General features: G+C 39.5%; 1 protein-coding gene across 4 annotated transcripts; it reads right to left on the bottom strand.

The window, feature by feature from the left end:
- Positions 1 to 52289: 52289 nt before the first annotated feature.
- Positions 52290 to 240086, bottom strand: TNS3 (tensin 3). 4 transcript variants are annotated; one of them, XM_077785370.1, is made up of 30 exons: positions 239718 to 240086; positions 228246 to 228290; positions 204718 to 204756; positions 180441 to 180494; positions 179536 to 179707; positions 175463 to 175513; positions 174125 to 174247; positions 172564 to 172628; positions 158816 to 158899; positions 155548 to 155660; positions 153872 to 153932; positions 153643 to 153718; positions 143828 to 143957; positions 142821 to 142886; positions 138906 to 139010; positions 120736 to 121986; positions 101538 to 101713; positions 101076 to 101193; positions 100895 to 100978; positions 78362 to 78530; positions 75030 to 75670; positions 74313 to 74399; positions 70313 to 70441; positions 67978 to 68073; positions 64064 to 64141; positions 62296 to 62373; positions 57663 to 57831; positions 56654 to 56722; positions 56523 to 56549; positions 52290 to 55530 (listed from the first exon to the last, which is right to left on the bottom strand). In XM_077785370.1, the coding sequence occupies exons 5-30, from the start codon at positions 179683 to 179685 to the stop codon at positions 55386 to 55388; spliced, it is 4341 nt and encodes a 1446-aa protein (XP_077641496.1). In that variant the 5' UTR covers positions 179686 to 179707; positions 180441 to 180494; positions 204718 to 204756; positions 228246 to 228290; positions 239718 to 240086; the 3' UTR covers positions 52290 to 55385. The 4 variants fall into 4 exon arrangements, with proteins under 4 accessions (XP_077641496.1, XP_021382074.2, XP_077641498.1 ...); XM_021526399.3 differs by lacking the exon at positions 138906 to 139010 and having other exon boundaries at positions 239718 to 240085; XM_077785372.1 differs by lacking the exons at positions 153643 to 153718; positions 155548 to 155660 and having other exon boundaries at positions 239718 to 240085.
- Positions 240087 to 257130: the final 17044 nt, after the last annotated feature.

Genomic DNA, 257130 nt, shown 5'->3' with positions numbered 1-257130 from the left:
TCATACCCATACTAAACACTGAAGTGACAAAGAGAACGGCAGTGGAAGGAAACCTGGTCCATCTCCCCCTCCTTGTAGCTTTAGTCAGGGAGTGCTTAGAATTTGGTCACTTCATTTGAGAGACATAGCTTTACCAAGAGAGAATATTATCCAGCCTTTATCTTTCTTCTTGGAGCTGTTCCACTTTGTAGTAATAAATTATTGACTCAGTTAGTGAGAAACAATGGCATTACAGCCATGGATGTTAGAGTGCACTGATGGGAAATGAAATTTTATGTTCATATCCTTGCTTCAGTAAATATTCCAAATTCATCTGAAAGGAAGTTCAAAGACCAGTAATCCCCACTCAGATGACCTAATTAGAATAGTCTGTATGCATAAGAGACATAAAGAAGGTGCTCTTATCTCTTAGGGGAATTATTGTCTAGTTAGGAGGCAGTAATTTCTGAAATAATTTTATTTTTTATATTGCAAGTGAATGGTCAATACATTTTATTGCTGGATAAGGTAAAATAATGTCTTCCATGTCCTTTCAGAGAGGAAGGCTACCTGGATCTAAAGCTGCTTAGCCCCACAATAGGATGTTTTTTCTTAAAAGGGAGCTCTATTCTTTGTCCTTTTGGATTTCTTCCATAGCTTTTCACTCACTCGTCAGGTAACTGTCAATATGTCCTATTATCCCATGCAAATTTTTATGGGCACAGTCACTGAATTCCTAAGTATTCCATTAAGTCCACATGCCCTGTTGAGATGGATCCACAGGTCCCAAGGGTGCTAGCAGATGTTATTCTGAATCCACTCTTAAAAATGTTTGATGAATCATGGTGACTGAGAGAAGTGCCCAAAGCCTGGGTGAAAGCAAATGTCACCCATTTTCAAGAAAGGCAGCTAGGAGGACTCAGAAAAGTAGAAGCCAGCCAGCCTTATTTTTTATCCCCAGGAAGCTTATGGAGCAGCTATTCCTGGAAAACATTGCCAGGCACATTAAGGAGGAGAAAATCATGTGGTCAGCATGGATTCACCACGGGAAATTCATACTTGACAACTTTTTAAACTCCTATGTTGAATCAACTTGCCTGGTAGATGAAGGGAATATTGTCTACCTAGGCTTCAGGAAGATTTTTGAAATTTATCTACATAGCAGCACACATACATACCTGAAGGAATAGTACAAAGAGGAGGTAACCAGTGCCTTTTCAATGATGCTCAGTGCAAAGACAAGAGGCAGTGGAAGCACACTGAAATACAGGAGATTGCCTCTGAACATCACAAAACTATTTTTTACTGTGAGGGTGACTGAACCATGGCACAGACTGCCCAGAAATATTGTGGAGTCTGGATCTTTGAAGACATTAAAAGAATGCCCAGCTATGATCCTAGGCAACAGGCTCTAGGTATCCTGGTTTAAGCAGGGGGGGGGTTGGATTTGATGAGCCCCACCGACCCCTTCCACCCATGTTCATTCTGTGATAGTGAATACCCTTCAAGATGCATTTAGAGGACTGGCATTACAAATTTCTGTGCAGAGAGAGAGAGATCCAATGAATATGGGATTTAAGTTCCTTAAGTAGTGTTCAAGAAGAATGTAAAACTCCAGGATAATTGTCTCTTCCAGAACTGAATCCCTTTAATGGGAAAATTCCCCAGGTATATCAAGATCTTCTGATACACATGTTGTATTTACACCATGCTGACAGACATTTGCTGAGCAAATTTCTCCGTGTGTGTCTAAGACCAGTTACGACCTTCACAGAAAATGTTGTCAACATAGTTACAGAAGGTATATTGTTAAAAAGTGACAACTTATAATGGCAAATATTGGTCCACAAAATGGACTAATGTATGGGAATTATCTACTTGTGTTCAAAAGAAAAATAAATAATTGCTCTTTCTTTAACAATTTCATTGCAATATTCATACGGGAAGAAAAATACCTAAGTCCATAACTTTCTTAACTCTAACAAAGATTTTAAAAACTCCTTGTAAAAAATGCACTGTAAATATCAGACTATGAAACAATTTTAGTATGGAAAAAAGTTCTAAAATGGTGTCTGAAGTGGCAAGGAAGCCAAGAAATAGGAAAGAAACAAAAACAGAGAAAAGGAGTGAACTTGAGTCTGCAAGCTAGTTCTAGAAGTAGTCTGCTAGAAAAAGTTGAATTTCAAATGTATTCATGCACTTGATTCTGTAACTGGACAATGTAAAACCCAGTCCTTTGGTACTTCTCCCAACAATAAAAACTCAAACAGGCTGACACCACCATCATGCCTGGCCCAGACATACTTAAAAGAGAAATGATTATTTTATTGAAAATCTATTTGCATCAAAGTTGCAAGACATTTGAGGGATTCTCCACATTCTCATGTCTCCATGTAGCTTGAAAGTATATTGGATAAAAGATGCAACAAAGCATATGATTTATAAGGTAAAGAGTAAAATGGATGATTTGGGAATTGCTCTCTTCTTGATATTCAACTTAGTTTCCACTCTCTGTGAAGTATCTAAAAAAATTATGCAGTTGAATTATGAATCTGCCACTACAAGTGTTAAGCAAACATACAGACTCCCCTTCACATGCACCTGCTTCCACACACACCTAGGCACACACAGAGATCAGCAGAGCAGATGATGTACACCTTGGAAAAGACTAAAATGCTAAATACTTCTCTTCCTGGGCAAAAGATCTTTTACAAGAATTCAAATATCTGCTACAAAAATTCTGTTTCATATTTTCCTCCTTCCATATTTAAAACACAGCTTTTTATTTCATTCTATTTGCAGAATATCTTAATTTCATTTGTTTCTTTAAAATTACTTAATTTTCACATGTTGTATGTCTGTATTTTCTTCTAAAAATAGAAAAAAAAGTATATTTTTTCAGAATAAAACACTGGTTTATACAATTTTAAACCATAATGATATGGAAGAATTTATTTGTCTCTCATTAAGGTGGAATAAGTATTTTAATCACAGACCATTTAGAATTAAATACTCTACATTTTGAAGATGGTTTCAATAAATTTTGATTCTCATTGCTTAGATATAGATATAGATATAGATATAGATAGATAGATATAGATATAGATATAGATATAGATATAGATATAGATATAGATATAGATATAGATATAGATAGATAGATATAGATGATATAGATGATATAGATATAGATATAGATGATATAGATAGATATAGATAGATATATATACCACACATTCACACAATTTTTAAGTGAATGTGTGGTATATCTACAGTAGTTCAAACACCTGTTCCTACCAATGGCCAGGCTGAACTACAGTAGATAATGTCCTGAATTATATTTTGCCTTCTTCTTTGGCACTTCATGAAATCCTAACATGATGTAGTGTTGAAATACAGAGATTGTCTCTTAGATAGTGTCCCATGTTGAAACCCATCCCATATATTTTATGTTGTAATTCTTAGCTATTTTAAAATTTGATATCTTCTTCATAGTTTTCAATAACTTTTCTGTTACAGTCGTGAAAATCACAGATAAATGCAATCTTGTACAACTTTGAGTTTACACCAAGAGCTGAGAGAAGACTTGCTCCCATACTTAAATCAGAGTTTTCTTCTATATTCAAACTTTGTTTCTCTACCATCCTCATTTGTTGCTGCTCAAAGCCCCATCCAACCCAACCTTGAATACTTTCCAGGATGGGATAGCCACACTTCTCTGGACACCTGTACCAGTGTTCCACCACCCCCACAGGAAAAAATTTCTTCCTTTTATCTAATATATGTCAGAAATAATAAATCTAAGTATATAAAATTTGAGGAAAGGTGTGAAATTATTTTGCTTTGAAACACATTTTATATTAATAATAACTATACAGATTACTAAAATATGTTAATGGGCATTTGACCTTGACATTTTTGAAAAAGTGCATGGAATTTTAAATTAAAACCAGTAAAATTAAAAGCTTTTTGCGATTTCCTTTTTCCTCTGATATTCAAAATTACATCAAATATCTGTGCTTCATACAAATCTCTCAGACACTCTCAGAAAAAGTTTTTATTTCAGACTAAAATACTGTTTATGTAGAACACTATGAAGGTTTTTCAGGGGATACAGGGAACAACTTCTCACTGGATTTGTGTGCACAATACATTTTATCCAAACTGGAAAATTCATTCTAGGTGTGTTATATTCATCATTGTTACTGCAGCAGGCCTCAAGATTGGGTGAAAAGTATCCTGTGGACCTTGAACATAGCTCATGTTAAATAGATGAGAGGTCATGAAGAAGTTGAGGGAGAGAATAAAGATCATATGGCCCAGTAGAGATACCAGAAAGTACTTTTTCATGTGATCTACAGCCTGAAAAATTGTTTAGCACCATTTAAAGGCTGTGTTTGACATACAGGGATGAAACAGATCATCAAAATATCTGGTAAATCAAAATCCATTGAAGCAAATGACCCCCACCAGTCACTTTGCTGCTGATCCTTCACCCTCCATACCAGCTGATCAGGCCAAAGAAAGCTGCTGCAAAAGTGTTGTGAAAAAGGGAGGCACATTTTCCCAGATGCAGGGGAAAATCCCTGCATGATGATTCCTCAGGGAAGTGTAGTAAGTTATGTACCCTTATCTATTGTACAATATCTAAGTTGGTGAGTTCACCATCTGTCAGCATCACTTTAGAAAATAAATGTTCGATCCACAACAACGTATTTCATATGTCCTGTCTACCTGCTCCATTTCAGCCAATGAATAGGCTATGTTCCATCAGCAAAGTCTTTATGGTCATATGTTTCTTTCAATGGTGATAATTCTTTATTTTTTTCTAAATCAGACACTGTCTATTCATAAGATTCAGATGTCCATGGTAGGGATGTAATTAAGTTTCATCTTCACTGAGTCAAAAAGTAATCATTCTCGTTATCTTTTTATTCAATTACTGACATGCAACATTGTCACCCTGATTTTTAAGATTTTCTAAAGCCTTCTGAGTTTACATTCTTGTAGCAAACTTTCTCACACACTTTCTGTAAATAACTTATTGTTTTTGCATTCCTTCAGAGAGGTGGAGAAATTTGATGGACTGGTAGTTTGTCCAGTGTCATTGGAGAGGTGACACTTTCACCCTCCAATCCACTGTTACCTTTGGAAAACTATAAATGCTGGAGTCAGAAAATAAACTTGCCCATTTTTACCTTTACAATAGCAGCGACTCACATTATGCTTTCTCGTGTCCTATAGTGATACAACATCAGTCTGAGATCTGAAAAAAATCCGTAATCTGCTCTTTGCTAAGTATCATCTATGCAATACAAATTCTACTTAATAAATCACACCCACACATTGCCATATGATACTAGTGATAATGCTTTCACAACCTTTTCTTCATTGTTAGGTATTTTGGTGAAGTGAATGATTAGAACATAAGCAATGGCATTTGTTCAAGATGTTTCAGAAAGAGCTGCAGTTTGTTCTCATCTTTGCTGCCTATATTAGCACTGAGCTATTAAAAAAATTACTGGGAAGAGTGTTACTTTTAGTCTAAATTTGCAAATGATATTTGGAATATATTGGTTTCTTGCGGTCATGATTGAAGGCACTTGAGGCAGCATTCCATGTTCAGACTCCAGTGTTTATTACTTATCAGTGAAACAGTCTCACAACCATGAGTTTGGCAGTTTTTCATTAGCAAGGCACAAAATGGCTAACTAACTCTTGTTACAATGTCTTTAAACTATCCAATTAAGAAAGGACACCTAGATTATTTTCTCACTTAACCCAATAACTGATCCCCTGAAGCTTGCAATGCAGACATTTCTGTCCAATCACAAAACATCACCCAAACCCATGAAGAAGAAGGAAGAAGAAGGTAAAGAAAAATAACCTGTCTCCACCCTAACACCTCCATCTTGTCTCATATTTATTTCTATATTTTAAAACCCCAATCTCTAAGTTTTCCACTCTTTGATATTAAACACTTCTAACCAACTACATACCCAGTAATCCCAGTACTATAAATCAATTTTTGAAGTCTTCTCCACAGCCTCAGATGAAATGCAGTGTTCTCTTGTGGGTCTGTGCCTTTTAGCACAGAAAGTCTAAAATTCTCATCATCCAGGATTCCAAAAGGAATACCCTGTTAAATTACATGATGCTATTTTAAAATATGCCATCTTAAGGGAAGAACTCAGCTTTAAAGAGGTTTTGAGACAGTTGTTTCTGGGGAAAAAAATATTGAGGCATCTAAGGTCTTTAGCCATATCATTTTGAAGATTAATTCAAAATACAGTTTCTTCATATAGGAAGAACAGAGGACCATAAATACAACCCATTTCAAAATGGAGTTCTATATGTTTCTGGTTGGGATTAGTGGACGCCATTTCTTGTCAAGTCAAGGGATTGCACTTAGCTTTCCAATCATTTCCTTCCCTGAAATTCATCTGTATTTACTCCATTATAGAGTCCCCCTTTACTAGTGATGGTATACTCCATCTATGCAATAGGCTATTTAACTAGAGTGTGTGTCTCATACTTTCTAGTTAAAATTGGCTGGAATTGAATAGGTATTTACAGTTACTTCTATGCAATAGTCTTATTTTGACAAGTTTTCTTTAGACAATATTCAAGCAGCAGTAGCAAATAGGAAGCACAGCTTGCAGCAAAGACACTCTTCTTTCTCAAGTTTCCTGGAGTTAAATACATGCCAAAAGGCTTTTCATAGTACTACTGCTGTCTTGTAGGAATACTTGACAGAATCCTGCCTTTGATAAAATTACTAATAGGCTACTTTTCCACAAGGAAGAAAATTTGTCTTTTAATCATATGTTTTTTGTAAGTTGGAAAGATGAACTTGTGCACCAGTCATGTGGAATGTGCGCCTACTTCTTCATAAGTTTCACCACCTTCTTTAGAAAATATTCTCTCAGTGTAACTTCAAAAGAAGAATACTATCCATCTTCATGTTATTGATGCCATTTTTTTCCTACCATGCTGTTATTTTCTTATATTCAACTCATTTTTACCAATAGAAATATTTTTTAAATGACACCTATGGAAAATACCTATGTTGACTCAATATTGCAGCATCAGTCCATTGTATCAAATTATTTCAACATGGCCCCAACCATATCTGACAGCTAGACAGCAGACCTTAGCAACAGTGAATGGGAATAACTTCTGAACAATTTTGGTCAATTTCCCGGGAAGGGCTTGCTTTTTGCCACTGCCAATTTTACCAGAGATATTGTCTGGTTAACAGTTGCAGAAAAAGAGTATTTTTGCACAAACCTTGGGGCAAGTTCTGTCTCAGATTTAGTGCTGAATGCAAAGAGGGTAAAAGTGGTGCTTCCAACCCTTCTGTGCACTTTCTGTACAAAGACGGGGGTGACCCCAGAAGGAAGTTTTTAATCTCCAGAACACAAGGCACGTCATCACATCATTCATCTTTTTTCTGGGACTCATAGCATCTAAATACTAAGAGGCTCTCTTGCTTGCTGAAGTGTCTTCATCAAAAAAACCTTGTCCCATCAGCAAATTTGAACACAACTACAGTAGAGTCAATTCTAATGCTGACAGGGCAATACTCTACCCCAGTAGTAACATGCCACTATTAGAAGACTGTAAAAATATTCCTGTACGAAATAATCAGAGGGAAAAATAGAATTGGGAAGGACTGCACATTGTTCTGAAAAAAAAACCTTCTGCAACAGTCTTACACCTGTCATTTGCTGGCATCTTTTTTAATCATTGGGGTTTTTTTTTCATTTGGGTGAACATAAAATATGACTGCACCTTTATGTTTTCTTAATAGAAGTATAACTGCTTCTTAATATCATAAAAGTAAGCCCTTTGAATATGTACAAATGGCCTTTTAAAAGACATAGGCTATAGCACACAGTGAAAGTAATTAGCTAGAAATAGAAATTCAAAGGTTTAAAACTATTTTTAATAAAGTCAGTCTAAGGTGACATAAGAAGAAGAAAACAGTAGTTTTCTTCTTCTGGTGAAAAAAAAAATTGAGAAAACTGTACAGTGAAGGTGTATTATTTCACTTCCTGAAAAACTGAGTAGTTTTGCTATGGCCAATGGTTTGTAGTAGGAAGGAAGAGATTCCTTTAGAGAAAAAACTTCCAATTGACTTTACATAAATGTTATGACACTTAATTTTACCAATCATGTACAGAAATTCTCATCATTTGATATGGAAATCGTGATGGTCATGGAGACAAGGATGCCTAGGCCATGCATCAGGAACATCAAAAAGCATTTGAATGCAGGTAAGACTGGGCTCCTGTACTAGTGAGAAGAGAATGCAACAAAGACATTGTCCTTGAAGAGTCTTCAGGATTAACAGCAGATCCAATTTTTTCATGTGAACTATTTATGAATAGAACTAACCTTGAAAATAACATTGTTTTCAAAAACCTGTTGACAGTATCTCTTCTAATGATACATAGTTCTTATCAAAAGAAAAAAAAAAGCAATTTTTTTCAAACTGTTGTGCACTCTTAAATAATCTACAAGAAAAATAGTATTTTTTCATGCTGGAAATTATGTTAATTACAAAAGTGCTTTGTAACACACTTGGCACTGTAGTCTCTAGATTAGCATTGGTTTTTATTCATCAAACAAGTTTCACATTGACTATTTTTCAACGTGAATTCATGGCGCCTTTGTACTTAGGAAGAATCCATGAAGAATTTCTTGGCTTTTATTTTGTACTCCATCCCAAATGGTAAGTTCTGCATTCTGCCATCTGTCTAGATTTCCTGTTTGATGCAGCTTCAGAGAGGTATATTCAGAATTGAGGACTACCTGCAAGAATGATGCTAAATATCTGCATTTTACTCTTTGCTTCATGCAAAACTATTTTTCCTTTACAGCACAATAATAATAGGAAAATAATGATGATAGATTTGATTCTTATAGTAATACAAAGAGGACTATTATCAGCATTACAAACCAAGCAAGTCATATTTCTTGCACATGCAGTACAACCACTAATGCAAATTACCCCATCAATTCAAAATGAATCTGTATCATAGGAGTGGATTGAATTTTTCTATTGATATTTTCCTTCAAACAGAAAATTAATTTTTTTGACAACCAACTCATAATTGCAACCTAACTTTCAACTAATGCTTTCAAACAGTTGAAATGTGTCTGTTTAGAAAAGGTACACAATACCAGATCAGGTCATACACATTTTAAAAAAAAAAAAAGATCAAAGTACAGATTCATTCACATCTGCAAGCCCTCAAGAGGGTACAGGTCAAATGTCTCCAGAAAACTAGGCTGGTGGCACAGATTTTCTATGTTGGCACCAGCAGAAGCAGCTGCTAACCTTATAGGATGCAATCTTGCTTACAGCATCCTTCAGAGCACTCTTCTGTAACCCTGCCCAATACATCTTCTGCTCTATTCCTTGGACTTCACGTTTGCATTTCCACAGAGTCCTGCAAACTGGCGCAAAGTTCAGGTAAATAGATTTCCAAGATTTAGAAATCTTGTGTTATGTTGATTTATTTCATATTTCATCCCATCTAAGCATGCTGTAACTTTCTGAAGTGAAATATGCCAAGTATGTCACATCTATTTTGCATGTTAGTTCTCCTTCACATTCAAATTTCTCACAGACCCCTTTGATGCCTTACTGTAAAAATATGGAGCTGCAAAGATTGGTTCTGGGAAGTTAGAATAACCAGAAAACCATGGAAACAATATAATAATACAGCCTTGAATTGCTGAATAGAATTGCACCATGTAAGGTCAAAATAGAATATTTAAATTCTTTTCATATGAGTGTGGGGAAGAATCCAGAAAGGCATTGTTTTTTTAAAAAGTTCCAGGAAAAAAAAAGTAGTCTTAACTTGGAAGTATAGCATTCAATATTTTTATACAGATGGAATTTCTGCTGTCTTTTTCAGGCCACTTCCTCCAGAGACCTCTCCATTAAATCTTTCTAGTTCTACTCTTCTGGTGATCCAAAGTCAGCACTGGCATTGTCCAACTTCATGGAATTAATGTATGCTACAGCCATGCACTCAGGGCTTCTGTGTGCAGCATCATGTAAGTTGGCCTAATGGCACCCTGTTGCTATCAACTCAGCTAGCTCAGCTGGCTGACAGCTGGACTTTAAAGGACAAGAGTGTGCACTGATTTTGGAATACAAATGAGGTACTAAGAAGGAGGCTGGAAGATTTCAATATTTCTGCCTCCAGCTTAAGTAGCACTAAATCTTGGTCTTTATCTGAAAAACAATGTGAATTAACCCATTTGGCATTCATATGCCAAAAATGCGAGTAATACCCTAAGAACTGTCAAAAGAGAAACAAATCAAATCATCACTTTATTAAAAGAATTCACTTGAAGAAGTCATGAAGAATGACTAATCGTGCTGTCATGGTTTGACACTGGCACAATGCCAGTGCCCCCATGAAAATGTAACCTTTCAATTGAATGCTGTGAAATGCAATCAAGAACAGAGCAAAAGCAGGCCCAAGCTTAATAACAAGGGAAAAAACTTTATTAAGCTACTACTACCATGCTACTATAAAAGGAAAAAACAAGAAAAAAAACACACACAAAATTAAAAATTAAAACCTTCCAAAGCATTTCTCCTCCCACCACCCAACTCCAAAAAACCACAGTGAGACAATCTGGACCCCAATCAGGTTTCCACCCTCCAGACAATCGATACTCAGTCCATCGCGGGAACAGGACCCTCTCCTGTGCCACAGACCCCCCAAGAAACACAGCTGCCACATCCTGTGCTTCCGTGTCACACATGGCACTGCCCGGAGAAAAAGTTTGCCATGGTGACCCTTCTCCTTTCCATGCACAGTGCTCTCACCACCAATGCATGAATGGACAGACTGCTTTTAGGATTTTTCCTTTCAAGGATGCCCTGCCAAGTGGGGAAAAAACAACAGTTCAGTTTTTCATTTTTGGGACCACAGTCCCTCCCATTTTTCCCTGGGGCCAAGGGTCCAAGAACAGAGATCTTCTTCTCTTCTTCTTCTCTGAAGACAGGGGCCACCACCACAAACCTCCTTAACTTTTCTCTGTTCGCTCCACTTCTGTCTTTTCCCAGCTGAACCATGGTCTCTTTGGCTCACCGGCATCCTCCTAAAATACAGTCTCTCTTGGAGGAGAAAATCAGTTCAGTCTGTGACTACCAGGAAAAAGTCCAACCAAAAAGCCACTCCATCATCTCCTCCCACCTAGAATTTTTCCTTCCAACATCCCAGGGTCCAAGCTGTCTCTCTTTCCTCTCTTTCAAATCGAGGAGGAGAAAAATTTCACAAAACTTTCTCAAGGAAGGGTTAAAAGTCCCAACTCCCAAGGATGGCTTGATGCCCAGACTCAGGCTCCCACAGGCAGCTGGGCACCTTGTGACTCCCCTGCTCTTCTCCTTCCCCACGGCGTACTGCTGATGAAACCGCTGCTGTCTGTCTCAAGAGAGAGACTCTGGGGGGACGCAGACATCCCAGATTTCTCCACCCTTCCATCTGCAGGGGGTTCCAGCCCCCTCCACCCTTCGGCCTACCTCAGTAGGCCTTCCCCTCCCCCACCCAGCCACGGCCCGGGCAGGGGAAGGTCTGCACTGCACGCTGACTGGAACAAAAGAGAGCGAGTTCTCCTGGGAATTCTGCTTTTAACCCCTCTGTGTTCTCAGAGGCGTGTCCACCTTCAATTGGTCAATATCCAAACTGACCTCTTCCTTCTGAGAAAATTCTTTTTCTGTGTCAAACCACGACACAAGCAAATATCCTCCCCTGAGATTCATTCTGTTTATTTACACAGGTTTCTCATTATATTTAATAAGAAATGCATTGGACATGTGTGGTTGTGATGACACAAATACTTGCAAAGCTTACCAGATAAACCACATGTTCTCTTCAAGCAGCAAAACATTTCTTTCTGCTTGGATATGCTAATAACATTTAGACTCAATATTCCTAAAGGTCTTTTCAAACCAAAGTGATTCTATAATTCTCCAAGTTGCACATCCTGCTCTATTGAGATATGTCACCAGACTATGTTAAGACAAATTTTTGGAACTGCTAATTCAAATTCTACAGTCACAGTGAAGCTGAGGAGGAAACAGTTCACTACAGTTACCCTCTGGTATGCCAATACTTCCTTTCAATGACAAAGTTTTTAGTTTTTAAGACCATGACATCATCACAGGCATAACTAAACATCTTTTGAGCAGGAAGGAAGATATTATTCTTCTCATGATACTGATGGGTAAGCTGAAATGCAGCACAATTAATTAATGAAGTCAATAGCAAAACTCACCACAGTTTCGTTTACTCCCCTAAATCTTTACTATCGCAAAGGACAAGAACAGCTAGAAACACCTTGTGGCTACTTAATTTTTTCCTATACCTACATGGTAGCGGAAGGGATAAATGATCCCAAACAATGGTAATCCACAACAAAGCATTCTTGGCATCACGTTCAGGTTCTGCATAGCAAGCTCTTCACCTGGTAAAGTTATTCCATTGCAACAGTTTGGGGAGTATCTTAGAGGGCTGGGTTTAAACCATTAAACCATCCTGATGATTCAGGTATTCAGTAGCAATGAGAAAGTTTCCAAGAAGATAGTACTATGCATTGTTTTGCATCTATGAGACATATTTCTACAAGACTGTGTAAGAGGCTGTCTGAAGGCCCTCACTCATTTGCCTGCCGATATCCACGAGAAGGAATTTCCTTCCCCCACTGCAGTTCCAGCTTGGAGAAGGCAACAGTGCAGGTGCAGCTGCTGTACTGTTACGTTGGCTGTTCCGAACAAGGCCTGGCAAGAACTTGGCAATGACATGGCGAAGACCCAGGGTGGACCCAGCATGAAGCAGCCTACTGCAATTCCTGCTTCACTCTCCACCTTTAAGCCGAATGAACTGTTGGGGTGACCCTGGTGGTCTCTCACTGAAGACCCCTCATCTGCCTCATTACCACCATGACAGACAGAGATCAAGAACCCTCTCCCCAAGGACTGAGACTGAGACCCCTACCACAGAGAGTGGGGGGTGGGGGGGGGAGGGGAGAATGACATGACCTGTTCTTCTCCAGTAACTTCAATGGATTTATTCTTCATTGTGTTTGTTCAGCCTGGATGATTTTCTCTAGATACACTGTTCCCCCCATAGCAATTTCAATAGACTCTCATTGCTCTTCATGTTCCCCCCTTTTCCCTCTGTGGACTATAACTGGACCCCTGGATTAGGTAGGACTTTGGAGACTCTCCCCAACACAACAAGACAGATCCTCATCATCCAGACCAGTGAGGACCTCGCCTGTGTTGGTAGCTATTCCCATCCTCCCTTCTCTCTCTCTCTCTCTCTCTCTCACTATCCTTTTTTATTTCTTTTCTCACCCCACTATCACATTTATTGTTTTCGGCCCCTAATAAAGGTTCATTTGTTGTGATTAAACTGATAGTCCCCTGCTGTTTGTCTTTTGCACTTTGGGATCAGCTAACAAACCATCAGGACACCCCGCTATAAGAGGATCGTGACAGACTGACCTAACGTTTTACTACATATGGGTGAAGTGGCATCCTGTTGCCACTTTTTTCTGGTTTTCTCTTTCTTTTGAGCTGCTTTCTTACCAGATTAATGAGCTGAACTACCTCAAAAAGGAATGAGGTAATGAGGTAAGTGCCAGAGCTTTCAAAAAAAAAAAAAAAAAAAAACAACCAGATGCAAAATGGTGATCTATAAGTGCATTTGAAAATAAAAGCTTTTTCTACTTTTCATAGATACATGGCATTCTCTAGAATAATATTGCTCCAACGTTTTGTTTTGGCTTTTTAAAATTCTAAATGTTATGCATTCTTTTTGGCTATTTTAGTAATGAGATATTTGATATGTTCTTTCAAGCTGTAATTGATTCTAGTAGATAGAAGCACACTGGTAGGTAAAAGTAGACTAGAACAGAGAAAACTCAGATATTCAGACTAGAAAAGACAACATTCATGTTGTCACATGCAAGCAAGTGAAGAAAGCAGGCAGGAGATCTTCAGAATGAAGATCTGAATTGAAAAGAATCTGTGAATTGAAAAGAATCTGTCCTTATTTGAAGCAACTGAGAAACTCACACAAGGAAATACAGGTCAGACAGATGAAAGGGCCGCATATGATGTCAAATCGATGCGTTTAATGTTTGAATGAAACAAGATTTCTTGAAGTACAATCCTACAGAAGAAAGGTGAATTTGCAGAAGCAATTGAACTGGGTCTGTTTTAACTCAACTGAGGATTCAGGAAGGCAATCTTGACATTAAAAGGATTTCAAAACACAAATACCAAGACTGGCAGTTCATTAGCTTGAACAGTCTCTTTACAATAAGATTGATTTGGAACTTCTACTTGCTATGGGTCTGAAGCCATTAGGAAGGCTGCAATATTAAAAACAAACAAACAAACAAACCAAAACAACTTTCTCAAAAAGCTTTGAGAAACTAGAGAAATTATGATTTTTAGGGGTTAAGTAGTCCTTTAAAATTGTCTCTGGGAAAGAGATAAAAAACCTATAATGACTGTGGAGTATATTACAAAACTGTAATGAAACCTGTAATAAAAAGACTATGCTGAGTTCATCTGTTGAAAGCATTCCAGAATGGTTGAAATGATGATTCACATGTTGTGGAAGGAAAAAAAAAAAAAAAAAAAAAATTAACATATTTTCCCATTCCAAGATGGTACAATGTCTTTATTTCATTTTGTTACTAAGACTATGTAATATCTGAAGTGTTTTACAAGAGAGAATGAGAGTGTTCACACTAACCATACAATTTGGATGGATCTCTTTTACTTTATACAGCAGCAGATATGGTTTAGCACTCCACAATTCAGTCCCTGAAAGTGAATGAGTGGCAGATTTAACCTGTCTGCCCAGTCCACCAGAATCCTTCAATATCTTTAAAAATGCTTTGCTATATCTCGTTATCTGGACATGTCTCCCTATCTCCACTTTGAGCTCCTTGATCTTTCATCAACAGGATGAGATTCAAATTAGCCTAACAAGGTTATAGCCTTTCAAAACCACATCTGTTATCTTCTCTATTCCTACAAGTACATTTATGTGGATGTGATAGCCTGGTCAGAGAGCGAGAAAAGGAGATAAATTTTCTCATGGGGGACTTGTGAGACTTTTAGGCAGTTGTAGAGAAATGATGATAGCTTGTTATTTTAAACAACATGCAGGTGGTGTTTTTCTACTCTTTGTTTTTCTGTTCTTCTCAAGGATTGTTTGTGAGAAAAGTGCTTTTGTTAATTAGCCAATCAGGTAGAATGTGTGGGAACAGTCTATAAAGAGAAGAGTTTTTCGCATTGAAGTTGAGGTTGTGCAAAGCAGCCTTCTTGGAGTCCATGCTGCTTTCTCACTCGGTAGCGACACCTGTATACTGCAGGGAACAGTTTGGAAAAGCCTAGTTGTTTTGTTTCTCAGATATGTTGCTGCATAAAAGAGTTCTTTGAATTTTTTCATTGCTGAAGCATATCGTCCATTCTTCAATGACTGTGATGCTAACTCATTAGCATCTATTCTGTAGTCTTACAGAGTATGCAGCAAAGTTTTCTTCTGTGGACATTTTCCTCTTTTGATGAGAAATGTTGAAGGTCTGAATTTAGTTGCAAAGGTCACTGATTCACAGACTACAAAATTGTTAAGGCTAGTAACAGCAGGGAAAGTGTGCTGTATGTGTAAATGTCATGTCAGCTGCTGTTTGGATTAAAAAGCATGAACATAAGCAAAGATATCTGCATGGCTATAAAAGAAACAAATAAGAAGACATTTGTTGTGATTCCTGCCCTAAGGAACAAGAAGTTTGGAGGCCTCATTTCAGTGGCTAGATGTAGTATCTCATATGGAGGAAGGAGGGGCAGGAACAACAGTTTAGGTTAGAGTGACAGCTAGGGTTTTTTCCCCATGGTTCTGTGTTCTTGATGTTAATTACTGTTAGGACATCACTTCTAGTCCCTTCCCCTGTTCCAGAATGTCCACTGTTTCCTACTTTCCCATTGGTCCTTGTTATATGTTACTCCCACTCTCTCTACCCAGTGGTTACTGTTCCTTTAGCCCACCTTTGTGACTGCCCTCATCCCTCCTCCCATTGGCCCTTGAGTTGTTTCACCCCGCCTAGCCCTGGTCAGTTCAATACCTTGGACCCTCCCCTATTGGAGGCTCTGAGTTCTGTGCTCTGAGCCCTGCTCCTTGCTGTCCCTTCAGCCCTTCTGTTAATGAACAGTAGTTGGAAGCCTACAGAGAGCCTCCTGTCTCGTCTGGTCGGCCTGCTAGGCACTATCTGCCTATGAGAGTGTCTGCTGCTCATTTGGGCTATCCATCTTGGCCAAGGGAGACGTTCTTGGAAGGTGGCCGCCCCGGTGACATCTGCCGTGTGGCCGCAGCTAGATAGTATCATCCTTGGGCCAGTTCTCTTCAACATCTTTCTAACAACCTGCACCCGGGACTTGAAGGAATATTAAGTAAGTTTGCCAAAGGCATTAAACTGGGAGGAGCTGTGAACGAACTGCCTTGAGGGCAGAGGCCCTGCAGAGAGATCTGACAAAGAAGAGAGATGAGCAATCACCAAGTAGATGAAGTTGAACAAGGGCAAATACTGGATTCAGCACCTGGGACAGGCCAATCCTGGGGTGAGTATAGACTAGAGAGCAAGAGGCTGGAGAGAAGCAGTGCAGAAAGAGACCCAGGCTTCTGGCCAATGGCAAGCTGAATGTGAGTCAGCAGTGCCCTGGCAGCCAGGAGGGCCAATCCTGTCCTGGGCTGCATCAGGCACAGCATGGCCAGCTGGGCAAAGGAGGCAATTGTTCTGCTCTGCTCTGCTCTGCTCTGCTCTGATCTCCTCTGGGGCAGCCTCACCTTGAGTGCTGGGGCAGTTTTGGGTGCCACAATGAAAAAAGACATGAAGGTATTAGAAAATATTCAAATGAGGTCTACAAGGACAGGACATGAGGAAATGAAAGTTAGGGGAGTTAGGGGAGGTTTAGGTGGGATAGCAGGAAAAAGTTTTTGAACCAGAGGATGGCTGGGCCCTGGAAGAGCCTCTCCAGGGAGTGGTCACAGCATCACACCTGTCTGAGTTGAAGAAGCTTTTGGACATTGGTCTCAGGCATATGGTGTGATTCTCGAGTATGGTCCCATGCAGGGCCAGGAGTTGGACTTGATGATCCTGATGGGCCCCTTGCAATTCAGCTGATTCTATGGCTCCATAGTTCTGTCCTGGCCACTCAAGGTCTAGTGCTTGCTCTCACCAGATTTTGATCTGCTCTTGTTGCTCAAAATTTGTCACTAGTGAGATTCTGTAGCATCTACTAGGTCATGATGTTTAACACAAAAGACAAAGTGCCTTTTCTCAACAGAAATTTGAACATGCACCCTAATATACTAAACAAATCTTTTCCTTGAAACAACACTGTCTTATACCCACTATTCTTTCCAGAGCTTAAGGAGAAAGAAGGCAAAATGAGGGGACATATTCCAATGAATCACTGTCAATTTTTCGGTTCTTTAGCAGTAGATTCCTCCTTCCACTATGCTTTTCTACAAAAGCATGGTTTTGTGTAGCATGTAATTTTCTAGCAAGAGACATTTTTGCAACTGAGCTCATCCATCTCTGAGGAGATATTGTAAGAAGCGACAAACATATGACTAGGCAGTGACAGGTGAAGAAAAAAAAGAGTATGAGAAGCAGCTCTGTGACACTAAAGTGTGACAAGAAGGAGGAGGAGGTGCTCCAGTTGACAGAGCCAAGAATCACCCGCAGTCCCTGGAGGACATCATAGTGAAGCAGGTTGTCTCCCAGCCATCCCTGGAGAACCGTGAAGGAACACATACCTACACTGCAGCCCGTGGAGGGCTCCATGCCACAGCAGGTGGATGTGCCTTGAAGGAAGTTGCACCTTGTGGAGCAGAAGGGCATCCTGGAGCTCTTCTTTAGTGGAAGAGTATGCACAAATGTCCAACAGCTGCTAACTCGAATCTATTCTCTTTCCACTTGTTGTCATAAGTAAGTAAGAAGACAATCTAAGAATTAGAAGCCTCAATTCTTTTGCTTGAGGCTCCCATTTTCTCTGCCACTCCTTTAAAATTTTGTTTTCTAGGAAATAAAATAGAAGAGGAAGTCCTTAAGGCTTGATGTTCAGGCTTTTCAGAAAATAGGGAGGGCAAATAACTCTTGTCACTGTCATTTTTTTAAAATAGAATTTAAAAAAGTTAAACTCCTGTTTTCTAAGGACTTATGGAAAACAATTGGTAGAAGTGATGAGATTGAAGAGTAACATTAATCTGAAAAGAGAGTACCATTTAGGTATCTCAGTTGTGTACAAGTTTTTTACCAGGAGCTGTAGACTATTAAACAGACTTTGGACGTAATAAATAGTTATCTCTGGGAATGTTTTAAGATGTATTGTACATTCATCTTTAAATAGCGCTATCTGGTTTATAGTTATGAATTTCATTTTAAATTTGATTTGAAAAGAAAGATTGGTGATTCTGATAATTTACAATTCTGAAGCATTTCAGTTGTTGACAGTTGTTGCTGTCTCCTGAGAGCAGGAAAACAACCTTTGTACCAATACTGAAACAAACTAATTGGAAAAAATAGTTTTCCTCATTCTTTTCTGTCTATTCTAACAGGCACAACAGCAAAACCACTGCTGTCAGTCTGAGTTGCCCTAGTACTCATGGATGGCAAACTTGTAGTGGCTGGTATTTTCTTTGCACACATTTCTGACGCTGCTTGTTACCTGTTGTGCAGAAGGATATGTAACCTATTTTCACAGGAGGACACGCCTGAATTGCTTCACTTGTCTCTGAACCAGATAATTAAGCTGGCCCCCATTTTCTGAGATCTTGCTGTGCTAGCCCCCAAACTCATTTCCTTAAAATGCATTTTACTTTCAACCAAAGCACTTTGTTACTTCATGATGTAATCTGTTGTTCTTAATGTTCAGGCAATTGTTTTATAACCATAAGAACATATTCCAGTAAGCAGGTAGAACATCTGTCTTAAGTAGTATACATCACTTGGCTTTGGTTCATGGATCATAACATCTGCAAGGAATGTCATTTACAATCAATAGATGGGCTGGGGTAACTGGCCACAGGTTTAGGAATCTTTCTCCAATTCATTTGGCTTTGAAATTTAGTTCTTCTCATTTCAACTGTGTCTTTATTAAAACAATCAACTATTTATGACCTGTACCACAGTGAAGAACAATAAACAGTGGATGAGCATCACATAACAAGTCTAGTAAGAAGAATGGTCTGTGCCGCCAGTGTAACACAGGGGGTGTGTAATGAAGCCTGAGTCCTCCAGGCATCTTCTCAACCTGGAGAAGACCAGACTCTGGGGAAATATTATAGCAGCCCTCCAGTATCTGAAGGCAGCCTAGCAGAAGGAGGGAGATGAGCTACACAAGGACACGTGGTGATAGGACAAGTGGTGATGGCTTTAAAACCTGAAGAGTATATGTTTGATTTGGCTATTAGGAAGAAATTCCTTGCCATGAGGCTTGTGAGACATTGGAAGATGTTGCGGGTGACCCATTCCTGGAAGTGTTCAAGGCCAGCTTGAATGGCTCTTTGAGCTTAACGTGGTGTAGTGGAAGGTGTCCCTGCCAATGACATGGGGGTGAATTTCACTGAACTTTAAGTTCCCTTCCAACACAAACCATTCTATTATTCTGTGATAATATTCATACCGTGCAGTAGCAATAGGCCACTTAAGATAGAAATAACAGACTCTTGATTCCGAGAAACAGTCGTCTAATGAGTTTAACAGGTTTGGTCTCACATACATGTTCAATTTAGCATTACTCTAGTAACAGTCCTGGCACTTCAATATCATACACACAAATGTTTTATAATTTTTAATATTTTCTCTCTTTCTTACACTCTTTGTTTCTTCCTTTCTCCCTTTCTCCCTTTCTCCCTTTCTCCCTCTCTCTTCCTTCCTTCCTTCCTTCCTTCCTTCCTTCCTTCCTTCCTTCCTTCCTTCCTTCCTTCCTTCCTTCCTTCCTTCCTTCCTTCCTTCCTTCCTTCCTTCTGTCCTAGGGTGACATTATGGTGTTTGTATCCCCAATCGTGTGTTCTCTTTACGTTTGATATTATGTTCAGTGCTTTCAGAACTGACACTGAAAGTAAAGGTTTGTTTGGTCTTGTTATCAGCCGGCTCACCTCCCGCCATGGTCTGTTGTCTAAAAGAGGCTAGTGCTTGCTGGCTTGCTTTGGCTTTGCTTCCTTGCTTTTCCTTGCTTGCTTTGCTTGCTTGCTCTTGCTCCTGCTTCTCTTTTGCCTTTGCTTTTGCTTGTTAGTTAGTTTAGCTGAACAGTCCAATTTTTTTTCCCTTTCCCTTTCCTGAATATCATTCCAACCTGCTCTGGACTGGGACCTGGGAAACACCGAGAGCCTGTGTTTTATGATCTGCAGTCTTCTGAGGTTATGTGACAGGTCAAATGTTGATCAGGGAATTTGTTATCGTCTTCCTCCACCAGCATATTGTACCTGTCCAGCCCTCTCAACTGTGTTTAATTCTTCATTTAGTGCGGTGGTGTGTTTTTCTTTCATTTAATATTTGTTCAATATCTGTTCACCCCCCCCATCCCTAATCTCCTCCTCTCCCCAGCTGTCAATCTTCCCTAGCTCTCCCCTAACCCCCTCATCTCCAAGTTGTCAATCCTCCCTTTCCCTGCCCCTTTCCCTGGAACCTTCCCTGTCATTCATCCTAGCCCCCTCCTCTGCTTCCAGAGCATTCCCTGTCTATTTAGTGAGGCTCAACACCCTATTGATTACTTTGTGCTATTCCACTCCCCTGCTTCCCCTGATAGGTTTGTGATATGTTAGTTCTGCCCTAAACTCCTCCCCTGCTGTTCCCTCATTGGTTGCTGTTCCTACACCCGTCTCCCTGAATTCTTGTATAAAAGCTCTGCTCCCGCTCCCGAGGGGGTCTTGGGGCTCACTGAATAAAACCATCCTGTTCACCCCCAAGTCCCGTGTCGCCTTCGTTTGTTCCCGCACCACCGACTGGGACAGCAGAGCTTCGCAGGGGGAGCGGCCGCCCGTTCTCTTCCCTCTCGCAGCCCAGCACGGCACCGCTCGGGGTGCCGCAGCGAGGGGAGTGCCTGCCGCGCCACAACAAATGGTAGCAGAAGGATGGTTCCCTCCTTCGTCTTTTAGAAAAAACGGGCAAATTCGTGGGGGCGCCCGCCTCACAGAAGAAGAAGGAGGGAAGAGGGACATCTGCGGCTGTGGAAGCTCTGCCAGATGCTAAGAGGAGCTGAGCGCCGAGCAATAAGATAGAAGCTCCGGGACCTCTTCGTCCTCGCCACTGCGCTCTCTACCTGCCCTGGAGTAGCCGCACTGCACGGGCAGCCGAGCTGCAGAGGCTTTAGGCGGGTGGACTTACCCAAGGACAAAGAGTGCGGTTTGGCAGTGGCTCACGAGTTGAGCCTGAAGAAAGGCATCTGCAGCGAGACCACCGGAGGCAGATAGTGGCCGAAACCAAGGCTTCGGGGACGAGCTTTGGTTTAACGGGAACACCTAAGCCTCCGGAAGGGCCAAACCGGGAAGGAACATCCCCAGTTTTAGTGCGACTTTTCCATCGAGTTGAGGAGAAGATTCAAGTCATCACCGCCCGGGCCCGGAGGGTAAGGTGGGCTAGACGGGGTGGGGGCCGCCCCGACGGACGGCTGGGTTTGCCGCTTTTCTTTTTGCGTTTTAACCCCCGCCTGCGCCCAGACTGGGGCTGTATCCCTGCATGTCCCTGGCAGGTGGGTGGGTTTTCCTTTTCTGGCGGGGGTTAGCACTGAGTGCTATTCTTCGCCCAGTCTTTTGTGGCAACCAAGATTAGATCGCTTTTTCTTCCCCTCGAAAATATTGTCTTCTCTATCCTCCCCTCCCCATTCTGGGCTGGACGGAGGGGGTAGAGAAGACACAAGTGGGACATTTAAAGGCGACACGTTAACTATGGGAGGGTTGTTAAAAGAGGCCCTTTACACCCACGCATTGCGCCGACATCCAGCTGCGTCGGGCCCCCCTCCTGTACATTTCCCCTGTTGGCTTCTGTGAAGCTCCCTATGCCCCCATCCCCTCGGACTTTCCTGAACCTTTTCCTATCCTCCCTTGGGGATTGCTGTGGCCGAGCCGCCCCAAGTGCCCTGCCGGACACTGCTCAGGCCAAGTGCAGTGTACCCGGCACCCCCTCCCAAGATGGCGCTGGCCATGCCGCTTGGAACCCATTTTCCCGCCTTGACCCTTCTTTTCCGCCACTGGTTTCCCGCCAGTCCCATCTCTCTCCCAATGGCCCTGCACCATGCCTGCACGAGGCTAGTCCCTATTGGGGGAAGCGGGGTTGGATATTCCCCCGTCCTTCTTCTGGCTCTTCCTCCGGGGGGAAGGATTGGGAGGGACCTTCTCCCAAGGAAATAGAGTCGAAACCCGGGACTGGGGATCTGTCATCTTGTTTTCCCCCTAAGATGGCGGCATTCTAGTCCCCCCCTATCCTATTCCTTAATGTACCCTACCCAATGTTCCTTTTTATTTAACTACGAATTCCTCTTTTTGCTTTTGATTATTTTTTGAATAATCTGTTTGTTGAGTTATATTTTATAGAAAGAAAGATCATCCCATTTAATTAATACTCAAGATATTATGCCCACCTCTCCAACAAACATTCAAATTGGACAAACCATGTCACTGTTCGCTGACCTGGCTCTGCTTTGGGAATTTTAAGAAGCTAAACATCACAAGCGCTGCGACAAATCAAGTTCTAAATCGGGTCATGTTACGAATTCTGCTGTGTTTTTTACCCTTGATTTGGAGTTCACTTAGTACAATTTTGTATATGTTATATTAACTTTTAATGTGCTTCATGTGTTGTAATCACAATTAGTTTATCCTTTTTTAATGTCTTTCGATTTACGCCTTTTTTGTAATGTGTAATGTTATTATTTGAGTAGGAAAACATATCAAAAAATCTTTCTTTTGACTCCTCCTGTGTCCCCATTAGCCTAGAAAGGTCATTCCCGAAAGGGAATTTTATATTAAGCTGTTTTGTTGTAATTATAATTAATTCAGTCTTTTCTGATATTATTTGACTTAAAGGCTTTGTTTGTGACAATCATTGCTACAGGAATCACGTAGCTAGTGTATCACTTCAGGCTTGCTGCATTGCTGCGAGGTTTAAAAATTTATTAGTTATATTTAGTTGATCTTTTATTGTATTTAATTCCGATAATTCCATTTAATTATTTTATTTAAATTGGATAGTTGTGATTTTAATAATTCTAATTCAATTTTTTAGTTTAATTTCTGTTAACTATTTCATTCTATTTCAATCACCTGGTTTTATCTGATTTCAATTCTATTTCAATTGTTTCAATTATTTACATTATTTTAGATTGTTACTCAGAGCAGCAAAGCAGCAAGTTTTGTGCAGTCTTGTGTCTGATTTAGGAGCAGTATAGCCAGCTAGAGTTCTAATATTCTCTCCAGCTTTCATACAGCCTGGTGTCCTTCCTGGCACTATGGCCACTCACCTCCAGCCCTCTGCTGCCACAGGCCCGAGCACCACCCAGTCTCCTGCCAGCTACTGGCTCTGGGTTAATAGTTGAGCTGTAGCAGAAGTAGATTCAAATAAATAGGATTCCTAACTTCTACCTGTATGCAGCAGGTCCGGTTGAGGTATTTGAGGCATTTGAAAAGACAAGGACATTACTACCCTTCCAGCCCTATAAATGCAATGATGTGTCTTTCATGTCCTTTAAGTAATTTGCAATGTTATCATATGATCCTGTTGTATTTTGTTAATGAAGCTTATATTATTTATATGCTATAATTTTATATTTTTTGCATGTTTTATTAATTTGCTTAAACCACAGAATTCTTCCTTTTGTAAAAAGAAAAGGGGAGATGTGGTGGTGTGTTTTTCTTTCATTTAATATTTGTTCAATATCTGTTCACCCCCCCCATCCCTAATCTCCTCCTCTCCCCAGCTGTCAATCTTCCCTAGCTCTCCCCTAACCCCCTCATCTCCAAGTTGTCAATCCTCCCTTTCCCTGCCCCTTTCCCTGGAACCTTCCCTGTCATTCATCCTAGCCCCCTCCTCTGCTTCCAGAGCATTCCCTGTCTATTTAGTGAGGCTCAACACCCTATTGATTACTTTGTGCTATTCCACTCCCCTGCTTCCCCTGATAGGTTTGTGATATGTTAGTTCTGCCCTAAACTCCTCCCCTGCTGTTCCCTCATTGGTTGCTGTTCCTACACCCGTCTCCCTGAATTCTTGTATAAAAGCTCTGCTCCCGCTCCCGAGGGGGTCTTGGGGCTCACTGAATAAAACCATCCTGTTCACCCCCAAGTCCCGTGTCACCTTCGTCTGTCCCCGCGCCACCAACTGGGACAGCAGAGCTTCGCAGGGGGAGCGGCCGCCCGTTCTCTTCCCTCTCGCTGCCCAGCACGGCACCGCTCGGGGTGCCGTGGCGAGGGGAGTGCCTGCCACGCCACAACAATTTAGGGGTGTCCATATCCCCAGAAAAATGCTCCCATGGTTCCATGGGTTTCCTTATTTGCATCTCAGTCCTAGAATGGCAACTGTGGGTGGGGGTGATCTTCCAGGTGGTTTAGAGAAAACAAACAGAGCAATTAACTAATTAACATTTCAATATCAGTACTTAGCTCAAGCCAGCTGTGTCCCAGAATTGCCATGGGAACCAGGAAGGCTCTTTTGTTCATTATAGTAAACTGAAAAGGTAAACGTACAGACATATGTATATAAATTACATAATAATATATGCATATAATATTGCTGATATGGCAGAAAAATAGTGAAATTGGCATAGTTAAATTTATATAAAAGATATATATAAATATACATACATACACGTATATATAAATGAGACATATATATGCATATGTATTAAAGGTGTTTAGATAACTTTCCCTGATGTATTCAAGCAAGTCATCAGTTAAGCCGACAATCATATCTTACTACACAAATGCTCCTTTTAGAGTTCTGTGCATACCTCATTGAATTGGCAAGAAGAGATCCTGAGGATGGCACCAAAGATGACTGCATCATGGCTTCAAATAGCTGGCAAACAGGCAAGTAGACATAAGCAGATTTCACAATAGCAAATAAAAGCATTAATTCCCCAGTTTATATATATATATGTGTGTCAGTTTTCTTGCTCCATAATAAAAGCATCACAGAGATCATTAGAAACCTACTAAAGTATTTAAGCTCACACCTTTGCTTAGGCCAATTTAGCCCTGCAAGGAAGATGCAAGTGGGCTTTAGAGTTTTAAAACACAGAATCTTAGAACAGACCAGGCTGGAAGGTCATCTGGCCCAACTTTTTTCATGAGAAAGAGCCATGATAAGATTTATCTAGAACCCTGTTCAATCCATCTTAAAAGTCTCTACCACATCCCTAGGAAGGTTGTGAAGGTTGTTCTGATTTACTCCCTTCTTAGATATTGCTATGTGTAGTAGACATAATTTGCGCTATTTCTAGTATAATATATGTGATATTGAATATTTGTTGGAATATACACGTTTGTATTAGGAGTCCCTCCCACCCTCTAAGGTGAAACCTGGTATATGTTGAAACTCAATTTACAAGTAAAAGGATGTGACTTGTCTGGAGATGGGCCATATCTGAAACGATAAGGGATGCCCAGGCACTGATCATCTCATGAATGACCCAAGATAGGTATCATGGAAATCCTCCGGACAGATACATGCGAATGCAGGGTTCCGGTAAATTTCATCAAGAGATTCACCAACTCCAGACATTGAATTGCTCTACCTCATCGGCAAGAATAGAAATCTCATCAAACTATGGGACTCTGAATAGAAGAAAGGACTGATTGCCGAAATACTGGCCTCAGGCAGAATTTTTCCTATAAAAACCACTTGTGCCAGGATGGAGATGTGTGGGCATAGAGGAAAACCTATGCTGAGGCTGACCTCTTTGTTGCACACCCAGGGTCGACCCGGGGCTCGGCACTGTTCTTTCCTTGTGGCTGGCTAGATAGAATTTGATTGCAAAATAAATATTTTTTTTTTTCATTTTAATTTGGCTGGACAAATTTTCATTTATAACAGATATGAATAAAAAAAAAAACAGGAAAAAAAATAGCCACGTGTCTATGCCAGCCCACGGATACCTAAAGCACAGCCATCTCATCCACTACTACAGAAATCCTACAGGCTCTAGCTGCAGGATCAGGGTTCACATTATGCAACAAGCAACCTCCAGACACAAACAGGAACCATACAGTTTTGTGAACCACTTCTTAATTTTTCCGGTTTTCTAAACTGCATATAATTCAAAACTAATCTTTTTCCCACTTCACACAGCCTCCTGAGTGCCATAACAAGCTAATGCAAGCTTCTTAGTACAGGGGGTGAAATATTAAAACCATACATTAATTCCTTCATTTGCTCTCTTCCCTTTTTTTGCAGGGAATTGGATAAGTTAAGGAAACATTCATGTCTGACCATTCTAATGTCACTCTGGCAATCACACTTGCACCATCCCAGATTTTAATTACTGGGACTGAAGCTCCTTTGCAGCGGCTGGCTTCAGCAAGCCAAAATATGTCCTACTCGACTCCCTACACACACCTGTCTCATACAGTCAGGCAGGTTTCCCTCACCACTTAAGCCCTAGGTTTCCTGGAGTAGAGTCCAAGCAGTCTGGTTCCTTTAAGTCATTTAATCGTGGTGTAGCAGCAACACAACAGCTCAAGCTGATGGCTCTGGGGAGGGACCCCAAACAAAGGGATCTTTGGGCTTTTGTATCCATATAGTCTGTGGACATGTTCCTCACACACACTTCATGCCCCTTACAGGTGCCTCTTGGCCATGATAATTGATCTGGAATTCCCTCTTTGTTTGGGTTCTATAGAGTACCTTAGTGACCACCACAGACACCATACTCTCTGTCTGGTGCCACAGGTCTCCATGCCCTTTGTTAGGCAAACAGCCACTGCCAGGTCAGGGCTAGTGGCCAGGGGCCATTTCCCCCACCCATTGTACAACCCACATCTTGCACTGCAGCTGCTCACTGAGCTGCCTGCACTGGGTAAATTCCTCAACTCTTGTAAGTCTTTTCAAACCAAGACAGCAGCTGCTTTTTTTTTTTTTTTTTTTTTTTTTTTTTTTTTTTTTTTTTTTTTTACTGTCCTGTCTTCCTGGTTAAGCTTTGCCTTCAAACAAGGACTGAAGTGCTCATGATGCAAGGTTATGCCTTGTGGACTGCTCCCCACTCAGTGGTTGCCCAGCATGCAGCATGCCTCACCATTAGCCATTTGGTCAAATGTTTGCATGATTCTTGCTGTTGAGGGACACCTGTCCAGCTCCCCACTCACATTTCATACCCCCTGTAGTCCCTGTGGGGTCTTTGCCTAAATGACAAACATGACTATTGTAAAATGCAGGTGAACCCAGTGGGAAGAAATTATGATGTCCAACTCCAGTTCAGAAGGCTGAATGATTTCTTTATTATAACTATTCTATACTACATTAATATAGTATATAAAGAAAGATACTAAAACTATAAACTACTTGTTCTAACTACCAAATCTAACTAACCCCCAACCTGTGATCCTGTTCTTGAGAGTCCAGCCACAGGTGGATTGGATTGGACATCAGGCTCAAACAATCCTCATCAGAATCCAATCAAATAATCACCCCAGGTAAACAATTCTCCAAACACATTCCACATGAGAAAAACAAGGAGCAGAAGTAGATAGAAATTGTTTTCTTTTTCTTCTCTCTGTGCACCTCTATGAAAAATACTGAAGGAAGAATGTTCCTGTGACATATGACTGCTAGGATTCAAAAGGAAGTGCTAGCAAATGTCCAAGGCCAGAGCCAACAGTCCCTAAATGATCTCAGAAACACACATTTTACACATAGATCCCAGAGTGACTCAAATATTGTATTCATCCAAACTATCCAAAACTTATAATGATTCCAAGATTTTTTTTTCTGCTTTTAAATATTAAGATACACAGCTATGTAGGATGCATTTAATCATAATACATATCCAGACTTTGATATAATCTCATATCTTAATAAAGACCTCACTTTTCAATGCCCATAACAATTCGGTTTGGAAAGAATATATATCAGCAGACATTGTTTTTCCTAAATAGTTTTTAGAAATTCACAATTTCAGAGCAGGTGGGGCATTTATAAATTATTATCAAGACTCAAAAACTAAGGTTTTTCACTGAAAATTGGGAAGCTATGACCTTTCTTTTGAGCAAGAAAGAACAGTAAGCCACTAACTTAATTCCAGGTCTCGAACCCTTAAAACTCTTAAAAAAACACAAATTATGGCTAGCTCTTTGGAGAAGTCCAAGGGGTTCAGCAGTACTGATGGCTTCACTGTGAAGAAACTCAAGCTTTCAATGGTGAAACAGCATCTGTATAATTTACCTCTGGCAAACAGGGTTTAGCCCATTTTAACAGTACATAGATGGCAAAGTACTTTACAAGATAGACTGGATGTTTCACTAGCATTTAGAATTTGGGAGGATTGGCATGAGAAGAAGGGTTGAGTCCTTTTTGTTGATGAGTTAGGCTATGAAAAATATAACAACTTACTGGATAGTGAGCACAATAGCTGTTGTATTCAAACAACACTAACTCCTGAAATATATTTCTCAGTAACCAGCTACACGCTATATTTTAGGCTCATCAACAGGTGGAAGTGAAGTTCATCTTGGACCATTGCTTGTAGTACAACTTAAATGAGTACTGAAAGATCTTTTATGTTGTTACAGCAATGTGAAGGGAAAAATATTCTTCACATCATGATGGGAAATGCTCTGAATGAGAAAATTTCACTTCAATAAAATGTGTACAAAAATGAACTGTGAGGTCATCAAAGCACTTCAACTTCTGGTCACAACTGTTATGAGGAACAAGAAGACGCTATTTAATCCTGCTAAGGTGAAATACAGCAATGTGGGTTTCCTGGTTGGACAAGGAAGTGAGTTTTCTCAGGAAATTGGGGTCAAACCAATCAGTGGTCAGATTTGAATATTGACACCTGGTGTGACCACTGAAGACATAGACATGCCTCTGAGAACACAGGGCATTAAGAGCAGAGAACTCCCAGAGGAATGCTGTCTTTGGTTCCATCAGCAGAAGAGTGCAGACCTCCTGTGCCCAGCCACAGGCTGGGTAGGGGACCGGAAAGCCATGCGGCCTGGGAGAGGTAGGCCAGGGTGTGAAGGGACTGGAACCAGGCTGGATGGAAGGGTGAAGAGAACTTGAGATGTCTTTGTTCCCCCACCAAGAGGGAGAGAGTGAGAGAAACAGAGAGCCTGAAGGCACCTGGAATTTTGATATAATGTGCTGGCAGTACACCAGCAGAGAAGAAAGAGAAGGGGGCAGGGGGAAGGTGCCCAGCCGTAGGAGTACTAACTAGCCATGGGAGTTCAGTCATCCTGGGAGACCAAGACTTTTAACCCCTTCTTGGACAATGAAAGCTTTGTGAAACATTAATCCTCCTTGATGTGAAAGAGAAGAGAGATGGCCTGGGACATGAGATGTTAGAAGAAGAAATCCTAGGTGGGAGGAGATGATAGAGTGGCCTTTTCTTGTATAGCCATAGACCAAACCAATTCCTCCTGCAACAGAGACTGCATTTTTAGGGGGGTGCAATGGTTTGAGCCACGAGAGTGACTGGCTGCAGTGATTGCATATGCAGGAGTGGAGTGAACAGAGAAAAGTTGAGGAGAGTGTGGTTGTGCCCTCAGTCTTCAGGGATGAAGATGATCTCTGTTCTCAAGACCCTCAGCCCCAGGGGAGGAGAAAAATTTGGGGCACTCTTGTCCTAAAATGAGAAACTGTTGTTCTTTGGTCCTTGGCACATCATCCTTAAAAGGAACCCTGTGAGCAGTCTTGGTCCATGCACAGTGGTGAGAGCACTGTACATGGAAGGAGGATGTCACACTGGTAGACTTTTCTCCAGGTGGTGCCATGTGTGACATGGAAACACAAGAGGCCACAACTGTATTTCCTGGGGGTATGTGGTACAAGAGAGACTCCTCTCTCCCCTGATGGACTGAGAGTTGATTATTTGAGGGGTTGTAACTTGATTAAGGTGTCCAAGTTTTGTCTCACTGTGTTTTGTTGGAAATTGGGTGGGGAGAAGAGGAATGTTTTGGAGGGTTTTCATTCTGAATTTTGTGCGTGTCTTTTATTATAGTTGTATGTTAATAAAGTTGTTTCTTTATTTCTAAGCTTGAGCCTGCTCTGCTCTGTCTCTGGTTACATCTCACAGCACTCATTTGGGGAAGGTGTATTTTCATGGGGGCACTGGCACTGCACCAGTGTCAAACCCTGACAGTGGGGTTTAGATGATGGATACTGCTATACTTATTACCTATATACTTATATACTTATACTTATTCCTCAATAAGCATCTGCTGTGGAAAAGCTGCTTGGGTAAGCATTCAGGCAAAGCAGTCAAGTCCACATGCCACACTCACCAGAGCTCAGTGAAGAGAGGCAAAAGGGCCTTTTGTATGATTCTGTTCCAGCAAAGGTTTATTCTGGCACACTGAAGGGAAATCAGGGACAAAAGATGAGATCATGTGGTTTACACAAGGTTGAGTATGGTATGGCACTGGGATGGTACAAAGGGCAGGACAGGGGCCACTGGCCTACAGGGAAGATGGGGCCGGCCACCAGGGATACCACAACCAAGGAGGAAACAGGGAAAGGAGAAACCACTAGAATTTGGAACATATGGGAGAAGGAACTAGAGTGATTCATATGGTGTTGTGCAAGACTCCACGGGGAAGTCTTTTCTGTCCAACTAGTTGGAGAAACTCTATGGTAAATTCTTCCAAGGCAATGCCCTGGGGACTTCCCTGAGGGGGACTGATTCAGAGGATTCAACAGTGACATTTGATCATGTTCCAGTTTCTTATTTGCCTATTTCATGCACTTACCTCAGTTGGCTGATCATCCAATCCAACTGCCAGACCACTTCAGGGCTGACCAAAGGTTAAAGCACGTTGTCAAGTCCAAATGAATTTATATGCTGAAAGGCAAGGTCAAGCATGATCATCTCTCCAGGAAGACTGTTCCACAGGGTTTGGTCTTGGTAAAGAAATGTTTCCTTATGTCAAGTCAGAACCTTACTGACTGACACAGCTTTCAGCCATTCCCAGCCTTGGCACTGTGTACCAGGGAGGAAAGATCAGCACCTGTGTCTCTGTTGCAGTCGAGATGGACACATGACATGACACTCAAGGTTCATGTGACAACAGCCAACTTTTATTGAAGGCGGTTCCCTTTATATAGTTTTAGAAAGTCCACATGGTTTGTCCTGATTGGCTGAATTTCGTTACCACCCGCGTTACTGGCCAATAGATGTCTGCCAGCTACTGTCCCTAATGGCCTAAACTGGTTCCCTAAGAGCCTAGACTGATCAAGTTATAAAATTAGGGTTATCAATAACTGGGAGGCCTCCAAGTCAGCTGTTAGTCACCACAGTTTCTCTTTTTGTTTTCAAATTCAAAGACAGTGTCTGTCATCCTCTGCAGGGCCCTTGCAGACAGGATGACAAACATGGCACAATGTACAGAATATTAATGATGACACAGAAAATACTTCTACTTCTAATGAGGCTCTTTACCTAACTCGACAAGTCTAGTCTTACCAGCCATTGGTTTACCACACAAGAGGTTTTACAAGCATGTCCAGGAGCCATCAAAACCAGCTTTGCAGGGTGGTATGTCTCAGGCTATTTACATCTATGGCCTAATTATACAAACTTAAGAAAGTTACGAACAAGTCAACTCAAACACTGTCAGGCATAACATTCAAAAACTGTCAGAGGTAATGTGTCATATAAAATACACATCCTTCTACTCAGTCCTGTCTTTAAAATGTCTGATTCTTATTCTAATTCTTAACTTCCAATTCTGAAGTTAAAGGAAGTTGTAGGCAAATCTTCATATTGAGGGTATATATCCTTCTGCTTAGTCTTGTCCTTAAATTCTTTGATCTTCAAGTTTAAGTGAAGCAATTGGTAAACTGTCCACAATTGATGAGTGAAGTAATGGGCAAACTGTCCCACAATTGCTGACAACATCCTTAGTCCAACAACTGTCGGTTTTTTAGGTCATGATTGAGAATTTTAAGAACATCCAAGGACTTCATGGGGATATACACCATCCCTGCAATCCCCCTTCTTTGTTTTTTAAACATCCATTTTAAAGGGCCATTGGCACACTTGACAATGTCTTCCTTTTAGTTAATACTGTAATTACATTCTCTTATATTCTTTCCAGCAGTTCATACAAGCAAGCACTAGATGTTCCCCTTCTATTCCATTTTTTATATAAACAATTCCATAACTGTTTGTTTAGTAAAGTCTGATTTCTTTTAAATATGCATTGTGATATTGTTCAGCTGTCTCTAGCACTCATTTATGGTACATAAATTGAGTTGGACTGAATTAAGTTGAGGTTAAAAAAACCCAGATCTATAGTGGTAAGGCACAATATTTTACTGTTTAATTCTTGGATGCCCTGTTTTTCCCAATGTCATGTTTAATGGAAGTCTGGTTTTTCATTTGTGGGGGTGGTTCCCTGTGGGGACCTGCTGGAGACAATCAGCTGGCTAGTTTTGAAGATTTGACACCTGGTTAAACCACTTAAAGGAGTTGAACATGCCCCTGTGGAAATGCACATTTAAAAATTAACAAAGCCCAGGCAAACGCTCTTGGCTTCCAGTCTTTGAAGAGGTAAATTGACTGACCTTGCCCTGTGCATGGCTGGGGGAGGGCGTGGCAGCACCACCCAGTCAGGGCAGCCTCTGCATGGCCCAGCCAGATTTTCTGTCCCTGGAGGGATGGTAAGCAGGCTGCCAAGCCCCTCACCAGGGAGCCTGCCGGGCTCATCCCTGCAGGTAGCAAGGGCCCCTTCCCAGTGGGGTCTGGGCACCAGGGCCAGGAATGGCCCCATAGTTGGCACTGGGGGTGGCCCTGAGGCCAGTAGAGGCCAGCGCCAGGAGCAGCCGTGCAGCCACCGCTGTCCTGGGGCCAAGAGCATCCATGCAGCTGCTGCCATCCCAGACCAGGAGCAGTGACATAGTCAGGGCCACGTGGCCAGGATCAGGGCAGAGCTGTGTGGCCACAGATACCTTGGCATTACTCTCAATGGACTTTATTTGTTTAGCCATTTTTAGCCAGCTATGCTGCAGACTGAAGGACAAAAGCAGTGGCACCAGATTTTTTTTCTTACACTTTCCTAGCACCCCACATGAAGGAAAAGCATGGGGTAGCACCGGCAGCTAGCACAGCTTGCACAGTGCCAGCAGAGACCACATGATTGGCAGCAAAAATCTCAGTGATTCCTCAGTTGCAGAGCTTAGATGAGATCAACTTTTCAACAGTACAGAACGCTATAACAATTGTTTCAATTGATAAAGAGATATTGAGAACAAATAACAAATAACAAATGCCAATTCTTTCCCGAGTTAAGAAAAGGATAGAGACAACATGAAACTCAAATCAGTGAAGAAATAGTCAAATTCTAGATAGGGGGAGATTGAGGAGATGCCTAAGACAGGCTGAAATTCTTTTTGTAATGCTATAATGAAGATATATTGGATATATCATACTTTGTTTTTGCCTCAAACTCATGGAAATGCATAAAGAAGATGTAGCGTTCTAATACAACTGTAAACTGAAACAGCAGTATTAAAGAAAGTAGATGTTGCTGTAATCCAATGAGAAACTTGAACAAAAAGAGGTAAGAAAAATTAAGAACTTTTCCCCAGGAATAGTAATAGAAAACCTCTGTTCCCAGAGATGGATGGAAAACCTTTTTGTTTTATCTTGCGACAGCTCATCTGTAAAATAGCCAGTAAGTTGATATGGCCCATGAACGCAGCTGTGGGGAAGCTGCAAAGCATGAGAAGGACTTTCACTGTGAACTGATTTTCCTTTCCCAGGTGGCTGATTTGCTGTAACACTGAAGCTAAGAGAGAACTGTTCCTTGTAGAAAAGTCTCCATAACATGGCAAGAGAGACTCCTCTCCCTAAATGGACTAAAGAAAGATTATTTTAGAGGTGGTAAACTGACTGAAAGTCACAAGTTTTTTCTCTTTACATTGTCAGTGGGAAAGAAAAAGGGGGGGGGGGGGGGGTTGTGAAGAGAAGTCTTCTGAAGGTTTATTCTGATTTTACTATTATTTTTCTTCTAATTTTGTAAATAAAGTTTTCTTTATACCCTTTAAAGTTTTAGCGTACTTTGTCCTCCTCCTAATCTCTATCTCACAGCAGACAATTAGTAAATAATTCTAGTAGGTGCCTGACAATTTAGCCAGTGCTAGATCCACTACATAATTAGTACATTAGCCAGGAAACCTCAAGCTGGCAAACCCAAACTGCTACACCAAATAAATTTGTAGCTCTCACAAAAGGAAGGGAGTTATATATTAAAAACATTAGGGCAGATACTAAAATGAATTTAAACTCAATGATAATTTTGTTACTATCTCAATTACCTTTGCAGATACATTTAATAGAGGCTCTTTGACTGCACATTTGATACATGCAGACCATTAGTGTGTGTTCAAATTTAACCAGCATTATTATAATGTAATGGTATTCAGTGAACCTCCTCTAACTGAGGTTTGAGAAGCTGCCCACTGTAAACTTTGCCAATCAATTTATCTGGTATTTGCATCTTACTGGTCTGAACTTGGTGAGGCTGAGAAACTTACTGCTGATTGCATGGATTATGGATGGACAATCAGCCTACCAAAGAGAAGAAATCGTTAATGCTGTCCATTGAAATTAAGGAGAAAATAGTTCACATATTCACAGAATTCCATGATTGTTTTAGTTCTTTGACAATTACTAAGGCAATTAATTTAAAAATTGAGTTCAGCTTTAGTGTTACAGGTAAGGAGATTCTCCTCACAGATAAGTGTCAAGGCAGCTGTTTCATGCATGTTCAGCTGTATAGTCTGGTCCAAGTGAGTCAGTGATAGCAGCCTACAATTTTGTAAATAGTTTGGGCTGCTGAGATTAATGTGACTTTTGGGTAAAATTTTGTTAGTCAGCTGTTACTTGGAAGGATGAATCTGAGTGGCAGGTGCTAGAAGACCATGAGTCAGGCTCAGCCCAGTTGGCTGAATTGAAGGATGTTGCCATGGCATTCCAGTGATTTTTCTCAGGTATCTCTGAATCTGGTCACTGATTCTGCTTATGTAGCAGATATAATCAAATGTTTAGATTGTTCACTTCTGAAAGAAATCAATAATGCAGCTTTGTTTCATTTGTTGAAAACTTTGTGGTGTGCAATGCAGGTCCGAGTTCATCCATATTACATCCTGCACATTTGGAGTCACAACAGTTCACCAGGTTTCATAACAGAAGTAATGCCTGACAGATTAGCTAATCCTTCATGGGTAGCACCTCAGCCAAAGTTGTGCAAGCCAAAGCATCGCATGATTTTTTCCATCAAAGTGCATGTACTCTGCAGAAACAATTTCAGTTAATGCCAACAGAGGCTTGTAACATTGTCAGTTCTTGTGCTGTTATGGCCTGGATGCACCTTTACCAGCAGAGGTAAACCCCAGAGGCCTAAAAGCCTTGCAGCTTTGGCAAACAGATGTCACCCATATTGCTGAATTTAGCCGACTTAAGTATGTGCACCTGTCTATCGACACCTTCTCCTCTGCTATGTGGGCAACTCCTCATACTGGAGAAAAGAGTCACAATGTTATTGCCCATTGGAGGATGGCTTTTATGATCTTAGGTATACCTTCTTCTGTGAAAACTGATAATGGTCCCACCTACATCTCACAAAAGACGCAGCAGTTTTTATGTTTATGGGGAGTGTTGCATGAATTTGGTATTCTGCATTCTCCAACTGATTAAGCTATTGTTGAACATGCTTATGGTACTTTAAAGCATGTTCTTGAAAAACAAAAAGGAATGCCTGGAGAAACCCCTCACAGCCAATTGGAAAAATCTCTATATCCAATTAATCACCTTACAGTACCACAAAATTTGAACAGTCCTGTTATTTTAAATCACTTTTTTCGTTGCAGTCTTCAGGCATCATCCTTTGCTAATTGCTTACATAAAATCTGTCTCAAGTCATTATCCTCAACCTGCTTTTCTAAGGCTGCTGCAATTTTCTCAGCAAATGGCAGAAATGGTTCCTTTATTTCTTGGGTTATTGCCACATATCGTGGGCTGAGAGCAGCCTTTTCTACAGTTTTAACAGTGACCCAAAGCCTATATTTTGACCCTGCTCGAGAATCCCAGGGTCCCAGGTATCCTGAACATCAGGATTAGAAAAGACATCCTTCCCCGTAAGAGCATCTACTCCAACGGTTCTTCAGGCTTGGCTGCAGTCACGTCCAGAGTCCACCAGATGTCGCTGTTGTATTGAGGGCAGGTGAATAAAGCGCCATGTAGACTCCAAGGTCTCAGAAGGCAAAATGCAAAGTTTATTAGAAACCACCCATTCTTTTTATAGACAGTTACGATAAAGGTGGACCTGATTGATCCTTAATCAACACCCTTCACACCATTGGCTAATTAGGAACAACACCCTTCTTGCACCTCTTACAAGTAAACAACAGGTTCAAAACACCAGCTGCAGGATTGTTTTAATACTTTGAGCTTTCTCAAAACTTCCCAGAAGTATGTCTGGGAAAGTTTAACTGACTCTTTCTCTCACCAGATTCTCAGTATCCACAGTCAGCCTCACTGATCAAAAATTCAGTGAATTATGGTATCTTTGGATAATCTTTTAAGAAGCCTTAAACTTACACCCAAGATGAATGCTGGCTGTCAGGCTGGAGTTCAATAGTTTTTTAAATAGAGTCATTTAAAAGGTTTCAATATTTGTGAAGGCCCTGACCTGGTAAGCACTAGTCAATCATAATACATACTTATATACATATATACACATATATATACATACATATATAGTGCCACTTAGATGTATTCCGGTTATCAGTACCCACTTCTGTTCTCAGTCTTAATAATTCAATCAGCATAACTCAACCTATTAAATTCAGATGGATGTTCAGGACAACACACACCTATCCAATTATGAACAGTAAAACAATACATTCAACAAAATAATAAACACCACTGCACAAAAATGCCTACAACTGTCTAAATGTTTACCATCACCCAGGGTCTGCCATAGCTGGGGAGCCCCTTTTCCTAGCAAGGACTTGGAAAGACCCTCCTGGGCTTGATGGCATACTTCCACTGCCAGCCAGGGCCATGGCTTGGCCAGAGCCAAGACCTTGGATGGGAGGTTTTCCCTAACATATCTTAAAAACAAACCTCTATTAATATACACAGGAAAAGTTTCTAAACATAAATAACTTACCAAAAAAAAAAAAAAATCAAAGGAATGTACACAACTAACATCAAATAATATGTTATGGTTGGATCCCTATGTGTGCCAGGCATTAAGTTTAAAGCTTAGTAAAAACACACACTTAAGAGACAAGGTGACATTCAGATTTTGATTTCAATTTTGTCAAGTATTATTAAATTTTGCAAATGCATCATCAGTACACTTAACAACATCCCTCTCTGGAATCTGTAGCTGACATGATCTTACACCAATTCCAAAAAGATACCCTTAAAAACCTTTAGCTTATTTTTAAGTCGGTAAATATTAAAACTAGTTAGCAGAATTAAACACCAGAATCTCCAGAAGTCATTCCTGTGCATAGTTAAACGCTGCAAGATAATTTCACATTTAATAAAGCAGACTTGCATTAGAGTTGTGCCATAATCACATCTAAGTAGTTTTTGTGCATTCAAATTTACAGCAATATCAAAAAAGACTTGGCAAACATCAATAATATTTAACAACTCACGGATATGGTCCTTAAATTCCATAATGCCAGACGTTTCAAAATTTAGCAAGCTGTTGGTTGTTGTTGTGTCTTTCTACTGGAAACTTCCTGGCTAAGAATTTCTGTGGTAATCATTTGCCTTGTCATGTTTGATTATCAATTCTTTGGAAGACCTCACCAAAGGAGCCTTCCTCAATGCATCTCAACTTGGTAAATAAGTTTGGGTCTGCTCTATTGTCTTGGTTTGACAAGACAGGAGTCTGTGAAAGAGGGCAAAAGCCTCCTGTGCAATGGAGAAGGTAAACCCCCTCCCTCCGAATTACCAAGATTTTTAAATTAAAAGGCTCTCAGGCAAAGATATGGGAATGGGAGTAACAATTCTTTACTAGGAGAAAACTAGATAACAATTTAAAAAGGCAAATGCAATTGGTGCAAACAAAACTAGTGATAAAGTCCACAACCTGAGGATTCAGGGTGTTGGTAGCAGTCCGGTTGAAATGATAGCTGCTCTTCTTGCAGTGGATGATGAATTGCAGCTGAAGTGGTGATCTTTAGAAGGGTATCGTTTTCTCTGAAGATCTGGTGGCAGTTGGGCCGGTTTTCCTCTGCACAAGCTTATCTTACAAACCAGGACATCTATGCATCAGGCACCCACAGCACCACAGGCAAGAGGGCCACGGCAGGCTGCAGCAGTCAGAAAGGTGCCACCCACAGCTCCCTATGGCTACCTAGTCCATGCCCTGTTCCCCAGTCCCAGGGTGGGGATGGCTGCTTTGGGCCCCTCCAGGATGATAATCCTTGGTACAGCTGTGGTTGGTTCAGAACACTGTATTGGGCTCTGGCTGTAGACGGTGGTTGCTAGTCGATGTGACTCATCGCCCGCTCCAAGGTGGCTCTCGGCGGCATGTAGCTTTGGTCCACTGGTCCCCAGGGCCCCTCGCAGCCAGTAGGGTCCTCCAGCCACTCAGGACATGACAGTGGCGCTGTCTGCCATGGTGTCTCCCAAGCTTCTCAAGCCCCAACCAAGGACACGGCAGAATGCAGTGTTCCGTGGTTCCAGCTGCTGGCAACCTCCTGCCGGTGCTTCCAGGTTTGGGTGGCCACGGCTCCGCACCAGCCCTTCTAGTGCTGAGTGTCGCTTGATTTCTGAGTTCCACCTGCACATCGAAGCTGTAAATGGGTGTGCCAAGCAGTGGCTGGGCTACCCAATCAGCTGCAGGCAGGGGTGTGCTGAGTGGACTGACAGTGACATGGGATGTAAAACAAGATTTGTATGGCTCTGGCGGCCATGAAATGGGCAAGACCACTGTGTCATGTGCGCCTGTTCAATGCTGACAGTGGTGGCTCAGGCACTTGTAGCATGGGCAAACCCAAGCATGATGCAGATTCTGCCGATGCTGCTGGCAGTTTGGGCAGTTGCAGCATGGGTGAACCTGCATGCGATGCAGATGTTGCCAATAGTGGTGGTGGCATGGGATCTCCGGTGGCATGGCAAGGCAGCACCACAGGGACAGGGAGCTTGGATAACAGTCACTCCCTACTTGGCTTCTTGCCCTTCCTCTCCACTTGCATGCTTGAGATGGCATTCACTCTGCCTGGCGCTCCACCCCGCTCTCCATCCCTGCTGGATGTTCCTGCAGGCAGGGCCCATGGTGCCTCAACTGCAGCTCTCATCTGTTTTGAAGTGTCCAGCACCAGACAACAGGTCATTAAAAAATCTTTATTGGTTGTGTCCAGTCCATGGCTCTCACACCACGACAGCAAGGCTTGTAGAACCTGTTCATATACATATTTTATCTCCCATTTGCATAAAAAGAGGGTCCATACTGATACCATGGTATTTTCTTCAGTGGAAACTTGTGTCCCTATGTCCCCATTGGCTTTTTGTATTTACACAGTCCGGACCTTTGCAGCAAACCCCACTGCTGGCAGCTCTTCCTGGCTGCTCTTCTCCACTGGGGTTCCATCTCTGCCACTATCCCCACAGCCTGGCTATTACCGATCACATTGGGTATCACCACTTGTCGCAGTCAAGATGGACCAGCAACACAAATCAACACAACTTGAGGTTCATGCCACAACAGCCAACTTTTATTGAGTTCCTTTTATATAGTTTTAGAAAGCCCATGCGGTTGGTCCCCACTGGCTGAATTTTGTTACCACCCCACTTAATGGCCAATAGCTATCTCTGTCCCTAACAGCCTAAACTGGTTCCCTAATGGTCCAGACTGGTTGAGTTATATAATTAGGGTTATCTCTGTGAGGCCTCCAGCCCAGCTGTTAGCCACCACACATCTCCACTACCCCTCCTAAGGAAGCTGCAGAGAGCACTCTAGTCACCCTTGAGCTTCCTTCCCTCTGAACTACATAAGCCCAGTGTCCTTAGCTGCTCCTCGGAGAAAATACCTGCCAGTCTCTTCCCCAGCTTTGTTGCCCTCCTCCCAATGTATTCAACAACCTTCACATTCTTTTTACATGGTGGGTCTCACACAATATCCCATTGCGAGGCTGTGCCAACAGTGAATACAGCAGGATAATCACCTCTTTGGACTGACTGTGTTTGATGCATGCCATGACTTGGTTTGCCCTCTGGGCTGTCCAGGCTCACACTGCTGCATGATATTGAGCCTGCTGCCAATCAGCAATCCTAGCCACATTCCTGCAAGGCAGCTCTCCAGCCACTCCTCACCCATTTTAGACTTGTGCCAAGTGCTACTCCATCCTAGGTGCATTTAGACTTGTTAAATTCAATCCCCTTAATCACTGTCCAATAGTCGAAGTTACCCAGATCCCTTTGCAAGCCATCTTGTCTCTCAGGAGCACCAGCAGCACCTCCCAGTTTGGAATCATCAGCAAACTTGTTAATGGTGCATTCAAGCCTGCATCCAGATCACTGAGAAATATATTGAACAGATCCAGCCCTAGAATGGAGCCCTGAGGAACACCCCTGGTGACCAGTCACCAGCCAGATGTGGCCCTGTTCACTGCAACCCTTGTGCTCTGTCCTTCAACCAGATCTTCACCCAGTGCACCATGAACCCGCTCATCCCACAGCTGCACAATTTGTCTGAAGAACAGCCCTACCATGTGAAATACTGAACCAATTCCTTGTTTAGCTTTGCTTGTTCATGCAGCTATTGCTTTACCTACTAACCTGTCTTTTATCAACTCGACCCATGAGTTTCCCCACTTTCACTCTTCCAAATCTCTTCCCCATTCCACTGAAGGAGAGTGAGAGAGCAGCTATGTGGGGCTGTCACTGCTTGTATTGCCAATGCCCATCAGCAGGTCCAGGATCTGCTGGGGGAACAACCTTCATTCAGACAAGCTCTGCCTTCTTGATCTGTGTCCCTTCTCCTGAAACTGCTGCTACCCACTGTGCTGCTCTTGTGTCCATTGCAAACAGGTACAAACCAAGAAGTAGAAAAACACAGTAACAGCTCCCAGACAGCTGCTCAGGAAACCTGCATAGAGCTGTGCTACTGTGAGCTGCATCACTACAGCTTTGTGTCTACATCATTCCATCAGCTGGCAAGAGGTCAGATCAGGAAGAGACAAAAATGCAAAAAAAAAAAAAAATCAGGATTTCTATTGCATTTTTTTCACTGCACTTTGCCTTGTATAAAGGTCTCAGAGATTGATAATTACATGAGAAGCTGAGCTCTACGTTTTAAAAACAAGCATGTTTCTAACCCTGAAGAACTTCTGGAGGTCCAGCACCCAAGAACCCCCAAAACCACAAAGCAACCACAAAGATGTCTTTGGGACATCTTTCCTGATTTCTTGAATATTCTTTGCAATTTTTCATTTCTTAAGGCCAACATTTTTTTTTTTTTAACAGGAAAAAAATTTCACATTTCCCTAAATGACCTGGTTTTGTCTAGATCTTCCACTTTTCAATTTTTTTCCTATATCACTGCCCTTATGCAAATCTAAATGTAAGGCAAATTAAAGTCTCAACTGTAGTAATCACAATGATCCCCGATGGGGAAGAATTATGTGCAGGACTCCAATTATTTCAGAAAGCTAATTAATTACTTTATTATACAATATTATACTATACAATATTATACTATAACTATATTACACTAATAAGAACTGTCACTAACTAACTGGAAAACCTGTGACTCTCTCCTGAGAGTCCTGACACACACATGGATCCAATTGGTCAATGAATCCAAACAGCATCACCAGAATCCAATCAAGCAATCACCCTGGGTAAACCATCTCCATACCACATTTCACATGGGCACAAACACAGGAGCAGTGAATGAGATAAGAATTGTTTTCTCTTTTCTCTGCTTCTCTCACAGCAGTTCTCAGGAGACATCTGGAGAAAGCTCTCTGTTCAGTATGTGAATACCATATCTCCCCCTATTTACTATAATAAAAAAAAAAAGGAGCTGTGTTTGCAATTTTTCTGTTGGGCCCTGCAAACAGAGAACAAACACAGCTCGAGAGGTGCTCTTAGCAATTTGCTGGTTGTCAATCAGAACCTCAATCAGATGCTGATGTAGAATGATCAGGGAGATTCTTTACCTGTATCTACCTCTAGCATATCACTAAAACAAGGTTTACAGTATAAGAAACCCAAACAACAATGCAAAGAATGTTCATTGTTTCAAGTCCAAACAGCCAAGTTTCAGAAGGCCCATTGAATGGAGATGTTGATCTTCGACATCCTTGAAGGTTCTTCTTCATCCTGAAACAGAGAGCAGCTGAAGAAAGTCACTAAAACTATTAGAAATCCATCAGACGTGATATTATCTAACTATCAAGCACTACTGAGAAATCTCTGGAATGCCATGGCCACAGCCTCCAATTCAACCACTTGGGCCGGCTGACTCGTGATTTTCCAGTACTTTGAGCTGGTAGCTCTTTCCACGTTTTTTTGTTTTCCCCAAGAAGGCCAGCAGCAGCAGGTCTTAGGACCCTGGGGCACTGAGCGGGGCGGAGGACCCGGTCCGGGTGGGCGGACCAAGGGACCCAAACCCATTGGTGGGGCGGGGAGCCCAGCCCCTCTGCCAAGATTCATTCGGCTCAGTCGCTCCCGCCATCTTCTCACTGGTGTCACTTGAGGCTCCAGAACCTGGGGTCCCCGGGACAGCCAACAACAGATGGGTGACCCTTTCTAATGTTTTTTCTCACTGCTCAACCCCACCATGCTGCCAGTGCCTCAGCAATTCCCCTGGCATTTCGCCCTCCCTCTGCCCCACCCAGCCATGGACCAAGCCACAGCTTCTCGGGGCCCCGTCCCTCCCGCTCAGCGAAAGGGAGCGGGACACACGGGATGCTCCAAAGCACGGCAGGGGAGGCGTTGTCCCCAGAGGCATCTTCAGATTTCACAGCATGAATTGGGCTGGCGCCCAGCCGTGGGGGCACACCCTGCTCAGAGCCAGGCTGCTGGTGCGCCTTGCTGCCGCTGCCCGCGTTGCCGGGCGACCCGATGGAATCAGTGGGGGTGGGGCAGGCGGGAGCGGCAAGGCGGGCTGGGGATCCTTCTCAGTGTCACGGCTTGGAGCCGGGGCAGATGGAGGCAGCAGGAGCAGCTCCACACCCTCCTGCCGCACAGGAGGAGGAGGAGAATGCAGTGGCAGCGCTGATCCACATGCTACAGGAGGAGGAGGAAGAGGAAGCGGCGGGGCGCAGAGCAAAACCGCTTCTAGATTCTCCACAGGCACGGTGGGTGGAGCCAGAGGCGCCGTGGTCGGAGCTATGACAGATGGCGTGAGAGGCGGGGCCGCCACCGCCTGAGTGGGCGGCGGGGCCGCAGCGCATGAGAAAATGCTGCGGCAGCTTCTCTCGGTCCCGGGGTGGGGTGAAGGAGGACGCGGTGGTCCCTCCTCCGCTGGTGAAGGCAAGTGGGCAGAAGGCACCACGGATCCACTCGAAACAATTACTGATCGAGAAAAGGGAGCCGCTGAAGGCTTCGGTCCCTCTTGTGCATGCTCCAGGGAAGCACAAGGAAAATGCTCTGGCTGTGCCATGAGAAAAGCGTGCCCCCCTGTCCCGTGATGGGGGGAGAAACCAGAGGAGACTGTCCTTGAACAGATCTCTCCCCTGCCGACGGTGCCAGGGGGGCTGGTGGGCACCCTCGCGGGGCAAGGCGATCCTCCACGTCTGAGACGACGTGCCGGCTGAGTCGAATACACTTTTCAAAGGGGTGTCCTTCCCCCTCACAAATCTGAAAAGCAGCACCCAGCTTGGCAGTTGTCAGTGGATTTTCCCAGTTCAGTCAAACTGCCCCAAAAGGTAAACATCCAGGGTGTCCCAGGCCCAGGGATCCTGGGAGGAATCCATGCCCATGGATAAGCCGTAACCTCTTGCCCATTCAAAAAAGTTGTAGAGTGCTTTGGTCAACACAGAAACCCTGTAGTCATGAACCAGAAGCCTCCACAGTTCCAAAGTGAGTCATTCTCCCCAGGAATATCAAGTGCTCAAATCTGCAGACATCTCTTCACAAAGTCAAGTCCACCCCAGGTCAGGGACAGTGCTATTGTCGGGAGAGCTTTCCCCACCCCAGGGGAAAACCGGGCCAAAACACAGTCAGAAGAGAGAGACCGGTCTCCTCTCTAGGGAGACCTGGGAAAGGTCATCAGTACATCTCCAAGGAAAGCAGGCGGGGTCCAGTTGCAAGCAGGCTGCTCAGGGCTCCGCAGGGTCCAAGCGAGGGTCCCAGCGGTGTCTCTCATCCCATGACTCCTTAAAGGGTCTCCAGATGCACCTTCCAAGAGGGTTCAGCAGAACTCTCATGTTCAGCCTTGGCTGCGAACTCCACCTGAACCATCAGGGTCCTGGTTCTTCAGTCTAGGCTACAGCAAATGTCCAAAGTCACCACTTACAGTAAAATGCGCTGTCCGACCTGTGGGAAGAATGATGGGCAGGACTCCAATTATTTCAGAAAGCTAATTAATTACTTTATTATACTATAACAATATTTATTATATTACACTAATAAGAACTGTCACTAACTAACTGGAAAACCTGTGACTCTCTCCTGAGAGTCCTGACACACACATGGATCCAATTGGTCAATGAATCCAAACAGCATCACCAGAATCCAATCAAGCAATCACCCTGGGTAAACCATCTCCATACCACATTTCACATGGGCACAAACACAGGAGCAGTGAATGAGATAAGAATTGTTTTGATTCTCTCTTCTCTGCTTCTCTCACAGCAGTTCTCAGGATAAATTCTGAGAAAGCAAAGTCTCTCTCTGTTCAGAGGGTATGTGAATACCACACTCAACTACCTAAATTTTAACTAGAGTAGAAATAAGTGTTAAGAAAAAGAATTAAATTCCCACTTACTCTCCCTGTTCACAATATCCCACTTTCCAAAAACCCTAGATCTAGTTCTGCAGCCTCCTTTTTTCCAAGGCTCAAGTTTTTATGTTTTTTTCACATCATACGATACTGCTAATCTTTCTCTCTAGGAATGGTGCTCTTCCTTTCTCAGTACTGCCAAAAGGACCTTGACAATAGTGGGCAAGATTCTACGTGGCTGTAAGAGCACACAGGTTTAAGGACAGAAGAGCCAGCTCTGGAATACAAACATTTACAAACAGAGCAACATGTCCAGAGATACCAAGTCAACCTCTGTTACTGCAATTAAATATAGGAGGAATAGATTAAAGAAATTATTTTTTTGATACACACCCCTACAATTTCACCCACCTCAGAAATCACAATTCACAAATTTACCATAGTATTAATGTTCACAGGCATGGGGGTTTTTGTCAGTTCATCACCCCAGATCTTCTTCCACTGCTCAGGGAGAGAAATCCTTCTCCTGTAAGACTGTGGGATCTCTCCCATGGGAGACAGTCCTCCAGCATTGGTCCAACCTCACAAACCGTTCTCCCAAAACTGCTGCATGTGGGTCACTCTTCCACAGGGTGCAGTCCTCCAAGGACAGGCTGCTCCAGCCTGGAAGCCAGGGCCTCCTCTTTCTACTAGGTCTCCCACTGGACCACAGCCTCCTCCACGCATCCACCCATTCCAGCATGAGCACCTCCCCCATGGGATGCAGGTGGATCTCTGCATCCCCTGTGGATCCCCATGGGTGGCAAGGGACAGCTGCCTCACCATGGTCATCAATCACCACAGCTTGCAGAGGTGTCTTGGCTCCAATACCTCAAGCACCTTCTCCCCTTCCTTTTCCATTGACCTTTGGTGTTGCCATGTTGTTTTTCCTCACATGTTTTCAACCGCCTCCTCTTCTGTGATGCCTGAAAGATAGGCTGGAAATAAATCCCTAGTACCCTGCTCTATAGAGCAGGTATTTGTTTACTGCAGCAGTGGTGGTGAGTGGGATGGCTTTGCCTAACTTGCCCACCTTTGTCAAGTGCTGCGGTGTAGCAGCGTGGTAATACAGATGGTGGTAGCTGCTACCTTCCCGAAGTGTCTTCTGAGAAAGCCACTCGGCAAGTACAGTCAGTCACTCAATCCACACTCACACACACCACAGATAGGTAAGCAAAGAAAGACAGAAAGGGTCTCTGTATAGAATTCCAGTAAGGTTTATTGTAGAGTCATGCTGAAGGATTCCAGGGACAAAGACTGGCAAACATTGCAGGGCCCTGTGTTAAGTATGGGGTCAGGAGCCAATCATTTGGGGGCACAGGGGTAGTACAAGGGCAGGGCAAAGGGCAGTGACCTATGAGGAAAGGGCATATTAACATAATGCTTACAGGCCATCATGGGAGAAGCCCCTTTTGACTCACCCTGAGTGGATATTCTTGAAGCCTCTAGTAAATTCTTCCAAGGAAATACCCTAGAAGCTTCCCTAATAGGCTCATAGGCCTCCACACTGTGGTATATCTATACAGTAAGTACTGCTTAGCATCACTATGTACTTACATTATCATGTACATGCCAGAACTAATTTACATTTTATGATCTCATGGTTATTAGTTCTTTTGCACTGCACTTGCATCTCCCCAATTCAGGGGTCGTCAGGGTCTTTGATGAAGGCTTCCAAAGTCTTGTTTGAATATGAACTTTTCAACTTTGTCTTCAAAGCATCACAGCTATGGTGTTGCTCGGTCTGACGGTATTAGCCAGCTTAAATTCTTTTTGTGGCTAACTGGCTTTGTATTTGCCAATTTTTCATTAGCACTATATTTATCTATCTCTAAAGTTATACACCTGGTAAGTTTTTTCTTATTTGGTCTCTTCAGCATTAAGCAACTAGTTAACTATATACTAGCCATTACTTTGTATAAAAAGTTATTTATATCAGGTTATATAGGTATAAAAGTTATGATTCAGGTTACATATATATCAGATTATACAGATATATAAAAAGTTATTATTTAGGTTATATTGATATCAGGTTATATAGACATACCAGGTTATATAGATATAACTCAAGCTATATAAGCTCTTTGTAACATCAATCTAAGTTTTATAGGCTAGAAAATACTGTGCCTCCACTTTGTTTTGATTTTCTTCTTAAATATGTTATCACAGAGACATTACCAACCTTTCTAATTGGCCCAGCTTTGGCCAGCAGTATGTCCATCTTCAGAGGCATCAGGGATTGGCTCTGCCAGACATGGTGGAAGCTTCTAGCAGCTTCTCATAGAAGCCACCTCCGTGGACTCCCTGCTACCAAAAACCAGGCCATGCAATACCAATACATTGTGTAACAGTGCACACAGGAAAATGTATACTCAGACTGTATATCACTCAAAGAACTGGACTAAGATTTAGGCATGGAAGTATTCTACACTAAACAAATGTATCAGAGGTATGAGCAAGCAAAATTCTCAGCTATTCACCACTTTAATCTAACAAAATCAGGCACAAAAGTTTTAAGTTACAGTGAAGGGTGACTAAATATTACCACTGAAGAGATTCAAACAATTTTTATTCCATTTCTGCTGAGAAACACGTATGGATGAGTCCCATGTAAGAAGTAATACAGAAAAAAAACTGGATGTTCTTCAATTGGCATGCGATCAAATATATATTTGACAGGAACAAATTTACATACAGGTTTCAGAGCATGCATATACCATATACTGTAGTTATGCCACTACATGATCAATACCACCGTTAGGGATTTTTTCTTAACTGCCTTGTGACAGAATTTACTGACACATGTTAAGCCACATTTCCTCATAAAAAACTTTAACAGACTTTTAAGTGCTATTTGAAATACCTGGTACCAGGTAGTTGTTATGAAAACAGACTGAAGTGTTTAGAAGTTGTTTGAGTGCTCCAACAAGGAAAATTATTTCATCTAGTAGTTACTTTTAGGGGTTGTCTTTTTGTCAGCTGGGGCAAAACATGCTTTTACATGAGAATTTGACTCCAAGTTTATGGTAGAATTAAGTTATACAAATGCATTTTAACTATTTTCATATGCAGGGAGAAATCTGTGTCCTGTGAAGCTTCCTGCTGAAATCTGAGGGCCTCCTCTCATCACTCACATACCCTAGGTATTAGGGGTTACCATGTGCTTTAGTGGGAGTTTCACATTAGCTTGCAAATGGAAAGGCTTGAAACGACCACTTCAATCAACATAGTCCTGTTTATTTTTAAAGCTGGATTAATCTACTAAAGTAAACACAAGTGTACAGGTCTCCTGGGCCAATTCCATTCCTCATTTTGATGCCCCATCCATAGAATATTTCATCCAAGGTAGTTTTTCCTGTATTTACTTTCATACTTGCCATCTGCTTTACAAACAAATTGTGACTTGTATATAATATAAGTGGCAACAGAAAAAAATCTAAAAGTCAAATTTAATTAAAGTGGATACAAATAGTTGTAGATATGTACAATGAAATTTGAGGACAGTATGTAACATGAAGTAAGTAATTGTTACATAAAAAGCTAGTTCTGCTTTTTAAACAACTTTTCAAATAATGCTACCAAAAACATTGGGAGATTTTTACAATTATGAAAATGTATTTTAATGATTTTAAAGACTTAATTTTTTTAAAAGGTCATGCAGAAATTTGATGTGAAACCATTTGCAAACACTGCTTATCTTACTGTAAAGGCACCAGTAATTAGCTGCAACTCAGATCACCTTCCATAAAACACTGCCAAAATGTATACATAGAGAAGGAATCTTCACAAAGCAAAGTACCCCCTGTCTGTGGGCCACAGAACCATAGATCATAGAATGGTTTTGGGTTGGAGAAGATCTCTAAATATCTTTACAAGGGCAGGAAGACCTTCCACTAGATCAGGTTCTTAAAGCCCAATCCAATCTGGCCTTGAACACTTGCAGGGATAGGGCATCCACCACTTCTCTGGACAACCTGTTCCAGCACCCCACCATCCTTTGACTCAAAGAATTTCCTCTTCTAAACTTTCTGTTTAAAGCCATTACTCTGCTACCCATCATTCGATCGTTACACTACCTGATAAAGAATCTTTCCTCATCTTTGCTGTAAGCCTTCTTTAAATACTGGAAGGCTGTGGTCTCCCTGGAACTTTCACTTTATTAAAGCTAAACCATCCAAAGTCACTCAGCCTGTCTTCATAGGGGAAATACTCCAGCCCTCTGTCCACCTCTATGGGGTCAGCGTGGCTTCACTAAGGGGAAGTCATAGCTGATCAACCTTCTGTGATGAAATGACTGGCTTAGCTCAAGGGAAAACGAATAGATACTGTCTTCCTGGTCTTCAGTGTGGCCTTTGACACTTGTATGGGATAACACCCTCATAAACAAGCTGTTGATGTAGCTAGATGGGCAGACAATAAAGACAACTGAAAACTGCCTATATAGCTGGGTACTAACACTGCTGATGGAGCAGTGCAAGATTTAGTTGGAGGCCAGTAACTAGTGCTCTACCCCAGGGCTCTATACTGGGTCGGATCCTTTATACCATGTTAATCAATGATCTGGATGGATGATCAGGCAGAATGTATCCTCAGTAAGTTTGTCGATGACACAAAACTGAGGCTGTGGAAGCTGTGCAGCCTGGCAAAGGCGGCTCAGGGGGAGCTCATCAGTGTGTATAAATACACACTGTATTTATAGTGGGTGCAAGGCTCTTTGCAGTGGTGCTCCTTAACAGGACAAGAGGTGATTTGTACAAACTGAAACTCTGGAGATTACCTCTGAATATTAAGAAACACTGTGAAGGTGACTAAGAATTACCACCAATTGACCAGGGAGACTGGAGATGCTAGCTTTGGTGAATTTAAGCTGTTTGGGCAAATGGCTCTAGATGTCCCTCTTTAAACAACAGAGCTGGACTAGATTATCTCCTCAGGCCCCTTCCACCCTCAACCACCCTGTGATTATGCAAATAATATAACATTAAAACTGGTCCAAACATTTGTACATTGTGAAACACTAAATGTCTCCAAAAAAAGGGTTCTGGTTTGAGATCCCTTGTGATATATGATGCAAATCTTTTCTCAGTTATTCAGCAATATCTTTTAATTCTCTAAAAAGCTCCCCTTTACCCTCTTGGTAGTTTGCCAGATATGCTAGGTCTCCTGCAAGCTTCCTGTTTCTGACTTTGGTTTTAAAAAACTTCTTCAGCTATTTGCCTTTGTAATTTATTTCCTTTTTCCACACTGCCTGATACAGTTTACACTACTGTTACCTTTATTCTAGGCATCAACAGCAGAAACAGATGAGGGATTTACCCTGCCTATCTTGTGGGTCAAGTTTTCTTGTTCCAAGAGTTTTCGAATACAAACACACAAAAAATTACAAGGCAGCAGCTTCTGCCCCTTTTATACAGAGTGCTGAATTGTTTAGCCTTGCCAAAAGAAGACTGAGGAACACAAGGGGAAGCAGATTTCCTGCTATAAATATCTCAACGGGAGAACAGTTACTGATGCTATGAGGAACACTGCTAATAAGAACAACTGCATATAAACATTGTGAAAATATCTAGGATGAATCCTAAAAGCAGATATTCTTCCACTAGAGCGAAGAGACTCCAGAGCAGCCTTAAAAGGCATCCAACAGCAGCACACATACACAAAGGCATCCAGGTTCAAGGACAAGAGTTTAACAGGAGAGACTGCACTCTTGACACAGAAAATCATTTCACTATTGCATCCTTGTCATCTGTTCCACATTTTAATCTATTCTAATAAAAGACCAACACTTTTAATGGATAAATCCCACTTTACAACCATGCATAAACTTCGCAATCACCTGTACTGATGAATGACAGCCAAGCACACTGAATGAAAAATTCCTGCCAGTGTATGCCTCACTGTCCTGGGTTGCAAGATGTGGGTGGGGGTGTGTGTTCTATTATCATCCGTTAGTGGTGGGAGCAGTTATCTTCTGTTTTTCTTCATCTCTTCCACAACCAATCCTCCCTCCAGGGAGATAACTTCTGCTAATGGGCCTTTGAGACTCACGGATAAAATTACATCATCCTATTGTGAGGTGCTCTGCCCAGAGGGATGAGCCAAGCATTCCTACCTGGATATAATCTGAGATTTGGAACACCACAGGCAGCCTTTTCTACTGGATTCCCAGAGGAGCAGCTTTCTTGTCCACTGGATTCCCAGAAAAAGATCAGGCCTATCTACACCACCACAGGATTTTCAGAGGAAAACTACACCATTCTACAGGATCACTGCTTCAACAGAACCACACCTGCCACTGTAGGAGGACTGCAGACATTCAACTGGACTGCTACCAACACCCTGACCAACAGGGTGTCAGGTCATATTCTGACTCTGTCAGTATTGTTTTGTATTATTGCACTGTTTATTTTATTTTTATTTTCTTCCCTAATAAGGAACTGTTATTCCTGCTCCCATATCTTTACCTGAGAGCCCCTTAATTTCAAAACTATAACAATTTGAAGGGAGGGTGTTTAACGTTTTCCATTTCAGAGGAGGCTCCTGCCTTCCTCAGCAGACACCTGTCTTTTCAAACCAAGACACAGAAAAGGCATAAACATGACCTACCAGAGTTTATCAGCCTCAGAAATAACCCTGATAAAGCATGTATAACCTTCACTGTCTGTCTGATGTACTGATTTTGTACTTGTTTCAGCCAGGGGTTAAACTTCTCAGGCCCCTCTGGAAGGTTTTCTCAGCCCCCTCTGGAAGGTTTTCCAGCATAAGGTCAGTGGAGGGGAAGTTAAATGGTTACAATATGTCAGAGGATGGTATCATATTCTTCCTTCTTACACTGAAATATGCAATGCAAGCAATAGATACTTTTATACCATTATAACCACAAATTAACTAGGAAAATCATATGCTTCAACTGACTTGAACCACTAATACAAGATCATCTGAAGTCCTTGAAAGAAATCTCAAATATTTCTTATAACTAAACTGCAGCATGCAAATTATTATTAATTAATGAAGAAGGTTTTGCTTATTAGCTGATTTCAAATGCCAGACGGTAACTTCATTCAGAACAGACTGCCCTGTGACACTGTGTGGTGGAATTTCACATTCATAATTTTATTATAATCTGAAAGACATGGTATCTGAAGAGCAGAGAAAATGACTATACAAAGCATTTATAGAACATTCATTTGTATAATGAAGACATTTAGAGGCTTCTTTACAGTTTCAAGAAAAAAGTAAAAATTTTCACTAGTAGGAAAAACTAAGAAAGAAACATTAAATATTTAATGACAGTATTGGATACAGTGAAACCATTAATTACAAACGTGGCTTTCAGAATTTTTGTAGTTTAACACTGTATGATTATAATAGTGTATTTACGAACCACATTAGCAGGAGTCTGGCTAAATATTATGTGCCAACTTGCTGCCATTAGTTATGAAATTGTATACATACATCTACCAAAAATCTTTTTAAAAAGTGCTATATAAAGATTAGTCTTGTATTTGCTATGAACATGTAAGTTGCATGAATATTTTTCTACAGACTATATAATGGTACATACTGAACTATCTTGCTTTGTCAATTTTTTAATTAATTAAACAGCAAATGCACATGGCAATATACCATCCAAAGGAATGCAAAATAGAAAATCTCCCTTAGAAACAAGGTAACTTATTTTTTCCCACTTAGCAAGTAGAGCTAAACTCCCAGAAAATACCACCAGGAGTGTCAGCATGCAATCCCTCATGCTTTTGAATTCAAGCACAAGGAATAAAAAATAAGGTTGTGAATGGAAATTACAATACACGGGGAAAAAAAATATTTTATTTTCAGCCCTAAGGCCACCACTTAGTGTCTAAGAAGACACACTAGAATTTATTATCTACATAAGTGAAAAAATATAGTTTAAAAAAATCCTCCTCATTTCAGTTTTTACAACACATCAGATCAAAATCTAATTGAGACTTAAATCTACTTGAGGTATCAGCTGAAGAATTTCTGTGGGCTCCAACAGGGTGATGAGATTAGGCAACTGGAATCTTTGTACACCAAAAGAATCTTAAAAGAAAACTTGTTCTCACATTTTATAAAAGGAGCAAAGCTCCTAGATATACGAACTGCATTTTTTATTTTATTTTTTTTTGGATGGTACATAAACACTGTTTAAGTAGTATACTTTTGTGTCAAAAGAACAGGATTATATGTTACTAATCAGAGGTACTTGCCTTTGTTGCTTCAATAGTAGCTATTAAATGCCACACTTTGGATTGCTTCACCGTTCTACAGATATCCAATGCCTACTGGTCCAAATACAATAAACTTCAAATATTTCTTCTCTCTCTTCCTCACCACTTTCCTCTTAAAAAACATAAAGTTATTTACACAAAATTGTAGTTACACAAATAATTTGTAAACACTTCAGCCATGGTCACTGAGTAAGGTTTAACACGGTCCTAATACTTCAGGAAATACAAGGAGAGCTGTTAAAATAAAAACACATATTTTATACAGGACAAATGTAGTTCAAACTGGTGGATAGAAGGATTAAAATCCACATGTGAATGAAGTGGCTCATCTATCAACATGCGAAATACAGAATGTTATTTTATTCCTCAGGTTATTAACATGATATTGACAGCTACACATGAAAGAAATAGAAGCAATGAATTTTTTCAGCACTTGCCACACTGAACTTGCAATATAACCATCAGTTCTCATACAGGGGTCTAGTACTGCTCTTTTTGAGTGAATGGGAACTACACAGGAGATCTCAGTGGCTTACTCTCCTTGTTCAGGCTTCCACTGTAACCTACTGCATCGATTCTCTATAAAGCTAAATAGCACTTTCTTATGCATTTCAAATATCAATGTGTTAAGAAAGATAAAGAGATATGTACAAGTGTGATGGATGTAGAAATCATGACATAAATGCTCTCAAGAAATGGGATGAAGTAACAAAATAAATTCCATTCACTTTCAGAATAACAAGGAATAACAAATCAAATATAGGAATAACAAATCAAATATAGTTCCTATAGATGAAAAGAAAAAAAGGTAAAATAATCCTCAAAACTCCAGCAAAATAATGGGGTAGAAGAATCCATAAATATAATTACATATTATGTAGGGGAATAAAACAGTATTGCAGAGGCAGAAAATGGGAAGTGTCTTGTCACTGTAAGACAAAAGACAAAATATCCAACTATTGCCTCTACCAAGGCACAAGCTACACACACATTTACGTACACAAAATAGTGCTGAAGGTAAAGCTTAACAGTGGTCTAGTTTAAGAATTACCTCTCTGATATACCAAGATCTGAGATCCACTATAAATAATCTGTCACTGGTAAAAATGCATAAATTATACAATCTTCCTCTTTGCTTTTTCCTAATTTTTATCCGGTAATTACCAAAATGCTTAATCTCCCCTGCTTAGTTATCTGTATTAAAAAAAATACAAAAACCCCCTTAATAATAGAGCAGATTTTCACACCTCTTTTTGTTCTGCCACTTCTGCTCTATTGAAAAAGTTTCAAACTAAACCAGCTCAGCCTTCTTAACACTAAATACAGAGCAATCTTCTTGAATATTCCACACTGCCACTCCTTTCTTACCAGAAAACAACTTGCACAAAACTTCTCTTCACATACATCTTCCCCTTTCTCCATTCAGTTATCATCACTGATCACAAAAACATAGGGAAGAGCAAATTTTCCTCAGATGATCATTCTCCTAAAAGCATGTTTGCAATGCCTATAACTACCATTGATGCAACCATGGCAAGTGCCTTTGCTGAGGTTTTACAAAACACTTCCCGAACAAAAAAGTAGCACAATCTACTAAGTATTTCTGCTCCAATAAACTATGAGAAACAGCATATGAAGATACACTAGAAACCCATCAGGAGAAAAGTTCTTCATTTATGCTTCATGTAAAGGCTATGTGGTTTACTGTGGCACCCAGCTTCTTTTGTTTTGTCCTCTGATATAAAAATAAAGAAATAGTGCTTTGTGAAGCATCTTGAAATAAAAGCCTGAGCTCTCACAAACACAATACACAGATCATTCTCTGCTTTCCTTATTGGGAATGACAATATTCAGACGTTGCTGAATAGCCTTTCTCCCTCTCCGAGTGATTTCCTTCCGTGAAGTCAGCGATGAATTCTGAATCAAGGATGGAAAGGCATCAGATCTTCTTCTGGGATCCAATCATGACCTTTGATACAAAGTTTACAATGGCACTGGCAGGTTGTTCTGGATCATGCTCTGCAAAGAGGTGGCATACGTTGTCTGTGGCACTGCCTTGCTTCCTGGCAATGAACCCAAACACTCTGCAAGGGCAGCAATCAAAGTATGTCAGAGAAATGACAGATAGGCATTGCCTCACTTCATAAAACAGAAAAGATAATGCAGAAACCAAGCACACATAGCAGACTTCTCTGTTCTGATGGACAAGTTTCCATGTGGTGCTAAACACAATAGTCCATATGGACCAGCCAGCTCATGACAGAATCAGGGAAGCAGACTGTCCCCCTCCTTCTACTCTGTCCATATGGCATCCTGTACTGTTTGCTCTCAGAGACATGCTGCTAACCCTGGAGATGTATTTCTGATATATATCTCAGAATATATATATCTCTATATAACAGATATAATCTGATTCAATACTGCTGTTCTCTACCTAGTTTGGGGGGGCATGTGGTGTGGTGTGTCAGGGATTGCCCAAAGAGAGGATTTTGAGGACCACACATCTCAGTGGACAGAATATTGGAAAAAGGATTTAAGCCATCTATTTCTGCTCTTTTCCAGAAACAAGTGCTGAGCCTAAGTTATTTATTTTGATTAAAGGGTGACAACAATGTTTGCCTTCAACAGAAAACAATCTGCAATCCAAAGGTAATAATGTATTTATGCCACACACTAATATTAGTAGGAGTGTTTTCATCTATGTACCAGGAGACAGATTTTTTTTAAAGCTATAAGTCTAAGTGAGAAAAGCTTATGTCAAGTCTTACTGGACAGGTGGAACACAAAACTGAGAGAACAAACATCTCCGATGCCTGAAACCACAGTCAAATCACAGACTCGAAATCTAAATAAACAATGCTAGCTCTGGCTCCAGACTTCCCACCCCCACTCATCACATAATTAGGCCCAAATTTGCAGAGATGTAGATGAAGTAACCAATTACAGAGGGTGGAGAGGCTTTTGTCTCTGAACAGACGCCTTCCCTTCCACATCTCAGACAGAAGTAATTTAGAACACCAAGAAACTGATCACTTTGATATTCCTAAAACATTCAGTTAAAAGAGATGCTACTTACTTTGCAGAAAGGCCATCTTTCAACCACCTTGTCCATTAAGAAAGCAGTAAACATAGAATGGAGAAATAAAAATATTCGTTTTAGTTAGTTTGTAATAATAACATATTAAAAATGCTGCTTGTCATACTTACTTTCTGTCCTGTGGATCCAAAGCACAGAAAATAACAGTGTTGACTGAATAATGTCGCCGAAAAAAGAGTCTGGATAGGAAGAAAGAAAACAAATTTCAGAAACAGTACAGATGCTTACAATTCTAAACAATAATCTGAAAAATAAATTGTATTTAATTTAATACAATATTTTTTGCTATCTTTGAGTGACTTTGAAATCTACCTGAACTGTTTCAACCCAATAAATACATTTGAAAGACTAACATGAAGTTTTTTGAACTAAAGGAAAACTGATTCTCAACCTAAGAGCTAGGAGTATGAAAAACTGGCCATTTAGATACTATTTTAGTGAGACAGACAACCCTGTGGAACTTATGAATAATTTGATCATATTACGTTTCAAAATATTCCTAGGCATTACAATTAAGGTAAAGGTTCTCTGATCTGCTACAAATGATTGCAAACCCCATGGAATTAAGAAATCTGGCACTTTTTTTTTAACCTACAATGAATTCCTGTTGTCCTTCCTTTGTTTTTGCAATTTTTTGAATTTGAAAAGTTTGTGGTAGCCTAATTAGCACTTAGAACAAAGTAAATATAAATTAACCTTTTGTCATAGTTTTTTACAGGCTATCCAAAACCCTGTTTCAGATCCTGGAGATATACATAATTTGCTTAAGTCAGGTCTGTTCAGTGATACTGGCGAAAGACATCATGAAGATAAAATTATTTCACAGAATAGGTTCAATATTAAATGCTAGCAAAGCCATTACTTTCCTAAGAAATAACAAAAAATATCATATCAAAATGACCTTCCAAAGGTAAAATACACCAGGTGGAAATAAAGTCCACAACTTAAAAATGTATTTTCCTGTACTACAGCCATCTTAACACAGTCACCATCATTCCTATAGTCTTGGTATCCTCTGAGATGGAGATTGCAAAATGTCACTAGGAATGCCAAATCAACAGCGGCCAACACCTGACAAGGACAAGGCCAGATATTCCCTTCCCATCTTTATTTGCTTACTTTCTCTGATTATCTGTCAGTGTGATTCCTTGAGCAGAAACCTTGAAATGGACAGTGGTTGAGATAGGAGATGGATCTTGCATCAGCGTCAGGCTGAAGGCTTTCTGTACTGCCTGGTATCCTGTGAGGGACTCCATCTCTACTGAATTCAGGTACCAAACGTTACAAGCTGTAATGAAAGAGGGAAAAGATTTTGAGAGGTCATAGACCTTTTAGTCTCCCTTTGGTTTTAACACTTTTATATCAAAGCCAATGACTATATTTATCTGTTACCCATAGATATCCTGAAATTAAAATATGTACAAGACAACACCAGAGAGTACACATGTAGGTAGTACTGGAGCAAAGGCATTCCTGAAAGAATGGGGATATTTTGCTTTTAAGTTCAAATACATCAGCCAGTAAGAAAATACACATTTGCAGCATATGTTCACATGATCTACAGTTTCAAATTTAAACGATATTCAAAGGAAACCATTCACTTGATTGTCAAGACAAGACTGTTTTCACACCAAAAATAACTGAGGATTATTTCAAAGCTCATTTCTCATTAATTCTCATTAATAGTGTTCTGTACATTTAATGATTTTAGAGCAAGTAAAACAATTTCCATACTGATAAAAATTACTGACATACATTTTTAGGCCTTTTCTTTATTTCAGCATACATTTACTTCTAAAAGTACTATTCCTCTTCCAGAGATATTAGCAGCTTCTGAAATATCTCTATAAAATAGATGTGCACTGGTTTCTAAGGTTACCAAACAGTTACTTTTTTTTACACAGTTTTGTATCAAATTTGCAGTGAACACTACAAAAATATGTATTAATATTATATAGCATTATATAGTAGTACTGTACTACTGTATAATACTACATAGTACAGTGCCATCTAAAGTATGAACTATTAAATGGAAATAACAGAATGATTCACGTTTACTATAGAACTGTGGTACAAAGTCAAATTTACAAACAAATTAAGAACAAGCAAGAATGATTATACACATTCATAGCTAAACACTAGCACCAAGAGATGTGTTTGGTAAAAACACTTGTGTAGGTATCCAGGACAAAATTTACAATTCTGTCAGTTGACACATACAAATTACCATGGTTACATTTCATCTGTTTAGCAGTTTCATTTGGTTTGCCAACATTACTATGAAAGCAAAGATTAAATTAAATCTAACAATTTATCTTTTTATTTAGTTATTCTGTAACCTGTATTAAGATTTCTCCTATGACTATCTACATAAAATTATACAGCTAGACACTGTCACTTTCAAGACAACCAAGTAATCATACAGTTTAAAAGTGCATAAGCCTATGTTTGACTCCAGCATAATGATCAGCTCAGTAACTTCAAGCTCTGGAGTCCATCAGTGGAGGAAGGGATCCTGAGAATTCATTTATTTGATTTGCAAGTCTAAAATTTAAAAAATACATTTTTGCATTGCTGTGAAAATTGCCATAATTTTTGCTTGAATCAATTAAACTCATGCAGAGAAGTCTTAAGATGATGAGTAACAACCTAAAACTGTAATGAACCCTCCAAACCATAAGCTCTCTTCTTCTTGCCTCATTACTACGTATGGTCACTACAGATCTAAAGCACTATCCTGTGGGTCTTTCCCCAGAACAGGAAGTTTCCCTTCTTTTACAGCCACACACATCAGAGTCCCTTCCTCTTCTGTCACATAGTGCATTGCTGTCGACAGACTGTTTTCAGGTTTTGTTTCTAAATAAAATTTCCAAGCATTTTATCTAGATTGCCTGTTGTGTTGTGTCCTGTCGGGATGCTCTGAGCGGTTCCATGCTGGGCGGTGAGGGAAGACAGGTGTGGCCATCTCCCTGCAAGCTCTGCTGTCCCAGTTGTCGGCACAGGGACAGATGGAGGCGACACAGGGCTTGGGGTGTAGCAAGGTGGATTTATTCAGTGAAGATAATGGAGCCCCAAGACCAGCTTGGGAGGGCAAACAAAGGTTTTATACAGGAACTCAGGAGGAGATGTGTAGGAACAATAACCAATGAGGGTAGAGCTGGGGAGCAATCTAAGGCAGGACTGACATATCATAAACATATCAGGGAAATAGGGGGGTGAAATAACATAAAGTAACCAACAAGGTGTTGAGAATAACTAAATGGACAGGGAACACTCTGGTAGAAGAGGAGGGGACTGGAAGGAGTTACAGGGAATGTTCTAGGGAAAGGGGCAGGGAAAGGGACGATTGACAGCTTGGAGAGGAGAAGGAGAGGGAAGAGCTTGGGAAGATTGACAACTGGGGAGGGGAGGAGGTTAGGGAAAAAGGAAATGAACAAACACTGAATAAACATCAATTTAAGGGAAAAAAACACAACAATTGCCCTCAAAGTGATAGTTCAAACAGCAGTTACCTAATACAGGGTATCCTTTGCCTCTGTAGCACAGAAGATAATAAATGAAAACTTTTATGAAAGTGTTGCAAAGTGAAAACATGTCAGCTTAAAAAGGAGAGGAGAGATAATGAGAAACACAGAAAGATTTGTTATTAAAGAACATCATGCATGGCTGGACAAGATATTGAGAACAGTAATGCTGGAGAAACCATGCTCCAAGCTACAACAAAAAGAAGACCTTTTGTTCAATGCAGCTGCAATGTTGCTGCCTTTGTCTTTCACAGGTGACATTTTGGAGCACATCTGTGCCACCAGCAACAGCTTAACAATGCTGCTTTCAGACTGGGAATGTCCTTTGTTCAGAATGCTTAGTTTCTTGACTGTATCAGCGTAAAGAGAATTAAGAACTGTAATTTATTTGAGCAGAAAATTTTGTTGCTGAACAGGAAGATTAAAAAAGCAAGGTATATTTTAAGGAAAAGCCTCTTATCTGTATGGTTTCCAGACTTCAATTGTCAATGTCTAAGAAGCAAAGGATTTCTAGTCAGCTTCAGCACTTAGAACCTGAAAATGCTCATCAGGTTTTTCATGGAGCTATACAAAAATAATCATTTTTTTGCTTGTGGAGAGAGAGAAGTGTGGGTATAGAAGGGCAAGGAGAAAGTGTATGTGCTTTAAAGTTTCTCTGAAAGGATTCAATTTACATGGTTTGGATCTGCACTTCAGTGTTGAATTCCACAACTTGAATGCTTCTGTGACTGGAAAGGGACCCCTGATGTATTAAGGCAAAAAAATAAAAAAAAAAACAAAACAAAAAAAACCCCAAACAAACAACAACCTCTGAGAACCTCTCATAGCTAATTTATCTATTTGGGTTCCAAATTCTTGTTTAAAATCAACAAAATCATCAAAACAGGTTAAAATCAAATGTACTAAGTACCCTAAGTGATCCATGATACAACAGCTCCCATAAAGACTTATCTGACTACCGCCCCAGCTGAAGAAATACTTCTTTCTTTTTCTTTGAAGTTTTGAAGTCAAAGCAAATTATAGCAGAAGCAAGGAGCATCACTCTCTCCAGAGCTGTCTAGTTTGACAACTGCCCCTTCAGAAGTGCTCTAAAAATGCATAAGGGCAATGAGGCAGCATTCTTATCAACACATGCTTTGCCACAACACTCACTTGTGGATCCAGGGGTAGGCTAAACTCAAAAGAAAGTGGCAAATGTAGTGTATTCCTGTGCTCTAATGTCACTAGTTGGGTGGCTTCTGAGGAGAATGCATAGCAACCTGAAAACCAAACACCACTGCAGGACATGGGCAGGATCCCCTGGACATGCCCAATGTACAGCAGAGTAACACCATTGGTTGCATTTCTACCAAGTACAACTTTAAGATTATGCAGGAGTTCTTGGAGCATCATCCAACAAGGTGAGTTAGAATGCCACCACACTTCTTCAGACAGGCTGTTTAATTAGTTCTCTGGATCAGCTGCACACTAACAAAGCAGATAAGAAGCAGAGCACACCTTTATACAGCCCTTGCAAACACCCCAGTATTAGAGCCATACAGATGGTAACAGGGCATAGCATCACATAATTTGAACATACTCTGGTCATGGTTCCTCTTAACACATCAAATAAGCTTGCAGTAACACAATTCAATTTGCCAGAATGGGTGATGCACTATGTGTAAGAATCCATAAAAGCATCCAGTGGAAAAGACACATGACATTTCTTAAGAACATGCAGCACCAAGTGAAGTAAAAAAAAATCTGTTCTTTAATATCTTTTTCAGATTGATGCAACAGTAAGCGTTTTGCAGTGGTATTGTTAACTCCTATGGTGAGAACTTAATCCTAACTGAACACCTTCCTTAGTTGGCTTTTGCAGACCTCACACATAGGTCTTCTTGAACCTCTGCAACCACAGGTTGAGAAGATCCTCTTAAAGTTTATCAGTTATGAAAGCAATGTCCCGCTTAAAAATTGCTATGTTTGAAATAACCTACATATATCTCATATTCTCATGAGACACATGATGGGAAATGAAACACAGGGTTGTAGAATGTAGGACCTGGTTGCAGAAAACATAAGAAACTTGGTACATACCTTCAAAATACCCTTTACACTTTTACCCAGCACAATAAATTTAGCTGCTACTTTTACATATCCTCTAATCCAGTCTAAGCTTCAGCTTCTCCCAGCCTGTAAGATACAAACTTTGGTAACAGAAATAAAAGGGTAAAAGTTTAACAGACCTGCACCCTGTTTGAGAAGCTCCGCAGCTGAGTTTATAGCAGTTTGTGGGGAAGTTTCTGCTACCTCCTCCAAGGGATCTGCAAACAGAAAACATTGTCTTGTAGGGACTTAAATCAACAAACCAAAGTCACAGTCATTTATGAGCTGTTACACTTATCTCATTTCCTGGACAACTCTTGACCAGAAACATAAAACCACCTTTTATCTGCAATTATAATCATCTATGTACATTTTGTGCTGCATCAGATTTTTTTTTGCCTTGAGCACTGAAAGCAGGCTGCTTAACTTTTGTTTCCTGACAATAAAAGACATAACACAGGCATATGCTGTAGGGACTCACATGATTACATATTAAGACAATACTTATAGCTCTATTCTCTCACTACAGCCAAAAATATATTGAATAGTGTGATTTTAATTATATAATTTGATTTGTATAATTTACAGTCATTTATACAGAAAGACTGTGTTACCATGATGAAATCAATTAATTATATTTTGATGCAGAGGATGACAACAAAACTTTCTTCTTAAGTTGAAAAAGAACCATCTGAACCATTAAAATAGCAGTGGAACATTTCCTCCCAATTGACTGTTAAATGTAGTAAGAAAAATGTCCACCAGCATGTTATTTCAGTTATATAAATGCATATAAGATCTCACTGCTGCATTTAGCATGAGGCATGCTGTCTCTGAATATAATCAAATGAGGAAGAGAGCCATAATACAGTTTGTAACACTATTCATATGGTTAGTTACAGTTTTCTGAACATTTTAAATACTCCAGGCATTGTATCATGTCATTAACTACAGAAGATCGTCTGAAAATGCATTATCAAATTTGATTTAAAAAAAAAAGCAAAATAAAATTTCACTTTAGTATGTTTATTCAAGACAAGGCAAATGTTCCAGACCTATGCCTCTGGAAGAACAGAGTAAGTTTTCCATCTTAGGTGAGGGGGGATAAAGAGAACAAGCCAACCTTCACACTGTTTTGCCATATAGATGCATGAGATCTCTTGTCACATCAACCACAGCATATCTTTGTGCTAAAATGGTTTCACTGATGTATTTGCATAAGTCAAATGCTATTTTTGTATATTAACATATGGTCTGTGACAAAAGTTTAAAGGGTTCAAAAAAGTCTTTGAAGTCATAAACCAAAAAAACATTTAATATTTCAATAATGTGTCTAGGGTTAACTTCATGTGGGAGAATGTAAGACAACTGAATTACTGTACAAGCATGAGCATTTTGTTTTTGTCTTAGAGTGGTTTATGAAATCGGTATAAGCAGAATTAGAATCATAATCCCATGAAGCAACATAGGCTTTTTGATCATTTACTTGAACAACATTTGAACCTGTGCAAGTTGCTACACTCTTCCTGCCAGTGTTGCACTCAGGGTACCATCTACTCTTCATCTACTTGTCCTTTTGCTATCTGGACTTGAATGAGTGGTTGAGCCTAACCATACATGGGCATAATGTTATGCCTAAGAAATATATTTGTCTTCCCACGTGGTAAATTACTGCATGGATTTCCATGATGAATATATGTTTATGACTGGAATACCACAGTATCAGTATGCTCATAACCACACTTTGGATAAAGGGTCATCATCAATACTGAAGACAACACCACAGCTTCCTCCTCGGTGAGTTTCTGCTTAGATGTCAACTTGTGACACGTTCACCTGCCTTCAGACACTGACACTTTGAAGCAAAACTTGGCTGGGAATATGTCATCTGTACTTCAACAAGCATACCTCTGTCTGGGATGAGGAGCTTGCAGGGCAATGCCAATGGAGTGATGGAATGCTGATACACCAGAGCTGCCAAACTCCCTGTGGTCAGAAAAGTAACAAGACATGCACAGTTAACTTGGTAGGCAACAAGAATGCTTAAGTTATATTTACTCTCAAGTATTTTACAGAATAAGGGCTCCCTCTGCTTCACTTTAAAAATCTCTTGGGACCTAAGCCAAGATCTTGAACTCATTAATCACAATCATATGTTCCCTTTCCCTGCTATATACACTACTTAGATCCTAACCTAAATGTCTGTACTTCAAATGAAGAAAGCACAAAAATTACAGAATCAGTAACATACACAAGTCAGCAAATTCTTTTCAAGGCTCTTGGCTTCTGCTACATTAAATGTAGTAAATTCTTATGAAGGTGGCAAGACCACAAGAGGTTGCTTATGCTACATGATGAGGTAAGAAAGCTCTACCTCTTAGCCACCTAGTCTTCCTCATGTTCTGTCCACACACACCTCTATTTTGTAATTTTGAAAGTTTTGAAAGAGATAGTCCAGGTAAAACCTCTTCAATGCAGAAGTGATGTACATAGCATTCTCTATTAAATGATTATTCTTTTTTATTCAAAGTCACCCTTGCAATTTGGTCTTGGCTTAACTGAAGTCATTCAATATTAGTTATCTTTGATATTAGCACGTGAGACTATAAGGAGTGAGAAGAAGGCATAATATTCATCAGCCTGTTTGTACAAAACTATATTCTTCAATCCCACTTACTAACATTACAACCATGTGCTGGAGAAAAATCCCAGTTCAACCAAAACCAACCACATCTTTACAATCCATCAAAAATTTCTTTGAAACAGAATGATAACCCAATTTTACAAGGGTCTTACAGAAATGCAAAGACTGTTCGATACTATTAGCCCTTCACAATCTTACCCATAAACACGTGTAATAGTGCCTGTTAACCTACTTTGTGAACCAGTTTTGAGCCTACATCTTGGGTTACAATGTGGGGTGTAACCAAGCTATGTATTCTACTCCCATCTGTTGCAGAATTTCTGAGAGAGAGAAGGCATGATTTATGTCTGGAATGAGATTTGAGCTACTCCAGCCTAGGCCTCAGGTATGGGCCTTGTGAGGCCTTGAAAGCCTATGACAGTAAAAGAGTTTGTGGCCCAGTTAGAAATTATATTAAGGTGTGGACATGAAGCACTGGGTTTTCTGGGTGTAAATTAGTATAGGTTTATAGTGTGGAATTTAGTTCACCTTAAGACAAAGACAAACAATGTTACCTTGCCATTGAGAGTGCCTTAGTAAACTGTAAACTATATTGAAGTGTATATAAACTGCCATCTTCTAACTAATAAACGGAGAATGTTTGATTGACCACATTGGCCTGATCTGCATTTGTTCTGTCCAGTTTTCCTGTCTTACGCCCATCTATATAATTCTTGATTAAGTGTTAACAATGGGTCATTTTTAACAGCTGCCCAGTGTACACTCAACCCTTCAGACTGCAAGCTGGGTATTAGATAAGGGAGAAGAGGCAAACCCTGCAAGGTACAATGGTCTTCACAATTAACTCAGGCTGTGGTAACTACACCCATCCTGAGGAGGTCATCTCTGCTCAGGGGCTATCATGAGGCCATCCCAGACTCAATGACCCCAGCAAGAATGGATGACTGCAATGAGTCAAAGAGTATTGCATCATTCCATTGTGAAACTCCCCATCCCAAGGGAGGTACCACCTGAACCTGACTGTTTATCATCTCGAGTTTTGGGGACTTAAGGCACCACCACCATTGCTCAACAGACCCAGAGGAAGACCAGACCTTTCACAGGACCATGGCTTTCAAAAAGACTGCAATCATCACTTCAACAGGACTGCAACCAGTATTTAATCAGCTTACAACCAGCACCCTGACCAACAGGGTGTGAGATTGTACTCTGACTTAGTAAATTTAAGCCAGCTTTTCTGTATCACTGTATTTACTGTAATATTTTTTATTAAATTTTAACTCTGACCTGCTCTCAAGGTATTTGTGTGGGGTTCATCTCTCACTGTGGTTTATTTTCAAACCAGCACAGGCTGTGCAAACTGAAAGACTAGGAGATGTTCAAACTAAATCACTAGTAGGGCTACATAGGTGCCTAAACAAGATTGAGGTAGGAATGGCCTAAAAGTTCTCATTTAAGGTAAGTCTCATAGCAAATACTGATAAAATTCAATCCACCTTTATTTTAAATACTACTTTAATTTCACATCTGTTAATTTTATAGTAGATGACCCTTTCACAGGTATATTTGGTGTACGTGAAAAGGCCTGTAACAAGGGCTGGGAGGGCTGCAGGATGACCTCTCGGTAAAGTTCAGGGGGGCTTTTCATGCCAAACACAGCCCATTCCAGCAGATCCACTGCAGGGCACCTATGGAAAAAAAGGCTGGGTGAGATACAGCAGAGAGACTGCCATGGACAGAGGAGGAGGAGAAGGAGATGCTCTGGGTATCCAAGTTGCCATCCCCCACCCTGTAGCCTCTGGAAGACCTCAAACTGGAACAGATGGGACATTTTCTGTGGTTAACAGAGAGCACATGCTCAAACAGTTTTTTTTTTCCCTGCAGGATGGCAGCCTACAAGGAAAGCCCACATCCCAGGAAGGAAAAACTGGGAGAGGGATGAAGCAGCAGAGGAACTGTTCAGTAATGACCATATGCACTCAAACCCACTGCAGTGGGCATGAGGAGTCTTTGAGGAAGCAGTGAAATTGAGCTTGGAAAAGGGGAAGGAAAAGCGTTATTTAATACTTGCCTTTTTTCCTCACGTTAAGGAAACTTCCCTGTCTGACCATCCAGGAGCCATTCTTGCAGTCACTCTCACATCACCTGAGCGGGTGCTCAAAGCCTCTTCACAGCTACACACTCCACACTTATATACACACTGTATATACACAGATGTTTCCTCAGAAGCTCAACCCCAGGTTTCCCTTAGCAGTCTCAGGCTCAAACAATTTAATTTTGGTGCAACAACTTAATAACAAATTAACAGCTCAAACTGGGTGCCTCAGAGGAGAGATACTCTTACAAATCAAAAGACAGGAAAGTCTAGGGGTTGGCTGCTGCTGCTGCACCTCTTGACTGTCTGGTCACCTGGCCACACAGGTCCTGGAGCCCTTTGTTATGCAAAGAGTCAGCAGGTCATGGCCTCCTTCTTGCCTGGGACAACCATAGACCAATCTGCAGTTTGCACTTCCAGCTTGCAAATCCAGCTATCTTCACTAAATTTATCCCTCAACATCTGACTGCCTGAATATTGATTTTAATTGGAAAAACATTAAAATAATTTTTTCCAATTGAGTTTCTTTTGCCCTGTAACTGGTTAGCATCCCTATTTTCATCTCAACTCATAAACTCTCACATCTGTTTTCCTCTCCTACCCCAAATGAGGGGAAAGCAAATGAGTCAACAGCTAGGTAGGTCTTCGGCTGTTTGCCGTGACAGGTATTGTACTTCCATCATATTATATTGAATACTGTACTGACATAGCATAATGTACTTTGTGATTATCTCACTCTGGTGTCATTTTTAGCCACCTAATATGTGGCATAAATAAAAACTGGACAAAAGGTCCTGAATCCATTAGGATGATAGCAGAGATTTAGGTCAGCTTTCTGCAGAAACATTGTAGTGATAGACAAGCTTGACTGTTTGAAGCCTGGTCATGTGCATCTATGCTAGAGTGCCCTGCACATCTGCTTACGGTAAATGTGTAAAAGGCTCTCAAAACCTTGGAATGGGCTCCTACAGAAGTCATCAGGAACTCAAACAAAGTAGTCTCTCATATGTATTCCATCCAAGTCAGCACTGGCAAATGCCTACTGTTTCCATCTTCTCAGTCTCTGTGATGCACAGTACTTACCAAAATATGGTTCATTTGGGCATCCTTTCAAGCGTACCCCCTTCTGAGTACATTCAATCAGAAAATGCCTTACAAGTTCATTTGACAAATCTCCAACTGTGTTGAAAAAGAAAGTTCATGAAAAGAAGCAATTAACAGACACCTCTCACAAACTAGGTCTTTATGAAGCACTTTTTCCACATTACTACCAAATGTTTTATATACAAAATAAAAAGAATACAATTAGACCTACTCTACAAGATACAAGATGTATTTAAAAGGTCGTTTTTCAAAAAACAAACAAGCAGACAGCTCATTTTTAAGACAGCCAGAGGAAATAGTTTTATATTCTTAAATGACTGACATGTGTCCAAAAATGTCCAAATATGGTCCCAGCTACAGACAGGAACAGAAATTTGAAAAATGAATGGTTAGAAATTTTGATGCATTTGCCCACTAAAAGAACTTGTATCCAAAGTGAAAAGAAAGAAAAGTATGAAAAAATATTCCCATTTCCAATGACATTTTTGTTCACAGAAGCTCCCTAGATTCAAAGAATAGTAAACTACACAAAAGTAATGATGGTAATTCTCTCAGGGCATTTTTACATTTCCAAATGCTTGCAGTTTCATGCTAAGTCTCTGCTCCTGAAAATAAAAATTTACATGAAGCATTAAGGTTTCACTGAATTTTAAGACAGTTTTAATCTCAGGAATCTAAGACAAACCAAAACCATAAAGTTGGATTAAAAGAGGAGATTCTAAGTCCACGACATGTAGAAATTCCCTTGAGATTTAGCATTCTTTTAAACACGCACATATATATGCAGACATATAAGTAAGACAAATATTTCTTGGAAGATGGATTCACAGTATTTCATAACTGACTACAAAACTAACCTTCTCCAAATAGTTAAAAGGTTATTTCATACCAACAGGACAAACCATACAAACCTTAACAAAAGAGCTACAAACAGGTGTTCTCTTTGATCTATCAGGAAACACGTCAAAGGTTGACTTTCAGGCCAATACAGATGAATATATTAATACGGGCTATGCAGGCAAATATTGCACTGATCACTTTTTCAAATAGCTTACTGCTGTTATGCTCTCACAAATTAAAAATAAATTACTACAAGATATATAGGGAGGAAAAGCCTGGAACAAGAAACACTACAGGAAACACAACCATGTGTGCCTTCTGGGATTAAACAGCAGAAACCAAAAATGCTAAGTATCATGAAGCAAGAAGTGGAAGAATGCTAGTCTTACTATTACTAACATAAACTGTCTCTTAAAGGCTGGCAGATTTTGAGCTTTTTCATGTCTTCCTGGACTTTACCAATGATTGTAAGAAAAGACTACTTACATGCCACCTTACAATTTGCCTCCTAGTTGTTGCTATCATCACCCCAGTACGCCTACACTGAGTTCATTAAGTTAAGTCATTGGACTGGTTCTGCTGATGTTTATTGGCAACAAAAAGGACTACATGGCAAGTTGTTACTAAAAAGTGTTTCAAGACACCAGATTAAAACAAATTCAAAGTGTTACTGTGATAGAGGTGAACTGATCAAGTTGCCACAGAGTAAGCAAATGCAAATCAACAGCCAAACAAAAAACAAATAAAACCAGCCAAAACCATACTTCCATAAAAACAGCACTAAGAATAAATGCTTTCCTGTAATCTTAATTGCCTACCTCACTAGTCATTGTGTACTAATGAAACGAAATAAGCTTTGTAAAAGAAAAACAGCAGCAATAAAAACCACCCCACTAACCTTGCAGTAGTACACATGGAACCAAGAACACTACAGATAATGGCTGTTGAGTTTCCATATACCAAGTAAAGATTTCTGCATGTTCTTCTCACTTTATGTTTCACAACTATGAGGCATGAGCTATACATGGAGGCACTAGAGCTGACAGAGTAGATGTATAAATCACCACTTCTTTTGAATAACCCTTAGGAATCTCTTCAGATTTATATCTGAGATAGAACTGTCTCAAAACAAAACTTTGGGATCAAAAATATTCAGCCCTCCAGCTGAGTGAAAACTTTACATTGTAGCCTGTGAATCAAATGCAAACTTCTGATTGCTAGGGAAGACCAATTGCTGAGATTACACTGATTTTTGTTAGGTTGATGAGGTACAACATATGCACAGCCACAACAGAAATCAAGGTCAAACCATATAGTATAACAGGCATCGTATCCAGTCTCATTTAACAACACATCAAATGTAACCTGCAATTCAAGTTGCACTTATGAGAAGAGGGGAAGATTCCAACAGATTGCTACCCACAAATAAGGACTACATACTATGTATAGCTTTTAAAATAATATATAGAAGTACCTTTCTTTAACTGTAGCACAGAAGGAGGTGGTGTGGCAACTTTCATTGCCAGCCCATAGGCTCCCCGGAAAGAATGACTGTCTCGAACAATGAAAGACCCAGGTTCCCTTTCCTTGAGAACAGCAATGGCTGCAAGGGATTCCAGAAAAGAGACAAAACACAAAAAAACACTTTAAGAACAATGCACACACTCAAAAAGTACATTAGTACAAATGTATAATGAATAGGACACCAGAAGAAGTAAGAGCTTTTTCTCTGTCCTCATTGCTGTACAACAAAACACAATCAAGCATATTTGGGGGACCTAAGCAGAAACACCTTGTCCATATCTCACAAATACTTATTTTAAAAGAAGCCTGAAGTACAGAACCCTGATTTTTACTGGTTTTTAAACTAAGAAGAGTGCTCAGATATCACCAGAATTCCTACAACCAGTACAAGAGGAAGTCTACTTCTGCTTAGATTTTGTCAATTTGTTAAAAGAGTGCATAGTTCTATGTAATTCCCACTGACTAGACAGCACTGTTTTTCACTTCCTATTCAGCCTCAACAGGCAGAACAGATTCATTTTCATCCACCACCAAGTTTTTGTCCCTGCAAAGATACCTTACTGCCTTAGGAGTTTTAAAGCAAAGGAAGGAATGTAAGTGTATATTTTGCTCTTTGAAGTGTTTTTCATCTGTATTTTGGATCTCTTCTGAAAGTGCAATATGAAGTCCTCTCCAAAAGGGAACACTTCCAGGGAAATTGCTGCTACTTTGCACAAGTCACTTGCAGACTTTGAAATCTAGTAGCCCAAAATTTTAAACTTACTTTTAAAAGAGACAAAAAGTTAATCTAATTATTTATCTTAATAAATCTTTGTACTTTGCTTTCTTTTCTCCCTCATACAAGTTTTAGAAATACTTGTGTATACCAGTATACTTTGTTTCTAGAATTTCCAACCATCAGGATGCCTTCAGAGAAACCCTAGAAAGAAGCCAAATTGGACGCTAGACTCCTTAACTGACTGTTCATACAGAACATGGATATTATGCATATGGGGCACAAAGGCATATTTTGCAAGGCCTGAGCAATGTTTACAAAGCAAAGGTTCTTTTCATGAAAAAAGGAAAGTAAAAAAAAAAAAAATCAGGAAAATGCAGACATAATTATCTCTTCTGTCAAAGCAATTAAAGCAAACACATATGCATTTTATTCTCTTCATCTGTCAGATGGTAAAGGAAAGAACCTTTTTTCACAATACGTTTTGTTTTGAGAGGATACACAAACCCCTGCAATTAAGCAGTATGTAACACTTCTAAATAATTTGTAATTATTTAGTAATAATTTGTCACAGGAGCAGTCTATTAAACACAGGGGAAAGAAGATCAAAAAAGATCAGTAAGAGTACCTTAAAACATTTTTTAAAGAAGTTTTACTTCAAAGATGAAAATAGGCATATTAAAAGGTTGGGAAGACTGTTGTTTCATTTGTTCAAACAGTTAGATTTAAAATTGCTTTATACCTACTTCCCTCACTGGACAGACATCACATGAGGTATTTTTCTGTATATTTAAGCACTCAGTTCTCATTATGGGTGGTGAGTAGATAACGTGAAGGGGACTGGAGTGAAAGGACCGGCAATGTATCATCCAAAAATGAATTAATGCTCTATTTTCTATAATCACTGTTCTTCTGGCATCATATTTACCACTACAAAAGAACATCCTCACCATCTGAGAACCTAGTAACTAGACAGACATAGAAATTCAACATTTGCCAATAGCTGAAGTTCACATTATTTTGATTTAGTATAAATATCCTTCTCAATGCAGAGCTAGTTAGTGATTTTTCCTGACAACCACATTTTAAAAAAATCCCAGTTTAAAGTCCTGCTTTAGCTCATTAATCACAATTCACTACAGCTGAGTATTATAGTATAAACACAAGCGCAGTCAGATTAATTGCATTTGAAAGCACTGTCAGAGACTGAAATGGTATTGTTTCGTAGCTGAAACACTGTTATAAAGAACTTTTGCCCATTATGGCAAAAGTGTGTAACAAAGCTGCACCACCAAAGCCCACCACACCCTGAATGGACCTCCTGACTGAAACCCTGAACTGTGAGTTTAACCACCTAAAAAAGCTTAAGATAAGATAGAAGTGACACTGCTTTTCAATCATCTCAGGTTTGCAAAGAAATTGATAAGGCTGGGGGAGAAGGATGCATTCACAGGAGGGCCAAGGTCAGCAGCTGTTCTGAAAGTCATCCCTAGATGGCTTCAGGGTGGAGGCCATAGCCCACAGGTGTACGTCATGACCTCTGGTCAGAGGCAGTGAAGATCCATCCTCCATTACACAAACTGGCTCAGCTGTAAAACCCCCCACTCTGGGAAAGCCACATCCACAAGACACTCACGTGAGGGGAAGCTGAGGAAGTATCATAATCCAATAAAGACCCCTAAAGCACTCCCCCGACTCATTCCTGAGGCCTTGCACCACAGCCCTATACATGACGCAAAGTGATGCAACAGACTGAGAATCTTGCAAGATAGAGTAGCAAACTTGTCCCCCTTCAGGGGAGGTACCTGGGCACTCCCATCTGGCCCTACTTGTATTAACCCTGGGACCCACAGAGGGGTGATATACTTCTACTTAATCTGTTCCTGTCCCCCCACAACCTCTTCTTCTATTTCTTTCTCTTTCTCTCTCATTTACTGTTAAATAAAATATATCAATTTTTTGGTAACAACATTTAACCTTGTTTGGTTTTAGTCTCATTTCACAGAATATTCAAACCTGAAGTTTCTATCTGTAATCCACAGAGAGCTAACTTTACTTTGCTCTTCTATGATTAGTGGATTGTAACAAGCACCCAGCATGCTTATACACGTAGTGTTGGAGGGAGAGTTTGTAAATTCATAGAATCATGAAGAATGGCCTGGATTGGAATGAACCTTTAAGATCATCTACTTCCAGTGCTCCTGCCATGAGTAGAGACAACTTTAATTACACCAGACCCACATCCACTCTAGTCTTGAACATTTCCATGGATGGAGGGCATCTACAGCTGCTCTGGGCAGTGCCTCGACACCTTCACAGTAAAGAATTTTTTTCTAATATTTAATCTAAACATACTTTCTGTTTGAAATCATTTCACCTTGCCCTGTCACTACTACATGTTCTTTTAAAAAGTCCCTCTCTGTTTTTCTTATAGGCTCCCCTCAGGTACTGCAAGGCTGCAATCAGATCACTCTGAATTCAGTCTGGAGAATTTCCTTCTCCAGACTGAAAAATTCTCATAAGAAACATACTACATTCCTCTAATCAACTTGGTGGCCCTCCTTTGTACTAGCTCCAACAGGTCTGTCTGTCTTTCCTATATGCCAGATGCAGTACTCCTGGTGCTCATGATTATTAATTTTCACATAGGTAATAAAAGTTTTCTTCAGTTCACTCAATAATACATCTACATATAAAAGTACTGTATCTGCATCATACATCATAAAGATGTTGTTCCATGGTAGTGATCTTTAATGTATGTCACTTAATAATGTATATCACTTGACAGTGAAATTCAGGCTACAAAAGTACTGGTGGGTGAGGATACCTTTGTGGTGACCTAGCTAAGGAATTATTCTGAGATCATGTCAGAACACATACTCAAAAGGTTTCAGAGAGCAGACAGCCATTTGGTGTTGTTTCATGCATATCTACCATTAGAAAATCTGCAGCTTCACATCAAAGAGCATTTGCAGCAGCTACCACATGTAGATCTGTATTACTTCATAGTTCAGTTAGGCTAATAATTTGCTTGATTAACTGAATATTTTTCATGACTATTTGACTGCCCTCCATACTCAAATTCAGGCTTTCAACAAAAGAAACAGGAGGGGTTGTCTGTGGCCTTTCTAGGTTTTATATTTCTTTTGGAGATCAGGTATGTATCTAAAATCAAGACTTTACCAACCAGCTTTTCTATGAACAGATATGTCAGAATATTTATCAATTGATATACCTTGTTCTCTTGAAATATCTGGCTTATACCAGAACTTGGATGTGTCCTGAACAAATTTTACAGTCACATGTTTATCAGCTGTGTTTTCTGTGAAATAAAAGGGAAAGAAAGTCAAGAATTTTTTAAAATACAAAATAGTTTTTACTTTTCTTTCCAGCTTCCAATCACCATGATTACTCAAAAAACTCATCATTAGGCCAGTTTAGAGAAACTGAGCTGTTTTAGAACCAGCAAATATAATAACACACACTACGATTCTGAAAGCATGTTTGATGTTTTGATTTTGCAAAATCTATAAAATATTAAAAACTTTTAGTTATAAAGCTGCATTAAATACAAACTTCTCAACAGGGCACAATGAACACACATGTACATATTTTACTTTTCCTGGTACAACTCTAAAAGGTGTAGAGAGAAGTCAGCCCTTTTTAAAAGAAATTGGACTCAATACTGGTCCATTGTAGTCTGACAGCTAAAAAGGTAGGCTGCCCAATCACTGACTTCTAGGAAGCAGAAGAAAATCTGAAGCCTTGCTTCCTGAATAATGAATCTGAAGATAGTGAACTGGCACCATTTACTGCAAACATTCAAGTCCTCTGCGGAATTCTCATTCCACTACTTTTTTTCTCCCCTCTCCACTTTTAAAACCCCCATAATTATTTTTATAAACTCATATAAAATCTAATGTATTTTGCATTTCTCTGATACAGAACCTACCTGGCACCGGGGAAGGGCTTAACATTTTTGATAAATCTGGGAGGACATTTGGGAAGGGAATGCTGATTGTGCTTCCACTGTGAGGGCTAGAGAAGTCACTTGAAGAAGGTGACACAGAGGCAAGGGAACGTTCTCCTTCAGAGGACCTCTTCTTCTCTGGAAGAGGTGGCTGAGCATGTAGGTTCCCTCCATGGTGATGCAAAACTGTACTGTTCTGGCTGCTGTGTCCAGAGGCCATGGTAACAAAGTTTGGCGTCGAAAAGTCATTGTCATCAGCACTTGCCACTAATGAGCTCAGCGTTTTAGATGTGCTAGCATTGGCTATGTAAGTAGCTTGTGTCTCCTCTTGAGGGGAGCTACTGTCCCTGGTACCCATACTGTAGCTCAGGTAGGCATAGGCACTGCTGCTGATATCATGTTCTTGGTGTGGTTCTGCTGGTGAACTCTCCAGGTTGCTCAGGGTGACAATCTGCATTCCTGGAGTTTGGAAATGAGACAGGAGAGAGACATCCTGCACAGCGCTTGAAAATTCAGAGGGCACAAGGTAACCTCCTGGCTGCCTGGTGTTGGCCATTGAAAACTGGGTTGACAGGGAAGCTTTAGAGCTGTTTTCAAGCCAAGGATATTCTACTGCAGAAGAGCTGTCAAAAAAAAAAAAAAAAAAAAAAAAAAAAAAAAAAAAAAAGCTAAAAATTGAACACAAAAATGAAACACCAGCCATATCATTCCTTTAAAATGTTACTGTACAACCCATACTTCAGTAGTCATTGAAAGAAATGAAACATCACACTCAGGACAAAAATCTCAGGGTGCTCTTTATGCCGGACCAGGCAATGCAGTTGATCAAGGATTCCAACCTTACCCTAACCTGTAACTTCTTCAATGTATATGATTATGCTCTGTCTTATCTCATCCTTCACCTAGCCATGTGGATGGGATAGTTTCTGAGTTTGCACTGTAAACCAATCCATTAAATTAATGACAGCTAAAAATACTTCTCCCTGTTTGAGGGGGTTAGTTTTAATATCAGTTTAGTGAGGGTGTTTGCAGCATTGGTTCACATACAGTGGTCCTGATGAGCTTTTAAAGTGCTACCTGAAAAATAACAATATGAGGCAACAATTTCTAATGCCAAAGCTGCATTAGAGGTAGAGGTTTATGGAATAAATATGACACGACCATACCAGTTCTTTCATGCAGTGTCTTATACTCACCAGAATAAAAATGAAAATAAATGGGCTGAGGAAGTGGTTATGCACCATCACACAACAAATCAGTAACTATGATAATGGCAAGAACACAGTTCACAAGGAATAACTTGTGGGCCAGATTATTTCAATACAATTTATATTAAAAAAACAAAAAGAAAGGAGGCAGGTCCAGTGGTTAATTTATTTGACAGTGGAAAAATTCTGATTTATAGAATTAAATATTTCAACAGTAAACATTCTGTTTTTCTACTGGGTAGCAATTCTACGTGTTCAAGTAAAAAAAAAAAAAAATGTCCTTCCAAACAAAGGAAACTAAGCATCTGATAAAATCATTTGGTAAAAGTTTAAGCTGTCTCCTTGCTTCTAAAACGCAAATGCCCTTAGGCAGTAGCTGGAAAATATCACTAATATTACCAAATCCAGAGAGAACAAACTCATTGCAAAATGCAAAGATAAAAAGCTGACATAAGATATACATCAAAAGAGAAAGGATTTTTAATTAAAAGGAGTTGTGGAAATGAATGCCAGTACATTTAAACAGCTCAAATCAGAAAGGCCATTAAAGACATGGAAGGTAAGCAAATGGAAAGATACATTGCTGCAAGAAAAAAAAACTCTAGAGCTGTAGCTACCTCCTAGGTGAAATAAAAAAAATATAGAAAAAATATTTATAAAGAAGTTTACAAAATTTTCTAGATAAAGTCTTAAGTAGGAATGTAAACTTGATAATGACTGAACTGCCTGATAAGCTTTTAATACATGTTGACTTGTAATTGTTACACTACCTCTTCTGCAGCAAATACCAACATATTTTGTTCCCTCTTAACGTTTGTAATCACAAAACCAAAACATTCTGTCACAGTCTTAATACCAATTGAAAATGAAACCAATTAGATTGGAAGATAAATAAAAAGTAAATAGCCGGAAGTATTCCCAAATACTTGCTGTGATAAAGGAGCCAAATAGCCAAAAAGAAGAATAGGATTATTAACCAGAAATGAATGCTTTTGAAGAGTGATAGAAAAGGTAACTTCTTCAGGTTTAATGTACCACCTTGTCCATTGAGTAAATATTGTGCACAGCCAATGACTGATCATGCATTGTTATTGTCTTCTGAACATTCTAACAGTATTCTAACAGTAACTAGGCACTCCGTGTTTGCTTGCTGTTTCTTGCCATTTCTTAGCTTATGCTGTAAGCTCCTTTGTACAAGAACTACTTTGTAAATTTATAGTATTCACACAATTGTCCAGAGCCCTACATGTTTACCACAATTTCATTATAAAATAATAAAATTTCTAAGCCTGCTAACCAGTTGAGTAAGCTATACACTACCAAAGCAAATCTACTGACATTTTACTGACTAAAAACATATGTCTGCAGTGAGAAATGTGCTCCCTTTCTCTCATATACAGCTTATTCCCAAGTGAATTTTCAAGTTAAACATCAAAGATGCCAGTTAAGCACACAGAAAAATATATATGAGCTTGTGCTAGAACAAATAACATAGCTGAGCTCTAAAATTCTATTTATTTTTGTCTTCTCACTTATCTTCAAAACCAATTGGGTCACTCACATAAAAGTAACACCTGTGTATGTGTTAAAATCCAGCCAATGGACACCAACATTAAATGTCACAACCCACTGTCATAGCATGATGTCCTTGATGGGGTAGTAATTAGCATTGACTCTATGATTCTAGAAGGTTGATCAATCGCTTTATTATACTACACTATACTATACTTTTTAAGAATATTATCGCCTTTTCAGACAGTCCAATACAGACTAGATTGGTCTTTGAATCTAAACACTATTACTATTGGCCAATTAAGAAATCACTCTTTGGTACACTAATCTCTTTAACACATTTTACATGTTCACAACAACAAGTACAGCAAGTGAAGATAAAAATTATTTCTCATTCTTTTCTCTATCTTCTCACAGCTTTCCCCAGGACAATGCCTGGGAAAGTTGTGTACTGCCTTCTGTAGCCAGAGAGTTGCAGTTACAACCCACCTCAAAGTTCTTAGAAAATGCTGCAGGGAAGATGCAAGCATAACGTCTGGGCTGGGAACTATCATTGTGAGAAGTAAACAATAATGTAGATGAATCTTTTCCTACCTTCCTGCCCCTGGGATAGGACTGCTACTTGCAAGAGTACATGAAGATGCAAAATAGCTCTGAAAGGAGGGATCAGTCTGCATGTTGGCCCTCAGCAAAGAGTTAGTGCCCACGGTGCTGTCAGACATCACCACAGAGAGGTTAATGGCTTCTGTGTAACTTTGAGATTCTGCAGCAAAGAAAACAAAATAAATGCAAATTTAAAAACAACATGCATTTTTATGAACCTTGTACTGAAGAAAGTACTCATAAAATAGTTTGGTTTTCTCTTAATAAGATTATAAGGAAGATTTTTTGTTTGCTTGCGTAGTAGATATTATTTCACAGAAGTATGTTGATTGCTGAAAACATCCAGCAGGTCACATAACAGAGGGAATAGAGATTACAGAATTGCTACACTCAAACTGTTTGATCAGTTCTCCAGAATACATTCTCTAGCCCTAAAGATGAGAATGGACTGTTTGTTCCAAGATGCTTTGCATTTCACAGTCCACAGTGTTAATCAGGTATGTCTAGTCAAGTGTACCATTTGCACTTAAAATACCAGTAGAATACTGGGTGTCTTGGTCTCAGCCACAACAGTTACTTTTTGCAGTACACCGTAGGGCCATGGCCAGGACCTGGAGTTACTGTATACCACCTCATGTCATTGCTGGGGTTGGGGAAAGGGAGTCTCTTCCAGGGAGAAAGGGTCCCTTCTGGTTAAGAAAGCATGTAAGAGGGAACAGGGGGTGGTAGTAGCAAGCTAGAGGGTCTCAGGGTGCGACCCACTTGCTGAATTGGGCAGGGGACCTGGTGGATAAGGACACAGATGACACTGAGGAACAACCTTCTTCATATCAGTCTTTATCAGTGAGAAAGGCCTTTGGGAACCTCAAGCCCCTGAGACCACAGGAAAAATCTTGATCAAAACATACCCTCAGTGGAGAAGGACTAAGCAAAGGAAAACTTAAACAAATTTGACATATTTGAGTCCACTGAGGACTGAGAGGTTGAACACATGAGAGCTGAGGGAGCTGGCTGATACCCTTCAACACCATTCTCAATAATCTTTAAAAGGTCTCAATGACAGAGAGATTCTTAATAACAAGAAGGGAGCAAGTATCACTCATTCCTCCAAAAAAGGTACTAAGGATGATCCAGGGAATTGCAGGCTTGGTTAACCTAACCCCAGTCTCTGGAAAGGCGACGGAGTAACTAACCCTGGAAACAACTTCCAAACACATGGCAGAAAAAGGACTGAGAGTTGTCAGCGTGAATTTACAAAAGGGGAATAATGCATATCCACTGAGATAACTTTCTTCAGTAAACTGACTAGCTTAGTGGCTAAGGGAAAAGCAGTGGATGTTCCTTATCTTTAGTAAGGTTTTTATCTTTGTCTTTAATAATATCCTCATGAACACACTGATAAAACAAGGGTTTGATAAGTGGATGTGAGATCTAATAAAAACTGCCTGAAGATCCGGGCCCAGAGGCTTGTGATCAGCTGCAGCAAGTTGACTAGAAGGCAAGTCACAGCATTATACCCTGGGGCTGGTACAAGGAGAAATAGTCATCAACATCCTTCACTGACAACTCTGATAATGGGATGGTGTCATCAGCAAGTTATGCACACAACAGAAAACTGTGAGGAGTCATTGACAAACCAAATGGTTGTGCTGCTATTCAGACATGGAAGAAATGGGAAAAAAGGAATCTTAAGTTCAAAAAGAAGAAATACAAACCCCTGCAACTGAGAAGGAATAATCCGTGGCACTAGTACATGTTGGGAGCTGACAGGCTGGAGACAGTTCTGTGGAGAAGGACTTCGTGGTTCTCATGGACAATGAGCTGACAATGGGCCAGCAATACTACTCCATGTCAAAGGTGGGCAATAGTACCCCAGCTTGCATCACAAAGTCCTGTCAGCAGGTCAAGGGTCCTGCCAGCAGATTTTTCCTTCCTGCTTAGTATTAGAGACCACATATGAAGCATATTTATGGACTTCTTAGTACATGAGAGACAGGGATTTGCTTGAATAAGTCCAGCACAAGGTCACAAAGACACCATCACTGGGACTGAAGCACCTTTCATAGGAGCAGCAGCTGAGCTTCAGACAGCTGGAACTGTACAGCCTGGAGAAAAGAAAGCTCAGGGGCATATTATCACTGTGTATATAAACCTGATGTAAAGGCACAAAGGTGCCTTCTGCTCACAGGATGAGAAAAGTACACAACCTTTGAAAGTTTAGCAGCATAGAGCAGCATATGGTTTACCTGTTGTGCTGGTTTTGTCCAGGGTAGAGTTAACTTTCTTCACAGAGGCTAGTATGTGAATCTTTTGGATTTGTGCTTGACGCAGTAATGATAATAGATACTTTTGTTATTGCTGAGCAGGGCTTACACAAAGCCAAGGCCTTTTCTGCTTTTCATACTGCCACAATGGCAAGGCAGCTGGAGGTGCATGGGAGGTTGGGAGGAGACAGCCAGGACAGGTGGCCCCTACTGACTAGAGGGATATTCCAGATCACATGACATCACAGTCAGTATACAAAATGGGGGAGGAAGGAGAAAGGGGAGAACATCTGGAGTGATGGCGTTTGTCTTCCTAAGTGACCATTACATGTGATGGGCTCTGTTCTCCTGGGGATAGCTGAACATCTGTCTGCCCATGGGAAGTAAAGTAATTCCTTGTTCTGTGTTGCTTTTGTGTATAGGGTTTTTGCTTTCCCTCTTAAGCTGTTTTCATCTCAACCCATGAGTTTTCTATCTTTTACCCTTCCAATTCTCTCCCCAATCCTAAGGGTTGGAGAGTGCCCAGCAACTCCATTGGGCTTGGCAGCTGGCTGAGCTTAAACCGTGACACCTGTGCAGCTACAGTTTTCAGGTGTGACTTTGTCCACACCACAGACAAAGAGGCAAAACAACTGTAACCATTATTTCCTAATAGCCTGCAAACAGCATCAGAGTAACTGGTTTCTAAACTGACTGAAATATGAAATATGTTCATCTTAATTATACAGCACATAAATGCTATAGGATATAGTTAAAATAGACGCATGTAGACGAGGAATAATGTAAATGCTACTACTGCAGAGCTTTATACAGGAACAGTTGCACCCTGTTTTTCAGAGGTACACTTAAATCATCACTCAAGCTCTAATGGCGATTACATTTAATTATTCTGTATTAGTATTAAAATGTCAACACCTATTCACACAGGTCCAAGCTAAACCACACTGTTTTCTATGACAGAAGACTATAACACTACAAATGCCCATGCATCTGAATAGCTTCATTCACCTGAATAGTCCTACTGACCTCAACACCAGCCGGACCGAAACCCAGTAAGACAATCACAGATGAAACTATCTCTAATTACTGCGTCTTGAGTTGATACACTTCCAAAGAATCAGGGAAGGGGGAAAAAACCCAAAACCAAGGAAGTGAGGGAATAATTCCACTCCTACAAAGAATTTAGATCACACAAATGCACCTTTCCTACTGTAAAAAAAACACTGAAAACAAGTCAAAATGAATATTGTTTTCCCTTCAATTCATGGCAGAGGTTGATTCTGCTATTACTTGAATGAGGAGTGTGCAAGGTACCTAAAAGATATGTCTGAGACAAGAAAATCTGCAAGTTAGTGCCCTGACTATAAACCACCTGAATTCATCACACAGCACACGCTGAACAGAGCAAACATTTAACTGGATGAGGGAAACGGAAAACTGCCTTTTAATAGAAACCATCTTTTAACTACCCCATTACTTTAATGATATTCATAACAGCAATAGAAGTGAACTTTAAGGAAATACTGTAGAAATGTTTCATGTGGAAGAGCTACAGAAATCTGAATCTGTATTTACCAGATCGGCTACATTACAGTCATCCTCATACTGATGCAAATAGGAGTCAGAAAAGCTGGCTGTACAAACCCATATCAGTCAAAGTGACGTACATATGAAGACTACTAGACCCTCCCCAGACACACAACTTTGACAAATCTCCAGAGACCAGCATTTGACAAAGTATCTATAGTGCAACAAGCATCTCATCTCTGCACATGGACTTGCCCAGATACTTCCCAATTACACTGCAGGTTGAGATGATTCTGCTTCTGAATGCATTCCCCACATGAACAGGAATTACAATTCCAAGCTTCTCTCCACATGCTTGCTTGTTTTCATGTCTCTGTCTGTTCTCCTGATACCAGACTATATAGGGGAGTCACTGGAATCCAGTTACCAAGAGTCTTGGAGGCAAACAGGGGAGTGGCACTCCTTCTGGAATAGCTTAAAATCTCCCACTCTAATACAAGCTCAACTACGTGCATAAATTACTCCAAGAGTTAGATTTACACAGCAAATTCCATTCCTTCCACAGCACTTACTTGAATAAAGGGACCAAGGCTTGATTCTTCCCTGTTTCAGGCCTTGGATTGTTGCTATTATCTTTAGAGCTTGAGGGAACAACCACTGTCATGCTCACAGATGCATTTCACACCCCATTTTCACAGGTGTAAAATATAAAACACAGAGTGAAAAGCTACTGGCAGCCAGGCATGTAAACTGCAGAAAAAACACAAACTCCATATAACTCTTCCCAGGCTAGAAACAAGTATATCTTAAAGGAACTTCCCATGAAAGTAGCCTTATTTTTACTTCAATTAAAAACAAACAGGCTGGATATTTCAGCTATGTCCTCTCATTGTCTGATGCAGAGTTCACTGGTCAGCTGTTAACCCTTTACCTCACAGAATCAATAATTCTGCAATTTCATAGCTTCTAGAGAATTAACTAGCCTGGCACATTTGACAGAAAGCAAAGCATCAGTTCTTCTTGGTTCAGGCCCCTACCATGCTATTTATAGCTGTGAAAACACTGACAACGTGAAAGTGCAGCTCCCTACTTCAGGAAGTGAGATGACAAAGCCAGGATCATTCACATTTGTATCTCTTCATGCACCCAGGTCAGACTTATGTTTGCTATCACTAACCATCAACTTTAACGGCAGAACCTTAGAAAGGAGCTGGACGTTTTGCACCATACCCTACTGAAAGATGACATTAAGAAAATAAAATAATACTAATTGTGTCAACATGCAAGGCACAAAAATATCTAGTCCACTCTTCTACTTGGCAGCAAGAGGTAAAATCTGTAGAAGTTGCAGGCTTTTTTCAGTTGTAAGCAGAAACTGCTGGGTGTGCCAACAACACAGACATAAAAAGATCTTACCGATTAACCCATACTTTAATCTACTAAACCTATTGAACCAAAGAACGCCCCCCCCAAAAAAAAATTAAACAAAAGCCACAAACAAACAAAAAAATTGCAAACACACACTCAAAAAAACAACCTACAGAAAAAGAAAAAACCCAGAGTAGCTTAACCCACACTATGGTCCAGATAAAAGATAGATAACAACACTCCTTTTCTTTTCCTGCATCAGCTGAAAGGCAAATTACCTCATGCCTTTAGAGACAATCACCCAACAATAGCAGGGAAGTAAAAGCCGTCATTCCTTGCATTTTAGTAGGTTCTCATACATTTCAAACTTTGTAATCCGTTTCATGAGAAGGTGCTAGTTAATGTGGATTATATTAGCTTGAAAACTCAAGTAAAGATCCTCAGTTACATCTTCTGGGGAAAGGGGGCTTTAAGTCAGTATTCTGCTTCCAAAACACTGAGTTCACTACCTCACAACTATCTGAGGCTAGTATGAATGGACAGAGAAAATAATACTGTTTTGAACTAAGCCAAAGTAACGGCCCATTTGAGCCAGATAACAATGCTTTTCCATGTCTATTTGCACTCCAAGATCCTTACAGGTTATTATCTTCTCTTTCATTCCCTTGCTTTTCCAAATATAAAGGTGCCAAAAAATAGTAAGAGAGACCAACAGTCTCTCCTGCTTTTGGCCAAAGTATTAACTTCACTGAAATTCTGACCTTTTAAACTTGTTACATTGTGCTTTCAATTTCACTAAAATACAGTGAACCAGATTATTCCCTTATATTAAACCCATCAACTTTGGTCACACTGTTCCTTCCCTTTCACAGAATGCGTGGAAATCAATAAAGGAAGTCTAAAGTCTTGTCTTTTATAATTTCAGATACCAGTGAATGGAATAACTTTATTGTCTTTTACACAGTACACACTTTCCTATTCATTGTAAGTAGCTCCACTTCTCATTCAGAAGCAGTACATGTCATGTACCAATACAGAGACACCTTTGGTTCCCACACATCCTGAAAACCCACGAATACCAAGCAGAGAAAATGTAAAAGGATTTTTCATGTTTGTGAAGGAAAAGACAAAATTACTATTGCTAGGAGATTCTGCTAATGCCTGTTTTAAGTGGACCAACTCTCTTTGCAAGTAATCAGTCAGGCTGAACCTGGGGCAAGTCATTAAGACAGTGGATCTAGTATCCAGGCATTAATCTCTCTGCACAAAAAAAGGTCAGCTTTAGTTGCTTCATCTGAGAAGAATCTCAGTGGAATATGTATTACATGCTTGGATATTACAGAAAATACAACAATGGAATGGCTGACAACCTCAGAAATAAAACAGCACATCTGGAGAAGTAGTAAAGTATTTCTCAGGGATGTTTATTTGGTGGAAGAAAAAATATGTTCAACAATCAGAACCCAAGTTGCTAATAATTAAATGTAATGTACATTACAGTATTGAAGGTTTTTAACTTCATGCAATTATTTACTGTGTGCATTTAAAAAGTGTTCACTGCGTTTTGGGAACCTGTAAGATTAATTTAGAATTTAAGAAAAAAAATCATTCTTGCCTTATGCCCTAAAGAGAGTTGTAAAGAGAGCTGTCGCCCCTTGAGGAAGCATCCTTGGCACAGCAGTCTTCTGCAGCCAGTACTGCAGCACTTCACCACCATCAGTGGAGACTCTGGCCTGTCAGGAGATTCATGACAAAAGTGGGAGTGTATTGCTACATTCCTGTCGTCTGCAAGTTCTAGCTCCCGTAACAGCCTGCCAGTAACCAGCCATATGCAGCCTCTGAAGCTATGCCAGGTGTCAGCTTATCTCCAGGCAACGACAGGCTGACACATCAATCAGAATCAAAAGTATGATTTACCAGACCACATTTTACCCCACCCTAAAGCCCTAACACCTGTACTATATGGCTTATTTTCTGAGAAAATAGGTAGACTGTTTTACAGGTAACTTGGTATCATACATTCGTTCAAACATCAAAATACAAATAACTCCTACTTGCTAAACAGAATTAACAATACAGCATCTTGAAAGCAGTAAAATCCTTATCATGACTTTCTGAAAGGCTTTCTTATACTAATTCATTTCATTCTCCCAAGTAGTACCAGGGGAAAAAAAGAAACTTTCCCAAGGACTAAAGCAATCAGTAGCATATGTCTTTTCATGTATTTTAAAAGATCTTGCAGATGCTGTGCTACTGACTTTAAGCAAGCTTTGCTGTCATAGGAATGCAAATCAGCTGCAGAGGCATGTCCTTAAGACTTCCAGATCACATGTAACATAAAATGTGATTAAAACACCCTTTAGGAGAGAATCACTATCAGTACCCCTATTCTGTCTCTACATACAGCAGTAGTACACTCAGTAGTGAAAAAAAAAAAAAATCCAATAAAACAATTAGAACACAATTATTAACATGTCCACACTAATTTTACACAGCAAATTAGTAAAATGGCTTTAGAGACAGACAATTCAATTCTTAGCATGGTTCATCTTACAATGGAATTTCAAACATTCACATTGCTGAATATGAAAATTTTCATCAAAACATAAAATTAAATTGCAATAGTTTTAAAGAAAAAAAAAAAAAAGAACCTATCAAACATGCAAATGGTACCTTCCAATGAACAGTAATACTTTTTCAGGCAGAATGCACTGAAAGACCAAGGACCTTTCAAGAAAAGAGTAAAATATCGGCCTTGTATTCCAAAGTTCATTACCAATTAAAATTGCTTGAAATGACAGAGATGCGGGTCTAAGATATCTGGGCTGAATTGGAAAGTGCCACTCATGTCTACTGACAAGATACACTGCAAAGCCAAAGGCAAAGAGGCAAGGGTGAAGGTAGAGAGGGCAAACTGAATGAAAGAAGAAGGGACAGAGCTTGGGCCTGACTTTCTGACACTTCTGAGAAGCAAGCACAAAGACTCACTGTCATTTTCCATTTTGTATTATGATCCTATATACTTTTCCTAAGGTGAAAGAGAGCGAAAGAAGGAGTTTAAACTCCCCTTTTTCTGTCTCAGTCCAGTTCCCTGGTGCGAAGAGGAACCAGAGAGGTCCCAGTATGCAGCTTTTGATGTCTGAGGCATACTTGCCTCACAGAACAAGAGGAAGCAATCAAAATGTTTGGACCTTCTATCAAAACTCTCACTTTGGTCCTGTTCTTCTGCTAGAGCAGAATTCTGCCTAATGTGACAATCTTCAACCTGTTCACTTTTCTAGTTGCTTGCCTGCAACAAAATGCTGAACCCAGCTCACTGCAGCCTGAATAACAAAAGTGAGGGTTGTTTTTGATTTTCAAGCAGTATACCTAAACCATTTTATTTTAAAACCAAAAAAACCCTGACTTTTCAAAGGCTGCTTTTAATAACCTAAAATTGAAACTGGTAAAAACAAACTCAGTTCAGTTTATCTTCAGTGTTGTTCACAAAACACATGACTGAGACGTCTTGCATTTTTTTTTTCTTGGTCTGTCTCTCGAGAACTGTGATTCAGTAACTGTCCTTTTAGGGCTGCAGTTTTTACCCAACCATGTGCTGCTACTGCTTGAATAGAAAAATTGTTTGTATTAAGGCAGTAGGAACCAGGCTCTTTATTCTGCTGCATCCTGTACACTGTAGCATGTAATAGCTGACTGCTCTAAGACTCTATTATATTTTCATGGAAAATTCAGATCTGAAGTAAGAGAGTGTTTTACATGTATTAACAAACACACTTTCTCTTAGATGCATAAATTAGACCAATTACTCTTCCAGTCCTAATGGCACATACGACAAAGTGTTTTTCTCACTAAGCAAGAAAGCAGAAAAGCTATGCTATATTCCTCATTTAAGTAAGACTTAAAATGTTTACAAAATCTTACACCTTTCATTTTTTTGAAAAGAAATTCATGCTGCTATAACATTAGTAAAAATTCCTCAAGGGGAGGAAAAAGACTCAGCCTGAAGAAATTTTTTCTACGTAGACAGAAATTATGTATATTCCAGGCAGCCCTCATTTCTTCTACTTTGAAAAAGACCCAACACGGCACACAAAAAATTACACGGCTTCTTCGGCAGTAAAGTGACTAGACAAAACTCTCGAGCCCTGCCTCATGTACTCAATCATTGTCAGCGATTGCAGAAAACTCTCATACTGACAGAACTCCTTGTCTGCAAACCTTCTCAGTTTCTGGACAGACTCCCAACGTTGTTACATGACTACTACTCTTCCCTCCACTTAATTTCTACAGAGCTCGCAGTAGCAGCAGGCCGCAGGCAGCGTGCGTGCTCCCAGCTCCCCACCCTGCAAGCGGAGCGGCCCCGGCGGCCTCTATCTGAGGCTGGCTCGCTTTAAGGAACCCGGGCCGCCCTCCCCTTGTCCCGGGGTCACGTTTCCTGCCGCTGCGGCGAGCGCAACCAGCCAAACACAAGACCGGTTTTCAGACTTTGGAAAATGCACAAAGCAGGGACGCAGGGAACCACAAACCTACCTATGGAAGCCATCGTGACAGCTGCTCTCCCATGGGCCCGTGCGAAATGGTCCTTCCGTCCCCTCCGTGCCGCATACTGCCTGTGGCTCACCGCATCGAGGCGGCGGGGCGCGCCGACCCGCCACGCAGAGACTTAGGAAAAGCTACTGCCCGCACATGCCAGCACTCGCCACTCTCCCTCGCATGTTAGAACTTCACCGCAAAGTGGGTTCCAGTGTCTGTGGCGAAAGAAGCACAGGCTCCCTTGTCTCAATACAGCCAGCCAGATTAAAGAATGGCCAGAGTTCACTTCGTCCAGGCAGAAAGTAACTCCCCGACAGTTACTAGATTAGGCTTCCCGCTGGCTCTTCAGTTCGACTGCCCATTCAGTGTATGCCTCCAGTGCTGACTCCTCATTTACGTCTGACTTGTTCCCGCCCCCCCCGACCTTTCCCGGCCCGGCTCTCGCCGCCTCTTCCACGCAGGGCGCCGCTCCTAGCGGGTGCTGCGCTCCGTGCAGCGCTGCGGAGGCGGAGAGCGAGCGGCCGGCACACGAACGAGGGAGTCTGGGAATTTGGGCTGGGGGCAGGGGGTGTGTGTGGTGGTATTTGGTTGATTTTTGGGGTTTTGTTGAGTGGTGGGGGCGGGTGTTGTTCTTCCCCCACCACTTAACTTATTCAACACCACCTCACTTATTTTGTTTCCTTCAGAGAGATGCAAAACACAAAACCAGGAATTGTCAGATTAGTGCTTTTTAATGTTGACCAAAGCCCAACTACTCTAATACACCAAAATGGCCCAACATTCTCGGATAAATTTAGCATACAGAACTCCAAATAAAGTTTTACTTGCTTCCCAAGACTTACTGTGTTGCTTTCAACATCCCCTTAGCATTGTTCTGAGGAGGTTTTATTCACAGGTCAGGAAGACGAGTGCAAACAGTGCAGCTCCACAATGAGCAGCACATTTCCTTTTCAGATTGTTCATCAGTGCCCAGCACACCATATTTTCAGAAAGGATCACTGCAGGAAATTACTAGATCTACACAGAAACATATACAACCACTTAAAACTTTCCCATTATGAATTATTCTATTGCATTCAAATTTCTACTGGTACCATGGTTTGAATGCATGTACTAAACCATTTTGATAATATTAAAATACACAAGCCGACTTGGTTATACAGATGAGTACTGGCAAAGTAATTGCATTTTGCTTTCTTCCACAGACCATAATGTAAATCAAACTACTCCTTTATAAGAATATTCATTCCTACCACTGTTTTCCTTCATAGCAGCTGCTTGTATTAAACAAGTTGCATGAAGATTGCACTCAGAAGAACCAAAAACAAAGGTTAGTTGTGATATACACCATATTATCAGGTAAAAAGAAGACAAAATCCTTGCCACAGAGTCACAAGAGGTTATTATGCAGCAGTTCAGAAGTGACATTAGTTACTTTGAATAATTTATTATACAACTACACTTTGTCTTGGATGCTTCCAGGCAGAGCCAGATGCAAAGTCTTCTCACTCCTATAAAGAATAATGATTAGAGAAAATTTGTCTCCATAGGAAGCATCCCTGTCTCTACATAAAAAGCACTGTAATCACAGGACCTTTGGATATCTTATTTCTTCCCTGATTTTCAAATCTTGAAAGCTTTGCTTGTTTGGCTATTTACACTTGCTGAATTAAAGGGTGTCCTGGGTTGACTGTATGATGTTTTTATCCCCAATTGTCCTTTCTGTTTATGCTCAATAATAAGTTTTGCACCTTTAAGACTTGTTCTGAGAGCAAAGCAGGGAGAGAAGAAGCACGCCACCGTTTGTTTTCAGAAAACTCCTCCACATTCCTGCTCCTGGACTGTGCCGCCCATGGATGGACAGACAGCAGGACAGAGCTCTCCTTTGCTTTTAGTAGTTTTAGCTAGCCAAGGCAAAGAAGTTCCCTGGACTGTGGGGTTTTTCTCCCTTTTCTTTGGACCTGTTTAAAACTGCTCTGGACTGAACATCCAGAGGAGCACCAGCAGCTCACACCTGTGGCCCACCAGGCTGGGCCTGGGCCACGGCATTTCCAGTGCTGGAGGGACTGAAGAGAGACTGGGTGAGCTGAGCTGCAACCCAGGGAGGGGACTTTCTGAATTTGTCATCTATTTTGGGGCAGCAAGAGATTTTATTGTTTAATATTGTTTGGGTTTTCTTGTTTAATAAAATTTTTTCCGCTTTTCTCCAAGGAGGTATTTTTCCTGAACCATTTGAGGGAGGGGCTGATTGAATCTGCTTCCTAGAGGAACCGCTTTGGGGGTTCTGTCCCAGATTTGCCCTGCACCAGGGCAGAAAGGAACAAGAATAGTAACCTTTAACAAAGAAGATAACAGTGGTCTGAGATGACATATGAAGAAGGTTGGTTAAGTAAGAAACTTACTTTCCAAAGTAACATGAGGATGTAATGTAAGTAGAAATGATGTAATTAAAAATATTAATATAATTGAGTTTTATCAGCATTTATCAAATTCACCCTTTTTAAAGATTTTTTGCATGGATCCTTCTAACAGACTCAGTTATACTTAAGGGGCTACTCATCAAGAAAAACCCTCTGACATGGACAATTAATAACAAACAAAAGGACACATAACAGAAATCTCACCTTTTGCTTGTTTTTCTGTCACAAATTCAAAGTTTGAACCAAATGAGACTTTTTTCTCCAAGGAAGATAAAAGTCTGAAACTCTAAAGCCAGAAGATAGAAAGGGCAAGGTTGATTGCACACAAAAGAAGAGTTAGGAAGGGAAGAAAAGGCAGTGTTGGATGTCTCCAATGAGGAACTGATTTGGTTTAGGTCAGTGTCTGAGATACTGCCATCTCAAGAGGGAAAAGTCTGTTATTTGGCAAGAAGAATTGGTTTCATGGCTGTTCCAGGCACAGCACAGCAAGTCAGGATCAGGTCTTTCAATCTCTGCCAGATACAGTTCATAACATTCCTGGTTTGATCAGAACCATTACACTGCAAATTAAAATGAAAATTGTTTAAAATGTAGGGCTTGAATTGTAACATGCACCTTTCTCCAGCAAGAACCCCTGAAGCGCAGTGGCTATACCGTGTCCTTCACATAAATTCAGCAAACTCCATAATTGAATGTCATGTGTCATGTGTTTCTCTGCTGCTCTGATGATTGACAGAAGTGTAGGTGTCAATGTCAAGAAGATTGCTCATTTCAGATTTTGTCTACAAGATGCCTGAATATAATGTCTTTGTGAAATAAGATGCCTTACTCAGGCATAGAAAAACACAGATTAATTTGTTTTTCTCCTCCTCTGCAAGAGGCAATAAGCATGAAGAAAATTAACATAGGGGAGAACAGCATCCTAAAAAACAAAGAGCAATACAACCTTTAGACTATAAACAATTAAGTGGAACTGAATGTGTATTTCCTCTGTGTTCCCACTCAACACTGGAAGGTCTGTCATTCTCAAACTGCAGAATATCTTTAACTTGTGAATGCAGTAGACAGACCCTCCCATTCACTCAAACAGAGGATCATTTTAAAATTGCAATTTTTTTGAAAATATGTGCTCACAGCTGTACTTTGATTTTTTGAGGTCTCTTCTTCTGCCTTCCCTCAAACTACATGGATTAATCTGGCACATCACAGTCATGAAGTGCCATGTCATACAGTGGGAGGCCTCACCCTGGAAAAGTTGAAAAAATTTTATAGAATCATAGCAAGAGCAGTAGTCATTCCCATGGTTTTTGTTAATTTAACCTTTTCCAGACAAAGTGACTAGCAATACCTCAAAAATGTATGCTATGCACATGCACTGCAAACAAGCAACCTCAGGTATGTGTAAAAACAAACACATCTGCCAGGATGTCTGCTCATCCAATCCCATATTTCTATGAAAATTGTTTTTAAGTTTCTGTCAATGACTTATTGTTTGCCTTTTCAAAAGAAACAAATATTAGTGATGGATTTCTCAGCTTCAGATTATTTTGAATTTTATATATGTGTAAGATATTATTCATCTATATTTCAGTGAATATATACAAAGATAGTTATTTATCAAATGACTGATTTATGTGGGGAAATGCATTACTTTTTCCCATGGAAAGCAAAAGAAAGAGAAACCAAACTCTCTAAAACAGAATGCTTTAAAAACCTCTCAAGTAATCACTTTTTCAGTGGTTCTTAGCAAGAAAAAAGAAAGAGGAAGAAAACCAAACCAAACCACCACCACCACCCACCAGTGCATTATCAGGCTGCATTTCAAATTTACCTGAAGAGGCACATACACTTTGAGACCATGATCAAGTAACAACACTGAAGCATTGTATAAACATATTTTTCCCATGTAATATTTGATTATATAAACAACTTTTTTTGGTATTTGGAAATTCAGAATTATACAGGTTATTTTATTGCCCGAATTTTAGAATTTTTGAGCTCTCACAGATACTAGTGAACATAACAAGAAACTGTGTTCAGCACTCTTGGAATGCCATCATCTTTTCAACTAATAAATGCATATTCCAAGTACACTCAGTTATCTTGTATGGCAAGTATTTAAAAAATAAACAAATAAAAACAACCACAAAAATAAATAAGCACCAGAAAATGCTACTGGCTTTCTCTCTAGAGAAAATACCTTTGGATTAGAGCTACAGGAAGGATGAAAGCTGCAGGCTGCACAATTAAACTTTCAGCTGTATTGGTTCCTGAATGAAACTACAACAGGCAATAACATGTCTTATGCAAAACTTCAAGTTTTTTCTCAGTTAATAATCCTTTTGAAATAAGGCAGTTGTTTAATTTTCAGTTCACAGTGGTATGAAAAGTCAAGACAAAGTTTAGTCAAGACAAAACAAGTAACATACAGACTGGATTAAAGTGTGGTGCCTTAATTAAGGGAAGTGCATAGAGGGTGGGTGGGTTCTTAATGAAGAACCTATCAGCAGTTGCTTGATTTAATGCTAGTAGTGAGGGATCAAGGACCAATCAGACTTGTTGAGGTACCATTGATGAAAGACATAAGATGCAAGCGACTTTAAAGATGTCCCAAGCTAGAAATATTATTTCATACTAACTCCTGTAGGAAAACTCTTTTGTTACAAGATCTGCCATTCCTTTAATTCAGTTCAACATTTGAATTCAGGACAAAATGAATGGATGAGAAAATAGAGAGCCTCTTTCTGTATTTAGGGTCTCCAATACTTGGATGCTCATTTCCCGTGAGAAAACTTAATTCACATTTACTGGTTGAGGCAGAAGACTCCATGTAACTTTTCATAAGTGCCTTCGTTCAAATGGAAAATGCAAGCAGTGCCAAGGGACCTCTGAGAGGGCCATTTCTAGGAGAACAGTCTCAGTTCTCTGATTTACATATCTATCAGCACTTTGCCCACATGGAATGAAAAGTCATCCATTAAAACAAACAAACAAATCAATGTAAATACTTGCACAGAAAATTAAACACACAGTATAAAACAAAGTCTTTCCAAATCAGTTTTAACAGGGCAGGTTTAATGGTTTAAGGCCCATTCTGATCTATGGTCACAGTGTTTCTGCCCAGATGCAAATCCTGCCATAAAAGCAAGGGAGGGAGGAAGAGGAGACAGTGAATAGTTGCAAAACATCTCTCCAATGTAATGTTTGAAGAACTATCTGTGGGAAATAGTAAAGGTAAGAAGGGGTTTTTTTGAGTTTTAGGCTTGGCTAAGATAGACCTTAAGCCTGCAGGAAAATATGCTTACCAAGATAGTAGAAGATTTTTAAGCTTAATAACGGTGTATTGTGTATTGTTAATAGAAGACATACATGCAAGCATTGTGTGAAGCAGGCATACATGTACTTTTAGTGATTGGCTAGAACAATTGTCTGTAAGCTTTAGCAATACGCTATTGGCTAAAAAGTTTTTAAATGCTCTGTAACAAAGAAATCTTTGGCTGCTACTGGTTGTACGTGAGCTCTTGCCGTCTTTCTGTTGTCTTAACCATGTAATGAGGCTGATGCTGTAATAAAAGCTCAAGGAACGTATCCCAGCAGTCCCATCCTGTTCATTAAAAAAACCTCCAAAAACACCTATCTTTTTTTCCCCCCCCCTCAAATTCTTCACTATCACATAGAAGCTGCACATGGAATTATATACATGTGCACTAGATTATGCATTCTGCTAGCACAGTATTTTCCATGACCATCTGTAGTACTTGAATTTTTCTTACGTTCAATGTGATGTTCAACATTGCAGGCTACAGCAGACTGTGTCCCTTTGCAGTTTAGCTCGGGTAGCTGTAAGAACATTTAATAATGAAATATCTTTGTCTTAACATAAACATCAGATTTGAAGAATTATTGAGTCTGTGATCAGATACAACACTGGCTACAAACCAAAATGTATTTGTGTTCCAGAATATTTTATCAAGCTAGAGTATCCAAGTAGTATCCTAGTAGCCAGTGGAAGAGAGAGTATATTTTAGAGAATGAGTTTTCTTATGAAAATCCAGTAACGAGAGTGGTCTATTTTGTCAGCTTGAATGTATCAGCCAAAGAAAACACCCATTTATATTTCCCACTGGTTTATCATCACATACTATCTGCCATGGACTTGGCATGCCCTAGCTTTTTATTTTCCATTATGTATAATAATATTCCTTTCTCCTCTGAATCAATGACATATTAGAATGTTTGCTCAGTGGCTAAAATATGTGAAGATTTTTTTAAGTTTTATGTAGAAACATATAGCTGTAAACAAAACCTGTCCATATCTAGCTAGCTAAATGGATTAAATTCTAAGTAATTTAATCTCTAAAACTTTGGGAAGTTAAGTAGTATAGACTGGGAGAGTTCCTCCCATGAAAATCTTAGACAAACTGAGGCGGGAGGAAAAGCTCAATTACAGCTGATTATCAAATAAGCCCAGTTGTAGACACACTGTAAGGATTGTAGTTAATACCACTCAGTGGAGGCATAGACTACAAGTATTTTAAGTTATTTTCAGTTTCAATTCCATTCTATTATTACAAGATATTTTCCACCATTCAAATTGATATAAACCAAATGAAATGGTTAAGCTTTTTAGCACATGAGATGGAATATTATTACATTTTCTGAGAATTTGGACTACTAGAGTGATAATAAGTGTTGCTTATTTCTCTGCAGGCCAAAGAAATACAATATTTCCATGATTGTATTTGAAAGATATATTGTTAACTGTATTATAATCCAGTGACACAAAAGGAAGGAGATCTGTGACAATGAAGACTTGAAAACACATCAAGTCATCTCCAACCTTCCTGCAATAAAAACTTAGATCAGTTTTACTGAGCTGAATGTTTCAATGAAAGTAACCCAGAGATAGCAAAGTCTGATAGATCATAGTCCCATTATATTGACTTCCGTCCTTACAACAACCAATAAGTGGTCTCTGAACATTTATGATTTTGCTTTACAGCATTCCAAATGCTCTTTCAGGAAGCCCTTATTAAGTTCATGCTGGTAGAATCCCAACAGGAGATCCGAGTAATTTCCTGTTTGCTCCTGAAGCCTATGGAGGCTTCTTACGCACTAGTAAATGGTTTATTTTATAATAATTAAGAAACATTAGGTGTTTAATTATAAATATTGTGTAGATGAACACTGTATTCAGCCACAACATAAACATGTCAAGGGCAATTGCAGGACAATGGAAAACATAACAGAAATCTGGTGTATCTGCTTAGCATTAAATCATAAATTCCCTTTCTCTACTTGTATTTTTTATTTTTCTTTGATAGCCTTAACAAATAAACAAATTAAAACCCACTAAAATAAACAAATAATAATAATAATAATAAAACTAAATACGAAAATTGCAATAGCAAAAATGAAAATTAACCCATTTCCAGGAGGACAGAGTTTATATTAAGGATCCACATAAGCGGATGCATTGATGTTCTAAGCAAATGAACCCAGATGTCTGGATAAGTTCTGAATCTATTACTTGCTTTGGACATGTATGTCTTACAAAAACAGGTAAGAGGAGGAGAGAAAGACAAATATAAATGAATATTGCATGCAAGCTTTTCACATTGTGGAGAAAGTTTTTGCCCATCGTAAACAGGGAATTTTTCCCTTCCACAAATTAGTTTCACTTTTATTCCCAAACTGACCTTCAGTTTAGAACCCTGATATTTTTTTAATCAAAAAATTAAGCAGTATCTATCATTTCCCTTGCAACTCAATGACTAGAAGAAATGACAATCCTGGAATAACAGTATGATATCACAACAGCATAAAATTCTTATCAGTAATGGAATTATGAAATAATGAGGCTCTTAGGTCGTGGGTTTGCCTTCAAATACATTTATTAAACAGTCATCACTCTGCTGGATGATGTAATATAGTAAGTCTGTTTTAGTCAATGAGGAGAATTAGGGCTACAATGTCTCTGTCAGATAAAAATAGAGTCTGTATGAGAAAAATTGTGGAAATATTCCAGTATGTGGTCTTGAAGTGTTCCATGATGGTATGAGGAAAAAAGTTGCCCTTTCTAAAATTTTTAGAATAGATGCAGCTCATACACAAGCTTTGGGTACAGAACATAGTCTAAGCTCCATGAAAGAGATGAGAAGGCAAGGCTTTACACATGGTTGAAGGCTCAGAGATTCCTTATACCTGCAGCAATGTTTTCAATTTCATCATTTGCACTGCTTGAGCTACACAAGTTGAGTCTAGTTAGGCTGTTCAGAAAAGATGGGGAAAAGTGACATAATGTCTTCTCTTTGTCAGTACATTGATAAAGGATTATAGACAATCTTCCCTTGTTCCACAGATCCCTCCCCTCTGTTGCAAGACAGTGCCTGTTTGTGAATGCAGACCTTCTGCAAAGTTCTCTCTATGCTTTGACCAAGGCTGAAGAAGGGACAGTTCTTCACATCTAGCCTCAGGGGTGGAGTGGCAGGGCAGTGAGCCAGCATTCAGTCCCCTGGCAAAGAGCTTGCTACGCTTTTATTGTTACTTCTATATACAAAAGGACTTGAATTAGCTGTCTGCTGTCTGAGAAAAAAGAGCCTTTATAAGTTTCAAAATGGTCTACAAATAGTGCTTCAGTTCTTTCACTGATGTGTGGGACTCTCCCTCCCATGTAATATACATTAGCTGTTGTGAAATTCCAGAGATCTGTATCTGGGTTCTACGTGCAGCAGCCCTATTTTTTGAGGGGCATTTATAAAACTAGCCAATTTATAGTCCACTCAACAATTTATAGACTACTTAGGTTCATCTCAAGAAACAAGGTGTCTTTCAAAGACAATTCAGAATTAATTCTGTGGGTGCAGTATTACTTTTAATCTACATGAAGTAAAGAAAAGGGCTATGAAACCATAGCAGCAAGTGATCACTGGAGCAGTAGCACTGACACAAAATTGACTGCATGCATACAGACTGAGGGAGGTTAAATTTATACCTGTTTGACAAAGGTGTCTGAAATCCTACATGCAGGACATCTCAAATAAATGTACAGGGAGAATGAAGACTTAAGGCATAGCTAATGTAAGGGAGGCAGATACATAGCACTACTAGACTAGAAAGAAAATTAAGATTTCTAGGGATAACAGACTCCATTTTATAAGACTTTATTAAAGACAGTGTCCTTACGTAAACAGGTTAAAAATCAGATGCATTCAAGATACTAGATACACAGTTTATATTAATAACTTAAAGAAGAGAGAATTTTATAATTTTTTATATGTAAGGACTGGATATCATTGCAATTATTGACTATTCTTTCTTTTAAAATATACACTTTTGGACTTTTCTAAAAGCACAACAGAATCTCCTGATATTGTAAGTGCTAATTACACTGAGTGCTATTCTCCACAAGGAAACAGGGAGGAAATAAAACAGTAATACATCTAGTTAATTGGTAACCAGGTTATGGCATCCTCCCTGATAACTTAAAAAGCAGATAAACAGCAAAGCTGAGATGCAGAACAAAGCAATTTTGAATTCAAGGGTGTTATGTGTAATAAATATAATTCGCGCCATTCCTCGTATGAAATATGTAATATTGGATATTTGTTAAATCATGCCCGTCGTATTAGTTCCACCCCGCCCCCTTTATAGGCAAGACTGGATGTATATTAGAAACTGATTTACAAGTAAAAGGATGTGGCTTGGCCAGGAGATGGGCCATGTCTGGGCTCCAGGTGTTAATCATCACGATCATCAGTGCTGATCGTCCAAGATGGATATCATGGAAATCCTCAGACAGATCCATGTGAATGCAGCCTTCCCGTAAACTCTCATCAAGAATTCAACTACTCCGGACATTGAATTATTTCTCCTCATCACCGAAAAAAGAAAATCTTATTAACCTATAGACTCTGAATAGAAGAAAAGACTAACTGCTCAAATCTTGGCCTCAGGCGGAATTTTCCCTATAAAAACCGCTTGTGCCAGGATGGAGGTGTGTGGGCATAGGAGAAAACCTCTGCTGAGGCTGACTCCTTGTTGCACACCCAGGGTCGACCCCGGGCTCAGCTCTGTCCTTTCCGTGTGGCTGACTAGATAGAATTTGACCGCAAATAAAATGATTTTTATTTTTAATCTGGCTGAATAAATTCTCATTTATAACAAAGGGTGATCTGAATTGAAACAAAAGTAGTAATATCTTAATGGCAGAAATTAAGACTCCAGAGTCCATGACACAAAAGGCCTTACGCTGTTGAAAATTTCTGAAAAAGTCACTGTTTCCTGACTTGTACCAAAATAAAGATGACATAAGCATTTAAAAGAAGAGCTGTGCTGCAAGGGAAGGTACTAAAAATTGAGGCTGTTAAGAACTCTTGCAAAGTGCACACTGTTAGAGTGTGTGCACTTTGAAAGAGTTAGATTTTTATGGCATGTGCATTAAAGCAGTCTGAACCCAGAACAGCTGTGTCTGTTCCCTTCAGATTCTTGGCCTCTTCAACACACAAAATATTAACACTCTTGCTCAGGGCATGGATTAGGGATTGGTAGAAGAAATAAGAAGCACTTCTTGCGAAATACATCAGAAGACACAGAAGCAAGTAGATACAGTATATACTTACTGTAGATGCAGGCAATAACTATAGTAGAAGTGAAGAAGGAGGAGGAGGAGTGGGGAGGAGGGTAGGGAGGAGAAAATTTAAAAACACTTAAAGTATGATTCTTACTTGCCTCTGACAATAGAAGTTTCTGTGCTCTGATGGGAAGATCACCCAATGAACATTGCTAGGAGATGCTTGCAAAAAGGTGTCTTTACTGCATGTTTTCTAGCTGACCCATCTCATACAACTTCTAACTTTACCTAAATAACAACTAATGTCTTTAATGTCAAAGTACATTATATTTACAGCTAAAACCAAAGCTGCATGGAGATGAGCACTTAACCTGCAGCATTCGGTACACCTTGAGCTTCATTTTAAAACAGGCACTCAAAGGAAGAATTGCCTCCTTTTCTAATAGTTAGAATAATTATTTTCAGTGTTTCTTTAACTGAGTATCTAGAACCAGCATTTGAGAGATGACATCATTTAAAATTTAGCAGGAGAATCAAAATAGAGAAACACATTGAAAGCCAAATATTTTTTCAGGGTAAGTCTTAGCCCTTATCAACATTAATAGAAACCATTTATCAACAAAGTTCGGTAGATCAACCTATAATTTATTTGATTAAGTTGTCCTCAGGGGGATATCTGCCAGTAATTATTTAGAAGTAGGGAGAACCATAAAGAGATGTCTTGAACCGTGTAGAAGATTTTTCTAAAGCTAATGATAATTTTATTCTATGTTGATGTTATTTGCTTTTGACAACTATTAAGTGAGGCAAATTGAACATAAAGGGTTTTTAAAATTAAAACTGAAATGCTATTACTGCATCAAAACCCATCATCAGATTTATTGAAAAGTCTGCTATCAAGATCCTCCTGAAGAAGGGAGTAACAGCCTAAGCAGTAAAACTTCATGAAAGAAGTTCTGAATTTTCATGTGAACATCACATAACATGAAAAATTAATGACTGTGATTTTTATTCAAGTTTTAAATACATTAGCTGGCTTTCTGCTAAGTCCATCACTTTCTGATGCAGTCCAGAAATACTTTTTTTCTTTTAAATCCTATTGTTTTAAAATAATTTTGCACAAAAAACGTGACAGGTAACAGTAGCTTAGCGGCTATTTTTATTAGCAGAATTAAGGCATTGAAAACCATCCTTTATTATAAAAAATCATAATCATCCACTACCTATGGTTGCGTATTTACATGATACAGACTGTATCATGGCAAAAAAACCCTTCAGAACATCCATTCCACTGATAAAGGATCTCCTTCACTTGAGCATAGATACTGTCAAGTTCTATTGTCAGCTTCACTTGCCTGGAAAGATGGCAACATGGATATCACCTGCCTTTCCTCAAATGGAGACAAAATCTGCTTAAAATCACAAAGAACTCAAGTCTCCTGACAGTGGTATTTTGACATCATCAAATATCAGCAGAAAGATTGAGGAAACCATGCAAACACAGAGAGAACAAGAGCAGGATAGCCTCAAAGACTGAGCTGCATTTCCTCTTATTTCCATGACACAGCTGTCTAATTGCTTCACACTAAATTTGCAAAATGAATGTGAACATTGGACTCCCTGTTGGCAGTTAAAATCTGGAAGGTATTAAATATTTCTTGGATCATTCTTCATTACTCACTTGTTTTTGGTGTGATTAAAATAGGACTGCTAAAATCCGTTTCTCTGACTTGCATGTCTAAATTCACCATTTATATGTCCTACTTATAAACCACTGTTGTGTTAGTTGCCTTCATACACAGTTCATTTTCACATTACTTAGGAAAGAGGGGTATCTTACCAGAAATGGTTCTGTACAGCTCAGATGGGCTGCTGACCTTTTGGCTGGAAGGAATCTGCTGATGGCATGGTGGAGGTGCTGTCACTAGGAGAGAGGGAAAACGGCAGTTCTCTTCAGTTAACTGCTAAAATGTCAATAAACAAATAAACAAATAAACAAATAAATAGAGTAGTTTTCTTACCATATTTCACCTCTGGTGACAGGGGAAAAGCTGATGTGAATGTGACAGCTTCATTTCCATTTTTTATTGTGGAGAAGACTCCCCCATCTATTTCATCTTGGTAATGTACAACAATCATCTAAGAGAAGCCACAAAAAAAGCAAAATTACAGTGTGATAATTTTCACTTAACTCTGTGACACAGTGGAGCACTCTTAATCAAATTACAAAAAGTTTCTGTAATCAGATGCATAATGCAATCTACTATTCCAGCAGAGAGATCCTGGAACACTGAAAACATGCAAACAGAACAGACAAGAGCATCCTTAAACTTTGAATTGCATTTCTGAGGTGAATGCAGTTACTTGTTTTTATTGCCATGATGCAACTGCCCAATTGCTTCACATTAATTTTGAACACAAAACATAAGACTTCCTACTGGCCACTCACTTCAGTATTTAGTGAAAAATTCTTGATTGTTTACCTCCTTGGTTTTCCCTCCAGCAACTGGTGATCCTGGAATTACAGCCTGGTGACTAGCAGGAGACTTCATCCATCCACACATGTTATACAATTCCCCAGGAATATCACTGTCATACTGCCCAACACTTAACTTTCTGAGCCTTCTCCCTGTTGCATCATCATTTTGCATACCTGTTGCTGAAAACAGGCAATCTGATTACAAAACTAATTTTTTTTCAGTTAGAACTGTTAAAACAAACTTCACTATTCTGTCTGTAGTCATTATAAACAAGAATGTTCAAACTGTTTTACAAAACCACATAGTTAGGGAAAAGATACCAGTTGTAGTTTCTTTGCTGACACCAGTTGGAAAATATTCGCAGTCTCCTTTGTTCTAGAGGAGTAAGTTGAACAGCATAGCTCTCTCCTGATACTCATTTTTGAAGCGATCACACCCAGTGCAATTGGAAGAGCAAGCCAGCAGAGGCCACTACTGGCACTCGAATGAGAAGCCTCTCTTGCCATTTCTGACATACAGTGGCTCTTGGCAGAAAAACCATTGGTGCTGTCCAGGACTGTGTTTCCCCCATCTTTCCCCTCCCAAAAGCAGATTATTTTTAGCTAAATCAGATCCTGGACCTTATAAACTCAGTTCACTGTACACCTTTTGTGACACACACAGCAATCACAATAACAAAAATTAGGTATTAGCTACACACAGAAGCTGTAATCCTTTTGAGGAACAGCACAGAAGAGTAACCTTAACCAGCAGAACGATCCAGGATATTCAAGACTATAAAGCACTATTTGTTTCCAAAGATGCTAAGAGCATGTCACTAGATACAGAGCTATGATTAGCAGGATTTTATATGTGGTCATCCACTCAAAACAGCAGGCACTTCCAGATTACTCCTGCAACAACTGCTTTTTCAACCCTTCTTAAATCAACAATAAGGATCCATAGAACTTACTGGGTAGTCACTAAAACAACCACATGCATAGCAACTTTTCAAATACTCCTCTGAAAGCTTCTATGGTCTATATATATGCAAAAAGATCTTTGAGTATTAGCTATTTCTCTTAAAAGAGCTGAGTATTTCCACAAGAAGTTACTTTAATTGCTTGGTGTCATTTAAACCTTTACAGTAATTACCAACTATAAGTATGTATTGTTGAAGCACATCTCTTACACTCCCTGACCATGGAGCCATAACATTAGCCATAACATCTAAACCAGCAGGATGGCTTAATCAGCAACTTGGGTAGAGAAAAATGATAGCATACACTTTACACACAAATCAATTTCTTAATCTGAAGTAGCTGATAGAAGCTAAGGTGTAATATCTGGCATGCAGCATACAAGTCTGTGTTGTAGACATTCCATCTTGATTACACCACACAATTATAAAGCATTAATTCACAAATACATTTCTGTATAGTTGAACAGTTTTTATTCAAGCTTGAAACAGGGATTTTAGACTAAAATTCATGATACTTAACTGATTCTGCATTGACATATGTATGTATCAACCTGAGTAACTTGCTGGCAAGTAGTGGCTTGTCCTAAAAATATTACAAATCTCTTGTTAAACTACAGAATTAGACACTTACAAAAAATCCCATCTCTACTAGCATTCAAGGCAGTGTTATAATAACTACTATTGAAGCGAATAAATAAATACATAAAATGATGTTAGTAATTTTTGAGAATTCCACCAGTAAGGTTAAATTTTAGGGTCCAAATACAGCCAGTTATTAATTTTAACAAGTCAGTATTTATAAACCTAGCACATTTAGGAAAAACAACAAAAAAAAAAAAAAAAAAAAAAAAAAAAAAAAAAAAAAAACACCACAACACCAACTGAGATTCTGTTTTTATGGTTGCTCCAAACTGGAAAACTCAAAAACTTTTTAAGCATCCATATTTAACTCCTTTTCCCTCAACTTGAATCTTTATGTGTGATCTCTCATTTATGGAAGGAGTATGTGCTGAAGACCCTGTAAGCAAACTAGATGCATCACTCAAGATTTTCAAAGCCAGAAAAGGACATGAAATCACAAATATCTTCTAAACCTCTTACACGATACTAAACCGTCACAGTGAACTCTATGAAATTTGAGACATTTATGAATATAGACTGAGTTCATACTATTCCAGCATTTACCAACATTTGCATTGCATTTCCTTTCTTATTTGTAATTTCTGTAAAGAAAAATTAGTGAGAATCACTACAGAATCTCGGATGATTTGAGACCAGACACTCCCAGTACCACCACTTATCCACAGGAGGCAGCAGGAGCCAGGAACAGTACAAAAGAGCTTCACTCCATCTGTAACCAAGTTACAAAGGCATGCATAATTTTTTTTCTGAATATTTCTCTTAGTTAACATGGCCTTGTAGACTATGATAAAGAATATCTATATTTTGGATGGGTCAAAAAAGACCTTTGAAATTTAATGGAAGTTTTGCTTGTCATACTAATGAGAGGATTTCATCATCAATAATATTGATACACTTACGAAGCTTGTAATTTCTACAAAGTTAATGTAGTCCCCAGAAAGCTACAAATAGGTCCCTCTGTGAAAATAGACATTTTCCTTAAATAGACTGAAAGTGCTTTACACACCAAATTACCATCAGATGCTGGACAACAGAGAGCAGAAGTTGAGCTGATATATTTCAGTAAAGCTTAAAGCAAATAAATCTAAGAGATTAAAATTAAGTGAAGGAGTGAGCAAAAATTACTTCTACTTATTTCATTAGTTTCAAAACTGTACTTCATAATATTTTAGACTTATATTTTAATATTATAATAATTTAATATTTTAGACTTACTAATTTGAAAGGAACCTTTTACAGTGTAAGGTGTCAGTTGCCAAGACTTCCTAGAAGTTACAAAATTCATTTTTGATTTATCATTTAGCTTAAGGTTTTGGCAGAGCTGCATAAATATCGCAGGAACACATATTTATTTATTAGAAAGCACTTAATATACTGTCCTTTCTCTCTTTTCCCATGTGAAAAGTAATTTTTCCCTACAAAAGTAATTTTGTTTTCCCCGATGACCAAATAATAACATTCCAACAAACTGGCATCAGAAAAACCTCATCAGATGGTAATCACTGTTATGTATGATTATAATTTGCACCAATGAAATATCGTTGTAGTGAATCAAGGGAAATATTATTTGGCATGTATAATATTTAGTTATTACAAAATATACACACCAGCATTGTAAGCTGCCCCCCACACACACATATTCGGGGGAAGAAGGTACGTTCCTGTGGGTTCGGGAAACTGGTAAACCCCTCCGATCCAGGACTCGGGGAGTGCAGAAAAATACACAGGTAAGAAAGCTCAAAATTACCAAAACCGAACACCCACAGACTGGTTCGCTGTGGGATCAGTAGGTTGGTAAGGCATGGTCAGGAGACAGACCGATCCACGCTTGGAAATCGACTAACTGGCCTTGGACGAATCGCGGAAAAACCGACTCGGAGATACGGTAAGGAGAATCTAAAAACATGGGACAAAAGAAAAGTCAAATTCAGGAGAAAACCCATGAGAAAACTGTAAAACCTGAGTAAGGAGGAAGGGGCGGGTTTTCCGAGGTTCCGAGGGAAAGCCCCTTGGGGGTTAATGTTAGAGAGAGCTGCGCAGCCCCGTGCAGCCGCCGGCAGCGCGGCTCTGCAGTTTTTAGAGCCCGCGCGGCAGCGGCAGAGGCGGCGGTGCCGGCTCGGGGGCAGCGGGGCTCCGCCCGCCCCTCGCCTTCGCAGCGGTGCGGAGCGGCTTTGGCTTCTCCGTGGCGGGAGGGGGAGGGAGGGGGCTTCTGCCTACCCCGATAGCGGCGGGGGGGCGTGGGTGCCGAGGAGCCGGCAGCGCTGGTCACCGCTCGGCCACGTGGCGTGGAGGAGCCCCTGTTCCTGCAGCCAGCAGTTTTAGAAGCTGCTGCTGCTCTGCAGGGCTGATATCTAAATGCTTTCGCTTCTCAGCCACCGGTTTTGGAAATTAGTAGTGAATTTGTTTTGTTTTTAGTGAGTATAAGGTTGTGCTGTGAGTTTTTTGGGAGGGGGCGGTGCCAAAAGGGGGATTCTATTAAAAACGCAATTTGGCAAAATCATGGAAGGACATTAGCAAGAAATTAGAGAAAATAAAGAATTGGTAAGAGGAGTTGTTGAGGGAAGCCCAAAAGGTGTACATGAGGAGCGATTGAGAAAAGAGAATGAAAGATGAAATTATTTTTCAGGAAGAAGAAATGTCAAGGGCTCTACAATTTGGAGTCCAGGACATCTGGAGAGCCCTTGATAAAATTGAAAGTTGGACCCCAAAGGCAGGAGTTGGTTTTTCTGGTGGATTCAGGAGCTGAGAGGACTACAGTTCAACAGTTGTCTTCTGGGTGTTGAAAAAGCAGACTCTGTGATGGTGACTGGGGCAAAAGGGGACCCTTCCAAGTTCCCATTTTAAAAGATGTGAAAATTGAATCTGGTGATAAAATTTGTTTGGGTGATATTTTGTTGATAGAGGAAGCAGATTATAATTTATTGGAAAGAGATTTGATGGTAGTATTACAAATATGTGTAATCACAAGGGATTCACAGCTTATGGCAAGTCTGTATACATTAACTACTAAGGAGGAGGAAAGGATTGATCCCAGGGTCTGGCTCACTCTGGAGGCAGCCAGGAGATTGGACATGGAACCTATACATATAGAAACAGAGAGACAGAAGATCCCATAAGGATCAAACAATAACCCATCCGTTTAGAAGGGAGGAGGGGGCTGAAGCCAATAATTGAGGATTTATTAAAAAAGGGTACATTGGAACCCTGCATATCCAGACATAACACACCTATATTGGCAATTCAAAACCTGATGGCAGTTACCGATTGATGCAGGATTTAAGGGCTGTAAATCAGCACCCTGTTCCCCACGGTCTCTAATCCTTATACTCTATTGAATAACGTATCTCCAGAAGACTCTTGGTATAGTGTAATTGACCTAAAGGATGCCTTTTGGACTTGTCCTCTAGCTCAGGAAAGTTGGGACTACATTGCCTTCCAGTGGGAAGACCTGGAGACACAAAGAAAACAGCAATTACGCTAGACCTCCCTCCCTCAAGGGTTTGTGGACTCACCTAATCTCTTTGGCCAAGCCCTTGAAAAATTGAGTTCGTGCCAAGTTCCTGGGACAAAATAGTTGCAATATGTAGATGATCTATTGGTGGCTAGTCCTAAGGAGGAGGATGTAAGGGCAGAGCTATAGCCCTATTAAACTTCTTGGGAAAAAAAGGTTTAAAGTTTTCAAAAATCTAAATTACAGTTTACAGAACCCAAGGTAAAATACCTAGAGCACTGGTTAATAAAGGGAAAGAAGAAATTAGATCCAGGTGGCTGGTATAATCACCCTACCTCCTTCACAAACCAAGAGGGACACTGGGACTCTTGGGACACTGCAGGTAGTGGATTGAAGGCTACAGTAAAAAGGTAGGATTAGAGGAAAAACTTACCACAGATAGACTAAAATGGACTACCCAAGATGAAGAGAACTTTAAGAAATTAAAAGAAACCCTCACAACAGTTCCTGTGCTAAGTCTCCCAGATGTAAAAAAAGCCCTTTCAATTATTTGTAGATGTCAGCAACCACACTGCACATGGAGTCTTAACTCAGGACTGGGCAGAAACCAGGAATTTGTGGGGTATTTGTCAAAGCCGCTTGATCGTGTCAGCAGGGGGTGGCCCACTCACAAGTAATCGTGGCTGTAGCCTTATTGGTGGAAGAAGCCAAGAAGGTTACCTTTGGGGCCTCATTAATTGTCTATACCCCCCAGTGTAAGAAATATATTACAACAAAAAACTGACAAATGGCTGACAGACACAAGGCTCCTAAAATATGAAGCCATCTTAATTCACTCACATGAATTAGAATTGAAAACTACCTCCACCCAAAACCCGGCCCAGTTTCTGTTTGGGGAACCCACAAGGACCCCCACCCACCACTGCGCTGAAGTAGTAGAATTACAAACCAAAATTAGACCGGATTTAGAAGAGGAACTTGAGGGGGGAGAGAAATGGTTTGTGGATGGGTTGGCGAGGGTCGTAGAGTGGAAAAGGGATATCTGGGTATGCAGTAATTGATGGAAAAAACAGGGAAGTGATAGAATCGAGACCTCTGGATGCAGGTTGGTCAGCTCAGGCTTGTGAGCTATATGCGGTGTACAGGGCATTGCAAGGGCTGAGGGGCAAAAGGGGAATTATTTATACAGGCTCAAAATATGCATTTGGAGTGGTACACACCTTCAGGAAAATTTGGGAAGAGAGGAGACTTCTTAACACCTGGGGAAAGGGATTGGTACATGAAGAAATAATCAGGAAAATCTTGACAGCAATTAGGGGACCAAAGGCCATTGCCCTTTTCCATGTAAGGGGACATCAAATTAGAATGCAATTTAGGACTTGAGGGAACAACTTAAAAGTCGAAGGGGAACCCCAAGAGTTTCCCCCCTCCCCTCTACAAAGGAGGCAAATATTTATCAGAAGATTGGGGGTCATTTGGAAGATGGTAAGTGGAAATTACCAGATGGGAGAGAATTATCAAAAGAATATACTAAGAAAATCCTGAGATGGCTACATCAACAAACACACTGGGGGGCTCGAGCACTCACTGAACAATTTCTGAGATTTTTTGGATGCAAGGGCATTTATGAGTTGGCAAGGCAAGAAGTACAGGGATATTTAATATGCCAAAAGTTAAACTGGGCAAACTCTTGACAGATAGCTCTGGGGAGCCGCTCAGTAGCCGCTTACCGACCCTTTGAGAGGATCCAAGTCGATTTCACTCATTTAACAAAGGTGGGAAGGTATAAGTTTCTACTAGTAATAGTAGAAACTTCCACTGGGTGTAAGCTTATCCAAGTTCCTGGGCTACAGCCTAAACAGTATCTCTGTTCTTATTAGAAGAAATCATACCCTGATATGGGTTGGTAAATTACATCAACTCAGACCAGGGGACACATTTCACTTCAAAAATTATAAAAAATTTAGCTGGCACTCTGGGAATTCAGTGGGAATACCACACCCCATGTCACCCCCAGAGCTCTGGCCATGTTGAACAGATGAGCCAAACTTTAAAGGCTCAATTGGCAAAGCTAATGTTAGAGACAAAAATGACATGGATGGATAAAATGCCACCCCTTGGCCCTATTAAACATCCGAACAATGCCGCACTCTGAAATAGGTCTCTCCCGCTTTGAAATGCTGAATTATATGCCCCATGCACATGGGATGCCAATAGGGCATCCAAGATTAGAAGATGGACATATACAGCTATACTTAACAGCCTTGAACAAAAATCTCCAGGAACTGCGGAGGCAAGGAGTGATCACAGAACAGCCCCCTTGGGTTTTTCAATACACAAAATACAGCTGGGGGGACAAGGTACTCATAAAGACTTGGAGGGAGGCCTGGGAGGGCCCACCCCTATCTTGTCCTTTTGACCACAGACACAGCAATACAGGCACAGCAATATGAACTGCAGAGAAGGGGTGGACATATGCATCAAGAGTGAAGATGAAGAAAGACAAAGCTGCGAGAAAGGGAGTCACCTACCCCCAGGAGACCTGAAATTAACTCTGCGTTGGCCAAGTAAATGACTGACAGTGACTTGATCAGGTGCTCTATACCAGATTGTGAATTTATCCATTTGTGCATTTCATTTGCTAATACTGTAATGCGGTTTGGGTTACACACTGCAGGGAGGGGGTTTGGGGGAAAGGATTGGGTCATAAGTATTTAGAACAAGAACAGTGCCTGACTAGCCTTGTTTTAGGGCTTGCCACTTGTCTGGGTATCCTTGGTGTGGTTTGGCCTATTCCAAAACGGGGTAAGGGGAAAATTGAGGTCAAAAACTTAGATCATTACTGTTGAGTGCCAGAAATTAAACAAGGTACCCTGCAGTGCAGACTCAGTTAAACTATCAAGGTGGGGCATCTTTTAACAGAGGTATGCAGCTCGGGCCAGGTACGACACCACAGACGACTACTCCTGCTGCCGAGAAGACGGTTTACCCCGCTGCTGGTTGCAACCCAGATTGGGCGAAGGCAGAGGAGTTTTCATAGTGGGGGTCCTGATGATCCTGAGTCTAGCAATGTACCTCAAAATTAGTATGCATTCAGGTTGTCTACCCAGCACTGATGTATGAGGCCCTGGCAGCGAAGAAATACCATGCATACAGACTGCCCAGAGAAGACAAGGGGAATTGGAGGCATTCCCAGCCCCAAGAAGCTGCAGCAAGGGTAAAACAAATGAGCATCGCTCCACAAACGGCACTCAACAGGGGACATACGAATTGAAGAAAGAAACAAAAAGGATCATTTACTGAAGGCGACCCCTAAAGATGGGCAGTCAGTGCACAAAATACATAGAAAGAATACTGAGGTAATATCAATTCCAGCCTGTGACAAATGTAACCACACAGTGTAGATTGGAGGGAAGAGGGAATCAATTTTTGTAGCCTATTCCCAAGCAAATGCATTATGTTATGATTCCAATGAACTAGAAATTTGTATGATGGGGGGCAAAACATACTGAGTAGGAAACAATTTAAAATATGAAAAAAAAGGGAGTCCCTCAAAAATGAGCTCATCATCCTGGATCTCTTGGAGGATCAGGATGACAGGGCTTGCCTACAATATAAGAGAACATTTTGCAAGGGACAAGGAAGGAATAAACCAGAGAATAAGATCAAACAGGTAACTCAAGAAATAAAAAGAGAAGAAGCTGAAAGGAGAAAAAAAGAGAGTAGAACAAGAGAGATTAAGAACCCTAAGTGAACAGTATGATCAATTAGAGAAACAATATGTGAATTGGGGCTTACCAGCCTTGGATCAAAACTTACTTGTGGATTTAATGCAAGAAATTGCTACAGAACTGGGCCTGTCTAACTGCTGGATCTGTGGCAGACTTAAGTCCGCCGAGAAATGGCCCTAGAAGGGTGAAAGTTTAACCCCAGAACAATTACCGAATTGGAGAAATGATGAAGCCCCAAAAATCACTCAGTGACCTGAAGGATGGGTTTTGGATATCAGGATGACTGGAACTTTCTGTCTCAGCCAAGAGGGAGGGGAGTATTCTGAGGTTGTGGGGTACGCTTCGTGTGTATCCATTTTAACTGTAAATTCCACTGGGAAAAGTAAGATCTGGCAACCTGAAAGCACCACTGAGTAAAGAGAGAAGATCAGTGTGAACAGAGTGAGAGGTTGGGACTTTGTTGGTATACAAGCCTTGGGGCAAATCCTTTCAAATCTTTAAGCAAACTAAGTAGGTACTGGGAAAATAAGGTGGAAAGCACTGAATGGTTTATACTGGATCTAAAGAAAAAAAGCTTATGGTGAACTTCCCCAGCGCTGGAATGGATCATGTATGGTAGGATTGATAAGACCCGTTTTCTTCACCCTACCCCGATCCAAAAGTAGCTCATTGGGGGCCCCAATGTATGACAAACTTGGGGTGGGGAAGAATGGCCTGCTGAAAGAATTATTGAATATTATGGCCTGGCCACCTGGGCACAGGATGGGACGTGGGGATATAGGACCCCAATTTACTTACTGAACTGTCTCATCAGATTACAGACTGAGGTGGAGATTGTATCGAATCGCACCTTTGATGCTCTCAAATTATTATCTAAGCAGCATTCCCATATGAGGACATTTGTCTACTAAAATAGAATAGACCTCGATTACCTACTTGCTAAGGAGGGTGGAGTTTGTGGAAAGTTCAACAAATCACAATGATGTGTGGAAATAGATGACTACAGGGAAACTATCAGAGATTTAGCCACAAAGATTAAACAGGTGGCCCATGTCCCTGTACAAAAATGGAATTCAATACTTCAGGCCTCTTGGTGGGATAATTTGTTTGACGGAGCATGGTGGAAGAAAATAATATTTTTTATTTTATGTTCAGTAGCTGGGTTCATTTTTCTACCTTGTCACACACCTTGCTTTATCCGGCTGATACACTCAGTGGTGCAGGGAATGCAAGTAGTGGCTATGCCCACAGATCTGGAACTTGCAATAGGAAGAACTACCCAAGTATCCCAAATAATGAAATTAGGGAAAGACAACCCACACCACAGAGCGGCAGAAGCCCTGGCAAAATTTGAGGGTCAGATAAGAGAAGGAAAGTCATATAAATTCTATCATGAGGTGCCAGGCAAGGATGGGGAAAATTAAATGTGAAATTTGCTACTGTAAAAATAAAGGATGAAACAAATGTAGTTTCTTTTAGGGTGCAAATTAATGGATTAATGTAAAGATTAATGTAAAAGGGGAGGAATTTTTATGTATTATTATAACTTGTGCCAATGAAATATTGTATGGAATCAAGGGAAATATGATTTGGCATGTATAATATTTAGTTATTACAAAATACACACACCGGCACTGTGAGCTGCCCCTTTGCACCACCCCCCCACCCCCCCCCCAATATTTGGTTGCTCTGGACAATGCCTCATTTACAATCTAATACATGTGGCTAGTCTGGAGATGGGCTGTCCCAAAAGGCAATACTGGAACACCTGGAAGCTGATCATTCTGGTAACGACCCAAGATTGGGATCCCTGGAAACCTCCGGGCTGATACATCTGAATGCCACGGTTCCTGTAACCATTAGGAAAAATCGTCCACACCTGGACCTGGATTGTTTGTTCAACCCTGGCTCAGAGAAAAGAATTTTATGAATATGTGGGATTCTGAATAGAAAGAAAAGGTGGATGGCTGAAATCCTGGCCTTGGGCAGAAAATTTCCTATAAGAACTGCAGGGTCCAGGAGGGTGGCGTGTGTGTCCAGGGGAACCTCTGCCGAGAGGCGTCCTTCCTGTCACGCACCCAGCGCCGAACCCGGGCTCAGCGCTGTCCTTTTTCTTGTGGCTGGCTGAGAGAGAATTCGATCCTAAATAAATTTTTTATTATTTCATTTTTAATTTGGCTGTACTAATTTTCATTTATAACATCACCATGCAAAAGCTACAGCATACAGAAGCATGGCCAGGGGTTAAAGGTTAATCATTGTTTGGTTTCTTTAACTGCTTTCCTCAACTGCTATTGAGAGGTATTTATAACTATTAGAAAGAAAACAACACTAAGCTTAAAATCTCGTCTCCAGTGGCTTACCAATAACAGTGGTGTATCTCATTTATTAGCAATTATCCAGCTGGTTGCAAATATAATTCCTTGTGATAGTATTGAAATATAAATGTCTGAATTTGTAAAACTGATTTTAACCACTTGAATTTCAATCATCAATACCTGAGCAACAGTTAAGATTATTTTCTCTGGATATAGCTTAAGCAGTGTTAACTATATTATTTCACAGGGAGCTTCTCACTTACTTAACTTCATTTATTGAATAGCAGGATTTTTGGAATCTGCAATTCATTTCAGTTCTAATCCTTTCACAAGAGCAAACAAGTAACATCTGTGTGGGAATCCTTAAAATCAGAGGGTTTGGGGAAATCTGCAAAAGGCAGGCCTCAGAGACAGCAGAACTGCCATTAGAGTTAAGCAGTAGCCATAAGATTTGTCTGCAGAAAAATTATATAAGAAGTATAAAAGTAAGGACAAATAGAACAACGCTTGGCTAGAATAACTCCCTAAGCTACAGAAAAGTGTATCTAGTGGGATAATAGAAAGTTCTAAGCTTAATAATGGAGCTCTGTGCACTGTAGTTTAAGGCTTCCAAGCAGGTATTGTATTCAAAATAAGCAAGCATTGTTTTAACCAAAGGTATGTGTTATGAACAAAAAGACCTTCCTGGTTCCCATGGCAATACTGGGACACTGATGGCTTGAGCTAAGTACTGATATTGAAATATTAATTAGCTAATTGCTCCTGGGGATCATCTACACCCCCCACCCACACTGCCATTCTAGGACTGGGATGCAAAATAGAGGGACCAGTGGAATCATGGAAGGGGGTTTTGGGGATGAAAACACCCCTAAATGGAAGGCTGGGCACAGTGGAGGGACTGGACAGGTGCACTGGTTGGGGAAAATGGAACCACATCCCTAGTCTATGTTTGACCTGTCACCATAGCCTCCAGAGGACTAGACTGGGCTGTGGGAAGCAGGAACAAAGAAGCAGCTCTTCCTTGTGTTACCAGGAGGAAAGGAGAAGGGACAGCTGCTGCTGGACTTCAGCAACAGGCTCTGCACATCCCCTCACCCTTCAGCTACCAGGGTGCCACAAGGAACAAGAAAAGGAGAGAGGATGGTCTGCTGATTGGGACATCAGATACAGACTGCACACCTCTTCACCCTTTGGCTACCAGTGTGCCATGAAGACTTCAGGGACAGACTCTGCACACCTTCTCCCCCTTTGGCTACCTGGAAAAAGCTACAACAGCGGGGGTGAGCTCTGTGTCAAGCCCCCTACCCAGCTGATCTTTTTAATAAAGAGCTGAACATTAATAAAGGCATAAGCCCTGTTCATTTCAGTATATGTGCTTATAGTGGTTGGAAAGAAATACTATCAATATGCTTTTGCTTTGTGTGATTTTGTGTGCTTTTAAAGTAAGTTGTAACATTAAGTTCTTTGCTGCTGGGGATGTGAGATGCTGGCATCTTCCCACTGCCATAACCATGGACTGATGCTGGAAAATAAACAGCTTTGTAAACTGCTGTTCTGTGGGAATTCAAAATGTCCCTCAGACATTTCTGGAGGTTCCGGGTCCCGGTCAGAAGTATTTGAGACCCTGGAAGGCAGCTGGAAACAGCTGTGATTTTGGATTTGAGCCATGGAATGATTTACCAACCTTGCAGGAAGAACAAGAAGTCACAAAAGTTTAGATGTTATAGTAGAAGTAGTTACAAAGTAGAGGGAAGAAGTTTTTAGTGCTGTACAGGGGGGTTTTAACACCTGTACAGGGGGGTTTCTGTTTTGTACATGGGGGTCAGAGGTTTTAAGATGGAGGGATCTGGGCCCCTCCTGTCATCCCTCTTTCTTCTTCCTTATCTCCATGTTTTTGGTGATGTTGGCACTCAGAGTTTTGTTTAGACCAGAAAAACACCATTTTATATAGGTAATAGGTATTGGGGAAAAACTGTAAACATGTAACACGTAATGTATAATATAAAAGACAGCACCAGCCCTGGGCGGGGGGAGAGAAGAAGACAGCAGACAGAGAGGATGTCAGAGTGTGTGTGTGCCTCTGCCTGAGCTGCTGAGCAAACCGCAGCACCCTGAGAAGACAGTCTTTTAATAACTTACAATAAACAACCATGAGACTGAACAACAAGAGACTGCTGAGCCTTTCTTTGGAAGCATGGGTTGGAGGAGAAGTTTTTCCACCACACGAAGCCACCCCACAATCTAGGGTGGTCTTTGACACTGTTCCTCAGCAGTCCCATCTTGTTCATGATTTGTACATAGACCCCCTGCATTTAATTTCAATTCTAACCCTTTCACAAGAGGAAACAAGTAACATCTATACATTCAAGAAAATCTGACAGTTTTAAGTGGTTTAACAAAATGATATATTTTTTTAAGAAACAAAAGGAAAATTTACTAGGATGTATGCTTAATCAACCAATCAATACAACTTAACAGACTGCACACAGACAAGCTGGAATTCATTGCTTGTGCACAAGCATGTTACACACAGAGAGGAAAAGATAAAGTGTTTGCACTTCAAGTGAGCTTCTTACCACAGCTCCAACTGGTGTGGAAAGCTAGCACGACATTAGAAGCTCTACCAGTTCTACCCACAGAGCAATAAAATGCAGGGCTCTGTTGTGAAAGGAATGGTGAAAATTTCCACAAAACTGGTTTTCCAGTGTCTCTTTCACAGACATCAGCAGAAGGCGTGAAGGCTAAAATAACACTCTGGGGAGAACTGTGTTAGCATTGCAGAAGGTCCAGAAGTCAATGCCTACACAGCAGTTTAAAAAGACCTATCAATTACTGTGAAACAACATGAGGCTTAAGAATGCAATAAGGAAAAATAAGTCTGTAAGTTAACGTCTAACAAAGGAGCCTTCAGGGAGTATCCCACATACTAAAAATGTTATCAACAATGCCATCCAAACCAAAAGTGATCTCCTCCTTTGCCGCCATTTATCTTCTACAAAGTTTAATATTTTTAAAGAAGGTATGTAATGATCAAACTTTCAAAACAGCTTTATTCTTAGACCATAGCAAATCTACTTTAAAAATTTAGACTCAGCTTTACAATCATTATTACATACTGAAAGAAAAAGCATCTTTGAAGAAAGCAAGACAAAACTTGAACTAAATATTGCTGTGGTGGAAAAAGGATAATCAAATATATAGCCAGTTGAAAAACAAAATCTCTGAATCTTCTGAGTTGAAAGAGACCAAGCAGGATCACTGAATCCAAATCTTAAATGAAGTATGAAGATTGAACCCATGAATTTGGTGGATTTGTGATGCAAATACTAAACAAGGATCTTGATATGCGCGAAACTTTCAGATTCCCAGATCTTTAGGAATACTGTTTCAAAAGTGTTACTTAGGAAAAAAGCCAACTGTGCTGTGCCTGTTATACATTCAATACATTCTAAACACTTTGTGTTACATTCTAAAATGTAACACAAAGTGCTGCTGAAGTCAGAAAATCCCTTTATTCTTGAAAAACTACCAAATAAAAAGCAATTATTAATAAGCAAACTATTATTTTTAACCCCAATTTCTAACAGCTAGTAGACTAGGAGTCTAAACTCCTTATAACCAATTAGTCTAACAAGCAAATGAAAATATCTAAACTCTATCCCAAATTCAAGTAGACCATCAAGCATAGGACACAGCAGCTTTGCAGATCTATCACTTCAGTTTCATAGCCCATTTACATTATGCTAAGAATGGGGAGCAAGCCCAGTGCAAAATCTGAACTGGTATCTCTAAACCCATAGAAAGAATTCATAATGATGGCAGACTCAGGCCCATATGCTGAAAATTACAATACTCTTAAAAATTTGTGGTGTAAGTATATGGCATAAATTAAAAATTATTGTGCTGCTAAATGTAACTAAAATTCAGGTTTTAACTGTAGCTTAAAAAGTTATTTAATTTCATTTAGAAACTGACTCTAGTTCAGTTATAACTTAAAATTCAATTTTTATCTTTAATTTACCTAAAAACTCAAATTTACTTTTAACCATTGTAAAATTAACTCCCAAGTCAGGCAAGTCAGGCATCAAAATCTTCCTGTACAACAGAAATTACAAGTTTTGTAGTGTATTGTACATACAAATAAGGCAGGTGAGAAGTTGGACATGCTTTGTTTTTCTCTCACTTCACAACTTATTTCAGAGGGACTGTGCTTATGCACAGAATAGCACAGTAAATGGGAACATTTGCAACAGTTCACTGCATTTAAAAATATTATTTAACACGGTATGCAAAAAGGATTTCTTTCTCTCTCCTCTGTCTGAACAGACACTGTAGCATGATTTACAATACTGTTATCTTGGGCCATCTCCAAAGGTTTATTTTTGATAGAGGAAAGATCTGTGAAGGTATTCCAGACATGCAGTCAGATCCTAAGTCACCTCAGTTTTATTCATTTTGCATTATTTTTTTGAGAGACGGAGGCTTTGTTTAATGCTCAATTTTGTTTTGAGCTGATAAACTCCAAGCAAAATATAAGGCTGTATGAATTGTGTATCTGTTATTCCTACAGTAGGTAACCTAGGGAAGTTTTGAGATGGTCAAACACCATAACTCATGCATGCAGAAGAATTAGAATTACCTGAGAGCAAGAATATAATTTCAACCTTTTGGCAAAATACAGAACCTCTCTTCATCATGCCGGCAAATTCAGATAGAAATGTATATCTTGGTCACAGTCACTGAAAAAGGCTACCCCAAATACTGAATGCATGCATTTCTGTGTTCTGCCTTCACTTGATCACATAATTCCTCACCTTCATCTAGTACTTTTCTAAAGATGCAAATTGTAACATTTTAACAGTAAAAAGGTGGGCTATACAGATGAGACATGGGTGACAATGATGGTCGGTTATAATGAAAATGGATAAAAACCTTTCTGTTCTCTACATTTATTAAATTCTTGCTTTTACGGTTTTGTAGGTTGAAGCAAAACATTGATTTAGCTTTCCTTTTTTACTGAACAAGCATCAGCCTTGTGATAAAAGATAGCTAATTTGAGAAAATAAGTCTTACTAATGTCTTTAGCAGTAGACTGAGGTCAAGTGTTAATTATTAGGCATAAAAGAATATACAGAGAGTGAAGTAAATGGGGAACGTAAGGCTGAAAGAAAAGCTTATACACACATCAATTTTTTTTTCATGCTATGAACTTCCTGTCATTTAGAATTAAGCACTCCTGTAGCATTGTGTTACTAGTAAATGGTAGCTTCATTCACTATCAGGAACTCATCTGTGCATAACTCAGCTCAAGTAAAAGATAAAAATTGAAAAAATAAACAGTGCAGTGATTCACCCCTGATAAGCAACACACATGACACTGAAGGAGAGAAAAGGTCATCAACCATTGCTCTGCATGGTTCATAAAGATACATCCTAGCAAAAAGAAATTCAGTGATCCAAAAATGCTAAGCACTTAACACAAGAAATCATTTCAGACGGAACCCAAAACTCTGTTGCGTGGGCAGTCAGTAGTTTGTGCCAGGTTGACCTATGCTAAGGATATATGTGTATAAGAACATCCAGGAAGAAGCATGAAAGGATAGGCAGTTCCCTATCTCAGTCAGTGCAGAATCATATGAGCAAATAGAAGCAAGAATGCACCATAATGTACATCCCAGTTGACACACACATATCATTCTTAGGCACATTCTTCCAGCTTTGCAGGGAACTGGAAACATGCATACACACCTTTAAGATGTATTTTCTGCACACTCATGCAGGAAACCAGATAATTCCACTATCCTCCTGTAATCCAACCTTCAAGTTAAGACACCCATCTCTGTGCATCAGCAAACTTGCTGAGGAGGCACCCTACCCTTTCATCCAACTGATTAATTACTTAAACAAAACTGGATTTAGACACCTGAACTGCAGGCACCTGTAGACTGTGCCACTGACCACAACCCCCTGAGAACTGATATGCAGCCAGTTCTCAATCCAGTGATTCAGAACAGTAATCTATATAGGGAAAAACATTAATTAAATTTACCTGAATGAATAGTAAGAATGAGTTTTCCTTATTGTTAATATTCATTCAGGTAAATTGCTTTATCCCCATGCTGGTTTGTGCACACCACACATGAATAAATGTATGATTCTGTATATTTCAGTGGGGTAAATCCAGATATATAAATAAATAAATTCTACAGCACTTAGAAAATCAGTATGTGCTGGTGACCTTCTAGTCTCAACCAGAGGTGGTAGCATGCCACATATATGTGTTGTTTTACCTCTAGAACCCTGAGTAGTTTTAAAATCAAACTCTTGCTAGTATAAATTGAATGTTAGTTGCAGAAGTCAGAAATTGAACATTTTAGCACTTGACATAAAGACGAACTTAAAAAAAATAGTACTGTTCTAAAGCTATAGAAATTATTTTTCTAATTTTGTTTAATTAAAGTCTATTCTTATGTTCCTGACTATTAAAGTCTTTCCTCTTATACTGTGCTCTGATACCTCCCCTCCAATATCCAGGATTTTAAATGCTGTCTATACACTTATATTTAATTCCCTTAAATACAGAAATTCCATAATTTAATTCTTTAAAATACATCCTCTTCCAGATCATTCCCCAAGTACAATCATTTTCACTGGTCTTTATTTACCTGACATTAAAAATGGAAGGGAAATTACAGTGACTTCTACATCTTTTGAGATGACCAGAATCTCTGAGAAAATTTCAAGTATCTCTTTTAAGCTTCATATATTCAAACACTGAACTGTAGAAGGTGGCTTATTCTAAATTATCTCTTTATCCCCTTCACTAGATTGACTGTACATAAAGAGTTCTCTCCTGCTGGAAAAATGTCAATTTGACCATCAGCTAATAATTTGGAAAGATTCAAGAGAATTACAAACTAATGCCACAAAAAACTTATTGTGTATTAAAAATAAGAAGTGAAGCATCTCACATTTATTAGTCATGGATTTTTGGACTTTTTCATTCCTCAGTTACGCTTCTAAACACAGAACTGTGATTTCAACTTCCCTGCAAGAATTCACCATCCTTGATCACATAGGCCTGACCATGAACAGACACCACACGCTAGTTAGGCATATTCATGGCTTAGCATGTCCTGCGGGGCTTGAGCTGGAGTAACTCATTTGTGTCCACTGAGGCTATAGGCAGATCTTCTGTCATGCTGGCTTAACACTCAGTCAAATCCTAGGGACACAAGCAAGTCTTTCATTGCACCACGACTGGAGACAAGAAGAAGAGGAAGAGGAAGGTGGAAGGAGAGAAAGAGAGGCAAGGGTATATGTTTTGCCAGAGAAATTAGACCACATAAAATTTTCAAATATGACAGTAGGACAGGCAAGAGCTTATTTGTCACAAATTTTAGGTTGACTATTAATAATAGGTTTAGTGGACTTAGCCAGAGGTAGACTACTCATTCTTTTACAAAGTTGCTAGTTTTACTAGCATTACTTAGGTAATATAGTCAGCAAGTGTTGTGTATTTAATTCTATCAGCTGTAATCATTTCAGAGTCAGAGATAACAAACAAGCACTGTGACTTGTACATTTTTAAACAAAAAACTTTCCAAAAGAGCATGTCTTAAAATACTTTACTGGCAAATATTACTTTATTTGTGAAAATATTGCATAGAAATTTAATGCCAGTATCATTACTCTGTATTTGAAGATAAAGTGGCTGGAACTTTTTCTCCTAATTTAAATGGAAATTGTAATAATGAAAAACCTACACCACCAATGCCTTCTAAGAATGTCGCAATGTACAAATTCTGCTCCCTTATAAGTTAAATTCACAGCAGCAAAATAATCCCAAGCGATGATCTATAACAGGTAAGAACTTGCTGAAAAGCACTTTTTTCAAGCCAAAAGTCAAGTACCTGCAAAACTCACCTTACATCATTTGATTCCATATCTTGGATTATTATGTAAAGAGGACATCAGAAATAACCCCTTGATAATCACTGTCAAAGTTTTAAGCAATGATATGAGGGTCCTGCTGTACAATGTAATGAACGCACAGGTGCTAGAGAAATAATGATTTTCAGAAAGTATTACAGCTTACCATGTCCAGAGGCATTCCTGTTTCTGATCTCTAATTTGTCATGGAAGCCAGACCTACTGTTAAGCTCTTCCATGTGTGCACCAAGGCTGCTGAAGCCATTTACTTGATTTCTGTCACTGGTGAGAGTGTTAATGGAGGTTGGGATAGGTTCAAATGTAGGGTCTAACTCCAAGATCAGCCTGTTCAATTGTTCAATAGACTGATCAATATCCAAAATTGGAGAAGCTGGTACATCTCCAGCATTTTGTCCTAGATCCAGGCCATTTGTGTTCCCCTGACTTGACTTAAAATTTTCAGCACTTGCATGTTCTTCAGCTTGTGCAGCACCCAGCATGCTTCCTAGCCCTCTTTGCACAGCATCTTTGCTGCTAGAGCCACGTGTTGGAGCATCTGGGACTTGGGACTGCCTCTGGACACTGCCCAAATTTTCCACAGTGTAATGAATGCCAACTGTAATTTCATTCTCTGGGGCAAAACCATATTGGTGAGCAGTGACCATCTGCTGCTGGCGTACCCAGGTCTGAGTAGAGTAGTTACTTGGGCAATAGGCTTGTAGATGGGGTGAGACAGAAGGATTCTGTTGCAATTGCTCAGATGACTTTGGCTCAGTACTTCCAAATGATCTTTCAAAGAGGGAATCCACACCAATTCCCATATCTGCAGCAAAAGCATTGTGATGCTCTTCCCCAGCATTACTTCCAAAGCTGTCTGAAAGAAGTGAATTTTGACTGCTCTTGTGGCAACTGAAGCTCCCTAGGTGGGTGGAGTGCTGCCCTTCTGAGGAAGAAAACGTCCCAATGCTGTCCACACTGTGAAGGTCATGATTAGGCATTTCATCATCCAGAATATCAGTCTCCCTGTCCTTCATTTCGGTGACTTCATTCATGTGAATGTGAGCTGGCACTATGTGGTGAGTAACACTGTACTTGCTTTGAGCATCAGTAATATCCTTGGTGGTGCTGACAGAACCCTCTAGTCCAAAGCCACTAAGTAGCTGGTCTAGTTCTGCCTTCTCTTGTGGGCTCAGACCCCGTTTAACTTCTGGGACAAGGCGTTCCTCAGTCTTGTCTGTTCTGATGGAAGCTGTGGAGTGTCCAGAATCACTACTGACAGACAGGGTATGATCACTGTGATCAGGACTGCCTGTAACATGAATACCCTGAACAACACCACAGATGTTGTTGTCTGAAGAGCTCTTCTTTCTCACTGTTGCATACAGACTGCCATCAATGGGACCTTGGGTATGCAATACTGTGGAGATACAAGTGAAAAGGAAAAGGCAAGATAAGGACAAGGCATCATATAAGGGCTTCGACTAGTGTTATGCCACAAGTATTGTTAACACTAATGGTATTGTTTCTGCAAAACTAAATCAACTCTACAACTACAGCAAATACCAATGACCAATGACATTATCTTCTTTAATTTCACAAGACTTTTCTTGATGGAAATACAATATGCCATTTGTTGCTTAAGATCAAATAAAATCCTCTCTTTTAATACTGTTTTGAGTGCATGTTTATGGCTCCACAAATTCTTCATACTAATTTAAAGAATCCCACTATTATAGCACTAGAAATTTGAGAGATAGCTACTATGCATTCCATTGAGAGCTAGGATGGTAGAAACCTAACAGCAATACTTGCCTTTAATATATATATAGTATGTAATTATTACTTTGTCCATTTTTACTTGATGGTCTGACTATACTACAAAGATTACTTTTCTCCTTTTCCTGGTGTTGCAAGGAAAATATAAGCTTTTAATCAGAGTTGCAATCCTTGGAATATACATAAAGCCTCTTCACAAAGAAGGCACAAGTAAATGTTTAGAGTATGACATTTCTACATATATGGAGGACCTGGTATGCATGTCATGTTTTTGTTTCAAAGAAGGACTAATGAACTTAAGTGGAAGCCTCCACAGAAGTAACTATATTTGTCTTACTCCCATCTAACATATCACACAGGTTAGACTAAGAGGTTAGACCAACCATGAGGTTATAGTATGGCTACTGAATTTTTATCCCGTGCTGAAAATAAGCACAATTCTATTTTTCAGAGAAAGTTTTAGGAATAAATATGTCTAGTGTCTGCAAAGCCAAGAATGTAAAGTAAGTAGTTCCACTTTCAAAGGACTTAATGGTAATTTATCAGAATATTTATATTAAGCAGATATTTCTGAAAAACTTTTCCTACTCATAGTCTGAGAATGGTTTGAGATTAAGAAAATTAAACCCTTACAATTTAGGATCAGGCAGACTTTTCTCAAAGGTAACCATCAATTACATCTGTTGTAGTTCCAGAATCAAACGTCCCATGTGGAGCCAAATGCATTTCAACATCAACTTTGCCACACATTTTCAAAATATATGTAAAATGTCATCATGATCATGAATTTCCAAACTAGGAACTTTTCTAGGCAATATCCATTTAGAAAAAGCATTATGCAGAAATTGTACTCACAATGGTAATTAATTAATTTGTCTTTATAATGGCAAGAAAAGTGGTCTGGTTGGAAAAAGTTTTGGGGACACACTGACAAGATTCCATCAGATAAAATACTTACATACTAAAGTTTTATATACAATAGTTTTAATAGATTTCAGCTAAAGTAAAGAACAATCTTTTACTTTCTAGGGACTAGGAACTTGTCTGATGTTGATTTTAAAAACAGCACATGCAAATACCAAAATACTCCTTTTCAGAAAAAGTTATCAAGCTGAGCAAAAAGAAAAGCAACTTTCCTTGCTGTAAAATTTCTCTGTGGATCAAGTCTGATGTGTAAATTCAAGTTGAAAAAGGCTGCTATGCATGAGGCTGAATGTCTGTATACAGATACTTAAAAACAATATTTTTGAAAGAAGATGCATCAAAAGCCAACAGATAGTTTCTCAGGCTCTTTCATGCTGTGACTTCTCATACGCTCTCACAACCTTCTAGGACTATGAAGCATACTTGGTGTTTCATGTGAAGTATTTTGATACAGTTACCACAATAAAGTGCAAGATTTTAAAAACAAAACAAATAAACAAACATAAAACAGAACCAGGAGTAACTATTAGGTGGGTTTTTTTAACTGTATGATTGGTTTTGAGTTTAAAAACCAGAAAACAATAAAAAACCCTGCTTTGTTTGGAATAGTTGTATATCCTGACAAAACACAGACTTGAAAAAGTTACAGGTCTGAACTGGAATGCAGTGAAGTAAATACAGAACCAGTACACTTGACTATTACAAAGTCTTCTTCTCTGCCTGTTCTGTAACTCAAAACTAGGCTCTGTGCTTTAAAAATGCTAGTCAGCCTAAACACTCTAGTGGGTTAACCTTGGCTCTCATGGCAAGGTCTCGTGCCCACCAAGCCACTCTATTAACTTCCCTTCCCAGCAGGACACCAGAGAAAAAAATAAGGTGGAAAAGGTTGAGATAAGACAGTTTATTAAAGCAAGAAAAAAAAGAAAGTTTGTGTGCTTAAGCAAGGGGGAGGGGGGAAGTAATTGCCATCTTCCAGCAGAGAGTAATGTTCAGCCACTTCCCAGAAAGCAGGACTTCCACACAAAGCAGTTGCTCCAGAAGGCAAACATTGTAAAATAACAAATGCCCCCATTCCTCTTCCTTGCCATAGCTTTTATATCTGAGATGACATCATATGTTTTGGAATACCCCTTTGGTTAATTTGGGTCAGCTATTTTTGCCTACTTTTGTCCCCTTCCAGAGTACTGCCCACTCCCAGCCCACTTGATGGGAGGAGGATATGAGAGAATTGTTAAAGAGGCAGCACTGATGGTGTGCCAGTGCTGCTTCAGGCAAAACACTGGTGTGTAGTCAACACCTTCTGGCTACCAATGCAAAGCACAGCACTGTGAGAGCTTCCAAAGGACAATTAACTCCAGCTCCAGATACAATACCTTACACAAGATCAAACATTCTAATATGCAGATTTGGTTCTCCTTGCAGAAATGGTTAAGTACAAAAAAACTGTCTAATTCTCAAGTACAGCCATGGTCCTTCCACTATCATCATTTATTACCACACAAGCATAGTGACAGAAGTACAGACAAAAAGACAAACACACTGACAGCAGGCTACTGACCCAAGGGTCTTGCACATGTGCACTTTGAAAGATTCAGAGATAATTTTGTCCACTACTTCTTCCACTAATACAAAATTATCAAATTTATTCTGCATCTTGCTAGGAATGCTAGGCAACCTCAAATATTTAGGGGTCTTCCAGCTGTGAGTTGTACAGCTTCCACTCTGAAGAATATACACAAGTACAGCTTACTTAAAATTTCACTTAGGAAAAAACAACCAAAACAAACAAAAAACAAAAACAAAAAAAACCCTAAACAAAAGCAAAAAAGCAAAACCCACAAATAGAAAATTAAGTACTGCATTTGTGTGTTAGTAACCTTAACTTAGCCTTAGCCTTAAACTACTTCAGGATTCTCAGACATTTTTTAAGTAAGTTTAAAAGCTTTTAAAAATTAATAAATAATAAAATAAATAAATAAATAAATAAATAAATAGCTTTAAAACTTACTTAAAAGCTATCTCTTCAGAGTAACAAAAATTTTATTGCATTCCATATCTATCTGTGTCCAAGATTGTTCTTGTTTCCTTAAGACCCAGTTCTGTGGCTGGAAAAAGAGTCAGAGGTTGCCTGGGTTTCTTTAGAAAGCTGGAGCACTAAGCCAGGTTCTCTTTCCCTGGTGGCTTTTGCTGAAGGCAGAGGCTTGATTTCCTCAGAGGTTGTTTCAGGTAGGTTCTTCTGGGCTCACAAAAAAAAAAAAAAAAAAAAAAAAAAACAAAAAAACCAACAAACTCAAAAAGCTGAATTTCACAATCTGAAATTGTTTTGGAGTAAATTTTGCAAACTCTGTCAGCAGCAAAAAGCCTGAGCCAGCCCCAGGGCCAGGTCACCCCACATTGATGCCAGGACACCATTTTAGGAAAAAAGACGTCAGTGAGGAAAGTCTGGTCCACTACCAAGTTTCAAAAATCCTGTTATAGTCGGGTAATATGATGATTAGCGCTCAAAATTAAGGGATGAATATTGTGTGTATGTTAAGAGAAATTTTGTTTATGTATGGTTATCTCATCGTAGTTTGTTGTTTGGACACCTTTTGTTCTCCCCATAGTGCCCTTTCCCCCCTACTGTATTGTTGCCACCGGACAGCCTTAGTTGTTAGGACATGTGGAGGGAGAGCATGCACATATATCCCTTGCATGGAGCAGTTGGGAATGGGGAACATCTCACCTCCAATGAAGTTACAAGAAGGTTTCCACCAATGGATACCAAAGAAGAGTTGACTGGCAGACTTTGGGAGGGGCTAGGGTTGCCTGATGCAACACCAGGGGTATAAAAGGTGCAGCAGCCATTTTGTGGATGAGCTTCTGGCAGTCAGCCATTCTCCCAGTGCTATCCCTTTTTCATTATTCAGTCCTTTGTTGTGTTGTTAAGGTTTAAAGAATCTTTAAAATTTTAAAGTGAGCAGTCATTTCTCACAATCCCTAAAGCAATTTCTTGAAATAATGTCTTCCCAAACAGAAGTCTCATTGATCACAAGTAGGATGGTGAGCCTGACAGACATTACTTTTGATATTTACGCTAGAACTTGAGGAGCCATATTATCTGTCTACAAATGAAATGAGAAACAGAAGAGTTTGGGACCTGCTGATTTTTGGCTCTAAATTTAAATATCAATGCAATATTATTAGACGTCACATGAAAACAACTGTGATTGTGGGTCAAGACAATTTACTTGCAACTAGACAATTTACTCTAATAGACAGCTACCTTTTGAGGAACCAAAATATAACCACTCTGCATTATAAACATATAACAAAGAATGAAACTCATAGCTAAACAAAAATCCAGCTGTTCCTGAGGCGTCTGGATATTTAAACTTGCAGCTTCTAATTGTGAAAATAAAATGCATATTGCACATATCAAAATTATTTTCTAATTTACACAGTTGAAGGAAAACATTCTTAGATTAATTTGGAGTTTTTAATTTTAACTATCACCACAGAATATATCATAAAATGGTTTGGATTGCAAGGGATGACTAAACATTATCTAGTTCCAACCACCCTGCCATGGGCAGGGACACCTTTCACTAGACCAGGTTTCTCAAAACCCCATCCAACCTGGCCACGAGCACTTCCAGGGATGGGGCATCCACAACTTTTCTGTGCTGCCTGTTCCAGTGTCTCTCCACCCTCTATTTATTCTTTGTATCTCATCTAAGTCTCTCCTCTTTCAGTTCAAAGCCTCTCCTGTCACTACATGCTCTTGTAAATAATCGCCCTTGATCTTTCTTGTGGGCTCCCTTCAGGTACTGGAAGGCTACAGTTAGGTCACCCTTTTTTTCCTTTCTCATTTCCAGACTGAACAAACTCATTTCTCTCAGCCTTTCCTCACAGGAGATAAGGAAAACCACCTATCCTTCCAACCAACTTGGTGGCCTCCTCTGGTCCTGCTTCCTGTGCTGAGGACCCCATAGCTGTATGCAGCACTACTGGTGGGATCTTGCCAGTGTGGAGTGGGTGAATCACCTCCCTCATGCTGCTGCCAATACTGTTTTTGACACAGCCCAGGACACATGGCTTTCTGGGCTGCCAAGAGCATGTTGCTGGGTTGTGTCCAGCCTTTCAACCACCAGCACTCCCAAGTCCTTCTCAGCAGAGCTGCTCTGGATCTGTTCATCACCTAGCTTGTATTGATATTGGGGGATGCCCCAGCCCAGGTGCAGCATCTTGCACTTGGTCTTATTAAACTATAAACTATATATATGAAACCAATAAATATATACAACCAAAAATATATTAAAGCTATATACATATATGGTTTGTTTGTTCACAAAACTAGGACAAATGAACTATTAAAATACTACAAACCTACAAAATACAAGTGCTTCTAGTTGTTCTTCTATTACATAACATCTTTATTTCATATTCTACCTCTTTCTTAAATGCAATTTCAGAACACCTCTGCACTAAAACTTTTGGATTTTGCTTTACCCTGGTCTTCATCCATGTGTTTGCCAAAACATGTGACAACCAACTTAATTGTAAAAGCAAAGCTATGCATATAGGCAGGGAACAGTTTGGACAAAAGAAAATGAAAAAATGTAATAACAGCAGTGCAAAATTTCATTCTTTACACCTTGCTAAATTATGGTACCACAGACACCATATAAATTCAGTATCTCCATGCACAATTCAATCCCTGCTACCATTTTTCCAAGGAAGCAACACTTTAAAATGCACAGTAATACAGCTGTCGAAAAACAAGATCACAACAGAGGTGACCTAAGTAATGCAGGAATTTAATTAACTAAACCAAAGGGGCCCACTTGCTTTCAACCTGACCACTCTTCCCAGAAGCTGTTCCAACTCTCTGAACTGTCCCAACTCACTGAAGTCCAACAACATTACCATGCTGAATCTGAATTAAACACACACACTATCTATTTTCCTAACTGAAAATCTCAGAGGAAAGGTTATGTGTGTATTTTCACTCCTCTACCTGATACACAAAGAGTAACTTATTTCAAAATTATGACCTGAAATACTAACACATACCAAATTTAGTGACATCCTTCCAAGCCTGTGTTTTCCTGGCACTTCTCTTCTTGAAATCCAAATATCCAAAGGCAGGCTTGTGAATTAAAAATATTTCAGTCTCTAAGCCTTTTGACTTGTCCCCACAGCTACCCACTGTCCATTAATCACTTGGGAAAACACACACAAATGAAAGCCAGCTAGGTAAACCCATACACCACAAATTCAGCAAGAGCTGTTCTGATCCAGTCTACCTGAACAAAAAGAAGATTTGATTGCAAATACACAATTTTTTTTCAAACTGTACTCTTGTTCATGTTGCAGCAGGAAACATTACAGAAGATCTGGATTATCTTTTATCATCCTCATAAATAAATATTTTTACTTTCAGGCAAACTTGGGTAACTCCTGAGCTGCATTCTTTTCAAGTTAAATTATTTTTTGTGTGCTTGTCTTTTCCTTTCTCCCTCTCTAACAAAGAGTTACAAGCTCTTCCTGTGTAACTCCTACAAAATCCATGGAGAAATACATGTGTTTTGTATTTTCAGCTCTTGAACCACAACAAAGCCGCTTACCTCTTTACTAGGCATGACCAGGAATTTTCTGCAATAGTCAATCACTGCCTTATTTACATCAGTTAACATTCCCTAAGCAAAACTCTGCACATAGGAAAACAAAAGTCAGGGCAAATCTCCAAGCTTAAAAAGGCCAGAAATGTCTCTACCCCTGCTGTTTGAGCTGCAGCCACCATTTCTGCTCCTGGAGGTAAGTAGTTTTGCTAAAGAATCATGAGACTTATATAAGCCAAAAAAAGCAAATGAAAATGTAAACACATGGGAGGAGCCAGAGGAGGCAATCATGTTCAATGAAATCTGAACTACTGCAGCAAAGAAGTGGAAACAAGTTGGCTGAAAAGGTAATTGAGTCTACAAGCTATTCCCTTACAGTGGTTCTTTTCACATTCTGTTCAAATATCCAAACAAAGCTGAGTGAATTTCAGTTTTTTGATTACTGACATCATTCTTCCCAAAATAAACAGCTGCTAGAAGAAGTTGTTCTCCCACACTGACCAATCAGGCTAGATACTCATCCACATCTTCAAGAATTTGTGTATTGCTGGAATTCTCAGGCAGGAAAAGTTTTCTGGCAGTCCTGTAGCAGTAACACTTATTTTTATCTGGCAGCTGCTGCTCTCAAGCTCCCAGATCCCAGAAGACTTTACCTTCCCTGTCTCTGGAATGAATCACCTCAAACTAGGGGAAGTGAAGCTGTTAGTTCCTCCTTTAGTAACAGCTGTATCTCACCACAGAGCAGCCCACAAATTTCTACTCTAAACCTAAGTCCAAATGTACACATGTTGGGTGTCCTTGAGTTTCAGGCCTAGAGGAATTGTTTTGTCTGATCAAAATGTGTAGACAGAAGCTAACACTTTATATGGAGTTTAGAGCTGTGCACTAATGCAATACAGGATTTGAAAACTAAAAAGGCTAAAATCTTAAGGCATCACCCCTCACAACTTTTTATTCAACCTGGTCCATTAAAAAGGTTATAAGATTGCATGAGGAGGCTTCTCCTGTCATATGTGTACATGGGAAGAGATATTGATTTGGACATTAGTGTTTAAATAAACAACATTAACAACCACAGATTGAAGCTGACACGACTAAGAAACAGGCACATGCTAAAAGATAAATACAAACCTACTTAAAAAATATAAGCTGGGCAAATATAGACTTGGCTGAAAAAGCAGTGTTATGTAGTCCCTAAGTTAAAGCTAGTCTGTCATGGTTTTTAACAGATTGTTTGGTTTTCAGTTGGGGAGGCAGTCCATGGGCTCCGGGGGTGGTTCTCTGTGGGGACCTGGCGGAATCAGTCAATGGGCTAGTTTTGAAGATTGACACCTGGTTAAACCACTTAAAAGAGTTGAACACTCCTCTGTGGAAAAACACATTCAGAAACAAACAAGGCCTGGGAAAAGCTCTCTTATTTCCAGCCTTTGAACAGATAACTGTCCAGGCTGGCCCCTTCCTGAGAAGTCTGCCAGCCCCATACTGGTGGGTAGCTAGGGGCCCTTCCCGGCGGGACCAGGCCCTTTCCCAGCAGAGTCTGTCAGTCCATGTTACTAGAGGCCATCCCAACACTGGGAACAAGCAGACAGCCAGGACCAGCACCAGGAGTGGCCTCATGGCCAGCGCTCGGAGTGGCCCCAAGGCCAGGAGTGGCCATGTGGCTGGGACTGCGCGGCCAAAATTGGCACAAGCAGGGGGGTGCCACATGGCCACAGCTATGTCGACATGGCTCGCCATTGACTCTGTTTGCTTAGCTGCTTTTAGCCAGCTATGCTGTAGACAGAAGGACAAAAGCAGTGGCAGTTTTTCTTTTTCCAGCGCACCCCATTTGAAGGAAAGTTGCAGGGCAGCACCATCAGCCAGCACGACTTGAGCAGTGCCAGCAGAGACCCTATGATCAGCAGCAAGAAACACAGCACTTCCTTGATTGCAGAGCGCGGATAAGATTATTAACCTTTCAATGCTACAGAACTCTGTAAAAACTGTTTTAATTGATAAAGCTTGAGAACAAACAAACCTACAAACACCAATTCTCTCCCAAATCAGGAAAAGGCAAGGGTGAAGACATGTAAAGAAAACAACAAGGGACACTGAGGTCAGTGAAGACAGAGTCAAATTCTAGATGGGAGGAGATGCCTTAGGTTTTGGGCTAAAATTCTCTGGTAAGGCTATGGTGAAGATATAATTGATATATTAGACTTTGTTTTTTCCCTGTAATTCATGGAATATATTGGAAGGCTGTAGTATTCTAACTACAACCATGAGCAGAAGCACCAGTGTTGAAATAAGCAGATGTTGCAGTAGCTGCAATCCAAAGAGAAGCTTGAACAGGGAGAGATGAGAGAAATGCCCCAGGGATGGGAGAAGAAAACCTCTGCTCCCAGAGATAAAAGAAGAGAACTTGTGTTTCTATACTAAAACAGCTCATCCTTAAAATAGTACCCCAATAAGCTGAAATGACCTATGGCGGTAATTATGAGAAAAAACTTCCAAAACGTGGGAGGGACTTTGTGATTGCAGATTTCCGGATGCCTGCTGATTTGCTGTGACATTAACGCCACAAGAGAACTGTTTCTTGTGGAGAAGTCTCCATAGCATGATAAGAGAGACTCCTCTTCGTAAGAGAGCTGAAAAAACACAATTTTAGAGGTGGCAAACTGACTGCAAGTCCCCGGTTTTGTCTTTACATTGGCAGTGTGAAAGAGGGTGTGGGAGGAGAAGTGTTCTAAACAGAAATTTTATTCTGATTTTCTGATTTTCTTTTTTTTTTTTTTTTTTACTTCTGTTAATAAATTTTCTTTATATCCTTTAAAGTTTCAAGCCTGTTTTGCCCTCCTCTTAATCCTTATCTTACAGCAGAAAATAAGTTAATAATTCTAGTGGATGCACTGGTGATTTGGCTAGCACTAGACCCACTACATTGCTGCATTGGCCACGAAACTCAGATTGGCAGACCAAAACCACTACATTTAATTGTTGTTTCTGCCCTGTTTTTGAACCAAAACCAAAACCACATAGTCACAGTCACATGTGTTACCTTCCTCCTAGTTTCTACTATCTGAATCTGCTGTGCTGAAGAGAGTGATTTTTTGCACACTCTTATGAAAATAGAACTGCAGAGAACATTTAAATGTCACATAAACTACATTAACATCTATTAAACCACTCAAATTTCACACTATGGTCTTTGGGTTTAGAAGTGTAATAAAAGCTTTTGACAAAGGGCTAGTGAATAAATCCTTGGGATAACAATACTGCTTATTACTGAGACAGGACAGAAATAAATTGGAGGACATTAAAATGCATTTTTTCTTTTGAAAGAAAAAAATTGGCTCTGCAGTAGCTTGGAAATATTTGACAAGTGCAACCTGTGCTTCAGATAAACCTGTGCGTTTTTAAAAACATTGATACCAAGGGTTGTGGAGGCAAATGTTCCAGAAATGGAAGTAAAGGTAGTAAGAGGCAGGAGGCTCACAGAAAAAAATCCAGAGGCCTGGGGAACCCTGGTTCTCATCTCTTCTTGTCTTCAAATATAAGACTTTCAATAGTTAGGTAAGGTATCACTATTCCTCTTTTGCCCTTAGCATTTTGAGGAATATACTCTATTTATCTAAGTTTAAACTCAGCAGAACTGGCAAATGGTACCTAAGAAAATCACTGTCTCAGGGCACTAAGTAAATTACACATAATTTCTCACTTCAGACACTGTCTTATCAACATGGTTATATGTTTGGGTAAAAGGAAAAAACTAATTTTCAACAGAACTGGACAGGCAAAGTTCTGGAGCTCATCTTAGCACTTAAGTGAACACTAGAATTTCAATGAAGTGCTCAGTATATCTTATGATATATTCCTAAAAGAGACAAGAAAGTAACTGAATGAGTAAATCCTTTGAAAGTGTGGCCCCTGGCTGCACTTAACTGTTGGCTCCTATCTAACCTATGTAAAATACTATAATAATTTTCTTTTTGGCAACCCAAAAAAACCCCAACAAAATCAAACACAACCAAAATCCCAAATCCCCAAAGCAAAAATCCAGAGAAAATACATTCCAGACAAATGTTAGTTTATTAAGCACAAACTTGAAAACATCTGTGTGAAATTATATTTACTCCTTATCATACTGAGGTAACAAAAAATCCAAGCCACAGTACTGTTAAAATTAATGCTGTACTAATGAAGAAGGCAAAAGAGAATTGTCTGTTGCTGCACTTAAGAAATGAAACCTTGTAATCCTACGTTTCCATTCAATATTTATAACATACTAAAGAAACCATCTTATACTAATTTTTCTCTAACTCTTTGTCAGCTTCATTATTAAGTGGATGAACTAATTTAAATTAGATCTGTTAAAAAAAAGAACTTACAAAACTTAAAGAAATAGAAGACTTAAGTTTTCTCAAAGAAAAGTCAATTGAAAGAAGACACTCCACAATGTTTCAGATACTGTTTCAAGCTGGCAGCATTTTATAGTGTAAAATTGTCTATCTTCTATAGGCTTCTCTATTTTTACTGTCAAATAGAGGGGAATTGTTAGAGGACACAATTTTATCCCTACGTTCAACCAAATTTCTCTTTGTCCCAAAAAATACTGCCTCCAACTGGTGACTAAAACCTGAAATTAACATTTATTCACTAGGAATTTGTTCTTCAGCTTCACTCACCATAAATGGCATCAAAGCTGACATTTTCTTTGGTAGTTATTTGCATTCCTGTTAAGGCACCAAAACCAAGCAGTTTTGCCTTAACTTTTAAGTTTTGCAATATTGAACGGGTCCTCTGGGAAAAACAAGTGTTTAACAACATAAGAGGGCACCTCCCTACTAAATAGCTATTTACTTTGAGTTGAAGAGGAGAAAAAAATATCAGTAAAAGTCAAACATCCTCTCTAGTCACATGACATGGGTGCATACCAGAATGTTGGTTATTTATTTCCTCCATGGAAACATTTATTGCGTACATGGAGACATTTCTCAAATACTTCATGATAAAAAAAAAAAAAAAAAAAAAGCTGGAGCAAACCAATTTATAAATATTTGGCAAATTTTGATTGATTGTTGTGGATTACAGTTACAAAAGACTAGAAAATTTGGAAAGCAACACTCCTGAAACAGGGGAATTTGGATTCACTCAGCTCTATCCTATTTGGATTAAAAACAGCATTTTTATGCCAAAGCTCTTTCTGTTCTAACTGTCAAGCACCACTGAGCAGGCTTTGTTGAGAAAGATATTTAAGTATCTGCTTTGTAAAGAGTAAATCAAAGTCGTTCATTTGTCATTTTAAGCAATTCTAACATGTACATGTGCTTCTCTTTCCACAGACTGTAGAGTTGGAAGACAAAAGAGTGCAAAGGGATTTAGCAGTTGTTAAGTGAAATGTCTTAAAATGGAACACTGAACAAGAACCATGTGCATTCCTGTTGCAAATCCACTGAATTCAGTTGAACCAAAACAAATAGTATTTTGGCCAACAATGAACTTTGGTATTACCAGTTTTCTTTATTAAAAAAAAAAAAATTAAAATCCTGTATCTCAGGCAACTGAATGCCATACACACAAATGGCATTTTCTCTCTAGAATAATTTTAGCATGCTATCAGGATACTTAGAATAAACTTGAGATAAAGCAATCAGACAGTGCTAAAGGAAGAACAGCATTAATCTGTTATTCCAGTAATTCACCTTTTCTATTAAATTGAGTTTATGTTCTTTAGTAATATATATTATTTTAATACAGTTTTATTTTCATCTCTTTTAAAAATCTGATTTCATTTTAATAACACTTCAGAACCCAGGCTTTTACCAGGATTCACTGGCAGGTTTCATATAAACTGATGGTTCCTATTCAAAAAAGACCTGCATTTTCAGCAGAAGAGAAGTGTTTAAGAACAGTATCTCTTATGCACTATGCCAAGTAATTATCCTGGAAATTATCACTGAAAATTAAAAATAAACTCCTGTCCTGGGTTGTAAGGTAAGCTTGTATTCTATTTGCCATCTGTTGGAGGTTGGGCAGGTTTGTTATCTCTTCCAAGAACAATGGTTTGCTCCGAAGAGGTAATGGTTTGTTAATGGGCCATTGAATGACTCAATGCAGGGCTGGAAACGTAACACCATCCCATTGTGAGATGCTCCACCCAGAGGGGGAAGCCAAGCACTCTTTTATTGTATAAAGGGGTACCTTTTGGGAGACAGAGCAGCTCTTTCTTTGCGGGATTCCCAGAGAAGCAGCTCCTTCGGCAGGACTCCCGAGAGAAGCGGCTGGAGCGCGGTGAGGCAGCGGCGGCAGAGCTCGGAGGCGGCCCCGGAGCAGAGGAAGACCGGCCCAACAGCTACCAGATCCTCAGAGAAAACTATACCCTTCTAAAGATCACCACTTCAGCTGCAATTCATCAGCCACTGCAAGAGGAGCAGCTATCATTTCAACTGGACTGTTACCAACACCCCGAATTCTCAGGTTGTGGACTTTATCACTAGTTTTGTTTGCACCAATTGCATTTGCCTTTTTAAATTGTTATCTAGTTTTCTCCTAGTAAAGAATTGTTACTCCCATTCCCATATCTTTGCCTTAGAGCCTTTTAATTTAAAAATCCTGGTAATTCGGAGGGAGGGGGTTTACCTTCTCCATTGCATAGGAGGCTTTTGTCTTCCTTCACGGACTCCTGTCTTGTCAAACCAAGACAACTCCTCAACAAAAGACAAATCAAACCTTTACCGTTTACCTCAATCCCTCTGGTTTGGGGAGAGGGGTTGGGGGAATTTTTTTCAATAATATTTGTCATTTTGTATTTGAGAGAGATTTTAAAAGATACTACATGTGTGGCCACAGGTATGTTGCTATTTTGCATCAACAACCTTTTGTAAATCCATACACATTTATTGTGTGGTAAGTGACACTTAGAAGAAAAAATAAGAGTGCTCAGAAAGATCAAAAGTAATTTCTGTTCCTTTCTATCACAAAAGTATTTCCTAACTTCAAAACCACAGGAAAAGCAATGGCAAATATGTGAGACTTCTACATGGCAGTGGGAAGATCCAATTTTTCTTGTTCCAAATACCACACTTAATTGCATACTTTTACATCAGTGTAACAGAAGTCTCTGTGCTAATGTACTGCTAAAGAAGGAGAAAATCTGATATAAATTGAAAATTAGGAACTTAATATAATTTTTCATCTATTATGGAGGACCACTTCCCAAGGGATCTGAAAATTTATTCTTATAAATACTGAAAACAGTATTTATAAGAAGAAATACAAATAATTTATTGCTTTCCAATTGTCAAAATTCCTTAAGAATATTAAGAATGAAGAATAAGGAACTAAATTCCGATAACAAACTGAATATAGCCTGGCTACACTCAATACCTACATACACAATCTTATTAACAAAGGATTCAAGATTATTTAAAAGGCAATTGATTATATCCATAATACTGTATCATGCCAGTAAATCAAGAGCCTTTGGGAATATTTTTCTTTTATCATGTCTTCCCATCTTTTGTTCTTTTGGTAATAAAGTCAAATAGTTGTACCATTTCAAAAGAGATACTAGTCTCTAATTCACTTCTAATTTCCATTTTAACACAGCAACTTGGAAATACACATTCCACGCACATATACCTACAAAACAATTCATGTTCACAAGGCTCTGCTGTAGCCTTCCTGACCAACTTGGTAAAGAATTTCATGGGCCCACATTTTTTGAAATTAACAAAAAGGTGTATAACTGTAATATAAGAATCATCTTACACTTACATCTCATACTATTCCTACTGAAATCCCTGTGGTAAAACAGGTACAAGTAAATCCATGAAGACAAGCTCCTACATAAGGCTAGGAGTTTAAATAAATGTAAAGTAGAACTGAAAAATACACTCTATGTAAGACTTCCCTGCACCTTGAATATTTCACCACTGTTAAGCACTTTCAAATGTACCATATATTGCACCTTTATATTTTCTAAAGTACAGAAGAGATTCTCTCTCAGACTTGAGGATTACAACTACAGGCCTCATAGTCTAACATTATTGACTTTGATCACATTCTGGCTCTGAAATCAGCATCTTCTCTTAGTCTCTCACCTTAGTGAAAACAAGGATGCAATACACGTTTTTAACACACAAGCATGATACTAAAAATCTGCACAAACCCTAAAGAGAAGCTTGTCCTGGTGTTTATAAATCTTGCACAGAAGATGACCTAACTGCACTGTATGTACCTTAAGCAGCAGACTAAGCTCAAACTTGTGTTAAGACCCCATCCTTAAGAGAAAAATACAGCTGTCGCCTGTATATGTGCTCCTCATGATCTTTTGCCCAGCCTATGAAGAGACATTGCTCTGCCTGCAATTCCCTTATTGAATATCATAAGGTAACAGTCTGCCTCATAAATATTTCCTTGAGAAAAGAATAACTATATACATCTAATCTTGTGGTATATTTTCTAGCTTAAACTCAAGTGGGTTTTTTTGCAGATGTACAATGAAATTCTCAATATCTATGCTATCACATCATATTTCTGTTTTAACTCAGGTAATTAAAAAAAGTACCCTGCACACAAATTAGATATAAAAGTCTATTAAATAGCACATATGACTTCTGAACAGCAGGCAAACAAGTTGATTGTGCTTGTAAATGGTCTCTGACCAACTCTTATTGAAGACATGAGCAGCGTACAGTTCTGTATCTTCCAACAGGGTGCTGCCTGCATGTTTATCTCTGCTTTCAACTTCCTGTACTGTTGTAGTTACCTACAATGCAATACATGAGGATGGGAAGGTCAAATCCACCTAGCCAATTAATCTCAGCAATTAAAAAATATTTGACATCAATGCATTGCTTGTTGAGGACTAGGTATATGCAAAGGAAGAGGGAAAGGATGGCAGAGAGAGGAAGGGAAAGGAATAATAAATTATATTGAAACATCATGGGTAGGAATTCAGACATCACCTCCAGTCAAGATTCAGTCTCTCTGCCGTTACTCCTGAAATACACTGCACAGTCTCATCCAACTTATGACTCCATATGGAGTGGTCTACCTGCCACATGCAGTGACTATTCTCTTTCCACCCTCTCTATTCCCCCAGTTTTCTGCATATGGTAGTCTGCTGTGCATTAGGAAATACTGTTATTACAAGAGTGAGGCAGTGGAAGGTCAAGCTCCCAGTAAGCTTCTGCCCTCACTGATGCGGTCATTAGATGCTAAGTCCAGACTATAAAAATCAATTGAAACTGAATCCAGAGAGCAGCTACCTAAGTATCCTAGCTTCATGCATCTCTGATTTGATAACAGGCAAGTTGTAAAAACAAGAACTCTGGCATCTATTCAATACCTTATCTCATATTTTTACTTGTAAGAAGTCAGGCTTATATGTGCACTGACATGTGCAGCCAAAGGTGTAACATTCTGAGTCCTTACATGAAAACTACATCCATTCAACACACAGCATTCACTCAAACAAAACATCAGGAACCCATTCACACTGGAGTCAGAATCTGAAGGCAGCTACTGGAGGCTTTAATCTTTTGTACATACCACCTGATTACAAAAAAAAAAAAATCTAAAAAACCTGTAAACAAGTATATTTACAAAGAATGATATGAAAATAGGCATATCCTTTACTGTTTGTTTGTTAACAGCCTAGTGCACGTTTGAAATACTCCAGATAACATAGTAACCAAAAGCTACAAACTCACCATATAATTTTGTTCTTAAAATTCTATATTAGAATTCCAACTAGAAGCTTTTGAACAAAGAGAAGAAGTCTCTAGGCAAATTTACAAGTAATAAAGTAACTTCTATCAATCAGTTGTATCTCAGTTCATTCTGTGTATTGACAGGGATCTCACTTAACTACTACAGCTTTCTTTCCTAAAATAGAACCACTAACGCCAAATAGGGAAGGATAGACAGCTACTTCACGTATCAGTAAAGTAGCATCGCTTCGAGTAAATGAGGTCTCCTTTCTTCTTTAAAACACTATGGAACTGTTGCAAAAGATTTTGCCCTGGTCTAATGTGACAAAATTACTCACCTTCCCCATCAGGGTTCATATTTTTATAGGAATACCAGCGTATTAGTGGGTCTGATGTATTGTAATCAACTATTACTCCATGATCATTCTGAAGGTGTTCACACCCTAAAATGAGATGTGTTTGAAACCAAAAATTATCAGTTACATATGTAATGATATGCAAACACAGATGTATGTATGTAGCCTTCTGATGGACGTTTGGTCCCTGAATGGCAATACCCTATTCTGAAATTCAAGAAGCATCAAAAGGGGAAGAAAGGTTAAAAAAAAAGACAAAAACCTTAATTTATCATTCAGAGAATTTTAACTTGAGCTTTTTGATTATGATGTAGGCTGATAACTTGGATCAGTCCCTAAACACAACTAACAAAGATGACCCACCCAGCCCTAGAGGGTCAGACATGATAAAGACCTTCTGAGAATGAAACCATGAGTATCTATTAGGAGATGGTTCTAAAGGAATGATAAAATTAGACTTTATTGCAGATTTCATTCTGATTCATATAGATTATCATTCTGATACCAGAGCAATTTATGAACAAAGGATGAATAGAGAGGAAAACTGTGATTTCATGTCCCTTCCAGTTCCCCAAGATGGCAGCTCTGCAGAATCTGAGACTAGAACGCTGGATTTCAACGTGTTTTGCTGCATTTAAGTATGTTCTGCTGAACATACCTGCAATTTTCAGCAGTAACCCATGTTTTTGTGCCCTTAACAAGCCATTAAATAATGTTCAGGTTTTAAATGGATACAGTGAGGAATTTAGGCATAGTTCAGTGATTCAAAAGCAAAGCACAGGCATCAAGAATTCATGACCTTGAACTTGGCTTTGATATTGATACAAATCAAACAGACTGTCTTTTCTCTTCTGTCTAGATTAGGGAACAAAGAAATCTTCAGTTATCAAACCTTTGACTGTGTCTACAAAGCAAGTCCTAATGAAATTTTTTCTAAAGCAACAGTATTATGCACATACTGTGACATTTTTAAAAATAGTTACAATTAGGACAAGAATGTCCTGTACCTTTGTGCAGCCTGGAAAAAGCCATCTATAGAGTTTCTGTGATGCATTTGTCACAAGGCAGATTTATAAACTTTATTTTTAAATATTCAGGGATCTTATATTCTTGGCAACTGCATTCTTTCTTAAAAATATCACTGTCAGTTATGTTCTAGAACACTGTGTCCAGCTTCAAGCTACAGAATACAAGAATTATATTAATAAATTGAAGTAAATTCAGGGGAGTATGACCAGGGTGCCCAGGACTAAAAGACCTTCCCTGTGAGGAAAGGCTGAGGGGTCAGGGCTTCAGTCTGGAGATTAGATAGTCTTGACAAGGAGCTGACAGCAGCCTCCTGAAGGCCATAGAGGAGACACAGTTGGGACCAAGGCAGAAGGAAAAGAAACAGGCAAAATTTGAATCTAGGTAAATTTAGAATTACCATAAGAAAAAACTAATTCCATGTGAGGACAGTCAGACATTTAAATAGTCCACCCACTGAGGCTGTGATGTCTCAGTCCTGGAAGTTTTTCATTATTTGACTGGACAAAGCTTTCAAAGACCTCAAAGACCAGGGAAACTGGTCTGATCCCACAAATGAGCCTTGTTTCAGCAGGAGGATGTTGGGAAGGATGGATAAATATAATTATTCACAATAGTACAGCCAGGATGAAAACAATCCTCCCTACTGGCTGGACAATACCCTTACCTACAGATAGGTCCAAAAGTCAATTGGACTGTTCTATCTCAACCGTCAAAATGTATGGTTCACCCCACACCTGTATCCCTCCCCTAAAACATCAAGTGTCTGTAACCCCATTGGCCCAAGCCTTGTTCCAGCCCACCTTGAAGCCCCCTGATAAGGGGTCTCCGAGGGGCCACACATTCTCTTGGAACTTCCCCTCCTCTTGGATCTTCCCCCCTCTTAGAACTTCCACCCTCTCCTAAGCATCCTCTCGTCTCTCCCCTCCCCCATCCCCTCAGGCCTTGCCATGTGCTGCGTCTGGCAGCTCGAAGCAGGACCTTTCTCCATCCCTAATAAACCTTATATCCTAAGAGCAGCCTGCAAAGATCTCTAGTCTCCATTCATCTAAACCGTCCTGGAGCGCAGTGCTCCCTACAGGAGTATGGACTAGAGATACTAGATTCTGTAATTCTATAATATTTTCAGATATGGAAAACTCATTTTGTAGAAATTGTAAGTAAGTATTTCAAGGTGCCACCAAAAAACAGGAAATAAACTCTCCAACCAATTCATAGGTTAGAAAGTCAACATTACTAGCAGCACTGGCTGCATGGGGATTTCTCCTCAAAGCAGGTACTCCCAGTAACCTAACAGACCAGGTTATATTCCTGAAACAAATACATACTCATCACATTTTCTGAATACATGCATATATGCTAATTATTTCTGCGGACTTACTTGAATATGGTTCCAGATTTTCTGATTACTCTTTTATCTTTGAGAGTATTTCAAACATGTTGTGATGTCATAATGTACTTCTCTTATCATGTTTTGTTTTGACAGATGATCCTTGTTCTCAAAACTAAGATCTCTACTACAGCATATTAATCACTAATGTAAGTAAATAAAGAAGCATTAGCTGGCACAAAACTTGTTAGTCACAGATGTAGAGAATTAACATAAGGTCACATTTATCTCTGGTATTTGTATTAAGCACTGTATGGTGCAAAACTAAGCATTAACCATTATACTGGGATCATATACTATTGTGCTAAAGTTAAAGAATTTTTCCCAATTTTTTTTTCCCAAACCACTGCATAGACTTCTTAAAAAAATATTACTTGTTGAGTAACAAGGTTGAGCTGCTCTTCCTAGCCAGTTAATTCCTCAGACAGCAAATGAATAGAAATATCTAATTACTTAGAACCTTACTTTTCAACAGCTTGAAGCCTACTAAAAAATCCACACCTCTCACTTATCATCTAAGGAAGAGAAATTTAAAAAAATTTTGGTGCTTTTTTAGACATATTAACTGGCCTGTCTTTAAGAAACTATTCAGAAACATTTAGAATAAGCCAGAAAAAATCACTTATAGAACTGGTTTTCTTTTATGGCTTTCAAACAGGCTAAGTGAGATTTTTGTGCTCACTTGGACAGAATCCAACTTCTTAGTGGCTATGGCCATAATTTCCTAGATTATCAAACTCATGTGGAAAAAAAAAAAAAAAAAGAGGAAAACATGCAATTCACAGGACAGCGAGGACACGAAATGGGAATATGTATGAGACAGACAGTTAAAGAGTATTTGATTTTCAATCAGTGTTAGGCAGAATCCATACATTTTGAGACTACATAAAATTATTAAGAACACATTCATTAACAGAATTAAACTGAAATAATCTGCATAATCTTAAATTCTTACTACAAGTAAGAATTATCACATAATCTTAAACACATTAAAACAGAATTTTGAAGGCATGAAGAATATTCTACAAGCCAACTTCAAAGCAGAAGCATTTCCAAGAAAACTACAGCTGTATCTCTTTATGCTAAACTGAAGACAGTCCAAACTTCAATACTGCAAACATAATCTATTATAACACGATCCAGAAAGGGTTATGGGATAGGTCACTTCTGTCACTTATGCTGAGCCAAACCACTACTATATGTTCTACACAGATACACAAATGTTTTCTACTAGTTGTAGCAAGTGTTCTGGTATAGCTTTAATACAAAATCTGGTGAGTTCTATGCTGATATAAATGCAGAGTCTTTATTAACTTTTCCAAATTTAAACCAGTAACTAATATATTTTAATGAAAAAGTAAAATTCCGTATTTTTTACAAGAGAAGTGGAAGAAAAGAGGGGAAAGGATTTTTTTTTTTAAATGTGTATTTCTATGTAATTTATTTTCAAATCAAGCATATTTTTGGTTCTCTATGCTCACCTTGAATTTTCTCTGGAGTTCCTGAAAACACTAATTCCACCTTACTGTAGTCAGGGAAACGGTCATCTGAGAACAAAGGACAGGAATTCAGCAAGATGTTTCACAGGAGAGCAGTTTCAGAGCACTCAGAAATCAGGATTCTCTATGGCAATCTATGCATGTACCCTCATCACTCTTCCCTTCCCACTTGCAGCTTACTGATCTGCTTTTAAAAGCCACATTCTTTGTGCCATACATTCTCCAGAAGAGTCCACATAAATGCCAGATGGAGTTTTGCTGGCTTTCTAGAACAGTCATAAGCAGAAGAGATGTACAGTTCCTAACCCTCTCTCTAGACAGTAGACAGATGTGACTTATAAAGAAAACACACCCAAAAAATTAAAATTCTTCTCCATGTTGCCTAAAGCACAATACTTGACCACAAAACTTTTGGTATCCTTATGTTGCATGCTGCAGAAAAATACACTTGATTTTAGTTTGCTAGTAACATAGGCTGGGAAAGTTCCAATCCTGCATATAAACACAATAAAACTGACAATATGATTTGGAAAATATGAGTATTAGTGTGACACATTTTCAGGTGTGTCTGAAAACTTTGTGTCCATTCTTTGATATTCTAAAGACTCAGACTATGTCACAAACACATTATCAGACTTTATGACTGTTTTCATTAGCCAGAAAAGGGAATTATTTAGCTCATCTTATTTCCTTCAATGAAGACAAAGTGAGTCAGCATTTAAATGAGGGAAAAGGTGATAAGGACTGTGTAGGAGTATCTGAATTATTCTGACAAGTTAACTCGCTTGAAGAGCTTTTTCTGTCATTAGGGTTTTACTAATATTACACACTACAATTTAACTAACTCAAAGCAGTTTCCTTTTCCCCAAAAAGAAGTAAGGGAAAAAAAAAAGAATTCCTTTGAAAACGGGTGCTGAAGAAGATCATCACATGCATATGCTTGCATGCCCACACATATACACGTCCAACCAACCACAGAAGACAAGTACCTTTGTTGGCATTATCCAAATCTTCTTTGCCAAACACCAAGCCATGTCCTTGAATAGCTCCAGTGTGAAACTGAAGGCGAAAAATCACATCACGAGTAGCTGACCTGTATTTTTTGTAATAACACTTCATCTAGAAAGACAGAGCAATGTTTTATGTCAGATAGTATTTTCTTACAGTTCTGAACAAATGTGTATATATTAGTTGCTAATTAAAGCAGCCACAACACAATTTATTGTAGACACCTCTGATGTTGGAACAAGCAGGGTATGTGTTATTCAATTCTTAAAGATTATAGAGGCCCAAGGCAGGATACTTCTAGATATGTAAAAAATAATAATCACTATTTTCACCATTATCAGTCATAACAGTAGGTTATGAGCCAGAATCATAATATCTGGCAGTACAATATTGAAATTCTGACTTGTATACAGACTTCTTCCCTACCAAATTAATTAATTTCAGCACACCCCTTTCCAAATAACTAAAGAATATGAGGACTTTTTCAAAGCAAGCCCACAAGATGATTATATCTATTTTAGGACTTGTAAAAATCCTGCTCTAATGACAGGATCTTATTTTAGGTTGATAAGGAAGTTGATAGTAGTTTTCACACCTTGGCTAGAACACAGAACTCTACAAAAACATCTAGTATGAATTTCAGTAGCTACAAGTGAATACTATAGCCATGCTTTAACATCAGCTTCCCTTAGACAAAATCTATTGATATTTCACCTAGTAATTCTCTAAATCTACTGTCATACAAAGGCACTAAGAATTCTTACAGGAATATGTAAAAATTTTGGCAACCTTAAGTCACAGGAATGAAAATTTTGCTATACTATCCTGATTATATCAGGATTTTATGATAAAGCAGATATTACTCAAATGCATTAAAAAGAAAACAAATATCACTTTTATTAAAATCAGAATAAGAAAAGCATCAGATAGAAAATGCCAAACAACAGAATAGTTATTTAAATGAAATAATACAAGAAAGATGTAGGAGCTTACGAACAATGCTTCTGAAAGTATGGGTTAAAACACACTTATGAAATTCTTCTCACTACAAAATTTGAAAAATTATATTTAGCCTTCATTATAATAACCTAATTATATCCTACATTCCAGAAGTCAATCAGCACTCACTATATACCTGGCTCACAGGGCAACTTCTGAAATATTTCAGCCCATATGCCAGAAATGTTTTTTTTCACGTTTTCTGTATGCAAATCACATATTCCTAAACTATTATAAGGGCTGGGAGATCCTCTATGCATGCAATCTCTATTTCATCTGAAAGGAAGAAGGTTGTTTCTTTCTTTCTTCGTTTGTGTTAAGAGAATTCCCTATAGTATATCGGCAATACCAGGTAAAATAGTATTTGCTTCTTTTTTTGGACAGTGCTTTACGTGCACTAATTCTGTACACACCCCTGTTAAAGGGATCTACTTCCTTTTAGTCCAACGCAACTACCAGCATGACTTCACTACTCTTAATTACCAAAGGGTAAAGTATGAGTAACAGTTTGACTGCTTGAGTCAACAAACAAATGCTCAATCTCCAGCATGCCAAACATTTCTGTAAAGACAAAACACCATCATAAAGGATGAAAAGGGCAAGTTTGCCCAGAAGTGAAAAATGGACAGAAAGAGAATTAAGAGAGCCCTGATGAGAGATATTAGAGCTAACCTGTTGGACTGAACAGTATTTTTTTTTTTTTTTTATCTGGAGATGGGGCAATCGAGAGGTGTTTTAAAAACTTTTGTTTTATTTTCAGTCTCCTGAGAAGGTTGAGACACTACAGATGTTCTAATTCACACCATCACAATCAGAAGCCTACTATTTCTCACTTACAATACACTATAAGTGTTTCTTGGCCTATCAGCTTTTTGCCACACTATGATGTAGATGTTTTAAAGCTCATAATCTAAAACTAACCCTCGTGGGTCTCTACAAATCTATTTCCCACATTAACCTGCTCCGAAATGTAGAACTGGTATGAAAGTAACTGTGATAATTCCATGTAATTGTATTATGTGAGCAAAAATACTTGAAAAGAGCATCTTTAAGTTTATATACATTCATCCATTTTGGCTTTGCAAACTGGTTGGATTTACTCAAAATGTACTGTCTTTTACATAATCTCATTTATAAAAATGCTGAAGGAGAGGAGCTCCTCCTTCTTTTTACTTTCCAATTCAAAGTACCAGCCTTGGATTTAACGTAGGTTAGCTTAAAATTAAATAATTTAAAGTTTCAATTCACTTAAGTTAAAAGTAACTTAATTTTTGCTCTAAAAAACTTACCCACAGAGAATTGTAATTTTTAATGAAAATCTGTTCTCTTACAATCAGTAATATTTTACTTCTATATCCACAGACTAAAAATATATTTTAGTGCTCAGTATGCATAATAAACTTTCAATGAAGTCTAAGCGTAACTTTGAATTCTGACTTCACTACCTTTTGATGCCATAATCAAGAATTAATGCAAGCCACTGTAATGTGCTGTAAAATTCTTATATGCATTTACAGATGTCAGTGCAGCTTTTCAACAGCTGCATCTGTTCTTTACCACCACATGCTATTCACATGATATTAACAAATTCCCTAAATCTAAGGCAAGAGAGGATATTTACTTTAAAAAAAAAACCAAACATGCATTTCAAGTAGTTAAACCTTTTGGAATTGGAGGTGGAGCATCATACAGGTTATTATTTTTGTCTGATACCAGTGAAAATTTTGTTTAGACATAATAAAAAAATCAAAACTGAAGTCTTTGTTTAGGAAATACTGAAGTGCTGAAAAATACACTGGTTTGCACAGAATTATCTCAAATAATAGCATGAGATTAAGGAAGATTATCTCTTTTAAAATTATGCATTACTGAAAAGCTACATGCTCTTTTTCCATTCTAAAATCTCATTTGAGAGATACTGAGTTTATCTCAGACTGATTTCTGTTGTGATCTATTCCATTTCCTTAGGCACCAACAGTCCTTCAAAAAGTAGCAGAATATCCCTTAATTTGAAACTGTCTCAAACTTTCAGAATATGCCAATTTATAATAGTATATTTTAAAAAACATATACAGAACTGAAGGGGGAGGGAAAATAATAAAAATATTTCGATACCAAGATCACTGCTGTGGTTTAGGAATGCTATTCCCCAAGTCAATGTTCTCACTGAAACACTTCAAACCACACACCACTCAACCACACCCTCTCTCTTTCTCCCCAGCAGCATGCTGAAGAGAATTGGAGTAACAAAAGGTAATGATGACAGACTGAGATAAAATCAATTTACAGTTAAATAAGACAATGAACAGTAACAGCAACAATACAGAGTGTGCAGGATAATAACAGAGTGTACAAGAAAAAACAACAACAAAAAATGAACAAGGCATATACAATTGCTCAAATCTCCCCCCAACAGAATCCCCAGCAGTGCCCAACTGCTCCTTCCACCATGCAATACAAACCAGAAGGAAGCTGCCCTTCCCCATCCCCAAAAAATGAAACCAGGTGGTATAAAATAACCTCTGTGTCCTAGCCATGTCCCTTCTGGCTACTGCAAAAATTAAACCTGTCTTGACCAGGACCAGGATATTATCCACCCCTTATTCTATGCCATCTACATCATGCCCAAAACCCACACCCTTCCATTCATAAACACACACACATACATACATACACACACACACACACACATATATATGTATGTATGTATATATATATATACACATGTGTGTACATACACACACACACAAGGACAGGTATCATTTCCATAGCCACTGGCCTAATCCCTCCAAGTTGTCTGCTGAGTTAATTCAGTTTATAACTGCCACTTCCATCTGTCCTAGGTGTCTTCTAATGCAGAAGGGCTGTTGGGCTGTTGGGTGGCTGCAAGCTGCATCAGGAGCTCATGACTGGTGTATCTGGAGCAGTCCATTCTCACTGTTCATGGCAGTTACGACATACACTGGCAGTGTCATTCAGCAACCAACATTATTCAATTCAGTATTATTGTTCTCACCCAAAAATCAAGTCCCTTTGAAGTATACACCACATTTCCCCTGTACCTCTGCATTACACACCAAGTGCACCTAGGTCCTTGAGTAAAAACAATCACATGGATGGGTTTGCCTTTGCTTGAAGCAGAACTAATTCAAACTGTCTTGCCTAACATACTCCTCATGCACTACAAGGTCTTTATTCCCTTCGGCAGTACATGGACGTTTTGATTGGGCAGGGCCAGCTCAACTGGTAGAGTTGTAGTGTAAACTAACCAGGTAGCCTCCTCTATATCCCAATGCTTGATGGTCCCACCATCCATTGTTTTTAATATGGCTTTAACAGTCCATTGTAATGTTCCATTTTCCCAGAGGCTGGTGCATGATAAAGAGTATGATACACCCACTACATACCATGCTGTCTGGTCCAGGTACCTATGAGGCAATTTTTGCAATCAGTCCCCTTGTCCAACTCACTTCTTTCTGGGGTGGCATGTCTCCACAGGACTTGCTTTTCAAAGCTCAAGATGGTGCTCCTGGCAGTGGCGTGAGGCACAGACCACATCTCCAGTGGTTGCTTCCACCATTTTAAGAAGGTAATGCTTCCCTCAATGGGTTTGCCTGAGTGTGATGCAATCAATCTCCCAGACCTTCTCATATTTGTATTTTGACCATTGTCCCCCATACCATGGGGGCTTTACCTGCTTATCCTGCTTGACTGCAGCACATTTCACAGTTATGGATAACCTGAGAGACAGAGCTCTTGGTAAATCCACCCCTCAATCACAAGCCCATCTGTATGTTGCATCTCTTCCCTCACAATCTGAGGTGTCATGGGCCCACCAAGCCAGAAGTAATTCCCCCTTATGTTGTCAGTCTAGATCCACCTGAGACACTTTAATCTTGGCAGCTTGATCCACCTTGTTGGTGCAACATTCTTCAGTAGCTTGACTCTTCAGCCTGTGTGCATCTACATGAGGTACTTTTGCAGCCAACTGTCCAGGTAGCAATGTCTTGATATAATTCAACAGACCAGATAGGTTTACTTCTATGATACCAATTAATCTTTTTCCACTGGTACAGACACTACCACAGTGCAGTTGCCACCATCCATGAATCAGTGTACAGGTAGAGTGCTGGCCATTTCTCCCATTCAGTCATACCTAAAGCCAACTGGATGCCCTTCAGCTCTGTGACCGGACTTGATCCACTTTGTCCCTCAATAGCTTCTGCAGCTTGTCACATAGGACTCCATAGCTTTCTGTTTTCAATGTATCCCTACAATACAGCAGGAACTGTTGGTAAAAAGAGCATATTGCTTTTCATTTTCTGGTGCTGATTATATATATAGTGAAGCCTCCTCAGCATGTCACCTTCTCCTGCTTCTCTGACGTTAGTATAAAATTTTTGCCTTCCGGCCAGTTTGTGTTGAGTTCCAAGATCCTTCAGCAATTGAGGTTTCCTATTCAAGCTAGCTGTGATCAGCATGACTCACTCCATGAAGTGTCAGTGGCATGTGTGAAATATCCTTTGAACATGCAACACAGCATTGGCAGTTAAGGTGCCAGGAGGAGCTGTGCTTTGATGTCAGTCACTTCTGAAGCAGCTCAAACCTTCATGAACTGCTAGAATAATATAAATATTATACTATACCTTCATAAGCTGTCAGGATCTCTTTTTCATAAGGGGTGTAGCAGGCCTTAGATTCCTGACTATGGAACACTAGGGCTTTTCCTCAGGTCTTCCTGGGTACCTTTTGCCAGACACTCCAGGAAAGACCATTCTCCCCAGCTGCGGTATAGAGTACAGTTTTCACATCTTATCCTGTCCTGACTGGCCCAAGAGCTACTGCATGAGCAATCTTTTGTTTGACTTGTTCAAATGCTTGTTGTTGTTCAGGACCACACTTAAAATCATTATTCTTCCAGGTCACTTGATAGAGATGTCTTACAATCTAACTGAAATCTGGAAAATACATCCTCCAAAAACAGCTAGGAAAGCCTGTGTTTCCTTCTTGCTGGCAGGGACACAGCTGCTGGCTTTTTGCCTACGTCCATTGGAACCTGACAACACTCATCATGCCATTTTACTCCTAAAATCTGAATTTCCTGGGTAGGTTCATTGACCTTACTCTGCTCTATAGCACATCTGACCTTCAGGAGGACCTGGATTATCTTCTCGCCTTTCTCAAAAACTTCCTCTGCTGTGTAATCTCACAGAATGATGTTGTCAATGTGTTGCAAGTATTCTGGGCCTTGCCCTTTTGCAGTTCAGTCTGGATCAGTACAAAACTGATGGCAAAGAGTAGAGTTATTTCAAGTCCTGGAGCAGTCAGTTTCAGGTATACTGGACACTAACTGTCACCTGCACTTTTCTGATAAAGAAATGGAGAAAAATGCATTAGCATTATGAAAAGTTACACCACTTTGCTGCCTTGCACTCAAGTTCATAGTGAAGTTCCAGCATGCCCAGTACAGCAGCACTCAGAAGTGGTCTCCACTCTCCAATGGACTTATGCACTGGCCATACAGGACTAATAAAGGATGAGCAAGCCTTGCTGACCACTCCTCGGCTCTCTGGAGGGTGAATAATTTCAATCACAGTGTCACAGTTTCTTGCATTACTGTGGGTACATTGTTGTGGTAGTGATTGGTACCTATTGTTTTTCAACTCTTATAAGTCCCACAGCAGAAGGGTCCACTGAGAGACGAGGCAAGGTATTCATCTGTCCAATTTCCTCTGTCTCTGTAACAGCTATACCAAAAGCCAAGTGATGCCCTTTTGGTCCTCAAACCCTCTATTAAGGTAATCTATGCCAATGAAGCACAGGGTCTCTGTCCAGTCACAGCTGGGTGTTTTTGCCATTCATTCCCAGTCAGGCTCACTACAACTTCCATTACAGTCAGCTGTCACCCCAGAAACAGCAAAAGATTCTTCCCCTACATACCTTGAAAGCATCAGGGTACATCGAATGCTGGTGTCACTAAAACCTTATACTCATGTGGGTCTGTCCCTTTCCCACACCTGGTTGAAGGTAGGGCTCCTGCTGGTAACAGTACTTGTTGCTCATTTCTTTTAAGTATGGAGGTTGTTTCAAGAGCATTGGAAGTAGCATCAGTCCTCCTATTCTCTCTGAGCTGGATATACCCTTGAAGAATTTCCTGCAGTAGTTGTGCTTCCTCTCAATTCATACACCAGTGCTGCTTGGACAGAGGTGGGCTTTCCATCCCACCTCCATATATCCTCCCCATGGTTATGCAGGTAAAACCACAGGTTACTTTGTGGTGTGTACCCTCTCTCTTGAGTAAGACAACGCTTGTTGCTAATAGCAGAGCCTGGTCTGTACTAGCAGGGCATGGGACACTTCTTTAAATTGCTGGTAGTCCTCTTTAAATTGCAGGAGATCCTGGGACAGCCTTTCCATGGACAAGATGCAGACCCATAGGGAGGAAAAGGTACTTTCTTCATATAGCTGGAGTTTGGCAACCAAATTATTCACTCTTTGTTCACCTTCTTTCCATGACATCACTGTCAATGAGTTCATACACAGCAATGGTGACTTCCTAGGAACTTCCACCACATGCAGTGTTTGTGTACACCAGACTTAATCCAGATTTATAGAGAATTGCTCATAAAGTACCTCCAGCACAGGTAATTCTCTCAAGTACTGGATACCTTTCTCCATGTTGTTCCACTTCTCTCAGTGCACTAATATATCACCCTTGTTAAAATACAAGACTCTCCTTATATTTGACAGGAGTCACCTTCTGAAGCTGAGGCGCTGTCCTCTTCCCAATCCCAATGTACACATTCCAGGACAGGGATCCCAGCTTGGCTTCATTACCATCTGGTTTCATATCATGGGCCACAATATCCCAGTATTGGACAAGCCGCATCACCAGGGGCTAACCAGCTGATGGCTGCAATCCTTACTCATACTTCATAGCTCACCCAGGGACAGAGATCAGGTGATTATCTCTAGCCCTGCTTCTTCCTCTTCCTCAATTGATTCAGTCTTGTATTTCTTCTTCTGTATAGGGGCTACTGCTACCAGCACATGTTGTTCCCCTGGTTCAGCTGCAGTTTGAGTGGCCACAGTGCCTGATGATCTGCTTTCCTCCCTTCCCTCTGAGGATGCTGTCTGCTAATGAGCAATGTCCAATAAACAGCAACAAAGCCCAGCACATTGCAAAACTTCATTCCTCTCTGGAACTGACACAGCATTTCTTCTTTTGCATATTTTAGCACTTCAACAGAGTCTTGTAGTTGTTCAGAGGTGAACTTAAAAACCACTGGAGCAGGACAGTCCTTCAGAAGCTGGCCCATTTTCTCCTACCTTCCATGCCACTCATGAAGACATACCCTCAGGGCAGATCTCTGAAAGACCCTCCTAAACATTTCCTGTTAGTCTAACATGTGAACCATACTGAGGAGAGCTGGCAGACTTAGCCACAAGAACAAGCTTTCCTAAGTATCTAAGGGGAATTCAAAATTCTCAAAAACTGTTATAAGAGGTCTGAAAGATAAAAAGGAGGTGAATAACTGGGGAAAATCATTCTCCCTTGTTTCCCCCACAAACTGGGTATGATGATTATTAATGGACTCCCAAAGACAGTGCTGGAGGTAAGGGCAGGACAGAAGCACTCAATACACATCCCAAATGACCCCCATTGTCTTTGATGTTACCACATTGTAAGCTTGTATCCCATAGTATACAACAAAACAATCCTGATTCCTATCCCTGATCCGAAAAATACCATGAGGTATGGAAATATACACAGTCAGGTACTACACCACATGGACAAATCAAGCAACATTGTGACCAGTGGCTCTGGACCTAATGCAACAAAATGCTTAGATGAAAATTTGTTTCAAACCCACTCTGGGCAGACCTGTTGCCATCCTAACCCTTCATGTCTCACACTGGGTGCCAAATAAGACTATTGTGGTTCAGGAATGGTGTTTTCCAATTCAGTGTTCCCACTGAAACACTCCAAACCACACACACTACTCAAGCACTACCCCTCCTCCTCTCCCCCACAGCAGGTTGGAGAGGAGTATTGGATGCACAAACAGTAACAGCAACAATAGAAATGATAGAGAGTACAAGTAAACAAAACTTAGACAATTCACACATGATTACTCACAGATGTCTCCCATTCTTCCTTCCCCCTACCTCCCAGAAACCCCAGCAATACCCGAGCACTCCCCTTCATCATGCTACCTGACCAGGAAGGAAGCCCTTCCCCTGTCCCTGAAAAATAACATGAGGTCATACAAAATAACCTTTGGGTCCAAATCATGCTCTGTCTGGCTACTGCAAAATGTAACCCTATGCTGGCCACACCTTGGACAATATCTATCCCTTAGTTGGTATCACATTTTTTTGAGTGCCAGAACAATTTAGAATTACCTAGGTATTTTCATTATAGAAGACAGTTTTACAGTTGTGCATACTGCCTGCCAAATTATAGGGCAAGATATTTTAATGCCAAATTACAAATACTCCCCAAAGTAATCTTTATAAAGAAAAGAGCAATACAGGCCGTACTGGACTTGGTGATGCCATAAAATGAGAATTCTAAAAGCAATTGTTTTGAAAACAATTTGCTCCTAAAAACCTTCTTGTTTAAGTTTTACAGGAGTTTTTATTCCCATGAAAGCCAAAGATGATGACTAAACTAATCTAAATTATTCTGTTATCTCCAGGCATTTAACCAAACAATTTTTTTTTACAACACAAAATAGGTCAGAAACTGTAAACTGTCATGTCAATAGATTTTCATTCCATACAATTAACTCACCATAATATCTCCTTTCAAAAGCTGGGCAGGGGCTATAGCAATGCAGATTCGACTTTGATTTTCTGACCCTATGCTACTTGACAGAAGAAAAAAAAAGACATGATTTAAAGACATAAAAACACAAAACAAACAAGAAACTCATAAACAAAACTAAAAAAGGCTATGTAATTCTGCAATCATGGAAATTAAAACCTAAATTCAAACATAGTGGAAAATGCTTAGAACTTACTATATTCCAGATGTATAAACTGGTTGCATAGCCTGATATAACTTCAGAAAAGGCCAACAAGCTGAAAAGAAGCAAACAAAAATGTTTTGTAACATTCATATACAGGAAGCAATTACACCTAGAAGTTTCATGCACATCCAGATTGAGCAAAATGGCACATAAGTGGCAATACTGAACTGTCAAAATACCCTTCAAAGCAAAATTGGCTAAAACGTTTTAGCCTATTTTATTATTTTATTTTATTTTATTTTATTTTATTTTATTTTATTTTATTTTATTTTATTTTTATACTAGTTCTGAATTCAATAGGGAGGGACTTTAAAGGATTCTAGTAAGGAAGAAAACAAATTCTGCATGAAAACAGAATTAATAAAGGAAGAATGTTAATGGCCAAAAGAAAGCAAACCCCCAATATAAAATAAAAACATTTTCCAAAAAAAACAAATTATTTGATCTTCAGATTTGTTTCAAAATCAGTATTTAAGGCCCTTAAATTTTTACCTAGAACAAGCAATACCTTGGCTTTATAAAAGCAGTTATTTTAGAAATAAAATCCAAGTAAACAGCAATGACAATATAGTCATCACAAATTCATGTTGATTATATTACAAAAGATAAGTGCTATTTTACCTTCAGATAATAAAAATGCAGAAACACAAATCATAAGACCTCTAAGTTCATCAAGTGCAACCATTAAAGTTGTATTCCTTCACTGTGCTCTAGCACATTATCTCATTCTATCATTTTAATTTTAAATCCACTTAGGATAGCAAACCATGTTAGTAGCAGTGGTGAGGCCACACCTCAACTATTGTGTTGAGTTCTGGGCCACTCACTTCAAGAAAGACACTGAAGTGGTGTGCTTAGAAAAGTCAAGGGAGCTGGTGAAGAGTCTCCACACATGTCCTGTGAGGAGAGGCTGAGAGAGCTGGGTTGTTTAACCTAGAGAAAAGGAGGCTCAGAGAGACCTTATCACTCCATATAACTGCCTGAAAGGAGGTTGTAGCAAGGTGGGAGTCGGGATTTTCTCCTGGGCAACGAACTACACAGTAAGAGGACATAGCCTCAAGCTGCACAGAGAAGGCTCCTTTCGGACAGCAGGAAGAATTTGCTCACTGAAAGGGCTGTTAAACTTTGTAATGGAATGCCCAGGGAGGTGGTGGAGTCACCATCCCTGTATGGCACTTAGTGCCATGATCTAGTTGACAAAGTGATGATGGGTCAAAGGTTGGACTCGATGATCTTGGAGGTCTTTTTCCAAACTAAATGATTATGTGTAATTCTGCAAGTACACCCTATCCAAACAGCTTATCCACACAAAATCCAATCTCAAACCAGAAAATAGATTATAATCATTTCCCAAAACAAAGAGGAAATTACTGTGAAAGCTGACCAGCTTCCCAGATCTCTTGCAGTAACAGGGACCACAACTGTTCAGAGATAGGCAGACACGAATAGCATCAACTATTCATTTAACAAAGAACAAGAAATTTATTTCATCTGCTCCAATTTTTACTCTTGGAATGCTTCTCTTCTGGCTACTTTATTGGCAATATGTGGATGCATATCAAGAAGATATTAATTCTAATTTGAGATTCATGCAGGCTTTCTAGAAAGTTCCAAAATGAAACAAGAATTTGATCCTACACCTGAACAGGAAAAATTAGGTAATTTACCTCCCCCAGCATTTAAGTTGGGGATGCCATGAAGAATAACATAGTGCAGGAAAAGAGGGGTTGCATTCATTTTCACAGATCCAGATAGAAGGCCACTTAAGAACTGCACATATCTGAAAACAAAAAGTTTATCTGAATTATATAAAACTACTAATACTAGGGAAATACATTATTTACACAATGGCATTTCCAGATTATGGGTAATGAATAGCATTGTGATAATGCACATAACTCCAAAATAATAATCTTCAAAAAACAGCATGAAAAGACACTTTAATTTACCCCTGTATTAAATCCATGACTGTTATATTGCTATTGTTGATAGCTTTATTTTGGTTATTTACATTACTACTCTAAGTAAGAAATTAAGTAGAAGAGAGTCAAGTCAATTGTTTTGGTACACATTCCTAGTTACAACTGTAGTCCTAAATGTATTTCACAGCAGCATGATACGGTTTCCATCCAATTTACACTGAAGTCATCTTCATTAAAACAATAGCAAGAAATGCCCTTCTCTGATATCTTAACATTAAGAGCAATGTGGTCAATTAACATCTTCATAATAAGAAGGGATCTCTTTCTGCACAAAACAAGAGAAAAACTACCACAGCAATGTGAAAATTATTCTGTTTATGTGATTTAATACATGGTTTGGTCACAAGCTCATGAGTAAATACATGCAAGTAAACAACACTGCATCATGACTGGCTTTGAGTCCCTTTTTTTTCCACGGCTATGAGAAGATCTTCATTTATCTTCCTTAATATTCTCAGGAATGTATAGAGGAAAATCACCTTTTTTCACCTAGATCTCATTAACTGAACTCCTGGTAATACCACAACGAAGGGTATCCTGCCAAGTAACAACAGCTGTACTACCCCAGAATAGGGGTTGTGGATAATTTAAAATAGGTTTCATTTTACAGACAGCTTGCAAAGCTCTATTTATTTTAAATGCTAAGAAAAGGCAACTTTTTTTTCGTTTGTTTTCTCCTTCAGTCTTTCTGAAAGGATTTGATACATCAAAAGCACAAATTGTCACACCTAACATGACAAAAAAATAATGTGTTAAAATGTTTTGTCAGTGACCTCTCACGACTTTAATAAATTATTATCAATGTGAACATTTTCTCTTTACCAGCTTTTAATTATTACAAAAATGTGACTGAATTTTTGAAAACCTTTCTGTAGGCAGTGCATTTAAGGGGCCTAGAGATAGCTGGCTTATTTTTGAGAAGAGCGTTGAAAGATTTATCCTGAAGGTTTATGAGAATTTTTTTTCATATGAAGGGTCTCTATCTGCATTTCTCATTCAGAGAAATCTTCAACTGCTTATCTGAGAATGGATTCAAAATAGATCTGGTCTACAGCTACTTTTCTTACCATTGTTACAATACCCAACTAGCAGCAGGGAAAAGCTAAGTGACTTAATGGCCACAGTTTATTTTGATCTGGACAAGATTCAGTGGAGAAGAGGTTTCAAAATGTGAAAAATGGGTATATTTTCATATTTCACAATTTTGAGATCCATTTAAATTATACCCATTTATACATCAACTGGGTTTTAACAAGGATATCACTAATTAATTACCCAGCAATGGTTTCAGAGAAAAAGCATATTAAAAGGCCACTGACTGATCAGAATGGGAACACAGGAATATATCCACAAATATTAAGAGAGTTGGTTTTCCTTTCTCTGCAATAAGATTAGTGGCCACTGCCAGGCCAGGCAAAGTAGGAGAGGTGAGATTTGGGAAAACAGTTGTGACAAACAGTTTGGAAACTACCCCTGTTCTCATGAGAAATCACACGCCAAAGTATGTGTATATGTTTGGAAGATGGTATGGGCAGCTCAAGTTCAGTACTGGCGAGCAAAGATGTTGACTCCATCAGTCAAGAAGCAAACTGAGTATCTTTGAGGCCCTCTCCTCCAGTTACCCCCCAGAAGAATTAATCAAGTGTCCTTGAAGGGGGTGTAGGAAAGATAGATGCAACCATTTATACCTAGCATCTAGCTTTAGGGCTCACACATAGTTCACTTAAGTTAGTATTTACTGAAGCTTCCTTAAACATGGTTGGAAAACTGCCCTGATGCACAATTCACAGGTTTTTGTGGAGGTTCCTGGCTCTCACTGAAATATGCCTGCTGTCTAGAGCTTCTATATGAGAAGATTAACAATATCTCTTCCATTTTGCTGCTATGGTTCACACTTCTCTGTCTGGTAGGCAGCATTCTCAAATCCTTATTGCTAAAATGCAATACACAAATGCAAGCACAAAATTGAAACAAAAAAGGACCAGTCAATTTCTACTAATGAAAAATGTATTTCAAGTCAAATGGAATGTTCTGTTATTGTTTTTCAAGTTAAAAGGAGCTGTGCATGTCGCCTAATGGATTAAAAAAGAAAATAGTACGTTTTTATTTAGAGATTAACAGAACCAAACACCTTACACTAGTTGTTACTAATGATTTTTCTGTTTTAATTACTAGCAAATTCCTATACTTTAAACCACTTCTAAACAACCTACTGCACACACATGGTTTAAGACCAAAAAAAAAACCCCCAAACAATAATTACCACATCAAACCTAGATGGTATTTTATATTTCTAAAAGAGATTCACCTATATCACAATTACTTGTCTAATGAATATCAGTCTCTTTTGGTACTGAATCCTTCAATTACCTGTCATAAAAACAAGGTACACAGTGAATCCCAGAACTATTCATTTTCCAAAGTGATTATTACTTCAAATTCTAATTCAACCTTTGTGACACAGACAAACTGAAAAGGTAACACATCCAGATAAACATAATGAATATTGCATGCTCTGACAAACATTTACTAGAATGGACATGGGTCAAGTGCATAATCTGCTGATCCTCTAAACAAGTCGTAAAAAAACCTTTATTGCACATTAATCAGCAAACTTCCCATACTCATCATTACACCACAGAAAAATTAGTTTATTGTTATCTTGGAACAATCAAACTTGTGACATCTCTTTGTTAATAAACAATGCAGCGAGAACCCATTTAGATAACAGCGTGGTACAAAAGGTCTTGTCTGTCTGGGACCACATGCAGGAACGGAAGGAGAGATGTCATCAATCAAGGAATAATAATATAAGATAAAGTACTGAGAATTCAGGAAGCACTGGAGGGTCTTGTAGAAATGGCCTTCACATACCTGGGAAGAGATTAAGGGATGGGAGGAGAAGATAATTATGACATTTCCTATTGATATAAATTAGAAACAAATTGAATACCTTCTTTGGGATGGCTGCATTAAAGCTGAAACTTTATCATCAAAGAATTTCTTCATAGCAAATCTGTCTAGAGCCTGATCAGCACTGTCAAGAAAGAGACACATGTTACTCTGCTTCAGTGTTAGCTCAAAAATTCAGCAGGCTACTGCTTGAAACATGCAAAAATATTTGGAAGGAAAAAGGAGGGAAGTAAAGAAAAACAAAAAAACAAGCACCTAACTAGCAGATCTAGTAATTTGGACATTGTGGACAATGATGTTTATTCCACTGACACCTTCTTATTCAAAATCTCAAGACAGTTTCCTTCTTGAGCAAAGCATCTACTTCCTTATTTAATAAACTGAATTGCATACTTCCAACACGAATACATTGAAATCATAATGCAAAACCTTTGGCAGACCCAAATCGTTTACGCTCCCAAAGAAGGATACTTGCCATAATTTCTTGCACGTGCCACTAGGAATTCTCTCTAAAATATACAAATTTATTTTCTTTTTCAGAAAGAACTTTAGTACCAGGATAGAGGTTAATTTAAGAAGTCAGTAATTCATTCAGCCTTTGCTTGCTGTACCCTGAGCCATCAAGGAAGAGACATTCTTTGAAAAGGAACTATTTTACATCAGAAAGCCATAAACTCATCAAACACACAATCAAGGAGCAACATATTCCAAAAAATATATTTTATTTTATTCTTTATCCAGAATGGTTCTTATGTGGGTCTGTTTTGGGTGAAGGAAGGCAAGAGGCTACAGAAAAAAAGAAAAAAAAGAAAAAAAAAGACGCGAAAAATATCAATAAGAATGCTGCTCATCGGTATGCCAAGTAACATGCAATTCTTTTATATTGTGATTCTTTTATATCTATTCCAGATTTAAAAAACCAATGTGTTTCATAACAGATAGAGTTCACAGTTTTAGTTTGCATCAGAACGAAAAAGATCTGCATTGTTATGAACAAAAGAGCCTTCCTGGTTCCCATGGCAATACTGAGACACTGATGGCTTGAGCTAAGTACTGATATTGAAATGTTAATTAGCTAATTGCTCCTGGGGATCACCTACACCCCCACCCACACTGCCATTCTAGGACTGGGATGCAAAATAGAGGGACCAGTAGAATCATGGAAGGGGGTTTTGGGGATGAAAACACCCCTAAATGGAAGGCTGGGCACAGTGGAGGGACTGGACGGGTGCACTGGTTGGGGAAAATGGAACCACATCCCTAGTCTATGTTTGACCTGTCACCATAGCCTCCAGAGGACTGGACTGGACTGGGCTATGGGAAGCAGGAACAAAAGCAGCTCTTCCTGGTGTTACCAGGAGGAAAGGAGAAGGGACAGCTGCTGCTGGACTTCAGCAACAGGCTCTGCACATCCCCTCACCCTACCAGGGTGTCATGAGGAAAGGAGAGAGGATGGTCTGCTGATTGGGACTTCAGATACAGACTGCACACTGAAATAAGAGATTTTCCAGAGATCACTTGAGCTAACAAAATGAATGTATCAAAAATGAATGTATCAAAAATGAATGTATCAAATGTTTGTAGAATCATGTGTTGAATTTTAAGAAACCTCTGCCATGGCGCAAAAAAAAGACATAGGAAAGAGAGAAGAGGAAAAAAAAAAAAAAATTCTTTAAAGCTTCTTGCAAAAAGACAAATACCAGAGAAGACCAGGAATGCAAAGAACTCAGATAAAGGAGGCCCCTCTGTCAAGGATGATGGACTTACCCAGATAAGATAGCAGAAGATCAAAAGCGCATGCGCAGAGGAGAAGAGTTCAAAAGTTCAATGCAGAGGAAGACTATGGTTTCAGCCTCAGAAGACCACCAGAGATCCCCATAAAGACCACCACAGAAAACCACGCATGCCCAGAAGGGCGTGGACCTATTTAGCATGAGAGGCGAAGACAGGCGGGGCCAGGGGTTGAATATGCATAGAAAAGTTGTGTAATGTATTACATATGGAACACCTTTGTGAATAAAATTGTGGGACAAACTCCAGCTCGGGGCACAAGATTTTGGAGAGCGATCTCACTTGTGCCGGCTGCTGTCATACATACCCACTTCATAACTACATCGAGTTGTGGAGTCTATTTATTTATTCCGCGTATCGCTTCAACACCTCTTCACCCTTTGGCTACCTGGAAAAAGCTACAACAGCGAGGGTGAGCTCTGTGTCAAGCCCCCTGCCCAGCTGATCTTTTTAATAAAGAGCTGAACATTAATAAAGGCATAAGCCCTGTTCAATTCAATTGGGGGCTCATCCAAAATATAAGAACACACTAAAATCTCAACTTTTAATTTCCCCAACTAGATCAACCTAAATGAGTTCAGAGGAAAAAAAAACTGTGCCAAGTACACATATGCATATCAGGATAAAAATGAAATTCATGCCTTTTCCAAAATTAATCAGAAGATGTCAATTGTCTTGACAGGGTGCTGGATCAGGCTAGAAACTCAAGCATTTTCTTAATGGGTGTTAAAAATTACATAGTGTGTACTTAAAATATTCTTGACCCAAAGCCTCTTTCTCACCCAATCCATTTTGTATTTTCATTCATCTTCATCCACGCTGCCATCCAGAATTTAGGCTGCCTGTCTCTACATAATAGCCAAAAACTGCTAGCATTTCACTTGTTAAAACAGAGTTTACCAACAATTGCAAAGAACTCTGTTTGACCTCATTAAATTTGATGACACATTATTCCTTCCTAAATAAGAAAATTTGACATTACAAGATATAACTAAAGGGGGGTGCATCAATAAGGATTTTTCATAGAATCACAGAATTGTTTAGCTAAGAAAAAACCTTAAAGATCATAGTTTTCCAACTCTCTTGCCATGGAAAGGACACTTTTCACCAGACCAGGTTACTCAAAGCCCCATCCAACCTGGCCTTGAGCACTTCCAGAAATGAAGCATCCACAACTTCTCTGGACAACCTGTTCCAGTGTCTCATCACACCAACAGTAGAGAATTTATTCTTTATATTTAATATCTAATCTAAATCTACCCTCCTTCAGTCTATAGCCATTCCCCCCTTGTCCTATCACTGCCTTACCTTGAAAACGTCCCACTCCACCCATCTTATAGGCTTCCATTACGTCCTGGAGGACCACCAGAAAGTCTCCTTGGAGCCTACTCTTCTTTCAGACTGAACAACCCCAACATGAATTCTTAGCCTGTCTTTACAGCAGAGGTGCTAAGCATAAATTCACAGGATTTCACTAAGCCTAGATCTTTTTGGCATGTTGTCATGGTTTAGGAAGGGAATTCCCTAATTTAGTAGTCCTACTGATGCTCTCCAAACCACACTGCTGCTTGTTCCCTCCCTCCTCTCCCCTTCCCTGCAGTGGGATGGAGAGGAGAATTGGAGCCACAAGGCAAAGATCAGAGGTTTTGATCTTTGAATAAGAACAATTTACTGGACACAGGAATGAGAGAAAAAAATGAATTGTAACAACAATACTAATGACAGAGGGTAGAAGAAAGGAAAAATTATTGCTCACTGTGGAAATCCCCAACAATAGACAATGCTGGATGGCTCCGTCTGCCACACATTCTCAAACTGAAGGGACCCCTTCTCCCTTGAAGGATCCCCTTCCCCCCACACCTGGCAATGACATGAGGTGGTATAGAATAACCTCTGGGTACTAGCCATGCTCCCTCAAGCATACTAAAAATATTAACCCTGTCCTGGCCAGAACCAGGACATCTATGCATGCTGACAAGTATGAGCTTTCTTTAGTGCCAACATCTTCAAGGTCTTCTTGAACGAATGTGCTCCCTGTTGACAGAGTGAACAAATTACTCTTTGTCTCCTTAAAAAGGAAAAAAGCCTAGAAACTTCTTTCCTCAACTTGGTTAAAAGACACCTCATAGGACCTTGGGGACTTCATCTCAAACTTAAGGACAGTTAACTGGACAGAAGCTAAAAAGTCCCGCCTCAGCAATTCACTAGACAAAGAAGAGAACAAAAGAAGTAATCACTTTTGTGAAGTGTTTTAGCAGGCGCAAGAACCTCTTGCCCTGGCTCGGTTGTTCTCTGTAAAGAGCTTTGTTATTTTGCCTTTAATTAAAACTTTTCTGTTTACAACACTGTTGCAGAAGCCATCCCGCTGCTTTTATAGATAGCTGAGCTATTTTGTATGGTACTTTTCTGTGAGAGCTTATGAGACCTGGCTAAAAAAGATAAGTATCATCTTCTAAGTACCAATTCAGACACAGAAGATGGCACCCTTAACAGCAGCATCTGCAGTAATTTCTGTTTCTGCAAGGTTGCTGTGTACCATTTTCAAGAGTCTTGATGATGCTAGGGATATACAAATCCTAACTGGGAATCACCCAGCCTCATCCTTACACAGAAAAGTTAAGCTTTGGATAGCAACTGCCAGATATCCAGAAAGTTAAAGAGGGCTTCCAAGCTCACTTCTCTCCTGCAACTTCACTGGAGGAATGCTAAATTTGTTTGGGGTAAAAGGTAGTACCTTTCATTGCTGGGCTTAACACAACACCACCTGAATGTGACTGTGATGTAGTAGATAGGGACAGGCGAACAGAAGATTTCGGGATGTGACAGAAAGAAAGACCCCTTCCCCCTCTCCTCCTGCAGCACGTTATCTATTACCCCAAAGAATGTAACCACACCTAACCCAGTAGTTTTCCATTCCTGACTAACCCCAGAGACCCTACCAACCTCCCCTGACGTAGCAAAGTCCCCCAAGACTATTTAAACCCATGAGATAAGATAATAAACGCTTTCGACCGTCCACCACATTGGTGTCAGCATCTGTTGTTGGCCCGAGTAGCCCGGGCTAGGCCAGGCTGCTGTGCTGTTCCTTGCAACCAGGTCGCCTTGCCTTCACCTGAAGGCGACATATCTGGTGCCGAAACCCAGGAAAGATTCGCTCGGGTAGCGGGTGTTGCCTGGACAAGAACAGCGGCCGGAGCGGTACAAACCGTATCTCGGTGAGGGAGATGTCCTGGGACCCGCGATCGTCATGGACGCCATCGCAAGCGTCGTAAGTGCGATTCATAAGCAGTGCGGTATTGAGTGCAGGCTCAAAGACTTTTATCTTGCTATAGCAAGGCTCCTTGAGCTTGGGGCAATTGACCGCCCCATGGATGTTTTGCATCCAGAAATATGGGAAAAAACGCTGGCCGAGGACACGAAATCCTCAGGCAGTGGCAGAAGCCTTAAGGCGTGGGGCAAAGTTGAGAAAGCCCTGCGCAGAGCAATAGAAGAGCAGGAGGCATGGAGCGCAGCGCGCACGTGTTTATTGGTTACACCCAAGCTAGGGGTAGGAGTGGCAACGCAAACCGCCCCTGAGGGTGATCCGCCCAGGAGCGGGGATCCGGGGGGGCCCGGCGCGTCACCCCCCTCCCCGGGCCAGAGCCCAAACACCCCCGCGGAACCTTCCCAAAAATCCGCGGCTTCCCCATCCGTCCCACCACCACCGATCAGTGACCCGTTGCCGGAGGTGCAGCAGCACGCGGAGTTCTTTTGGCAGGGGCTGGCGAGGGAAGCCAGAGACACAGAAACCGCGGCTTGGGAAAAAATCCCAACCACGCCGCCACCCTACTCCGTTGAAAATGGAGCTGGCAGCCATAGAGAGGGGTGGGGCGCGGGCGGTCACAGCGTGAAAAGCCCGGAGGCACGGAGTTTTGCTAATGCGCGTATGGGGGAGAAAGAGGAGGAGAGCGGCAGAGGGCATGGAGCCAATCGGCAGCCACGTCAGACGCTGCTACCATTTAAGGGAGAGACCTCCCCCTGCAGGAGGCAGGGCAAGCCCGGGGGGCGGGAGCAATGCCACCCCCAGGGGGAGGAGAGGGCTCAGAGCCAGGCAAAAAGGCACCGAGCCCCGGAAGTTCGCTGGCATTCGACTTCCGGCTCTGAGTCCAGCAGCAGGTCCTGCAGCTCGGAAAAGCTGACGGAAGCAAGCTGGGACTCTAAAACGGAGGAAACGGAGCCAATGCGATTTAAAACAAAACCGAGTAAAGCTTTAAGCCGCACCGAAAAGCAACCACAATACGAACCAGCCCGACTGGGGAAAAATAAAAATAGCCTGTGTTGAATGGTCCCCAGCGGCTGCCATACAAGCCTTCCCGGTGAGGATCACCGGCCCAGAAGGGAACCACCAGAGGTAAACCCAAAAGATGTACAGTCAATTGTCAAAGCCATTGCAGAAAAAGGAATCAATTCGGCCATGGTCTCCACTTTAATCGATGGTCTTTTTGGTAATGACAACTTGCTTCCCTTTGATACTAAACGAATCGCATGATACTTGAGGGTGCAGGAATGATTGTGTTTAGACAGGAATGGGAGGATAATTGTACAAAGCTACTAGCCCAAGCATCTGGCGCGAGGCAACCACTGCACGGCTTGAGTTTATCCAGGCTGATAGGAAAGCACGATGATATGATCACGCCTCTGCAACAAGCCACGCAGATGCAGGCTGAGGAGGTCAGGGCGACCACTCGGGCTGCTAGGGAGGCTATTCGTGCCACCTCTCAGGTCGTGGCCAAGTCGTTGCTGTGGTCCACCGTGAGGCAGGCAGAGAGCGAAAGCTTCACGCAGTTCGTAGATCACCTGCAGGCAGCAATAGACTCCTCTACCCTGCCGGCAGAGGCAAAGGGCCCCGTGGTAGCTGACTGCTTGCGCCAGCAGTGCAACTCTGTCACCAAGGATATCTTACGTTCCCTGCCAGCCGGAGCCAGCCTGGCTGACATGATCAGACATGTAGTAAGGGAAGAGCACCTGACACCCATTCAGGCAGCTGTCCACACCCTGACCAGTGACATGGCATGTTTCAAGTGTGGTGAGGCAGGTCACATCGCGGTGAGCTGTCCCCAGCCGACACGGCAGCCCGCCGCGACGCCTCCACCCCAAACACGCCCGAGAGGAGCCTGTTGGGGCTCCAGGAGGAAGGGGCACCTCACTAAGGAATGCAGGTCCTGGCCCCAGGGAAACGGGAAAGGGAGGGGGCGCGTGGGCCGCACTTAGCCTCCTCCCACCGCGAATGCAAGGCGGCCCATCTATGCCAACCCCCAGTGGGGCGGGGCGCCCTTATACCCCATACCCCCACAGGAGGCAGCCAGCTTCGTACCCCCGCCAGCGACACAATTGCAGAATTTTGCAACACAGCCTGCGGTACCTTCGTACCCACTACCACCGCAAGCAGCGCCTGTGCCGCAGGGCCAGCAAGGGGCGCCCCAGAGCGGGACCCCTGGGTGGCCCTGGCCATGAAAATAGGGAAGGAGCCCCCAAAGGTGTGTGGGACATGCCGCCTTTATGGCAGTCAGGACCCCCACATCATAGGGCTTCAGTTTTGGGCAGACACAGGAGCAGACTGCTCAATTTTTCCCCAAGCACTGTGGCCCCAACACTGGCAATGCAAAGAAGTCCCCCCAGTGAACGGAGTGGGAGGGCCGTCCCGAGCTTGAAAAAGCACCCAATTAGTAGCTATACCACTTCATACAAAAAAGGGACCAGAACAAACAGTAGCAATCCACCCCTACACTTTGCAAAACTCTCCACCCCTGATAGGAAGGGACGTCCTTGCTATGTTAGGAGTCAGGATTACAAATTTATAATGAGGGCCACTGCCATACACCCACTGCTGCCAATCAGACTGACTTGGAAATCAGCAGACCCCATATGGGTTGAGCAATGGCCCCTGTCAAAGCCTCGAATGGCAGCCTTGCTGGAACTGGTCGACCGCAAGCTGCAAAGGGTCACATAGAACCCTCCACCAGCCCGTGGAACACCCCTGTATTTGTAATCCCCAAGAGATCTGGAGAAGGTTATCGTCTCATCCACGACCTGAGGGAGGTGAACAAGACAATCCAACCCATGGGTCCAGTTCAGACACTGCTGCCCACGAACTCAGCCATCCCCAAAGGGCAGCCATGCGCGGTGCTGGACATCAAAGACTGTTTCTTTTCGATACCCCTGCATGCTGAGGACAAAGAACGATTCGCCTTTTCCGTCATGTTCCCAAATGGCGAGCGACCTAACCTCCGCTTCCAATGGAAGGTGCTACCACAAGGTCTTGTGGACAGCCCGACCATATGCCAGATCACCGTAGACAGGGCACTAATGCCAGTCCAACAGTCCCACCCTGCTGCAACCATCATTCAGTACATGGACGACATCCTCGTCGCTGCACCATCAGCAAGCCAAGTGGATCACCTAGTGTCCACAATCACAGAAACTCTCCAGGCCAACGGCTTTGAGATCACGAACATGAAGATCAAGAGAGGACCGTGCGTGACCTTCCTAGGAGTGGGGATCACAAACTCCTACGTGACTCCACCCAGGGTAAAGGTCTGACGAGACATCAAGACCCTCCATAACATGCAGTGCCTTGTGGGATCTCTGCAGTGGCTCCGCAATGTCATCCTAGTTCCTCCAGAGGTCATAGACCCCTTGTATGACCTCCTGAAAGGAAAACACACCTGGGACCCCAAGGAGCTGACGCCACAAGCAACAGACTCTCTCAACTTCATCGAACGTCAGATGTCCACTGGCACACTTGCCAGGTGTAACCCAAGCGCACCGCTAGATTTATACATCCACTTCACGCAGAAAGGAGGAGTGGGAGCACTGGCCCAAAGACCTTCCGAAAAATCCCAACCAATCTAATGGGTGGTCCTCGGAAGACCAACTCATGCATTTTCACCAAGAATCAAATGTGTTGCTAACCTCATTGTGAAAGGCAGAAAACTCACCCTGAGACACCTGGGGACCGAGCCGGCAAGGATCCACCTCCCCTTCCGCAAGCGACTGACCATGGAGTCAACCGCGATATTGGAGCACCTGGCCCTTGCTCTCACTGGCTTCGGAGGAGAAATCTCTTACGCCACCAGACCACCTTGGACCCAGCTACTGACCATTGTCGACACAGACGTACCACCAAAGGTCATGGACCGACCGCAGCCAGGACCGACGGTCTTCACAGATGCCTCCTCCACGACTTCTACTGCAGCAGTGGTGTGGCAGGCAGAAGAAACATGGCATTGCGTCAAAACATGTGACCCCACACTGTCAGTGCAACAGCTAGAAGCAGCAGCAGTGGTTTTGGCGTGCAGACTCTTCCAAGATGAACACCTCAACATCATAACAGACTCTATATTCGTGGCAAAGCTTTGCCTAGCCATGTCGAGACCAGGTGTGTCAACATCTGCAGCAGCCTCGATGCTTGAAGAGGCACTCTCTTCACGACAAGGCACTGTGTCTGTCATTCACATCAACAGCCATAACCCAGTCAAGGGCTTCTTCCAGATTGGCAATGACAAAGCAGATGCCGCGGCGAAGGGAGTGTGGACATTGCAGGAAGCTCGTCAACTACACGAGTCACTCCACATCGGAGCCAAAGCACTGGCGAAGAGATGCGGGATCTTGACAGCAGACGCAAGGCACGTGGTGGCCACTTGCCCTCACTGCTAGAAGTCACCCCTATGGACCGGTGGGGTCAACCCGAGAGGTCTCAAGGCCTCAGAAATCTGGCAGTCAGACCTCACTTCCTGCGAACTGCTGAAGCCCCGATCACGGCTTGCAGTGACAGTGGACACTTACAGCGGAGTGATCGTGGCAACACAGCACCTCAAATCCAACTCTAAAGCCACAATCCAGCACTGGCTGACAGTTATGGCATGGCTTGGTATCCCCAAGCAAATTAAAACTGACAATGCTTCCAATTTTATCTCCAAATCAGTGCAGGAATTTGCCTCGGTGTGGGGCATCACCTTAGTACAGGAGATCCCATATAACAGCACTGGACAGGCCATTGTTGAGCGAGCAAACCAGACCCTAAAAGCCAAGTTAGAAGTATTGACAAAGGCAGAGGGCTTTGCCAATTCCATTCCCTCAGGAGACCAAATGCGCATGCTGGCAACCACGTTGCTAGCACTGAACCAATTCCCTAGGGGAGATGAGACAAACAGTCTCATTCGAAAGCACTGGGCCACTCAGACACTAGAGGAGGGCCTGCAGGTCATGATCGAAAACGAGCTAGGCGAATGGGAACGGGGCTGGAGACTGGTGCTTACGGGACGAGGGTACACGGCAGTCAAAAAAGAGGACAGAATCAGGTGGTGTCCACTCAGGTCAATCAAACCTGACCTTCAGAATGAAATTAATGAAAAACTGTGAGTTTCTGTTTGCAGGACATGCTCGTGGATCGTCCCCATGACGCGTACACCCCTGTTCCAGAGGGAGATGACAGACCACCAAGCCACCAGACAAAACCCAAGAGTGCCACACCAGTGAGACCCAGACATGCACAGTGTCTTTGTGCGATTTTGCTGTTGGGGCTTGTGGCGGGGGGCAAGCCGACCCAGGCCACTACCCATACCAGCCATTCAGGTGGGTCATGCAATATCTTTAGAGTGACAAGAGGTCACCACAGCGAACACCCCATCCTTCGTGTTCCACATAGCTGATCTGTTTCCGAGACAACCAAAACTACGGCCCATAAACCCACGTATCGTATTCATGTACATATCCTACTGGTGCCCAGCGTCCAACCCAGGGAAAAGGTACTGTGACTACCTGGGGTGGGGACATTGCAGATACTGGGGTTGCGAAACCATTGTTACAGATGCCAGACCATGGGGAGATGGGTGGCAACCGCAGGAGCCCGACAAATTTTTACAGTTCACCTGGGCACCTTTTGACTGTGGAGATCACAATGCACAGCCTAGATATCGGGGATGTGTAAGTTATAACATGACCATTCTACAGCCAGACCACCCTAGTTGGACCACAGGTAGAACGTGGACAGTGGTCCTCAGAGGACCGAGAAGGTGGGTGAATGTACGAATTATCAGGCTCCAACCACCAGCACCTCGACCAGTAGGACCAAATAAAGTTATCAAGAACGTGCTAAAAGGGAAAAACACAACCCACCCCAAGACCTTGCCCCCAAAAGTCACCGATACTCCGACCGGCCATGCGGAATCCCTCCAGATAGGCCGCACAGCTGAGTCAGACCCAAACCCAATCTTTCGCATGCTAGAAGCTACCTTTCTAACCCTAAACAAAACCAAACCAAACCTAACTAATTCCTGTTGGCTTTGCTATGATGTTAAACCCCCTTTTTACGAAGGCATTGCTTCAGACAGCCCCTTCAGTTACTCCACAGCCAGTGCCCCCCACCAGTGCAGATGGGACACCCCCCGCAGAGGAATCACCCTGAGTCAAATCACAGGCCAGGGCAGATGTTTTGGCAATGCAGCTTTAGCAAAGCAGAAAGGCAATTTCTGCACTAAAGTTGTCAAGCCCAACAGAAAGATCACTAAGTGGGTGGTCCCATCCGCATCTGGGATGTGAGTTTGCTAACGGTCAGGAGTGAGTCCTTGTGTGTTCCTTGCCAAATTTAACGACTCTATCGACTTCTGTGTCCAAGTTCTGATTGTTCCTAGGGTCCTGTACCACTCAGACGAAGAGGTGTATCACCTTTTCAAGGAACCCGACAGACTCCACAAAAGAGAAATAATCACAGGTATCACTATCGCAATGCTGCTCAGCCTGGGAGCAGCTGGCACAGCCACGGGTGTCTCAGCCATCGCAACCCAACAGCATGGACTCTCTCAGCTGCAAATGACCATCGACGAAGACCTGCAGAGGATTGAGAAATCCATCTCCTATCTAGAAAAATCAGTCTCTTCGCTTTCAGAAGTAGTTTTACAGAATAGGCGAGGACTGGACCTCTTGTTCATGCAACAAGGAGGACTGTGTGCAGCTTTGAAAGAGGAATGCTGCTTTTATGCAGATCATACGGGAGTCGTTAAAGACTCCATGGCAGAACTCCGAGATAGACTGGCTCAGAGAAAGAAAGACAGAGAAACCCAGCAGAGCTGGTTCGAATCCTGGTTCAATCAATCACCTTGGCTCACCACTTTAATTTCCGCCCTGGTAGGTCCACTGGCAATACTGCTTTTAGCTGTTACCATAGGACCATGCCTGCTGAACAAACTAGTCTCGTTTGTTCAGGCCCGTCTAGAACGGGCGAACATTCTGTTCATAGGCCAGCAACAAATGCTGTAAACCAAAAACTGCGAACACAGTCAGTCGCAAAAGCCTTCGAAACTCACCTTGCGAGAATTACTCAAATTTACCAAACCCCCTTTTCCTTACCAAGTTACAAGTTTGTACCTCACTCCAGTGCCTATATCTACGACTACCTCATTTTATTTATGAAAAGGATGGGGGAGATATAGTAGATAGGGACAGGCGAACGGAAGATTTCGGGATGTGACAGAAAGAAAGACCCCTTCCCCCTCTCCTCCTGCAGCACGTTATCTATTACCCCAAAGAATGTAACCACACCTAACCCAGTAGTTTTCCACTCCTGACTAACCCTAGAGACCCTACCAACCCCCCCTGACGTAGCAAAGTCCCTCAAGACTATTTAAACCCATGAGATAAGATAATAAACGCTTTCGACCGTCCACCACATTGATGTCAGCATCTGTTGTTGGCCTGAGTAGCCCGGGCTAGGCCGGGCTGCCGTGCTGTTCCTTGCAACCAGGTCGCCTTGCCTTCACCTGAAGGCAACACTGTAATGATGTTATTATAATATATTTATAGCAACGTACCACCTTTAAGGATGACATAATACGGCAACACTGAAATCACACCACAACAACTGTACTACACTCACTTGACAGTTTTTGTCATTCACAATACTTCTCAATAAAATATCAAATTGTGGCAATCACTGAAGCAAGTGGTTTTTTCAGCATATATTAGTGTACACAATGCACTTCATTTCTGGGTCCCTAATTACTTATAAATTTGGTTTACCCAAATGAACACAGATTATTTTCCTGGATTCTAATTTGCCTGACATCCATGAATAATCTGCCATCAACCTCTAGCAGTTCAAGACTCCATCAACTACAGTAGTGGATCAAATCTATTATTGCCATACTGTTGTGAATTCAGGACCAAATTTAATTTAACCATGACATTTAGAGTGTATCCTTATTTTAACACATTTATGTATGTATATAAAATGTATATACATACATTTATGTATGTGTATAAATTTAAAAACCCCAAGGGAAAACAATATGATTAGGATCCCAACAAAAATCTCCAAAATGAATTTCATCCTTTTTGAGACCATTTATCAAATTGTATATTTTTGATATAAATTGTCAATTGTCATTTCATAATTTGAGGACTCCAAAAGAAACTATTAAAACTAAGTAATCAGATACCTACTGTTTGAACTGACTGCAAACTAAAGTCTAGATTATTCCTTACACTCCGTTCTGCACTTAGATCAATGTCTAGGAATTCCCTATTCAAACACTCTTTCCAGATTTTAATAACAGTTTTTCTTAAGTACTTAAGTAATAATTCCTCACCAATTCAAGAGGCCACTTGATGGAAGTGGCAAACAGAAAGGTTTAACAGAATAAAGATAGTACTATGACCTAAAAATAGTTTATTGTACATTCTATCATTCATCTGAAAACATCCTTCAGAAAAGTTTTCTGCAAACCAGTAAAATCTCAGTTTCAAAGTGACCTTAGGCTGTCACCTAATCCAGTCTCCTACTGCAAGCAGGATTACAAGAAAACTATCATGAAAGCAGACTCTGTTAAGAAAGACATGCTCCAAAACTCTTTGAGAAGAAAACCTGACAAACAGTAAGCTGACAGACAGTAATCAACTAAAAGGCAATTTTCCCAATGTTTATTGTAAAAAAAACACACAACATGCATTATTCACACTTACCTTGCAGAAACATTGATAAAGTGCATATATGATGATATGACTACACCTATCTTTCCTTTTCCTCCCTGTATTAGGAAAAAGGGAACATAACTTATATTACGTATTACATTATTGGGCATTATTATATTTAAGAATCATACTAAATACAATTTCAAGGCAAGTAATTGAGGGTCCTGTTGCTCATGCACCCTGGAATGGTGGAAATAATGGGCAGCAGCTTATCTGTCAATGTAAGCTGGCTGACAAATGACATAAAAAACCCACTAAGTAGGATTTCTATGTGCATGCCTGTTAAATCTTACCAATTAAGAGGAATCAACTGGAAAAAAAGAAAAAAAAAAGTATGAACAACACTAATTTTGTATTTTTTTTCCAGAGATCATGCACAACAAGTCTAGACAATGCTGCAATTCCCAGGATGAAATGCTATAAAATACTTATTTTAGAAAGAATAGGCCTTTCTGGCATGTTTTCACATTTTTACCTCCCCAGCACCTGAGATGTACAGTAACTGATTTTCTATGGATAATTTTTAAAATGTTCTAAAGTACTTTTAAATAGTTTACATGACAAATGCAGTAAAATTTAACAAGCAGTCATTATCATAGATTTCAAAATATTTTCAGTCTCTCAGCTGATAGTAGTTGTCTGTATCTACCTCTGTGGCTAGAAACCTATATTTGCATAAGGTATTAATCAAAAATATGAATTATCAATTTGTATATGATTATGTACCTAGAAATACTTTGTTCCCTTTTGTCCCACGTATGGGCCATTTTCCTGGCTGTACTCCTGCAACTAGTAAGATTTCCAGTGTTTCATACAATGACATTCTGCCTGGAAGAAATTTGGGACTGGAGACTACACAACATGATTTGAAGTTTCCAACCCATTATCACCATCATTTTGTTCATTTTGTTGAGAGTAACATGTGCCAGTGATACAGAGATACCAAGATTGCATCAAGTGTCAAGAGCACAGCTACCAACCCAGTTCTAAATTCATTTTATCCAAATTTAACTAAGGTCTTTCTTTATTTCTGTTTATTGTGAGCAAGCAGGAGGAAGCAACACAGGACACTGCTAGCTTAGCTCAAATGCAATGCAATGATGCTTTCATTTAAAACCTTTGAAATGCATCCAGAAGGTCCTTAATGACCTTATTTCCTACAACTATACACAGTCTAAAGAGATGATCTGTGATACAGTGCCTATCTTTTTCCAGCCACAAAATTCATGAGTGTCACAGAACATGGAGAGTTTTCCATCAAGCTGGAAAAACCTCAAGCTTCTAAATACATTTACAGAAGTAACAGTGACCTTTGAAGGATGAAGTAACATCAGTTCATACTATACCTGCAGCAAGGGCTAGGACTTAAGTCATAAAAAAGAAATCTTTAACAAGCATGGAAGATCAATGGATTTAAGCTTACTTACATCAACAGAACATCTGACACACTGTTGCCAACACTGAAAACTGATCTTTTTTTTTTTTTTTTTTAATAAGAAGAGTAAAGGACAAGGTTTTTGAAAATGAATACAAACTTGTCCACAGCACTTACTCTGCAATGGATCACCACCACATGTTGAGGATCATTGTCCAGCCAGGACTCCATGGCCTTGCAGATGGTGCATACTTTATCAAGAAGTGGAGCATAGAGATCAGGCCACCCCACATCCATAATCTGCAATTAAATAAGTAACATTTACGAGAAACACCTTGATCGTAGTATCACATACGAAAATCTGGATTCAAATAAATGTCATGATTGAAAGTCTCAATGTTTCCCATTTCAGATAATCATGCAATTCAATTGTCATGATGCTTGCAGGGGAAGAGGGAATTTGTGGGTTTTTAAGATACTAGCATTTTTATAAAAAATAAACAAAAAACTTCCTCCTCCTCACCCATCCCAATCTCACCAACCACTTAGAATTGAAAACATTTCTGAAGGTCTTGATTTCTTACATGATTTTTCATGTAGAATTTCTTGTATTTTATACCAGTAAATTCCATTAGAATTAGAGCAAATAATGATTTTTGATGGCTCTCATTTTACTTTCAATTTAATTCCTTCATGTGCAACATGATTACAGCATATAAAAATTTTTTTCAGATTTTCTATTCACTACATAATACAGTTTACTAAGCCTATTGTTATTATATGAATATTTACTAACAAAACATATGCAATACATACATATTATGAATTCAACATATGTCTAATATTAAAAAATCCATCCTTCGTGATTGATAAAGCATGCAAAAAGTTAAAATTAAGAGGCATTTTAGTACTTTCCTCAGTTAGCTTTTCTCCGTAAATCTACTGCTGTAAATATGCATCTGTGCCACTCTCTCTGGCCTTATAACAGATGCTGAAGTGCTGAAGTGTACCTGCACACCACTTCTTACAACAAACAAATTGGTGAGAAGGAACAAGAGTCAGACATCAATCATTTTGAAATTCTTTATGTCTCTATTGTGCAGAGAAGCACCTACTCAAAGATAGTACAAAAGTCCTTATCTGAATCAAGTTCACTAGCTTCAGCGGACTGTACATTACAGTATACAACCCCAGTATCCTGTGACTGCACAAAAAAAGTGTACTTTAAGTAAAATTTGTATCATCCAACAGACATTTTTCAGAAGTTACAACAGGCTTATGGTCCTATATACAAAGTCTAAGAAAACAACAGGAACAGCTGTGTAAAACACAGATCTAACAGACACAAAACAGAACTTGAGAAAACATAAAAGAGAATGCATGCGGGGTGTTTTAGTATCTTCCAAAACTTCTTCTCTTACTCTGTATATCAACACTTGTATATCTTCAGGGCTTATCAGGCCATTTAAGTTGTATTTAACACTAGAAAGCTATGTTATGGAAGACAGTTGATACCTTTGGGTTAAGCTTGGCAAGGTCATACCTCTTTTCAGAGAGGTTTAATACCTGTTCAGAAAGAAAGAAAAAAATATTAACCATCAAGACTCTGTAATTTATGCAGTAAATAGATGTATTTGAAACATAAAAATTACCAGAAACTACAATGATATAGCTTCAGGTTTGCCCTCTGTTCTACAAAACTAAATTAACATTTGACATTAGGTAGCACTAGCAAATGTATTTTAGATATTCAGTTATTAACAATAAACCTAAAGATAAACTTAAATGCACATTTTGAAAAAAGGACAATTTAAATTCTACTACACCTTATTTATTTCACGTGGCTTTGAATCAGAGGTATACTGAGAGACCTGGCTACCATGAAATATAATGCAGACCTTCTCAGAATTAACAATGAGAAGTTGGTAGTGGTACACTGTTAATATTTGAATTATTGTTCCATCAACTTCAGCAGGACTGCTGACTTGAATACTATTTTGTGGAGGTTTTGGGGTTTTTTTCCTTTGATGATTCACATGCGCCTCTTGAGCAGGCTGAAGAGGTATTCAAGTTACCCTCCACTTAGTGGTTAATAAGGAATAAATTAAAAGATAGACTGCAAAATGAACAAAAGAAAGCAGTGTATACAAGAATAATTGACTCTTTCATTAGAAAGTGCCTTAAATTAGTTTCAATCAGTAACAAATACCATTATTCAAGAACAGAAACAATGCTAATGACGCACATTCTCCTTCAAAGGATGGCTATTTTACATGCCAAGTTATGTACAGACGGCATAATCATTGGAAAAGTCTCATTAATTACATTGAGAGAATGGAATAAACAGGTCATAAATATAAGAAAGAGTAAATATGAGGCAAGTTCATAAAACAGTTTAGTACTACCCAAGGACAATTTAAGAACCCTTTTCCAAAGTGTAACACTCTTTTAAAGTATTACCCTTTCGTATTAACCAGCACTCTCATCACCTGTCTAAGCAAAGAAGCCAAAACCTGAACAGGTTAAAGCAACTACATCACTGTACTTATCCTTCCTGAAATACCAATAGTAAAACAGGAATTAAATGAACATTGTCTTCTATAAATGACACAATTTTTTTTGTAATTTTCCATTAGATTTCATATTTGGATAATAAAGCAACAGAGAGGCACAGTTCTCAATACTGAATTCTTAAAATGAGTGCTAAAGCTATATTATGAAATTGATTACCTAAAATTTTCCACAGGTAAAGAAGGGGTATTTAACAAAAACTTTTAAAATTAATCTTTCTTCTTATATTTATATTTAAAAATAATGTTAAATTCCTGTGTCAGGATACAGTCCTGTTCATGATGGGTATTTGTAACTTCTGGGTCAGACACCGAACTCAAAGATGCTGTTGTACCCAAGTCCCTGTCAAGCTAGTGATCACACTGAGATACTCCAGGAATCCAAACAGCACAAAATAGAGACAAGAAGGTACAGGAACCAACATTTTGCATACAACAAAGCAAGACATCACAGAAGTCTTTGAAGAGAACTATATGGTACAAATAGATGCCATTTTGTGTTGTTTTTGGCTGGGGTAGAGTCAATTTTCTTCACAGTAGCTCATATGGGGCTGTGTTTTGGCTTTTCTTGAAAATGGTGTTAATAAAACAGGGGTGTTTTCATTATTGTTGAGGACTGAGGACACTTTGTAAAGTGTCAAGAGCTTTTCTTTTTCAAGAACTTTTTTTGTTTTCAAGAGCCTTCATACCACCCCACCAGTGAGTGGGCTTGGGGTGCATAAGAAGCTGGTAATGGACACAGCCAAGACAAGTGACCTCAACAGACCAAAGGGATTTTCTATACCACATAACATGCTCAGCATATAAGCCTAAGGAAGGAGGGAGTGGTGACATTCAGAGTGGTGGTGTTTGGCTTCCCAGTCATCATTTTGGCTTATGAAGCCTGGCTGTCCTGAGGATGGTTGAACATCTGCCTGCCCAAAGAAAACAATTAATAATTCCTTTTTTGGCTTTGCTCATGTGTTAAGCTTTTGTTTTAGCTATGTATTTTCTCACTTTTACTCTTCCGATTCTCTCCCCCATTTGAATGGTGAGGAAGCAAGTGAGCAGCTGTGTGGGGCTAAGAAACGACACAGTGGAAGATTGACTGCATCCCTTTTGGTTCCTCTTTGTCATATTCTAGGTCTACTTACTTATATTTTGGTACAAGAAAGAGGAGCATTAACTTCAGTTTCTACTTTTCATTTGTAGGAAAAGTCATGTTTCTTCTGGGAGCCAAAGCCTACAGGGAATATCGTTTTTTAGGATGTCAAAGCAGAGAAAAATTCATTGTAAGCTATCAACAGACTTTAATCTCTCCCTAAAGGACTCTCTTCTCAGACTGTCAAAGTATAATCCTCTACTGTTAAAGAAAATTAGATACTTACGGGTCTTTTTCATACTCTTCATAACAAACTCAGACACAAACAGGAAGCACTCTGCTCGCTCCTTTCACTGTAGTGAAAGGAAACAGCTAGAAAACAATTACAAATGCCAATCTGTAGTATATGTTCTGTTATCTGAGACCCTGACCCAATAGAAGAGTAGAATTGTTCCTATAAACTTCAGCAGGACTGCTGACTTGAATACTATTTTGTGGAGGTTTTGAGTTTTTTTTCTTTGATGATTCACATGCACCTCTTGAGCAGGCTGAAGAGGTATTCAAAATATGAGAAACAGAAGGTAGTTCAAAAACAAGCTCTCTGAATCTACAACCTGGCAGTGCTTTGTCAGATTATTTTGCAAAATTGCAGAGACACATTTGGAGCAGATGTCATCAAGCTTTCTTTTTATCAAGACAGCTAATTTCCAAAGTACCCATTAGAAAATAAATTAATAAATAGAATAGAACTAAAACAAAAAAAAAAAAATAAACCTCAACTTTGAAGAGTAACTAACTCCTCTCAGAGGCAGAGACTACAATCCTTCTGAGACGCTAAACCAGACTTACCATATATAAGATATTTGTAATATAATCCAGTGTTAAGTGAGATTAAGTGTAGTGGAGATACTACAAGCTTACACTGTTATTACATGAAAATGGCAAAAGAAAAGGTGAATTTGAACCTATAAAGCTTTACACACAGGTCACCTTCAAACTTATTATCATGTGCCTTATAAGCTACCAGTGCCTGGTGGAAGGGAAGCCAAAGGCAGCAAGGCAGCATGCTGAGGACATCAGTCCACATCACAAGTTCAGTCTGGTTTATAACGCACCTATGACATCTCAGTTTGTGAGAAGAACATAATATGTTTAAATAATTAGTGGAATCTCTCCAGTAACTAATTTCCACTGTGAGTAAAGTTAATGTTCCTGAAGTCATGGATTTAATTCTAACAGTTTACACACAATACCTAAAAAGACAGTACAAGAAAAAAAAAATTAAATACTGGCCTTGCTTTAAATTCAACATCATAAAACAAGCTGAGACAATACAGGCCAGGGCAGTAGCCAGTAAACAGCACAGGAGATTAACAGTTTTTTATCAACGTTGAAAAAAAATAAATCTGCACATGGAGTTCACTATACGTTTGTTTGATTTCTTATAGAAAATTAAATGGCATGAAAAATACACCTAAAACATGTTAATGAGGAAGAGATGGACAGAACACATCAACAGCAATCCTACTTTTCAATGTTGCCTTCACAACTGAAGACATGACAGTGAGAGACTATCAGATACCCACCTGAGAACCCAGATGTAGGTCACTGCTACAAATGAAGAACACATTCCTCATTGAAGGGTGTGTATCTTTTAAAAGCATGCTTTGGACAATAGAAATGGTCAGTGAAATTATTCTTCAGCATTTGTCTACGTGTTATCACCACATCACCACAGAGACTGTACTGTCCCAGCAAAAAAAAGTGTTTTTAATATCTAGCAGCTTAAAATGCTATTGAAAATCCTGAACTTTCTTACAAGGCTGTAAAGATGGCCCAAAGAGTGACTTTTAGTTTATTAAGGTTTATGTGGACATAAAGTAGTCTTCCTGCATGACAAAGAAAGGTGTGTCACAAACGGCTGATCTTACACATACCAAGTAATTATCACCATGTTTGGATTTGAGCATTTGTGTTACTTCTTGTAGATTGTGGAGGTAAGTTTCCTCAGAACAGCCAGCAGGGAAGGACACAGCAATAATCCGCTCTGTGATGTATGTGAGGTCAAGTTCAGAGCCTTCCTCCATAATGTGATCAAAGTCTGCACTTCTGGGAAGAAATTAGATGTGGCAATTTAGAGCAATGCAGCATATTAATAAGGAGAAATTGCAACTTAGACTCCTACAGCCAAGCACCAGATATTTCCAATAATTTCATTACAATTACAACTCATTAAATCCCTACAGAGCTCAAAGTATTCAGTTCAGAATACAAATGGAGTTCTTCACCTCTTCACAACAAAACGGTAGGAAAAAAACCTATGCAAACAGTAATGTGGAAAATTAATACAAGCAATGTGACAAATACTAGCACAACAAATTTGTGAGTCAAATAGAAATGTATAGGTACTTCTGTCTGTACATATCTCTCTGTAGAATTCTGCAAATGCTTTACAAACTGGAAGCTTGACCAGCAATCTGTAAAACACTGCAGATCTTGAAGCATGCTCTGAGTAAAACTGAAGTGAATCCAAAACCAGTCTCCAAAGTACAACAGACATCACTGTAATTAAATTAATTTCACTGGTTAGTCTACAAATATTTGTCTTTCTTTTCCAGGTGATGGAACTTTTTCATAACTTTGTCCTTCTCAATAAAATACCAGAAGATCAGCTCAGTGAATACATCTAGTCTCACAAAGATATTTGTAAAAATGGAACTTGCATAGCAGATCATATCTTCCAGAAGACTGAACTCACAGAAATCACAACCACAAACAACAAAGCCTACGCCCACTGCTGCACCACATGACACTGCTACATAAATTTGAAAGAAATACTTGCCGTGATACTTTGTCACAACTGAAAGACCAAGTTCTTCAAAACACTGCTGGAATTCTGGAACAAAGAAAGCAGAAAAATCAGTCCAGAACCTTAACTTGCTGTCACTGATGTCAATGTTTCTCCCTTTTTTCCTCATTTATGATTTGAAAGACTATAACAACAAGAGGATACAAGAGTGTGGGAACTCAAAATGTCTTTCAGACATTTTTAGAGGTTCCAGGCATTGGTCGGAAGCATTTTAGACCCTGGCAGGCAGCTGAAAAACAGCTGTGATTTTGAGTTTGAGCCATGGAATGAATTACCAACTTTGGAGGTGGAACGAGCAGTCACAAAAGGTTAGATAGTATAGTAAAAGTAGTTACAAAGTAGAGGGGAAATTTTTTTAGTATTGTACAGGGGGGTTTTAGCACATGTACAGGGGGGTTTTCACTTTGTACATGGGGGTCAGAAGTTCTAAGATGGAGGAAAGTGGGCTGAACCCATCCTTCTTCTTTCTTCTTCCTTGCCTCCATGGTCTTGGTGATGTTGGCACTCACAGATTGGTTTAGAGTAGAAAAACACTTGGCAACGTAGGTAGTAGGTATTGGGGAATAATTATAAACATGTTATACGTAATATATCTTATAAAAGATAGCAGCAGCCCTGGGCGGAGGGAGAGACGAAGAAGACAGCAGATAGAGAGGATGTCAGTGTGTGTGTGTGCGCCTCTACCCTGGCCGCTGATCAAATAGCCGCAGTCCAAGAACATAATCTGTTAGATAACTAGCAATAAACTGCCTTGAGACCAAACAGCTAAAGCCTGCGGAGTTTTTCTTTGGAAGCACAGGTTGAAGGAGGAATTTCACCACCATATGAGACCCCAGAGCAAGGCTGGGGTTCTCACACAAGAGGATCATTGCCCTATGTTTTGAATGCAAACACTGTGGTTATGCTCAAGTTTTGTCTTTAAGAGCCTCTTCCAACTCACTACTGCCAGAAAAGTCTTTCGTGACATTTTTAGTGCTCTTCTTGGCATTAAGATTAGAGAAAGCATAGTGGGCTTTGAGAAAATGTAACTTGAATTTTTGTATGAACCTGCAAAAGAAGTTCCTCTCCACTGATCTTCTTATGACAATATTGAAATATATACCCCTGTATCAGACTCCTGAGAATTTATTCCTGAGAATGTGCAGTAGTTTACTTTTGTAGTTCCATTTGTTCAGTAACTATGAATGAAAAAGTGTAAAAATATACTCCCATATGAACCATAGTAATAGAATTTGTCTCAACTAATTGTAGTTGTCTTAGATTTAAGCTCCAGTGTGACTGTCACCCAATGTGTTATACATGCAACAAACAGAAAGAGACATCTGGAGGGGGCAGTATCCCTTCCTTCCAGGACAGGTTTAAAAAGAAAAAATCCCGACAAAAAGACAGCTACTACCATAAAAACAGTAAACAAAAATAAATTATATTATTCAATTTACATTTAACTATGTCTATATATATTTTTAGCTTGTGTATATTTTATTTTATTTAATGCATGTGTTTTATATATTTTTTAATTTAGCATTTAGAAATTGATATATTTTGATACAGAAAATCAGAAGTTCAATTTAGTATCATGCATCAGTAAATCAATAAGAGAAAGAGTACTCCCTTCCTCTCCCAGCCCTGAATTCATGCTTAATATATAGACATATCCACATAAAATCTTATTTATTAAGAGTTAATGCTGAAAAATTGATAAACCCTATCTATTTGGGCTACAGACCATAAATATTTCCAAAGCGAATAAACTGAGTTTGAATGGAAGATGCCTTAGAATTTTCCATAAAATGATGCTGTGTATCAAAATCTGGGAATAGCTAGGAAACATGTAAGCATGAAAGTGGTACATTTTCTTTCAAAATTTCTCAAAGTGAACTGTTCTGGCAAATTTTAAAGCACAACTGATGGCATAAGGTGCACCTCATGTAAGTGTCTGATCCAAGTTTCACTAGTTTCTGTCTTTACTTAGACAACAGAAGAGGAGGAAACTTCATGTTATTTTCAGCCTCTTTTTACCCAATCCCTTCTTAGAATTTTAAAGGCTTTAGATAATATACCATGGGTGGCAAAACAAGTAAATAACTATACCTGAAATTCAAGACATAGCTTTTGGTGTATTTTGTTTTGGTTTTGTAAATAGAATGCAATTAGAAGCAGGACTCTACACTTCCTTGGTACCACACCTTTCTGTTGGTGACAGATGTATCCAATGCTTAAGAAGTACTTCTGTGATTTTCTAAAAATATGATGACTAAACTGTCATGTATCCTAAATAATCAGACACTTAAAACAGCTTCCTCTGGTAATAAAGTTAGTGATAAAATAATTCTCTATTTCACACTGTTGTGCCAGATAAACTAGAATAAATCCTAGCAGCATGCAGTAAGTAAGTATATGAACAATAACATAATGCAAATCATTAGCAAAAAAAAACCATTAGTGTGATATATACTGTATGCATGCTGTGTCACTAAACCATCAGAATACAAGTTTCCCCAAAGAGGATTCAGCAGCACAGGTCAGACCATCCAAAAAGGTAAATCATCTCCATCTAAGTGAAAACAAACACTGCTTCTTGCTACATACTGGAGGGATAATGGCAAAAAATTTTACTAACCTTCCAAGACAGCAAATACCATCTGGCATATCCAAGAATGGACAAGTAGACAGAAAATCTCACAAAACTAGGTATGATTTTAATTTCCTGACAACTAACAACAGTAGAGAAGATGCAAGGCAACAAAAATCAGTGGTTCCATAGGGAGTTTTTTAACCATACCTGGTTAAAAATTTAGAGTTGCAACTACAATTGATTCAGTGAAACTAGCACTTGATATGTTGTGAGTAGGACAGACCACCCTGAGAGTATTCTTCTGTTAATTTCTCCCCATGATTCTTGTTCCCCTGCTTCCCTGGGAATGCCTGGCAACGCTGCCATAACCTTTACACCTGACAATATAACCAGTCATAAAAGAAACAATTTTCAATAAACTGAACAACTTCTATTAACCTATTTATTCAGTTTTAAGCAATTTTGATATTCTAAACAATACCACATAGAAGTTACCTCTACGTAAGCAAGTGCAAGGAACCATTTGGTCAAATTTACCTGCATTTGTATGAAAGCCAGCAGGTAGAGGCAATAGCTTCTCAACAAACAAACATCTTCTCTCCAGTCATAAATTTGAATTAATAAGCAAATTCATTGCATCCAAGGTACTACGTCATTTCCCTTTTCCAGTAAAAACTCAAGCCATACAACTCTCTCCTTTGACACACACTGTATTCCTTCTTTTACCACCTTTGGCTCCTGCACCTAGTACTGGAGTCATCACAGAGTTGTGATGCCAACTTTCTCAAAATTATGTCTTCAGACAAAACCATCTGTATTGATTTTGCACAGCCTGGTTTTTGGTAGCAGGGGGACCAGAAAGATGGCTCCCACAGGAGCTGCTGGAAAAGTCACAGGTTTTGCTCCTAGTCAGAGAAGAGGAAGTGAGAACATGTGAAGGACAAAAACATGGCAACACTATGATCAGTGGAGAAGGAGGTGGAAGATGTGCCCCTGGCACTGGAGTCAAGATTCCTCTGCAGGCCATGGTGAAGACCATGGTGAAGCAGGTTGTCTCCCTGCAGTCCATGGGGGATGTAGAGATCCACTCATAGCCCATGGGGGAGGTGTCCACATTGGAGCAGGTGGATGCCTGGAGGAGGCTGTGATCCAATGGAAGACCCAGTGGAGAGAGACAGCACTTGCTTCCAGGCTGGAGCAGCCTGTTCCTGGAGGACTGCACCCCATGGAAAGAGAAGACCCATACCACAGCAGTTTTGGAAGGACTGTCTGCTCATTGCAGGGGGTCACGTTGCAGCAGGTGTGGAAGGCTGCTGCTTGTGAAAGTGGACACAGACCAGAGAAGTTCATGGAGAACTGTCTCCCATGGGAGGGACGCCACAGTCTCATGGGGGAAGGACTCTTCTCCGAGAGCAGTGGGAGAAAAATCTTGGTTATGAACTGACCTAAATCTCCATGCCCTGTCTCCCTGCACTGTCGGTGGGAAGGAGGCAGGGGCTGAGCGGAAACAGTGATTTAAGGGCTTATTTTACGTCTCATTATCTTCCTCTGATTCTGTTAGTAATAAATTTCACTTTGCAACCTTAAGTTGAGCCTGTTTTGCCCCTGAAGTGTTTTCTTTCAGTCCTTATCTAAACCCATGAATCCCTAGTTAACTTTTTTCCCTTCTCCTCTGCCCACCTGTAGGGGAGGGCAAGAAAGTAACTCTCATGGTGCCTGGCATTGGGCCAGCGTCAAACCATGACACTATCCCAGGGTCCCCTACAGCCAAGACATGATACAGAAACTAAGAAATAGTCCCATATTTAATTCTGAATCATTTTCACCAGTTCACAACAGCCACTAGACGTTAAGTTTCCCAGTACAGCCTGCTGCCAATGCAAGTGTAGAAAGTGAGCCAAGCAGTCCAATTAAACTAAAGCACAGACTGAACAAAGTGGACTTTTGAGATCAGCCCTGTTTATTCACCTTCTTCTGACACCAAAGAGGGTGAATTTCTTCATGGATTTTCTGGCTTGTCTCAAATAGCAAGCTTGTTCTTGTCCCACACAGCAAGCAACATCCCATACCTTTATAATCTTACTTTGACCCACTTCACAGCTTCAGAGCAAAAACACGACAAAGGTCATATACATGACATCTCACACCATGTGGCACAAAGACGGCACTGAGATAACTTTTCTACAAGTCCAGAAACAGAAGGAATAAGAAATAACCTTTCTGCTAAATCTGCATCCCCTGTCCTATGCTGAAAGGCTGTCTTTCAAAGAAATTGAGACAATCGAATAAAAAATAATGCCTGCAAAAAAAGCCCAAAAAACACAAAAAAACCCAAAAACATATAGTAAAAAAAGTCATTATCTCAGATAGATGATCATTCTCAACTTTTCCAAGAACAGAATAAGGAAACTTGGGTTACAGCCAGTAGGTTTACATACCTCATTAGGCTTACATAGTTCATAAGCTAAAGTCTGCTGTAATAGAGCTTCTGACACCAGAAAGATTATGAAAAGGACAAAGGATGAAGGCATGGGAAATAGCAAAGGTAAGAAGATTTCTAGAAAGCTGTAAAAGCAGGACTTAGAAAGAATACACAAAAAGAACACTTTTTTTTTGAACACAGTTGTTTAGTCTTCACGCAACTTTAAGACGTAACAAAAGCAGAATTTGTGAACTGAAATATATGGGGAAATGTTTTGCCAAAAAACAATTCATGAAAGGTACAGAGCAAAATAGAGTGTTATACTGGTGCTGGCTAGCTTTACTTGCTTCTTGGAGTACAGATTTGTCTGTAGAACAACCAAAACCAAATGTCTGGGTGACCTTAGCCAAGGTAGCAGGCTCAGACACCATATGCCTGTCCAATTTGAACACGGAAAAGCCTTTTTCAACCTGTCTAGTCAGTGTGCCAGTAAAAGATTAGCCAATACCTATATATTATGATCTCTTGACCAAAAAACAATTGTAAGCCAGGTGAAGTTGCCAGTGGGAGCAATCCTATAGTTAATTGGGACATTTACACTAAAGAACTTCCTAAAGCACCTTCTAAACCCCAGGAATTGGAGATTCTTAGTTCCTTAACAATAGATTTCTGTCTTATGTTTTTAGATAGCAATTAGCGAGACAATGATCCTCTAAAATAAAATGTCACTCCCACTTACCCTGCTTACAGAAACTTGAGGTTTTGGTGTAATTACTCAGATAGTTGGGGTGGATTTTCCAGGGTTGAACAATATCCATGACAATTACCAAAAGGATGTTAGCTCATTTGTGGAGCTAGGGGTAAGCAAAGCACTCCACCATGCCTTAAAGGTAGTCCATGCAGTATTAGACAACTTACTGTGCTAGCACCTAGTACTAAAACAGTAATTAAGAAAAAACATAGAGGAAAAAGATTCACCCATCAATATGAAGAAAACTGTAACAGGGATTTTAGGCTCTAGAAAGCTGTGAAGAGTTTCAGTAGGTTTGTTTCTACCCCAACTTACTTCTGCCATGGCATCAAAACAGTTATATCTTGTTATATGTCGCCTGAGCAAACAAACCAATGCCACCTCCATTGCAATTAGTGATATGCTAACAGATGTCAGCAGTGTTAGACATACTACCCTTCAAAATAGAGTAGCAAATGATTTTCTTTTACTGACACATAGACATCGTTGTGAGGAATTTGAAGGATTATGTAATATGAATCTGTCTGACCATTTTGAATCCATTCACAAAAGCATACAAAAGCTGAAAGATCTAACAGCTTAAATCAAAGAAGACAGCAGATCATTGTTAGATGATTTGTTCAAAAGATAGAGCTTTGCACCTTAGTTAAAGAAACTTTATAAAATATGTTTATATGTGTTAGGAGTTTTAGTGGTGATACTAGTAGTAGTATCTTGTATACTTCAGTGTGTGCAACAAATGATAGACAAAATATCAAAGAAGTTTTTATCATACAAGAGAAAGATGTAAGAAATAGAAGCACAGAAAATTCTCGAGATCATACAGAGATAGTAGATGCAAGCATAGACATAAATGAAGGCTTTAAGTTAAGATGTTGGAACAAACAGGACTTATTAGAACAGTAAATAGTAACTACTACCAGATTTGACTTATATTCTTTGAATAGACCAGATTTTTTACAGCATTAAAATTGCTGTAGTGTAAAATAGCAATGCTTAAAACAAGGAAGAGTACCTCAAACAAAAAGAAATACGTATTATAATAGAGCTATGTAACACACAGTAGGTAATAAACTACAAAATTAAGAAAGATACTTTGTAGTTGTACCAAGAGAGGGAAACATGGGAAATAGTAAAGGTAAGAAGATTTCCAGAAAGCTGTAAAAGCAGGCCTTAGAAACGGAAAGAACAGAAAACTTAAGAGCTAGCTGCAGCTGCAAAGTCTGAAAGCAGAAAAAGTTACAATAGTACAGCAAGCAAGGACATGAAACAATAGCTTGAGGCTTGGCTAAGATGGATCTCAAGACTGCAGGAAAATATGCTTAGCAAGATAATAGAAGGTTTTAAGCTTAATAATGGTGTATTGTGTATTGTTAATAGAAGGCATACATGTAAGCATTGTGTGAAGCAGGAATACATACGCTTTTAGTGATTGACTAGAACAATTGTCTGTAAGCTTTAGCAATATGCTATTGGCTAAAAAGTTTTTTAAATGCTCTGTAACAAAGATATCTTTGGCTGCTGCCAGTTGCATGTGAGCTGTTGACATCTTTCTATTGTCTTAACCATATAATGAGGCTGATGCTGCAGTAAAGCTGAAGAAATGTATCCCAGCAGTCCTGCCTCGTTTGTGAAAAACCCCAACATAGAAGAGAGTTCAGTTTTGCCTCAGACAAATTCACTTACATTTTTGCAGTATACTGAATTACTACACAGCTCTGGAAAAGTAAGTAAATCAGAAACCTAATATGTGACCTACTAGTTTCCAATACCAAAGTAAAACTAGACATGTGGGCCACACATGGGTTTAGGAAATCCTACGTGGGATTATGACTTGCCCCTTTTGAGACTGGAATAAAAGACAGGCTAAGGAAGCCAAATGAAAAATCAAGCAGCTACCTTTTCCAAGACCCTGTTGCTGGCACTGAACTACAGTACAATAGTATTAGTAGAATGATATAGTATCTGCTTAAAAATTATCTCAGCAGAATGTAAGGAAATCTGGTTTCAAGGACTGGGTTGTTCTAAACAGCTGAGTCAGCTGTATATCAACATGTTCCTTTGAGGAACTGCACTGCTGCAAACTCAGAGCTACAAGATCCAGCATGCATTCATGCACCTCATCTGTTCCTCTCCTGGGTTCGCTCTTGAATGAAAGTATTAACAAGCATAAGGATTGATGAGTAGAAACTACAACTATCTGAAATGACAATCAATGACAAATCTGTGGCTTAAAGGTATCAGGACATTTTGGAATGACACATAACTACTTCAAATATAAGTATTTTATTTGTGCCTATTTTTAATGCTGCAATAAGCAACAGAAGATTTGATTAGCTAATCCGCATAAAATTACATGGGTTTTACACAGATTTTAATCATTTTATGAAACTTTTTTCTGTGTGATCGTTCACCATTCAAACAGCATAAATAAAAATACAAATAGAGGGACTCATCAGCAGGATACCTGAGTGTATTTGAACCAGTTCTGTGATGCATTTTCATTCCTCAAGACATGGACAGGAATCAGAAGAAATTCTCTCCAAGGCATAGTGTAACAGTTCTATACACTCCAGCATACTGCAGAAAAAGAGAGGACAATGACCTACACTGATCGTTGGACTGCTCACCATAATAATTCCTACTGATACAGTGAAATATGCTTGAATGTTTTGGATGAGAACCAGAATTTGCATAATCTTTTGGCTTCTGCCTTTAGAATGATTCCAAATGCAGAAAGTATTCATGCTTTGTAAATAAAACTCTCTCTATGCTATTGTGTATCAATTCCTATAGTAAGTATTAAATATTAATTTAAAATATTGTTTTAGTTGACTCCACATAAGAGAGTTATTTCTACTACAAGCAGCTATTTGTTTGTGAGCAAATTTAGTTTTGTATACCGTGGTCCATCAAAATCCTGATCTGCTCCCCTGTGCAGTGTAACAGCAGGAATCCAGACAGATGTGACCTTTGCAAATGGCAGTGTCAACACAACTTATAAATCCCAGTTTGCTTTCTCTCTGTCTCTTAGTAGCTGGCAAACTGCTCCCATGATTCTTTCCTACAACATTTCATCCAAAATTGCCAGGCTCCCCAAACAAGTTCACTGTGGGGCTTTGTAGTCCACCTCAATTTTAAAAAAATGTGTTGGGCCCTTGGATATAGGGTTCTACCTACCAATCTGCCAGGGCAAGAAGGAACTAACCAGGGCAGAAAGATTATCTTCCAACTTAGATTCAAGAAAACAGCCCTGCTCATGGCCTGAAAGCTCCTTGTACAGTTGGGCTAACAGAGAGAAGGCACGTAGCACATTTCTGCTATTAAGGACTCTTTAGAAGAAAATACTGAATGCATGCAAAGTCATTATTCACGTGAGAATGAGATATAATTGTGTCTTAATTATTGTAAAATTTTACACGTATACATGCTTACATTTAGGAAATCATATTTCTTGAAGCCTTAGTTCTACAATACCTCAAGAATAGGAGTTCACACAAAACTTTGTGAGGTTAGCACCTAGCCCTAATCAGCACTATTGTCTTTTGCACACCTGCCTGGGTGAATCAAAGTTGTGTCAACATTCAAGTGACTGTGTTCCTCTACAAATCTATGGGGAAAATAAGTATATCCATATGTAAGTATTACTACTTTAAGTATTAGGAAAGGAGCTTGCCTCAACTGACTAAAATAATGTATGTGCTCCAGCACCAGCTGTAGCATAGTTTCATAATTATGCTAGAACTTTGAAACTGTTTTCTTAATGAGTACTATTCACAGGCAATGTAATTAAGCACAACAGACACAGCAGAGTGTAAAGGTTTCTACGTTAATTCATACTTACCACATTGTGAGGCTCTGTATGGCATGACAAAGTAGCAGCTAACACAAAGTTTTTGTATGTATGTGCTCTATTTCCTCTAAAGAGATAGTTATGTGCAGAGTAGGAAAAAAAAAAAAAAAAAAGGTGGCAGCAGAGGGAAAGCCTTCAGAGTGATCTCCTGAGTTTTTCTCAGACCTAGTTAAGATGCAAGTGATCAAAACTGAAGTAAAACTTTCACCACGAATTTAGAGCACCTAAACAAATTATGTGCACACAATTCTTGAATAGAAAGTGATAGAATAATTTCTGTTAGCCTTTAGCTGAAACAGGAAGTTCAATTTATTTGTTTTAAATATGCTAACATTAAGAATAAAATAACATTCCATGAGGAAGTCCTTTAAATGTAAGAAAGTGCACTTTCGATTTCCCAAGTAAGAATGTGCCATCCATGCCTCAGAGCTACCCTGAACACTAGAATAAAGCTAACAAAATTTTGAATTCTAGGTAGCATCACAGCCGAGGTAAAACTGTTTTGGCTGATGTTCGCACAACTTTCCTATAAACCAGTAAGTGCTGACACCAGAAATATTCCATTAGCAGACACATTGCCAGAAAAAAAGCAAGAGAGTTTTTCTTTCCTGGACCAGATGCCATGAAATAATATGCAAAGGAGAGAGAGAAAGGAGCAATCCCAGAGACAAGAAACAGTTAAAGCAGTTTCTTCCAGTTTAGTTAATAAAAAAAAGAACAAGTAGCATGGCACAAAGTTAGAAGGAAGAGAAGAGAAAGATGCACCTCCCGTTAGCACCACACAGATGGGATGTGTGCTGGAGTCACAGAACAAGACTTGCAAAAGCCTCAGCCAAGCCTTATCTCATGGCTGCATCCAGCCCCACCGTCTGGGGACAGTGTTCTATAAATCACCCAGCCCTGTAGCTTCACACCTCCTCTCTTTTCCAAATAGATATCTGTGTTTCATATTGGACCTTCCTTCTGCATGTCAGTCCATGTCAATCTTTGCTTTTGGAATATACTGGTTCAAAGAAAGTAACTACAGACAATATCAAGAAGTTTGCTAATGGTCATGTAATAATCAATGCAAAACGCAGTAAGACAAAAGGCACAGCTGAAAAAACATTGCTTGCTGTTAAGGCTGCATTCAAAATGTCTGTGCACAAAGTATTACATGTACAGAAAAAAAAAAGCCAAGAATCTTGGCTTATGTAACAACCAGTTAAAATAGGAATCCCTCTGAAGTATTCATATGTAATACAAAGATGCTAAAAACTTCCAACTACCAACTAGATCAGAGAGTGATCTCATTATTTTGGTTAATGATTGTTTCACTATAAACAGCTGTCAAACCCAATTATTCATATGCAAATAACTAAGAGGTCTGCTCTTTTCTGATTTTTTAATTTTAGTCTATTTGTCTAGTTAAGGAGGAGAACAGTGAACTGAAAGGAGAAACAATCATGTCACTAGACATTTTAGCTGGTCTCAATATCAAATACATTCTAGCAATTAGAAATAATTCTAATTTTACTGAAACAGAGTAGATAATAGCATGGATCCAACACAGAGATACCCTTGGCTGCAGAAAAACATTTAGTCAGCCAAGGGAAATGCTGCTAATACAAACGTAACATCTTTGAACAACTCCTGTCTACATAGGTAGTCAGGGATCAGAACTCTTCATGCCCTGCACAGAGTGGCAGCAGCAGAAGCCTGCAGCACTGAACCACAGACAGCATCACAAAATAATTGCAATGCACACAGGACTAACACTGTGAAACAGATGCTCATTTATTGCAATAGAGAGCTGGTCCGAAATTGAACAATACATCGGGGAAGACCATGTGCATCTTGCAAGTCCTTATTTCTGTCCCTTTTTAAATTTTAGCCTCATTTTCACAGTGGCGAATCAAACACCTGCATCACAGTTGCCTACTAGTAGATAGTTAACTATTGGCATCTCCCATGATTTATTTAGAAATCTACAATATTTGACATCTCTGTAAAAAGGTAACTCCAAAGAACTTTAAAAATTTTACTTTTTTGTCTTACTTATTTTACAGAAATTGTGCTAAAAGTATACTTATAAATGCTGTTAGTATTGAAATAAGCTGTACTTCCTATTTGCAGAAATTTCTACATCAACTGGACAACTGGGTTCTACTGTACTTCAATAAATGTCATTAATACTACTTTTACCAGGAGTACTACAGCCATAGTAATGAAGGGTTAGGAAGTGATACCTAATTTGTTTTTTAAATAACATGGCATAGCAACTGGAACAAATATAAGCTAAAATATCAATTTCATATTGAATACACTACAAGAATTAATTTTATCCTTACTGAAAAAAGGAATCTCCTGACTTTCTGAATGCCTCTGAATACAATTCATTCTATGAAGACTATAATATTTCCCTTTACTTCTCCCCTGTTTGATTTTAAAAACAAGGCATGCAGAGTTCATTTCATTGTTTCTGTAAAAACTCAGTGGTGGAAAAAAACACTAATGGTCCTAATCAGAAGCTAATTGTACACAGTACAAAAACCAAAGTGTGTACTTTGAAAATAGCAAGCAACAAATGCTTTATGAAGATGTGATACAAATAAGCAGGCACAAGGAGGAAAATAAATCACGTCAAGTAAAAGAAAAAAGAATAAATAAAATAAATTACTTACACTTTTGGTTACATGATTTTTAACCATCTCAGAGTTACTAGCCCACAAAGGAGAAAAGTTAACACAAGCTACTTTAATTCTCCAGATAGCTTAAGTACATTCTAAGAAATCCCCTCCTAATGGCATATACACGCATTCATACACATACACACAAATAAAAAATCTTTCAGAAGTACATATTCATTCCACAGTATTAATAAGCTAACGACCTTTCAAATAGATATGGAAAATTAATTAGTTTTGCATTATTGTCCTGCATATTCAGGTCTATATGACAGTACTCAGCTACTGAGTGTTTATTCCAAGGTACAATATCTATGGAGATAGACATTGCTAACCACTTATTCTCTTTTGTATTTTTACCCAATCTCTCATTTTATGCTTTTCCATTAAAACAGACACTTGAGTGGACATTAATGAAGTAAACTGCTGAGAATTTTCTGTAAGTATGGTACAAAAAAATCTTATCAAGGCTTTAAAGCATACTAAATTGTATCAATGGAGGCTTAAAACAAACCTTTTAAAAGGAAAGAGCCAATGCATTACTATAAAAAGTCTAAAACAGTGGTACAACTAAAAATTGGCCTCTCAATCCTACTGTGGGAAAGATGTTTTGAACTAGAGAAGCAGTTTCATAACTGTCAACTTTTTTTGTCACTGAAGTCCAGACACACTCTAGTTACAAATCTCAACAGGAAAGAGCTATAGGTTTTCAGTGTGTATAAGTTCCAACACCTTCAAAATCTTGCTTAGTTAAATGAACCACACACAATTTACCTGGGCATACATCCTACATAAACTATAATGCTTACAATGTGAGACTGGCTCACAGTTAATCCATGAGAACAGGCTTTGCATTTGTTTGATTTTATTACTTAAAAGCTTGACTTACCTTATCAACTATCAAATCTCCACAGTGTTGAAAGTACAAATGTGTTAGTCAGATGAACTAACATATAGACTGATCAGTGCTGTTAACTCAACCCATGAACCCTATTGTTTGAAACTTCCAGGTTCTTATCAGCAGATTAAAGGTGATATATAGGACAAACAACTGTATAACTGTAATTTTAATTATCATTATTTCAGTCTTAGCACATCCACTGCTACCTAGGAAAAATACACAGACTCAAACCTAAAAAAGAAAAACACACAAAATACAATTTTTGCATTCACTTGGAAATCTCTATAAAGAGATTTCATGAGGTGCACGAGCAGAGCACTTGGGAAAACACACTGCCCACTTTGGCCCTTCACAAGAAAGTTCATACATAATTTGAACTCAGCATCCACTCTTCCATAACAAGCCTATTTGTGTAATTGCATACAGAGACATAAATGAGGCTTACACCTAAATGTGTGCCAATTAAAAGGGGTTTTGTCATGTATTTCTCAGTCTGGCATTGGATTGGTGTAATCTGCAAGCTTCCTAGGATAGCTGTAAAGTGGAATACGGAATAAGAAGCAAGAAGCTCTTCTTCTCTTTCTTTTTTAATGTTTTGAATTTCTTCTCCAGTTTGTCAAGCTTCTACTGAAATGTCTCATTCTCTCACGCTGCTAGACACAATAGCTCTTTCCTGTACTGAGGCGAAACACAGAATGCTAAAAGCACAGGGCTTGACATAACTATCTCAGTGCAGGATTACACTGTTTCCTTTTTCTTCTGACTTAAGGGGAAGACTGCTGAAATGAGTTGTGCTGAAAGAACCATCCCAGGTAAACAGATGCATTTGTATACACATGGAGTGTCTGTACGCTGTATGTAGTAAGGGATTACACTCAAGCATTCATACACTACCTTCACAGCTTTAAAATTGTTGCCCCCAAGTCAAATATTGCTATTCCTGATGCCTATTCATCAGCTCTAGTACTAAAATTACAAATAAACTCCTTGACTAGCTAACTTCTGTGGTACCTTTGTCAGAGATGTGGATAAACCAGCTTAAAGTCTCTGACTGAACACATATGAAGAGGGGCTTTGAAAGTATATTCTAATATCCAAGCTAAACATCTTAACCAAGACTATCAGCCTCATTGAGATTGAAGACTTAAACTTCAAATTCCTAAAGTTTTAGTGAAGGCTTGACACTTCCTTTGAAACTCGAACATTATTTACTACACTGACATGGGGTGACCATTCTAACCACTCTAAGAGATAGCTGTGTCAACTATAAATCTTTCTGGTTTTAAGTCCTAATGAAAAATAAAAAGGAAGAGATGACACATAAATCCAAGTGGAAAAAAGTAAAGGAAAAAAATGTATTAAAAAAAAAAGAATATTCAAACCAATTTTACAATCTCTGTAACAAAACCATGAAAGTTACTCCCTTCTCTCCTTCCCTATTCATCTCATGGCTGCTGTTTCCAGTTTCTGAGTTCTCTTCCATTTGGAAGACATACTGCCATAGGCAAAAGGTCTGATATATCACATGGAAAACATCACCAAATATTAAAACACATCATTTTTGGTGTGTTTTTTTCTAATACTATGTGAAAGAGGAGGTTTACATGGGGAAACTGTGATGTGTATTAAGAGAATTATTTTCCAGATGTAACACTAGAAATCAGAGACAACAGAAGATTTGATGCCTATCACATTTCATTAGCCCCATGTGTAGTCATTATATTTCAATTCAATATAAGATATTGAACACCATGATAACACAAGCTCACTACCCTGGAATTCAGGAGAGAAGACTTGGCACTCTTCAGGGATCTCCTTGGTAGAATGCTATGGGCTTAAAGCCCTGGAGGGAAAAGGGGCTCAAGAAAGCTGGATGAAATTCAAGGATCATCTTGTCCTGGCTCAAGAGAAATGCATCCCTACCAAGAGGAAATTTGGCATAAATTTCAAGAGGTATGCATGGATGAACAAGTTGCATCTGAACAAACTCAAACACAAAAAGGTACACTCTAAAAGGTGAAGCTAGAGACTAAAAAAACAGAAAAATTGTCTTAGCAGCCAAGGAACTGACACGATTAAATCTGGCCAAGGGCATTAAAATTAAGTTTCCATAGGTATACTGGTGATGAAAGACAGACTACGGAAAATGTGCATTTTCTCAGGAAGAATATGGGAGACCTGGTTACCCAAGACATGGAAAAGGCTTAGGTACTCAGTGAAGGTAAAGGCAGGGATTGGAAAAATTAAGGCCTGATGTAGAAGACCACAAGATCCAAGGCCATTAAAGGAACCTGAAGGAGCACAGGTCCATGGGACATGATGAGAAACATCCATGGGTCCTGAGGGAACCAGAAGTGGCTAAGTTACTATCCATCATAGTTGAGAAGTTGTAGCATTCTACTGAAGTTTCAACTGACTGGAAGAAAATGAAACATAACCCCCATTTTTATAAAGGGAAATAAGGAAGACCCAGGAAATTACAAACCAGTCAGTCTCACCTCAGTGCATGGCAAGATCATGGAGCAATTCCTTCTGGGAACTAAGCTAAGGCACATGGAAAACAAGGTGATGACCAACACGGCTTCACTAATGGCAAATCTCACCTGACAAATTTGGTGGTCTTCTGTGACAGCATTACAAGAACTGGCAGATGAGGGAAGAGTGACTGATATAATCTACCTGGTCCTGTGCATTGAATTTGACATTATCCCACACAACACCCTTGTCGTTAAATTGGAAAGACATAGATTTCACAGATGGACCATTTGGACGATGAAGAATTGGCTGGATAGGCACAGTGTTGCAGTCAATAGGTTAATGTCCAAGTGGAGACCAGTGGCATTCCTAAGGTAGCTATTGAGACTGGCACTGTAACATCTTTTTCAGTGACATGGAGTGGGATCAAATACACCCTCAGCAACTTTGCCAACACCAAGTTGTGTGATGTGATGGGTATGTTGGAGAGAAAAAATGCCATGCACAGGGACCTAGACAGGCTTGAAAGGTGGGCCTGTGTGAACTTAATGAAGTTCAACAAGGGCAAACCCGAAGTCCTGTTGAGACAATCCCAAGCATAAATACAGTCTGAGCCAAGAATGGATCAAGAGCAACCATGGGAAGAAGGACTTGGGGGTGTTGATGAACACAAAGCTTGATATGTCTCAAGAAACATGCTTCCAGTTCAGAATGCCAACCATATCCTGGCCTGCATTAAAAGCAGCATGATCAGCAGGTCAAGGCAGATTGCCCCTCTGCTCTTGTGAGAACCCTGGAGTGCTGCATCCAGTTCTGGGGGCCCCAATAAAAGAAAGATGTGGACCCAGTGCAGCAGGATCCAGAGGAGGGCTATGAAGATGATCACCTCTCCTATAAAAACAGGGTGAAGGAGACAGGGTTGTTTAGCCCGCAGAAGAAAAGACTCCAGAGAGACCTTAAAGCAACCTTCCAGTACCTAAAGGTGGCCTAAAAGGAAAGCGGAGAGGGACTTTTAACAAGTGTATGCAGTGATAGGACTTGGGCGAATGACTTTAACTGAAGGAGGGTAGCTTCAGATTAGATATTAGGAAGAAATTCTTTACTGTGAGGCACTGGAACAGGTTGAGAAGCTGTGGCTACCGATCCCTGGAAGAGTTCAATGCCAAGCTGGATGAAGTTCTGAGCAATCTGGTCTAATGCAAGGTGTCCATGCCCACGGCAGGGGAGTTGATACTAGACAATCTTTTAAGGTCCTTCCCAACCAAACTATTCTGCGATTCTATGGTTCTACCTCTGCACCTCACTGATCATAGCCTTTCAGTATCAAACACAACAAAACATCCTTGTCACCCCCCAATAAAGACAGTTCAAAGGAGATTAGATTGACGCGGTTAGAAATAAAAACCACTTTCACATAGAACTAGCTAAAATAATTAACCATCACAGCCTCTCTGGAGGAAAAATGAAGTTATTACAGCAAAAGATAAAACGACACCACTTATAGTTTCTTCACCTTTGTTAATTTTGTTTCACTCATCAGTAGGGCTACCTTACCCTGAACATTTCTCATTTGGATTGCACTTCAAGGACATCCAAAACCCAATTAATTTCCCCTTTCCACCCTCAAAATCTACCAGGTAGTGTTGTGACATTTCTACAAGGAACTGGCCTGAGGTTTGACTCCAACATTCAATGACATTAAATGAGAACAATCAAAAGCAAGTTCATATGTAACACTTCTGCCATACCATTTTACTTATGAGCAAGTACTAAATTTTTGCACCAATGTGAAAAATCTAAATTAAATGAAACAAGTATGGTTTCTGACATGACAGATAACTAAAATTAAATGGGATGCCAGAGGCTGAAGTTTAGTTAAGCAATAAACAGAATCCACCATTATATAGCAGTCAGACCAAACATCAGAATATCACCTAAAGTATCATACTTGCTTCATAGTTCTATCTAAAGAGAAGGATTATCCACATAGATACATGATTCATTATGCTTATTACAATGAATTCTGACCATAAGAAAAACTGATTTTTAAATTAACACTAAAGATTTGTCTTTTCCTTTTGAAAGACAAGTGGCAGTCCTCAATTACATTGCAATAACTAATGCCACAATCATTTATTATTTCAGTATTTGGCCAGCATTCCCTTATAGTGATGGCATTAGTACTGTCCTCTACTTTCACACATTTCCATGTTGAAAAATCATTTTCAAATATTAACCAGAGCCATCTTTACAAGGGCCATAAGATCTGTCACTCTCAGAATAAGCTATGAAAGAATAGAAAAATATGCAGATAAGCAGAAAAATATACACCTAGTGAGTATTTCTCTTTTCCAGTGTGAGCTGTCAAGCTAAACCTATGCAAGCCCATTTGCTTTTTAGTGAAGTCAAACATAAAAGAAAAATTTCTATGCCATCTAAAAACTATCAATACTGAGAAATCTGAAACATGGATAACACTGCTTTAGAAAAAGAAAGCTGGGAAGGCAGAAAGAAATATGCTATACCTTCAAAGAACATCATGGTTCTGGATTTATCTACTATAGTAATTAGTGTTACACTTCTGAAAAGCAGATGCTTCTGCCTTGAAAAAGTACTACACTCAGTAGAAAAGTTTGAAGTCAATTTGGAGAAAATAAACAAGCAAGCGAACTTGGCTCTGGAAACTACCAAACCTTTCCCTCTTGCTGATTCCATTTCTGTCGATTGTTCAAAGACTACTTTTCATTTCATTTTGGATGAATGCCTGGAACTGAACATACTGTATTATAACAAAACTTCATATTTGAATTACTATTAAATCATGTAATCCTCTAATATTCCTAGAAACAATGTGAGCCCTCTCTCCTGGCAAATGCAATGACTAGCTTTTGAATTGAGTGTGCCTTGTGCAACTCAATCCAGGATCACTGCATTTCATTAATTTGAGGGACTGGGGTAGCCAATTCATGCAGTTTTATTTTCTGTGCTCTCTTATGTCTCTAAGTCAGAGACATTTAAGAACAAGGCATTGACACTTAAAACAGCATTTTGGAACCTCAACTCTGCATGTCTCTGAAGAGTATGGCCTTACTCTGGTAAGCACTTGAAATCTAAAACTAAAAAACAAACTTCACAGAAATGCATTATAAGGAGGCCCACACCAGCCCATTTCTGAAGAACTGAAATCCAAAAATGTTTAAAACACAGTCACATCAAGTATTTCAATTCAGGAATCAGCTCACAGGTTTTGTCAAGAAAGGCTCTCATTAGTCTGTTCTTCTGCATATCTATGACTACAAATCAAGAAATTGAGAAAATTAGGAAAATCTCTTTAAGAAGCTGAAAGAAAAAAAAAGGAAAGGAATATAAAAGCACAGGCCAAAATTCAATAAAGAAAAACTGAACAGCAAGAGTTTTAAGAAAAAGTTTCAAAAAGTTTCAAGGCACCTTTGCTTCCTTGTGAGTTCAGGAAAGCTGTATGAACCAGAAGTGAAGAAACATTCCTCCTTTAACACTTATCCAAAGCCCACTGTTTTCATGGAGACATGAGCACTATGATTCTGGATGGTGACAGAGCAGGAACTGAACAGACAAATACAAACCTCTACTGGATATTCCCACCCTTTGCAAACAAACCAGAGAACAGAACAAGGCTGTTGTGTTTACCCTCCCATGATGCACAGGCACAGGCATGAGACCGGCAGCTATAGCCTGCAGCACTCCCATAAGAACTGCTCTGGTGACAGTCTTGGAATGAGCCAGGAAAGTTCAAATCAATGGGAAAGTCTGGTAGATTTGGCACGTCCTTCACCTTCACCAAATCATACCTGAATATGCATATAATGCTTGTTTTGCATGCATCTCACAGGTCCTGTGAGCTAAAGTTTGAATGTAGCCTATAGGAAAAAAAAAGAAGTTTCCCTAAATAAAGCTGAGCATGTTCCTAATTTTCCATAAGCTTTCCACACTATTTTTTGGAAGAATATAGGCAGGAAAAATGAGAACTAGTTAGCCATTAGTCACAGACATTAATTACAAAACAAACCCACTTCAAAAATTTTTCACAAAAGCTTTTACTGATGTAAGCCAGAAACCAAACTCAGAGGTGGCAGAGAAACATCACTGTATATGTTAGTTTCTAGCTCAGTTTAGTTACTGTCATCATACTCCACTGTGTTTGAAGGTAATGCCTGACTAACGCAAATTAACATATTACATGTTCTAGTAATGAGACCCCACTTAAAATGAAATTGGAGAATGCAATCCTTCATCTACATACACAGACCTTCCCAATATTATGATTATTCAACTTCCCATTTCTTAAAAAATCTCTTGCACGCCCACATTAAAAACAGACTGACTGTGTTCCATGGGAATAGTAGATTGTCTCACAATGTTTCTCTAAAAACATGTGTTTAAAAATGAATGCAGTAGGGATAAAAATTCATTTTTTCATATTCACTGATCTTTCTTATACAAAGCTTCCAGAGAGCATGAAAACAACAGCACCAAAAAAAGGAAGGATTCTTTTGCAACAGGGGACAAGCATTCCTTCAAACATTGTTAAGAGTACTGAATTTTCTTAAACTTTCCTGTTCTCTTCCTCACTTTACCCATATATAGCTGGGAGTTTGGTTTAACTTTTATGTATCAACATGGATTTTCAGTTCATAGTTTTAATTTTTTTTTTGAGAAAATATTGGCACTAGGTTTAATGTATGTAGGTGTATATATAAACTACCATGGATTTCAAGTTAAAAATTAGATAGGCAATTGAAATTAAGCCTTTGTAACTTCACACTCACTTTTTCAGCAATTTTTTTCAAGGTATGCTCCAGCTTCTTATAAAAAAACAAATTAAAAATACACACACCCCAAAAAACCCAAAGCAAACTAATCTCTATTTCTCCCACAATTACTCTTATTCTGTTCTCCTCCTATTTTGAAACAGTACAGAGCACAATCTGACTCACTGTTCAAAATCAGGTTTTAGTTTGTTAGGAGGGGCCTGAATGTTCAAGTCTTTGATTTTTCTTTCTACAGGCAGAAATGAGGCTTGTATAATTTAGGACAAGGGGGTGGGAATCAGAACCATTGATGCCCTTCTCCAATTTCTATCACAATTATCAAACGTCCACTCAAGACTTAGCAAAACAACTAGACAAACTTCAGCTTGAGGTGACTGTTATGGTAAAATACATTTTACAGGTATGTGCCCATTTAATATGTCCGCATTATTAGAGCTAGTTATGAAAAGTGATATTTAAGTGGCAGACTAGAGTTATGCAGAATTCTTTGGTACCATTTGGAAAAAAAAAATAGAAATAAAAGGGGGGGGGGGGGGAATTCAATCATAAATTCCTGTGCTGAAGATCAATTTTTAAATGTGTCTTAAAACTGCCAAGTCATGCAGTCATAAGGATCATTCATCAAGGAAGTAATTTTAAGATAAGAATTCATGTAAATAAGAGGTTTGGGATTTCACACATTTCTTTACTTCAAAGAAATTTGGCAGTATAGGTGATGGCACTTTGAGGAATTAATGTTAATTTGTTTTATTATTTTTAAAGATCATAAAGGACAAAAAATAAATTCAATGAAGAAGACTAGCTTACTATCCTTTTGAAGCATCCTAAAATACCCTAGACTATTTCCTGGAATCTAAAAATTATCTCTAAAATAATATCCCCTTTCGTTGGCTTTCCTTTTAATTTTTATATTTTTTTAAGTAATTGATAAAACAAGTATCCAGACCTTTACAGTTAGGGCCTAAACATTTTCTTATTTTGACAGCACTAGAGAAAAAGACTTAAAGTTGTCAGCATTTTTTTAAATTAAAAACATCAATTTAAGAAATACTATCAGCTGAATAACTAACAATATTTCAAAATAAGATCAAATAATTCCAGTAAAGGCCATTTAAACATACCTACCATCTTTGATTTTTATTTCATTTTAGAAGTACTATATAAGCTCACTCATCTCTATAAACTCACTCATCTCTAAAGTAAAAACAAACAAACACAGAAACCATGCCAATTATGCCACTTTTTTCTCCCCCACCCCTTTTTTTTTTTTTTTTCAGTTTTTGGGTTAAGCCATAGATCTCCATAATGACAGACCATCTCCACAAATAGTCCGTTGTTTCTTTGAGAAACAAAATTAAGTGCAACAGAATATATCATCTTTGCTAAACATTTTAATTGAATGAACATAGCTAAACTAACATCATCCCACATTCTGAGGAATGTGCATGATACCATAAACTAAGTAGTGTTAGACACAGGAACTGCTTTGTATTTTAGCATCTACAGCTGCATTGAGTTGATATATGAGCTTCCTGATGTCATTACAAAGCTTCACAACATGTGATTCACAAGAAATGGGAAGGGCCCATTTGGTAACAGACAAAAAAAAAATTCAATAAAATACATATTCTGAAGAAAAATAACATCTGTAAATTTCATCAGGCTTCAACAGTCTTCCAAGAAATATGTCACTGAGAGTCTAACTACTATCTTGCTATAAGCCAGTTTAAGGAGCGCATATAGGCAACCTTTACATTGACTAAATAGATGCAACACTGATTTAAAGAAGGCATATGTATTATTTATTCATGTGAAAACTAAAAGGTTGGAATTCCTTGGCTGGAGTGAATGGGGATAAATCCATGGTTCAGCAGCAAATTATGATGCCACAAAGTTTTGCTTAATTTGCATAGAAGTTGGCTTCCCTATTATCTAAATCTCTCAACTACTTATTGTTGATCTTATCAAAACTTTATACTCAAAACAGTTGTAAAAGAAACTGCTTGCAGCTATTCCTCCTTCAGAACAACAGAACTCTTCACTAAATAGACAAAATTTACTTGTGCTGAACAAAGACTCCTAATATAAAAATGTCACATTTCTCACCAAAAGCAAACCACATTATTCAATCTCTCTTTCAGCAATAAAACATATTGTATACTATGTAGTGAAAGTATTTCACCTACAGATATCCCTGCAAGACATTTAAATAGAATTCCACCCCTTCTGCCCAAACTAGTAAATGTTTATTTGGTGACTGAATATACCTCTGTCTACATTCATGCTAGTAAACTAAAACAGGTTAGGCCACTTATGCCATCTACACTCTTTATGTGCCAGCAGATCACAAACTCTGTTGGGACTACATTATCAGCATTGCCCCATGTACACATAAACCAAGTTCACATAAACCAAGTTCAATCAGAATTATTAATGACTAGTAACATATCCCAGGTTGCTATATGTTTAAAATTTCTTTTGAACCAAAGTAACTGGTTTTGCATTTCAGAATCAATACTTGGGTTGTGTGCACAACACAAAAGAAAGCAACTGCAATTGCTAATATGTCCCTAATACTGTGAGCTACAAAGAAAGGGTTTCTTTTCTATTTATAATTTTAGCAGTGATGCTATATAAGTTCCTCAGACTCTGATATGGGTTAATTCATAAAATTACTGAGTCAAATCTGAGAGAGACCTCCAATGAGTTGATATTCACATTCCTCATAATACCAGAAATTACTGGTTTTGGTTTCCAGGATTTGCTTTACATGATAATAATTTTAAAAGCACTTTTTGACTTCTGTGGTTCATGATAGGTAAGCATCATTACCTCTATTTTTCCAGCAGGGAAATCAAGACACAAAAATATAAAAGCAACTTGGCCAATTCACACAGCAATGCAGAAGTGAGATGTAGGATTCCTAATTGCCAGTGGTTGTATCACTTACCTACAATACACAGAGTTCTTGGTTGACACTTGTGCATCATCTGTTGGCTGCTTAGTCCTAATAATGACACTATCAGCTGCCAGTGCTGGTTCAATAAGTAACCGTGACAATCCATCTTCCAAGCATCACTCATATTACCCTTGGAGCTAAAACAACCAAATACAGTATTGCAAGCCAGAAAAGGCTTAAGATTTCCCTATCCAAACTAAATATGGGTTCCACCAGGAAGGAAAAAAAAAAATAAAACAGGTCCCAAATAATCTTACACTACATGTACTTCCAAACTGACATGAGACATCAGTATGTTGAAACAAATAACTACTGAAGTATTTTTTATATATAAAACATACAAATAAAAGCATAAAACATGTGGATTCCTGCATGGGACAGGACACACACAATAACAAGCTTCAGAAATAGTGTCTTGATTTGTCAAGCCTTCAGAGAGGAAAGGTGATTGCACAGTACTGAAATAATAAGAGTGTCACCCTGATTCTTAAGACTTCCTAAAGCCTTCTGAGTTTACATTCCTTTGGAGAACTTTCCCACACAATTTCTGTAAACAACATATTGTTTACATTCTTTTATGGGGGTGAAGAACACTTGATGTACTGGTGGTTTGTCCAATGTCTTTGGAGAGGTGGCCCATTCACTCTCCAATCCAATGTCACACTTGGGAAGGTATAAAAGACAGAGTCAGATAATAAACGTCCCTTTTTTACCTTGCAAGCAGCAGGTGGTCCGCGTTGTGCTTTCACGTGTCCCACAGCGACATAAGAGGTTACAAGAATAATCTAACCTATAACCTAATAAAACCTGATGGTTATCAGTAGTGCCAAAAATACTTACCAGCTCATAGCTCCTTGGAAGAAAGCAGGGTGTCACCACCTGCAATAAAAAATGATGATAAAATAAGGAAAAGAAGATAGTACCTTTGGAGATGTCCCAGCTGCACTGTTTAAGCTCTGTCCAGACAAAGAAGCACCAATCAGATCAGAGCCTGAGCATCCACTGCTGCTCTCAGCTGTTCTATCTACTCTCAGCTCCCTAAAAAGTGAGCATTAGCTCAATGCAAACTCAGTGCCCTGCTCGCATACTCTAATCACTGAAACAGGTTGAAGAGTAATGCCTTCCCTCACATCACATATACAGGGAAACATGAAGGTTTTTTTTATCCCTTCCTCTATCCTTTATAGCATTCTTTAATCATCACCTCGGTTTTAGTCAGTGAGTAAATATTCTGCTTTTCAAGAACTCTAGAACTTCAGCAGTTCCCAACACTTTATCCTTGGTTCTGGAACTGACTTTGGGTCATGGATTTAGCAGAGAAAGCAGAACAGATATTCTGTGGACTCACATATCTTCACAGATTTGTCTCCAAATTAAAAACACTTCCTATGAAGAACCTAGTCCGTATACATCACACCAGAAAAACCCAAACCACCTTATTCTGATATTCAGAAACCAAAACACGAAAGAAAGCCAGGAAAAGCATGACTAACTTGGATTGCAGGACAATCTATAAAAAACTAAGTGTTAGATTATTTCTACAATCTCATATAGCAGGCACCCTCAAATCTCACACATACAGTCTAAAGATTGTAGGTTTATCCCTTTATACCACTCAGCTGAGTTACAGTAGTAGTCATCATGCATGCTCACTTTAACAAGTACCTTGAGGTTAACCCCAGTGAAAACTGTTTCATTTAACATGTTCACCTTCAAAATTATGACTCTCCGGATCGGTTTGTCACTCATCCAGCAGAGTGGAGCCAGAAATGATGCAGCAACACCTGGACAATAAAGGTGGAATTTTTTTTCAGAATAGCTGCTATGATCTTCTCAACACTCCTATGATTACTCAATTCATGGTACACAGAGTGGGTTACTGAGTAGAGGGGGCCTCATGCCTCAGGTCATTTGTAATCCTTAGAATATTAACAAGAAGATGCAGCCCATGCAACAGAGCAAGCTGCAAGAACAAAAAGAAACATCAGTTCTGTACACAACACAGGCAAAGAGTCAAAGGGGCTACTGCCTGACTACACAAGGACAACCCACTCCAGCTTAAAGAATCAGGAACAGCTTTTTACCACGAACATGAAAGAGACAGCATTTGCCTCTGTAAATGGTTATGAAAAAGATCAATCTCCAATTCGCAATGCTTCTTAAATCATAAATTACTCATAACAAGGAAAAAAAAAAAAAAAAAGTAGCACGTTTCTTCAACTCCCAGCTCATTCATGATCTCTATACTACCCCTAAGGAAAACAGGACAGACTGAACTCTTGCAGTTTGTCTGCTCTCCCCTCCGACTCCTCAGTGAGCTTGCGAGTCCAAGGTTGTAATATGCTGCATCTCTGCAGTTCATTTTGTGACTGCAACTCACGATTCACCACTCTATCCAACCAAACACCCATACTTCCATTCATGGAAGATGTTAACTAACCTGTCATAATAGCATGCCTGTTGTTGGAAGCAAGGACATCAGCTGCCTTGGTGACTTCTTGCCTGACATAATATGTAGAACTTCATATGCCACCTTGAATTACAACTCTCCTTTCAAGCCAAAGTGACAAACTAACAGGCAGAACAATGTCCAGCTGAAAGAATCAAAGCCACATGCACCTTGCACCACCAAGACAAGCTGCAAACACCTACACAGGAAAGACTGTCTCAGTTGTCCTTATCATGCAATTACCTCATACTTACAAACTGGTTTTGCTTATGTTCTCATTAGCAACAGCTAAGGTTAAAGTAGATAAACATGAAATTTCAATTTCTTTCCTCTCACTGCATATACTAGGAAGAAAGAATTAATGGAAACACCAAAGGAGGTGGCAGACTGGCTGAGTAGTGCAGTGGAAGAGATGAACTAACATTACATGCTCATGCAATTAATAACTGGAACCACTGTGGAATAAAATTGTCATCAATGACATACATAATCTCTGCTGTCTCCCTTCCCCTCACTGATCAGAACTATTGAGGAATCAAGCATATCTTTACCCTTTTGGATAATGAAAACACAGTGTAATTTGCTTGCTAATTACAACCAACTCACTGCCTAAGAAAAAATCCCCTTTCTTTTGACACAAGAACACTGGGGACATCCAGTGGACAAGAACTTAAGAAGAGAATTGCAAATCTCTGCAGATTTGTGGCATCTTATTCAGGCAATTCTGGACTGTGAGAAGATGAGAGCTAACAGTAAAAATAACACTTGATTGTTTTTATTCTCTGAGCTCCTCTACACTTGAAACAGCTGTATATAGCAAACTGACTTTACAAAACAAAATAATCTTCTTCTGATTCTGCATCTTCAGCACTTACTTTTTGCAGAAGTCAAAAACTGTGATGTTCTGCCGCTGTTTCTGAGCTACAAAACTCAATGAACCACACAAGATACACTGACATTTTTTTCTTCTAACTCCATATACACAATTGCACATTTCCTCCCAGGTGAAGCAAAATAACCAAGATCTTGCTGTATTCCAACTTCAGTTCTCATAAGCAGTTGAAGCAAATTCTTCCACTGTTAACTCAGACATGGGCTGAAAGCAAGAGTTTTTTAACCTGCTAACAGATAACAGAGGATATTATGACATCCAAAGAATCTAGATTCAGAATATATAAGTGGCTCCAATTGTCTTTCTTAATTTTCAAAATTCTGGGACATGCTGAAAAAAAAAGTTTTCTAGAAAAAGTATAGAGCTAAAAAGTAAAACAGCAAGATTTAATCCAGTGACAATGCAAAGACAGAAAACCAAGTATAAAGGTCTCAGTCATTGGTTTAAAAAGTTACATGCTGTGTACCAACTGCACAAAACAATAAACTTCAGAAGGACTTTACTGGTCCACCTACTGAAATTACAGCTAATCTTAAACACATCTACAATAACCAGTTTTGTCAGCCTTCAATAGTTTCTTTATTCTTGTAAGAAATGTACTGCATATGCATTAGTGTAATATTTCATAGCTCCACACAAAATGGATTTAGCTTCTGTACTTCTGTACATTCACATATTAACAAGCCATGCCAGAATGTAAGAATGCTTTGCCTACTTTAAGAGATAGCTACCTTTTGGTGCCCAGCACACAGACACAGAGATACACTGTTAGTCTATTCATAAATAATCAAGCAACTATTTCGAAGACAAATTACCTGTTCTTGCACACACAGTTAATATGAAAATATTTTCCTAGTGTGATATTTCCTGCATTCAGCCTTAGTTTGAAAAAGTCCCATATCGATGGAAAAAAGATTTTTAAAAATGTATTTTATGAAGAATTCTGATTCCAATGTATCTGCGGGTAATTTTTCTTCATATGACTATAGCATCAGTCACATCAGTTAATGAGTAACTGACTAACATGAGATAAATGTTAAAAAAAAAGTCAACAAATGGCAGGATATCTGGTGCTAGGGAAATAAAGTCTGTTCCCACTTGCTCTTAATAGCAACACAATAACGCACAACACACAACAGTTCATTGGCTGGGATAACCAGTAGTTACATTTCAGTGATTTTTTTCCCACTTCCAGATGCATATTTCATTTTTATTTTCCTTCCTTGTTATTCTCTTTTTACAAGAAGTATGCGATTTTTCACAGGAAAAACCATCTTCAAAGAATGAGAAAGTTATAACCAAAGGTGCATTTCAAAGTCTCAAGCACTATTATATTGGTTCTGCAAAAGCAATTTAGCCACACAGCCATAATGAATCACTTTCTTCCAAACTACAGTTTTATCAAGTAAGAAATTCGGGCATGTTTGCCACAGGTTATGTGTAACACAAACAATGTGCAGGGGGAAGAATCTTCACCGATAAAGTAACCTACTAAAAAACATGTTCACTCTAGGTCACTACTTATGTGACAAAATGGAGGAGAAAGAGTGAAAAGACCAGCAAAATGAAGCCATTGACATCCTGCAAATACTGTGAAGTTATAGTAATGTTTGGAGATTTTTTTGAATGTTACAATATATCACCTTTTTTTTTTTTTCTTTTTTACAAATATGACACAAACCTCTTTATTCCAATCTAAAACTCTCAGGTTAAGCCTGGGGGAAAAAAAATCTGCTTAGTTGCTTAGTTTTCTTCTTCTGGCATGCCTGTCAGTTATTGTTCCCCTTTTCCAACCAATCCTCCAAAACACTCAAGACAAATGCCGAATTTCTCCATGCTGTGGTATTTTATTTTGCAATGTCATAGTCCTGACCTACATGATGGAAGTTCTTCAGTTCTCTGAAGAATACACACAAGGCAAAGACACTTGGTACATAGGTTATCTGGGGGAAAAAATTCTTTAAATTGTCTAATAAAACAGAAGGTAGTTAGAAGCAAAAATTGATGAGTTTCCCTTGGTAACTGTAAACTAGTAGACAGAGATGAAGTCCTTTCCTTCTTCAAATAATAGGATTTGTTTAGAATTAGTTCAGAAGCAAAAGAAAAGAAAGTCAGAATTAGGGTGTTGCTAACAGGGGTTAAACCAGACAGCAGGAACCAAGACCTTAAAACTAGATTTTACTGGACTTTGCACTAGCTCTCTGCACTGTGGTTTAATTTGCCAACCTGAACTGTAGATGCCAGCTAGTGCCCCATCTCATTTAATCTGTTTAACAGATGAAAGAGCTTTATAAAGTAGGTTGAAATTATTTAACACAAATAAGTGCAAAAATATGGCATACTTGCTCAAAATGTCTCATTTTGCTGCCTCTTCAGCTAAAAAGTCCTAATTTTGACAATTGTATACATCTGTTTGAAACTTAACTTCTGATTTCTTTGTATCCGATCTGACCTCTTCAAGCTTTTTGAGGCATAGATTTCTTGGGGAACTATGCTACCCATTAAGGATGCCACGTATTATTTTGATACAATCTCCATGAGAAAACATTCTTCATTTGCAAAGCCAAACAAAATTTGCAACATTACCAGATACAGAGGGGACCAGGAAGCAGAGGGGTTCTTTGTTCTGCAAACATTTTCCTCTCCCAAAGGAACAAACTACCATGGATTGAATTTTCTTGAATGGAAACAGTGTACCAGACCGGCTGTATCTCAGAATTCTGGATTTATAACACATGTATCGGTCTGATTTCTCAGGATTTCAGTCTGCTTCAAACATCTGAATTACAGTGATGAGAGCTTTAGACATTATGGTTCCTATGGTCATAAATAGCATTTCAGTCAACAGTATCAGAAGTTTTAGGGTGAAGAGACAGTTTTGTCACAACAAACTGCAGATATCACTGCTCAGACCACAGATTTCACTGCATCTAGTGTACGTCTAGGATGTGGGACAGATCTATGCTCATCAGATAAAAGGATGAAAGATAATGTAAAAGGAATACTTAAACAATAAGCACAGGTTAAAATGGGGGAGAAGTGTGAGTTGTTTTCTTTTTTAAAATATATATTACAAGAAAGAAAGGAATGGGGTAGTAGAGAAGGACACCAGAAGGCAGCCATGTCAGTCTTTTCTACTCAACATCACAGAAAGATATGAAGGCAGAAGACACATGTCAAACTTGTTGGTAAAAAGTAAAAATCAAAAATTAGTTTGGGGGTCATTGTGGTTTTTTTGCTTTATTTCCCTACATTGGATGGTTGAAAACCATCCATCTACAGGATGACTCTTTGCATCTTTCTAAGGTAAATATAGTATTTAATGTATTAAATCATAAGAAGGAAAGATAGCTCTTTGTATAAGATGCATACAGCAATTTAGCACAGGCCTGATTTCAATCTGTGACAGAAGGTCTCCAAGAATCATGTCAAAAAGGGCAGTGACCTCTCCAGCAGGAAGTTTATAGAAAACATTTGCAAACACTTTAGGAATATGCTGCTTAGCAAGCCAGAGGAAGCTAAACTAGCCCATAGAGTTGTGATCCAAGCGGGACCCTTCCACTTTCCCATAAAAAGTGGGAAAATGTCATGGTTTAAAGATACGGTCCCCTCCGTGAGGACCCAATTCGCCTGTTTTTGAGATGGAGAGCATTTTGTTGGAGGTTGACGTGGAAATGGCATTATTTTACGGCTGAATTTTACAGCATTATTTCTGACTGTCATATATCACAATACTGACTTTAACAGCTGTCCAGTAATTTTCAAAAAGTCCTCCTCTCAGAACACATTAAAGTCTTAAACATTTATATTCCAAATATATCTTTAGTTTTCCAGCTATTCAGAAAAGAGATAGTGCAATAAAATGGTACAGAATGACATTTAAATACATACTTTATCATCAAAACTAGCTATTCCAGACTAAGACTGAATTTGCTTTATTATGCTTTAACTATAGGAAGTATTTTAAATGCTTTCTTCAGCTACACAGAACAAGACAAAGGAAGCAGCCTTTTAGAAATAATTACTAGTAAAATACTATTAAATGCTACATTGTCAACAGAAGTAGTAAAAGCAAATTCTAACAAAACTTAAGACATTTCAGTTAGCTGATAAAAAACAGAATAAACAGTACTGGGATAAAGCTTCATAATGCAGTCATTCCGTTTCCACCAAATTGTGGTTATTCATTATGTCTGTCTCCAGTTTTCAATCTTCTATCAAGCCAATAAGGCAACTCCTCACTGACGGAGGTTAGAATTTTAGAATTTCTTTCTTTCTTTTTTTTTTTTTTTGTGGGTTTTTTGTTGTTGTTGTTGTTGTTTTGGGGGGGTTGTTTTTGGTTTTGTTTTTGTTTTTCTTACATATAGGCAACTACAACACTTGGTAACTACATTTAAGAGACAAAAGATGTGGATGGGAGGAGGCGGGGGAAGGGTACAGTTTGCTACCATCACTTAACTGGGCAGCTTTCTCTTGAGAAATGCAGAGATACCACCATCCTCACTCGCCCTCTCATTCTCTGGATCACAGGGGAGACAGTCGTGATCTTAGTGTGGGACTGTTGCTACAGCAAGAATTCACTGTTACCATGGAGTTCTGTCCTGCACAGTTTCTCCTTACCATGGGTGAGCCTTTGATTTTAACAGCGGCCATTGAACTGGGACCTATTCAACATCTGATTGCACTGGAAAGGACCCTCACCATCTACTCAGATATCTCAGGGGAAAATCTGAGACCCTGACCCTCTTCCCCTCTGGTGGGAGCACCTCCCATCTGCTTGAGGGAGCCCAGCTGCTACCACCCAGCCTCACTGTTTTCTGCCACTGCTTCAGGCCTTTTTTTTTTTTTTGCTTCATTTTAATCATTTTAATCCATCACCCTCTATCTGCTGGGACACCCTGCAACTCCTGCTATGGCTTTGGAATTTTTGGTACATTTTGTTTGCCACCCTGGCTGTGCCTGCCTCTGCTGTTCCAGCCTGCTGTTCTGAGGTTCCTGCTACAGCCCATTTTGCCATCTGGAGGGGTACCGGGACAGTTGCTCCCCGTGCAACTTTCTATCGTTCCTGCTGGCTAAGCTGCCATTACCATGCAGAATGGATTTCTACCCTATTAAATTTTCACTCTGTCTCACAACAAAGGGGAAAGTGCTTGACAGTTGAGAGAAGGCTGTTGCTGGGTTTCTGTTGGTTTTTGTGGTTTTTTTCTGTTTGTTTTTGCTGCTGTTGTTCTTGTTTGTTTGCCTTGTTATATATATATATATGTGTGTGTGTGTGTTTGTGTATGTGTGTGTGCATTCTAGTAATGAACTGTTATTCCTTTTCCCATATCTTTCCCTGAAAGCCTCACAATTTCAAAGTTATAATAATTTGGAGGGAGGAGGGTCATATTTTCCATTCCAAAGGAGGTTCCCACCTACCTTGGCAGGCACCTGTCTTTCAAACCAAGACAGCTGCAATATATGCTGTCAAATCTTTCAGATGCAATACTGCAAGAAGGAATTCAACCAGTTTCTACAGTGTATGTATGCTTCATCAAAATACCCAGCAAAAGCAACACAGTAAATAAAAGCAGCACAGCAAAAGCAATATAGTATGACACAGCAATGTTGCAGAAGGCTACACATCACTGGGTCCCAGTGCATTTTGCCTGCTACCCAATTACAGCCACTGCTGATACTCAGAATACCCTTCAAGATCTTGCTATTGCCTTTAGTTGTAATAGTGCATGTGCAGTCAATGCCTCTTTAGTAGAAGCTTGGAGTACAATGCAAGTAAGGGCAAACAACTTTTTGTAACAGAAACTGAAGAAGAAATGAGTGGTATATTTTTGTAAGCTACTTAATTCCCACTTCCCAGAAACAAATGTGGCATGAGCTAAGCAATGTTATCTAAGGGAGAGTTCCAAGCAGCAGCAATGTAAAATGCATAGCTCCTAGGTTCTTTGATCCTATTTTAAAAATCTAAAGGATGCTTTTCTTCTTTAAAAAAAAAAGAAAAAAAGTTACACAGCAAGTCTGTGTGAGATTTCTTGCATCTATACAAAAAGAATCAGAGCTAATCAGCTAATAACTGGACCAAAAAAGAGGTTTTACCCCAAATCATGCAGAACAGGATAGGTCATGGGAGGATAAAACTAAACCAAACCAAACCAAACAAAAAACAAAAACAAAAAAGCTCCTAAAAACATTCTAAAGCATTCTGAGATATCTAGTAGAAAGTTCAAATCCATAATGAAAAAGTAACTCATCCATATTTTGGTAGTGAACAAAGACAAGCAGAAATCATTCTGTTATGAATGGGGTTCCATATGTCCAATTTCATAAATCACAAGACTGAAATTTAGCAGCAATTTTTAATTGGGGTATAAAATAATAATAATACAATCAAATATAATGAAGTGGTTACAAAGAGTTATCTGGCAATAGTTCAGATAAAGCATAAGCGAAACCAATTGGGGTATGGGGAGGGTTTCCTACCCTACCATCTGTACAAAGGGCAAAAGAATCCAAGCACAATTTTTATACTTTATGTTAATACATATTCATCAATAGTTCCCATAAATCTCCTCCCATTTTCAGTTCTTGACGTCTACGTCATTCTTCTGCACAGCGCATGCTCCCATTGTTGCCATGGGGTCTGCTTGTCTCTTCAGGAGTCTTCTTGGAGGGAGGCCAAAGGTCTTCCTCACATGTCCTCTGAATAATCTGGCAGGTGGCACATGCGCATTGAGCTTGATGCATTATGTTCCAATTGAGCCTTATTATTTCATAGATAAGACCACTATTTTAGGTTCCCTATCTGGAATGGTCCCAATTTTATTCATATTCAAGGTCGATCCTGCTCTGGGAGTTGTCTTATAACTTCAGTTGATGCCAATTTTGGTTTGGAAGTCAGCTCCTGACTTCCTCCATTCCCAAGGCCAAATCCAACTCCTGCATCCTGCTTTCCACATGTTTCTTGAAGAAACCCATCTGCTTCATAACAATAATCACATATATTTTCCCAATTATTTTCCCAAATTACTGATATAAGTACAACTTATTCAGCATGAATCACATCCATTTATCACAATTCTGTTTCTTTCTCTCACAAATATAATCTCAACATCTTTTCCCCTTGCCAGCATATTTTTTTATTTCAAAGAAAAAGAGCAACCAAAAAAACTCAACTGCAAAGTTATTCATATATGTTGGAGGTTAGGATTTTTTTTTTCATTTTCTCTAAGGGAATTTTGTCCCATTTGATGCCTAGGAGATGATAATGACCAATACCTAAGAGAGAAAAAAAAATTTAGTCAAGGAGAAGGGGGACAGTAGAGCTGGCTGCACTCCTGTAGCTGATGGGCTTTCTCTTGGGAAGAACAAAGATAACAGCCAGATTTTGGTGGGGGGTGGGGGGGAGGGGTGGTGGTGAATGGGTGGGCTTGGCTCCTCTCTCTCACCCTCAGGATAGGAGGGGAATAGTCGACTTCCTGTTACCATGGGAAGAATTCATTGCCACCATGGAGCCCAGCCTGGTTCTGCTTCTTCTGTACCATGGCTCATAAGACCAGCTGGGGAACTGGGACCTTAGTAACACCCAGTTGCACTGGAAAGGTCCCTCACCATCTACTTAGGTGCCTCAGGGGAAAAACACAGGACCCCTCCCCCCTCCCCAAGCAAGGCATCTCCCCGGCTGTGTACGGCAGCTGCTACAGAGAAACCCAGATGTCACTGCTCAGCTTCACAGCTTCCTGCCGCTGCCTGGGTTTTCGCTACACTCTACCCCAACACCCAGGGTCCACCCAACCAGCCCTCCCCCACCCTGTGCTCCTGCTAAGGGCGAGGAGTTTTCTGTTACATTTTGCTTGCCACCTGGGGTGTCCCTGCCTCTGCCATTTCACCAGACCAGCTGCCCCTGTGAGTTTGTAAAGGAAGTCCCTCATCTATCTGTCCCACCAGTGTGCCCACCATTACACATGTCGAGAGAGGCAGCTGAGCTCACACCACAGCGCCCTTGCAGCTGTGGGGGAATCATTACACCTGCCCTGTCTGGCCAGCAGCCACCAGCGTTCCTGACGCTGTAACCGAAATTACAACAAAAGGGAAAGTGCCTAACAGCCAAGAGAAGGGTGGTACTGGGTTTCTGGTTCTGTTTGTTGTTGCTTCCACTGTGGTTGTTTGTTTTCCTTGTTGTGCATATATACAGACATACATACATACAGATACATATATATATACACTAATAAAGAACTATTATTCTTTTCCCTATATCTTTGTCTGAAAGCCTCAGTCCAAAGTTATAATAATTTGCAGGGGAGAGGGTCACATTTTCCATTCCAAGGGAAGTTCCCACCTTCCTTAGCAGACACCTGTCCTTTAAACCAGCTGAGTCTTACACAACACAACCAACTATCTGAAACTGTGGAAGAGGTTTTACAGTGACTTCTGTGAGCCAGAGAGAAATTTGATAAGAGGATCCATGTTTACTCCTGAAAGAATTTTCTACCAGGGTTGTTGACATAGAAACCAAGAAAGAAAGAAGGGTAAATAAGAGAAACCTGCAACTGTCTATTCCAATAAACATCTTGTTTGTCTTTCCTGAACAATGGGTAAGGTGTAAAATTATGAGTTTTGTAAGAATGTATAAAAAGCATGCATGCTATAGTAAAACTGTGTTTGAAGCCTTCTGAAAATAGTGTTGCTTTGTATTGTGACTGTCTCAATTACAACATGAAACTACATACACTGATGGGTGCAGAAATCATGAGCCTTAGAAAGTAGTCAGGAAAAAAAACTCATAGAAAAATCCTGAATTTAAGCTATGTGCTGACTAACTACTCTGGAAATCAGAAAATAAGCCTCCTGTAAGAAATAATTGATAATTGAATTTTATTTTTTCATAATTTTTTAATATTCTGTAACAAATGCTAATAATTTCATTTTAGTTATTCAAAAATCATAAAACATACCAGTCACTATCTAGGTGTTAGGCTATTATATATTTTTGGTAGTCCATATGCTACTGTTTTCAACAGTCAACACCCAAATGGCTGAGAGCTGAAATGAGAGTTTCCTGTTTTAATCATAAGGCACACATATTAAATTGTTCATCTCCAAAACAAGTTCAAAGAATCACAACAGTACCTAGAATCATTTAAATATCATCACTTCTGGAAACTCTAGTTCTATGTCGCACCTACCCAAGTAAATCTGCGAGCTATCAATGCTATTGACAAAACAGATTCTTTCTTATACAACTGGTAGAATTCCATACTGCAAGTACTATTTGGAGAACCAAAACTACAGTGCAAAGAGGGATCTGGTCTAATAAAAAGTACATCTTTCTACTAAACTGTTTTGCATCTACCAATAGACCACAATTATTATAGTATTATTACTAGTCATTATTGAATGTATATAGGTGCTGAAACCCTTTAAAAGGAATATCTTACTTAAAGATATAATTACCACTGTGTATTTTATAATCTTATTTCATAAAAAAAAAAAACAGAATTCTGCATTTACCCAGCATACCACACAACACAGTGATTTTCAAATGCACATGTACCATTTTTATTTAAAATGGGAAATGCTTAGCCTACTGAAACTTGTATTTACTAGAATTTCCCAAAATGTCCAGAAAAATCTCTAAGTCCTTCACAAAGCAAAGATTATTCTCTTGAATTTAGTTTTATACCTTGGATGCACTAAAACAAACAAATGCTTGCAAACATCAAGGTAACAACACAGATATTAAGTCTTGATCTTTGGTCTCCATAAGAGACTATAAAATGATTACACTTTTGAAATTAAATAATTTATTTCAGGTGTTACTCTGTGTTGACAAGGTAGCCGAAACCTCTTTGCACATTATTTCTCCATCTCCAAAACTTGTAAAAAAAATCCATGTCACATTCCAGCTACAGGAAAATTATAAATATACAAAGCCCTGTTAACTTTCCCTATGGCAGACTCTAGTCCTGCTGAATTCTACATGGCCTCTTAGCATAACAGCAGAATCATATAAAGCAAAAATATGTTTTGTTCACTTCCCACCTGTGGTCATACAAATTCCTTTCTTTATCCTCTAACTTACCAACCTATACTGCAATTTCCTAGGACTCTACTTGTGCATTCTTCTACACTCCAAGGCAGCTTTAAATCCACTGGATTATATAATGCTTACAACTATTATTTTAAATACATGGAGGGAGGGGACAGCATTGTATGAGCAGAATAGGTATTTCAACACCTTTTATCAGCTAAAGAAATGTCCATAGGTGTTTCCAAAAGAAAGGTTCAGACAAGAGATGACTGAAAGAAGTCTTCATGAAAAGTCTTAGCTCCAGTTCAAAAAAGGAAACCTTTGCAAAACTAAGCTATATAAATAAACCATATCACTAACAAAAAAACAGCACACCAAACAGAGGAATGTCATCTCTCAGCCCTTTCTGTAAAGTTTGCTCATTGTTACTTCTCCACTTCCTCTCTTCCTTCTTTCCTTGAAATACATCACAGAAGTTGCATGATTTCTGCCCAGTTACTTAAAGATCCCAGGGAAAAATCAAATAATAAAATCTCTTCAGGTTACCCAAACTTTCCAATAATCAGCATTCCTCAAGCAAATAATGATGAGACAGAGCTTCCCAGAATACAGCAGTTGGTATTATACTGATTAAACAAAATAGTTTAGAGCTTCTCTACTCTTCACGCAGTAAAAGCATGTTTTAACTTTCCTCCTCCTGAACAAGTACTCCACATTTGCTGCAGGTTTCATTTCCAGAAAAATATTTAAGAATGCCTACTGTGCATACAGACCAAGTCATATATTGTCCATCTCTCCTCTAAACCTGGCTTTTAGAACAGGGCTGACTGCAACTTCTTGGTGACTAAAAAAAGTGATTATGTCAAAAGTCTCACACAAGGATAATATGAAAATACAAGGAAGAATTTCCCAGAAATAGCAAAGAGCTTGGCATATGAGACTCCCTGCAGCTCTCATATGAGAATCTCTTGGAAAACATATTATTGCTTCAAAAGTAGCACTATATTTTAACCAAATGGCTAATCAACTCAATCTATCATGCACACTTAAGTACTTCCACAAGTACCACCAGTGAATATATAAATACTGTAGAGCCTATGCTAAATGACAAGAATATGAGATGGTGATGAAACAGAACACCAAAGTATTTTTACACTGGCTGAAATAAGGCATTTCTGGCTGTATATACATGTAGGTATGTATGCATGCATGTATGTATAAAAATATGGTTTTATTTTTACACACACATCCTAAACGTACACAAGTGGCTAGTTATACTACTAACACTATTACTAAAGAACTTAAGAGCAATTTCAAAGACAATGGAGTCTTTGTTATAGATACCCCATTTTCTCCTCATTCATTCAAGATGTTTCACAGAAAGATAAACAAGTAGACCAAGCTAGAGAAGAGAGCTATGACTTAGGATCATACAACCTGAATCAGCCATATGTCTCCAAGTGGAGTCTGCTCCCGACTTTTCATTCAAGTGAGAGCACATGAAGTTTTTCCTCACAAGTTAGTGAGGAAAAAAATGTCTCGCCAAACCAGTTGAGTAAAGTTCATGTCAAAAATAAAAAAAAAATATGCAATTTGGTAGTATAAGACTGCCTTACTGTACAAGCATAAGGGGCCAAAAAATAACATAAAATGACAGAAAGTACTTTTTTCCCAGCTTGCTGAAAATATTTGGTGTTACATTTTCAAGTAGCAGAGGCCTTTGTAGTTTCTCAAACTAAAGATCCAGGTCTTCGTTATTTTAATAAGAAATTCTGCCCAGGTACCAGGGTTTCAAACCTAAACACTTTTAAAAAACGAACAAAGAGACAAACCCAACCAAAAAAAAAAAAAAAAACAGCCCCTGAAAAGCAAGTTTCTGTCCAAGTGACCTTACAAGCCATACAGATTTAAAGAAAAAGGTCAGAAGTTAAAAGCACCAACACTCAATGTTTATTCAATGTATCAACAGCCAACTGCAAAAAACATGGCTCAAAACATAAACTTTGCTGTACTGGGTTAGCACAACATCCACCTCCTTCACACAAGTACTTAATTGGGTTTTCAGAAACACACTGTTCAAGCAGAGCAAGCCAGCTCTGTCTCTTCTGTGTCCCACTCCCTTCATGCTCCTGCATGTACATGCATGCTAGAAGGTCCATCACAGACCTATCCTCCCCGTTTGTGCTAACGGACCCATTTCCCACTAGTTCTGTCAAATCCTTGCTTTGAACATGCTGGTACTGTCTGCCCCACAACATTCTGCAACAGAATGCTCCAAAAAGTCATATTCTCCTTGTTTAGAGTATTTTTATTTGTACACTTTAAACTCCCACTGTGTCTGATGCTTACTAGTTTCTGCATTGTGGGACTGCATAGCTTGCTGTGTATGCTAACCTACCCAACAGCTTTTATGTTTTTGGAAAACCAAAGTGAAGAGTCCTCATTTTATCAGTTCCTTCCCAAAAAGCAACTGTTCCATCCCCTTGACCATTTCCATAACCCCACCACATGCTTTTTATACAGGCTGAGATCTCACACATGATTCAAAGTTTCAAGTTAACAATTCAAAATGATAAATTTGCTCCACAGCCTATTCATACAGCCTAGCTCTCTAGATCTAGATTTCCAGACATAGCTGCTTCTCATTCCTGCTGTCAGAATAAAAAAAAAACATCTTGGTAGCTTGAAAGGAAAATTGTATTGGCCCTCACACACAAAGCTTTTCACCTTAGCTCTCTCACTTACAGTTCTGAATAAGTTAAAAGCCAGACACAAGGCAGCACAAGATGCCACAGAGAAGCAGAACAAATCTAGTCTTGCACTGAGTTATGGAATGCGGGTCCAGAGCCTTAGCTACCCTACCAAGTGACTTGTCCAGAGAGACCCATGACTAAACATAACAGCAACTGCACTGCTCTCTAATAAGAGATCTATGTCTCATGTACAATTCTTTCATGCACATTTGTCCTTTGTAGACAGTCCACCTCAGAGGAGGTCCTTTATCTAGACCATCTAGGTCCTTCATCAATCGCAGGTGCTTTTCTCATCATTTTAAATTCTTGAGACAAAGCACTATCAGCTTTCTTTGAAAAATTATTTCTACAGGATGCAAATGTAGCGTAAGAGAATAAAGTGTTTGAAAAAGACTGGTAATTAGATAAATTTCTTTTCCCTTTCTAAACTTTGAAGTTGACGACCTCCAACTTTAAACAACAAATAGAAACTTCATCATGTTTGCAATTTTCCAAAAAGTTCTTCCCCTTATGATTTTGGCTGAGATTTCAGCCCATAATAATAGGTCCAGAGCTGCACAGAGGTGGGTAACACCTACTGAAGAAAAACAGTACCCAGGATTGTCTGAATGCATGCCCTTTAGTAGTCTAACATTCCTCCCAGCAGAATGGAGGCAGAGCGACACACTGGGCAACCTTCCTGCTTCTCTCAGCCAAATCCTCACTGCTCTCTTTTATCCTAATACCCCTATGAATCAATCACCTGTATAGAGCAGTAGTTCATTTCCACTCCTCCCAACAAGAACAAACGGGGTAGCCTGAGGTTCACTCCTCACATAAAATAGCAGCAGATCTCACATCTTTTCATTTCATCACTTCTTTGCATTTTTGTTTCAACACCTCCATTTTTCCACTGCTCATGCATCTGTGTAAGCGGAATAGTAATTAGGAGACAGATGGGCAGTCCATTAAGACAATCATTACTCCAGACACTGAAAAACTTGTATATTTTATCCCCATCTCATTGGCAAGCCAACATTTGTTCTGTATGGGAAAATACCACAGAAATGTTTGAAAGTAGCAAAGGACTATTCTTCACTTTCCATGAAATTTCATTGTTTGTCAATGGCTATTTTTCTTCTTTGTTAACTGAACTGACCTTGTCTTCTCTTAGACTGTAACACTGCTTTTACTACATAATGATGGGAACTCTCACACAGTCAGAACTACACAGCTGAAGATTAGAATTCACGTATTTAAATAACAGGGGGGAAAAGGACATAACTGAACATACTTGGTTTATCTTCTGTTTACAGAAAAATAAAATGAAAAGCATAAGAAAAGTTAAAATTCAGATACATCAGGCATCTACCCTCAAAATGTTGCCAGCTAACTGGCTTTTTTAAAATCATCTTACACTTAGAATCTCCAAAAAAAAAATCTTTTCCCACTGCAGATGAATTCTTGCAGGTACACAAACACATTGAGTTTACATGTTTCCTCTCTCTGTCTTGACAGTCCCTAATGAGATTGCTTCCAGAAGCAACAAAGGACTGCAGCAATGCATGACCTAACCCTCTTGTGGCATAATGCAGCTACAAGGCCAAATACCAAAGAGCTACCAAGAGCTCTGTTGTAGTGATTTCTGATGTGGTAAGAACCAGATATTAAAAAAAACAAAAACAAACAAAACAATAATTTAAAACAAAAATCACAAAAAAACCCAACTAGCAAATCAACCAAGGAAACAACTAGGAACAATCTAAAAAGGAATAACCAGGAAATTTATCAAACTCTGCAGAGAAAAGAGAGAAAGCAAAAGAAGAGGTCAGACCTGCACTAGAGAAAGGACAGACAGAAGCAGCTATGTGTCAGAACATTGGTCAGAAGAAAAACAGCTGAGAGGACTGAAGATGTATGTCACTAAATCAGTCACTCAGAAGTTGACAAAATATTACTGATACTAATGCAGTGAATATTTTTACCCATTTAATTTAGGCTCACAGCTTGAGTTTTCTCTCCTACCCTAACAATCCTGCTTGTGGCAATTGTGCTACACTAATACATATTCTAGTGTAGCACTTCAGGCTGGTAATGTGTGCAGAACATAAGATACATCTTACAGATGTATCTTTTCTACCCACTATCCACCAGAAAAAAAATCAGCATCCAGCATAGAAGGACACAGAGGTAAGGAAGTTGACAGCTGCACACTGCATATATATGTGCATTCAGCAGCTGCTGTACTAAGGAAGCATAAACACTGAAAGTGCATTTATCAAGGAGGCCATCAGTCAGACCATTACATCTTTAAAAGCAGAAGATATCATTCTGTCCATGTCTGCAGGAAGATCTCATTAAAGGTATTCAGCAGGATGACGAAATGGTAATCTCAGTTCAGTTTCCTCCTCTCCCCACACATATCCTTATTTACCTACTTCATTTTAACCAAGGCTATCAATATGGCTTATAAGACCTACTCACAAAGACAGTATTAGGGACTGCATGAAGTCTACCTGGTTGCTATACTTTGAAAGGCTGGAGTTACACTAAGCAAAGAACAGAGTGCAAGCCAGCATCTGTGGCCAAAACATCTTCACTCCATACCTTCACTCCCCGCACCAAAGCAGGTACTTCAAATTATTCTTCTAGGTCAGAAGCAATGGTACTCCAAACACTCCTGCTCTGATGTGAAAACAGCTCTAGTTAAGCAATCCCATACAGATTACCATCTGCACTAATGATAGTAACTCATATTGAAAACAACACTCCATGTGTATGCCTGGAATTATTTCCTTATCTATTTCCTCTTTTTATTTTTATTTTAGACTATTCCAAACAGTAATCTAAACCAACATATTTTACATAACAACTTAAAATAGAAACATTTTTTGCATTTCATTAAACCCAAGGACTCCAAATTTTTTGCTTACAAAATTTTTTATTCAATAATTTAGGAAGCAGGAGCAAACCTCATGTGGAAACTTAAAATCTCCATTATGCACTTTTGGGTAAAGCTTAATTTCCTTCATAACATCTAGTTTCACTTTTTCCTGCTCTTTTACTGAAGCTTTGACAATTTTTTTCCATCAAGTTATAATGAACCATTTTCAGGAAACAGAATCTAACTAGTATTACACAGACTTCTACAAAAAAAATTATAGGGTAGGTGTCACTCCAAAACTCAGAAATGTTTACTCAATAATCCTGCTTGGGATGCAAATTCTTTACTTTCACTAGAGAGCAGACAACTGGTGGTTAGTCATTTATTTTGTATTTTTCCTGGTGTTCCTGTGTGGTCTTTGAAAACACAAGCTGATGAAAAACACTCTACTTGGAACTGTAGGTTTTGCGTACCTTCTGGGTTTTTTGGGGTTTTTTTGGGGTTTTTCTGGTTTTTTTTTAATTATTATTATTTTTGATAATACAAGATTGGTGGTACTAACCATTGAATACAAGTGTTTCTTGTTAAAGCAGTATACTGGATCAAAGCCTTGATCATATTCCCTTTATTGCTACTAACCACAGATAATATACAGAACCCACACTCGCCACCTAAGCAAATCAGAGGAAACTTTGAGATAGTGCAGGTACAAGGTAGGTTTGTATTTTTTACTGAAGAACATGAATGACACACACACAAAAAAAAAAACAAACAAACAAAAACCAGCAAGCACTATTGTCAAAACTTTCTAGTTAAAACTATAATTTATATTACAACAACATTTTCATGATGCACAATGATTTTTAAAAATGCTAAGGAGGAATCAGTGTTCGCATGATGGTAACAGACACATTGCTGCTCACTGTGACAAACAGCAAAATAAGGCTCCTCTTCCAATCTGCACACTGCTTCCATCTCTAAACAGCCTTTACACTCTGGTACACCAATCAGTACTAAGGAAAGTAGGCTGTTCAGACTTTGGCAGACATGCTGAGCACAAGATGCACTCACACTCTGCCATACAGAAAGGGAAAGCACTTGCCATGTCAGGTTCAACCTTACCTCTATTTGAGAGAGCAAATGTTAAGAAATATTTAGCACCAAAGTGTACCCTCTTATGGTAAAAGAATGCATCAATAGCAAGCTAATAAACATAATTATACCTACTTCTGCTGAACCTCAGATTTTTATACATAAAAGAATTTTAATTAAATTAACCTTAACCCCACCTTATTAATAATTGTTTTCACAGTCACCAGTCACAGGCTGGAGATGGGATAACACCCTTGCCTGACTTTCCAAATGGTCTCTACCTTTTCAGTTAGTTACCTATTCTCATTCAAATGTTGATCTCTAGCAAGAGTACAAGAAAATAGCCATCTTGACAAATTTCATCAATTTAGGTCACTGACGAATGCAGGCTGCAACCAACTGGGATCACTCTATGTTCTCATCCAACTAAGAAAATATTTGTTGCGACTGGACTGAGGCTTGGAACTTCAATTCCTCTCCTCTACCATATGAATGAACTAGAATAATGTAAGATGGCATAAGTACAAGGATCACATTCAGCTACAAGACCTAAAGCTCTTGTGGAAAAGGAAATCAAACACAAGAGACATTTATGAAGTTATTATACAGGAGCGGCTCTGTAGCTGATTAACCTGGACACTCACCCAAGGACAAATAGTTAAACTATTACATCAAGAAAATTAAACAAAATGCAACTGTTGCTTAACTCAACTAACCTGCTCTTTTCTTTTGGCTCAGAAAACTACACACTTTAAATTTCTAAATAGCTATCCTAGTTATTTCTCTGGCACTAAAATCAGGATCTCTTATTACTGCAAGTAAAGAAAAACTCACCCAGACACATGCTTAACTTGATTTTCATGATCCTTTTCAAAGGCCCAAAGAATCCACTTGAAACACCAACTTATTCCTTCTACCAACAATAAAGCTCCACAAACCCTTATTCTTATCAAATACTCTCCAATCTCATCAGTATCACTTCATCAGGGATCTCTGGTTTCCATCCAGATCTGTAGCACCAAGAGTACTTTCATATTGGCACACTGGAAAAGTACTCTGCTTTTTTACTCTTTTCTCAGAAAACAAGTTTCCTTTAAAGCCTTCATAATTTCTAATTTATCATAGGATAAATTTTTTTTATTGCACTTTTAGAGGGTTTCATTCATTATCAGAGCAGTTACTACTCCTTCTGCCCCACAGGAAAAAAAAACAGAAAGCACTTCTAGAACAGATTCTTCAAACAAAGTAATTTTCTAACAGCAATTTACAAAAGCAATAGTCACATGACACACTTGCCAAAATCTGAAATTTCGTGGAAATTAATAACAAAAAATATGTGAGACCACAGAATGCTTATTTAAAAGGCTTAGCTAGTTTTGACATCCAATTATTTTGGTAACATTTTAATTATTACAGAGTATATCAATATTGTAGTATATCAATATTGCTGTTGAAATAAACTAAAACTTCTGAAGCATCTTTATTGCCTGGACATGTTTGTTTGCAGGTCTGTTGACAAGGCAGATGTGCAGGCTGGCATTTTTATAAACGTTGTGAAGGGAAAGCACAAACATTTTTTTCTCAAAACCTGAGGTGTGTCCGCAATCATCTGTTAATGAAGAAGCAATCTTTCAAAAAAAAGCTACCAAGTCTCAGTCCAGCCAAAAGTATTAGAACGTCTTCATCACTTCACAGATTTCACCCAAAAAGCCAGATGGTTAGAGGTTTTACTATATCAAAATATTTTTATCTGGCAAAGTATACTTCTTAACAAGCAGCAAGCTATTTGACAAAACTAAGCAACTAAGAACAAGCAGGGATTCTGCAGTATTGGGAAAACACCATCTACAAGTGTACAGTTAGCTATTCAAGATTTGTATGTTGACTGTTGGAAAGGATGGATAAATATAATTGCCTGGCAAAAGATTTACAATAGTACAGCCAGGATGAAAACAATCCCCCCTACTGGCTGGACAGTAGCCAGCTTTTGGACCTACAGATAGGTCCAAAAGTCAAATGGACTGTTCCACCTCAACCCCCAAAATGTATGATTCATCCCACACCTGTAACCCTCCCCTGAAACATCAAGTGTCTGTGACCCCATTGGCTCAAGTCTTGTTCCAGCCCACCTTGAAGCCCTCTGATAAGGGGTCTCCGAGGGGCTGGACGCTCTCTTGGATCTTCCCCCCTCTTGGAACTTCCACCCTCTCCTAGAGCATCCTCTCTACCCCTTGTCTCTCCCCTCCCCCATCCCCTCAGGCCTTGCCACATGCTGCGTCTAGCAGCTCCAAGCAAGACCTTTCACCAGCCCTAATAAACTTTATATCCTAAGAGCAGCCTTCAGAGATTTCTCATCTCCATTCATCAAAGCTGTCCTGGAGCACAGCATTCCCTACAGTTGACCTTTTAGAATTACATGACTGTCGTGGTTTGACACAGAAAAATAATTTTTCCGGAAGGAAGAGGTCAATTTGGATATTAACCAATTAAATGTAGACACGTCTCTGAGAACACAGAGGGGTTAAAAGCAGAATTCCCAGGAGAACTCGCTCTCTTTGGTTCCGGTCAGCCGCAGTGCAGCCTCTCCCCTGCCTGGCCTGTGGCTGGGTGGGGAGGGGAAGCCCCATGGCCTGACTGAGGTGGGCCCAAGGGTGGAGGGGACTGGAACCGGGCTGGACCCCTGCAGATGGAAGGGTGGAGGAAATCTGTGATGTCTCTGTTCCCCCCCCACAGAGTTTCTCTCCCTTGAGAGAGAGAGAAAGAGACAGCAGGAGTTTTGTCAGCAGTTCACCACGGGGAAGGAGAAGAGGAGAATCTGGGCATCGAGCCATCCTGAGAGTTCGGACTTTTAACCCTTCCTTGAGAAATGAAAGCTTTGCGAAATTTTTCTCCTCCTCAGTTTGAAAGAGAGGAAGAGGGACACCTTGGACCCTGGGATGTTAGAAGGAGAAATTCTAGATTGGGGGGGGGGGGGGCGGGGGGAGGGTGAAGGAGTGGCTTTTTGGCTAGACTTTTTCCTTGGTAGCCACAGACAGAATTAATCTCCTCCAAGAGAGACTGCATTTTAGGAGGATGCCAGTGAGCCAAGAGACCTGCTTCAGCTGAGAAAAGACAGAAGTGGAGTGAACAGAGAAATTAGGGGGTTTGTGGTGGTGCCCCCTGTCCTCAGAGAAGGAGAAGATCTCTGTTCTTGGACCCCCGGGCCCAGGGGAACATGGGGGGGACTGTGGTCCCAAAAAATGAAAAACTGAACTGTTGTTTTTCTCCCCTCTTGGCAGGCATCCTTGAAAGGAAAAAAACCCTAAAAGCAGTTTGTCCATCCATGCATTGGTGGTGAGAGCACTGTGCATGGAAAGGAGAAAGGTCACCATGGCAAACTTTTTCTCTGGGCGGTGCCATGTGTGACATGGAAGCACAGGATGTGGCAGCTGTGTTTCTTGGGGGGCTGTGGCACAGGAGAGGCTCCTCTCTCCCTCAGTGGACTGAGTATCGATTGTCTGGAGGGTGGAAATCTGATTTGGGTCCAGATTGTGTCTCACTGTGGTTTGTTGGAGTTGGGTGGTGGGAGGAGGAATGCTTTGCAAGGTTTTAATTTTGATCTTTGTGTGTGGGTTTTTTTTTTTCTTTCTTCCTTTCTTTCTTTTATAGTAGTAGCTTAATAAAGTTTTTTTCTGTTATTAAGCTTGGGCCTGTTTTGCTCCATTCTCGATTGCATTTCACAGCATTCAATTGAGAGATTGCATTTTCATGGGGTCACTGGCATTGTGCCAGTGTCAAACCATGACAGTGACTTTCTTCTCATAATGCAGTTTAGGGCAGGAAAATCTGTAACATTTTTCAGCTGTCAGTATATATCAACACAGGCCCTGTCCTTTCCCTTACAGGAAAAGCAGAATTTCCAAACAATAACTCACTTTCCTACTAACACATGTAAGGATATTGAGCAAACTAGAGTCAGAATACCCTTTGTTCTCCCAAGCAAGTGTACAGAAGAGAAAGGGGAAAAGAGAGACCTGCCTCTTCATAATGTTCTTTCAGCAAAATTTACAATGCCTTAATGTTGCCAAACAAACTTAACAGCCAGAGAGCCTAGTGGCTACATGCTTGTTTTGTCTGTTAATTTTCACTCCACAAAAGATTGTAAGGCAGTAAAATTTTTTATAAGCTGCAACTCTCAGCAGTAGAGAAACCACAAGGAATGCACAGATTTGACTACATTCTTCCAAGTTAAAAGCATTACTTAAGAAACAACAGCATATAAAATATGTTGAATTGCTGATGAGTGAACATACCTCAGTTTGTCCATGAGCCAATTCTCCAGATGGATTGTTGTGAGCCTGTTTTAAATAAAGGGTTGCTTCAATTAGTGAAATATTACTAACTGACAGGGCAAATTCCAAAACTATTTCACTAGAATTAGAAACCCTTTTCCCCTCACTAAAACAATTTTTAAATAGTACTTAACACCTACACAGCCACAGATATGCTCTAAGTACATACATACTCCTCTGTACCTCAAAAAAACAGTTAAGTGAGAAATAAAAATATTTACCAAAGCATCTGAAAAAGCTTCCCAATATTATTAGCAGAGCTGAAGGAAATATTTTCAGACCTGTATCAGATCCTACTAGGTATGATTTTTTTTTTACAGGGGGCAGAAGGAAGAGGAGCAGCACAGGGGGAAATGTGTAAAGGAAAGCAAAATGCCAGACAGCTGTTCAAACCAATGTTAGGTTCAGCTTAAGTTCAATGCACAGCCTGTTATTACACTGACTGCAACTGTCACCTTCCCCTACCTGCAATTAGTTGTCCACCTTTTTGCTTTCCAGTTATTCTTCCACAACCTTGAATAACCATAGCTCACCATGGGAATCTGAAACTCCAACCTGTCTCTATGTCCTCCATACAGTCACAAGCATACTGTGTTTATATATGGTAGCAGCTTGAACTCCGGAAATCAAAATTTACTGCTGATAGAACACATCAATACCGGTGCAGAAATTTTTAACAAAGAAATAACATTTTCAAGCAAATAAAGGATAAAGTATTTTTCTTAGAATAAGTGATAAAATTCTTTTTAATTAAGAATTAATTTAAGCCAAAACAAATTCTGTGATTTTATAACCTTAACTAGTCTATTCTATTCACCCAACCATGATAAATATGCACATATACACAATCTATTAATTGTATACTTTCTGTACCACAAAATACAGATGCTCTTTTTGCTCTTACTGTTTGCAGGTGCTGTGAGTACCGACAGAGGTCTTCAGACTAAATACGCTTTCTCATAGTAACACTTTGCAGAAAATTTATTATCTTTCTATTACGCTGCCGCTTGAAGGATGGCTGTGTTTAACTGTCTCTCTGTGACTGAATGTGCTTTGTGAAAAGGAGAGAACCCCTTACAGACTTCTTGGTTTATGTGAAGCATCCTCCAACCATCAGGCTGCCTGAACTGAGATTCAATGTTCCAATAAGCCCAGTCTCAGGAAAGCAAGATAAACCTACAAGGTCATCTAACTAAAAACTTCTAGCAGAATCAGATGACCTGGAATTTAGACTCATAGTTGTCCAACTCATGACATCATTTAGAAGCATTCCAGTCAGCATAAGCTTGTATAGCTTATCATCTACTGCAATGCTTACTTGCATCATGGCCTATGCTAAAACTTCCTCTTCACCACTGACTGCCCTATCTAAATCTAGAAGCAAATATTTCCACAGAGACAGCAACAAAAAATTATCCTCCAAGGTCCCCCAAAGGTCCTCCTATAATAAGTGCTAGTATCTAACTAACACAGTCCTCAAAAAAAAAAAAAAATTTTACAGGTATTGCAGTTTATGTTCTTTGACTCACTCAACTTGCTTTAGTCATCAGCTTCTTTCCTTAAAGAGACATTTGTTAAGAAAGCAATTCAATTACTAGAAACCACTTACTGCTCCTGAAAAATGGTAGCAGATGGCAGAACTGTCAATTCTTTTAATTTTAATTTTTCTAACACTACTATATCCCCCAAGGTCTCTCAAACACAAAAACAAACAAACAAACAAAAAAAAAAAAAAAAGAAAAAAAAGCTTTATTCAGTTTACTCAAATTTAACCCCAAGTACACAATCTCCTGTTAGCAGAGGCCTAGCTACCAGCAGGTGACAGTCCCTGTGAGTTCAGGAGGTTTCAACTGCCCCTGGTTTGTTTTAAAAAGATCTTTGCGAGGTGGGTGAGAAGAGCGCTTAATATCCCTTCCTTAGGACCCCAATGCACCTAGAATGAGCCACAAACTACAAAAGCATCAAGGTAAATCATCTAATCAAATCTGGAGAGACTACATTTATTCATCCTAGACACGGCCTTTGTCAAACACATTTCTGAACAAAATTCTGCAAGATCTTAAAATAATCAAAGCGTGATCCCAGTCCAAAGCAAACTCCTAAAAATCTCTAAATGTAGAAGCAACACTGGGGGAAATTCCACTAAAAAAATCTATAAGCTTATGCCAGGACTCTGACTCATGTGCTGCTAGCTTGTATCTTAGTAAGAAATAAATACCCTCAGAGAGATGAAACGTTCCAAATGACACATGCGCACATAAAAAACTTTTGAAAATATTTTCTAGGGTGGGGAAAAGGTAAGGAATTAAATCTCCCCGTAACCCGATGAGTGCTATCTTATCTAAAGGATAAACACCCAAGCAGAATTCTGAGAAAATACAATGCAAAGAAAATCCTCATTCTTTTAGAAAATCTTGACTTATAAAAGAGCAACTTGAGAGGAGGCAGGGCAATACATGTTCAACAGAGAACAAGCTTAACAGTCTTCAAGATGTTTGGTTGAGAAGCAGAGCATAAATTTTGCTATCACCAGCCCCTTGTCTATGTATATGATCCCTTCTACCCACATTTAAGAGGTCTGAATTTGAAATAAACAAGAAAAACATCACTAAAGTTTCTACACAGTAACCAAATATTACAGAGGCAGCTCCGAGTGCTACTGAGCAATTTTACTTCCCTCACCCTGCAGAATACGTGATGTTGTTCTGGACTAGTGTCAATTTCTTCAAGAGTTGTAGCTTAGGAGTTGTGCAGTTCTGCTTCCCATCTACATTCTTCTTGCATTCCCTCTATCTAGTCTAGAACTCCGTGTCAGCAGAGAAATGTCTTCCAGCAGGCAAGAATGAACAATCTCTTCCCAATTACAGAGTCATGTGTGGGCTATAAGCAATTTTCCAAACATAAAAGGAATGCAGGAATTTGCTATCCCTATATTAGCAAGCTAAAACAAGCCAACCTGAAGATGGAAAAGATCAAAGTGTCTAAGTCACCCCAAAATGAATCCCCTTCAGGAACGTTCACTACCTCCCATCCACACATACTATATCCCTCTAGTCCCTCCCAGAGCAAAAAGTTAAAGTCTTTGAAATTAGAATGATTACCCAGAATGCTGTCATGGTTTGAAACTGGCCAAAAGCCAGGCACCTATGGAAGTCACTCACTCACCCTCCGGGTTCATGAGCTGAGAAGATACTCCAAGGGCAAAACAGACTCAACTTAGAGGTACAAAGTAAATTTATTATTAACAAAATCAGAGGAGGATGATGAGAAGTAAAATAAGCCCTTAAAACCACTTTCTTTTCCCCCAATGCCTTTCTCCTTCCTACCAACAGTGCACAGAGACAGGGGGCAGAGGTTTTGGTCATTTTGTAACCTCAGATCTTCAACTGCTCAGGGAGAGAAGTCCTTCCCCTGTGAGGCCATGGGGTTCCTTCCCATGGAAAACAGCTCTCCATTAACTTCTCCAATGTGATTCCAATCTCGCGCGCAGCAGTATTTCCAAAACCACTGCAACATGAGTCCCTCCCACAGACAAACAGTCCTCCCAAAACTGCTGCAGTGTGGATCAGTCTTCCACAGGGCGCAGTCCTCCAAGGACAGGCTGCTCCATCCTGGAAGCAGGGAACCCCTCTCTCCATCGGGTCTCCCACTGGATTGCAGCTTCCTCCAAACATTCACCCGCACCAGCATGAGCGCCTCCCCCACAGGCACACCAGGACAACTGGATCTTTTATATGAAGTTAATTCAACTAGCAGCTGCCTTCTTCACAAATGAGCACAAGCCATTAGAAAACAATTCTCAAAGATTTTTCTGATTATTTATCTATTATTCTAGCAACACGTGATCTTGCACCACATGATCATTGACTATTTTGAACTTTTAGTCTTAAACTAGACTAAGAATCAACGCTTCAGTCCTGGATTTCCGCAGAAGTACTGTTCTGTACTTGCAGATTCAAGATCTCAGAGCTGAACACAGCCACTCTTTCCCAATTAGCCCTCAAATCCTCTTTCTTGGTAAAGTGGTATATAATCTCCTGCAGACCTTAATGAAAGCTGGAGTGCCTCATTAAGTAGTCTCCAGCTTTCAGTAAAGGTCAGCTTGTTGATACATTTTATTATCCTAACATACAAAGACAACATTCTCTTTTCAAGGCAGAATGAGCATCTGCGTTTCAAAATAAAATAAGAGTAGCAGCATGTATACACACAGGGAACAGTAAAAATGTTTCAATGACATAGAATTAAAAAGTTAAAACTGCAACTTTTTAAAATTTGTTTTCTTCAAATTATCTTTACACAACAGACAGAGCAGGTATTAAACAAAAGAATACTCTCCACTAAAACTAAAAGCTTTTGACATGCTACTCTTGCACTTCCTGAGGAATGGAGTTTTAAGTAGCTTCTGGCATAACTCCTCTAGAGGTTCATTTCCTAGATGGAGCTATAAATTTCATTATGCACTTTTATCAATGCTAACAATAAAACTATTGTGCTTCAGCAAAGCTACTCCTTGGAGAAAAGTCCAGTGCTTATCAAGGCTGGGGAAGAGGGGAAAAAACATCACAAATTAAGCACATTCCAGAATGCAGTACAGAAGTCAAAGCAAAATATTATACTGAAAAGGCAGAATTTTTAATCTGCAAATGGCAAGAACTCTAAGCAAGAATATTAAGTGTCAAGTCAGAATTAAAACTATTTCCTCCTCTGCCCCATCATTAAGTGTCTTGAAACACATACATAATTTTATATAGACAGTTAAATCTTAACATAAGATTCAAGCTTACACATTTAAATATACTTTTGGAAGGCGGGCAGGCAAAGGAGCAGCAGGGCAGCACTAAAATATTTTATGTAACCACAGTATATAAGACAGAAAGAAATTAGACAAAAAGAATACTAGCATCCAAAAACTACTGCAGAACAAAAAAAGCCTTCAAAATAACACAGAACATCTAGAATCAACTGCAGCAAGGCCACTGCTGAATACCTGCTGAAAGGGAATACCTGCAAAGTTACAAAAAGCACAGAATTGTCAGTCATTTGTTTCCACAGTCATAAAGAAAGTATGCAAGACTTGCCCATATTTATGTGCTTTATTTTACTTATAGATTGAAGATGTACTTCTAAAACATGAATATGGCTGATATTTGAAAGCCAGTTTTATTTCAACAAATCCTACTCAAAGAGCAAGAGCTGCTATAATAGGATAGTGGGTGGTTTTTAGATGCTTATAACCTTACAGATCAAATAAAATCCAATACTGGGGCTAGACCAGAGCCCCAGTAGAGGACAGAGAGAAATTTTAGGAAATAGGCTAATAACAGTCTCAGTGGTTCAACTAAAATCTACTAATCCAAACATTCATTATTTAAAATCCAGTCTACTACTAAAATAACCCCTACATTTTCACCCCAGAGTTTGATCCTAAACACTCTAACCTATTGAATTTGCCACTAGAAATGCCAGGTTTCCCAGAACCTGCAGTAATAGGTTGTAATTGACTTTTCATCTTCCAAATCAAATCCATCTCAACTGACAATAAAAACAATGCTAAAGACTGAGTGTGGCTGATAACTGCAAAAATAATTGAATGACTGAAAAAAAAGATAGCATGCCTCAGAAATTACTTATTTCTAACTTAGTGAAATATTTTGTATTCTTGAAGGAAGTGTCTTAAGATGTTTTTCCAGCACAAATTAAATTGATTACATACTAAAATCAACAGCAATTAATCAAACCATAGACCCAGGTTCTCATTTCTTGACCATTACAACAGTGTATGTGTTTATTAGCTATAATCAGGTAACAACACATTCATCAAAGCCAGCGGGAACAGTTTGTTACAAAAATCCAGGCAGCTAAAGTTTCTTCATGTATATATAATAAATTAAAAAACAGAAAATCACCCATAACCTGACAGATATACAATATCAACAATTTGTTAAAAATTACATTTCAGTTGCAAACATGACAGGATAGTCCACCAGGTAAGCAAAACCTAGCACATATTCTCAGAAAATCAGATGTTCCCAGAAGTACACAATACCCACAAATATATTCTTTATAGCTACTATTTCCAGGACATTGACTGTTAGAAAAGTATCCTGTAACAAGTCACTATCAACCATTCATCAAAAGCTTGCATGCACAAAAGCTGTATTTCCATGACTAACTAATTTACAATTACGGTAAAAATCACACCAGACTTCGGAACACACATCATGTCTCCCTCTCCACTAGCTCCGTGAGAGGCAGAAAACAAGGATGCCCATAATGTGGTACAGAACCCAATACTGCTAAAGCTAGGCATTACAAACCATCCAGCTCTGGAAGAAATCTCTAATGGAGTAATCCACTAACTTGTGGTTGGTATAAAACAGTCAGGAATGCCTGACCTGAGCACATCTCAGTCTCTTCTGTTACAGCAATTGCTCTTCATACTAAAGCACTGAAGCAGTAAGGGGAGAAATCTGCATGTACAGCATACTAAGAGACATACTGGAAGACCTCTAAGCCAGTACACTGTCCTCTGATGTGGAAGGCTCACCTTCAAGCTCCTTTTCACCTTTTCTTCCAGATTGCAGATAAGCACTCCAAACACAGTGTTGTGGTATCTGTCTTTTCTTGGCTCTCTGAATAGTGGATTATTTACCACAGAGGTCTAGTCTCAGATTCCAACACCAATTTTAACCCCCTTCTTCACAGTGGGCTGGCCTCAATTCCCCCTATGTTGCTAAACTACCAACTTACCTCTCTAACAGCAGCAGGCTATCTCTGATAACCATTACAAACACAGCCACAGCCCTGACACAGGAAAAAACCTCAGTATATCAGTGGATTGAGCTACTGACACTACTGCTGCCAGAGGATTGGAGAAGGAGGATTCAGCCACTTATGCAAGGACAAGAAGCAACAGCAGCATCCTGACACTGGCCAGCAGCATGAAAGAAGGTGCAGAATGCAGAACACAGCTCTCTGGGCCCTCCTCATCCTCGCCAGTGAACAAGTGGCAAGTCAGATCAAAGTGTTCTCTGGGTCACTTTCTGTCAGAACTCAAAATGTCCCTCAGACATTTTTGGATGTTCCAGGTCCAGGTCAGAAGCATTTGAGACCCTGGCAAGCAGCTGAAAACAGCTGTGATTTTGGATTTGAACCACGGAACGATTTACCAACCTTGAAGGAAGAACAAGAAGTCACAAAAGTTTAGATATTATAGTAGAAGTAATCACAAAGTAGAGGGAAGAATTTTTGAGTGCTGTACAGGGGGGTTTTAGGTCTTGTCCATGGGGGTCAGAGGTTTTAAGATGGAGGGATTTGGGTCTGCCCTGTCCTCCCTCTTTCTTTTTCCTTACCTCCATGTTCTTGGTGATGTTGGCACTCACAGATTGGTTTAAAGAAGTGCATCATTTAATATAGGTAATAGGCATTGGGGAAAAACTATAAACATTTAACACATAATGTACCATATAAAAGATAGAATCAGCCCTGGGCGGGGGGAAAGAAGAAGAAGAGGGGAGTCAGAGAGGATGTCAGGGTGTGTGTGTGCCTTTGCCTGAGCAGATCGCAGCAGCTCAAGAAGAAAATCTTTTAGATAACATGCAATAAACTACCTTGAGACCGGATAACAGAAGACTACTGAGTCTTTCTTTGAAAGCATGGGTTGGAGGAGAGACTTTTCCACCACACGGAGCCACCCCTGACCTAGAGGTGAGCTCCGGTAACTTTTAACTGCAGCAATTTGCTGAACCACTAAACCAAGAGATATGGAAACCTGAGTGCATAAAATAAGGTCCCAAAATGCACTAACTGAGATTAATAAAGTGATTAGGACATAAAAATGTCCTATTTTGGCTACCAAGAAGCCTTGCAAAAATCTGACGTTTTTGTCTGCCAAAAGATAAAAGGTGCATATGGCATAAAGAAACACTTATATAGAAAATATTTCAGCAGAGACTCTGGCATCCAACAAGGCAATATTACACAAATATAAATATCCTTCATCCAATTAGACACTAGTGATTTCTTTTTACCTTATCTCCTCAAAAGAATTTTAGTAGTACTAGCTGCAGAAAAAGAACAAGTACAGAAAGACCGATGAAAGAAGGAAAGCCGCCCATTTTACTTCAACTAAAAAGAAGCTGTAAATACATTTCTTCTACTGATCAACAATAATGTGCTTACAAAGCATAGAATCTGAGACATGGTATGCAAGGTAGTATGGTACACTGAAAATTTTGTATATGGTCTAATGTACATTCTTCCTTGTATTGAAAATAGCTCAAACTCACATCACAGATTCCATAGTTTCCTCAACTAAAATTATCCTTCAAGAAAAACCATAATACAGCATTTTAACTGAAAGTAAAATCAGATGTCTACAATCACCTTTTCAGTCCATCTGCAAGCAGATAGATTTGACTAAATGGAGAGGAAAAAGGATGCCCTCTACTCTGCTTTTTTTGTTTGTTTGTTTGTTTCATGGTCAAGACTTAAAAGATATCATTACCGAAGTCATGTTTTTTCAGTAAATTAATGCAAGACTGAAAGTTAAAAAGCTAAGATCTACAGGTTTATATATATAAAACCTAACACCACCAATCTTTTTCTTATTCCCCAAATCACAAATAAATACATTCCTAAATGGATTCACATCCTCTTTCTGCCATCCCCAAAGTTAAGAGAGTGTCTGAGCAGCTCACGGAACTACAAAGATATAACAGTATCTTCCCTTCCTCTGTCTCTGAGGCTGCTTAACTTCCTCAGATCCTTTTCAGTGGATGTACACTGAAAGCAGACTGCATCAACACATCTGTCCATTAGATTGCTGCATATCAATCTGCCACCTTATGCCTCAAGCAATTGATTATCTCAATTCTGTTATCACACAGGCCTGTACCTGCAGGGTAATTAGATGGTGGGGTAGGCAAGATGAGAGAGGGAGTAGTGAGCAAAGGCAAGAAGAAAGGTAGACACCTAATCCCTGTGAAGCAAGGCAATGTTAATTTCCTGTCACTGGCAGATCAGTACAACAGACCCTGCAGACTGAAAATTCTGGCTTAATATATCAAGCACAGAAAAGTTATATGCTTTTCTAGAGATTAACAAATCATGAGTATGCAAATCCAGTTATATTCTTAAGTTGTGAAAAAATAGCAACTTTAAAAGCAGTTACGTTGTGAAATACATCAGTACAGATGATGACCAAATCAAGTGGGAAAAAAGGGTGAGGGGGCACTGACATGGATTAAGTGTATTACCATTATCACTGCAGACATTCTCACACTACCATAAATGTAAGAAAACCTCAGACCTACCTCATGCTGATAGTGACTTGTTATAGGATACTTTTCTAAACAGTCAGTGTCAGGGAAATAGTAGCTATAAAGAATATATTTGTGGGTATTGTGTACTTCTGGGAACATCTGATTTTCTGAGAATATGTGCTAGGTTTTGTTTACCTGGTGGACTTTCCTGTCATGTTTGCAATTGAAATGTAATTTTTAACAAATTGTTGATATTGTACATATTTTATCAGAAACAGCCTGCTCTATCCCTAGGTGTAAAATAATATATTGTAGGCTGTTTCTCTAAAACTCAGTTTTTATTCATCATCAAATGGCAGGCTTTGGGGATGCTGGCCTGCCAAAACCTTTAATAGCTTTGACATTTCCCAGATGCTTGCTTTCCCTACCCCTCACTAAAATAATTTGCTGCCAAATACCTGCAAATACTTACATACAAATCCCTGTTACAGGCCTGCTGTGTAAGAAATAACTAAGCAGGAACCAAACTTAACCTTCAGAGAGGCCATCCAAGCACGTGGTTTGCTTCTCACCTTCCACCCACAAAGGTACTAATACCAGGAGAAACAACAAAACAAAATATCCAAAACCCAGCCCAACCAAAAGAAAACTCCAAAAAAAAAAAAATAGGGGAAAAAAAAAAAAACACAAAAAAACCCCAAGAAACTGAATTGTTCACTCCCTCCCACCTCTCCTATCACACATCTTCCTTCACAGATGGACAATCTCCATCAAGATGTATTTTCCTAGAGACTCTTCAGCAATAGGTCAAGTGTGTAGCAGAAAAACACCAGTAGAAATTCTCACCAGGAATAATATGGAACTGTAAGCCCTAAAATTAAATGCTACCAATTATTAGGTTTCTATAGCATTTTTACTGACTTCTAAAATAATTTCCTTATATTAGTTCTCCTTCATTATACCTGTTCTGCAATTTCAGAACTACTCTATTTTACTTACCATCTCTCTTTTTGTTAAAGAGTATATTTAGGAGACACATGGTAGTTATACTAACAAGGTTTTATCCAAATAAGTGCCACCCATTTCTCAAGAATATCAACTCATTCAGACAAGATATTAAAAGACTCTCCATCAGCTTTTTCTAATGCAAAAGAAATTGCTGTTTTTTCCAATATTAGGCATTATTACATCTCTATCTCAGTGGTATATTCTGATCTGCTAGCTATAGAGGTTATAGTCAGAGGCAGATAACCCTGAGGAACGGACTCGCCTCCCTGCAAGCAACTCAGAGAGAAAAAGACCTCTATTGTGAGTTCTGTGTTTGAGATATAAAAATTTTCTGAATGACCAGAAAACAAGCAAAGGTCAAAGAAGGTTATGCCAATGGTGATGATATCCAAAAATATCACAGCTGTTTTAGTAAAACAAAGCGTAACCTGCACAAAGGTACTTTGGATTAAATCAGAGATTGCAAGGAACACAAATAAAACTTCTTGTGGCAGCTGCCTTCTCTAAATAATAATTTCCAGGGGCACATGCACAATCTGAACTGAAATAGAATCTTTTAACTTAAATCATAGAAAACTCTTGGTAATGCAGCACTGATTCATGAGCACATGTACTTCCAACAAATTACATGACTAATTAAACCTTCCAATAAACATGAGTTATTAGAAGTAATCAATTTATCAATTTAGTTACACAAAAAAAAAAAGCCAATTGCCAATTCTGCCTATGTAGGAAGAAAAACTCACTACTTTCAAAAACTCAGAGGTTCTCTTTCACAGCTTCAACCTCATCAAAAATCTCATTTGTTTAAGCAAAAGTCCTGCTTAACCTAGACTAACTGTAGTTGTTTCTTTTAAAAATTACCCAGCTTAAGACATCTGTAATCAGTCGAAGTTGAGCAGCATACAGAAATTTCCTATCAAATATCATATAAAATAGTCCAAAAGCCCTTATAGATTTCACTATTGTTTCATTTCATACCTCGTAGGAAGTAAACACTGCAATTACAAATGTAATGACTACCACCAGGCACTTCTCTACATTAAAAAGCAAAGAAAGGAAGGAAAGGAAGGAAAGGAAGGAAACCCCATGCTGTTAAACATATAAGCAGTAATCCAAAATAAAAAAATCAAGTTACAGAAAATACTGTAGTTCTCACCTTCTCACCTAATCCTAGACTTGGAAACGAGACTCTTGCTTAACGTGCAACTCCTTAACATTCAGGAGACGACCCGACACGGAGGATCACAGCTGTGGAGCCTGAGCCACCTAGCCTGCACTATCGGCCAGCACCAATGTCAAAAGCTGTTTAAGACCCGGACGTTTGTCAGAAGACATACAAAGATCCTGAATCTCGGTCTTCAGTAAGGTTTATTTATCTAAAAAAGGGACCAGAAAGCTTCAAGCAGCTGGAAGTTTTAGTCAGCGATGACAAGACACTGCCGACAGTTCAGAAAAGCTGGGCACCGGGAGAGATCTGGGTGGGTACCAAAGACACCACCATTTATCACACATACCAGCAGATGTGCTGAGGTTTAGGCCAGCCTCAGCAAGGGCTGCCTGTGGACGACGAGCCAAGCGGACCCGGGGCAGGGTATGGGGGGGCTCCCCGCGGTGGGGGGGAACTGCCCGCTGGCGGACGCACCCCAGCCCCAGACCAGGGGGTCTCCCTGCCTGACAAATCCACAGGCTGAAGTAACTTTCTAAGAGAGAAGCCCGGCCACTACGTTGCCCAGCACAGAGAGAGCTAAGCATGACTACAAAGACCTGGGAGGGCCTTCCCGCCCTCTCGGCTGGAGCCTGCCTGCGGACGGTACGGCCCTCAGCCCCGGCGTCATCCTGCCTTCCCTACGGCGGCGCTCCACCACCTCTACCCTCCCGGTAACATGGACTCCCGAATACTGTCCCAGTGGACGGCCCTCCCAGTCCCTCTGGACTGTCCGAACCCCCGCCCGGCCCCACCATCGGGAACTGTGCCCTTCCCGCCCTAACGAGCTCCGGGTCGAGAGCGCGGAGCCCTGGCACCCGGTAGCCGCCACTGTGGGGGCCTCGCATCTCCTCAATCCCCACCGCAGCGGCCCCGCGGCCCGCCGAGCGGCCTCCCTCCCCTCTCCGCTGCCGAATCTCCTCCGCCCCACCAGGAACAAAGCCCCGCGCCGCTGCACCGGCTGGGTGCGTTCTCATTCCCGTGGATCACGCCGGCCGACAGTTTACCTCGTTTTCCCTGCTCCGCGACAGGACAAGGCGGCCCGGCCGGGGAGCAGGATCAGGGATTCCCCTCCCCCAGCGCTTCACACACTTGTTTTTATTTCCTGCGCTCCCTCCCGCCGTGAGAATCCTGCAGCGTATCGATCAAGTGTGTAGAGGAGGCGAGGAGGAGGCGCGTGGCACTGCTCCCGGCTTGGGGCGGCGGGACGTACGGGGCAGACCAGCCGTGCCTTGCTGCCCCGCACCCTGAGGCGGCGACACCAGCCCCCGCCTCTGGCCTGTTACCTAGCGCCATCTCCCCGCGGCAGCCTGACTGCCTCATTCGGAAGGCTGGTCTGCTTGGGATGGGGGTGGGGGATCTTCAGGCCGGGAGAGCGCCGCCATCCCTAGGGCCCTGCATGGGTTCGCTTTTCTCCCTGTACCTCGGCGGCTTTGAACTTAAGTGCAAGGCTAGAAGTTGCAGCTCCTGGAACACGGGCATTTACCTCTCTCTGGGACGGCTTGCTGTGGCTGCCGGTAGAGGATTGAGGCTAAGACCCATGAGCAGCTACGTGAAAAGCAGCCACAGTAAGGAAGCCAAAATCAATTGGGTGCGGAGAGGTCTGCACCTGTTAGTTTCTCAGCACAGCACCAGAGATGCAAAGATGATCCCTAAAATCACTGCTTAGATGCTACGTAAGGCTGTAGATTCCCTGTGTACATATGTTCATGCACGTGCAGTTCTTTACTACACTGATATTTATGCTATTTACACGCCAAGAATTACCTCTCCCTTGAAGTAACTCAAGAAAGGGTAGTTCCACACCTGGAGTTTCTGCAGGACATAAACACACGGCACTGTACTCTGTACCTGCTGGTTCACAGCTTCTTCCACTTGCATAAGGAGTAACTTCTGTGACATAATGCAGCCAAAGAATAGGGCAGGGAAGTAGTACTACTACAAGTACTGCTGTCCTTTTGCTCCACATTTCAGAAAGCAGAGGTTTTACTCCAGCTGCAAAAAAATGAGAGTTCATATCTTTCCTTTGGTGTAGAATTTCACCCCCAAAGGCACCCGAAATTTAGCTGAAATGGGTATAACTTGAGGCCATTCCTTGCATATATATATAGTTAATCAAATATCAACTGAAGCAAAATGGAACTTAATAGGATGGGATTTGCTAACACGCACCACACTGTCAGATAGTAACTGAGGCCTCATTTGAGGTAAATGCATATTACTAGTTAAGAAAGGATTTGAGCATGCCTCTTGTGACTAGGACCCCACGTAAACATGATGTGACCTTGTTGTAGCTTGTTCCAGAAACAAACTCATAGAAGTGATAAGCAATAGTAAATACTTTATTACTCTTAGAGGCTAGATTTACAGCCAGCCTATTCTAGCACTAGGTGTTTCCTGTGGCTGATTTAGTCAATACAGTGGCTAATATTTACAATTCCGTTGCATTGAGGACATAGGACCACCAAGAAACAGAGATCTCTAGAAATCCCCGACATGGGTTTCAAAGTTCAGTGCTAAGTCTGTTTTTTTATTTGTTCACAGTATCTGCAATGTGAAGGCTCAGTGCCAGGAAATTCATGGTGTAGGGGTAATACTGTGGTGTTAGCCTAGCATAAATGTTCTTTACATTTTACAGTATGTCTATGGTAAATATTACCTTCTTATATTTTTACAACTGTAATTATCACCTCTATATTGTGAATTCCTCCCTTCATTGCTTTTTCATGGGAATGGAGAAGAATAGGAAAGGAGAAAATCTGTATCTGTGTTTTAAAGAGGTTTCAGTGTTTTTGAACTTGCCTGGAGATATTGCCACTGACCACATTAAATACTCACCTCAGACAAAAATTTGGTGAATCAAGAAATCTGCTGTGTGCTGTGCTAACCTGCTATCAAAATAGTCTTGTCTTCTACTTTAATGACATCACAAACACTTTTAAATATTCCAAAGAATGGAGTAAGAATAATTATGGTAGTGATTCATACTGGCTTACCACTTGCCCTGATGTGCTTTATTCTTACTGGTTTCTAGAGAAGAAACCAAATTTGAATAATGTATCAGATGATCAAATAAAGTTTTTATATCAGAAGGAAGAAGGATTGCTTGTTCAGTTATCACTGCATTAAAACTAACCATCTATTCTTACCAGCAACCAAGAACTTGCTGGTTCTGCAAGTTATGCAGAAATCAGGGCACAGAACAATGATTTCAGTCCTATTGCTATTTTGCTTAAATAACACAGACCAGAACAGTAGTCTTTCATGCGCATAAAATACATACAATGATGGCATATGCTATGTTTATAATCACTCATAAGGCATATATATTGATCACATTTGCATCAAGAGCACTTGATAGATACCAAGTTTCCCTTGAGCAAATCTCCTAAAACTCAGTTTACTCTTTCAAACTAGGCTATTTTAATATAAATTTGTAATCTGACTTCAGTGTTAGAGATCACAAAGTAAGTCGCTCCAAATGTAACATAAACAGTAGTGTAAGAATTTACAGTGTTTCATAAATGTCTCTCCAGCAGCTCTGTGTGCTGGCATGAACAACCACGACTTTTTTTTTTTTTTGGTAACAAGAAAAAGAGTTCTCTGGTGACTGGTTTTATTGTGACTTTTCATTTTCAGCAAAACAAATGCTAATCTCATTCATGTACTTTTGACAGAACTGGTATCTGTAAGGTTCCTTCCAACCCACACCATTCTATGATTTATGAATTGCCCCTGCATATGTCAGCTTTGGGCACTAAACCACCATTTCAGAAATTTTCAAGCTACCACACCAACAGACCATATTTAACCCCATGTTCTATGTTCTAGGAATGAACCCAGCTGACCTATTTCCCATCAACGACTTACTGGTACAGATGATACATGGTATCTGTGGTGGTTAAAAAGCTAATGTTAAATCTGCTGATTTATCAAACACACCCGTGATTGTGTTACAAGTGCAGCAATGAAACATCAATCTGCAATAACCTTCTGAAATGTTCAGTTGGCACAAAATCAAAATAAAAATACAAAATCTCTAAACTGTGAATAACTTAGGTCCATAGCAACAGTATGTTGCAGAAAAATCTATCAGCTATCTGATTCTTATTGGTACTTCGATTCTTTAATAAAAAATGGACAAGAACAAGAATCTTGCACAGTAATTACATTTTCTTCCTGTACTGATTTATCATGTTCCTAATAAATTATTACATTTTTGCAGGTTATCAGCTTACAAGGCAAACCCTTGTAAATGCATGTCTACATTATCCACTACAAGATAGTATAGGCATGCTGAAAATGATTGTAAAAATCAGGACTATGCAGTTTTAAGGTTGGCTCATTTATATCATTATGATACAATGAGCACTATATATGTATTCATGTAATCCAATACTTGATGCCCTGTGATACTGTCCAAGATTGAAGAACCAAGATGTTTCCAAGTACCATCGGAGTAGGAGTTGCCTCTGGACAGTTTTCCTTATCTCCTGTTAATAGGCCAATCAATGTCTTGCCACATGACTCAGAGGTAATACTCTCCAGGAGCCAGTTCTGTTTAACAGGTGATTAAGGGTGACTCAGAATAACAGCCCATTGTGAGATGCTCTGCCCAGGGGGAGGAGCTAGGAATTCCCACCTGGATAAATCCGGGGATTTCTAGACAGAGAGGCAGCCTTTCCACAGATTTCCGAGAAGGTACAGCAACCACATCTGCCATTCCAAGAGGACTGCAGCCACTCCAATTTGGACTGCTACCAGCACACTGGCCAAAGGAATGTCAGGTTGTATTGTGACTTTGTCAGTAGTCTTCCTTTTGTATCATTGCATGTATTTTTGTCTTTTTTCCCTTTTCCCAATAAATTGTATTTCTAACTTAGAGTCTCTCACTGGTTTTGCTTTCAAACCAGAACAGATACAACAAAAGAAGCCTGGTACTTTACATATTCCCGTAAACATTTTTCTATTCTCCACTTTCCTAGAACTGCTCCTTTTTTTTTTTTTTTCCATGCATTAAAAAGCATTAAGAAGAAACTAGTGAGAAACACTGAAATTGGCAAGTTTAAAATTGTGAAGGCTGCAGAAAAGCCTCTAATATATTGTATAATTGATGCTTTGTTTAACATATACTAGCACAACTGTAGTCCAGGAAAAAAAAACACCAACTCCAGAAGTGCTTTCAAGGCAAGTCTCGTGGTACTGAGTTAATCACAGAATCACAGAATAATGAGGTTGGAAAAGACCTCTAAGATCATCAAGTCCAACCTATGCCCTAACACCTCAACTAGACTATAGCACAAGTGCCATGTCCAGTCTTTTTTTAAACACATCCAGAGATGATGATTCTACCACCTCCCTGGGAAGACAATTCCAGTACTTTATTATTTCATTGAAACTTTTGTCCTAATATCCAACCTATACCTTCCCTGACATAGCTTGAGACTGTGTCCTCTTGTTCTGTCAGTTGCTGCCTGGTGGAAGAGACCAAACCCCACCTGTCTACAACCTCCCTTCAGGAGGTCAATAACCTTCAGCAATAAGGTCACCACTAAGCCTCCTCTTCTCCAGGCTAAACAACCCCAGTTCCTTCAAACATTCCTCATAGGGTTTGTGTTCCAAGCCCCTCAACAGCCTTGCTGCCCTTCTCTGGACGTGCTCAAGCGTCTCAACATCCTTCCTAAACTGAGGGGCCCAGAACTGAACACAACATTCAAGATGCAGTCTCACCAGCACCGAGAACAGGGGAAGAATGACCTCCGTGCTCCTTCTGGTCACACAATTCCCAATGCAGGCCAGGTTGCCTTCTTGGCCACCAGGACACACTGCTGGCTCATATTCAACTGGCTGTTGACCAGCATCCCCAGGTTCCTTTCTGCCTGAACACTGTCCAGCCACACTGTCCCCAACTTGTAACCTGGTAGGGGATTTTTGTGGCCAAAATGTAAAACTTTGCACTTAGACTTATTAAACTTCATGCTGTTGGACACTGCCCATCTATCCAACCAATCTAAGTCTCTCTGCACAGCCCTCTTTCCTTCCAATAGTTCCACATCACACTGACAAGCTCATGTGGTTTAGCTCAAAGAAACAGTAAATTAAAGATAAGTTATGTCTACTTTAGCCATCATTTAAAATCTTTGGTACACAGTGCACTTTAGAAAAACTCCAGGCATACCAAGCGACACTACACTCAGCAAATGTCTGGGAGTGCGGTAACTTCACTGGTCTATGCATCTGCCTGTCCAAACCATGATTGCCAGATGTCTAGGTTTGACAAGACAGGAATCTGCGAAGGAGGGCTAAAGCCTCCTGTGCAATGGAGAAGGTAAACCCCCTCCCTCCGAATTACTAGGAGTTTTAAATCAAAAGGCTCTCAGGCAAAGATATGGGAATGGGAGTAACAATTCTTTACTAGGAGAAAACTAGACAACAATTTAAAAAGGCAAATGCAATCGGTACAAACAAAACCAGTGAAAAAGTCCAGAACCTGAGGATTTGGGGTGCCAGTAGCAGTCCTGCTGGGACGATTGCTCCCCTTGCAGTGATTGATGAATTGCAGCTGCAGTGGTGATCTTTAGAAGGGTTTAGTTTTCCTCTGAAGATCTGGTGGCAGTGGGGCTGGTCTTCCTCTGCGCCGGGGTTGCCTCCGAGCTCTGCCGCCGTCGCCTCAGCGCGCTCCGGCTGCTTCGCTGCGAGTGCCGCCGAAGAGAGCTGCTTCTCTGGCAATCCCCCAAAAGTAAAAAAAGAGCTGCTCTGTCCCCAAAAATAAAAGAGTGCTTTGCTTCCCCCTCTGGGTGGAGCATCTCACAATGGGATGGTGTTATGTTACCAGCCCTGCATTGAATCAGTCAATGGCCCACTAACAAACCATTACCTCTTAGGAGCAAAACCGGTTCTTGGAAAAGATAACAAAACCTGTCCAACAGGTTTGCCTTCAACAGATGGCAAATAGAATACAAGCTTATCTTACAACCCAGGACACCAGAGATGGGTTCACAGAGCCTTATACACATGAAATTGAAGGTAACAACATAAACATGAGCTACAAGCAAACGTAACCATACTAAAAGCTATATATTTTTCCAGGATTATCCAAAAGATAGGTTACAATTATTACTATGTTGACCCTAAAAATATTTGGCTACAGGTCTCATGATAACAACTCATCCTTATTTTGAATTACACTATTTTTCTGGACACCAAGATCCACAAGGAATGTGTTTTAATATCCTTCAAGCATTTCCTGATAAATCTCAAAACCAGAACTCCATTTCTACAGAGCTAAAATTCCAGTCATCCCCAAAGATTTCATCAAAGCTGTAGGATTTGACTGTGAGATAACAGATGTCAGAAGAGATATATGCACATATTTTGAACACAGGAAAATAAGACAGGTATGTCCATGTTGGCAAGGCAGGACCAAAAAAGCGGATTGTCCCTTAATATTTCACAACGGAAAAAGAAAGAAAAAAACTTTTATTTTGATTTATCCTACAAGTTATTAAACATTATGCTTAACTTTATGAGCACTACTATTCAGGAACCATACATTTTATCTCAAACTTGTGTGCTCTATCGGTGTGACAGTTCTTACATCTGCTGCTTACTGTATTTACCTTTCTGTGTCAAAGCAGTATTTAGATACCAGAAGATAGACCATTCAATTTATGTTAATGGAAATGCTGGGGAGGGTCAGTGCATCTGATTTCATTATTCCAAGCCAGTATTTTGCTATTATTATATATATTTTGGATAACCCATTCCTTTTCTATCTAAAATTCCTTTACAGGTGGACCCTCTACCATTTTCACTTGATTTTCTACTGTGGTAGCAATGCTATTTAGATTTAAATCTGTAGCAGCTTTGGCAGTCTAGACTAAAAAACTTTTTTCTTTCTGAAACATAAATGCATCAATATGACATACTGTGATTTTAGTCTTCAGCACACAAGTATACAAAGGTCCTGCACTTGAAATGGTGTTAAAAAGTGCTCTGAATTTCAAATCTCCTGTTGATTACAGATGGTTGAATGTAGATAATGAATATTTTATTCCTATTTAATGCTTTATACTAGGCATTCACCTGATGCTCATTTATTTTATTTCTGCCAAAATTATGCTTCATAATATTACCCCCAAACTGAAGTAATAGAAACCTTAAAGCAATTACTAAAGATGCTATCACTTCTATGTTTGCTATAAAAATTAAAAGTTGTTATTTATCTGTTCTCTTAAGTAAACATGTAGGAAAGTTAATACTAGGAAATAGTGGTTACCTAGTAAGTATAAAAATGAACTTATAACTAAGATTTTTCTCTGGTTAAAGATGATTTTTTTCAAAGAGAGAATAAAAAAATGGATTTGAAATTATAACTTCCAAGGGATTTGCCAGGGGATTTTTGGGGGTGGTTTTTTGTTTTGTTTTTGTTTGGGTTTTTTGTTTGTTTGTTTGTTTGTTTTTTGCTTTGGTCATGAGAAAAGTCACTCATGTACTTTAGCTAAATGCAAACAACAACAACTTCACCTCAAATAATCCATTCTTTGTCTCTTTGCATGTAAGTTTTAGAGAAAAACACTGGACTGGACCTTTGATAAAAAGAGCAAAAAATACCCATAAGCATATTGCCCTCTATACTTCATCTGAATTTGAAAGTTTATTTCCAACAAACTTTCTTACCTCCTTCCTCATCTTGCATGTTTTAGACCCGATCTTATCTCTACATCTATAATTAATTTAGAACTGTTGTACCAAATCTTTTTAGGATTAAGACAAAAAGCATCAATATAGCCGTTTTACTATTTTTTCTTATCTGTAAAGATTTAAATTGTAATAGAATATAATTGCACCTTTCTGCTTCTCACCAATTTACAGCACAGAGTAATGTAAGAAAATAATTCAATATGATAAAGTATATCAAAGATAGGGCTTCCATAATTTTCAACATTTTAAAAATGCACCTTTCTATATAATAAATTAATAAGAAAATATTTAAAATTTAAAAAATTACTATATTGAATAGAGAATTAAGCTTTTTTTATGCAGTAGTTTTTGTGTCCTAGATAGCTGGATTTATAGAACCATAGAGCAGGATTGTTGAAATTGGCTTGTAATAACAGCCAAATAATGCCAACCTGATCCACTTCCCTAAATTAGTTAACATCTTGCCACATTACCAAAGATAAAGGTTTTAAAAAGTGTTTATAGCTAATATTTCTCACAGAAAAATAAGACCACAAACAGAAAGCTTGATTGGTATGTACCAGCAAGGTTTTTGTTTTTGTCCCTTCTAATAGCACAGTGGCCTAGCATTCTTATGTCTTCTCCTGGAAAGTCATTATTCTTGCCAAAATACTTTAAGCATTTACTCACTCATCAACTGCTGTCCTCATCAATTGAAAATCAGATCTGAGAGCACATCTCCTTTGGTTTTAAAGGGACGGCATTCAGACACAGCAGAACACAGTTTCCCATTTATTGGCTTATTCAAAGAATAAGAGTAGGTGATAACTCTACCTTAAACCCAGTGCAACATTTTTCATTAGAGAAGCAAAGTAATTTCCAACCAAAAAGCTTTTGGCCGCACAGATTTTGTACTGCTTGCTAGGCTGTGGTTTCTTCTATTAATGCAAGGGACATATACAGGCATAGCCATGAATATGCAGTGTTCAATCTCAACCATTTATATACTTTAAGAAATGGAGATTCCTATCCGAATTGTAAACAAACTACTGTCTGTGGAAGGGAAAACAAGAAATCATAACTTCTTTCCTTCATGCATTTTCCTAACACACATCAGTGCTTGCCTCAGAAAGTGAAGGAGTGACATACACTGCAGCAAAGTAGAGCTGGCAAACCTTACAGCAGTAAGCTTTTGTGTTGTGGTGCAACTGTTTTCCCCTCCCCTTTAACAAATGCTTCTTGGTGTCGCATGTAATCAGCCTGGCACTGCCATCACAGTATTAACATAAGCTGCAGCCCAAGGAAAAAAAGTAACAGAAAGAACAAAAGCTGACAATGCAAAAAAGCCACAAGAAGTATGGCCAGGAGAATAACTGTTGCAAGTACATGTATGAAATATGGGGTCACAAGGATCAGACAATTAGTAAAATTCAGATCATGTTTAAGTACCAAACAAGGTGGCATCAATTTGAAATGCATGTTCATAACTGCAGAGGGAGAGAAAACGCAGTATTGAGGTTCTACAGCTTTTTAAAGTCATTACTCTGACAAATACAGTGTTCTGTGACTCAGCAGCCCTGCTAACTGTATGTCTAAGCTTGAGGAAAGAAATTATTCATGGGATATCTCAATGTTATGTACCAAGTGATGTACCTGCCTAAGTAAAATCTACTGAGTAAGAATGGAAAGTATGAATGGAAAGCAGTAGTAGTTCAGGAAGCTTCAGAAATCATATCCTAAGTGAGTGACTATGCAATCATTTTTTAGGGTAAGAGATGAAAAACTCCCATGGAAGGTGTAAGAACATCAGCTTTTGTGTCAATTTTTGACCTAAATGTCATCCTCTAAACCATTCAGATCCTACAATGCCTGGTTTTCTGCATTGCAGCAAGGCATGCTTTGAGAGGAGGGGCAATTTATCAGGACAGCCATTGCAGATGGCACAGAAGCCCCTTCTTCAAATTCTACACTACCACAACCATTTCTTTTTCTTCAAATAACTTTTCGTGTTCCTGGTAGCATTACTAGTTAATAAGTTTTAAAATTGCCAACAGAACTTCAGTTGTGGACTGGATGATTTCACTGACAGAACTTTCAGATCAGAACAGAAAGATACAAGAGATCTTAGATGGTCTTCACATTATTTGACATTTCAGCCCTTAAAATTGGATTTAAACAGTAAAATTCTATAGAAAATAATTTTGGGAAAGTCCAAAGTCATCCATCAGCTTTTTTAGACCAGATAGAAAAATTTTTTTAAGTAAATAAAGATTAGGAATATTCATGCTTGAATTTCCATGCCAACTGGCTTCGAAGACGTACTAATGTTAATCAGAAAATCAAGACTTAAGACTAAATCACACTTTGATATATAAAAACCAATGAAAAATACAATAACTTGCTTACTGCTAATCAATGTCCCAATTTCAGAACAATTTTTCCATAGTGTAAGGATGAAATGCAGTTACCTTGAGGGAAGCTGGTGAGGAGAAAATGCACTCCATTGAAGCTTGAAATGCACTCTTGTTTATTGAAAGAATATAGTTCTCTAATTTTTAACACAGTACACTTCAGATTGGGAACTGAGTACATCACTAACCATGATTATAACTAGTGTTCATCTGTGATTGAGCATGACTGCAACTATTATAAATGGTGATATATTTGCTAAAAGACAAAAAAATATTTGAATAGAAAGTTCGTATTTTCATCTACGGCTGAATAAAAAGTGAAGGAGGATTTGTTGCTCAGTTTACTAATAAATCTGAGACACTGGAATGCAATACTCTGAGGAAGTGATAAGTAGTCATAACAGTATCAAATCATGTAGCAAGCAACTTTACTACTACTAAATTGATTAAGATTAATAATTCTTAATAATACTTAATAATACTTCACTCACATTGACCTGTTGTATTAGTTGTACGAGCAACTATTACAGTCAGTAGGATCTCCCAGCCCACTAAAATAATTCCTTTTAAATGTTTCTTTCAGTGTTTGCATATAAATTACAAGAACGAGAACAGATATTTTCACTTTGTAACAATTTCTGGATATTAAAACTTGTAGACTATCTTGATAGTTTTATTGCAGATACAATGTTACTGATGTCTACTAAATTACTTGCTTCTTACAGTTTTTTCACTGATTTTAAAGCATTTCTATGCAAACTTAGTGTTTCCTCTATCTTCATTTTTCATAAATTCCTTGTTCTCAAATGACTTTTATTTTCATTATTTTAACAACTTAATAGCCCTGGGATTGATTAGTCCTTCAAAAAATATCCACACTTGTGGCCAGATACAGGATTCAAAGCCAGTGTCCTTAGTTAAGGACACTGTCCTTTAGACAGTCAATGATGAACTTTCATTAGGAAAAGTAGACTGGATTATGGATTATCTAATCTCCTTCAGGACTAGCCCATTTTATTTCCATAGTGAACAGATCAGCAATGCTTCCTTTAGCCTCACTCCTCCAGTTCAATTAGGCCAAATTAAAAGTGGAAATGACACCATCAGACAATTTGTCACCTAAAGCAATACAGGATTCAAAAAATTTCCTATTGAGAGACTAAAGCTGCATGAGGTTTGGCTGGCTGTTTGATCTGCTTTCTATCCTGTTTTCAGAGCAGCAACAGAATGGAAACGGTGTAGCAACACAAATTGCTACCTGTGCCAGAAAGACATTTCCCTTGGTCAGAGGCTTCCAGGAAACTCTAGGGAAAGCCTTAACAGGCTGCCACCTTCAATGCTTTAGGGAAATGTGCACAGGTCTTCACATTAAACTAAGGCCTCAAATCATTGACCAGCTCTTTCCCTGGATGGATAGTAGCATTTCAGTATTCATCTTCTGTCTGCCCCAAGAGATGCCTTACATCTCTTTGTGGACATACTGTGTTACAGTTACAGATAAATCTGCAGCTTATCACTTTCTCCTGTAAGACTCTTAATTTCTACCTTGGCTTGCACCCCCATCCCAGGCTCTCCCCTCAGAACCTTCCTGTTAGACCAAAACACAAGGATAACTTATTGTATCAACACGACTTTATGCAGGACACCACTTCTTGCATCCCTCGCTGAATGCAACGCAGGAGAACCCATGGCAGTTGCTATGTCAACTTGAAAGCCAAGTGAGGAGAAAAAATAGCTTGGGAATTTCAGGTTAAAAAATAATGCAATAAATTTTTTTAGAATTATTTGGTTAAAGATGAATTTCTTGCTGTTGTATTTTTTTTTTCAATAAGGAGATTAATTATATATATATATATATATATATGTATGTATATATATATATATATATATGTGTATATATATATATAATCTTAGCAATCTTAGCAATACATGTGCATGTGAGTGTAGCTGCATACTTTCAAGGCCTGTCCTAATTCTACAGTGAAAAATATGCCAAGCAAACACTGCTCCATAAACCACCAAGAACCTACATTCAATTAATTTCACTCTTTGTTAAGGCTTCACAGCTGAGTTACAGTATGTCAGTAGATGTAGGACATCACACACATCTTATTCAAAGCTACTTAAACAAAGACTTTGATAAGCCAGGAAGGAGTAGACAGAGCTACATAAAAGCCTTAATTTGGTGGAGACATGCTTTCTGCTATTAGCTTTTCCCATTCCTCTCAAAGATGTAGACACACCCAGAGTCCTGCCTTTGTATCTATCTTGTCCCTGCAAAGGTCACAGCTTACAGCTGTAGTGAATAACAGCAATGCCTACTGAAGGATTGCTACTAGACAATCCAAAATAGTGTGCACCCCAGAAATTTTACCTATTTTATGATCATGAAAAAAAGACCAAGACCCTAAAAACATCTTTCATCATGACAGACATCATTCCCTGAATCAGACATGCAGCAGCTCAATACAAGATGCCTCAATTTTTTTTTTTTTTAATGGAGTCAATAACAAGGCTTTTCAAAATGTGCAAGTCTGCATAAAGATAAGGAAATCACAGTACATCTTTGTATTCTGAAAGACTTTGAAACCTACCATATTTTTCTCACAATTATTTCCCTTCAATCATGGCAGCTGTTTAACTTAAGATAAATGGACTTTATGATTCCAAATCAGCAGTATCTAATTTTCACGTAGTTATCTGCCATGAAATTCAAACATTAACTATTTGTGACACCACTGAGGAGAGTGACTGCATATGTATTTCAGAAATAAAATACATGCACCTGTATCAATTCAAATATTAACTTTTGTATCTCATATCACAGAATTTTTTCTCTTCACAGTTCAGGTATAATCCATACTGAATTCTTAACTAAGTTCTGCAAAGAAGCCCTAGAGCTGCAAGAGAGAGTATGGTGACTTCTTCCAAATACAATAAATTAAGTGTCTGAAAAGGTATACACTAGGAATAAAAGGCTGCTTGTAAGAAAAATCCAAGATCATAAATACATACATACAGAGTTCTTTGCATTCACTGAAACTGCACTACTAAAATTTATGCTTTGCAAATAAATACTATTAGAGATTCTGGGTAAGTAGACATAAAAAATTAAAAAAAAAAAAAAGGGAGCAATCATTCCAACTTATCACTGTTCCTCATATAGGTGACATACAATTTTTGGGACTTGCAGTGAGAAAACATGAATTGGAAATCGCACAGTTGGTAAAGAGACACTCGAGAACATGACTTCTCTAAAAAGGATATGCATTATGGCTGATTTAACACATAAGATTATGTTTAGAGATGTTACTATATTTTTGTTTTAATTATAATTATTTATTTTCAGATTGTCTGGCCAAAAATTGCAAGGAGTGCCTGGGAGACAGAAAAAAGTGTGGCAATTCCAAAGGCATCCAATAAGCTTTTTTTCTCTCAAATGGCATAGTTCTGCTAAAGTGAGCAATATAGCATAACTGGATTAATAAAATTTTTATATATCTTATAATTAAATAACTTATACTGAAGCTACCTTATGGATAAATATATTTCCCACTGACTTCAGCATCAGTTTATGCTGAAATTTATTTAGCCTAGTGACATTTGAAAACAGCAAGTTTTATTTCTAAGAGAAATTGCCTGAGCTTACTCTATTATGACTTGACATTTACATCACAGTCACAGCCTACAGCTCCAGCCAAGATCAAACCCTCACTGTTCATGCCCATATAAATGTATGGTCCCTGCTCCAGGGAATTTAAATCTGAGGTCATCTGCTAAGCCAGCTACAGAAAACCAGAGAATCTAAATAAAAAAATACTAATATAGCCATTTAGACAACTATAACTCTGAGGTTACAGTTATTGACATACAAAAGCCTGTAGGAAGATCTTTGTTACCCAAAGCAAAACTACTTTTTGCACGCAGCCCACATAATCTGGGTAAATATGCTTTCTACGATGGAAACCAAGCAACATGGATTTGTGTGGTCTAGTATTTGAATATAGCAGCTTTCCTTGTGCATTAACATCATGCTATGCTTCAAACCACTGAGAAAGAGTCATTAATTTAGTATTCAATTTATTTTACTTGTACATTAAAGGTTTGCCTTATCAATTTTTATTGTTTTATTATGCTTGCTCAGATGAAGGCATACTTCTTAGAAAGAGTTTCATTTTCCATTTAAAAAAGCAGACCTTGTTGAAGTTTACGCTTGGGTCTTACATTTGATTGTGAAATGTGCATTAATTTGATTTTTATGTCACCAAAACACGACAAATATTGAAGGGCTAGCTGCAAGTCAAAGACCTGGACTTTTCTCTTTATGCAAGGCAACTAAACAATGCACTGTTTAGTTGCCTTCTGTATTAGTTGCTCTTAATCCCTTCTACGATTCCTTTTTCAACTCCTGCCCTATAATATTCACACCTATATTAAAAAATCAAATTCAAATATAGATCATTAAATACATATCAAACACATAGCTGCCAATGCTTAATCCTTTAAGTTATTTTACCTGGCTTAAAGTCAACTGCTCAAAGTAACTGTGCAGCCTGTCAGTGAACTGTGAGCAGTTGGCATCCAAAATTCAATTTTATCCTATTTGGGAAGGTCACACAGCGGGACATTGATGAGATTTCTCAACCCTCCCTCATTCTGTCTCCCCTGCATAGGTGTCTTTAGCTAGAAATTCTCTGGTGTCAGATAAAACACCTTCAGGCACTAATACCATTACAGAGACAAGGCTTTTTCAATCAGTGTTGCAGCAATTGCTGGTGACCCAGCCTGTTGTAATTCTGCAAATAAAGACCCATTCTTTCTTACACGAGAAAGACTCATTCTTTCCTTAAGCGTGCTCATAAAAGATTTGCTGTCTCAAACACTTTTTTAGGCAAAACATATAGAATTTATTGCTTCTTTCCTTGAATACATTCTCCATAGTTCTCTACAGTGTGTGTTTCCAACTGTTCAAGACTCCAAGACTGCCACTATAGCCAGTATTTTCTTCTATGCTCAGCTTGTTGTTTACATGTGGAAAGGTAGTGAGCTTTTTTCATAACTGTACTAATCTTTTGTAATTTATTTGCAAACTAATTCTCTGAATACTTAGAAAAAACAAAACACTTGGTTTTCATGGCTGGAGAGTTTTCACTTTAAATTTTTCTAAGTAACTGCTTTCATATACTGTATTTGACATTCCTTCATCACTTTGGATTCGACGGAGGAAAATTTAAAAGGCAGATATTTTGCTCAAATATAATTTTGTAGCGGTTTACAATTTTCTGTTGGGAAGAAGTATAAATATTTGAGCTTAATCTTAGTAGCTATAAAGCCTAAAAGACTAAAAACTTTACACAGTAGAATACACAATGTGAATTTCATTATTAGAATTTCTTTTTCTTCAACTAAGTTTTCAAATTTTCTGTTAAAAGTATGCTTTCTTGTTAATCCAAATCTGAGTTAAATTCTTGAGTTAACTTTTACTATTACACTTGGAATACTTTTTGCAATGCTGTTTAAATTCTTTTACTGCATGACTGCATATCTCTGTTATGAAGAACTTTATTGGTTTGCTGGACATATTTCAAGTCCTGTTAAAGATTACTCAGGATTTTGTTTCACTAGTTATTTTCCGACCAGTGAACACAAACTATTTTGTTGCACCTTTCACCAATCTTTATTTGATCACTTTTATGCTTTCAAGGTTTTTTTCAAGTCACTTGCCAATAAAGTTGCTCAAATACCTTATTTATTAAAAGTGGCTGCATCTGCTTAGTTAGCAATGGTGGATGAACCTATTACAAATACTTAATGAATTAAAACAATGACTGAGGTTTTAACTATTATTATAATTTTCTCTTGTTGTAGCGCGGTATGCACTCCCCTTGCCGTGATTCCCCGAGCGGTGCCGTGCTGGGCAGCGAGAGGGAAGAGAACGGGCGGCCGCTCCCCCTGCGAAGCTCTGCTGTCCCAGTTGATGGCGCGGGGACAGACGAAGGTGACACGGGACTTGGGGGTGAACAGGATGGTTTTATTCAGTGAGCCCCAAGACCCCCTCGGGAGCGGGAGCAGAGGTTTTATACAAGAATTCAGGGAGACGGGTGTAGGAACAGCAACCAATGAGGGAATAGCAGGGGAGGAGTTTAGGGCAGAATTAACCCATCACAAACCTATCAGGGGGAGCAGGGAAGTGAAATAACACAAAATAAGCAATAGGGTTTCGAGTCTCACTAAACAGACAGGGAATGCTCTGGAAGCAGAGGAGGGGGCTA

The sequence above is a fragment of the Lonchura striata genome, chromosome 1, assembly GCF_046129695.1.
Source record: "Lonchura striata isolate bLonStr1 chromosome 1, bLonStr1.mat, whole genome shotgun sequence".
Taxonomy (NCBI): domain Eukaryota; kingdom Metazoa; phylum Chordata; class Aves; order Passeriformes; family Estrildidae; genus Lonchura; species Lonchura striata.
Note: the sequence above shows the minus strand (reverse complement) of the source record. Positions and strands in the feature narration are given on the sequence as shown.

Bases quoted from the DNA above. Each gene is read 5' to 3' on its own strand.
- TNS3 (XM_077785370.1), bottom strand. From the start codon at position 179,685: ATGGAGGAAGGCTCTGAACTTGACCTCACATACATCACAGAGCGGATT. The intron at 153,933-155,547 runs GTAAATTACCTA...GCTTCTTTTCAG, and splicing joins CAACTTAAATGCTGGGGGAG to CTTGTTGGCCTTTTCTGAAG. The intron at 142,887-143,827 runs GTACTTGTCTTC...CTTTGTTCTCAG, and splicing joins TTTGGATAATGCCAACAAAG to ATGACCGTTTCCCTGACTAC.